This window comes from Macrosteles quadrilineatus, unplaced genomic scaffold (assembly GCF_028750875.1).
Source record: "Macrosteles quadrilineatus isolate MER2022 unplaced genomic scaffold, UCM_ALF_1.0 Scaffold_13__1_contigs__length_4303367, whole genome shotgun sequence".
In the NCBI taxonomy this organism is placed as follows: Eukaryota; Metazoa; Arthropoda; class Insecta; order Hemiptera; family Cicadellidae; genus Macrosteles; species Macrosteles quadrilineatus.
In genome coordinates, this window is record NW_026542606.1 from 2,960,903 (window position 1) to 3,205,553 (window position 244,651).

The 244,651-nt window shown below is 36.4% G+C and overlaps 2 protein-coding genes and 1 long non-coding RNA gene across 3 annotated transcripts; 2 read left to right on the top strand and 1 right to left on the bottom strand.

The window, feature by feature from the left end:
• Positions 1–17,625: 17,625 nt before the first annotated feature.
• LOC129004923 (uncharacterized) lies at positions 17,626–23,099 on the bottom strand. Its single transcript, XR_008491780.1, has 2 exons — positions 22,915–23,099; positions 17,626–17,780 (listed from the first exon to the last, which is right to left on the bottom strand). It is a non-coding gene; the product is annotated as an uncharacterized LOC129004923 (long non-coding RNA).
• Positions 23,100–23,322: 223 nt separating this feature from the next.
• LOC129004971 (DNA topoisomerase 2-binding protein 1-like) lies at positions 23,323–192,533 on the top strand. The gene is made up of 26 exons (XM_054433701.1): positions 23,323–23,528; positions 30,563–30,685; positions 48,428–48,573; positions 52,228–52,360; positions 54,846–54,953; positions 55,560–55,764; positions 55,975–56,199; positions 62,574–62,705; positions 84,479–84,558; positions 85,404–85,567; positions 86,295–86,421; positions 87,597–87,705; positions 88,141–88,239; positions 89,756–89,940; positions 94,139–94,352; positions 99,006–99,170; positions 102,118–102,377; positions 132,282–132,398; positions 144,148–144,231; positions 155,386–155,442; positions 158,706–158,753; positions 167,207–167,311; positions 177,191–177,243; positions 182,832–182,965; positions 187,543–187,625; positions 191,931–192,533. The coding sequence occupies exons 2-26, from the start codon at positions 30,584–30,586 to the stop codon at positions 192,531–192,533; spliced, it is 3,738 nt and encodes a 1,245-aa protein (XP_054289676.1). The 5' UTR covers positions 23,323–23,528; positions 30,563–30,583.
• An 18,877-nt stretch (positions 192,534–211,410) lies between these two features.
• On the top strand, positions 211,411–223,690 carry LOC129004953 (DNA topoisomerase 2-binding protein 1-A-like). The gene is made up of 5 exons (XM_054433679.1): positions 211,411–211,483; positions 214,306–214,506; positions 217,746–217,846; positions 220,144–220,281; positions 222,954–223,690. Exons 1-5 carry the CDS (start codon positions 211,421–211,423, stop codon positions 223,153–223,155), a joined length of 705 nt encoding a protein of 234 aa, XP_054289654.1. The 5' UTR covers positions 211,411–211,420; the 3' UTR covers positions 223,156–223,690.
• Positions 223,691–244,651: the final 20,961 nt, after the last annotated feature.

A 244,651-nucleotide genomic window follows, 5' to 3' on the forward strand; every position in this document is an offset into this window, starting at 1 on the left:
TTTATAAACAAAACCTACCACGGCATATTCTTGAACAAGGATGCCTACAAACCTACGATAAGCATGTTTGTTATTATTATACTTAACCTACAAATGCTATGACTTAGGGCATACCTGCTTTCCTAGATAAAATATCCGAACTAATTGCGAGTGCAACGAGAACTTAGAAAAAGACTAGTAAGAATTTACAACTGTGAATTTCTCAGAATTGATTGACAGTTCAGACGAACCTATGGCCACTGACTACGGAAACCTACAGTATTAGTATACTGTATTTCTATTATTGTGTTACTAGCAGAGTACCCGTCCTTCGTACGGGGTTGGCATATAAGTATAAATGCTTATTGCTGTTATATGGGAGAGGACACGATTTAAATAAAAATGGTCTTTTAATTTATACGGTATCCTATAATGTAGCACACATCTACCATAGTCCTGATGTTCTACCACTGCACCTAAACCATGGAAAAAGTAAAGTTCTCATTGTGTACCACAACTTTTTTTTTGCTAGTTGGTTCAAATTAGCTGTGGTCATTAATGCAAACAAACAACATAATAATGCTGTACCCTGTTTGGCAAGCCTTATAACTTTTTAATGCTGTTTAATATCATAGAACCAACTTGTACAGTTGAAACGGCTGACAAAATTCTTTAATTTCTTTTAACATGAATACTCATAAGGTTAACATGAGAAAGCCCAGAGCCAGAGCCACCGGGGCGGAGACTGAAAGAATTTTTGAGGTAAGAATATGTTAATCGTGGATGTCATCTATCATCATACCAAATTTCAACCTTGTTAGTTTAGTATTTTTCGCGTTTGCTTGTCACAAACATCCATCCATACATCCATACATCCATACATCCATGGTTTGCACTGTAAACATAAAGCTATCACAATAGTTCCAAACCGACAAATAGAAAAATAGGAATATATGAATTAATATGGAAAATAGGGTAATTTTCTAACATATTTTAGTGAAATTATATAATCAGGCAAATGGAAATTCAGTCTACAGATTTGCTGTGGCAGGGGGATTATATTACGGTTTACACAAAAATAAATCAAAACATAAACCTCATAACACTCAGGAAAAGGGCCTAGGTTGATAGGGCAACGATTATAGAATCTTAATTATTTCCTATATCCATGATGAATGATTTCTTTTAAAACGAATTATTCCCAGTAAAATATTATTACAACATTTCACAAAAATAGAACAGACTCAGTATAATAGATCATAAACATAAACAAATGAAGTATCTGAAAGAATCATATACTAATTAAATTACATTAATATATGGTTTGACAGATACATTTAAGTAATGTAAAATAATGTTTACATTCGGGCTAGTAACATCATTATTTTAAATTTATAATCCTTACCCTCTCTGTTCTAATATTCGTGCATTATTTAATATGTTTGAACCAGCTGTGTGGAATTGTGAAATCAAAATTCATTTGACAGTTAGTTCTGGTTGTTTACATTTTTAAATTTATTAAATTTAAATTAGGTGAACCGACATATTGGCCCTCTGATCGTCAAAAAATACCAAAATACCAGACCTTCTTGATTTTTTCGTTACGAAAGGTGTATCCCGAGATTGTGTGACAATCGAGCAATCTCTCTGGACCTTTCCTCAGACCACTCACCTGTAATTTTAACGATCGCTTCAACTGTTATATACAAAACCTATTCCACCACATTTATGTAACAAAAATACAGATTGGAATTATTTTCGTGAATTAATGGATCAAAATTTAAAGATTTCTGTGTGTTTAAAGAACGAAGAAGATTTGAATCTTGTTGTTGAACATTTCAACAAAACAGTTCAAGACTCCGCTTGGAGAGCAACTCCGGAATAAGCTAAACTCTAGAGATCAGACGGATAAAAGAAATCTAAACAGGGCTACTCAACAACTAAAAAGGTTACTGTTTAAATTAAACAATGACAGATTTCAAGATTTCACATCAAACCTTTCTCCATCTGAAGCTAGTGACTACTCCCTTTGGAAAGTTACAAAAAACTTAAAACGTCCACAAATTTGCATTCCACCTATTCTAAAAGAAGACGGTTCTTGGGCCAAAAACAACATCGAGAAAGCAGATGTCTTTGCTTCATACTTCAAAGAAGTGTTCAAACCATATAATATAAATTCAAACGTTTAACAAGAAATTTTTTTATTCCTCGATTCTCCAAATCAACTTGATTTACCGATAAAATTGTTTACACCATCCGAAGTAGATAAAGTAATAAAAGACGATTTAAACGGCAAAAAAGCCCCCGGTTATGATCTGATAACAGGTAAAGTGTTGAAAGAGCTGCCTAGAAAAGGAATAGTATTCCTTACAGTACTTTTCAATGCAGTTTTACGCCTCGAATACTTCCAAATACAGTGGAAGGTTTCACAAATTTTGTTATTCCGAAACCTGGTAAACCTTTAAATCAAGCATCCTCGTATCGGCCTACATCTCTTCTTCCCGTGGTTTCAAAAGTTTTTGAAAAACTTTTTTTTAAAAGACTCCAAATTATAATTGACGAAAAAGAATTGAAGCCTTCCCATCAGTTTGGATTCCGCCGAAAGCATTCCACCGTTGAGCAAGTGCATAGAATAGTTAATGTAATCAAGGAAGATCTTGAAAATAAACGTTTTTGTACATCTGTTTTTTGGACGTAGCCCAGGCGTTTGATAAAGTCTGACACACAGGACTATTGTTCAAAATTAAAACTTTGCTGCCCCATACACACTATGGAGTGTTGAAATCGTATTTGTCCAAACGCTTTTTTCAAATTAAATATCAAGATGTAGTTACAGATGTGCATGAAATTGAATCAGGTATACCGCAAGGCAGTGTTCTTGGACCTATTTTGTATATTTTGTTCACGTATGACCTTCCAAGTACTCAGGGTATTACAGTTGCAACATTTGCAGACGACACTGCTTTTTTGTCATCAAATCAGGATCCTATTCTAGCATCATCAAACCTTCAGGCTGCGTTACACGATTTGTCTCAGTGGCTACAGAATTGGAAAATTAAAGTAAATGAAACAAAATCCGTTCAAGTTACATTTACTATGTCTACAAGAACTTGCCCCCCAGTAACATTGAATAATGTAATGCTTCCACAACAATCCAACGAAGTTAAGTACCTTGGTATGCATCTCGACAGACGGCTTACATGGCATTCACACATTTGGAACAAACGACTTCATTTAAATTTAAAAACAAACAAACTAAATTGGCTTATTGGTCGAAATTCAAAATTATCTGTTGAAAATAAATTACTTTTATACAAAACTATATTGAAACCTATTTGGACCTCGGTATCCAACTCTGGGGAACCACTTCAAACTCGAACATAAAAATAGTTCAACGATTTCAATCTAAAACACTAAGAAAGATTTTACAAGCATCTTGGTTTGTCACAAATAAAGTTATTCATCAAGATACAAAATTACCCTATGTTAGAGAAGAAATAAAAAAAACGAAGTGAAAAATATCAAAGAAAATTAGAAATCCATCCAAATTTCCTGGCAGTTAACCTCCTCGATAATAGTGAAGCTACATATAGGCTCAAAAGAGTTAATCCAATAGACCTTCCAAATCGTTTTTAGTTAATTTTTTTGTATATTAGTGCACTTGATGGAGTGTATCTAACCCATGTTAAAATGGTCATGAAATTTACTTATTGTTCTAGTATAGAATGGATTGTAAATAAATACTTGTTAAAAAAAATTTAAATTTTGTAGGTTCGCTCTTGTTACCATGGATACCATCAATCAATATTTTAAAATCTCTCACCTCAAATTTTTGAAAGCCCACGGGGCAGAGCCCTAGGACAATAACGAAGAGGGAATAGTTGTATAATATATATCCTCGGAGCTGTAGCTTCATTTGCGTGCGATTTGAGCCCAGTCGGTTCAGTTCTTTTTGAGATTATCTCATACAAACACACAGACACACACACACACTGACACCACCTCTTCTTTATAGTAGTATAGATAGATAGATAGATTACTATTATAGTATTATATATTGTCTGTGCTATGGCTAAAATACGTTTTTATTACTGTATCAGCTGGAGACACTCTCTGAATATCTGCTTCAACCATTTGTTGTCAAACATTGATCTCGTAAAACAGTGAAATTATTTTTCGTATACACTAATAGAGCAAGGTTTGTACTAAAAGAAAACCTTCTTTTAGTTTAAAAAATACATGTTTCACAGGAAACAATTTTAACCATTGTAGTAACACCATTATAGCTTAAAAAGTTGAAAGTGATAGTTCACATAATATTTAGCACATTTGACGGATAAACCTTTTTTGAATTCGTCATATTATAAGTGTATGAAAATTCATATATCTGTGTATCAATATCTACTTATCTCATTCCTGTTCAATGGAAGTTAAATGCAATTTCAATGATACCGGTATTTAAATAGGAAGTCTTACAGCTGTTATAAAACTGTGCATACATTTTATCTTACGAGTGAATTCGCTACCAAATTGATATAGTACGACAATTCTATTCTACTGCAGTACTTAGAATTCTACCACTACTCACATTAAACCTACCATATTTACTTTTGGTCTAGTGATTAATTTATTGTATTAATCATACAATATAGTGAATAGTGTAGTCATTTATTTATCTCGTTTCTATGACATATCTCTATTTTGTAGAAATCAATTATGCAATCATAACAACAGAAATACTGCACCATTACATTTTACGGTGACATAGTATTTATTTTACATATAAAAATTTTAAGCTAATGCAATAATTAGTTCAATTAGAACCATTGAATATTGAATAATTTAAACATTAATCGAAGACGAAGCGGTTGACAACTTTCAAACAGTTGACTAGGCCTAGTTGCCTTCAATAATTGCAATGCGAACTGTATGCACTGAGGTCGGCAAAGAGTGTTCACAGTGTGCAGGCACTTTGGACGTCGAGGCACTTGGACGTCGTGCAACAGTCAAATATTGATTGGACGTCGTGGCACTTGGACGTGTGCAACTGGCAGAGGCTTTGGACGTGGTGCAAATGATACTTTTTTACAATTCTACAGTGCGCTGTTTCACGACGTCCAAGTGCCACGACGTCCAAAGCTTGTAGAAACACTATATTTTTGGCAGTTACTGTACTTTTGGACGTCGTGGCACTTGGACGTCGTGCAACAACTCAAAAATTATGTTTTGGACGTCGTGGCACTGAAAAAATATTATTGGACGTCGTGGCACTTGGACGTCGTGCAACACTCCCCACGGACCACTGGTATCGCAAACCAATTTCCAAGAAAAAGTATCGCGCCCGCTCCAGTATCGCACGGAGTATCGCTCTGGTGTGTGCAGGGCTTGATTTGTTTTTGTTGTTGCTATTTTGCAAAATATTCTTTTTTTAAATGATGGGGAAACCGAGTAAAGTGAGGTGATATTCTGAAAGAAAATTTAATTTCCTATAAATTGGTATGCATTTATGAGTCTAGTTGCTAAAAGGCATTTTTCACCCAAACCTGAAAGTAAGGTCCACCCAATGTTTTTTTAGTTTTTCTGTTTCTTTAAGACCTACATAATTCAAATCTGCAGGGTGCCACTTTGTCACCCTTGAGCAAATTGAAATATTCAAAATGGCACCCAAGATGGCTTAAAAACTGTATATTTGCTGTATTTTTCCCTATAGAAGAGACAGGATAATCATTTTTTGTGTCTAATTTCATGTTTTAAGGGTCAGAGAATACCAATAATTTATTATCTTAGTAATAAAATATATATTTTTGCTATAAAAGTTAATAAGATGCTGGTGAAAATTGAAAAATGCCGTTTTATTTCAATTCCATATAATTTTTCAAAATGATATACCACATGCATTTTTATGAACATTTTTGAACAAAATTGACTTGGTACCAATGCTGATATTTATTCGGTGGTTAGTACTTCATTTCGATATGTAACGCGTTTTTGGCCGCCATCTTGAATTGCCATATTGCATATAAATAGAATATTTTAAACATGATGATAGTGTTGTGACACATCAATTTAAACTAGATTTTCACGCTGATTTCAATTATGAAATCCGTTTATGTAACATATTTTTTTTCATTTTGAAGATATATTCAAATGAAATTCCATCCCATACATTTCTAATGGACGTTTCGTACTTTGAACAGTTAAAAAAAAATAATTTCCTACATCTCCAGTTATTGTTAACGCTTGCGATTTGTTCTAGCCTTAAAATATTCATTGATGTAAGGGCTTTCATTTGAGCTAATGCCCATTAAAAACGGATGAGTTTGAGACCAGCTACGAACCACAATGCAATATTAAATTGACCTTTTTAGTAATAAGTTGTTATTAAAAGATATATATCTCGAGTTGTTAATACGTTACCAAGTTCTTTCTGGTCTGAAACTACTCAGTAAACGTATGGCTTTAATATTCACTAAATAAAATCTGACTAATTTAAATGAGATGTGGACTTTTATTTAAAATTAGATAATTTTTATTTTGAAAATTTTCTTTAGTTAAAGACATTAATACCCAATTCTAAATCGAACACTAAACGATGAACATGGCTGTTCGGTCGATGGAGGCGAGGCTTTATAAGGCTCATTATTATAATAAAATTAAACATCAGAATCTCATCTTTTCATTTGTATACAAGTTACAAAGTCTTACTTTAATACAAAATAGATACATACATAATGAATTAATTTATATGTTTTCAGAATGTTTGATTCGTTTAAAAGGTTTTTGTTGTTAATTATGTTAATTGCATTTTTCTAAACAACGGCAAACGCTAAAAAAAATGTAAAAGCTAGTTTTGAAGGTCATTGTATTAATGGAAATATCCATAATGCCAAGGCATAATGTTACTCATATTATTAATATTAACAAACATTTAATTAGTTGCGCTCGCCACAAGGGCTCCTCACAGCCAGTGATGTAAGATCGATATGTTCTGTGCTCGTACTCAGGGCTAGAGATATACATATACATATATACATACATGTATATCTCTAGCCCTGGCTCGTACTGCTCGATGTCCAAGGGTAGATAAGTTTGACGCTGCGCGTGCGTAGGTGCGGAGTCGTGTCTTTAGTAGTAGTAGTTTGTTTACACGATGCTTTCAGAAAGGCACGCATAATGACCCCGCGCTACCCGCCCGTCCACATCACCTTCCCCCCAAAGGCTATCCCCCAAAACGGAACAACACCTAGGGTGATGAAGACTCTTAAACTTTAGTATAAAATGAATTGAAGTGCACAACCTTTTATAAGATATCAGTAAATACCCTGTTTAATTATAATAATTTATGAACCAATCATTATGACGCAACGTCATCCTATTGTTTTGGGGCTCGTCGTCCGCGAGCAGCGGCAGGTGGCTGTTGCCAACCTCCCAACGAAAATTCCCAGTTAATCCCTGCTCTTGAGCGACGGCCAGCGTTGGTCTCGGCTAAGCTTGATCTCGGCTAACGCTCTATGTCGTGAACCCATTTTTTGACCGTCGGTTAAAATTGGTCGAGATCAACGATAACCGCGGGCCACGAAACCCCGTATTCGTGAACCGCCTCTAAAAATACTATTTGATCCTGTTAAAACAGTTTGTAATATTTTATAAAATTATAAGTTAACACTTCAGTTAGTTTTGTGATATCATTCGTACAGATTTATTAAAGTAGCCATATGAAGTGTATTTGTGTTCATGGTTCAAATGGGGTAGGCCTACTTCAAAGCTAAATTTCTGTGTGTCTGTCTGCCTGTCTGTCTGTCTGTAACACTCAAGATGGAATTTTACGCAATCTTCTCCGAGAGTACGGAAAACGAGAGTACCTATCAAGATCCAAGTCATTTAAATGTATTCACTGGATTGGCGAGAGTGTCTTTATCACAACTAACTGACACCCCCAATGTCAAGGAATTCCAGCTGCTTTAACAGTTTTGAAATAAAATCATACTAGTGTACCTGTTGCTCGAATTCGAGCAATTGCGAAGCATTACAGGCGACTCAAAGATTATGGAAATACTCACGATCTACACAACAGTTAGATATAATCAAAATCCTTTGTAAATATCTTATCTTTTTTCAAAAAGCTTATCTTGTTTTTTTTAGTGTTTTCTACAAATTTTTCCCTCTCATAGCCGCATTAGGTTGTCTATGACAACGATTATAAAATGAAAAAAAAATATTTCTATTTCTTCTACTTGGTTGTGTTCTACCTATGACGTTTTCTATGTTTCCATTGTTTGCAAATCGATTATTTCAATGATTGCTCAAGAAATGTAGAACAGTGTTAATTCAGTTTTATTTTTAGCCCATATCAAATTGTCCAGGATTTCTCGCTCTATTCCATTGTAATAAGTAATTACACCAACCCAAGTTTCGTCTACAGATGCAATATGCCAACGAATATCACCTAAGTACAATCTCCAAGAAGTAGTAATAAAGGCAGAAACCAACCCATACAATAGATATAAGTTAACTCCAAATGAAATAATTTTAAGAGTTACTGTGATATTAGGATTTTCCACTGATTTGGTAATAGAATAGAACATTATATTGCAAAACATGACACGATGCAGAAGAAAATCCAATTTAAAATCAGAAAAACCCATTGCAAATACTGTACTTCATTTTGACAAATTCAACAAATCACAATTTAAATATTAACAGCTGTTTCATTAAAAAGTAGTGTAGAATTATGCATATGGTCGTAATGTAAATAAATCTGAAGAGGCAACTTTAAAGGCTTCTGGGGCAGAGCCCCAAGGGAATTTACCTCATTCGTCTTTTGATGGCTCATCTATAGACCAAGACCTTTCTTTAGAGACCCCTTCCAAGTTTCTACGCCCAGCCGTTCTCTCAAATTAGCTGTGACAAAAACCCCGTTTTCCTCCATAAGAATAACATGGGATGGGAATTTAAAGGCCACTGGGGCAGAGCCCCAAGGGAATTCACCATGTTTCTCTTTTGATGGCTCATCTACAGACCAAGACCTTTCTTTAGACACCTCTACCGAGTTTCTACACCCAGCCATTCTCTCAAAATAGCTATGACAAAGAAAAACAGTTTCAAATTAATATATGATTTTATTTCAAAACTGTTAAAGCAGCTGGAATTCCTTGACATTGGGGGTGTCAGTTAGTTGTGAGAAAGACACTCTCGCCAATCCAGTGAATACATTTAAATGACTTGGATCTTGATAGGTACTCTCGTTTTCCGTACTCTCGGAGAAGATTGCGTAAAATTCCATCTTGAGTGTTACAGACAGACAGACAGGCAGACAGACACACAGAAATTTAGATGAGACTTGTTTCGGCTTCTTTAATGTATAAAACGAAAAATAACCTAAAAATTTATGATTCTGAGCAATGTACAGACAAAACTCTAATTTTATTTATATATATAGATAATATGTGAAGCCGTATTTTGTTAACCCTACTCCTCAATTGTTTGTGGACCAATTTCAATGTTTAAGGTGTAAAAAGATTCGTCTCAATATGTAGTTTTTGCAATAAGGTTTTAGAACTTTAAAATGTCTACTCTTAAGGGCGTGAGACCCTCTCAAAGGTCGGGTTTTCCCCATAAGAAATACATAGAACTAACTTAAAAAATACCCCTGCCGCAGCAAACCTGCCGTCTAAGCAAATTTCCATTTGGCTGAATTGTTTTTCAATTGATCTATTTAAATAACATTAGGTTTAACGAGTACCTAGGTTTGCTGTTACAAGGAATCTAATAAAGTGTGTGTTTTAAGTAAAATAATTATTTATTGCTTAGTATAAAATGAATATATTTGCCAAGTTTGATCAAAAGATATCCATAAACAAGCAAACTACAACATTTTACAAGACACATGAAATACACAAAAAATATTTAAATAACACGAATTGCGTCATGACGCAACATCCACCGGCGCCTGTCTCGTGTGTTCGTCACTTGGCCAAGTTTGTAAATTTGTGTTATTTAAATATTTTTTGTGTATTTCGTGTGTATAGACATATTTATTTCGACAAGTTCATCTATGAATGAATGCTGTTTTATCTAACGTTCTACCAACAACCTGAAGATGTACCCTAGCGGTATGAAACAGCTGTAGTTGCACTAACTACACACGGATCGTTTGACGCAAAAAGGTAACATTAACTATTTTTATATTTAAATTAATTATAAGTAGTGAGACTTTTTATTTATTTTTCATACTATTGAATGTACATCATAACAAACCACAAGAAAAGAGGTCTGACTAATGTTTTTAAGAGAAAGGTGAAACATTTTGTTGGTGTAATTTCAATACATAAGAATTTATATTGATACTATTTATTGATACAGAGGTAATAACAACCTTCTATTTCAAGGAAGTCCCCAATGGCTAGAGTGCTGCAAAATTGCTCCCTAATTGTATGGGACTAATGCACCATGCATGGTTCACAAAGTCACCATTGAAGCATTGGACGAAACCATAGATAAAACAACAGTGTAGGAGTATACTCCTCTTGAGGAGTATGTATTTTATCTATGACAAAACATTGAAATATATTAGAAACAGCAAATAACCCCTATGGGGGAGGAACTGTGATGTTTTCTGGTGACTTTAGACAAACTCTGCCGGTTGTGGTGCTGACGAGATCAATTCATCTCTGAATCGATCCACATTGTGGCCAACCGTAGGATACCTCTCACTCACACACATTAAATATGAGAGCTGTTTCCCTGTTTGCATTGATCAACGTGGAGCTGAGGATTCAAATGAAGGTTATAGACCAGACGGAACATTAGACAATATATAAATAGGATAATAACCACATCTCCTTCACTTGGTGTTGTCAGATCACACGAAAAACTGATAACCAGTTTATTTCCAGAAGTTCATGAACTACTTACATGGATAATGCTTGGCTCTGTGATTGTGCAATTCTGACACCTAAAAACGAGTAAGCAACGCAGATAAACATTTAGACGATAGCTCTCTTCCACGTTAAAGAACGTACGTATAAATCAGTGAACACCGTCCTGAGAGAAGACGATGCTGTAAACTACCCGACAGAGTTTCTCCGTTTCTCGACTCAGTATCAGCACCCAGTTTGCCTGCCTATGAGCTCACCCTGAAGGTTGGAGCTCCAGTGATGCTGCTAAGAAACTTATATCCAGCAAAATTGTGTAATGGAATGCGTCTTCGAATTCATTGTCTCCAGTGATACATCATTTTAGCAGACATTTTCACAGGTTGTGGTGTTGGGGAATTGGTATTTATCCCGATAATTCCATTAATTCCTAGAAACTACCCGTTAAGAGTTCAAGTGGCTACAGTTCCCCATCACAGTTTGAAATCACAAGACCAGATGTTGCCCACAGCCAGGGCGGAACTGAGCGGATCAGCCAAGACTCTTGCTCCGGGGTGGTACACGGCCGCCTTTAACTCCAAGCCGCGGCCTGGGGCCCATTTCATAATAAAGTTACAAGTTACAACTTTTGGGTACACTTCCATAATTATCTGTTGGTACAAACAACCGAATGAGAATAACGATCGATAGATTGATTATTCGATAATTTGTTTGGTTAGTTAAGTAAGGTTAACCTTACCTAGCTAACCAAATGATATATCGAATAATCAATATTACTCATTCGGTTGTTTGTGCCAACAGATATGGAAGTGTACCCCAACTTTTTTACATTTTTCCTTCCACCATGGTTTTCAGCGTGTTTTCAGCAATAACAATAATTCATTTCATTCGTTTATTTCAACTGCACTGCATGGTTCGATTAATTGAGCAAAGCTCCTATACGTCGACTCTTATGCATTTCGTAATACGCAAACTCCTCCTAGACGGCTGAATCAATCGTTTTCAAATTTTGCATGGTGATAAAGACCATATCGGTGAGTGCCAACATCTATATGGCGTTAAAAAAGACTCTCAGGAATCCGCCCCACTAGGTCTCAAAGTTTCAATGTAATCCTTATGGAAGCAGTATTTTACACATAAACAAACAAAGACGTATGATCAGCTGTTGACTTTTGAATGCAGTAGATAAAGAAATAGCTGAGCATTATTCCACAGATATTAGAACATAAACCGTATGGATCATAAATATAATCAAATGACGACACTAGCTTGGGATCCGTGACGTAGGAAGTGGTTAAGGAAGTAGTAAATATGAGCAGTCTGGAGTGTGGGAACTGTTTGTGACGATTAGATTAAGGTATCTGCAATCCTAAAATGCCATGGGAAGGGAGGAAAACAGGTCCGCGACGTAGGAAGTGGTGAAGGTTAAAAGTTGTCAATGCAAGCTGTTCGGGGTATGGGATCTGTTTATTTCCATTGATTAAGGTATTTGCAATCCTATGATGCTATGAGAAGGGAGGGAAACAGGCCCGTGACGAAGGAAGTGGTGAAGGAAGTAGTAAAGGCAAGCAGTCCGGACTGTGGGAACTGTTTGTGATGATTAGATTGTATCTGCAATCATAAAATGCCATGGGAAGGGAGGAAAAAGGGTCTGCGACGTAGGAAGTGGTGAAGGAAGTAGTCAAGGCGAGCTGTCCGGAGTGTGGAAACTGTTTATGACGGTTAGATTAAGGTATCTACAATCCTAAAATGCTATGGGAAGGAAGGAAACAGGTCCGCGACATAGGAAGTGGTGAAGGAAGTAGTAAATGCGAGCTGTCCAGAGTGTGGGAACTGTTTATGACAATTAGATTAAGGTTTCTGCAATCCTAAAATACTATTGGAAGGGAAGGAAACAGATCCGTGACGTAGGAAGTGGTGAAGGAAGCAGTCAAGGCGAGCTGTACGGAGTGTGGAAACTGTTTATGACGATTAGATTAAGGTATCTTCAATCCTAAAATGCTATGGGAAGGAAGGAAACAGGTCCGCGACGTAGGAAGTGGTGAAGGAAGTAGTCAAGGCGAGCTGTCCAGAGTGTGCTGGGAACTGTTTATGACGATTAGATTAAGGTATCTACAATCTTAAAATTCCATGGGAAGAGAGAGAGGGAAACAGGTCCGCGACGTAAGAAGAGGTGAATGAAGTAGTAAAGGCTAGCAGTGCAGAGTGTGGGGAATGTTTGTGGTAAATAGATTAACGTATGGGCTAGAACCTGCTAAAATACTAAAATGCTATGGAAAGTGATGAAAACAGGTCCACGATGTAGGAAGTGAATTAGGAAGCAGTAAAGTATGAGCATAGTGTGAGAACCGTCTGTAGCAGTTAGATTAATGTATCTTCAATCCTAAAATGCTATGAGAAGGCGAAGGAAACAGGAGGCCCCACGACGTAGGAAGTGGTAAAGGAAGTAGTAAACGCTGGCAGTGCAGAGTAGGGGAACCGTTTGGGCAGTTAGATAAATGTATCTAATACTTAAATGCTATGAGGTTGAGAAGGGAAGGAAAAAGGTCTATGACGTAGGAAATGGTGAAGGAAGTAGTAAGGCTTGCAGTGCAGAGTGTGGGAACTGTCTTTGGCAATTACATTAATATATGTATTTGCAATCCTAAAATGCTATGGGAAGAGAGGGAAACAGGCCCACGTGCCGATTGGAACTCCTAATATTTTAATACCGTAGGGGGTGGTGAAGGAAGTAGAAAAGGTGAGCAGTGTTGAGTGTGGGAATGGATTAATATCTGCAATGCTAAAATGCTATGGGAAGAGACTGTAGACTAGACTAAAATGATTAGAAGCAAGCATTGATACATATTTCGCACGATTACTAGAAAAATACCGGTATGGATCATAAACATAAACAAAAAGACGTTTTTGGCCCGAAAATAAACATAATTTAACATTGCTTAAATGGAACTGCCAAAACATATTATGTTCAATGCTATTAGCATTGACTTTATATCTACTGTACACACTAGACTTCCTATTCAAACGGCTCAGCCATAATGATCGGATCTGAGCCAGAATCGGTGGTTCAGTTAGTTGGTCTGACCCTCCGAAAGACAGCGCAGCGCTCGGTAGTCGGTCTTAGATTGTTTCTTCGTGTAGATATAAAGTCAATGCATAGACTAACCGTCAATGCTATTGGTATAGGATTCGGGCCAACAACGTCATTTATGTTTATGATCCATACCGGTATTTTTCTAGTAATCGTGATATTTCGATACATGCAATCGTTTACAATAGAAATTTACAACTGAGTTGACAACAGCTGATTTTTACTCCATAGAGGCTAAAAACGATTTTTACTCCCTAAAGAGTAAATACCCCCGCCGCAGCAAACCTGCAGACTAAGCGAATTTCCATTTGACTGATTGGATTTACACTGAAATGTCTACTTACAAATATAACATTTATTCTTGATTTAAATAGAATTAGTTTAACAAGTACTTAGGTTTGCTGCATCAGGGAGGGTAAAACTGCTTTTTTTGTAAAATGTGAATAGTTAGTAAGAAATAAAAACATTTTCCAAATTTGATCAAGATATGTTCACAAACAAGCAAACTACAACAGTTTACTTATTCTCCATAAGAATAACATGGGAATTTTAAATTTAAAATTTTTTGGAATTTTCTCCTTAACCGTTAGGTGCATAATAACGCTTCAATATACTAAATTATTTGTTTTTTTAAGCTCTACAAAATGGTTTGGAAAGAAATTGCTAAATTTTATGTTTTTTGGGTCAAAAATGGGAAAAACCTATTTTTACCCCATAAAACCCCCCGTAAACCCCCGTTCCCATGGTCCGATCATGCTGGATCGCGAACTCGTTCGAATAAATGTACGTTTACACGTTTGTACCAAATTTCATCAAAATCGGATAATTTTTGCTCGAGTTATCGTGCTGACGGACACATATATATATATATATATATATATAAATATATATATATATATATGAATTTGAACGGATGGTGTTTTTGGCCTCTAGGGACCTCAAAACGAAAATAAAAATCGGTCCCACGTCCAGGTCTTACCATGAGTACCACGGTAATAGCTTATTCCCTATATGGGAAATTCGCTAAAATGCCCGCAACGCATGCATTAAAAACTACTGTTTTTACTGCAGTATGAAAAAAACAATGTAATATCATGAACCCTAGCTTGATGACTCCGCTCAATTTTGTGGATGCCTCTGCGAACGCCACCCATTGAGATATAGGTTATATTATTATAGCTCAGTGACGCCACCTAGTATTTTCATACACGTTGCAATGGAATGTACTCCATGAATCCTCCCAAGAGTATGGGTCTGACTGAAGGGAGGTACAAATGAGGCAAATTTAGTTCAAATTTCCTCCGTGAACAGCGCTGTATTAGAGAGCACAGCAGGCCATGACGTCATCGTTGATTCGGTCGAGTACTCGAGTCGTCAGTCGCCAACTATCGATATAATCGATAGATCCTACTACAATCGATATTTGCCCATCGTAGTCGTACGTTTTTACGTTTACGTCATCGTAATCGGTAATCGGACTGGTTGGTTTGTGGTTATGTTACGACAGACACTTGAAAAAAATTGACAGTGTGTTGTGTATATGTATATGGAATATACCGCGAAATCCCTCACTATCGAAACATACTCATACTGTATTAAAATAAATGAAAATTAATCAGTTTGAGTGTTCTTTATCCAAGGTGTTAACTATACCATGCTTATACTCTATTTACAAAAACATTGCCAAACTTAGACTCAGGGGCTTCCATGAAATAAGATCAATCATTTATCAATTATGTTAAATATACCGGTTGAAATAGAAATCTTTAGCTTGAAATGATTGGTTAACTTGGCAAAAAATGGTTTATTTAGGTCCCTTTTTCGTTTAGCTTTTAAAGACTGGTTCAAAGGCATTCATTTTCATTACGGTTCCAAAGCCAATTTATATTAACTTAGGCCAGTTTCTGTCTTGGAGTTAATTTTTAAGAATGCCATTAATAAATCAGCACTATTGGTAATTTAAAGCGGACAAGTCTTGCTTTTTTTATTAAGTTGTATCCTCCCAATAAAGAATTTTGAATAATGTATAGGTAGGCTACACCTAACGTACCTAATCGAAGGCAAGCTATAACGGGTAGGCTACTATAATATTCCTGTACAAATAATTTCATTTGGTCAAAGATGGTGTCAAGATTTACCCAGGGATGTAAATCTCACCAACCTTTCCACCAGAATAATGATATAGGCCTAGTGCAAGATAACAACAATCCTAAATTGAAAACAATAATAGACCCCAACTAATTTGTATGAGTCACAATAGATCCAAAAAACTTACCTTAACTTTGAAAAAAAATTTGGCATAAAATAGTTTCAAACTGTAGTTTTTGGAATAAAAAGGATCAACGAAATTGCAGGAAAAGATCCGGCACTTACACAACATATCATCCTCTCTTCGCTTCTCACGTCAGATTTGACATTACCAGTACATTACTTTGTTAGATAAAATATATTATTAAGTCTAAGAAAACTGCTATTAACAATATAAGAGGTTCTACCCGCAAATTCACGGGTGTACAGAAGCCACCATTAAATTAATTTAATCAACTTTGACTTTATATTTCATTTAAAGGGCCCAAGTTCGAGAAATTGTTATCTGAAAGGATGGTAAAAAAGCATTGGAGCCTTCAAACCTTACGTCCTAAGGTGGGTAGGGTTGTACCTGAACTCGCCGCTCTCTTTCACGTCTTTAATACTTTACTTAAATACTTGTCAATGAAATGGCGACCTGTTAAAAATCGGTTACAACCTCTTGGAACAAACGACATACATGGTTTGTTAATCTCATATTCATCGTGTTTCAAACACCTTTAACCACTCACTTGTTTCAAACGGCTAGAGATAGCTTCACTGTCAATTCACCGCACCTCTTTTAAGAACATAAACCAACAAACTATATTGTAAATTGCATTGGCCAGCTGTTGTTCACTAAATTACTCAAATAAAGTTAACTTCCAAAACATGCAAGGCGTAGCCCTTTGGAAATCAGTCTGTGGGGCAGACCTCTTAGGGAGTTTGTCCATATCAAAACTTTTCAGAAAATCTACACACTCTAAGCTTCATTTTGATATTCCATATGTCTATATTTTTATTTGGTAAATGGCCTTAACCGTTTACATAACATTTGTTTGCATCACTTTAATATGTTCCTACCCATATAACACATGTACATCAATTGAACATTAAATTGATGTTCAAGAATGTTCAACTGAACATCGTATGCACATTCATGTTTGTACAAATTACGACTATTTAACGTTCAATTATTGTACAAATGTCACAAACATCGATATACATATGATGTGCGTATCTCGATCAATTGATGATCAATTTTACATCAAATTGTTATTCAATTTAGGTTAAATTAAGATTCAATTGGACGGACATCTAGTGAACATCATATGCACATTCATGTTTGTACAAATTGAGACTATTTAATGTTCAATGAATGTACAAACGTCACAAACATTGATGTGTATATTTAGTCCAATTGATGATCAATTTGATATAAAACTGTAATTCGATTTATGTACAATTGGACATTACGATTATTTGACTAAAACAGTGAAAAGCCGCAATCTTTGGTGACACACAAAGTGTCTGGTTCAGTTATCTATTTCAACTATAAATTTTACATTAAAAAATAAATCTATTTTTCAACTTTTGGTGGATAAAAACTCAAAGTTTAGACAAAACTATTTATTATATTCTATGCAAGTTAAAACCAAATTATGTAAAGAAATTACAAAAACTTTTAAAATCAAATAAAATGGAAATAAATGTTTCTTCGTCCACTCCAATCCTAATCATTGATGGTTGCGACAGCAGCACTTTTTGCCCTGAAACAAATATAATAGATTAACTTAATTATCGGTATGATTGTAGTCAATATTAATCATGCTGGGGTCTTGAATGATCAGGACTGCTTGTCAAAGAGTAGAGTTTAACATTATTCATTTTATTTAAATATTTGCATAGGCCTAAGGCATTATTTCAAAATATTCTAATAAGAACGTGTAATAAATTGACGTGACAACAAATCAGCTAAGTTATTAATACCCCCGCCGCAGCAAACCTGCAGACTAAGCGAATTTCCATTTGCCTGATTGGGTTTACACTAAAATGTCTCCTTAAAAATATCACATTTATTCCCTATTTAAATAGAATCAGTTTAACACATACGTAGGTTTGCTGCAACAGGGAGGGTAAAAAGTGTTTTTTTATGTAAAATGTTAATAGTTAATAAGAAATTAAAACATTTTCCAAATTTGGGCAAAATATGTTAATAAACAAGCAAACTACAACAGTTTACTTATTCTCCATAAGAATAACATGGGAATTTTAAATTAACAATTTCTCCGTAACCACTAGGCGCATTATAACGCTTCAATATACTAAATTATTTGTTTTTTTAAGCTCTACAAAATAGTTTGGAAAGAAATTACAAAATGTTATGTTTTTCGGGTCGAAAATTGGAAAAACCCATTTTTACCCCATAAAAGCCCCCATAAACCCCCGTTCCCATGGTCCGATCATGCTGGTTCGCGAACTCGTTCGAATAAACGTAGGTTAACACGTTTGTACCAAATTTCATCAAAATCGGATCATTTTTGCTCGAGTTATCGCGCTAACGGACACATATATATATATATATAAATATATATATATATATATATATAAATATATATATATATATGAATTTGAACGGATGGTGTTTTTGGCCTCTAGGGACCTCAAAACGAAAAAAAAAATCGGTCCCGGGTCCAGGTCTTACCATGAGTACTACGGTAATAGCTTATTCCCTATATGGGAAATTCGCTAATATTCCCTATATGGGAAATTCGCTAAAAACACACATTATCTTCGAATGTAAATGTTCCGGGCTCCTGCATGTGCTGACAGTTTAATCGGTTAGTATGAAAAACACAAAATGTGAACACATCGACAGTTTGATTGCCGATACACATTGAAGTAGCCTACACAAAATTTAGTCTATAAGTAAGTTAGGCCTACTTTGTTCTTACTAATCAATCTTAGTCGTTCATATTTATAATTTGTCGATTGGATTTGATTCTACGACTAATGATAATAACACTTTTGAATAATTTAAAACAATGATATTATTGCATTGTGGTTGGGTTGGGTTAGATAAGGACTCAGGGTCTCGGCGCGTCAACCATAGCGTAGGCCTATTATGCATTACATTCTTACTTTTGTTTTACATTAAATAGGCCTAGGTCTACTCAATGAATGTACCATTATTGCTATATGATTACCGTAACTAATTGAAGGTGAAATAACTTAGGTACCGGTAATCAATAGATTGACTTGTTTGTAAACACCAATAGTAATATGAGGCGATGAATTTGAATATCAAAGTTTTAACTCAATTAGCCTACACTATGTATTGGCTAAATCTTAGAGGGTTATAGATATTATTAACTTAGGCCTATTATTATTTGAAATTGGTTAAGTTCACTTTGGTTTTTTTTCAATTTGTTTGGTTATAACTTTTATAAGTAAATAAGACCTATTGCTTTATAAAAAAAAAAAAAAAAAACGCAGATTAGAGGATACGCGTCTGGTTACCGAATGTGGATTACTTAGGCACCCGGCATTGACGTCACCGGGTTGTGGGGGACCGGAACACCATTTCCACAACGATACGATATTTAGCCATTGGTGTTCATGGTGTGTAGATAAAGTACATGGCTGATGTACATGATGTATCTAGATCGAATCACATCGGTGATAGGCCCTAGAAGTTACTAACTTTTTGTCAAAGATTTTTAGAATCCCATTTCTTCTTAACTGTACATCTTTGGTTAGAATTTTTGGCATTTATTTTTATTTTATGAACAGAATTTAACCTTCATTTGATTTGTTCATTATCAGCAAGTTTGGTTGGTTAGGTTAGGTTATGACTGTAGGCACTTAACTGCCGGACGCATAATCCACGTCCACGGTCCCGGTTGCGTATCCTCTGCGAAAAGGATAACTTAACCTAATGTTATTCTTAAGCAAGTGAGCAAGTTATTCTTAGAACAAAACAGAAAACATTTTTTTAGTTTATTATGAATTTCTGTAATTTATAAGTTAACTGTAGGCCTAAGTTTATTCCCAGCATACAAATTAACGATAACAAAATTAAATTTAAGATGCTCATGATACTTAAAATCAATAACTTAGTTTCACATACCGGTAGGCTATTACCACCTATGTTTTATTAGTAATAAAGGGTACGGTACAGTTTCTTAACTGGGCTATGCTGATATCGATTGAAACTATCGATTCGATTAGTAAACCTTCATGCGATTTTTTCACCGTCAGCAAGTTTGGTTGGTTAGGTTAGGTTATGATAGTATAATTTTACATTATAATAGATAAATTTTAAAATATCGATTATTAACCAATATTTCCAATTCGATAGTTTCAATCGATATTAGCATAGCCCAGTTAAGAAACTGTACCCGTAATAAATCTTGTAATAAGATCTGGGAACAGTTTCTTAACTGGGCTATGCTTATATCAATTGAAACTATCGAATTGGAAATATTGATTAATAATCGATATTTTTAAAATAGGCCTATATATTTTTTTTAATATATTTTAAATTTTTTTTAATATATCTATTATAAAATTAAACTATCATAACCTAAACTAACCAACCAAACTTGCTGATGGTGAAAAAATCGCATGAAAGTTTGCTAATCGAATTGATAGTTTCAATCGATATTAGCATAGCCCAGTTAAGAAACTGTACCCTAAGATCTAAAACCCTTAAAAATTTTGTTGGATTATTTTATTCTCAGTTGGCCTATGTGGTGATTCGCAAAAGTAGCCTATTTACCTTGGAGTGTCAACCTCCATACTTAAGTGTACGATTAATGAAATAGTAAAACCCCTAACTTACCTGATAAATTTATGCCTAAGCAATAGTATTTTTCCGAACTGTCTTAAAATAGCAAGAACCATTCCAATTTTCAAAAAGGGAGATCCTTCAGTGATGTCTAACTATAGGCCAATCTCTATACTACCAGTGTTCTCCAAGATCTTTGAGACCGTCATGAAAATCCAACTGATGGCCTACCTTGAAAACAATCACTTACTTTCTGAGGCGCAACACGGCTTTAGGCGCGGGCGCTCAACGACCACTGCATTGACGTTCCTTGTTGAGAAAATCACCGAAGCCTTTGAGCAAAGCGAGTCAGTCCTTCTGAGACTCTGCGATCTAAGCAAGGCCTTCGATGTCGTGGGTCATGATCTGCTCATAGCGAAGCTTAGGAAGTATGGAGTTGGAGGTGCTGTCCTTGATACCTTGTCATGCTACCTGGCCGACCGCAAGCAGGTTGTCTCCCTGAAAGGTGCTTCCTCTTGTATTAGAGATGTTCCACACGGAGTACCTCAGGGCTCGGTGCTAGGCCCAATCCTCTTTACCTTGATGATAAATGACCTGTGGCTTGACGGATCCACCATGTTATTTGCAGATGACACCACCCTCATATCACAAGGAAAGGATATTGGACTGGTTCGGACTGAGGCCGACCATCTACTGGAACGGGCCAAAGACTGGTTCAACATGAACCGTTTCAAGCTGAACGAAGACAAAACACAATCGCTGCTGTGCACCCTGAAGCTTGATTTGCATAAAGATGAGGCCGTGAAACTTCTTGGGTTTTGGCTGGACCCCAGGCTAAGTTGGAATACACATATAGATAAGGTATGTACTAAACTTTCGAGAGTACTGTGTCTTTTAAGAAAGCTTCGTTACGTCATCTCAACGACCTATCTACTAAATGTGTATTATGCACTTTTCCATAGCCATGTCACCTATGGCATAGCAATGTGGGGACACGCACCACAAACTCAGGACATTCTCCTCTTACAGAAGAAGGCTGTGAGAATCATAACATCCTCAGACACTGATGAACACTGCCGGCCTCTCTTCATGAGGTTAGGAATACTAACAGTGCACAGCCAATATGTCCTGAGCAGCCTGCTACTCCTGAAAGAAAACCTTCACCGTTTTGAATTGAAGGAAAACCAACATAACCATAACACCCGTAAGGCCCAAGACCTTGATCTGCCGCGGTGTAGGCTTAGCCACTCCATCAAGAGCTACCCTCGCTCAGCTATTAAGATTTTTAATACGCTGCCAAAAGAAGTGAGAGAGCTGGACAGTGCGAAGTTCAAGGCAGTACTACACGGCCAACTGGTAAATAGACCCCTCTATTCATTAGAGGAATTGAAGGAGGTGCCACTAAAAGTCAGTTGAAATCAGCACTTCAGTAGGTTAGGATTACAACCGCCACAGCCAAAAACCAAAAATTTTTTAAGTGTATTTTATGCAAGAAGTCTGTAAATATTAGTTTTTAATTAATGTGTAAATAGTATGTTAATATGCCACTGACGCAATCTATCCGACATTGTCGGTCAAGGATTAAGGACACAAGTATCAAGTATCAAGTAAGTATCAAGTATCAAGTACCTTGCCTAGCCCCTAGCTGCATGCCATTAATGTATTTTTAAAACAACTATGACAATCGTGTGATGTGTAAATAAGTTTTAATGGAAAATAAGATTAGGTAAGTTTACTGGTCTAAAAGCTTAAAAACAGGTTGATAAAAGGGCCTAAACGTACTTGATTTCTACCTCAACAAAATTAGCAAATAAGAGACCCTCTGTGTAATTTAATTAGACACTCAGGTGTGTGTTGTAAGTTACGGGGGAGGCCGAGATTTGTTTTGAATGTCCTGTTTTTATTCTGAAACAACCTGGTCATCCTACTCTGGGCCTGACTTTTACAAACACAAATCAATGACTAGCCTATGCCTATATTAACTAAGCAAATCAGGTTAAGATTAGGTTTTTCTGGGTTTGGACTATCATGTGGTCCATAATACAAATTAAAAATAGCCATAACTTAAGCCTAATTATTAATACCTCAAAAGTTAATTAGGAATAATTACTTACCTTTAACTTTAAACTGTATGTAGGCCTATAAATAAATAGTAAACTTAAACTTAGTTGAAGTGAAGGAGGAGAGTGATGAGGAAAGCACATAAACATAAACAAACGGCAGCCGACAGCCATACAATAACGAAAGTCGAAACGATACGATAGTGATAAACTTAGTACGAGTACGATATTCCACCTTCAACAGATCGCTCAATCGATTACGTCAACAACTTTTTTTCTGACAGCTGACGTCATCGAATCCTCTTCTGTACCTCCCTTGAGTAAATCCCCAAGAGGAAGACATTTTTCAGAGTAAAAAAAAATAAATCCGAATGAGCTTCAGTCAGACCGAACCGAACCGAAACCGATGATGTTTTGTTGTTTTGTTTGAATTTGAAACCCTCTAGTCTAGTCTCCGTTTTTTTATTTAGTAGTTTTGGTTTGGTTCGTTGTTTGGTTTTTGGTTAGGATTTTGGAATCTGGGACGGGAAGGCGGCGTTTCCATCCAGCCTACCTACCTAGGCTATCAGTTTGGCATAACTTAAATTAATTTAGTTTGGTTAAGGCGATACAAACATAAACTACAATTAAAGTTAGGCCGTTAGGCCTCATCTTGGAATTGGAAGCAGGTAGGGGTATTAAGTATTCGATTTGGAGGGACTTGGTGAAAGGTTTAAATACATATTTTTAATAGGATAACAGATCGTGGGTGATTGACACAAACCAGAAGACTAATAACGGTAGGTCTAGGAAGCCTAAATAACACCAAACTCTTTAAAAAGTTTATTCTATTCTTCTTTAAGTTTTTAAATCTTGTAACTTAACTTACAAGGCGCTCGGGGTTTGGAAATTTTAGGCAGAGACTGTATTCCTAAGTTTAATCCTTGTAGATGTAAGTATTAGCCCTACTTTTGGGATATTTTATTAGGCTTACGTAGGCCTAGGCCAAGACAAGGACTTACTGGTACTGGTAATGATAGATGATGATTTTGTTGTCTGAAAAGCAAAGTCTCGGCTAGTTGTTTGGGTTTATATTACAGTGATCTAGGCTATTGTCCTTAAAAGTAGGTAGGGTAGGCTACAGGCAAGTGAAAAATAAAAACTCTTAATTGTTCTTAATTGTTTGTTAAAATGTAATCGTAAACTGTAATAAAACTCTGAAAAATGTCAATCGATGGTAAAAATGTCAACCTAAAGATATTTGTATTAATTTCCTCATTTTATCATTTTGTTTTTACGTACATGTTGTGTTTTAACCCTCCGAGTGTTATTTGTCGCTGCAGCGACACATAACACACTTTGTGTAGTGTTTTGTGTCGCTGCAGCGACTCACAAACACTGTTTACGGCAAAGGCTCTATGACTGACAAAATCGGATTGAACTGGATCGAGTTAGGTATCGTTTTATTTGATAGATTCAGAGCTTTCTCCGGAGGTCTGTCTCTAAGCCCTTTTCATTTTAGTTCCGAAAATATTGTTGCAGACAGCTGACGTGCGTATTTGTAAACAGCTTGGTTAACCTCGGACCAATGACTGATGTGTTTTATTACGTTTATCATTGTTTTAGTGTTAAAAATAAAAAGTAGTGATATACGTGGTGCATTATAAGAAGATTTAAGTGATTTGGAAGGGCTGGTTGATGATCCTGAAGAAGTAGGTAGTGATATTAATGTAAATTATCAGCCAGAGTCCTAGCTATGGTTAGGCTATGCATTCTTAGCTAAACGCTATGTACTGAAATAATCTGTTTTTTGCCCATAATATTTATTTGCAAATCTACTTCCTTATATTATTATATATTTGTAATCCTCATAAAATTTAGAACAAAGTGGCTATTTTCAAATATTTATAGGCCTATAATTTATATAATTTCATTGAGCGCAAACTTATTTTTTTTTTTTTAATTTTCCAAAAATTTTTTTTACCTAAAAATTTTTTTTGAAACAAATGTTCCTTATGTTCTATGTATAATATTGAAGCCCATGATTTTCCAAACAAAATGGTATATAGAACAGTATAATTAACATTGTTTTCAAGCTTCTCAGATCCGTTTTAATAAAACCTTGCAAATGAGCAAAAAATAGGCAGACATTAAGGCCAAAACAAGGGACACTCGGAGGGTTAAACAAATAATATCTGATAGTTTTACGGTATATTTAAAATTCACATGGAAAAACTTCATTTCACAGTCATTTGGCTATTTATATCTCAAACTTAAACTTAAGTACTGTGGAATTTTCCAAATTTTGCATTTAAATCTCAAACCATAGTGTGTAGTTTCCTTTTAAAAAGGGATTTTTTGTAACACTAATGAACATAGGCCTAGCTTTTAGCGAATTTCCCTATATAGGGAAGTATTAAAGTAGATGGCATGGTAAGACCTAGGCGGGGGACCGATTTACTTTTTCATTTTGATGCTCCCAGAGGTCTAAAACACCATTTGTTCAAATTTATTTATATATATAGGCCCTATATAGATTTATATATGTATATATATGCAGTGTTGGTGAAGCTACTTTTAAAATGTAGCTAGCTACAACTACTGCTACATTTCCAAAAAAGTAGCTTAGCTACAGCTACAGTTCCGAGAAAGTAGCTAGCTACAACTACAGCTACAATGAAATGTAGCTATAGCTACAATTTTAGCTACTTTTCCAAAGACGTTACTTTTATTCCACGCACATTAGGTAAATGTAAAATTATTTGCAACTATATAAACCTAACATTACAACAACAGAACCAAAAGTGTTCCATCATATTTAGTACTTATTTTTAAATATTGCATTATTTTTAAGCATCTTGTATCTTGCATCTTGGCACGTGGAATTTCATTAAGTTCAAAGGACATACAACCAAAATATATTTTAAAAGCCCATTTTATTTCTTTAATATACATTCATTTTTAGATGTCTGATATCAACTATTAAAAACAGTAAAACTGTAAAACGATTATTTAAAAATACTTTTTTGTGTTACAGAGCCTAGCCTACTGAAATTTGAGTTTATTGCCATTCTTTATTTTTAATCTTAAAAACGACATTGCTAGGCCTACAACTTTTACCCATAGTAACTTAATATGTTGTTCTATGAATAACACTTTACAATGTCAAGAAATCATCCTTTGTCATTATGCATAGGTCAAAATTGTGCTTCAACAAAAGTTGGTGCAGAAAACAGTATTCAGCAACTTATCCTGAAATCGGCTTTTAATTTAAACATGTTGAAAATTGTTAAGTAAAAATAACATTTGGGCGTACCTACTTGGTTTTGTAACAAGTTGGCCATAGTAGGCTTGTTCTTACAAGGACTAAACAGATATATTCCTATTAATTGAACTTGGTATTCGTATTAATCCAATAGCATAGCCTAGGAATAGTCCTTGAATAGAGCTGTTAGCAGGAGCAAACTACTGTATGCTACTTTTTCAATGCAAGTTTCATGTTATATGGAGATTTTTTCGTTACAATTATTATGTATTCTAGGCATATCTTAAATCTCATCAGGAAATTTCCTCTTCGTTCATTTAGTAAACCTTTGAAAAATCTTTGTAATCTAACCAAGGAAGGGCTTGTGATGATGAACCACAATCAACAGCTGAAGCAAAGGTTGATAGACCAGCTTTCTCATTATTTTAAGGTTTAGTGTTGGTTTCCATTAAAACCCAAGTTTAAACTAAATTGATACAATAAAGAAACTAAGTTGATTACTAATTTCCCTGTCAATCATTTACAAGCATTCAATAGCTTCTCTTGTCACCGGTGACGTTTAAATGTCGTCTGCATATAGTGGTTTTTTTTTTATCTGACAGTAATCATAGAGTAGCAAATGAAGGAAATGATAGCCAAAAATGTGGATAACACTCAGATAATGGCCTCCATGTCCACGCAACGTTGTAATAGGTAATGAAACGACTGTGACCAGCTGTATGAAGCCAAGAAAGTAGGCCTAATTTTCTTGAATATCTCGGTTTGAAAAAGGTTGTTTCACGTAAGGTTGTGATAAAAATCACTATCTCAATCAATGTTAATGTAGCGAGAATAGTAGCTAAAATCCCGCTACACTACAACTAGGCCTACTTTAAAAATGTAGCTAGCTACAGCTAAAGCTACAAAATCTTAAAAGTAGCGTAGCTACAGCTAACGCTACAAAAAAAGTAGCGCGCTACTTCCCAACACTGTATATATGTGTCCGTGAACGTGATAACTTGAGTAATTCTTGTGCGATTTTAATGAAATTTGGTTTAAAGGTGTAAGGCGGGATAAACTTGAATGAGTTCGGGAACTGATCAGACCATGGGAACAGGGTTTTACAGGGGGTTTTATGGGGTAAAAATTGGTTTTTTGTATTTTTTACCCTCAAAACTTAAAATTTCTCAATTTCTCTCCAGACTTTTTAAAAAGCTTAAAAAAACAAATAATTTAGTAGGCCTATACCAAAGTATTGTACAATAATTGGTAACGGAGAAAATTCAAAAAAATTGTAAATTTTAAAATTCTCATGTTATTCTTATGGAGAATGTTGTAAAATGTTTTAGTTTGCTTGTAACAGGATATATTTTGATCGAATTTGGCAATTTCATTTATTTTATACTAGGCCTAAGCTATTTAATATTTCTACTAAAAACACCGTTAATTAGTTTCCTTGTAGCAGCAAACCTAGGTACTCGTTAAACCTAATGTTATTTAGATAGATTTAATAGAAAATCAATTCAGACAAATGGAAATTCGCTCAGTCGGCAAGTTTGCTGCAGCGGGGGTATTTTAATACTGTCATGTTTAAACTCCTCTGCTTTAATTTGTAAATATTTGACATATTGTGCCTTTATAATTATACATCCAGCATGTATTATTTAAATTACATTGAACCTATAGCCCAGGCGCATATTGAGCTGTGCGCCAATACCGGTCAATACGGTCTGGGCAGTGCAGCACAGCACAGGGCAGAATCGGGCAAAATGTCTGTGTTGCACAGTTGTCATCGCATATTGGGAAGCAGTGTCGTACAGTTCTTGTATAGGAGTGAACAGTTTCGTGTGTGAACATGTTGTTAAATATTAGGATCTGAGTTCTGAGTCATTTTCAGGTGCTGATCTAGATTTATTGTTACTTCTTCACCAGAGAACAAGAAAGAAAGGGCGAAAAAATTTGCAATGTTTAGTGATTTTCGTATTTTCTCCCAGATTTCATTCTTGTAATTACTCTTTATATACCCACTATGAATGGTAACGTAAAAACTGGATAAAAACGCAAAATTTGTATTAATTATCCTCTAGATCCGTCACAAAACAATAGTCAACCCGGCGCAGGTGAGCAATGCGGCACAGACACTTGTGACTCGACCACAAGTGCGCGCAGTCCACGTGCGGGACTGCCCTGCCCTGCGCTGCGCTGCGCCATAATATGCGCGTGTCCTAGCAAACACATGGTTTACAAAACACTGCCCTGCGCTGCACTACGCTGCGCTGCTCCGACTGCGTCTCAATATGCGCCGGGCCTTAGAAGCCCGAGGTACGGATGCCTAAAGTAAGCCGTTCAAGAACAGGAGTAGAAAAGAGATCTTCTCGCCGGTGTATAGAGCAACCTCCCAGAGTTTCATGGGAATCCGATGGACGGTTTTGTAACACAGAAAGGAAAAGTACTGTCATAGAACATATGCCTACATTGGATTTGAAATGAAATAGAAAAAAATGATATGAAAATTATTTATTTACCCAGGCAACAGTGCCGCATTTAGGGTACTTGCGGCCCTAGGCCAAATTACTTGAGCGGCCCTCCCCCTGTGGTGAAAATTCCTTGCGATCGCGGAAGTAATAGTGACTATCTCCTATACATCAAGGGGACATCATCATCGACACCCGTGATCCTGAATAAAATCGTGGACATCTCTCCTAAACCAAGTCAAAGCCATCATAGTTATCCGGGACCGCAGTAAAATCGTGAACATCTCCCGCGGGCCGCAATCACGGGGACATCATAATTGAAACTTGCGATCGCGGCAAAGTCGTGTTAAAAAACCTCTCCCGTCGACTGCGATCATGACGACTTCATCATTGTCACCCGCGACCGTGCCGAAATCTTAAACATCCCGCTCGGGAAGCCATCACGGGAACGTCCTCATTGACACCCCGAGCCGCGGCGAAATCGTTAACAACTCCCGTGAACCACGATCACAGGGACATCATCATCAACACTCACAGCCGCGGTGAAATCATGAACATCTGCTGCGGACCGCAATCACGGGGACATCATCATCGACACTTGCGATCGCGGCAAATTCGTGTTAAAAACATCTCCCGTGGACTGCGATCATGAGGACTTCATCATTGTCACCCACGGCCGTGCCGAAATCGTAAACATCCTCCTCGGTAAGCCACCACGGGGACATCCAAATTGACACCCCCAGCCGCGGCGAAATCGTTAACATGACGCCATTGTATTATTCTTAATGAAATTACAAAATAAAGAATGAAAAAAAACATCTCCCGTGGGCCGCAATCACGGGGATGCATCATCAACACTCACAGCCACGGTGAAATCATGAACATCTGCCGCGGACCGCAATCACGGGGACATTATCATCGACACTTGTGACCGCGGCGAAATCGTGAACATCTCCCGCACACGGGCCGCAATCACGGGGACATCATCATTGACAACTCGATAAAGCATCTAATTCGTGAACGTCTCCTGCGGGCTGTGATCATAAAGAGACATCCCCGTCACCCACGGCCGCGGCTAAATCGTGAACGTCTCCCGCGGGCCGCAATCACGGGACTTCATCACAGGCACCCGAGGCCGCGGCAAAATCGTGAACATCTCCCTCGGTCCGTGGAGACATCATTATGGTCACCTGTGATCGCGGCAAACTGGTGGTTTAAAATAAATATTATTTGTTATTAATTTTATCTAAAAAATGTTTTTCCCAATCCTCTGCGGCCCCCTTTTGCTTGCGGCCCTAGGCCGCGGCCTAATCGGCCTAGTGGTAAATCCGGCACTGCCAGGCAAAGTTAGGGCCACATGGCCCTTTCTTAAACTAAACCTGGATTTAATTTATTTAAGTTTGAATTGAGTTTGTATTTACTAGGTTCAGCATCACTTATAGGTCTTGCTACCACGTCCATTTCAATCTTAGTGCAAAAACAGGTCTGAGTGAGGGGATGGGGGTCCAATTACGTTCTTAGACGGAAGACTAAATTGACGGGGTAAAATTCCAGGTAGTTACTATTCCAGCCTGTCCAGATTTCTAGATCCTGATAAGGCACAACTCCGCCACCCTCTTCCTTTTGGGCCTACATAAGCACTTCCGTATTATGTGAACAGATAATTGTAGATTTTTCTCCAGCCTCATCTTTTTAGTCAACTACTTTTACTTTTTTAGATTTAAAAACACAAGGCCTTTTTCTTTTGTCTCAGTTTCTATCGCTTTACATTTTGCAGATTCAACCCTTTACTCGTGCAAGGAAGCACAGAATAGTGGCACTTATTTACATCATCCTAGGCCTAAGAGTTTCTTTCTGGTTGGGGACGAACACAATGTACTCTCTCTCCACCTGTGATTTGCCCAACATCAAGGTTTTATTGTTTGTGCAACAGACTACCTACTTTATTATGTTTTAATTGAAATTGTCATGAGTTATATTTTTCTGACATTATAACTTATTGTAGGTAACTTATTGAGTTAGTAAAATGGACAAGAAAAGTAAAAAGAAAGAAGTGAAAATGTATTTTGTGATACCTGATGGATGCAATCAAGATGAAGTCCAGGATGGCTTGAAAATGGCTTTTCAGGTAGGTTTAAAAGCTTAAAAACTGAATTAAATATGTAGACCAACATACTGATAGAGGAAGAGACCCTTAAAATAATAAATAAACACCTACACAGTAAAATATTGATGAACACAAACTAACAATAAAGACTTTTTTGTGTTTTTTTTACAGTTAAATCTTGACATGACCACGATGGTAAACCATTAATTTTGAATGTTTTTCTTGGTAAAAGTTTTCGGACAAATCAAACTTCAGAAGCGCTTTTAGCACAATCATCAAGCACACATTTTACTCTACCTTGCACCAAACAATTCATCGTTACTAGACCCAGATGCCTCTTGTGATTGGGCTATCAATTTAAAATGCTATCTACAAAAGTACCACCGCCACAGAAAACCTGAACACTAAGTGAATTTCCATGTATGTCTCATTGTATTTTTACTAAAATATCAGTCTATAACCCATTGACTTATTGGATATTATTATTGTTGTATTAATAGTCAAAGCTATAACTTAAATGTCAGATTTATTCCCTATCTAAAAAAACATTAGTTTAACAATTACTTAGGTTTGCTGACACATGGAAGGTAATGAGGTAGTTTCTTAGTGAAACGGTTATAGTTAAGTACCATATATAATAAATAAATGTTCTAAATTTTGATTAAAATATGTTCATAAATAAGCAAAGTATGACAATTTTTTTTATTCTGGAGATTTTGTTATAGTTTTTTTTGGAATCTTACTAATATTATAAATCTTAAATAAATAAATCTTTATTATCACATAATAGATGAGTGAACGAAGTGAACGAATCTATGTATCGTATATAGCGGAGTCGGAGAAAAGTTGTCCGCTGGAGTATGTGTGTGTGTGTGTTCGCACCTAAAACTCAAGAACCGTTGCACTTATAGCGTTCAAATTTTGCACAAATAGTTATGACACCAGTGTAAAGACACCATTAAAATTCTAGACGATTCCGCTCAGTAGTAATTATAAAATACTTAAAAAACATTTTTAAATTTGTCCCATAAGAATAACATTAGGAGCTACCTTCTTCTTCTTTTTATTTGTTTACGTTTTGCGACCAACAATTTTGTTGTCTACTTAAGACAGAGAGAACGACTTTTACTCTAAGCTCTTTCATTCATGGAGTAAACAGTTTTGGCGTCTATGAATATATATCATTATAATTTATAACGGAGGGAACAGGTCCCCGACGTAGAGAGTAGTAAAGAAAGCGGAAAGGTGAGCAGTGAAAAGAAAGGAGTACGGAAGTTAAATTAACGTATCTGTAATACTTAAATGCTATGGAAAGATAGGAAACAGGTCTACGATGTAGGAAGTAGTGAAGGAAATAGTGAAGGAAATAGTCAAGGCGAGCACTGCGGAGTGTGGGGGCCTTTATGACAGTTAGAATAATGTATCTGAATTCTAAAAATGCTATGGGAAGGGAGAGAAACAGGTCCACGATGTAGGAAGTGGTGAAGGAAGTAGTCAAAGTGAGCAGTCCGGAGTGTGGGAAGCCTTTGTGAGAATTAGAATAATGTATCTGCAATTCTAAAAATGCTATGGGAAGGGAGGGAAACAGGTTCACGACACTTAGGAAGTGGTGAAGGAAGTAGTCAAGGCGAGCATTCCGGAGTGTGGGAACCCTTTGTGGAAGTTAGATTAATGTATCTGCCATAATAAAATGCTATAGGAAGGGAGAGAAACAGGTCCACGACGTAAGAAGCAGTAAAGGAAGTAGTCAAGGCGAGCAGTCCGGAGTGTAGAAACCCTTTGTGGCAGTTAGATTAATATAACTGCAATACTGAAATGCTATAGGAAGGGAGAGAAACAGGTCCACGACGTAGGAAGTGGTAATGGAAGTAGTCGAGGCGAGCATTCTGGAGTGTAAAAACCCTTTGTGATAGTTAGATTAATGTAACTGCAATTCTAAAATGCTATAGGAAGGGAGGAAAACAGGTCCACGACGTAGGAAGTGGTAATCGAAGTAGTCGAGGCGAGCAGTCCGGAGTGTAGAAACCCTTTGTGACAGTTAGATTAATATACCTGCAATACTGAAATGCTATAGGAAGGGAGGGAAACAGGTCCACGACGTAGGAAGTCGTGGTAATGGAAGTAGTCGATGCGAGCATTCTGGAGTGTAAAAACCCTTTGTGATAGTTAGATTAATGTAACTGCAATTCTAAAATGCTATGGGAAAGGAGGGAAACAGGTCCACGACGTAGGAAGCGGTGAAGGATGTAGTCAAGGTGAGCAGTCCGGAGTGTGGGAACCCTTTGTGAAAGTTAAATTAATCTATTTGAAATTCTAAAATGCTCTAGGAAGGGAGGGAAACAGGTCCACGACGTAGGAAGTGGTGAAGGATGTAGTCAAGGTGAACAGTCCGGAGTGTGGGAACCCTTTGTGAAAGTTAAATTAATCTATTTGAAATTCTAAAATGCGATAGGAAGGGAGGGAAACAGGTCTACGACGTAGGAAGTGGTGAAGGAAATAGTCGAGGCGAGCATTCCGGAGTGTAGAAACCCTTTGTGATAATTAGAATAATGTACAGTATCTGCAATTCTAAAAATGCTATGGGAAGGGGGGGAAACAGGTCCACGACGTAGGAAGTGGTGAAGGGAGTAGTCGAGGCGAGGAGTCCGGAGTGTGGGAACCCTTTGTGACAGTTAGATTAATGTATCTGCAATAATAAAATGCTATGAGAAGAGAGGGAAACAGGTCCACGACGTAGGAAGTGGTAAAGGAAGTAGTCAAGCTGATCAGTCCAGAGTGTGGGAACTCTTTGTGACAGTTAGATTAACGTATCTGCAATAATAAAATGCTATGAGAAGAGAGGGAAACAGGAAATACGTTACGTATATTACCAATGACTTTGGTTAATTAATGGACGAGAAGTTAGGATTGTTGTTGACTGAGATTTGGTTTTTTTTTAAGAGGTTGGTCCAGCCTCTTTTAACCTCGCCCGTGCGTGGATCGTTTACAGCAAAGAAATTGGTGAGCCGGTACAGTACAAAGGTGAACTGTACTGATAAAATTTAGTGGCAGTGACCAGGATCCGAACTCACGACATCGCTGCCTTGGGCCCGAAGTTCGCGTGACGCTACCATGACGCTACCGACTTGAGTCACCGACTCACCATTATTTGCCCCGACTCATGGGTTGATTTGCCCATACAAATAACATTATTGTGTACACCAGTGACACCGGTAAGTGTGCTAGGTGTGGGTAAACTATTTCATTATTGCGCTCATGTTCACTCATCCTGTTACGCGCAGAATAAGCGTACTACTAGTGTATAGGGCTACATAATATAGCAATGCTATAAAACAGGTGACATTATTGTCAAAATACAAATAGCTTTAAAAGACTAAGGAGCTATAAAGGACTAAAATAAAATAAAACTTTAACAATAAAAGTGGTATAAAACAAAATGTACCTATCAGTTAAAAATTTAGTGAAAACTAATTTATTTTTATACAACCTGATCAGTTAAGATCTCATCTATACTGTAATAGGGTTTTCTTTTCTTAAAAGAAAATTGGCAAGGCTGCTTTTGAAATGCTTGGACTGTATTTTGTTCTTTAATTCTTGAGACAGTTTATTAAATAGTTTTTTGCGAATGTATGTCGGGGGTTTTTTCTACTAATGAAAGACGATGTCGCGGATATTGAAAGTTAGTTTTAAACCTAGTATCATACTTATGCTCAACGTTTTCACTAGCCTAAATAATTTTTCAAAATTTACTTCTACCTTCAAAAGTGTTTTAAAAATTATTGTTAAACTCTGAACAACCATTAATCATAATTCTTTAAAATTTGGCTTACATGATGTTCTCCATGGTGCAAATGTCACTATTCTTAAACATTTTTTCTGAATCTTAAAAATTAAATCAATGTTTGATGCAAAGCCCCAGAATTCTATTCCATATTGAAGAATTGGATAGAAGTATGCATAGAATAACATCAAACGAGTTTTTAAGTCAATTGTGTTTCTTAACCCTTTCAGTGCTATGAAACGATATATCGTTGTTTTAAAAAATCTCTAAGGGATATAGAGAGGAAGGTTATTTTAACAAAAAGTAGCAAAACGGCCATTGGTGACTTGCATGTTCATAGGATACACTAACAACCACTTAGCTAAAAGATTCGCCCAATCCGATGATTTCGAGGTGTATGTCTAAACCAAGGATTATGAACCTCTCTATTGCCCCAGTGGTTGTAGTATATCGCTACAAACACACAGGTCACCAATTATTTGCCACACAGGACGGGAATCGAACCCGAGCAGACGAATGCCACTGGCCAAGTGACACACGCCCTAGCCTTCTCGGCTATCTGTGCTTGAAGACTGAGGAGTCAAAATCGGGTATTTAAGCTGACGCCACCGATTGCGAACAGATAGCGCTACAGATGGTTGTTCAATGTGTTACTAGGTAGCAGCACTAGTTCTTATCTTATCTAACAGAGGCAGGTCGAGACCTTAAAGCACTTCATCCAAAATCGAATTATTGCGCACCCCAGACAATTGCTTTCTTGTTGACCTACAAGTTAAGGCGCCCAATGAATGCCTGTAGCTTCCCAATTAGTTCATCCTCAGGAAGGTATCTACCTCTAGCCATATTTCCAAGAGTTATCAGTCTAGCGTCAGAGAGCTCGTTACAATCAAAGAGTAAGTGATCAGCTGTCTTTTCTGACCTATCACAGTACCTACAGATCGGTTCACCATCATATAAGCCCATCCGTTGTAAATGTTTCCTGAATCTTCCATGACCAGTTATCAGTTCAACAATTAATTTAATTCTTCGTCTGTCTAGTCTCAAGAGGTCAGAGGCAACCTTTTTAGAAGGCCTAAACAGAGTAAGCTTGCTGACCCTAAGAAGGGGAACATCAACCCAACGTTTGCGATGCTTTTCCTTGGCCCATGACGCAATCGCAGAACATGCACTGTTTCGTGAGATGATTCAAGATTCAAGATCTTTATTTGTCATTAAGCAATACAAGTATTACAATAGACATCGTCAAAGTTGATTTTTTAAAAATAATACATACAGTTAATTTCCTGTTAGAGTAGGCCTAACAGCAAGAATGCACCAAGTGAGTACCAAACACTCTTTAAAATATAACAGTTAAACATAATTAACACTAAAATAAATAAATTAACAATTTACATGTCAATGATCAAAAATAAAATCTTTAAATATAATAACAATAACATCTTTAAATATAATAACAATTAAATAATTAAATATATTAATATTAACATTGATGTTCTAAAAACATAGGGAAGTAATATCACAGGTCAGAAAATCGTCTATGGAATAAAAAACATTTTCCTTAAGCCATTGTTTTAATAGAAACAAATTGTTTAAAGGGTACAATCCATGCCTTTTTTGGCAATTTATTAAATAGTTGTATCTTCATACACATGTGGCTGCTCTTTGTTTTTTCCAATCTTACAAAAGCTAAATCTAATTGATAGTTATTCCTAGTATAGTACTGATGAGTTTCGTTTCTAGTTGTACAATTTTTCAAAGACTCCTTAACATCTATTAGACAACAGTAAATATATAGATTAGGCAAAGTCATTATTTGTAATTCTTTGAATATTGGTTTACAAGACTGTCTTTGTGGTATATTCTTGATTGCTCTCAGTGCCTTTTTTTGCCATCCAAGAGCAGTCTGTGCACTGCAAGAGTTGCCCCATAAGGTTATACCATATCGTAGATGGGAATGAAAAAAAGCATAGTATGCAGTAATCAGCATATTAAAGCTTTAAAGCCTGACTCTCTATTTTTTTAAGTTCCTTTAAATCTTTACGGCTGTTTAGGAGTGTTGTATCATCTGCATAAAGAACAGAAGTACAAGGAATATTGAAAGAGAAATCATTAACTGCATTGATAAATAGTATGCCACAGAAGGGTTGTGGGCCTATCATTGTTGTCGCAGAGGCAGTATTTGCCAATCTGTCTGCAGCTTCATTACCTTTAATGCCTGAGTGTCCTGGCACCCAGCAAAGCGTAAGGTCATTTCTCCTACCCAACTCAGACACAGAAGCAAGACAGTCCCACACGAGCCTGGAGTTGAATTCGTAAGAGTTTAATGCTTTTAAGGTCGCTTGACTATCAGTATAGATATTAATTGTTTTGTCTCTGATATCTTTGTTAAGATGTTCTCGAGCACAAACCAGAATGGCAGTGACCTCCGCTTGAAAAACAGTTGGGTACACCCCCATTGGAAGACAAATGCCAGTGTCTCCATTTGTCCAATGGGCACCTGCTCCAGTGCCCCCATTTTTGATCTTAGAACCATCAGTATAGCATTCTAAATCACCTGTGGGTATGGGTCCTTTTCCGCCAGACCAATCCTTCCTATCTGGTATTAGTACTTTGAAAGGCTTTCCAAAGGAGTATTTTTTGGACATGTGATCTGAAGGCAAGTCCAATTCCTCATTATGTACCACCTGAACAATTTTGGAGTGACCTTAAGTTATCCATAAGTTTTCGCATCTAAGGCGTTGGGCTGTTTTACTTGCTACCACTTTGATGTAAATGTCGATAGGTAGCATATCAAGCAGACAGTCTAGAGCCGCTCCAGGACAGCTGCTTACTGCCCCAGTTATCATTATAAGAGCAAGCCTCTGAACTCCTGCTAAAGCTTTGACAGCTATAGTAGATTCATCTTTGGTCACCACAGAAGCGAACCATATGTAAGGGCGGGTCGAACAACATATACATACAGCCAGTGCAAAAGTTTAGGCTGTAACCCCCATGTTCCACTTACCATCCGCCTGCATGCCATAAGGGACCATTTGCCACGCTCAGTGACTTTTTGAAGATGTGGTCCCGAGTGAAGTGATCTGTCCAAAATTACACCAAGATACTTCACCTGATTCTGCAGCTCTATCACAGTGCCCTGCAGTCTTAGTGGGCCGATCCCATCCAGTTGTGAAGGGTACCATTACAACTTTCCTGGGATTTATAGAGAGCCCAACTTCCTGGCACCAACAGTCCACTACCCTTAAAGAGCTCTATTCATAAGGTCAGTTATGGTTCCGTGGAACTTTCCAACCACAAGGATTGCAACATCATCAGCGAAACCTAAGGCGAAAACCCCACTTTCATTGAAGGTCCTTATAAGGTCGTCTGCTACCAAATTCCAAAGGAGGGGAGAGAGAACCCCCCCTGAGGGCATCCTCGAGTAGTTCTTGCCTCGATCGTGTCATTATGGAGTGAGAGCCTAACCTTCCTACTGTGAAGCAAGGATTCAGTCCATCTACATATGATACCGTGAAAACCTCTTGCTCTCACCGCATTAAGAATCGCTGGAGTACCAGAATTATCAAAAGCACCACTTGTGTTTGATGTTATATTATGCATACTTTTATTCAATTCTTCAGTATGGAATTGAATTCTGGGGCTTTGCATCAAACATTGATTTAATTTTTAAGATACAGAAAAGGTTTTTAAGAATAATGATATTTGCACCTTGGAGAACATCATGTAAACCTATTTTTAAAGAATTAGGGATAGTGACTGTTCCGAGTTTAACAATTTTTAAAACACTTTTGATGGTGGAGGGAAATTTTGAAAAATTATGTAGTGAGAATGTCAAGCATAAGTACGATACTAGGTTTAAATATAATTTTCAATATCCGCGGCACCGTCTTTCATTAGTAGAAAAAACTCCGACATACATGGGCAAAAAATTGTTTAATAAATTGTCTCAAGAGCTCAAAAACAGAATACAGTCTAAGCATTTCAAGAGCGCCTTACTAATTTTCTTTTAATGAAAACATATTATAGTATAGATGAGTTTTTATGTGATCAAGATGTGTAATTATTTGGTATTTTAAATGCAATGTTTAAGTTTATCTATTTTGTCTACAACAATTATTTATATTTCCATAGCGTTAGTTTATTTTATTCGTTTACCTAACCCGCCATGTTAAACTTCCCTATCCTAAGCGTGATGTATACAACTTCGTTACTTCTCGAGTGATGTAAAGTATCAAAAAACTCACTCGGTGATGTAATGAAACCCATTTAAATAACATTGAGTGGATAACTTAAAAATTATACCTCTATGGAGCCAACGACGTTCAACGCTAGAAATCAGCTGTGCGCTTGAATGTTATTGTTATGCTTTAAAGTATTTTCCTAACCTAGCTTTTGTTTGTAAAAGAACGTTACTCTTAGAAGATGAGTGAAATGGATAGTGAAAAATATTGTACAGCCCCGTGTATATTGTCGGGTCAGGTAAAATCTTGTACGTTACACGTTACGCAAGAGCGTGTTTACATCACTTAGGTGAATTATGCAACTCGCTTACGCTCGTTGCACAACATTCACTTGCGTGATGTAAAAACGCTCTTACTACACTTGTAATGTAAATAGCTATTATAACTCCTTAGTTTTAAGGTATTTGTATACTGTGTTGACAATGTCACCTGTTTTATAGCATTGCTATATTTTGTAAACGTTATGTGACAATAAAGATTTATTTATTTATTTATTCACCCTGAATATCGAGAAAGGCACCCAGGGCCACTTCACTACTCTCTAGAGCTTTCTCAATCTTGCTTACAAGTTGGTGCAACACAGTCTCTCATGGTCTTCCTGAGACATACGCATGCTGATTAATAGGATGTGTCCTGAGAGCTGTATCCATCATATATCTTGAGACCAACTTTTCTAGGATCTTAAGGAAGAAAGAAGATAGAGAAATGGGTCTAAATGACTTAGGATCAGTGTAACTATCCCTCCCTGGTTTAGGAATAAATGTGATATGCGAATTACACCACCCTAAGGGAATGTGTCCTAAGGCTAAGCTGGCTCTGAAAAGTTTGCAGAGTGGGTGATAATTATGTCAAGACCCTCCTGCAAACAAACAGGTCTTACCTCATCAGAACCCGGCGATTTGAAGGGTCGTAATAAGCCAACAGCCCATCTTACCTTGCTGAAGGTGACTATGCGGCAAGCAGTGCTCCACATAGAATGAGTGGCACGACGGCACAGATTTGGCCGCTCTGGACTCACCTCCTCCTGCTGCTCTTCAGAAACAATAAAACCAGGGAAATGAGTTTTTACCATAACCTTTAGTATTTCGGTAGGTTCAAAAGCCATTACCCTCAACGGCACCAAGAGTAACATGTCTGTCTCTAACAAGCACCTTATGTATTCTAGAAGTATCTGTGGAGTGTTTGAGTAAATTAGCGAAAAATTAAGAGAGAAAAAATTAAAGTCATGTTTACAAGAAGAACAGAAAGGAAAGTTTATCTATTATACTAATTCCGTAAGGAATTTCTTGTGCACAGCAAAACTCTTTTATTTATGAACCGATTTTGATGATTAAGGTGTCAAATTAAAAAGAATTCTCTGTAGAAGTCATGGAATAACTTTTGTCATGCTCAGTTCAATGTGCTTTGCCCCATTGGACTTTAAAGTTTTCATGTATTTTAAATATACAAGTAAAAGTTTGTTAAAGTTTGTTAAGATTACCTAACATATGATTTATTTCTTTAAAAAAAATCTGTCTTCATAAAAATAGCCTGTTTCCCTTCTGTCATTTTAGTATTTACTTTTTCTGTTTACCTAATTTTGATTATCATAAAATTCTACCTAGAAGAAACATTCCCGTGTTTGCGATTCGGCGTTGTATTTACAACAAAGATGGCATGATAATAAATTGTGAAAAGTTACCTACGCTGGTTTTTGAAATTCAAAGAAATATTATGTGACCGCTTGATTTTTTTTTATATTGCACGGACAAATGCTGTCACAAAACAGACTATTATGACTTACGAGGTCTTAGCGTACAGCACAAAACAGATTTAAATTGCCAATAAAATTAAATGAGCCAGCCCCAGTCTCCGGAATAAAATCCAATAGTAACGAAGCTAAATATATGTAAAATAATATTATGGGATGAAGCTTCTATGTCCAATAAGTATGCTTTATCATCTGTAGAATGATTACTGCGAGATATCGCCAGAAGAGAAGGCCAAGCAATGCCTTTTGGTGGAAAGGTTTTGGAGGTAAGATCTGGCAATGAGCTACCATAGTCTCTGGTGCGAGTCGCTGTGAAATGGTAGAAAATTCAATAATTATATCACCTTTATGGTCAATGTTTAAAAATATTTCACTTGCTAAAAACATAAGAGCGAATCCAAGGGAATCAATATTTGCTGAATATCCTTTACGAACAAGGAATGGCCAAGAGAGCTACCTTAATGGTCTTTGTGAGACATTCATAAGTCTTCCACCACAATGTATTGCGAATAAAAATATCATTGACAAAACCTTCAGTGAACAATTCTCTGAAAATGCTTTAAAAAGACAAAATTCATGCAATAATTTAACCAAAGAATGAACATGGTGACCAAATTAATAATAAATTAGCTAAGCAACTAAATAATGACAGCAGAGTTTACTACTGAGTGGACACTTTGATTCGAGAAGAGGAAGACCGGTTACATGTCCTTAATGATTTTCTCCACACTTTAACACCAAGTGGTTATGTTGTTATGTTTATAAAAAGGTGGAATTTTAATTTTAACAAGAAATTGAAATCCATAAAAACGACAGGTTAATGGAACCAGAATAATGGTGAAAGAGATTAATGACAAAGTCTATGAAAATGATTACTGGAAGTTTGGCTGGAAAACGAGTATTATTATTCCAATTCAGTTTAGAATTGTCAGAGGGAAATTTTCTCCTGAAATTCAAACATCTGCAGTTCCAAATGCCGAATCGCTTTTGCCATGACCATCACAAAATTTCAAGGACAGACACTTGAAAAAGTTGGTCTTATCTGTCATAGTCCTGCTTTGAGCATTGGACATTGTACGTACCACGCTTTCGATTACCTAAAAATAATGGTGAAAAAACAACGAAACCAAGGTCTTCTGATTAAAGACGTTATTAGAGTGTTTGCGAAAAAATCTTATGGAAAGAGTCACCTTTAACATGTAAAAAGTAAGATGTAAATGTTAACTGTTCTGTCAGGCAGTATTGTGTACTCTGTTAAAACCTTTATTAAAACAGTAGCCTATTGAGTATTGACTTTTGATTTATTATGTAGTGACAAGATAAAATTGTATTTAAATTATTAAAATGACATTGAAATGTAGGTAATATTATTAACTGGAAACGACTAGTTTTTACAATATTATGAATTTCAGATTTACAATGATCAGCTGTTGTTTTTAATATTAAATGTGAAGGCTAGTAGGAAAAATTATCTAAAAGAACTGAACATACTCCTGGCCTTGAAGTGTCCTCACTTCAACAGTTAGTTTAGAACAAAACACATTACCTAACACAAAAGTTTGTTGTAGGCCGGCTATAGCAGCTGTTTGCATTTTTCTACTTCTCCTTTTCAACCTATACCATCTTTGCTGGGAAACACCTTAAAAACTGTTGCTGGAGACCACCGAAGTCCTAGCTCTTTGAAATGTTGAGCATCAGATTTTTGAAGGAACTTTGGTGTTTTATGATGAGATTGAGTAACAGAAGTGAACAAATCTTCACAGTTCATAACACATTTCATCAATTCAAAGCACTCTTGTTTCAATAATTCAACAAGTTGAGATTGGAGGATGAACGCTTCTCTGTAGTTTGTGATGAAGAGTAGCCTTTGTCCAGAGCTTCATCGGAAGATACAACCACTTGACTGGATTGCTTGACTGTCTTTACCGTAGTGGTTTCACTCTCGGTTGTGTTAGCGGTGGCACTGTCTGTTGGTTTAACAGCAACACGATCGGTAGGATGGGTGGTATCATTATCGGTAGGATGGATAACAGTACTGTCTCTTGGGATGACATCAATGTTGGTAGGTTGGATGGCAGCACTATCACTTGTCAAGGTAGTTGAGCTCACTGTTGTATCTGTATTCGTTGGTTGATCAGCACTGTCACTTGTCAAGGTAGTTGAGCTCACTGTTGTATCTGTATTCGTTGGTTGAGGTTTTGTCACTGTCTTTGTGGTATCTATAATCATCGTGTTTGCGAACTTAGGTATTGTGATTGTCACTGGCCTCTTTATTGTGATGAGTTTTGTTCCAGGTTGTATGATGTCGTTGCCTTTGATTTGAAACTGACTTGATGAGTTCGGTTTGATTACATGCACTGCAGTAGTTCTATGAGGTTGAGCTGAACTGCAATTAACCTTGGCCAAATATGGGTTGGAACCAATTTTTGAAAGCAGCACTAGCAGCACTTTAATGTAGCTGGTGATGTCGATGAATAGTTCACTGATTTGGTCTTCATCTTCAGCTAAAGTTTTAATGTTCAAATCATCTTCACTTGATGCACTTACAATTCGATAAAAATAAGAATCAAAGTCTTCTTTCTTCTTCTGGGTTTCTTGCATGAGAGTCTTTAAGGCTTCATTTTGCACTACTGTTAATGTTTCTTCTTGTTCAACATGTTGATCTACAATGTTTCTTATCTTGTTGAGACGAGTTTTAATAAAATATGTGAGTCGTGTATAAGTTTCAATTTTAAAATCACTATTTGGAGATGCCATTGTACAAAGATGATGAGATAAATGTAAAAAAATTCACATGGGTTCAGAGTTCCAATGTGGAAATAAGAGTGCAAATGGGTAAGAGTTCAGAGGCACAGAAAACAATGGGGAAATGAGGAAATATTAATATAAAAAAGAGTTCTAGTGGATGAGTGTAATTCCAAATCGCTTAAGTAATATCTTGGATCGAAGGACCATTATATAATGTGGAGTGTTTGAGTAAATTAATGAAAAATTAAGAGAGAAAAAATAAAAGTCATGTTTACAAGAAGAACAGAAAGGAAAGTTTATATTTACAATATTATGAATTTCAGATTTACAATGATCAGCTGTTGTTTTTAATATTAAATGTGAAGGCTAGTAGGAAAAATTATCTAAAAGAACTGAAAAGTATCCTTGATACTTTCAAAATTTCCACAAAAATTATTCCATGAAAGCCTTTTGGTTTTCCGTACTGCATGGTTATATTCTGTAAGAACAGTATGGTATGTATCCCAATTATTAGTTTTCTTAACTCGCCTGAAGTGGGCCCTTACTCTCTTCCTAAGAGAGGCAAGTTCGGGACCCCACCAACTAGCCCTATTGCTCTTGCCCTTGCGCAAAGGACAATTATCCTCAAAGGATGTAACTAAGCACCTAGTTAGACGATCTGCCGCTTCGTCAAGCGCATCAACTGTGTTTATAGGAGATGTGTTCAGATTTGAGGCAATCCTGCCCCGAAGATCAGCTCTGAAGGATGCCCAGTCGGTTTTAACTGGGCTCATGAATAAGCGAACCTCGCCGCAGAAATTCCCCAACCTGAAGACAATGTGCCTATGATCAGACAGGGATGGCTCAAGGGACACTGACCAGTCAATAATCCTGTCAGCCATACCCGCTGAACACAGGGTAAGATCAATTACTGATTGGCCTATCCTGCTTAAAAAAGTTGGTTCTGAGCCTACGTTTGCAACAAGTAGGCCGCAAGAAGCTAGGTACTCTAGAAGTGACCTACCTCGGTTGTTAGTGTCCCTGCATCCCCAGGCCGTATTATGGGCATTGGAGTCGCAGCCTATCACGAGTTCAGATCCAGACTCATGTGCGAGGTCGGCCAATCTTCTAACCTCGGCTGATGGGAACAGTCCATCGTCGCCCTGTGGCATGTAAACAGAGGCCAGCAGCAGTTTTATGTTAGATTTAGTACATACAGTCTTAATTACTGTTACGTCCCTCGAACAAAGCTCTAGAACTGGATTACATTTTAGCCCCTCTTTGACCCAAATGCAAGTTCTAGGGTGTGGTACCCTTAATAGTTCCCATCCCCGCAATTCTAAAATTATTGACCCAGGGTTCCTGAATCAAGGCAAAATCTAAGGACTGCTTAACCGTCCTCAGACAGAACACAGCCGTGGCAGCCTTACTGTGTTGTAGGTTCACTTAAAGGACCTGGGTCATCAGAGGGAGCACCAGAGATAACTCTGAGCTGTAGTTTCCCCAGGCCCAGGTGGATGATCCAGCCACGATCTTTTAGAACCTGCACATTCATTTCATCAATAGCAAGAACAAGAATCTGATGATCATCCTTCTTCTTCCCACCAATGACGCGCCAGTCCTTTGTCGTGACACCAGGATTTTGCCGCTCAATCTGAACAAAAACTTTAGAGGCTTCGACCTTGGCCAAACGCCTGTCAGTGCGAAGGAGCACTTTAGTCGTGCGCAACAGATCCTTGTAGTCTGCTACAATGACCTCCATACTCCCCTCACTTCCCAACGCTAGCTTCGGTGCCACCCTCTTTAGCCAGTCAGTTGTTTCAGAATTACCACAAGTTACGACAAGAGCACCCTTCTCATGGTAAATTTTTTCAAACTGATGCGGAATATTGGCGCCATCATCTCCAAACACCAACTCCATCAGTTTGTCCTGCAACAAGTCACATTCCTCAACAGAGAATCTCGCATCGGGATAGGCCGCTGGAGCTACTGCCAACTTGTGACCCACAAGCTGGTCTCTGTAGCTGACCTTTCCCGCAACGGATCCATCTGCTGATTGATTAGAGTTTTTATTTCTCTTGGGAGGAGGATTTTGAGAAGACCCAGGGTTACTATCGGGTCCGGTTCTACGCATCGATGATACGCCTGAACCTTCCCCAGGAGAACTCAAGGACCCTCGCTTCCTCTTTCTCCACTGTCTGTTAGGGATCCACGTGCCCTCAGCCTTTTTCCTTTCTCTAACAGACAAATTATACTCAGTTCTGGTCTTAACTGTAAAACCGATCTCAGAGTCGGACGATGCATCCGCCAGAGACGGAGAATCGCCAGCGTTGCTGGTGTTTAGTGGCTTGTTCAGGTCCGCATCTAACCTATGACAGAGCTCAAGAACATCAGTTGATGAATTGGGTGGAGTTCTAGCAAGTGGGTAACTTCTCGAGAAGATCACTGGCGTGTCCAAGATCTCCCCAGGTTCAATCTCCAGTGTGGTGTTCTGCACAGTAACAACATTGTTAAAGGAAAGCTGATTGTTGCCCTCCCCAGAATCCATGGGCTTGCCCTCCAAAAAGGAGAAGTGAGATTCCCTGCTTGAGCAGGTACCCACCTGGGGTAATGATTCCGTTTGTTTACTTTCAGCCATACTAAAACAAGAAAAGCAAAAAGTTAGAAGTTTAGCAGCTGAACCGTGACCCACTCACTACGCCTGCTAATGTCCAAGACTGGACCCTTTCGGGGTTGGACCCCTCATTGTCTCCAGCTCAGTCCTGTCACAGCTGCACACATACCTGTAACAGTTGGCGGTAACATTAGCTATCTGGGCCTTGGCCGGATTGGTGATTGTCACCTCCGCCCAAGGCCAGTACTAGAGCAGCCGCTCCCTACCCTAGGGCTGTCTAGTCACGACACAGCCAGTGCTATATCCGCTGCCTTCAGCGAGTGCAGAGGCACCCCTTGCAGGCTCAGCGGTCTTGGAGGAGCTTACGCTTGCCTCTCGCCCCCGCAGCACTAGTTAGTCACGGACTATTTAGATGATATTTTTCAGTTGAAACACAACAGTGATCATAAAAATGTGTCCCTGAGACTTTGCTGCAAAACATTATTTTCCCTACAATGGCTATATTACGATAACCTCGTCCAACTAAATCAAAGTTAAATTCAATATTACATTGTAAAACTATATGTATTTTGATTTTATGAGATTTTGGTTTCAAACAATGCTATCAGAACATGAACATTTATAGGAAAACCAGGAAAATTACAACAAAAACTAAGTTTTATTTCATGTTTACTACAAATACCGGGATTTATTTTTGTTATATATTTTCTTATTGTCTTATTATTCAAAATTAGCCTAATTAATAAAATAGTGACAACATTACAGTTAAAATTTGAACAAAAGGTAATGGAATTGAAAGGCAAACTAAAAGTCTTACGAAATACAAATTATTGGCCTAGCACTAAAAGGGTTAAACCATATTATTTGATAACAAGCCGAATTCAGTCTTCTAATTAAATTTTCAATGCTTTTGTTCCAATTTAAATTTGAATCTACGTACAAACCCAGAAATTTTGTATCATCGTGAACAGCTAAATTTTGGTCTTTAAACTCTTTTGCCTGAGCATTACAAAACTTTACCAGTTGGGTTTTATCTTGATTAATTTTTAGACCGTTAATGTTGAACCACTGTTCCAGTTCCAATAGGGCTTGTTTTACTTTGAGCGGTAATTCTGAATCATTTTTACATTTGACAACTGCAGTTGTATCGTCGGCATATAAGATTAGGTTGTTAGAGATATTTTTAGGCAAGTCATTTATATACAAAATAAAGAGTAAAGGTCCAAGAATCGAGCCTTGAGGAACACCAACTTTAATCTTTTTCCATTCTGATATAGATTTTTCATTATTTTTAAAAATTATTGTTTTTTGGAAACGGTTTGTTAAGTATGGAGTCAACTGTAATACAGATTTTGTTTTTAAGTTAAAAATATTTAGCTTTTTCAAAAGGATATCATAGGTGACACAGTCAAATGCCTTGGATGGGTCACAAAACACTCCCATTGTGCTCTGTGACCCATCCATAGCCCATGAAACCTCACTAATAAAATCTGATAAAGCTTTCATTGTGCTTAAACCCTTCCTAAACCAATTTATTCACTAGCCAAAATATTATTATTTTAAAGAAAACTTGAGATTTGTTTGGATACTAGTTTTATAATTGTCCGGAATTTGTCTCTCACCCTTCTTGAAGAGAGGTTTTAGCTCTGCTTATTTTAAATGATTGCGAAAAATGTTTGTTTGAAAAGATTGATTTATAATTATAGATAAAGGTTCAGCTATCAAATTTGAGAAATTTTTTATCATATTGATAGGAATACTGTTTTACCCATACAGCTGACTTTTTACTTTTGAGATATTTCATATTATTAATAACTTCTTCTATACTCTTACAAAACTGAATTCAAATGGGTTAGGTTGGTTAAATTTATAGGTTAAATTGGAATTTTCTTCATAATTATTAAGCCCATAATATAATGCTTTAATATACTAAATTATTAGTTTTTTTTAAGACTGCACTAGAAAATAAAAATAAATGAATTTAAATACAGTTTTAGCTCTCAGCCTATGAACAACTGTGTAATGTAGTAGCCCTACTGCATTGGGCCTAAATTATTAAGCGCATTAGCGCATTAAAATAAAAACATTTTATATCTGGTTTCCATCCACAATTTTACTTATAATTCAGATAACTCTAACCAACACGTAGGGTCCCACTTAGAATTTTAAAAATAGCTAATTAGAAAGAGTCTAGGAGGCTTGTAGGCCGCCCACACAGAGAAGACACTGAAAATACTCAAAATGTAAACTCAGTCTACACTTTATGGACAAAATATTTTTGTTTGTGTTCTGTGTGTATACATAACAGCCCAGCCTCTTTACAAGGCAAACTAGCTACTATCAACAAATCACAATCCTGAACCTCGAATAAAAATAGTTTCCAATTAATTTGATTTAGTTGATTACTTATTAGGTAGTTTTTGGTTATTAAAAAATAATTAATATTGTACAGTTGAGGCACTATTAAGTAACCAAATTCAATAATATGATGACTTCATGGATTTAAATAGGCCACACAGATGGAAATGTTATCTTACCATTCTAAATCAAATAACAAAATAATTAGAATTCTCAATTTGTTACAGTTTCAAATAACTTTTAAGTTTTAAGATCAACAAGTTAAATGTCATATGTTGTTGTTGGATTTCAGGAGAGTAAGGAAGCTGGCCTTTCTCCTGAATGGATAACGGAAAAGGATTGTTTGAGTATTGATTCCTCCAAGAATGTGGTGTTTATCCTTCAAGAGTTTATTAAAGACTCAGAAACTTTTAAAAATCTACGATCATCTAAGAGTTTGTAAGTAGATTATAATGGAGATTCTTTGTAAAGTGTACCATTTATATTATTTCATGCAGTGATTTTTCTCTGCTCAGTAATTACTCGATAGTGAAAATCTTTATACTTACTTACTTGATCATTGATCCTTGTCGCCTTTGTCGATAACCTACAGTGTGGGATAGATTAAACGTCAAATTAGGCCTATATATAAAAAATACCCCCTCCTCAGCAAACCTGCACACTAAGGAAATGTCTATTTATCTGATTAGATTTTCAAATAAATCTTTCCTTAATAATGATGAGAGATTTATTCCCTATATGAACATTCTGGCTATGTAACATTTTGGCTTAACGAGTACTTAGGTTTCCTGCTACAGGGAGGGCTAATAAAGTGTGGTTTTGAGTAAAATGTCCATAGCTTAGTACAAAATAAATAATTAGGCAAAATAAAATAAATAAAGTTTGGTTAAAATTTCAGGGTGGCTAGTGACCTGAAAAACCTGGAAAACCTGGAAATGTCAGGGAATATTAAATATCTGGAAAAGTTAGGGAATTTTGTCATAAGTCAGGGAAAATTGTAAAAGGTTTAAAATAATTTTAATAATATTGTTAGGAAAGATCGATCTGGTGAGAGTACGTGTGCCGTGTGGGTAAAAACTAAGAAATATGTCTATACAAATAAATTTTGTGTTTTTGTACAAATTAAATTTTGTTATAAACGGCATATCATCTTATCAAATTCAGTTTAATTTTATTAAGGTAAGTTGCAAAGTTTGGATATAAGCTAGCCTGTATCTATAGATTTTATGTATGTTTTTTATATAAACAAACATAAGATATTCTTGAGATAAAGGTTAGTCCTTTTGAACAATTAGTTAGTATTAAAATTGTAATTTTGAATTTGTCGATCAGGGAAATTTAAAAAAAAAATCATGGAATTGTCAGGGAAAAGTCAGGGAATTTTTCAATTTGATTTCACTAGCCACCCTGAATTTATCTCTTGACACGTCGAGTGTGAGGGGCGGGAATTCTTGTCCTGCCGTTCCGGCACCACTGTTGTGGGCGGGAATTATTATCCTCCTTTCATTACAACAACCTTGCTTCAGTGTGAGCTCAGCCTCACACGGGGACCGTTGTTTCTGATTGCCGCTTATTATGCCAGATTTATACTTCAATCCTGAATCATTTGTTTTCATATGTGACTATTTTATCGGTGGAAGGGATCGTCTCAAATTCAGTAGCCTACTTGTAGTGTGGTGTGCTGGCTAGGATTTAGTGAATGAAATGAATAATGATAATAATTACTGCAGTGAAGCATTGTTGAAGGAATCTAACTTCAAAATTGTGCTTGACACCTTTTGCGATATTTTTTGATGGTGTATCCACATTTTTTGTCCCTGCTTTTTCCCTCCATTTGGCATTACTGAGAGTCTGCTGTTCAGTGCTGCTATCTGGTACATGTTATAATATGCCTCTCCTATTGGATAAAACTAAATTTAAACATTTTCGCGCACTCATGCTCGCAGTTAATTGGCTGCTCCCACCACCAGCTGCGGTCAGCCATTGCACGACCGCAACGAAGGTGTAAAAAAAATCAAAATAAAAAATCACTTTATTAAACATGAAATGTACAGGAATACTTATAATCATTGTTAAGAATAGTATTCCCCCGAATGGACTACAAGTCCGTTTTGAGGGAAGAGCTCTTAACATCAGGAAACATGCATTGTCCATTGTCTATAGGCCTAGGTCAAACACAGGTGCACAGTTTATAAATATTGTTACGTCTAACTCTTAAATATCTATCTCTTGGATATCAGGAGTTCTTAAAAAATATGTACACTTAAATATTATTTTACAAATAGACAACCAAATAATAGCTGGCTACAGGAAATTGATAATGTATCAATTGTATAATCAAATGTATAATCTATGTATATTACTATACCATCGTTCTGATTCAAGTTGTTGTAGCTTCTAAATATGTTATCGCCCTGAATAGCCAACAAATCACTATCATCATTTAACCAAGCTTCATTCAGATTAATACAATGAAATGTGTTTTTATACCCTGAAGTGTTAATAGTAGGTCATCTATGTTTTTATTTTAGCTCCTGATATTTTGGTGTAAAACTCTAAACTTACAAGCAATGTAAAACAGTTTACTTATCATCCATAAGAATAACATGGGAATTTTAAATTTACAATATTTTTTTCTCTGTAACCAATAACCGTACAAATACACTTCAAGATAGCCTATACAATTATTTGCTTTTATAACCTCTTCAAAATGATTTTGAGAGAAATTGGGAAATTCTATGTTTTGAGGATCAAAAATAAGAAAACCCAATTTTCAATCTATAAAACCCCGTTCCCATAGTCCGATCATGCTTGTTCGCAAACTCATTCGAATGGATGTAAGTTTACACGTTTGTACCGAATTTCATTCATATCGGATAGTTTTTCCTCGGGATATAATATTCATGGACACATATAAATATAACTAGCCGCCACCCCCGTGCTTTGCAACGTGAAGGGAACGAGAATAAAAAAATAATAATAATTATGAGTTAAAGAGAATAATTATGTTCTATAGATCTGCTCTATGAAAAGTTATTAACTCATAAATAAAAGCCCACAATTTTGATAAAGCACCAACAAAATCATGTTCAAACACGTGGCTTATATCAATTTGGCAGTTCTAATTTTAAGTGTATAAGCATTACATAGAAACTTTGCAAGCCAGCAGGGCAGAAATACTAGTAGTAGAAGAAGAATCATCAAGCCGACTAAAAGATTTACATTTTCTTAATTCGATTGATGATATTGAGCTGTCTTTTTTGTCTTAGAAGTTGTTTACTGTTTTGTTGTTTGTATTTTTAAGAGTTGTAAACAAATTTTTATTTAATTTATCATGTCACTTAAATTTGTTGATGTTTTAATTATTGTATATATATTGTCAACTTATACATGTAAAGGTCGTAATGTATCAAATCATAGGTATACCACCACCAGATAACCGATAGCCTAACTTAGTTAGCAATTTCATTCTGGGCAGTCTCAATGTTAACAATGTATGTCTCTAGCGTCACTTAATAAAGTTTTGTTTGTGCAGTTACAAAATGTGAGTTTAATTACAATGAAATACATTATAGTCAACCTTCAAGTATACATCAATTCCTACAATAATTAAATTCATTTATAGACTAATTAAGTAGTTAAGTAGTAAGTAGTTGTTGTTTTAAAATGAACAAAACAAAGCTTTATTTTGTTAGTGGATCTACCTCTTAATGGTGCTTCTGAATTGTATACCTCATTTTTGTAACTAATACAACTTCATATTTCCTAATTGTTTTAGCTCTGAATTTGTATTGATTCATATAAACATACTTCATATTCCAAAAATTTAGTTCTGAAACAAACGTGACACATTTGTTGCAACAAAATTGTGTACTATCAAGAGACATTCTGCTGAATTAGTTAACAGGAACACTAAATGCTAACCATGTTGCCATTTTAAAAAACGAGATAAGCCATATTGTATGAAAGGGGAAAAACGTGTAGTAGGCCTATAATCCAAACAAAAAATGTTACTTAGCCTCTATTTATAGTTTTGAGCATTTAGTGGATTCATGAGACCTTTATACCTATTGTAGTGAACTATGTCAGCAGGGTATGTGGACCAATGTGCTTGCGGAGCTGTTTGGCAGAAAACAAACCTATCCCCATGAGCAAGAGCCCAGTGTTTACTGCTGCCATGACTGACTTAGTGGTAACAGCAAGTCAGGTGCCCCCTGAAGTCAAAGTAAGTCATGCATTTAGTGTGTAAATTGTTTATTAGTTTTTATAAGATTAACGTATATAGTAACAAGTTTGTGTATTTACTGTTTTGGTAATTTAAAAAAAGTATAGAAGTTCTGTTTGTTCTTGTTCGCTAGACACCATGAAAACAAAATCACTTAAGGCCCCTGAAAACTACGTAAGATGATAAGATGGGACCCAACTGAATATGGTTAGTTGACCAAGATTTAGGGAGTCCAGGGCTGAGGGCCAGTTGCCTAAAAACTTTTACGAGGGTCATTTTACAGCCTGAGGCTTGGTGGTGCGAGTGCCAGTCAGGTATCAGTGACCAGTTTCACAGTGCGGCGGGTATGGGGGTGGAAAGATCGACCAGGAGGTGGGGTGGCATGATGAGCCAAACTTGTTTGAGTGATAAAATGAAACTGTTATAACCTAACCAAACTTGCTGATAGTGAACAAATTGAATAAAGGTTTACTAATCTATTCAATATTTTCAATTGATATTTGGTTGCCCAGTTAAGAAACTGTACCCGGTCTCCGTTATATCCTGCCCACTACATTCCCTTCCACTAATACCCCTCCTCTTATCACTCTTAATCAATCTAACGCTCTGGGGAGTCAAATGGCACTCGGGCCTACCTAACGGTTTCGACAGTTTATGACCCCCCACGGCAAAAAAAAGGATGGCACTCGCTCCGCTTCCCATGTTAGGTTAACTAAATCAATTACCGGTATTATATTAACTTAGGTGTACAATTTTTTAACAATTTACCAAATTCAGATGTTTCAGATGTTGCCACAGATACCAGTTCATAATACATTATATGATTGGTTACAGCTGAATCCATTTTATACGCTGGATGAATTTTATTTTTTTAAATAGAGTTATCAGGTTTAGCCTAATTTTAGATTTTAATAATTACTTGATTTGCTGTTATGTGTAGCTCAATTAAATGTTACAAATTTATCCATGTAAATCATAAATTGTGTGACGATGTCTATTTCAAATTTAGTCATTTTGCTGAGTGTCAAATTAATGTCATATTTTGTCTTATTCGCTATATCATGGATTTCGTTAAAACAAAGTTTGTAATATTAAGTTAGTTAGATATGTAAAGGTAAAATATGCAAAGTTCATTAAGTATATGTGATAAATAAATAAATAAATGCCCAGGGTTTACAATTATAAACACATGAACCTTTTATTGATCAAAATTTACAAATAGGGTTATTATTAATTGTATGATGAAACTATCTATTATCTCAGGGTACTAGGGGTATCATGCCGGCACAAAGCAGACTTATGTGATTTTGATATGCATATGCCTAGTTGCACTCGGCAACTCAGTCGGCATCCAGCCGTGACAACGGGAGCATTCTCGCGCTGCCCGTTTTTTTACAATTTCAACTGAAGATGAGCGCTGCGATTAAAAATACCGCCAGTTTAGAGGTGCGGTCAGTGACACATTTTTTGTTGGAAAACACATAAAACCGAAACTTCTCCTCATCATGTCACGGACTTTGTTGTTTGAAATTGTTACACAACAAAAGCGAAAGCTCCGTTATCGGGAATCGGCAGATTTTGCGAAACTTTTCATCAACATTAGCGACTATTTCCATCAGTCAAAATGCTCGGGCGTCCGCCCTTCGCTTCATCATGACTCATGTGCGTCAGATCGGTCATTTTTAATCTGAATGCACCTTTTTCTCAGAACTTTTAATCATTACGTTGTTTCTTTAAACTTCATACACTTGGCGATAAATGTCTATCGATTTTAAGTTTACTGCCAACACAAAACGTATCACTGACCGCACCTCTTAACTGGCGGTATTTTTAATCGCAGCGCTCATCTTAAGTTGAAATTGTGAAAAAACGGGCAGCGCGAGAATGCTCCCATTTTCATGGCTGGACGCCGACTGAGTTGCCGAGTGCGCAGGCACCAAAATGTACGAGATCGGTGCGCGCCTAGCGGCATCAGAACGAAACATTCTTTACTTACTGGATAGCCCTTGTACAAATTTTAGCTTTTTAATAATAAAGGACAATGTTTGAGGTGAATATGAAATATGGAAAATTTACAATAGGTGAAATCTTTGCTCTTTTACTGTATGGAAAACATATGATAATTCAGGGATATTAATTTAGTAGGATGCCTAGGTGTTCAGATAGATAACACATGGTTTATAAACAAATTATATACAAATTGAAAAGTATACAAAGAAGATAATTTTGGAACATCTCTAATATACGTTGTGTCTAATGGAGAGTTCTAGAGGTGTTATGTCATGGAATTTGTTATATTGAGGTTTGTTACACCGAGGTTAGCATGTTGTAATAAGTTTTATCAAATAATAAGATTCCAACGTACTACATAATCTCCGTCCGTAGAACACACTGCTAGTATTGCATAATTGCACTTGCTTCCCTTGTGTCATTTATATTTATTTAATGAGCCAGGAGTTCAATTTACATTTTAAATGTTTTTTAGGCTGAAATCAAAGAAAAGGTGAGCTTTATGGGAGGAATCTACATCAGCAACCTGTCTGACTCCGTGACCCACCTTGTAACCAATGCAGTACGATCAGCCAAGTATGAGGTAAATCTGGGGCTTTAACTATCATCTAGGCTTAAGATTCACAGATTCGGGATGCAAATTTAAATTTCAAATTTTCTATTAAATTTTAATAAAAAATAAAGATATTTTGTACTTTTTCCAATTAGCTTAGTTTCTATTTGATTTATTTTACTGGACCCTTTGAACTTGTTGTAATTTAGCTACTTATTTATTTCAACAGTTATGAAAATGGGAAAGAATGTCTTGATAAAAAAATTGTCTTCTTTCTTGCAGTTGAGGCAATTCCCAAGCTGTCAATAAGGATATGAAAATGAAATAATATAAATAAACACAATCTTTTTTCCATATTTTATTATCAAGTAATATTATAAACACAGATAGAAGTTAAAACAAAAAAAAAACTCTGTTAATTATTCATTTTTGGCCCGACCCGACAAGGCCCGAACCAAAAAAGTCTGACCCGTAGACCCCTAACATAAACATCTCGAGACTTTTAAACTTGAAATAATAAGATTAAATCCACTTATGTATTCCTTCTCTTATAACTTGATCCGTACTTTGTAGTTTGAATTGATTATTATTTCTTATTTTAACACAGTTTTGCAAGTTATAACGTTGTATTATCAGGTGGCTGCTGAGAAGGGTCTCCCCATCATGAAGGTTGATTGGGTGGATTATGTGTGGCGAGAGTCTCAGAGTTGCAACATCAAAGCCACTGACCCTGAGATAATGGCCAAGTACAAGTGTCCAGTGTTCTTCAACATGTTCATAGCCTGCTCAAACCTTCCAAAGAAAGAAAAAGAGAAAATTAAGGATCTCGTAACAAAACACGGTAACTTGCTCTTATCTTATAGCTTTTATAGCAAGGCTTCATATTTTTTTCATAAACTTAATTTTGTATAGTGTTAAATATAGTGTTATTTTATTTAACTATTAAACATTTTGTTGTATATATTTTCATTGCAATGAAAAGAAATATTACTAATATTTTATATGTATGACTAGTACTGGTCTGCTACAGCTGTGTTGTATATTGTTACAGGTGGCACGTTCACACCATCCATGCGGCAGTATGAGACTACTCTACTGGTGGTAGAGGAGCCACAAGGTGTAAAGTACCAACATGCCAGATCCTGGGACCTGCCTTGTGTACGGCCGTCCTACATCTACGAGAGTGTAACCAAGGGATACGCTGTGGCCAGCAAGCAGCACCTCGTGGAGCCTAGCGTGCAGTGTTCGACCCCCACAAAGGAGGATGACATTGCCAGTATGTCTAGTGGCTATTTGTCATTGAACTATAAAATATATTATCTTGTTACTGAATTTCCTATGTAGGTAATAAGTTATTTATGTAGGTAAGACCTGGGACCGTTTTCATTTTTCTTTTGATGTCTCCAGAGCCCAAAACAATGCAGTTCATACACGTATATATATTAGGGACTGGGTCGACTCTCAATTCCACCGATTCATGGCTTTGGAATTGGAAACTAGAATCGACAACTATAAGTTGATTCCAATAACGATACCCGACACCTCTGCAAACTGTGCTGTGGCCGTGTAGATATCATTATTGACTCCGTGGTCATAAAAACGTCATCATCGTGGTAAAATCATGATCATCTTCTGGTGCCGTGTAGACATCATCATCGTATTCTGCGATCGCGGCAAACTCACAAAAATCTCCCCCGTTCCTGTGGACATAATTTACTCTCATGGAAACGTTGTCGTAGTCCACGATCGCTGCAAAATCATGAACATCTCCCGCGAGCGTGTAGACATCATCATCATCATCATCCTCTTTCACGGTTGGAGAAACTTGATCTCCCGCGATCGCAGCAAAATCATGACAATCTTCCGCAGTCCTGTTGACACTATACAATGTATTTTTATCAGGGGTCTGCGGTGAACCGAAAAAGTTGGTATGGTACTGTACAAGCTTAATTACCCCGTCATCGGTTTGGTACAGCATTTTACACGGTACAGATTGGTTCAGTACAGCATTTTACATAGTACAGATTCGGTTCGGTGCCAATTATAATAATAAATTACTTTCAGTTTACTATAGGTTGCTACTATCATAGTCAACTGCAGTTGGTTCCGAACACATAAAAGTCTTATCAGATGTTTGATCTTCATAATTTGTTACTAGGGTGATGATGCAATTAAAAACCCATTAGCAGTCCCAAATCCATTAACATTTTATCACGACAATAATTGTTGCATTCAAGTACTACCAAGAAATGTTGAGTTTTATTACTTTTATTCCTTTACGACTTTCCCCAATTCTATTTAACATAAAAATAATAGTTTTATGATGACTGTTAAATTTTATCTCTAACTCAGTCAGTATTTTCGTGAATATTCAATTTGCCGCTGGCCATTGCCTACTGCCATAAAACTGTTTATGGCTACATATTAAACTTGTAACTAATCTACAGTCTTATTTTATAAGCTAAAATATTTTATCTTTCTATTGATGAAACCAATAGATCCAACAGTACAAGAAGTAGAAAACACAATCAAGGAATTAAAAAACAATAAAGCTCCAGGAGAGGATTCAGTATCATCAGAATTGATTAAGGCAGGAGGGGCAAGACAAGCGAAGGAGATTCACAAATTGATTCTGGATATTTGGGAAAAAGAAGTGATTCCAAACGAATGGAAGGAAGCGATAGTCATTCCTATTCATAAGAAAGGTGACAAAAAAGAGTGCACCAACTACAGAGGTATTTCTCTCCTCAACTGCACCTACAAAATACTATCAAAGATTTTACAAAAAAGATTGGAGGAGTATACATCAAATATAATAGGTGAACATCAAGCAGGCTTCACAAGAGGTAGATCAACTACCGATCAAATATTCATACTGAAGGAGGCAATTGCCAAATACTATGAATTCAATAAAACCTTTCTCTGCCTTTTTATCGATTTCTCCAAAGCATATGACTCGATTAGTAGAAGACGACTCTGGAAGATTATGGAAAAGTATGGAATACCCAAAAAATTAATAAACTTATCAAAATCAAGCATATCAGAATCTAGGTGTAAGGTTAAGATAAATGGCGAAATCTCAGAAAAGTTTGATGTAAGCACAGGCGTAAGACAGGGGGATGGTTTGTCCCCATTGCTATTTAATTTAGCTTTAGAAGAAGCACTGCAAGAAGTAAGACAAACAGAAGCTGGAATTACAATAGGGACCAAAATAAACGTCCTTGCATTTGCAGATGATGTTGCAATTATAGCGGAGAGTAAAGAAGAGTTGAAAATGCTGGTCACAAAACTCCTAAACCATACAAAGAAAGTTGGTTTAAGAATAAATGAAGGGAAAACAAAAATAATGGAGTGTGGGAGAGCAACCCAAATAAACAATGACAACAATATAGAAATAGAAGGGTACAACTTTAAAAAAGTAAACAACTTCACTTATTTGGGAGTAATGCTGACGAATAATAATGAAGAAGATATGGAAATACAACAAAGAATAAATGCAGCACACAGAAGTCTATCAGCATCCCACAAACTATTAAGCTCTCGAATACTATCACACAAAACAAAACTCCGTATATATAAAACCATTATAAGACCAGTTCTGTTATACGGCTCAGAAAATTGGGTGTTAAGTAAAAAAACAGAAAAACGTTTGATAGTAGTTGAGAACAAAATATTGAGAAAAATATATGGTCCAACCTTTGAAGATGGAGAGTGGAGGATAAAACACAATGCAGAGTTGAGGCAATTATATATGGACCCAGACATAGTGGCCGAGGTGAGAGGTAGGAGAATGAGATGGGCTGGCCATCTACTAAGGAAAGAGGACGACTCCTTAGTCAAGAACGTCTTTTTGAACAATCCGGAGGGCAGAAGACCACCAGGAAAGCCCAAGTTGAGATGGCGAGACCAGGTTAGAAAAGACCTAAGAAGACTGGGAAGAAGGGAAGATGAGGCAATGGATAGAAAAATCTGGAGGCAGTGTGTTGGCGAGGCAAAGTACCACCTTGGGTACCAAGAGCCACGGCAGTAAGTAAGTAAGTATTGATGAAACCACAAGCGTAGTTGTTGTTGTTTGCATAATTTTTTTTTCGTTATGCAAGCCTACTCGGTCTCAAATTATGTCATTGCATGTTCTGTATCTTGTTCTTATATTGTTGGATGTGGCTGTTAAGGTTTAAATGTTTTTTTGTTTCTTGTATTTTTTATTGTGTTGAAGGTACTTTATGCAAGTTAAATCTTATGAACTATAATTATGATAGTGATTTTGCTACCCTCATTGTAACCTAATCAATTTATATAGGCCCTCCTAAATAATTAGGTCTAGGCCTGGGTCTTGTGATTCTTTGCAAGAGCTTTAAAATATACTAAGATGGATTGAGCCTGAGATAAACTAACGATTGATATGTGCAGGTGTTAACTTTGTAAATGAAAAGACAATAATCTTACACTGTGATAATCCAAATTTTACTTTCAAAATAAAACTTTGAAATAGTTGTATCCATCTTATAATTAGTTTTGAAGTTTATAAAAAAAGATGCTCTTTGCCATTACTTCATCAAAACCTCCAGTTCTTCATTGTCGTCTGCTGTGAACAGGTGGCAACTACACTGTCTTCGTACTGAATGCTTTTATATGTTTTAAAAAATTTTAAAAACAATTAGACATTGTGTTGGTTAGAAATGATTTACCAGTTGTGTGAAATTATCTTGTCAATAAATATTTCAAACATGTTTATTCTTAAAAACTCGTATCCTAATTTTTAGGGATGGACGGGATTGAATTTTTAGTTCGGGACGGGACGGGACGGGATTTTTATTTCCTTCCCGATTTTCGGGACGGGACAGGATTTTTTTCTGTGCATAAAAAGAAAGTACTGTATTGCAGTTACCAAAAAAAGACATACGAAATCAATTTTTACCATTTGTGGCACTGATCTATAAAAACCAAAAAATGGGTAACAATTTACAGGTACCTATAGTAACTTGTGACTCGCGGGTCACGGGGTGATCGTCTGTACGACTCACGGTCACGGCGAGATCGTCGTCATGACTCGCGATCACGGCGCGATCGTCGGTATGACTCGCGGTCACGGCATGATCGTCGGTATGACTCGCGAACACGGCTCGATCGTCAGCATGACTCCGCGGTCACGGCGCGATCGTCGTCATGACTCGCGGTGACTCGCGGTCACGGCGCGATCGTCGTCATGACTCGTGGTCACGGCGCGATCGTCGGTATGACTCGCGGTCTCAGCGCGATCGTCGGTATGACTCGCGGTCACGGCGCGATCGTCGGTATGACTCGCGGTCACGGCGCGATCGTCGGTATGACTCGCGATCACGGCTCGATCGTCAGCATGACTCCGCGGTCACGGCACGATCGTCGTCATGACTCGCGGTCACGGCATGATCGTCGGTATGACTTGCGGTCACGGCGCGATCGTCGGTATGACTCGCGATCACGGCTCGATCGTCAGCATGACTCCGCGGTCACGGCGCGATCGTCGGTATGACTCGCGGTCACGGCGCGATCGTCGGTATGACTCGCGGTCACGGCTCGATCGTCAGCATGACTCCGCGGTCACGGCGCGATCGTCGTCATGACTCGCGGTCACGGCATGATCGTCGGTATGACTTGCGGTCACGGCGCGACCGTCGGTATGACTCGCGATCACGGCTCGATCGTCAGCATGACTCTGCGGTCACGGCGCGATCGTCATCATGACTCGCGGTCACGGCGCGATCGTCGGTATGACTTCGTCTCCTGCGTTCGCGGACCTATCGCTCGCAATAACGGCGTTATCGGCACTCGCGAAGCGGAAAAATCGCCGACGATTGGACTAAATCCCGTCCCGAAAAATTCCCGAGTCAAATGTAATCCCGTCCCGATAATCGGGAATATTTTTTTCCCGAAAAATTCCCGAAATTTCGGGACCCGTCCATCCCTACTAATTTTATAACCAATTTATTATGGCTATTTAAAGTATTTTAGAGTAAAATAGGTAAAGCCTATGATTTTTCTTGACACAATCCTCGTAGAAGTAAAAGGTTTTGTTTTAATAATGTGTGGTACAGTAATTGTTGTTAGAAAACCATGAATGTAGGATATACTATCCATTTTCATAGTAATGTCAATGTAAAATTAAAAATAATGGTTTAAATACTGTTCTGAAAAGAAAACCGCAAAAATACGGGTAGCCAGGTACCGTACCGATTTTGTACCGAGAACCGAGGTACAAAATATTGTACCGTACCGAAAATTTAAATTTTCTGTACCGCAGACCCCTAATTTTTATTGAGCAGAGCAAAGTGAAGCTCTTAATACTAATACTACACTCCTGCTTTTGTTTTACAAATACTCTTCAAATTCAAGAAAAATTTATGGATAATTTATTTCTTCCTTAGGAACAGGTTTTGGACGAACGGCTGAAGCGATCTGCACAAAATTTAGCACAGTCATAGTAACCAGCCATGGGAAGGTATAAATCTGAAATGGTACAAATCTGACCACACGGCTTTTCCCTACGTGCATTTAAACTTTTAGAAATTTAACATGGGCCTTATGGGTTAACAATTTACGTGAACCCGGCGTATCATTGACCTGGAATACTGCAAATAGACATTTCATTTAAGTGAACCAGATGTAAGCCTACCATGCACATTAGATACTGCAAATAGACATCTTATTTATGTGAACAAAATGTATCATTGACGTTGGACATTTAATTTATGAGAACTAGATGAAACATAGATTTTGGTTTTTGCTAGTAGACAATTCATTTACATTAACCAGACTCCCAGACTTCTTATAATTGACTTTGGATACTGTAAGTATATATCTCATTTACGAAAAACAGATGTAGCCTAGCATTGACTTTAGCAAAGTATTGGATTAATATGCATGCTCCACTCAATATTGCAAGCAGACAACTGCATTTTACACCTAGTGTACACGAGATGAATAAAGTCGTTTTGAATTTAATTGACTCCTGCGATCACGGAAACATCATCATCGTTGTCCGCGATCGCGTCAAAATCATGTACATCTCCTGCGACAATGTAGATGTCATCGTCTCACGCGGTCACGTAAAAATCATGATCAACTCCGGTTGCGGTAAAGGTATCGTCGTCTTCCACGATCGCAGCAAAATCATGACAATCTTCCGCGCCCGTGTAGACATCATCATTGACTCTCATGTTGACTATCATGCTCATGGTCACGGAAACGTCATCATCGTCGTTCGGGAAAATCATGAACATTTCCCGTGGCCGTGTAAACATCGTCTTCGTCCTCAATCGCAGCAAAGTTATGAACATCTTCTGTGGCAGTGTAGACATCATCATTGTCTTCTGCGGTCACGGCAGAATCATGAACATCTCCGGATCACGAAAACTATTTGTGGAAAACATGTTCACAGCAATGGCGGTAATTTTCCGATCTCAAAGTGACGGATATTGGTATTGGAATCAACTTTTGAGGATCAATTCTTGATACTGATACCAACTACCAAGTATCGGTGGTATCGAGAATCAACAAATCCCTTATAATTAATTATATAGCCTATTAGTTTATCTTTTTAAAGTACTACCCTTTTGAAATGTTACTTTATTGAGGGTCTGGACAATGCTTTGAGCAACATGTTTGTTTCAGATTTTACTTACAACTCTGATCCATCAATAAGTGTGATAAACTTTGACACCAACAAAACTCACATAGATGAAACTCAAATGTCAAACATGACACAAGTGAGTTCCCTGCAAAGACAGCCTCTACGGCCATCAGGTGTGGTAACTATTTTTACTTAATGTCTTTAACGAACATGTAACAACACTAGGAAGGAGCCTATACATCTTAAAATTCAAAAATAACTTTTCTTAAAGTGGGATTTGGTTTGATTATCAACTCAGAAGGTTTTGAATTAAACTCTGGGTCAAGAAATTCTTGTATATCATATAATGCTTTAACTTACTCATACTCCTGTGGCCATGTAAACCCAAGGTGGTTTTAAGCCTCGCCAACGATCCATTTTTCCCTGTCTTCAGTCAATTCTTCTCTTGCTCCCAATTTTCTTACCTCTTTCAAGACTTGGTCTCTCCAACGCAGTCTTGGCCTTCCTCTGGGTCTTCTACCATTTGGTCTACCTGTTTAATTAAACTAGACTCTTCCCTTCTTAAAACGTGGCCTAGCCACCTCAATCGTTTACTCTTTATTAAAGCAATTAGGTCTGGCTCATGATATAAGTCTCTCAGTTCACTATTTTTTCTTATCCTCCACACTCCTGCTTCATGAATAGGTCCGTATATTTTCCTTAATACTTTGTTTTCAAAAGTAATTAGCTTTCTTTCTTAATACTTTGTTAAAGCCCAGATTTCACAGCCATATAGTATTATTGGTTGATGTATTGTCTTGTAAATCCTTATTTTAGTTTTCTTACTCAATAGTTTGCTGCTTAATACCTTATTCAGGCCCCAGTGGCACCTTTCCGCAGATCTTATTCTACTAATAATTTCATTATCTTCTCTACTATTTCTGACTACAGTTACTCCTAAGTATTTAAATTATACAGGGTGTTTTTTTTTAAACTTGCATCTTTATTTATGTAAAAACCGCAATAGATAGAAATATGCAGTTTGCGGAAATCATCTATTGACGTAAGGGGCCCAATTGTTTTGAATTCAACGTTACATTCACATTCCCCTCCTTTCCCCCCTGCCCCCAACTTATTTTTTTAAATAGCAAGGTACTCCTTGTGATATATCAAATGAAAGAGCATGAAAAAAGAAAATGTTTAGTGAACAAAATTTTAAAATTGGCTCATAAATTTGTGATATATTCCCCCCCCTCCCCAGAACTTATTATTTTTTTTTAATAGCAAGGTACCCCTTGTGACATATAAAATGAAAGAGCATGAAAAAAGAAAATGTTTTTGGTGAAAATAAAATTGAAAATCGGCTCATGAATTTGTGAGATAATCCCCCCCCCTTTCCCCCTACCGATAACCTTTTTTTTAAATAGCAAGGTACCCCTTGTGACATATCAAATGAAAAATGAATTTCACCAAACATTTTCTTTTTTCATGCTCTTTCATTTGATATGTCATAAGGGGTACCTTGCTATTTAAAAAAATTAATTTGGTGGCAGGGGGGTTAGGGGGGGAATGTGAATGTAACGTTGAATTCAAACAATTGGGCCCCCTACGTCAATAGATGTTCCTGCAAACTGCATATTTCTATCTATTGCGGTTTTTACATAAATAAAGATGCAAGTTAAAAAAACACCCTGTATATTAATTAATTAATTATTATAATATTATAATTATAATAAATAATTAATTAATATAATAATTAGTTAAATTAAATATAATGCTTTAGTTATTATAAAATCTTTAAGTTTCCTTTTTAATATTCTTGTACTCGGCTCTTGTCTTAAGGTTAATGGTAATTTGGAAAAAAATAATGCGCCAGCATAAGTAGGTTCTTTTGAAATAGTTCCAAATTATGTATGGGTATTGCAATATTGTTCTTATTTCTAGTATTATACTCATGAGTACTTCCTAATGGTTTTAGAGTAGCCTATGTTCCCTTTCCTTGAAGTGGATGATATTTTGATATATATATACATACATCCCATAAACTGTCATTATTTTGGGACCCCGTCTCGTTGTCCCTCCGTCTACTTGTACCTCGAGGCCTAGGGACAACTAGTCGTAGGTACAACTAGACGTAGGTACAAGTAGACGGTGGCTCACCCGACTAGTTGTACCTGCAGATTTTTAGGAGGTTCAACTAGACGTAGGTACAAGTAGACGTAGGTACAACTAGACGTGTATCCCACCGACAAGTAGTATCACCTAGCTTGTACGGATGCGACCAGTTGTCCCTACGACTAGTAGTCTCTACGACTAGTAGTCTCTACGACTAGTGGTCCCTCCGTCTAGTAGTCCCTACGTCTAGTTGTACCTACGCGACACGCGTATTTTGCGTCCTTATAGTCTAGTTGTATCCATCCTTCAATTCGTTACCCTGTTTAATTGATTACTGCACGAGTACTTTTTAATAATACCCTTAATTAAATCAGGAACTGCAGTCGATTGGGTATGATTGGCAAATATTTTTCACCGCAATACGATGTTTTAGTAGTTTTACAGACGTTAATTGGAGGCTGAAAGCTACGCATTGCTGTCCAGGGTCGAAATGGCAGCTATAGTTGTGATTAAAATTTTCCAGCCCTAGTACCGAAAATCGCTTATTTAATTAAAACATTTATATATATATCATTAAATATACATTGATAACCTTAAAGTATTTGCATTGTTTAGTGTGCATATCTTATAGTTTACAATGGATTTCCCAGTGATCAATGAACAATGAAGTGTACAATGAAGTTGAGGTCCAGCGGTTGAAAACTCGACAAAAACTATGCAATGTACTACACATACTTCTCCTTTTAGCGAATTTCCCTATAGGGAAGTAGCTATTACCGTAGGTCTCATGGTAAGACCTAAGCCCGGGACCGATTTACTTTTTCATTTTGATGTCCCCAGAGGCCAAAAACACCATTCGTTCAAATTTTTATATATCTATATATAGATATATATATATATATATATGTGTCCATCCGCACGATAACTTGAGTAATTTTTGTCCGATTTTGATGAAATTTGGTTTGAAGGTGTAAGGCGGGATAAACTTGAATGAGTTCGCGAACCAGCATGATCGGACTATGGGAACGGGGGTTTATGGGGGGTTTTATGGGGTAAAAATAGGTTTTTCCCATTTTTGACTCTAAAAACACCAAATTTCTAAATTTCTTTTCAAACCATTTTGTAGAGCTTAAAAAAACAAATAATTTAGTATATTGAAGCGTTATTATGCGCCTAATTGTTACGGAGAAAATTCAAAAAAATTGTAATTTTAAAATTCCCATGTTATTCTTATGGAGCAGAAGTCAACTGTTGTAGTTTGCTTGTTTATGAAAATATTTTAATCAAATTTGGAAAATACATTAACTTCTTACTAAACCACAGTACCTTTTAACATTTTACATAAAAAAACTTGTTTACCCTCCCTGTTGCAGCAAACCTAAGTACTCATTAAACTAATTCTGTTTAAATAGGGAATAAATGTGATATTTTTAAGGAGACATTTTAGTTTAAATCAAATCAGGCAAATGGAAATTCGCTAAGTCTGCAGGTTTGCTGCGGCGGGGGTATTAACATACACTGTAAATAATAAATGTGATTGGAATATGTTCCATTTGTTTTGATTTTATTTTCATAATTAGTTGTTATTTCGTCACCAGCATAGCAACCCGTTAAACCCATGTTAGTTTTAAACATTTGTAATTCTTTTTTTTATGTCTTTTTAGCCTATTTTAATTTATAAAGGCATTCTGTAGATCGACAGGAAAATACATTTCCACCGATATGCGGATATTTTCTCTGTGATGTTCACGAGCTGATAAAAAGGTTGTAAAGAAACATGCTTGCCTACATTATTGATATATTTTCTCAGTTTTGTATAGTTTGGTGAAAAACAGCAATCGTACCACGGACCGATTTCATCTTCGTCTCGAACTTAAAAATGATCCCGAGCTGAAAAAAAGTCATTTTCGGCCCTAGGTACGAAATATACTCTTAAACTATCGTAGGATCGGTGAATACTAAACTCTATCTTGGAATTGCATACACTCGCTCCTATCTTTAAGTTTACGTTGTTGCCATACAATAAATGTATAAATAAACACAAAAATTCACAAGTTTTGTTGTAAGTACCTATATCATGTATAAATAAAAACATACAATAGCATCATGTGTAAGTGTATTCTGTAAAACTTTAAACAAATATTAGTAAAATAGTTTTCAGGTAAACTATTGTTGAATGAATTAGTTTTAAGTTGTTAAATTAACCTCGACCCGTGCTATATGTTTAGTGGAGTTTGTCCGGAAAAATACCATAGTAAAATTAAATCAAATAAATAAAATCAAAAGCAATTCATAACAAAAGAATAATAGATACAGAATGAACGTAATTTCTGAAAATCGACAGGGCCCACATATGCGAAGCCTGTGCGTGGGGACCAAGTTGACTCAATAATTGGCAATTTGTCATAGTCTTGTAACATAACTAACTACCACTACTATAATTATCAATACATTTTCAAAGGAGAAACAAACGTCCGATTATTTCTAGGCAGCCACAACAGATAACTTTAGAAAACTACGTTATAAGAATTAGAACAACTCAAAAATTAAATTGTTAACATGATTTGTTTAGCCTAACGAAGAAAAATCATGAAAACCAAATTTAACTCCAATAAGAAAAACATGGGGAGCAATTTCGTTTAGGTATAAGCCGAGTGAGATAATAGAAAAATATACGCCGATGCTTGATGGCAAATCTGTGCGTGCATACCTTTAATTTGAGACCTCAATAATAAAAATGGTCGGGTAGCAGAGCCAAACGAATAACCCATTTTCTTAAATTTATAAAATTATTTAATTATTTATTTATTTTAATTATTTATTTATTTTACTTGACTGTTAATACCAAAGCAAAAGCTTCAACTTCGTATGCGTCCGGATTACGAATAAACCTAAAACAATCTTACACCAATTTACCAATAAGTTTAATAAACCAAAATTGCACATACTCCGGACAGATTTCTTATAAAGAGATGCTATGACAATATGATCAAATCTCTATTTAATATCGTTTAGGTTGTGTATTGATTAGTCAGGACATTGATTGAATAAATAAATATTAAAACAGTATATATACTAAAACATAAATACAGTACAAAACAAACATAAATGTAAAACATAAAACATAAATGTACAGTACATAAATATTCTAAGTGTTGCAATAAATTAACAATGATCATTTGTTAAATTAATCAGTTCAATGTTATTTATATAATACGACCATAAAGATAGGCGAATGTCTCTCGTGTTTATTAGGACAATAACACAATATACCTTATTGTTGATTCAGGAACACGCCATGAACAGCTATTTCTGAGAAAGGTGAACGAAATACCTGTTGTAAAATGCAGCCAAAGACATCTGCTACAACGTATTTGACTTATTGTTTAATATAAGCAAAACCATATAGATTCAGTACTTGGAAAGGCAAAGGAAATATTTTGTAAACAGCGTACAGAATGTCCCGTTAATCCCCACACGTTACTCAGAATGGACTTCATTTGCAAATTCTTAGAGTTTCCTTTCACAACAATCCATTCCAGTTATTGGGGTGTTGGGTCAGCCCTCTATCGCGTAGTTGCGAGAAAGTGATTGACCTCCAATCAACCTAAATGTTGTTTTGATTTTACGTAATACTGTGGTAGTTGCTAAAAAAAAACTCTTTCACTCACATTATTAAACATTTTCAAAAAAATGTTGATTATATCAAACTGTTATGAACAGTGTGATTTTTTTATTAATAACATAAGCTTTTAGTTGAGTATTTTAAACTCCTTGAATGACAAAAGTTTTAATGTAAAACAGATCTATAATCTGATGTACGCTGCCCAACAAAGACGTTATTTATTTATTAGTTTTGAAATAATTCCTGGTAATACACATAGCTTAAAAATTAGTCGATTTCGAGAAACAGGTACACTACATTATAGTGCAAACAAAACGTAAATAACACTTAGATTTTCAATCCATTACTGATTTTATACTGATTTTAAGTCTAAATCTACACAGGCAACGTAACTTATGAAATACTCTTAGTTTATGAAGGCTTGGTATAAAAAGTCTTGTAAAGTGCCATTCTTGTGTGTTCTCTGGTTAGGAAACTAGCCTTAATATTTAGTTGTTTATGATATAAGCGGTCTGATTCATACCTACAGTGTATTCAGGTTTTGGACTGGCTAGGCCTATATACAAATATGCATGAGTGTTCGATGTCATCATGAGCGTTGGAATGTTTACCTAAAAAAAATGTCGTAGTAGAGGGTGATAGTGTAAATCATAGCTGTTCCCTGGTCCATCGGCCGGTGCCTCGAGGGGTAATGACCGACAGACTAGGGATAGAGCTGATGACACATCCGGTCATGTGAACATCGATATATTAACTAACTAGCTGTGTGCCCGTTCTACGCACGGGGATCTTATAGTAGTCAGTTGAAACCTTCTTATATTAAGATTAAGAACAGCAATTAGTTTGTATATTTGCAGATATGCTGGCAAAACTATTATATATAAACCTTCGCAAATACAGTATCTGACAGTTCAAGCCAAAATAAATGCTTCGCAATTAAATGTCACCCGGATCGTGTTGGTCCATATGTCCAATGATTAAACTAAAAAATGTTTAATAGATCCATGAAGCGTAGCCCTAAAGTAGGCCTATAATTGAAAGTTACTTTCCACATCGGTTAACTTAAACGTATTTAAAGTACTACCTCAACCTCACCATTTAACACTTTATTCCGGTTGACATTTTCAGTATCAAAGGTGCTCTTGTCCATTCCGTGAAACACTGAGAGATAAGGACATTAATGCGTTACCAACATACAACAAAACAACACAATACAACAATCCAACAAAGGCCACGAACTATTGATACATAAACAATATAAAGGCGTAAACAATTCATGATGGTTTTCCCAACAAATGTTTTACTCAAATAGGTTATCATTTTCTTAGCATACCGGGTAAGCTAAGATTTGGAATCCAGACAGAAAAAGCAAAACTTATACAGAGTTAAGACATCACTTAAATTGAATACGGACGGCTCTAATAAATAAGGTGCAACACCAACGATATCAAATTTGTAAACTAACGGTTCTAAGGAAAAGAACCAGTACCTACGTAAGAACCTACCTAAGAACTATAGTAAATCGGACCAATTAAATACATTAATATCTAGTCCCGAGGTTATTGATCTCTTGCTTTTGGATTTTCTCGTAAACAGTTATAGCGTAAACTTATCGGTGTCAGTTTGAAAAAAAAACAACCTTACCCAAACAACTTTTTGTTATTTAATAGATTACGCATTCTCTAAACAATGATTAGTATATCTATTAACATTAGAAGGAAATGTGACAAAAATCACACAATGTTGGGGTTTTGGTCATTTGTAATTTTATTTTTTAAGTAGGTATAGGCCATGTATTCTATGGAAAAGTACCGGTATCAAGGATCGTCATCAAAAAGGTTGTTATGAATAAATATGTAGGCTTACGTACCCAAGATATGAGCTATGGGCCTATTGGCTGTATGGTCCAGCGATTGCATCACACGGTGAGTAGAAACAGAAAGTGACACATTGGAAAAGCGAGTTTAGCACTTCCTCTGTTAAACCTCTGTTACAATCACCCACTGCAGTTGTGATTTTTTACTTTACACTTTACACAACCGCCATTGAAGCGCCGTCAATGAGTGGAAACCTTTTTTGTAAGCTATTGGCAACGATCATTTCAGTGTCACAGCCCTATACAACACTGATTCAAGGTCTTCTTCTTTCTGGTTGTCAAAACTCAAGAAACATTTTATACTCAAAGAATTTCTGGTTCCGATTTGGACGATGTCTAGTTATTTAATTTCATTTACGGTTACACTATTAGACTATATTATTGCACTTGCGATTAATTAAATCCGTTATTATGTAAGAAAAACGTTTTTAATCTCACTTGGTTGGGATTTGCTTTCAAAACGTGATTCGAAATAGTTGCGGTATTTGTAAACAACATTTGTAAACATGACAGCTAGAAAAAATAATCTTGATAACAGCTGTTCGTTATTTCATAGACGATTATGTGATAAAAATTGAACGAAAACTTGACAAAAATCGCACAAAACTGCATTTTTGAACGTCCGTAATTTTATTTACAAAGTAGTGAGGCTATATTTAAATCACTAAAAACACTCTCGCCAATCCAGTGAATACATTAAAATGACTTGGATCTTGATATGTACTCTGGTTTTCACGGAGAAGATTGCGTAAAATGCCATCTTGAGTGTTACAGACAAAGGGACAGACAGACAGACAGACAGACAGACAGACATAAATTGAGATAAGACTCGTTTCTGCTTCTTTAATGTATAAAACGTAAAAATAACCTAAAAGTATATAATTCTGAGCAATGTACAGACAAAACTCTAATTTTATTTATATAGATACTATTTAATAGTAACTAGGTGAAACCCGTCGAAATCGACGGTTACTTTCAAGGATTACGTTAATTCACCTAACTGCGATAAATTGGATGAAATATAGGCTACATATTTTGAGCATTTAGCATTGTTTAAAGAATAATAAGTGTAAAACAATATTGATATTAATTGCGTTAGTCGCCAAATTCGGTTGATCATTCAATGAATAAAATATTCCCCTTACCATACGTCATCGGAGTTATTATTAGTATGTTATCTGGTATCTCTTCCTTTGGAAGAACCTTTAAATAGTATTAAAATCGTATTGGTGGATCTTTTGTAGTTAAACACTTCCGTGATTTCATCAGTGTAATATGATTTTATTTGAAAAGAAAACTTTTTTGGGAAGACATATTCAAAGGGAGGTATATCCGTTACAGTGTAAGTTTGATTTTTCCTTCGTCACGTCGCGTCAGTTCATATCTTACTTCTGTGCCAACGAATGCACCCTCTAGCTTACTTTTGAGAAATTTATTTTGAGGTTACTGTTGAAGCTGGAATTTCTTGACATGGGGGATGTCAGTTTCTTAAATAGGTGACATACGTAATTTTGATCACCACAGTCCATATTACAATAATCAGCAATAACATTGCGTACTCCTTTATGCATGCTCAAGCCCCCTCAGCTCCTGGACTACAAGGCCTGGCCTTTGTGTCAGTGGAATTTGACAAGCGAAGTTTGCGTACACCACCAAGAACCACGGCTAGGTGTTGACTATTTGACTAAAGCAACCAATCAGTTCTCACTGATCAAATAAAACTTACTAACTATATTAAGTAGTAATAAAAATATACCGCTTTTAAATTACTATCTAGATAAATAAATGTATATGTAACTTGGTCTTATGTGATTGTTGGATGTAACAGCCGCTCATACACTAGACAGAATTGTCACGTATGGAAATGTATAAGCGGTCTTTCGGCCTTGACGGTTTTATTCATATTTACAGTTCTGATTATGTAAATACTTAGCGGCTACTATTACAATTAACGTTATTAGTAATCTACAATAGTACAGTTTCTAAATTAAAACTATTTACATTAGTCAGTTCTTTTGGTCTTAACAAACTTATATATAGTTAAATATAGTTACTACCCAAGTTTGTGGAGGTATAATATCGCTTTAAACACGGAGCTATGTCTCTATTGTAATGATACCGGTATTGTTTGCGTATTCTTTCGATCCTTTGGTCCAGCATAAGATAGCGACCAGAAATCATAACGTAGCCAAAATAAAGTGTCTCCTAAAACTAATAATGTTTAATGGTAGCTCAACGTTATTATCTGAAGCAACATTGATTGAAACCCAGATTTGTGTATGTTAAAAATAGTATTTATATGTTACTATAACTTTTACAGTTAAAGATATTTAACAAGGGATTGCGACGTTGTATTCCGCGTTGGATGGTTACTACATTTAGCCATGTAAAACAGGTTAGTTAAACCTTCAACCCTAACAGAACTGAGCGATAAATAATTAATTGTAATTAAGAAACTGTAAATATTGTACATTACTAATAACGTTGATGTAAATAGTGGCCGCTAAGAATGTACATGGTAAGAACAGCATATAGGAATACAACTGAAAAGACCAAAAGCTGCTTCATACATTTCCAGACTTGAATTTGGCTTAAGTAAAATTTGTCTAGTAATGTATGAGCGACTGTTACATCTACACTCTATCTATTCTATCTATATATTAATTACGTAAGCCGATTCTTTGCGTCAAAATTGTGGTGAGAGACTGGGAAATCGTAGAACGATTGTGGCATCTGTTGTGGCTGCCTAGAAATAATCGGACGTTTGTTTCTCCTTTGAAAATGTATTGATAATTATAATTAAAAAATAAATGATTCAGGATTTAATGGAAAACTTTTGCTTTGTTTTAATTTCAAAACATATGTTCAAGATTTATTCAATTTTTTTATATTTTATTTTACCAATTTTAATTTTAGATTAATTTATTGTGGTGTTTAATCAATTATTGTATAAAGGGATAAACCTCAACGGCCACTCTTGGAAATCAACCTGGGAATAAAGATGAAATAGGTTCGTTCAGGACAGGCAATATATTTGTTCATTAATCATCAAGTAAGTACTGTGACAAGTTCCAATGGGCGGAAACACATAATTTTTTAGAGGAGATTTTAACCAGGTACTCCAAAAAAGGTTCAAATAATATAGCCCAGCATGTACGGTTTTAAAGGAAGCATCCATATATAACAGTAAAACCTAGAGGTAGTTTCCGTTTCTTAAAACCAACCAAAAATATGCATGTCGAAGATTCTGATGAAAAGTAATTAATTGTTTTTTAACTGGGTAATGGAAACCTAACCAGTCGCAAAATAGTTAGGAATCAGCCGTTGAATAGACCCCTTTTTGATAGAATATTTAAAATCAATCGCACCTTTAGGAGGAATACCACCACATAATCTTACACTAGGCTAATAGTAGTTTTTATGTTGATCAGAAACAAATCTAGCGATACGTTTGGTCAATGGGATGCTTTTACTTTACACTAATTTTGTTAAACCTTTCCAAAAGGAGCATAAACGTAGAAATAATAACTTCGTAGGGATGCTAAATTAGCGGTTTTGACCAAGAACTAAGCTTATCTCAACACACCTTTATTTGCCTTTTCATTTTTGACGAAGACGATTTCCAATCTTTCAATCAGGGAAGCCTTTTTATTATCATTATCATCAAACACAAGACCAAAGCTACCTTAGTAAACCAATATTTATTCACAAACATGTTTGCTGCCTTTAGTAGTAGAGTTAAACCTCTGGAGTGATATAAATTATTTATTAAAAATAACGTCAACAAAAGCAAAGAAAGACTAATAACAAACTGTTTCTCAATGAGCTGCAGACAAGCCAAATTTTCCTGGCTTTTGTAGCAAGTTGTTTATAATAAATTGTTGTAAGATTGTATGATTTTTAAAGAAATAAAATAAATCTCTTAAACCGGTGACAAGTTGAAGGGGAGATACAACTAGCCGCAGGTACAACTAGACGTAGGTACAAGTGGGCGTAGGTACAACTAGTCGTAGGTACAAGTAGTCGTAGGTACAAGTAGTCGTAGGTACAAGTAGTCGTAGGTACAAGTAGACGCAGACGTATGAGGTACAAGTAGACGGTGACGTTCCCGACTAGTTGTACCTGTAGATTTTTAAGAGGTACAACTAGACGTAGAGACAACTAGACGTCCGCACCATCGTCAAGTTGTCTCTACAGCTTTGGACGGGGTACAACTAGACGCCTGTCACCAAAATGCAGCAGGTACAACTAGACGCCGGTACAAGTAGACATCGCCCCATTATTTTAAGTGAAATTAAATATTCTTTTACATGTGTTTTTCACTGAAATTTTAATATACGCCTCACCGCTTTTTTTATATTTATGAATTGTATATATATTATTTAAGCTTGTACAACCATATAAGGAGATGCCATAAGATATTATTGAATGTATTGGGCGAGTACTCGACTGTCGAGTAATTACTCGAGTAGTTGGCAATACTCGACAGTCGAGTCGAGTAGTTAAAGATACTCGTGACTCGAGTCGAGTAGTAGACGTTAAGCCAATTTCGTTATTTTCATTGATATTTGACAAATAAATAGTAAGAAAGGAAAATGTTTGAGTTTTATTTAATCCCTTAACCCCTTTAAATATTAACATACTAGGCCTACTGATAATCGGCAACCTAGACATCGCTTGCGTCATCCATTTCACTGACAGCGACAGCGCCGACAGCTGACACTGGGTGATAGGCAGTGGTGTAGGTGTGCGAGTGCGATGCATCGAATCCCGATTCGAACCAGCATGCATCAAAATACCGATGCATCGATTACGTCACGATACAGCTCTACTAGTAAATACCCCCGCCGCAGCAAACCTGCAGACTAAGCGAATTTCCATTTGACTGATTGGATTTACACTGAAATGTCTACTTAAAAATATAACATTTATTCCGTATTTAAATAGAATTAGTTTAATAAGTACTTAGGTTTGCTGCATCAGGGAGGGTAAAACTGTTCTTTTTTTGTAAAATGTTAATAGTTAGTAAGAAATAAAAATATTTTTCAAATTTGATCAAAATATGTTCATAAACAAGCAAACTACAACAGTTTACTTATTCTCCATAAGAATAACATTGGAATTTTAAATTTACAATTTTTTGGAATTTTCTCCGTAACCATTAGGCGCATAATAACGCTTCAATATACTAAATTATTTGTTTTTTTAAGCTCTACAAAATGGTTTGAAAAGAAATTGCTAAATTTTATGTTTTTTGGGTAAAAAATAGGAAAAACCCCCGTTCCCATGGTCCGATCATGCTGGATTGCAAACTCGTTCGAATAAACGTAGGTTTACACGTTTGTACCAAATTTCATCAAAATCGGATAATTTTTGCTCGAGTTATCGTGCTAACGGACACATATATATATATATAAATATATAAATATATATGAATTTGAACGGATGGTGTTTTTGGCCTCTAGGGACCTCAAAACGAAAAAAAAAATCGGTCCCGCGTCCAGGTCTTACCATGAGTACTACGGTAATAGCTTATTCCCTATATGGGAAATTCGCTATAAGGGATGAGTCGATTATCGTCATCGATACCAGCGATACTTGGACATTGGTATCGGTACCAAGACTTGATTGTCAAAAGTTGATTCCGATGATACCGACATCCGACAGGGATAAATATTTTATTTTAACATTTATTTACTGTATAGCTACAGTATTAGTTTTGACCGCCTAGAAGAGAGCGTGCGCAATACCACAGGACACGTCGTCGTGGGTGGGGATTTTAATGCTAGGGCTGTCGAGTGGGGAATGACCCTCACAAATTCCCGGGGCAAGTACATTCTGGACTTTGCTGCCAGAGCCGGACTCGTCGTCAACGAGGGCAACACGCCAACTTTCCGGCGCCCTGGGATGCGGGGAACGATCCCAGACATTACCCTTGCATCTGAGTCTCTTTTGCCAAGGATCAGAGCCTGGAGAGTCCTGGAGGATTACACGGCCAGTGACCACCAGTACATAATTTTTGACGTCCTGGATGGTCATCAGAGACAAGTGGCAGCGTTTCGTCAAGTGCCCGTTCGATGGAACATTAAAAAACTGGACGTGGCAAAATTCAACGGAGCCATCCTACGAAGAACGCCGGTGGTTCATCCTGCAACTGGCGTGCCTCACGCAGAGGCGTTAGTTGCATCCACGATGAAACTGATTGTCTCGGCCTGCGATGAGTCTATGCCTCGCAGGAGATACCGGTGCAATAAGCGTCCTGTGTACTGGTGGACTGCCGAGATTGCGGAATTGCGTCGAGCGGCATTGAGGGCCAGAAGACTTGCTACCAGGGCTAGAGAACTCCTAGACAGACGGCGTAAGTCGGATGCTTATAGGGTGGCTAGGAGGTATCTTCGTCGAGCCATCAATCGGAGTAAACGCAGTTGCTGGGATAAATTAAGGGACGATGTTGATTCCAACCCGTGGGGCCTGGGTTACAAACTTGTAACCAAGAAACTTGGAACGCGCTCTCCACCTTCCGTCATGGACAGGGTCACTATGGAGAGGATAGTCGAGTCCCTTTTCCCGGCTCACGCGTTGCGCCCACTGCGGGATTATGGAAGGGTGGACGACGTCCCACTTTTCAGCCCTGAAGAGCTGGTGGCGGCCGTCACATCCATGAAGAACAACAAGGCTCCTGGTCCCGATGGGGTGCCCGGTGAAGTCCTCAAGAAGGTTTTGACTACCAACCCCTTGATCCTTTTGAGCATGTATAACGCCTGCCTGGTTGAAGGGGTTTTCCCCTTGTGCTGGAAGACAGCTAGGCTTGTGCTTGTTGGGAAGGGCAAGGGAGACCCAGATCTGCCATCCTCTTACAGACCTCTGTGTATGTTGGATACGGCTGGCAAAGTCCTCGAGAAATTGATCCGTTCCCGGCTAAATTCAGCCGTTGTCGCTGCGGGGGACCTCTCCCCTCGTCAGTATGGATTCAGGATGGGGCGGTCAACGATTGATGCGATTGAGGAGGTGAAGCAAGCCGTGATGAGAGCTGAGGATTTTACCCACTACTCTCGCAGGGTTTTGCTGCTCGTAACGCTCGATGTGCGAAATGCATTTAATTCGGCGAGGTGGTGCGATATGCTGGATGCTCTGGAGAACACCTTCCACGTGCCGGCATACCTCATGCGCATCATAGAGGATTATCTCCGGTTTCGCCTCCTAACGTATGACACCGCGGAGGGCCCGCAGACGATGAGTGTCACTTCTGGTGCTGCCCAAGGTTCCATACTCGGCCCAGACCTCTGGAACGTCGCTTATGACAGCCTTCTGAGGTCTGAAATGCCTGAGGAAACGGTCTTGGTTGGGTACGCAGACGACGTTGCAGCTTTGATAGCTGCACGTAGCGTTGAGCTGGCTCAGCTAAAGCTAAACCGAGTTATGCGTACCATAAACGCATGGATGGCAGACCACGGTCTCTCGCTTGCTCTGAGCAAAACCGAGATCGTGATTTTGACAAAAAAACGGATTGACACCATCGTGCCGTTGAGGGTGGGAGCCGTCGAGGTTCAAACTGTTCGTTCTGCCAAGTATCTTGGGGTCATGGTAGACAGCAAGCTTAGCTGGCGGGATCAGATCTTCCGTACAGCGGACAAGGCCGCTAGGGTGGTTTCTTCTCTTAGCCGGTTGATGGCCAATGTCGGAGGGCCTCGGTCCAGTCGTAGAAGGCTGTTAATGTCTTCGGTCCAGTCCGTACTCTTGTACGGTGCTGAGGTGTGGGCAGACGCACTAAATAAGGAGGCATACAGGATGCGGCTCGCCCGAGTGCAGCGTCAGGCAGCACTGAGGGTAGCATCTGCCTACCGAACAGTGTCTGAGCCCGCCGTCCTGGTGATTGCTGGAGTCATCCCTGTCAAACTTTTGGCGGCGGAGAGAAAGGCAATTTACCGGCGCCGTGGGGAGGACGAGGCACGAACAGAGGAACGCACCCGCACCTACCAGCTGTGGCAGGAGGGCTGGGAACAGGAGACACGGGGACTCTGGACCAGGCGACTGATACAGCAAGTCCAACCTTGGGTTGATCGGCGGTACGGAGAGGTGGACTTCTACCTCACCCAATTTCTGACGGGACACGGCTTTTTCCGGTCGTACCTGTTCAGGATGGGCAAAGCCGTGTCACCCGACTGCATATACTGCCCAGGCATTCTCGATGACGTGGAACATACATTTTTCCACTGCCAGCGCTGGGAAAGGCCCCGCCTGGAGGCTCAACAATTAATAGGACTGCTGTCGGTGAACACGGTCATACCGATTATGACGGAGGGTGAGGACAATTGGACCTGTGTGTCACATTATATCCAGGGTATTCTCCGCGCCAAGAAGATCGACCTTGACCGGGATGCGGTGTAGGTCATTAAGAATCTAAATGCCAGAAACGATGCGAGCCCTGAGGGCTTAGGTCACATGTTGGCCAGACTTTAAGTAATGTGACAAACAATTCCAGGTCTGTGTCCAACAGAGTAGAGGGGGTTTTTTAGTGAGTAGTCTGATAATTTACAGGAGTCTCACACTACAGGCTGGCTACCTGTGTGCGTAAAAGCATTTTCCCTCCTCTCCCTAAAAAAAAAAAAAGTATTAGTTTTGTAATCACGGTTAACAATTTTCATAGCCAACTTAGAAACTATCTAGTTCAAAACAGCGACGGTGCCGGTGACATTTTTTAGCTTCAGCCAATAAGGGTTCACAACACAATCTACGAATCTACATTTCAAGATGTCAGACTCAACTCAAGAGACAACCGGTGCGCGAATGTCCTGCCAACACGAAATTAATTATACTAAACAATGTCTGTATCAATAAGTCAGACATTTTGATGTATTATTTTTATTTTTAGTACAAAATAAATAACCTAAACACATCAAAATTTTCAGTTTAATAATCCCTGCACTATACGCATCATTAGAAAGATTATATTCAACCATTAAACTTTAACATCGTCGTATAGTTAGGCTTGCTTTATATTGCGCCAAAAAGTAGATCCATATTTTGACCTGTACTGTACTATCTACTATCTACCTGATTAAAGAGTTTAGTGAAGTTTTAAGTGCTACTATAACATAATGTATTTATTGAAAAATATTATAAGCCTTAGTCCGTGTCGATTTTGTAATGTTATAACGAATGGTGAATGTTGACAATAAAAGTATGTAACAACAGTTCTCATTGGCCAGGAGGCGTCAATGCACTACCATGTCAGCCAATCGACTTTCGTGTTTCAATGGAGCAAATGACGATTGCTTTGACATCGTTTAATGTTTTATTGTGGGTGGAAAGGGTATAGATAAATATCGTGATTCGAGATCCGATATGTAGGACATGTTTGTTTATAAATAATGAGTATTAAAGAATAAAAAAACTAGGTTACAGACAGGTTCAAAACTTCGATTGTTCCGATCCATTGTTGACACCCCTACACGGAGGTTATAGTGACGTCGTGCATAAGGGCCAGACAGGCCGGTTCACAGTGAATCCACTCTGCCGAACCTTGTTCTTGGTATAATCGGGAACATAGTCAAACACTTTTGTTACTAAATAAAACTATGAAATGTTTGTTAAAAGCACTCTTTTGGTCTTTTGGAGATTTTAGTCCCAAAACATAATCTTTATTGTAGGCTAAAAGTAAAACCTATCTATTGCCATACTTTTCTCCACAGACATCGACTTAGGCTATTATGCAATGTCTTTAAAAAATACCAGGGTTTCAGGTTTCAGTCAAAATACTTTTGTAAACATTGACAATGTGCTGTTTTAGCAAAGTTCATTCCTTGACCACGATCGTTTTTACTCACTAGAGAAAAGACTCTCCTTACAAAATGTATTTGTAGGCCAAGATGTTTGTAATTTTTTAAATGTATAACTGCAATTGCTTTTAAAAAGAAATACAAAAACTGACAAATGACTTAGATTAATACTTAAAAAGTTAAGCCTATTTATAAATTAGAGGAAACTTTATTAGATCTCATCATAGTCAAATTCAAACATTTACAGTATTTCAAAATAATTAACATTCTTGTGTAATGAAAATCTGCAAGCGACTGAGGCCGAGGGCGAGGGAGGGCATGTGAACCAGGCTTTAGAACAAGGGCAAATTCTGCCAAACTTTCTCTTTTCCTCCCCCATGTCCCGTTAGACGGTGGGCGGGGCTTCACACAATAAACAGTTCATTCATTCACAGTAGAGAAGAGTTTTTGTGGCAGTGACGTATGTCTCTTGTCTGCTCTTCAAGTTCACACATCTGGACTCCTTTAAAACAATTATAAGTGATAATCTTTATTAAAAATAAGTGAAAAACTGTTAACATTTTCAAGGAAAAAAAGTTAAGAAGTAAAAGTGTTAAAAATTTTGTCTGATTAGTTATTCTGTATTTCAAAAATATCCTCATTTATGAATATGTTTTCAGCTAGACTTGGTGACTTTTTCATAGTTAAACAGTAGGCTACGTAATTAAAAAAAAAAATGATAAACTAATGAGTTAACTAAGACAATTTCATGGAATTTCAAATAAATACAAAAACTGAGAAATGACTTAGATAAATTCTTATAAGCCTATTTATAAATTAGAGGAAACTTTATTAGATCTCATGCTTTAGTCAAACATTTACAGTAGGCCTATTTTAAAATAAACACTTAGTTCCATATTTTTGCAATTGTTTTTTTGCAATTAATAATAAACCTTTAACACCAAAATATAGTTTGATACACATACATATTGTGTTTTTTATATGGTTTAAAAGTTTTTAACCAGGTCTATTTTTGGTGAATTGAGAAATGCTTTGTTCGTAAAAATGAAGATGGAATATATGTAAAATAAAATTGTAGATTTTCTCGTGAACTACTCGACTCGACTCGACTCGATACTCGAGTATTAGGGCTAATTACTCGACTCGACTTGACTCGACTCAAAAAAACACTACTCGCCCATCCCTAAGTATATATGAAAAATAAACTAGTTTTAAGGTTTCAGTTTCACAGAAATACTGCAATCTGCCAAGGGTAAAAACACCTGAAGATATTTTAGCAATTAATTCTTGGACATTGGAGTTCCAGTTTAGATTTTGATCTATTGTTAGACCTAAAAATTTAGTTTTGTTTGTTTTACTAATTAATTGATTTGTTCCAATATTTAGACTATCAGATTGATATTTTGCAGACTGTGGGGTTTTAAAGTTAATGAAAATTGTTTTTTTATTTTATTGCTAAATTATTCTGAGTGAAGTAACTAGTCAAAGTGGCCATATTATTCTTAACTGATAGTTCTGTCTCACTAAAAAGTTTTATCTGATATTGTTTAAGTGGCATCATCAGCATATAGAACTAATTTTGCTTGTGCCAGTCGGTGTTGGTATGTCTACCAAGTAACAGTTGGACAATAAAGTTGAGAGTATTGATCCCTGTGGTATGCAATTTTTAATTTCTAAAAGTTGAGAGTTGTAATAATGTTTGAAGTTGTTAGAAAGGTTTACGATTTGGACAAACTGTTTCCTATTGGTGAAATATGATTTTATCCTAATCAAAAGCTCTATCTTTAATACCAATTCTATGTAGCTTGTCTAATAAAATTGGGTGGGAAACAGAGTCAAACGCTTTACTCAAATCTATAAAAATTCCAATCGCTTTTTCATGATTATTGACTGAATTAATAACTGACTCAATCAAATCAGTTGCTGCTTTAAAATATTGTTTGTTTCTAGAAATGACTCTCTCTTTATATGCTACTTTTACGAATATTTTTTATATTGATGGAAGAATCGCCACCGGCCGGTAATTAAGAGGATTTGCTTTATTTCCTTTCTTGTAAATAGGCTTTAATTTTGAGAATTTCAGCTTCTCAGAATAACTTCCACGAGAAAAGAGGCATTAATGGCATGTGCAATTGGTTTGATCAGTTGTTGTTTAGCTCTTTTAATAAGTATTGGAGGTATTTCGTCATACCCACTACTGTATTTATTCTTTAGGCTGTCAATTATTTTTTCTAGATCTTTTCACGGATTGGTTTAAATTTAGAGAATGTTGGATTGTTGCTTTTTTAAAAATATTTACAATCTATTGTGTGCAGACCACACACACTCTGCTGTGGAACAATGTAATTTGACACTGATAGGCTATTGAAGAATATATTCAAGGATTCTGCTATATGTCCAGGGTCTGTAATAGTTTTCCTATTGCTTTCCAGTTTAGGGATTTCAGTTTTAGAGTTTTTGTTACCGACCTCAGAGTTAATAATTTCCTAAGTTGTTTTACTTATATTAGAATATTTATGCATTTTCCCCTGTAAAAAACGTTTTTCCGTTCTAGAACAGCATTTTTTTAAATTTGATTCTTTTGCTTTAGGCAAGTCCCACACTAGTCCGCTCAGTTCAGTCCGCTCAGCTCAGCTCAAGTCAGTCAGCTCAGTTCCGGCAGTTTTCCCACATACTGCGTCAGTTCGGTCCGCTCAGTTCAGTCGTTTTTGAGAGCCAAACGCCAGTGGACAATATACACTGACATTGTTCACAAGTATATTTTTTGTGTCGAGATTTCCTAGTTGTTATGAGAGTTCCACCAGTAGTGACGAAGAAATTGCTAAGAAATTAAAGTTGCAAGGAAAATGAGACGATTATGGGTTCACAGCATCAATGTATTTTCAATGTATCAATGAAATTTCCTCCCACAAGCCTCCTTCATGGTAAAGTTGTAGTAATCCTTGTGTGACAGGTCGTACAACAATGGATACTACTGAAATCAGTAGTTCATCAAAACTCATATTTAATAAATATCATACAGTAGGCCTACTACGACTCTGCACTGAACTGCACATGCGCGGCACCTCTGTTCCTTCCGTCGCTTACGTACAAATCGCTCGCTAACTGAAAACTGGCTGAGACGGACGGAGCGGACTGAACTGAGCGGACCCAGTGTGCGGCTCTACATTTGAATACATGGTTTTTGAAATTTGCGGAATGGACTGAACTGAGCGGACTCAGTGTGCGACATGCCTTACTTTAACAGTTAAATATTTATCTTTTGAATTTCTGGCTATACGACTGAGTTCATTCAAGCCTTTTTTTGTTTCTTTAAGGTCAGCAGAAAGCCAATGTTTTTTGTTATGGTGTACATTGTTACGTACCTCAGTTCTCTGTACAAAACCGGTACCAAACACGGTTACCGGTATCTTTCTAGATCAAAAGCAGAGCCTTGGTTGATACAGCAACATCAACGGTTATAGAATATTTTTTATTTCCATAATCAATGACATTTAAGAATAAATAAATAATCTATGACAAAGTTTTAGAATAAATAAACCTACCACATAGTTGTGTCAAATATTATATTTAATTCATTTGTTTGGATCACATGTCTGAAATTGTGAAATAAGCATTTGGCAGTTCTTATTTTTTACATTGAAATGTCAACGCTAAGGTAAACACTGTGAATTTTCTCATGCTTCCATGAAGACTAATTATTAATATTTACTTTTGAAAACCTCACATCAAAACTTCAGACGTAGGAACTCGGGGAAGTAGGCCTATGACATTTCTAGATATGCGCATCTTTGTGCTAAATTTTGGCTGTATCGGGTTAGTATTTTAGTGGTGACAGCCGTCCAGACAGACAGACAAACACACACCACCTCAATTTTATAATAGTATAGACGATTTAATAAAAGAACAAAATAAATTATCCGAACTAAAACAAAACTGATTTAATTTATAACTAATAAAAAACTTCAGATAAATAAATAACAGTTACATTGTTAAAGACCAAACATATTAAGGACCATTAAAGATGACCTGTTAGTAGCAGTAGTAAATCGTCCACTTGTTCCCCCACCTGCTCCTGGCCAACTTCTGTCCCTCCCACCACCACACCCGACACTGTGCAACACTGTATCATTTCGTGGTTTTACACTCAAAAACAATTTAAAAAAATAAAGCTATAAAGCAAAGCAGAAAATTACTCAACACGTTCCTTATTTATTTTTAGTTTAACGGTTAAGGTAGCATGACGGACGTAGAGTTTTTTTTTTATATAACTAATTAATTTAGATATCAGTTTGGTTATTTTTGTATTTTTAAAGAGGAAAGTGTGTGTTACTTAAAGTTGGTCCAAACCCCACCCCCATAAAACGCAGCGTAACACTATGCCACTTGGTTGATTTGAAGTGGAGTTAATTATTTCCCTTCCAAAACATAGTGGTTGGCTCAATCTAATAATTCTGAGGCGAATCTCTAATCCTAGTGTTTCTCTCATCCTCCAAAATAACTTAATATAATTGATTTTAATATTCAGTATTTTAAAATATGCCACTGTTATATTGAACTCTTTATTTTTAGGAAACAATCATATTCAAATCCTGAATTCTCTGACCATATCTGAGGCTAAAAAAGCAGGATCCTTTGTCGATGGATGCAAGGTAATATTCACTGTAGTATGTAGTTGAGCGAAGCTCTTTAAGATAGACTTAAATGCAAACTTTCTAATACTATCACTCATAACGGCTGAACATATTTTAGCCAATCTTACCAAGGTTGTTTCGACAAATGTTTGGAAGTTTTAGGACGCAACAATTTCAAATTTTGACAATGCCAATATATTTTAAAAGCAACTCACAGTTTTTAAATTTCAATATTGGCTTTATGGGTTGCCAAAATGGTTACAAAATAACAACGTAAATGTGTAAACAAAACAAAGAATCTTGGTAGATAGCATATTTTTAAAATCAAGCCAATATGTGACCTAAACACAGTACAAAGGATAAACATTCTGATGATGACCACTAATGAAATAATAAAGAGAAAGTATAACACGCCATTTGGAAACTACCACTGATCAAATAGGTACAGGGTTTAACAAATTTTGATTTTATTTATGTAAACTAAATTAGATTATAACAAATAATTTTTATCTTATGTGATTGGGAATTAAAACAACTAACGAAAACGAACCAATAAAATCAGCAACCAGACCCATCACTAGCTTATGAGATTTGGGAGTTTTTGGACTAATTGCCTAAAAGGCCTATATTATCAATATTTTTGACCCCTTTATTATCAAAAATTGCCATTTTTTTGTAATTATCATTACTATTTGTCTTAATAATATATTTGTGTTTGAGTAAACAATTAAAGAAAGCTTTGTTTAAAAAGAAACTGCCAAACATATTGACGTTTCCAAAGTATATTTCCATTGATGCTCTAATTTCTATTGCTATATTTAAACTTACACAGTTAACAATAATAATGTTTATGTTTGCTGCAGGTATATCTGAGTGGTTACAGAGGGATGGACTTAGAGAAGTTAGTTCGTATTCTCAGCTTGGGAGGAGCAACAGTGTTTTCCGAAATGTCAGATAGTGTGTCTCACGTTATACTTGGTGAATTTGTAATAGATGATGTGAAAGCACTATCTGGTTTTGCTCAGAAGTAAGTATCATGGTACAGCATCCCTCAGTATCACTTTGATAGAAATGTAAGATATAATACAGTACAACCTTGATAATTCATCCCTCAAAAATCATCACGGATTTCGCCACAATCGCTGGAAATCATTACTGATGTTGCCGCTATCGTGGAAATTATCTCAAATTTTGTCACAATCAAAAGATATGTTCACTGATGTTGCTGTGATTGCAAAAAAATTCACAGAATTCGCAAAAGAGGTTTTATTTTACCAGCAGGTTTAAATAAGTAAGTTTTGATTGTCTTGTACATGGATACAGATTGTCCTATATATGGACACAGTTAGTCTTGTACATGGATACAGATAGTCTTGTACATGGAATCTTGATAGTCTTGTACATGGACATAGATTGTCTTATATATGGACACAGATAGTCAATATTAATTTTGTTTTTAAATACATCACTATGACCTGTTCTTATGTATGAATTGTACTTTATAAAGAACGTTTTGTGTGGATAGAACTAAAACAATTTTAAACAAGAAAATAATATCTAAAAAAACTTTAAAAATTTCAAATATTTTTTAATTTTAACCAGATAACTGGTCAATGCAATGTTGATGTTTGCAAAATTTTTAATTTTTACCCGTTTAACTTTATGCATTTTTTCTCCATAATATTTAAGATTGTAGATAAAAAAAAAACTGTAGACCTCTAGGACTCACAAGGATGAATTGATGACTGTTGCAGACCACATGTTGTTAGCCTGGAGTGGTTGGCAGCTTCTATCAAACAGCGAGCTCCTGCTACAGAGGAATCTTATCACTGTCTAGAACCAAAGAGGTTGCCCGAGCCCCCCTCTCCCCTCAGTCAGAAGGTAAATTAAAGCTCTGAGTCAGGCCTTTATACTGTAATATTACTCTGCATTGAATACAAACAAATTTTATTATTCAAATGACTTGAAATATTGCTTTAAAAATTATAATTATTTGAATAATGTAGATGTTACTGTTAAAATTGAAAGATAATCAAGCTTAACTTAAGTACAAATAATTGATGTGATGATGTGCAGTTACAGTTAAACTTTCTCTATGTTAGAAATATAAAAGTATGGAGAAAAATATTCCGAAACAAAATAATTATCATTATATAATTATTATATTCAGTACCTATATAATAGAGTGAAAGTTTTGCTGTAACACATTAACTCTGAGGCTGGAGAGGGTCGGCCTAGCCATTGTCCTGCTGGTCAGATCGTCCATCTCAACATAGTGTTGCGGGCTTAACAGGTTCTTTACAATAAAACTTGGCGATTTTATAGTAACTATTTATTTACACTAATTATTATCTATTTACAAATATTAGAATTACCTAACACCTAACTAACCCTATCTAAACCTAGCTAAAGCCTATTCTAATTTACAATGTTTCAACTTACAGCTAGCCTCTACAGGATTTATCACTACTTCTGTTACAACACTGTCACTACACTGTCACTAGTGTCACTACACTGTCTCTACACCGTCACTACACTGTCACTGCCACTCCACTAGCACTGGTCACTAACACCGACGGGCGCTTGCCGTGACGATTCTCGGAAGTCTCAACTCAACTCAACTGCCGTGTGCCGGAAGACGGTCCCTTATATAAGTTTGCCGTGGAACATTCTGGAGACACTGGAGACACCTAGTAGCCCAAAAAAAGCTGTTTACAGATCACCGTGGAAGCTTCTAGTGGATGTCAAAGACCCTATTGACGTAGTCCGTTGACATGGGTCTATTGTCTTTCGGAGAACCCCGTGTAGACAAACAACCCTTTTGACGGCGCCTGGCTATTGTTGCGCGGGGCTCCTGACTTGTAACAATAGGTTGAGACAGCCTTTAATAGCATTAACATATGGTTTAGATGTAAGCAATGTTAAATAATGTATACTTTCGGGCCAGTAACTTATTTATATGTTTATGATCCATACCGTGTCTGTTCAAGTACTCAAGCTATTTACTGTTTTAAGGTTAAATTACTCTTAAATGTATAATTTAATTTATGTTGAAGGGAATGGAGCTGCTGAAACCCCCAACTGATGACAGTGCAGCCTCTAAGATGCCTCCCCCTCCTGAGCCCCCTGTCAATAGAAAACTCTTCTCAGAGTTCATCAAAGAAAGTATGATGATGTAGATATAACTGACCCATTATGGAATAATGACCAGACAAAACGAATAAACATTTGGATTTACAAAAATTGAATTTAAAGAACCTTAATGACTGTTGTAAATAAAAATCTAGAAACCTCTCATAAAATTGCAGAAAAATTATGATCAAATTAGGATATATTTTTTGTATTTTCTTTTTCTGTTTAATCACTTAGTTCAAGTTGAAAAAAAACTAATTTGTCAATAATGAAAATTCAATTTTAGTCAGAATGTTAGATGTACCATGATTCCAATATTGTGATTGTGATTTGTTTATCTTATTCGGTAAGAAATAAATGCTAAATCCTTTTAAAGACTTATGTTGCTTGGAGGTTGTTATAAAAATATCAATCCTGCATAATTGTTTAATCTTTGCTTTAACCAATCAATTGTGTATGACTGTCTAGATATAAAATCTGATGTGTCGCCCATGAAGTCAAACCAAAATCAATCTGTTAACTCAACAACTACAAGCCAGGATTCATATGTGCCTGACTTATTTCTGGGTAAGTTGTTTAATTACTGGGTATGTTGAATCTATACTGGGTCCCTTGTTATTTCTTTGCTACATAAGGGGGTTAAAGATGATTTGTATTGTATTGTAAGTTGATAAACCAAATTTAAAGGCAATTAACTTGAATATAAAGAAGAATGGACTTGGTTACAAAATTACTGCTGATCTAAATTAATGAAAGTGATTTGTGACTAATATCAATAGTTACTTAGTACAAAATGTCATTCATTTAACTTCATCAAACTTCTAAAAATATAATGTGCACAGTAAAAACATCTGTAAAAAATTGGCGAGTCGGTGGCTCAGTTGGTAGCGTCGCGGACTTCGGGCCCAAGGCAGTAGTGTCGTGGGTTCGGATCCTGGTCACTACCACAAACTTTTATCAGTACAGTTCACCTTTGTACTGTACCAGCTCACCCCTTGCTTTGCTGGATACATTCCACGCACAGATCTGTAGTCTATGTGGACGGGCAAATGCAAGGTTAAAAGAGGCCGCCAACCTCTTTAAAAAAAATAAATTAAAAAAGATAAAAAAAACCCAGATCTGTTAGGTTAAAAATAACATAATTTAGCAACTGAAGTAGTGATGGGCGGATCCAAGAAAATGTCTGTACCGGATCTGGATCTTCGGATCCGGATCCATATACTTTTTTTTCCAAGGTTGGGTTTTTTAAATAACTCATATGGCCAGGCAATTTTACAGTATTTTTTGATGTCAAAAATTCATATGGCTAGGTAATGTGTCTGTGACAGTATATGTAAATGTCAATAACTCATATGGGTAGGCAATGTCAAAGACTATCTTTGTCAATATACAAGACTATCTGTGTCCATATACAAGACTGTCTGTGTCCATGTACAGGACTATCTTTGGACACAGATTGTCTTGTATATGGACACAGTTAGTCTTGTACTTGGATACAGATAGTCTTGTATATGAATGGACACAGTTAATCTTGTACATGGACACAGTTAATCTTGTTCATGGACACATATAGTCTTGCACATGGATACATATTATAGTCTTGTACATGGACCCAGATAGTCTTGTACATGGACCCAGATAGTCTTGTACATGGATACAGATAGTCTTGTACATGGATACAGATAGTCTTGTATATGGACACAGATAGTCACTATTAATTTTATTTTAAAATACATCACTATGACAAAACACCTGTTCTTATGTATGAATTGTTCTTTGTAAATGACGTTTTGTGTTAATAGAATAAAAAAATTAAATTAGAAAAAATTTAAAAACTATTTTTTTTTAAATTTTAATATTTTAAATAAGAAAAAAGAATTGGATCCATTAAAACCGGATCCAGCCCAAGATCCGATTTTTGTGGATCCGATCGGGCGTCGGTTCTAGCTCAGATCCGGCGGATCTGGTAGTTCGATATCTGGATCCGACCATCACTAAACTGAAGAAGTCATTGGCTTTTGACAGAAAGTCAAGCAGCTAGTGTTGCCGAAGAATAATACTCTTCCAATGCCGACTGTTGCAGGCAAGAAATTCCTTGTGGTTGGATACGATACTGAACTAACCCAAAACATTGTGGAAGCCATAGAAGAGTCTGGAGGTACTGTTGTGGCAACCAATTTTAAAGGAGTCCCTGACTATGCTGTGGTGCCCGTAGAAACTCCTGTGCCTAATGTTACTGCAATGGAAGTAGTAACACCCCTGTGGCTGGTAAGAGAACTCCACAACAAAACATATTTGGAATCAAATGTTGATTTCAGTTTTAGGGAAGTGTTGATGTAAGGTTTTATAAAAGTGTATTTTCTAAAGTTAAATATGGATAATTTTCCAGAGGAGGCATCTACAGTAAAACCTCCATAGTTGGACACTTTGTGGACTTATTGGACAACAAACTATTGAAATGTCGAACTATAAGGTGTAAATGGAGTTTAATATACAGGAATGTAAAAACACAAGTCTTGTATGGAAATCATTCAAATTTATAAAGTGATATTAATATTTATATTATTATTATTATAAAATACTAAAAAGCTCATCAATTTCACTGTTTATTAGTTAGGTCTCAAGTCAACACTAAATGACAAATTAATTTTCAAGTCAGCTTACATTACAATAGTAACCATTAAATATCACTTGACAAAATAGCTCAGCCCGTGTTCAACTACAAGGAGTGTCGAACTATCGAAGGTTTACTGTATCTACTTATATACAGGGTGTCCAGCCTTGACTAGGACAAAATTTACCAGATTATTTGGGAGGTCAAAACAGGCAAAACATACAATACAACATGTGTCCTATCTCAAACCGTTTAGCGTCTGTCTGTATGTTCTTTTTACAAAAACATTCATAACTCCTTAACCGTCGAGCTATAGCTTTGAAATTCAGCAAATACGTTTATTGTTTTGCCCACTACCTTTGTGTAAAATATGAATGAAAAATGTATAGCTGTTTCAAAGTGAGGGCTATTTTTTTTTTCAAAGCTTAACATCTTAAAAACTAAGTTTTTAAAAAATGTTACTCGATAACAAAAGGTGGAACATTTTATTTACTATAAGATGGTGCAAAGATTGTTAAGATCGGACCATTATTAACTAAGCAGTTGCTGTTTTTGTAATAAAATAAATGGAAAGCTGTAGAGATAAAGAACAGCTTGTTGACCAATTAGCTGTTTACTTTAACTTATGATAACACGGTCTTCAATAATGTGATTTGTTTTATTTATTTTTCCTGCATTAATAGTTGACGTAAATTTGTGTATATTATGTATGGAAATTGTTGCTCATTTAATTAATTAATTAAATTATCTTTCAAGCGCTAGATGAAGATGCAAACGACTCATAAACTCAATGTCCCGCTTCCTTTCTTGGACACTATTAGTTCTAATTAAAAGGCTAAGAGTTGGTGTGTAGGTTCTAATCCATAGTATCTCCAGGCGTTTTTTCATTTTTTAGAAATTTTGATTTTTAATGTATATTTTTCCATAAAAACCCGTAAAATAACGGAAAAATAGGATTTACTCAGAAATGGCCTGAACGATTTTTATAAAGATTTAGTATGTTGTAGCCCTTTAAATTCTGAACAGAATGGTATGACTCCCATTTCTGTAAAAATTACGGTTCAAAAGTTATTGTAAATTATGTTATTTTCCCATAAAAACCTCATAAAATAACGAAAAAATCAGATTTTCTTGAAAATGGCCAGAACGATGAAACATTTAGTATGTTATAGCCCTTTAAATTCTGAACAGAATGGTACAAATCCCATCTCCGTAAAAATTACGGTTCAAAAGTTATTGTAAATTATGTTATTTTCCCATAAAAAACCATAAAATAACAAAAAAATACCCCCGTCGCAGCAAACCTGCATACTAAGCGAATTTCCATTTACCCGGCTTGATTTCTACTAAAATATTCCCTATAAATTTTCAGATTTATTTCCTATTTAAATAACATGAATTTTAGTGAGTAGTTAGGTTTGCTGCTACGGGGAAGATATTGAGGTATGTTTTTTCAATTGAAATATTGATAGCTTAGTATGAAATAAACCAAATTGCCAAATTTGATTAAAATATATCCATAAACAAGCAAACTAGAACAGTTTATTTATTCTCCATAAGAATAACATGGGAATTTTAAATTTACAATTTTTTTAATTTTCTCCGTAGTCAATGAACATTCAAAAACACTTCAATATACTAAATTATTTGTTTTTTTAAGCTCTTCAAAATGGTCTAGAGAGAAATTTAGAAATTTGAAGTTTTTAGGGTCAAAAATGAGGAAAACACATTTTTACCCCATAAAACCCCCCATAAACCCCTGATCCCATGGTCCGATTATGCTGGTTCGCGAACTCGTTCGAATAAATGTAGGTTTACACGTTTGTACCAAATTTCATCAAAATCGGATCAATTTTGCTCGAGTTATCGCGCTAACGGACACACACACACATATATATATATATATATGAATTTGAACGGATGGTGTTTTTGGCCTCTGGGGACCTCAAAACGAAAAAGTAAATCGGTCCCGGGTCTAGGTCTTACCATGAGACCTACGGTAATAGCTTATTCCCTATATGGGAAATTCGCTAAAATCTGATTTTTTTAGAAAACCTGGCTTTGAACAAAATTAATATGTTATGGTCCTTATAATTAAAAAAAAAAAAAAAAAAAAAAATAGTACAACACCCCATTACTGTAACAATTATGGTTCAAAAGTTATTGCAACTTTTGTGATTTTTAACTATAAAATATCACATTTACTCTCACCTCTTACCCATGATAAAGGTTGTTGACAAACTTATGGGAGAAAGTATGTGTCAGAAAGCTGATACCATTTATTTATTTTTTGGTCAGGTAGGGTGGATATTTTAGCTAAAGAGTTAATTTTATTAAATCATATTTCTTTAAATGAACTCTTATTAAATTAACCATAATTAGATGATCTAGTTTGGTTTTAATTTAAATTCTACGAGAGGCACTTCCCACCACGCGGCGTTGCGTCGTACCGACAGATTCTGCCTACAATCTCCTACAAGTCGCGCATGCGCAGGTCTTCCAAACAACTACTATTACCGTATACTTTAAAATTTTAAAAGCCAAAGTACGTAGGCAATAGGCATTTCATGAAATATCATCCAAACCCACAAAAAAGGCACATCTTAGGGGTGATCATCGGTTTGACTCTTTGGTCACGGCACGATCGTCAGTATGACTCTGCGGTCACGGCGTGATCGTTGGTATGACTCGCGGTCACGGCATGATCATCGGTAACATCTCTCGCCATAGCGGCGTCATCGTCACTCGCGAAGCGGCAAAATCACCGACGATCAAATCAAAGCCCGTCCCGAAAAATTCCTGAATCAAGTGTAATTCCGTCCCAAAAATCGGAAACATTTTTTCCCCGACAATTTCCTGAAATTTTGGGACTTTTCCATACCTAATATATATAGATGGATAGATCATAGATTTATTCAAGGTTGTATAGATAATTTGTCGGATTGATTCTTATCTGAATGTGATCTTAAAGAAAAACAGCAATGGCTTTGCTTGCACACTACAGGTATAAATATTGATATCATTGACTTAGATCTCCTGTTTTTCTCAATTTCCTGTAACTTACATTCAGTTCTAACAAAAATTTAAAATCATAGAAAGTCATAAGAAGGAGATTTCCGAAGCCACTATGTTGGTGCTAATCCCTCATCAATGAGTCCCTTTCCATGGTATTTCAGACAAAGAAAAACTTGTTATTGAACATCTAGGCCGTTTTCCTATTTTTCTTCTAAATTCATTGTATGCACCAGCCATAATTATTAAAGAAGCAAAGGCTGTTATGTCAAACATAGAGATTTGTAGAACACAATATAATCAAAATCAAATACCGTCAACTCATTACATCACAATAAAAGAGCAACTGACATTGTCTGCCAGTCCGAAACTTGTACCTGGAACTTTGTATCGTAAACTTGTGATATGTTAATTGATTTGTTTATGATCTTTTTGTATTAAGTTCCATTCAAAACTTGTTGTAATTTAGCTATTCAGTTGTTTCAACAAAAATATGAAAATGGGAAAGAATGCCTTGATAAAAAAAATTTATTTTCTTAAATCTTGCAGTTGAGGCAATTTCCAAGCTGTAAATAAGTTATGAAAATGAAATAATATACATAAATACAATCTTTTTTCATATTTTATTATAAGGTTATATTATAAACACAGATAGGAGTAAAATAAAACTAAAAATATTTGGTATTAATGATTTTTGGCTTGAGACCCGAGGACCAAAATTATTGGCCCGACCTGACCCGAACCAAAAAGGTCTGACCCGCAGACCCCTAGTTCAAATCTGCCAGACTATATCATGCGTCATACAATATATCATGTACTATACATTTTTGTGTTTTACAGGAGGATTGTAACGATGCTAAAGAGTTGGTAAAAATAGAATATTACCATCAACCATTAATTGTAGACACAGAAAAGAAGCCTCTGACTAGCTGTTGCTTGACACTGAGCAGCTACACTGGCCGAGAGAAGGCATTCCTAGTACAAATGACAGTGGCTCTCGGAGCTGTGTACCAGGACACCCTGGTTAAAGTGGCTAAGAAGAGTGGAGACCAAGGTGAGTGGGCAACATTTCCAGTCTTCATCTATGCCATTGTCCTATTTAAATGTTTTTTTAATGTCACTGTTTTTCATAGCATAATTTATTGATAGGTCAGTTTAAAAAATGACATATGGGCCCTGTTTCATAAAGATACTAGTCTAGTAATTACTAGTCTAGTAAATACTAGTCCCGTATTTACCTGTCCTACTAATTAGTGTTTCATAAATGTTTTTATACCGCTAGTAAATACTAGTGTATTTTACTAGTCACGTGACCAAAAATACTAGTCACGTGACCAACTTTACAAGTGAACTGTCAACACTAATTTCTAACCTCAATCACGGGTTTTCTGACGATTTATAAAGGGTTTAAATTTTGTTTTCATTTGATACAAAAAGTAAATAGTTGTAGAAACGCAGTGTTTTCTTTTAATTAATAACTATATAGACACAACAAAACAATCACATATGTAAAACATCTATATGTAAAACAATCACATATTATTTATCAAAACGCTATTATTTATGTTCATCAATGAGCCCGCCGACGCGCCGGCGTCGCGTCGCTGCAATCAACGCGGTGATTGTAGTAGCCGGTTGTAGGCCTAGTTGCGGCGCTCAACAGTTGGGTGGAAATTGATCTGTTGCTGCCACATTCGCTGTTATTTGTACAGTAGACTCCCTCTAGTTCGGCCACCTCGGGACCGGACCATTGGCCGGACTACAAAACGGCCGGACTATCCGGCTGCAGTGCATTTTAAATAATCAAAATACAAATAATAGTATTGCACAATCGAGATATGTTAATTCATTAACCTTGGTTCAGTAATAAAAACTGTAACGTTTAAAATCACGCTTACTCAAGCAAAACAAAAATTACACAACATTGTACGTACAGCAATAAATCACGTAAAGAACAGAACAATATAAATAAAGTCTAGTACTGCAAGCTACTGCTACCGTAGTCAGCATAGGCTACTACTACATATTGTTTCAGAACTTAAGAATGTCGATAAAAACCTTAGATAACTCATAAAACAGCATAAAATCATAGTACTTAGTCTTAAAGATAATAACGACAGGTGTAAAATATGATAAAGATAACAATGGATGACGAAAAACACCGCTTATTCTTTATTCTTTGTTCTTCTATTCTTTCTTTGGTTTCTCTTTATCCACACATTCAACAAGTTGCCATGGTTACTAATCACCCAATCACAAACTGTTGTAAAATATCAAGTGCACAGCAGACATCAGTTGTGTAAAGAGCAAGAGCAGATGATTGTCAGTGCAAGCGGATAGCTTGACCTTGAAGCTAACGATTGCTTTTTCTTTGTTTTGCTTAATTTATTTTTGTCAAATAAACCGTGGTGTTTCAAAAACAATAATGGGGGAACCTACTGCATAAAAAAATGGTCCGAAATATTTAATTATAAACTGCATTTCAACATATTAGACTGAAGAAAAACTGTTTATAAAATGTTGTTGGTATTTTTGAGGTTATGTAATATAGATTTACATAGGTAATATGCAACAATTCACCCATAGAAGCACCCGTCAACTAAACTGACATGAATTGTTTACTTCTATGGCCGGAAACTAAACATTCAAGTTGAATCCGGTCGAAGGTCATTCGCCCGTGACGATATGACTTGTCCCCCTGAGACCGGGCCGGACCATCCGGCGGCCGATCCAACCGAAGCCGAACTAGAGGGAGTCTACTGTATAGGTTTTGTTTTATTCTGGCACATAAAATTAAGCTTGCCATGAGTAAAGAAAAGAAAGCTCAAATTTTGAATGTAATTAAATCGTCTAAGGATATTTTGTTAGGAACGTTTTCAAGTACCCTAACCTATGTTTTAAAATATTCGAATGCATAAGAATATTTGGATTAAAAACCATTCTGTGATATTTTGATATTTTGAGTCTACAACCCATGAATAATAAGCCTAAACGTTTATTGATATAACAAATAATTGCAACGCCGTTACAAGCAATGGAGAAGTAGGTAGGTTTTCAAGTATAGTAAAACATGACTCAAATGCTAGGGCTGGGCGTCGCCGTAACTCAGAGGTAGGGTTCTCGCTTTTCATGAGGTCGGTCCCTGGTTCAAATCCGCGCCACTCACTGTACTTTTCATTCCATTAATTAAACTTTTACATGTTTTTGCATTAAAATAACAGCTCTAATATTCATCATCTAATTTTTTTATTACTTTGAATAACAAATTCAGAATACCAAAATGGATTAAAAGTAATGTTTTTATGATAAGCAGTTCAGTCCAACGCCCAAAAAACAAATATAGACCTACAAAATTGTTAGTACATCACAGGGTTTTAGCATAGATAAAACATAGGGAAACAAATAATAAGCACCTAAAAATACCCCTGCCGCAGCAAACCTGCCGACTAAGCGAATTTCCATTTGTCTTAATTGATTTTCAATTAAATATATTTTAATAACATTAGGTTTAACGAGTACCTAGGTTTGCTGCTACAAGGAAACTAATAAAGTGTGTTTTTTGTAAAATATTGATAGCTTAGTACAAATAAAATTTTTTTATCAAAATACAAAATATATCCATAAACAAGCAAACTACAACAATTGACAATATTCTCCATAAGAATAACATGGGAATTTTAAATGTACAATTTTTTTTATTTTCTCCGTTACTATTAACCGAACAAAAATACTTTTATATACTAAATTAATTGTTTTTTTAAGCTCTTTAAAAAGGTCTAAAGAGAAATTGGGAAATTTTGTGTTTTGAGGGTCAAAAGTGAGAAAATCCAATTTTTACCCCATAAAACCCCCCTGTAAAGCCCCGTTCCCATGGTCCGATCATGCTGGTTTGCGAACTCATTCAAGTTTATCCCGCTTTACACCTTTAAACCAAATTTCATCAAAATCGGACAAAAATTACTCAAGTTATCGCGTTCACGGACGTATATATATACATATATAAACATTTGAACGAATGGTGTTTTTGGCCTCTGGGGACATCAAAATGAAAAAGTAAATCGGTCCCGGGTCTAGGTCTTACCGTGCCACCTACGGTAATAGCTTCTTCCCTATAGGGAAATTCGCTAAAATACAATGCAACTCCTCTTTAAAATTGTCTTACTATCCTACTAAAATGTCTTTAAATAAAACCGAGAGCCTTGGGTGTAAAATAATATGATTAATGTTGCAATGTTGGATACATTTTTGTACATCTTTGTAAGCAATACGGTATGTGGTTTTAATTTGGTTTCTCTCAAAGCTTAAACATCTTTTCTCTGTGATAGCTAAATAGTTGATATAACCATGAAATTTAGCTCAAGTAAAATTAGACTAAAATTTCACAGAAATTGATAACTTATAATTATAATTCATTCTAATAGGGCGATCGTACATAGGCTACATTATAAAATTCAATTTCACTCATTTTGTACTACGCCACATTTATTGATTGTAATTTATATTTAATAATAATTATCTTTTTAGCAATCACAGATCTATTTTTATCTTAAATTACAAACGTGAGCCAATTCGCACTTGCAAAAAGAACTTAATAATTCATTTTCTTTTTAATGATGTGAGTAATGAAATAACTCTCTTTCCAAAAATACTAGTCTACTTCAAATAATACGGGTGTAGAGAGGTTGTTAGAAAATGGCAAGTATTTACCAGTGTAATTTACAAGAGTAAAACTTTATGAAACACATTGCTGTCTACACTAGTAAAAACCACTAGTAATACTAGTCCCTACACTAGTAACTAGTATTTTACACTAGTAGGTTTTTGAAACGTAGACTTGTAAAATACACCAGTATTACTAGTCCATGGACTAGTAAATACTAGACTAGTAGTTTTATGAAACAGCCCTGGATACAGAATCAATCTTGATTGGAATCGAACCAGCAACTTTCAGATTTGTGAGAATTGTAACCACTTGGCTGAATTGTGGATATTTATAGGCATGCATTGTGGATACGATACTCCCTGGTGTGGATTAACGTCCGAACTAGCGAGTACTACTACTATCCACAGTACTATCCTGATAATTAGACCAATTCGTTAACTACGGGGCAAAAATGTGGTTCCGGTTCTACTATAAACTGTAGGTCTCTTAGTTGCCATTAGCTGTTTGGGCTATTTATTAACAGCTGTGTCTATGGAACATGTCGGCCTTAGTCACTAACAAGACTACAAGATCGCGCCACTCATCCTACATCCTACATTCATCTCCATTCATACTTGGTTTTAAATACGTACATTTGTATGGTCACCATTTCAGAATAAAGTATTAAAATTTTAATGTAATAAAGTACTCAGATAGTTCTTACTTATAAAGCTGCTTCTCACCCCCAGAGCAGAACGTTTATGTTTATAAACATTCTGCAACGGACTTGGAAAAATCCAAAAATGTTCTCAACACCAAAATAAATATAAAAAACAAAAACACAAAAATAAATTTAAAAAACATTTTGGCAGGCTGGACTTTCTGCAGCCCTCCTAGTCTTTCTGTGACAATGTCACACTGTCGCCTGTAGTTCTGCTTTGGCTTCTCTCTGTCAACTCCTCTAGGATTACTGACAAAATATTGTAACACTGTATAATACTTTCTGAAATAAACATTATTTTGTTTTGATCTTCCCTATTGCCTATTGTCATGTTTAACTTTCAGAGCTGCTAGCTTCCACTCACCTTGTCTGCCCCAAGCCTGAGGGTAAGAAGTTCACTGCTGCCACTAGGTGGGGTCTGACAATAGTTACCAAGGATTGGCTTCTGGCTTGTGCACACTCTAGTTCAAAAGTTCCAGAAACCAGTTTTCTGGTCTCAGAAATAGCAGGTAACATTGTTTTCCTACACTTGTCTATTTTCTGAGGGGTGGTCAAGATATAACTTTCAAATGCCCTCACCCTGTACATCCCATAACCTTGCAGTGACTAAAGACATTCAATACAATATCATATCCTACCATATGATGCATGCTTGTTGAAAATACACTTGTAGATCTGGAAGCCAGTATTCAATCAAGTATATCTAGTCGTGATACTCGAATCCAAAAATGTTGATTCTCAAAACCGAAACTGAAACTCGGAAATTTGAATCAAGAAACCTTTACGCAAAACCTTTTTGGTTCTGTTCTGGTCAAGGTTACAAAAAAAGAACAGGTTAAGTGTTAATTAACAAATCAGAATAAATTCACTCCTGACCTTGACTTAATAGCATGAATTGTGATTAATCATCTATATATATAATACGCTAAGCCGATTTTTGTGAACAGAACTCCTCCCTCATTTTTGGACCGATTTTGACGATTAAAGTGTCAAAACAATGGCCCTGATCTGTAGTTTTGCAAAGTTTTTTTTGTTTTTTGAAATCTTTATTAGTTTGGACAGGATCTTCCATCAAAGTTGGGTTTTCTCCCATAAGATTAACATGGGGGAATCTTAAATATTTATTGGAAACTTTGTCTCCACTAATTTGAGAGAACGGTTGGGCGGAGAAACTTGGTAGAGGTGTCCAAAGAAAGGTCTTGGTCTGTAGATGATTTATCAAAAGAAAAACTAAGTAAATTCCCTTAGGGCTCTGTCGCAGAAGCCTTTAAAGATCCCTCCACCGATTTGTTTACATTTTGGCCATGTGGATAATACTTTTTAATGAAACAGCTGTTCATTTTTAAATTGTATTTTAAACAACACACATTTATTGAGAGGTATTTGCAATGTTATTTTCTTGAACTCTTAGAGAGCCTTTGAATGTTATTAGGCTAACAAAAAAGTGTTGTGCATTTTTACTAGCGCTACTCAGCAACAAAAATAATTTAATTTATCTCTAAAAAACATATTCTTAAAGTGCACTGAGCAGCAGTCTAAAAAATACTATGTCACTTTCTCATATAGTTACAAAATGCTCAAACTCGCATTGTGACATTAATTTATGAATCGGCTTATATTTCTCCATCAGTTATTCATCTGCAGAAGAAGTTCAGTGTACTCTTATCGTGTCTAATAACATCCAAACACAAAAACCTTGCCTAAAATGGTACCTATCTTGACACATTATTTGCAGTGGCCTATATTACGGACCGTGGCCCACTGGGTTGGTAACATCATTGAAAGTAACACAATATTTTGGCTGGAAGAGTAAATAACTATTTAAGCAGCTACTGTCATAACAGAAAGGTCATATTTCTTTTAAACTAAATCACATTATCCTTTATAAGTTGATTAACAATGCATGTAAGTGTCAATATTTACGTAACAGCCAATTTACAGTATCTTTTTCTCTTTGGAAATACCATATTGCTATTTGATTTGCATTATTTGTTGCCAATGAAGCCACACGACCATATAAACGAGGAGGCCCCCAACCGTCGATTTCGACGGGTTTCACCTAGTATATATTAAAACGTGACAGGGTTTTTTTCACGATTATGAATCAATTACTTAACGGATTTTCACGATTTTTCTGTTGAAAGAAAGATAATTTAAAAAAATTGGGAATGTTGAAGCCATAATTTTAGTTTAGGGTTTAATTTTTTTTTTTAATTAAGTTTTAATTTTTTTTGTCTAGCAGCCGACGTAAACATTCTTGACTAGCTTTTGCTATTATACCATTTGCTTAACGTAACAGCTGTAAACATTCAGCGTTTGCAACACAAATTCAGCATTTGGATCAAAATGAAATTACAGTACATAGGTAGGGTTAACTTATTTATACTATGTGGAATGCTATATTAATTTATTTGTTCATTTATTCGGTAAGAGGATGACCGATTATTTAAATATACACAGTAAAATACTAGATGTTCTAATAATTTTTTTTTGAGCAGTATTTAAAACCTCTAGTTTGTTTTAGTGCAATATAATTTGTTATAACTAACTAACAATCTATAGAAATATGAGGTTATTTTATTTACTCTGTGATTTTGTCATTGATTATAGGAAATAAGTAAGATTCTATAACCATTGCTGTATACGAATCGAAGCTCACGAGCTTTCAAAAGAAAGCTTATGAAAATTTATTTTCTACTCAAATTTTTTAGGAAAGGTTGGAAAATAATAATTATCACATGTTTTAATTCATCTTGACAGCTTTTTCTTTACAATAAATTTTGAACTGCTTAAAACTATGCTTGAATTAGGAATAGATATATTGATATAACTATATCCAGTTTTAATGGACTACTCGATTCCCGTACGTAGGACGGGCCGTCAGCTCGTACCCTTTAAACCTAAACAAATTAATTTTTCATAAACAACGAACAAACCTTAAAATAAAGTAAACTTCTGACATTAACTTAAAATGTTGATTTAATTAAAACATTTAGTGGTCAATATTTATTTGTGTTTATTAAATATTGATGTAAAACATAACTCTTACAATAATAGTATACTATTTTTGATACCTATTGCAGTTAGACTATAAATTACTTCTTGCATCAGTGTTACTGATGGTTTGTTTGCGACATTGCTGCCAGCTTGAGGATTACAGTGTTCAAAATAATAATAATGATGCCAAAAAATAACAGCAGCTTCAAAACCAGAACTAACAAAATCCTCAATTTCCAAACTTTAGAGTCCCTAAACTCGCCGATTGAATCTCAAAACCAAAACTTTTTCCAAAGTTTTGATGGTTATGAGATTTGGTTTTGACACGTCACTAATATCCAGTACATTAGTCAAGATATTATTACTGAACTGTTATATGCAGCCGTATGGTAATAGGCATTTTTGAAAATATTCTCAAATGCAACTAATTTAAAAAGTCTTATCAAAGTCATTCTACAGACTCGTCAGCCAGTATTGGATATCAATCGCTCAGTTCAGTGACCAAGCAAACCACATCAACATCTGCAGTGGTCAGCACTCCTAAGCCTACAACTTTCTCAACTAAGGAGGCTGATGTCAACTTCAAGACTCCCACCAGTGGTCCTGCCAACCCTCTGCCCCACCCTGCTGTCAACTCACTGAAGCGCAAGAGTTCTGCAATCACACCTGATGATCACAGTCCCTTCCATGTTTCCACACCTGACACACCATATGGACAGGTATTTCATTCACTTCAATACAAGCTGCTATTGTTACAGAAGGATGTTCCACTTTGTACAAGCCTACTATGGATTGTCTTTAGGGGTGTGCGAGGCATCGAAAATGCATTGAAATTCCGATTCGATTTGATACATCAGATCTCGATTCGATTCAGTGATGATCAAAATAACTATTCGATTCATGGGAGAAGGGACCGATCATAAGGTATACCCGGGTGTTTAAAAAATCTGTTTACTGAGTAATTGTATTTGTTTAAAGTAAATAATAAATCAACTTTACTTATTTTATAATTTTATTGAAACTGAATTTACACTACACATAGGTTGTAAACTTAAAATAAATGTTCAAAACGCTTTCCACTAACTTCAGTGCATTTTTACAGCGGTTTTTTTTAGGGGTGTGCGAATAGTGATTTTCAACCTCGAGCCGAGCTTTTTCAAAAATTTTCGAGCTCGAGCTTTTTCGAGCCGAGCTTTTTCTAGCGTCACCTTATCTAAATTATTAAACTTTTTTTTCTTAAAAAAGTGCATAATAATAATGTTCAGTCAATTTTTAAATAAACACAATGTTATTTTAATATGTGGGTCAATCCATGTCAAGTGATCAAATACCAATTACCTCACCATTTTTTACAGGATTGATCTTTTTACATTAGATACATCTATGAGAAAGAAGCTTAAATATGAAAAAAAAAATTTTTTATCTCATCTCGTTTTTTTGTTATCTTATTTTAAAGTTCCAAAAAAAGCGCGGTTTTGCGCTTTAAGGGATTTACGTTTTATTTAATATCTCAAGAAAGAATAAAGATAGAGAGGTAAAACAAAAACCATTCTTTTCAGGATTGAATTTGCTTTAATTTGATATACAACATGACAGTATTTCAAGTAATTAAAATTTCAACCCCCCAAACTCAAAATTTCAAAAGCCAATCCCAAAAAACGCATATGATTAAAAATTTTCAAAAAAATACCATGAGTTCTTGATATAATTACTAAGGTGGATACAAAATTTCAATTTGGGATCTTAGTGGGATCACATCCAAACATTAAAATTACAGTTGAAAAACACACAAATTTTCATTATTAGCCTATCAGGTAAAACTTGGCACTGTGTAAGTTAAAGGATTTATCATCCAATGCATTGTTATGATAAAGTTGGTTAAAAAGCAAAATTTTTTCTTATGTGACCAATTTAACCTATAGGCCTAATAAAAATTTATATTTAGTAGAAAAATCACTACCTTTCAGCAATTTTAATTGTGTACATAATTATTTTTTTTAGAATAACCACTAATAAAATTAAAACATACGACATACAAAATCCATTATTTACAGATTTTTTTGTTTGTGTATAATTACTATAGGTTGCAGTAGATTGTGTGAGTCAGGGGGGTGGTGGGGGGGGGGGGGGGGGGAGTTGTGTGTGAGATGATGTGCTCTTTTCATGTCTCCACATGTATGAACAAGTACAGACTTGAAATCACTTCCTGCTTACTTTTGCTTCAGTCAGAGCCAGAGCAGGCAGTGAGTTATCTTCTTTTGCACTAGTGAGAAGTGATTTGTGAGTTTAAAGGTTAAGTGTGTGTTTAACAGTTTTTGTTTTTGCAATTAGTTGTTGGTTTTAAATGTAGTTAGTTGTTTGGTAATGCCAAACTTGAGATGGAAAGGAATAAAAAATCTGGTACAGGGTTTACAACAATTTATTGTTGTAATCCGTATGAGAAAAGCAATCATAAAGTTATAAAAAGTCTGAGACCAGTACAAGTATGGATGTTCGAAATCAAAAGGGAAATAAGGCCTGGGATGAAAATTTGTGACAGCTGTCGTAAGCAACTTCTAAGAGATAAAAATGATTTGGAATCTGTTGAGTTGGATAATCCATCGACTTCTCAAATGGACACTAACTTCACTGACCCTAATTTATCATTGGAGTATTTAAACAAATCACTAGAGAACATTGAAGAATCACCCATTACAAAAAAAAGGCTGCATTCACCTGCTTACTGTGTAAAAAAATTGGAAAAGGTTACTAAAAAGCTCACTACTGAGTTGGTCGGTGATACGAGCTTCTTTGAGGATGAAGAGCAAGTTAACCCAGATTCAGAAATGATTGCGCAATTGAAAGAAAAATTTCAGAAAACTACGAAAAAAAGTGAGAAGTTCTTGATACTTACAACATTACCTAAAAGTTGGACTGTAAAAAAAATTGAAATCGAGTTTGGTGTCAGTAATAGGATGGCCAGAAAAGCTAAATCGCTAGTTAAAGAAAAGGGAATAATGTCATGTCCAGACCCAAAGCCAGGAAAAACTTTAGACCAGAATGTTGTAGATAAAGTCAAAGCCTTTTACAACTCTGATGATGTGAGTCGAATTATGCCAGGCAAGAAAGATTTTGTAGCGATGAAAGTAAATGGAAAGAAAGAACATGTGCAAAAGAGACTAGTTTTATTAAATTTAAAAGAATGCTTTGAACTGTTCAAAAAGACAGAATCAGCTGTGAAAATTGGTTTCTCAAAGTTCGCTGATTTAAGACCGAAGAATTGTATCTTGGCTGGGGGAAATGGAACTCACTCTGTTTGCGTGTGCACAACGCACCAGAATGTAAAATTAATGATTGTCGGAGGAAAGCTGAAAGAGGTGAAGATTGATGAAGCTACGATCTTGGTGATTACAAACAATGTTTGTCACAAATAATGTGTCAAGAAAATACCCCTGACTGCTACCTAAACAAATGTGTAAAATGTCCAGGAGTATTAAAACTAAAAGAAGTACTTATGAACCACTTTGAAGAGGGGATGATAGAGACCATCACATACAAACAATGGGTTTCTGTGGATAGGTGTACATTTGAGACATTTTGCAAGACTGTAGAAGAATTTGTGGACAGTTTTTGTGAACAGCTTGTTGGACTAAAGAAGCATTCATTCATATCCCGTCAGCAATCAAAGTTCTACAAAGATTTGAAAGAAAACATTCAAGAGGATGAAGCAGTTGTAAGTTTGGACTTTTCAGAAAACTACTCTTTTGTGGTCCAAGACGAGGCACAGTCTTTCCACTGGAATAATGACCAAGCTACTGTGCATCCATTTGCTGTTTATTACAATGAGAAAGGAGAAATTAAGTATACAAGCTTTGTAATAATATCAGAATGCTTGATTCACGACTCGGTAGCAGTCCATTTATTTCAAAGGAAATTGATATCTTATTTAAAAAGTGAAGTTTTGCCCAGTTTGAAAAAGATCTATTATTTCTCCGATGGCTCAGCTGCGCAATATAAAAATAGGAAAAACTTCATCAGTATTTGCAATCATCAAAATGATTTTGGAATTGAGACAGAATGGCATTTTTTTGCCACTGCTCACGGCAAAGGTACATGTGATGGCCTAGGAGGGACTGTCAAAAGGCTTGCAGCAAAAGCAAGCTTGCAAAGACCGTTTGATGAACAAATTATGACCCCTTTACAACTGTTTCTTTGGAGTGAACAAAATATCCCGAGAATAAAATTTTACTATTGCACAAACGAGGATTATTCAGAAGAAGAATCTTTTTTGAAATTTCGACTGAAAGAAGCTGAAACTATTAAAGGAACACAACAGTTTCATACTTTCATTCCTCACAGTTCAACTGAAATAAAGTGCAAGATCTATTCCTCTTCTGACAACTTTTGCATGGAAGAAATAGTTGAAGGAGGTAAAAGATTGTCAATGGATGAAATATCAGGTTATGTTACCTGTGAATATGATCGACGCTGGTGGCTGGCAAGTGTTCTATCAAAGGACGATCAAAGTGAAGATGTGGAATTAACATTTTTACATCCTTCTGGTCCTGCACCCTCATTTGTTTTTCCACACAAGCCAGACATTTTAAAAGTGAACTTAAAACAAATCTTAACTCGAGTGAACCCGAACACAGCTACAGGACGAACGTATATAATTTCCCATAATGAAACTACTGCAGCAACAAAGACCTTAACATCAAGACTTCAATTGGCCGAATCACCAGTATAAAAATACATAGTCTTCACCCTTCATGATTAGGTTTGTTTTTGATTAGAATTCCTATTTGTAACAAGGGACTTAAGCACTGAACAAAATGTTTTACATTCATTCCTCTCTTATCAATACCAAATTTTAGACACTTTAGGCTTACTGTACTTGTATTGTGCAACTGGTTAGGCATATAGACTGATAGCTTTTTATTGTATGTTACATTACTTTGACATTTTTGTAGCTAATGAATGTAACTATTAGCCCTGTAGCCTACGACTTGTCTATTTACATTGCAGGCTTATACAAAAAAAATTATTTTAATATGGATCCCATTGAGATCCCAACTTGAATTTTTGTACATAAATTATTGATAACATTAAGAATCCATGGTATTTTTTGGAAATTTTTAAATCATATGCGTTTTTTGGAATTGGCTTTTAAAATTTTGAATTTGGGGTTGAAAATTTCAATTACTTGAAATACTGTCATGTTGTATATCAAATTAAAGCTAATTTATTTCTGAAAAGAATGGTTTTTGATTCACCTTTCTATCTTTATTCTTTCTTGAGATATTAAATAAAACGTAAATCCCTTAAAGCGCAAAACCGCGCTTTTTTTGGAACTTTAAAGTAAGATTACAAAAAAACCAAAAGAGATAAAAATATTTTTTTTATAAATTTTAAATTGGTTTTATGTGTATATTAAATAAACCAAAAACTAACAACAAAGAAAAACATAAGGGAAAATTTTATTTTTTATTTTGATCACTTGATATGGAATGACCCATGTTTAAAAACATTGAGAATTGTCCAGACATCAAATAGGCCTAGTAGATGACCACGATAAGAACTGAACTCAACTAAATTAAGATGCAAGAAATAAAAGGATAATTGAAGGCCTGACGAGATATGCAGTGCAGACTGAGACAATCAGATTGTCTTTCATAACAGAACAGCAACGCGACCTTGGATGACGACAAAACAACTAGCAAGACGATTACATTATTATGTATATTGTAACTACTACTATGACTATTTAATTCTATTTTGTATAAATAAATACAAAATAAATTTTAAAACACGTGATTATTCTTGTTGTTTTCCATGCACAAAATATTTTAGTTTTATCAATTGTATTAATAAAAAAAGAACATAGTTGGTTTGGATCCAAAAAGGTGGAGAGACAAGTAAAAAGTAAACTTATATATTAAAAAATATATAATTGACATAAGAAGGAAATAGACCAAAACACTAAAATTATTGAATAACACACAAAGTAAAGAAGAAATGAAACAAAGAACACTATGAATCAACACTGTCACTCAATTTTGTTATCTAGAAGGGTCGGCAACTAATCAATAAATAGCCAAAACCAGTTTCCTCCCCTTCTTGCAGTCTCACCACCTAGTCCAGGAGCTGAGGGGGTTTGAGCATGCATGAAAGTAGTACGCAATGTTATTGCTGATTATTTTAATATGGACTGTGGTGATCAAAATTACGTATGTCGCCTATTTCAAAAGTGGTCGATAAGGTAGGGGGGAGGGGGCAAACATGGCGGTTTGCGCTATGCATTAAAACGCTGATATTTCGAAAACGGTGAAAGATAGAACATCGGTTAAAACGTCGTTGTAATTCTAAAAATGTGGACTACAATAATGGTTATTGAGTCCGAGGTCGTATCTCTATAAATAAACAAGTTATTGTATAAAATATGTAAAAATGGACTTTTCGTGTAGTTTTGTTTACCGAAAGTAGAATTAATTTGTGAGTGTCGCAAAGAAGTAATATCAAATACCTTTGCTGATAGTTGTAATATGGACTATGGTGATAAAAAATACACATGTCGCCTACTTTTCAGGTGGTCGAGAACTTGGGGGGAGGGGGGCAAAGATGGCGGAACGCGCTATGCATTGAAACGACTATAGCTCGATAACGGTACGAGATAGGACATCGGTTAAAACGTAGTTTTAATCCAAAAAGTATGGCCAATAGAAAAGGTTATTGAGTAAAAAGTTGTATCTTAACTAATAAAAAAGTTATAACAATAATAAGTTTAACAAAATATACATTATACAGCTATTTTTTCCAAAATCATATGAATTGTTGATCAAAAATAGTGTTATCACTTAATTACTCGGCTAAATATTAACTAGATGCATTTTCTTATAAGAAAAAAAAATATTATTACGAATACATATGGTTTAAAATGTAAAACACGGCCTCCAAACTACATATAATACTTGGGGTTTCGCCGCAATCAAATGCATAATACAGATTACCACTACAAATCCAATTTTAATTATATTGACATGTGTTATTACAATATGATTATGGGTCAATCCATAAAACCCCTCATAACACATTTTTGATTAAGAGCTCAAATGAGCCAGAAAAGACGTTGGAAGTGGAGCGGAACGCTTTTGTCCGTAGCTCCAAGGTGCAGCGGTCGCCACCACCGAAAAACGTGAGGACATCTCCCCCACCTGCCACCTTCAAATGCACCAAGGAGTTCCCCCATTTAGGAGCTCCTTCGGAAAGTGGAGCTGGGAACGGTGCGGAAAGCGTCGGAGATGTAGGTGTCGAGCTGGTGTTGCCAGCAACTCTCCCCCACTCTGCCAGTTCTGCTGTAGGGATGCCGGAGGAGCCATTCAAAGCACCGCTGAGGTCGGAAGGCTCTGAGATGGTGCTTCTGCGTCAGGAATATCTTGACGCAGAGAGTGACATTGAAACCCGGCTCCAAGACATGGAAGCTACGATCAAGGCTATGCTGGACACCTTCCGGACCCAGAAAGCCGTAAATCAAGTGGTCAAAAACGGCATGGCCTAACTGGAGGATGACCTTGGCTTCGTTTTTGCCTGCCGGGTGGTGAGTAAGGCAGCCATGGAGAAGATTGCCGAGAAGGTTGTGTCTCTGTCTGACGAAAGAACACTGCCTTCTAAGAAACGTAAAAGGCCTTCCACATCGGACAGTCCTCAAAAAAGAGAAGAAGGCGTCCAAACCAAAAGGACCACGGTAAAGGCCAAGGCAACTCAGACTGATCTATTGTCTGCTGTGCCCAGATCCTTTTCGGACATAGCTGCAGCTCCTGCAAAGAGCCAACAACCACAGCTACCTACGACCCCCCTTCAGGGAAGTTCCCGAAAGGGGTCAGTCGTAGAGACACCTGGGGCTGCGTGGGAAAAACGTCGTTCCCGAAAGGAGAAGAGGCAGTTGAGGCGGGCGGAGGTCGCCTCTATAAAGAATGTGGCAGTGAAGGCAAAGCCGACCGGCGTGGCCCAAACTGGGCCCGGCTCGGTCTCTGCTCCGAAAAAGTCCCGGCCAAAAAAGCCCAGGACGGAGGCAATCCTGGTCAAGCCCTCAGGGGGGAGATCTTTCGCCGAGGTCTTGGGTGCAATTAAGGCCAAGGCTAAGCCAGAGCAGACCGATACGGTTGTACGGTCGATTAGACGAACCCGGGACGGGGACGTTCTCCTTGAACTGGGTAAGTCGAAAGACAAAGCAGCCTTTACTGCCGAACTGAAGGCAGCTGTTGAAGGCCAGGGCACCGTCCGTGCTCTTGAACCAAAGACATCAGTCGAGGTTCGAGACATTGATTGTGTGTCGACGGAGGTTGATGTTGTTGAGGCCCTGAAGAAAGCTGTCCCCGAGCTTGGCGGGCAAACGGCTTTATTTAAGGTGTGGCTCACAAAACCGAACAGGAGTCAGCAGCGGATGGCGGTCGCCGAAATGGCAGACGCACATGCCACGAAAGTGCTGGGACTCCAGCATCTGAGAGTCGGCTGGGTCAACTGCAGGCTCAGACGGAGAGTGGAAGTGAAGAGGTGTTTTAAATGCCTCTGTTTCGGCCATTCCTCCCGAAACTGCAAGGGACCCGACCGAAGCAAGAACTGCCTTCGGTGCGGGGAGGTCGGTCACGTCCGTAAGGACTGCCAAGTCGAGTCCTGTTTCCTTTGCAAAGAAAATGGGCTCGCTGACAAACACTTGAAGCATATAGCTGGGTCTGGACAGTGTAGTGTATTCAAATCTGCACTACAGCAAGCGAAAGTCCTTTCACGAAGATAAGAATCCTTCAGTGCAATCTTGAGCGATCCAGGTCGGCTGACGCACTTCTATGTCAGCTTGCCCTAGAACACGATGTCGACGCGCTCTTAGTCAGCGAACAGTACCAGTACCGTGATAGGGACCCATCTTTTTGGTTCCCTGATAGTCTTGGTACTGCTGCATTCTGGGCGCGTAATGCAGCGAAAGTACAAGTACGGGGTCACGCGAAGGGCCGAGGTTTCGTTTGGGTTCGGTGCCGGGATGTCACTTACTTTAGTGTCTACCTCACTCCCAACGAGGCCATCCGTGAATTTCGTGAGAAGATAGACCGCCTGGAAGAGAGCGTGCGCAATACCACAGGACACGTCGTCGTGGGTGGGGATTTTAATGCTAGGGCTGTCGAGTGGGGAATGACCCTCACCAATTCCCGGGGCAAGTACATTCTGGACTTTGCTGCCAGAGCCGGACTCGTTGTCGTCAACGAGGGAAACACGCCAACTTTCCGGCGCCCGGGGATGCGGGGAACGATCCCAGACATAACCCTTGCATCTGAGTCCCTTTTGCCAAGGATCAGAGCCTGGAGAGTTCTGGAGGATTACACGGGCAGTGACCACCAGTACATTATTTTTGATGTCCTGGATGGTCATCAGAGACAAGTAGCCGCGTTTCGTCAAGTGCCCGTTCGATGGAATATTAAAAAATTGGACGTGGCAAAATTCAATGAAGCCATCTTACGAGGAACACCGGTGGTTCCCCCCGCAACTAGTGTGGCTCATGCAGAGGTGTTAGTTACATCCATGATGGGACTAATCGTCTCCGCTTGCGATGAGTCTATGCCTCGCGGAATATCCCGGTGCAATAAGCGACCTGTGTACTGGTGGACTGCCGAGATTGCGGAATTGCGTCGGTCAGCATTGAGAGCCAGAAGACTTGCTACCAGGGCCAGAGAACCTGTAGACAGACGTCGTAAGTCGGATGCTTACAGAGTGGCTAGGAGGTCTCTTCGTCGAGCCATCAACCGGAGTAAACGTAGTTGCTGGGAGACATTAAGGGACGATATCGATTCCAATCCGTGGGGCTTGGGTTACAAACTGGTAACCAAGAAACTTGGCACCCGCTCTCCACCTTCCGTCATGGATGGGGCCACTATGGAGAGGATAGTCGAGTCCCTTTTCCCGGCTCACACGTTGCGCCCACTGCGGGATTTCGGAAGGGTGGATGACGTACCACTTTTCAGTCTTGGAGAGGTGGAGGCGGCCGTCCTATCCCTGAAGAACAATAAGGCTCCTGGACCCGATGGGGTACCCGGCGAAGTTCTCAAAAAGGTTTTGACTATTAACCCCTTGATCCTTTTACGCATGTACAATGCCTGCCTAGTCAAAGGAGTTTTCCCTTCGTGCTGGAAAACAGCTAGGCTTGTGCTTGTTGGGAAGGGGAAGGGAGATCCAGACCTGCCATCCTCTTACAGACCTCTGTGTATGTTGGATACGGCTGGAAAAGTCCTCGAGAAGTTGATACGTTCCCGACTGAATTCAGCCGTGGTCGCTGCGGGGGACCTGTCCTCTCGGCAGTATGGATTCAGGATGGGGCGATCTACGGTTGACGCTGTTGAAGAGGTGAAGCAAGCCGTGATGAGAGCTGAGGATTTTAACCACTACTCTCGAAGGGTTGTGCTGCTCGTCACTCTCGATGTGCGAAACGCATTTAATTCGGCGAGGTGGTGCGATATGCTGGATGCTCTGGAGAACACCTTTCACGTCCCGGCATACCTCATGCGTATCATAGAGGATTATCATAGAGGATTGGGTGGACTTCTACCTCACCCAATTTCTGACGGGTCACGGCTTTTTCCGGTCGTACCTGTTCAGGATGGGCAAAGCCGTGTCACCCGATTGCATATACTGCCCAAGCATTCCCGATGACGTGGAACATACATTTTTCCACTGCCAGCGTTGGGAAAGGCCCCGCCTGGAGGCTCAACAGTTAGTAGGACTGCTGTCGGTGGACACGGTCATACCGATGATGACGGAGGGTGAGGACAATTGGACCTGTGTGTCACATTACATCCAGGGTATTCTCCGCGCCAAGAAGCTCGACCTTGACCGGGATGCGGTGTAGGTCTTAAAGTATTCAAATGCCATAAACGGTGAGAGCCCTGAGGGCTTAGGTAACATGTTGGCCTGACTTGAAGTAATGTGACAAACAATTACAGAGTAGAGGGGGTTTTTTAGTGAGTAGTCTGCGATAGATTCAGGAGTCTCACACTACAGGCTGGCTACCTGTGTGCGTAAAAGCATTTTCCCTCCTCTCCCTTAAAAAAAAAAAAAAAAAAAAAAAAAAAATGGGTCAATCCATTACAAATCATACAGAATGAATATTTTTTGTTGCTTCACATTTTTAATTTTTATGAAACTTTCATAAAATGTTAACTGTATCTATAGAATTGACATGCAAGTGTAAAAAGTTTTTTTCTCTCAAAATTTTTTTTGGCGGCCATTTTTGTTTGAGCGAAACGCGCGTAAAGAAGAAATTCAAAAATCGACATTTACTAAATATTTTATAACTTTTTTATTTTTTAAGATATCAGGACAAATTAAAAACCAAAATATTCAGCAAGAAATGGGCTTAAAATTGATATTTAATAAATGACATAAATATGTTGTATAGTATGTAAAATGCTAAAACGTAAAAAAAAGATTTCAGCGGTGAAAATGTTATTTTCCCTGCAATATTTTCATAAGAAAAAGTAATTACTCACCTTTAATATTTTTTGCATTTTAAAGTTGGCATATGAGATAGTCTAAATCTCAAGTTTGGGCTATGAAAGTCTTATCCTTTTTTCTTTATAGGTCTATAAATATGGTGGATTATCCGATTTCGGCCATTTTCAAGATCTTATAAAATCACAAAAGGGACTGAACCAAAATCAATCAAATTTCTGTCATAAGTACTTGTAGTTGTTGTAATTATGATGTATAAGTTTGATCACTGAGACTGTTTAGAAGATATGCAACATCAAAGTTGTTCGAAAATAGTGTAAAGTTGAAATCTCATTGCTCAGTTTTTGTAAAATATTGAAATTTCTTCCAGATGTGGTCGATAACTGCAATGGAGTAGTTTTCCGTAGAACTCTTTTAACTGGAACCCAAACAGTGTCATTTGTTAAGAGTTTAAATGATGTTTTGGGTCCTGATGGATGGAAAAATTGAACCAGGGCGTCCTTTTTGTCTTCATTCTTGTCTTGTATTCTGCCAATCCACCACTTCTCGTCATAAATACACGCTATGTTGTCTTGATTGTTAAAGGAGTAAGTGTTAGTGAACTGTATTGATATTGGCTGGTCTTCGAATTGTGTAGATTTTGATGTTTGAAAACGTCTGACTTGGTTGTCACTTAGCTGGAAAAACCTACGGTAAATTCTTGTACCATGCAAATGGATGCAGAGTAGCTTGTGAGTTTGTCCAATGGAAACTTTGAATTACATCTTGAAGTGTAAAAGGAAAGTTTTCAGAAAAATCTCCAATAACTAAAACTTAATGGTTGTTGAGATTTTCTTTCAGTCCTTTAAAATGTGTTGTGTTTTGGATATAAAATTGTGGGCCTTTAGAGAGATAAGTTTATCAATCAAGCCTTCTCACTCCTCACATGGCAAGATACAAGAAGTAACTCTAGCCAGTATGCAAAGACCGTATCAAAACCAAATAATGACCCCAGAAAAAATTATTAAATTCTGCACTGAAAAAAATTACGGACATAGAATACAAATATGTTACATCGAAAGAAATTGAAGAATGGGAAGAGTAGGTTTGAATGCTGCTTGCCCGTAACAGGTACAAGAAATAACCATAGGTTTTTCCAGCCAAGTGACAACCAAATCAGATGTTTTCAAACATCAAAATCTACACATTTCGAAGACCAGCCAACATCAATACAGTTCACTAACACTTACTCCTTTAACAATCAAGACAACATAGCGTGTATTTATGACGAGAAGTGGTGGATCGGCAGAATACAAGACAAGAATGAGACAAAAAGGACGTCCTGGTTCACTTTTTCCATCCAACAGGACCCAAAACATCATTTAAACTCTTAACAAATGACACTGTTTGGGTTCCAGTTAAAAGAGTTCTACGGAAAACTACTCCATTAGAGTTATCAACCACATCTGGAAGAAATTTCAATATTTCACAAAAACTGTGCAATGAGATTTCAACTATATTCAACTCTTTGATTAAATATTGAGAATCAATACTGTATAAGGGAATGTGATCCCTATTACATTTTTTACACTCTGTTTAATGTCTTATCAGAAACGGTTAAACGTTTTTAATCCATACGTTTCTTGAAAAAGTGTCAATAAAACCAAGATGAACATGAAAGTTCATTGTGTAAGCCTCCATTTAATCTAATAAAGTTTTATTTGTGTGTATATGATTGTAACATAGTAACATACCCTTTCAAAACAAGTAAATATAAACTGATTAGCTTAGTCGACTACTTGTTCTAACGCTACTTGTTACGCTATTTTCGCACAACTTTGATGTTGCATATCTTCTAAACTAGTTGAGTCTCAGTGATCAAACTTATACATCATAATTACAACAACTACAAGTACTTATGACAGAAATTTGATTGATTTTGGTTCAGTCCCTTTTGTGATATAAGATCTTGAAAATGGCCGAAATCGGATAATCCACCATATTTATAGACCTATAAAGAAAAAAGGATAAGACTTTCATAGCCCAAACTTGAGATTTAGACTATCTCATATGCCAACTTTAAAATGCAAAAAATATTAAAGGTGAGTAATTACTTTTTCTTATGAAAATATTGCAGGGAAAATAACATTTTCACCGCTGAAATCTTTTTTTTACGTTTTAGCATTTTACATACTATACAACATATTTATGTCATTTATTAAATATCAATTTTAAGCCCATTTCTTGCTGAATATTTTGGTTTTTAATTTGTCCTGATATCTTAAAAAATAAAAAAGTTATAAAATATTTAGTAAATGTCGATTTTTGAATTTCTTCTTTACGCGCGTTTCGCTCAAACAAAAATGGCCGCCAAAAAAAATTTTGAGAGAAAAAAACTTTTTACACTTGCATGTCAATTCTATAGATACAGTTAACATTTTATGAAAGTTTCATAAAAATTAAAAATGTGAAGCAACAAAAAATATTCATTCTGTATGATTTGTAATGGATTGACCCATAATCATATTGTAATAACATATGTCAATATAATTAAAATTGGATTTGTAGTGGTAATCTGTATTATGCATTTGATTGCGGCGAAACCCCAAGTATTATATGTAGTTTGGAGGCCGTGTTTTACATTTTAAACCATATGTATTCGTAATAATATTTTTTTTTCTTATAAGAAAATGCATCTAGTTAATATTTAGCCGAGTAATTAAGTGATAACACTATTTTTGAACAACAATTCATATGATTTTGGAAAAAATAGCTGTATAATGTATATTTTGTTAAACTTATTATTGTTATAACTTTTTTATTAGTTAAGATACAACTTTTTACTCAATAACCTTTTCTATTGGCCATACTTTTTGGATTAAAACTACGTTTTAACCGATGTCCTATCTCGTACCGTTATCGAGCTATAGTCGTTTCAATGCATAGCGCGTTCCGCCATCTTTGCCCCCCTCCCCCCAAGTTCTCGACCACCTGAAAAGTAGGCGACATGTGTATTTTTTATCACCATAGTCCATATTACAACTATCAGCAAAGGTATTTGATATTACTTCTTTGCGACACTCACAAATTAATTCTACTTTCGGTAAACAAAACTACACGAAAAGTCCATTTTTACATATTTTATACAATAACTTGTTTATTTATAGAGATACGACCTCGGACTCAATAACCATTATTGTAGTCCACATTTTTAGAATTACAACGACGTTTTAACCGATGTTCTATCTTTCACCGTTTTCGAAATATCAGCGTTTTAATGCATAGCGCAAACCGCCATGTTTGCCCCCTCCCCCCTACCTTATCGACCACTTTTGAAATAGGCAACATACGTAATGTGACTGAGGCTGTGAATGAGGCTGACAAAGATAGTCACCTGCAATATGGACACCCTCTTTCAATTTTGTATCAAAAATCATCATAGAGCCGCGCCACTTAAAATACGTGAGCTTGCCTAATACAAAAGTTTACTTTATTGAAATTATTTCATTCTTTTTAGAGCGTTTGAAGTCGGTTGTATTTTTTTACAAAAATAAATTATACTACCAGTTCCCGTATAAGGTCTTAAATAGAGCCACTTACCACTTTTATTTTTCCTCTTGCAGGCACATTTAGGAATTTTGTTCTTTTTCCCAACAGTTTTTTTCTTTCTTATTTGTTTTTTTAATTTTTGAAGTCTTCCCTTTTCCCCAATCAAGTTTCCTTTAGTTTTCATTATGTTAGTAACTGCCCAGGTGGCAGCTCTCTCACCAATACTAGAGTCTGAAGCTTTGCCCTTTCCCAAGCTAATAAGCTGTCAGCCACTGATCTAATTTTACTATCCTTCAATTAGTGATGGTCGAATCCAGGAATTTCAAATCTCGAATCCGAATCCGAATCCTAAAAAATTGAATCTTGAATCTTCGAATCTCTAGTCCCAAAAATAATTACAAACGGGCTTATGGTGATTAAAAAAAGCAAGAATGGAATAGGGCCCATTTAACACTTATAACCACCACCACGACAATAACCTCTGTTCAATTTAATTCAATTCAATTCAAATTCTCTTTATTCATTCACAGTACAATTTTTTATACAATGAATAGCGTCAAATAAATATAAATATGAATTATGCTTTACTTATCGCTAAAACAATCATTATATTCAAAACAAATTTTAAGCTTAAGAAGAATAAACAAAACAAAATTAAATCAAATCATCTTTCTAAACTATCATTTATGATTTCTCTTGAATTCAGATGACAGAAGGGTTTCTATTGAAAATAAAAAGAACTATGACCTGTACTTGAAAACGATGCGGAAAAAGGTTAACTCTGACCAGTTGATGAAAGCTGAAAATAAATCTAAAGCTATCTGGGAAACAATAAACACAGTGTGGTCCAAAAAGGAAACATCCCTAAATGAAATAACCCTTCAAGTAGATGGCCAACTCATAAGTAATGTGACCCATGTTGCAGAGCATTTGAATACATTTTTTACACAAGTAGGAGAAAAAACAGTTGAGAAACAAAAACACCTAAAGAACACAGCTCAAACTCCTGACGTAACTCAAACAGGTCCACCGTTTTCCTCCTTTCAAAGCACAGAAGGAAGCAGAGAAGGAAGTTAAAATGATTATAAACAAACTTAAAGCAAAAAACTCGTCTGGAATTGATGAAATCTCGTCAAAAATACTTAAGCATTGCTGCAATGAACTAGCACTACCATTGGCTGATTTGATAAATAAGTCCCTAAAACAAGGCATCTTTCCTTCACTACTTAAAATAACTAAAGTATACCCGAAATTTAAAAAAGGTAGCACATTAGAAGCAAGCAACTACAGACCAATTTCAAAGACGTATCGCACGGCACAGTTTGAAAAGAAACCTTCTTACGCAGGAATGAAAATCTACAACAGGCTACCTCCAGATCTAAGAAGCAAGTCAGAAGATGACCTCAAACCAGCTTTGCATCAATGGCTCATTAATCGACCTTTCTATTCCTTAGAAGAATACCATCAACAGGTCTTTGACTAAACAACACCTCAACCACACATTTAGAAAAAATTGTACATTGACGCTACTACTATTCTTAATGAATGTGTAAATAAAGATTAATTGTCTATTGTCTATTGTCTATTGTATTTATTCTTGGTGATAAGTGCATAGACTCCGGCTCCATCTGGGACTTGTTGGTATGCAAGGTGGTTTGTAACTTGGTCAGATGGAAGGGGTTTCCCAAACTGCTGCTTAAAAGTCACTGCTACTCCCGCGGTCATTTGCCTATCAGCTCCAAAATCACCCGATATGCAATGAGCGAACGCAGTTTTTTCTTGATTTTTACAATTATTGATTTCATTTTTCATATTTGTTTCAATTATTCTGATAGGGGGCTGAAATGATTTGTACTGGTATTCCATATCTTGGGTTTTCCACCTAGTAATGGCTTTCAGAAATATTCGGGCTGTTTCAGTTGTACCAAGAGTGTTTAGATGTAATCCGTGAGTGGTGTATGGGTGTTTGGTTAGTCAATGTCACAGTTCTGTATATTACGACGTCAATAACCTCTATGGTTAGGCAATGTCACAGTACTGTATATTGCCGACGTCAACCACCTCTATGGTTAGTCAATGTCACAGTACTGTATATTACGGCGTCAATAACCTTAATGGTCAGGCATTGTCACAGTACTGTATACAACGACGTCAATAACCTCTATGGTTAGTCAATGTCACAGTACTGTATATTGCCGACGTCGATAACCTCTATGGTTAGTCAATGTCACAGTATACGCCTCATAATTCTATAAAAAAATAAAAAATTTAATCACGAATCCGAATCTTTTCTTAAGATTCGGTGGATTTGAGATTCGAGATCTGGATTCGACACATCCCTACCTTCGATCTCGAGTATGCTATATCGTGGTTTATTTTACCGGTAGAACTTCACATACCCGGTTATCAGTACTGTGGACCTGGAACGAATTTAAGGAAGAGATTAACAAGAGGTGATCCAGGTATAAATAAATTGGATGCTGCATGCACAAACCACGATATAGCATACTCAAGATCGAACTATATAGTAAAGTATACACAGATACCCTTTTGGTGGTCGTGCAAACTTAGCACATAGTTTCATTTTATGATTTTGAAAAGTTTTTAGTGTTTCCAAAAAATGAGGGATTGTGGGCTCAACTGGAGATTACTCTACTATATATATTAGATATATTAACCTTAAACATTACTAATTTAATTTTAAACAGTATAATTTAAATTGGCATTCTGTTGATTACGTTTTTTTAACCCGCCCTTATGACAGTGTGTATCCGGATCCGAAGATCTGGATCCAAATTTTTCAAGATCCGGATCCGGTACTGACATTTTCTTGGATTCGCCCATCACTAATTAAAACCCAGCTGATCTTTATTTTCCCTATTGTCAAAAGCTATCTTACATCTTCTGTCAGTTCTACAAAGGCCATCTTAAACCCTCGTTTGTTTGGGCCAACTATGGAGATCTTTAGTTGTGTGGAATGATTGCCCTCCCTGCCGCTCAGAGTGTTGTGAACAGCCTGTCTCACTTCCTCCTCTGTGGTCATGTCATCCATGTCCCTTATCTCAAGGAATACTCTCCTTCTCAGGGTGTGAACTGAAGCGTTTTCTCTTAAAATAGCTTCTTCTAGAGCTTTGCTAAATTTATCTTGATTCTGGCTTTGATGTTTCAGTTCTACCAGGACTTCTCCATTCTTTGTTTACCTAATTGATTTGACCTTCCTGCCTGTTGTGTATTGTAAGTTTATATTTGAAATAAATAGTTAAATTAATATATAGATGAAAAATGAGCCTTTTTATGTTACTAGTTTATTTATATCAATTGAATCACATTTTTGAAAATAACATATGATTAAATAATTAAATGCATAGCATTTGAAGCATAGAGATACAACAGTTTCTTCCCCACTAAATTTGATTCATAAGTCCAGTCTTTTCCGTTGCTTTCTCGTTCTGGCTGATTTGCGAGGAACATCTGTTGAAGCATTGTCATCTGTTTGAGGATTATTATGTTCACTGGGTTGAAGCCTGATTTCTGCATTTTCAAGTTGATCATTGTTATCTTCTCTGCGTTGAAGCCTGATTTCTATATTTTCCAGATCATTGTCCTTGAATGTCACGTTCTGTTGTTGCGAACTGGTAATTTCTTTAGGAGATGAGCTGGAGTGTGTTTTGTCTTTTGTTTCTGGCACTGATGTTCTCTTCAACTGATCGATGTGTCTCTTGCCAATGTAACCGTTGTCCAGTTTGACTTTGTAGTGCAGAGCTCCAAGTTGAAAAATAACTTTTCCGAACTTCCAGCCGTCTAAGGAACGTACTAATATTCTCTCCCCCACTTTAAATGAGCGGCTTACTTGTTGAAAGCCTGGATGTAATGATGTGTTTTTCTTAGGGGGTTTGAGAGCATCTAGTTTTGTTCTGATCTTTCGATTTAAATACAGTTCAGCCGGTGATTGTCCGCATTGTAGAGGTACAGCTCGGTAGCGAAACAGTATGTCTTGAATTTGTGATTTAATATTCTTTCGAGGATCTTCAGCACAATTTTTCAAAGATGTCTTTAACGTTTGCACATAGCGTTCCGCTAACCCATTGGTTGCTGGGTGTCCTGGGGCGATAAATTTTTGAAATATGCCTCTTTGTCGGCAAAAGTCTGTAAATTCTTGGCTAGTAAAAATAGTGGCATTATCAGAAACTAGTACAGCAGGATATCCATGTATAGAGAAGATATCATTTAGAAATTCTATTGTCGTAGCTGTGGATGGTGCGTTTTTGGTTATTCGAACCTCAGGCCATTTAGATTTTGCATCAATCACTACTAGGAAATGGTGTCCATTAAATGGTCCTGCGTAGTCCATGTGAACTCTTTCAAAGTTTTCCTTAGGGATTTCCCAAGGGTGAAAAACTTTTGTTGGCTGTTTTGACTGTAAAGCGCAAGCTGCACATGATCGAACTTTATTTTCAATGTCTTTGTCGATTCCGGGCCAATAACAGTGGAGTCTTGCGAGTCGTTTCATTCTTACCATTCCTATGTGTGTTGCATGAAGCTCTTCTAAAACATGAGAGCGTAGTGATCTTGGAATGTAGACACGTTCTCCTCTGAATACAATTCCTTGATTGGTTGAGTAGATTGGATCATTTGCACCTTCTTTTATTTGTTTCATAAGATCTTTCATTCCTGGATCGTACGCAGTTTCTTTTGAAATTGAATCACTCGTGATGTTGATTGATGAGATTTGAAGGATTGAATTCTGTTCTATTTCATCTTCTTCTTTATTCAGTGCTGTGTCGATACCACGATGTTCCGTTGTTTGAAAAGTCCTGGATAGAAAGTCTACATTTTGGTGTTGTTCTGCTTTCCGATGTTTGATGTTGTATTCAAATCCTCTGAGGAAAACTGCATAGCGTAAAAGTCGACCAGCTGTCATTGGAGGAACATTCTTTGGGTGAAATATTCGTGTGAGTGGTTGGTTATCTGTGATCAATTCAAACTTTCTTCCATAGAGGTAGTTGACAAATTTTCCAATAGAAAATACAATAGCGAGTGCTTCGCGATCAAGTTGGCTGTATTGGGACTCTGATTTTGAAAGTGAGCGGGAGACAAATGCAATGGGCCTTTCTTCTCCATTGATAATGTGTGATAGTACTCCTGAGATCCCATGTGGGCTTGCATCGCAGGCTACGGATACTGGAAGGTCCGGGTCAAAAGGAACTACCACTCTATCTGAGGCTATTTCCTTCTTGATGTTGATGAACGCTTTCTCACAATCTTTTGTCCAGTTGAATGGTTTATTCTTGATGAGTAACTGGCGTAGAGGGTAAGTTATGGTAGAAGCTGCTGGAATGAATTTTGAATAATAAGTTACAAGTCCTAGAAACTTTCTCACTTCCTCTACTGAATTTGGTCTTTGAATATTGAGGATATTTGACACTTTTGCTGGAGACTTGGATATCTTGTTGTTTTCAATAACATATCCTAAGTATGTGATGCTTTCTTGGAAGAATGTGCATTTATTTCTGTTGAGGTGAAGATTGTTGGTTTGAAGTCGCTCCAGACAAGCTACAAGGTTGTTGAAACATTCATCCAAAGTTGAACCGTAGACAATTATGTCGTCAAAGTAAGAGCTGACACCTGGAAGGTCTTGTAGAACTTGTTCCATTACTTTTTGAAATATGCTGGGTGCAGTCTTGATTCCAAAAGACAATCTGTTGACTTTGTAAGTACCTTTATGGGTTGATATTGTTTGAACACAAGCACTTTCTTCATCGACACCTATGTGTAGGTAAGCTTTAAAGAGGTCGAGAGTACAGAAAAACTTGGCTTTTCTCAGTTTGTGGAGTGTTTCGTCGATCCTAGGAATCGGATAGTGTGAATCGTAGAGTTGAGGGTTGACTGTGACTTTATAGTCTGCGCATAGCCTAAGTGTACCATCAGGCTTAGGCACTACAACTAAGGGTGAACCCCAGTCACATGATTCAATTTTAGTGATGATTTTGTCTTGTTCGAGTTTGTCAAGATCATGTCCCACTCTATCCCGGAGTGCATACGGTAAAGGTCTAGGTTTGAAAAATACTGGTTTGGATTGAGGTCTTAACTTTAGAGAGCAGGTGACATTAGGAATATGTCCTATTTCTGGTGAAAATATTTCTGGAAATTTTGATTCTACTGCAGTAACTAGTTTGTCTGTGTCACTGGAAACTAAGTTTACATAAGTACCGGTATCTTTTGGTCTCTGGGTGTCAAGATCGTTCAAGTGGACTCCAAGTTGTCTTATCCAAGTCCTACCTAGTAGAGGGCTGTACATGTCAGGAACTACAAACAACTGCTGTGTAGATGAGCGTCCATTGTATTCAACCTGAACATTAACTAAGCCTAAGGGTTGGAAAACCTCATTTGTGTAAGACCGAAACCTTATATTTGTACTCTGGATTGTGTTTTGAGGAAGATTAAGTCTATCAAATTGAGCCTTTGGTAGAAGGGTATGAGCTGCGCCTGAATCCACCTCAAACTTTTGTGGTTTCCCATTGATTAGAATAGTTGTGAAAAATTTTTCTGTGTCTGATGAATTGTAGTCAGATACATTGAGAATTTGAAGTTGCCCTATTCCATAAAGTGAGTTTAAGTCCTGTGAATCATTTGGAGTAGTACTTATTGTATTAACTGTCGGCCTGGATATTTCTTAGATAGTAGAGTTGATATACAGACCTTGGCTATGTGTCCATCCTTGTCACAGCTTTGGCAGTGAAGGCGTGATATGTTGGTTTTACATTCCCTGGACATGTGATTTGCTTTACCACATCTTAAACACAGGTTTCCAATTCCAAGTGTTGCCAAATGAACCTTATTTCGTCTTGTGGAAGGGTGATTTAGTCTGTTGTTAGATCTGTTGTTGAGGTAGGCTGTCCTTCTTGGTGTATAATTCTGGTGTGTTGGTCTTGTCAATAATTTGTTGACTTCTGCCTGTGACGATGTTTGAGGACTAGAAAAGTTGTTCAGAGTTGCACTGTCTATTTTTGAAGCTTCAATTGCTATTGCCTTTTCTACGGCAATGTCAAATTTTAAGTCCTTGGTCTGGATTAATTGTTCTCTAATTGAAGAGTCATGAATTCCCCTGATAAACTGTGATCTTAAGAATAAGTCAGATACAGATGCTTCACATGATGTACAGGTAAGTTTGCAAGTTGCAATTTGTTTCCTAAGAGCTGTTACATAGTCTGTTATTGATCATCATAGGTTTGCTCATTAATACTTTTTGGAGCTGAGAGTGAAGACAAAAGGTCATATGTTTTAGAACCTACACTATTGAGAAAAAGCTGGGCACAAATAGTTTTATCATCAAAAGCATTCTTTATCTTTAGGTAATTTTCAAATCTTTCTTTGTATAGTTGAAAAGTTTCTTTGTTTGAGTCAAATTGTTCGAAATTGGAAATTAATGTGATGTTGGATTGTTGAGTCTTTGACATACCTTGAATAGCTGAAGACAAGGTCTTGATTAATATTTCAAATTGTTCTTGGTTCATTTTGAAAAAAATATATAAAATAAACTTTAAAACAAATAAAAACACGTTAGGCTCTCCTCGTCGCCATTTCTGTTGTGTATTGTAAGTTTATATTTGAAATAAATAGTTAAATTAATATATAGATGAAAAATGAGCCTTTTTATGTTACTAGTTTATTTATATCAATTGAATCACATTTTTGAAAATAACATATGATTAAATAATTAAATGCATAGCATTTGAAGCATAGAGATACAACACTGCCGCTCTCCTCTGGTGAAATATTTTCTTTCATAATACTGAGCACTTCCGAAAAAGATTTTCCTTCCTTTGTCTTGGCATTGGAACGAGGTTTGCTGAGTGGGTCCTTTGATAGGGCTCTTCTGGGTATGTCCCTATTTTCCCCAATTGGCTGACTCCTTTGTATAACCTTCTTTTTTGGGCATGTACATCAGTTTGATGTAATACTTTGCCTTCTTCTTGTTTTGACTCTGTACTGATTGATTTGTTCTGCTCTTTTTCTTTTCTACCATTTTTCCTAGATAGCTGCTTGAACTACGGTTGGTTACTGTGTTCCCCTGCATTTAGCTGAACTTCTTCTGGGTTACACTTGCCATCCATGTGAGAACAAATCCTTTCCTCGCTTTTATCCTCTGTCACTTGACAACTGATAGACTGTGAGTCACCAGTTTGAATTGAGGCATCTTTTTTCTTTGCGTGTTTAGGAAATTTTCCCTGTCCCTCTACATTTCTTGTTCGCCAATTTACATCTTGAGCATTGTCAAGTTGATTGATTGTCAAGATAAAGCTATTCAGGTCTTCACAACAGTTCCTAATGCCTGTTCTCGTTCTTGAGAATGATCTAACCATGCTGCTTAGTTGTTCTATTTTTGCTGACATTCTTTTCCAAAGCACCTTCTTTTCTCTGTCTAAATCTTCATTTATTCTAGGGGAACCTTCAGCTATGTTATGAAAGTTAGGTTAAGGTTCACCAGTAGCGGCTGATGTTCATAGGTGGTGGGAGGGCTCTGCATATTTTTATATATATAAACAAACAAAAAATTTGTTTCCAAGGCCGTTATTGTATTAAACTTAATAAAAATGACTGCAAATGGCTCTGTCCTGAAAATAACACTAACAAAATACAATAATGATAATAATCTATAAAATATCCAAGGTTATAAGGAATAGAAAGCCAAATAACTAATACAGCTTATGACAAATTGCATTTAAACGTATACCGGTAACCTAAAAACCTATTATACTTCAATAATATTAATTAACCAGAAATGCAGGGCCTAATGGACTAAACTGGATGTGAAATCAATTAACTAAAAGTATACAGTTAGTATTTTACTTATACACGCACAAACGGTACTCTTACATGACTATTCATTATTCACAACATCAAAATAACAGTTTGAGGTTAGCTCAGTTGTTTTCTAGTTTTAGAAATGAGATGATTTGAGTTATGACAAACAGGTGCGCCAACAACAGTTCTACCTATCAAAACGGTAGCTTGACACACAGAATATGGTTATTCTGCCATAAGACTATATGTATTGGGATTTTGGGGGCCGCAGTCCTCGCCCAAGATATATGGGGAGTAAAATAGGTGGGCCAGACAGAGCGCGCCCCTCTCCCCCCTCGCCCATCGGGCCAAGGCGGTGACGTAACTGCAGTCCTCGAGCCGCTACTTACAGCCATCACACAACACTTTTAGATGTTATGTTGCGTTGTTTATGCCAGTTTGTACTACGCAATTGTTAAAATGAGTATTTCTTGGTTCCTAATTTATTAATATATCATTCTTTATTATATTTCTCCATTAATATTAGATCATTTGTTTATTAAATTAACTAGCAGTTACGCGGCGCGCGTTGCTGCGCTTATCAACTATTATTTTAAATAGTAATTTGTTCTTTACGACAAATAATAAAAGTGTATACCAAAAATAAAAATAGAATATTTTACTTAATTGCTAGTGGATAAACAATGTTTTTTGTTTTTACATTAGGTGTATAAATATACAAGCTTTCAGGCGTACCTACCATCACGTGAGCACGCAACATACAGCTGTCTGTGTGAAAAGCATGCATTTTCTAAATTTAAGCTGACGACAGTCAGAGATTGCCCTCGTGCATTGATGATGGATGAATGGATAATGGTGATTGCGAAAGCAAGACACAAAGGAAATTGTAGTTGCTTAAATTCAGAGGGTAATTCGGATGAAATCATCAGTATTCTTGGGATTAATACTATTTCTCCTTTAAACTTGTCACTGATAGTTTTTGCTTCAATCAATTTTGGTGTCATTTTTTAAATCGTCAGTCTGGTAACGTTGCACAGATAATATTTAAAAAATATTTAAGTTTCGCATTACTATTATTGGAGTTCCTTCTTTTACTGGCAGTAATGTGGTGGGTTAATAACCAATTGAGAGGCATTTGAATACCTGAGATAGCACGCACGATTATTTTTCGCTTAATAATTTATGTTAGATTGTGTGGGTATAGAACAAAAGATAAAAATATTAAGGCATTGCCATCCCTTTTATTGTTTATAATGCTTTGATAAAGGTTTTTATGTTTACATATTTAACATTGGAGAATTTAAATGTTAATGCACAGGTGTGCTGCAATTGGGGTTTAATATATTTGGACTTATTCAAAAGTAAAATATTTTTCTGTGCTGCACTCTGTAGAAACATTGTGGCACTATTTGAAATCATGACTAATACAGAATGGTGTGATTATTCAAACCTACAAAACAGTTGGTTAAAGTAAACATCTGCTTTTAAAATATACTAGCCACCATACCCGTGCTTCGCAACGGGAAGTTAACGCTAAAGAGAATAATTATTATTCCATAGATCTGCTGTATGTAGATAAACTTTTAGTAATCCACTAAAAGTACTAAGTGGCGTTCGCAGAGGCATCCACAAAATTGAGCGGAGTCATCAAGGGTTCATATTATATTGTTTTTGTCATACTGCAGTAAAAACAGTAGTTTTTAATGCATGCGTTGCGGGTCTTAAGTAGCATTTTTAATATTTAGGGAGTAAAAATCGTTTTTAGCCTCTATGGAGTAAAAATTAGCTGTTGTTAACTCAGTTGTAAATTTTGATTGTAAACAATTGCATGTATCGAGAATGTCTATCGATTCGTGCTTCAAAATCAATTTAACATACAGTCTACAGTCTCTTCCCGTAGCATTTTAGCATTGCAGATACATTAATCCATTCCCAAACTCAACACTGCTCACCTTTACTACTTCCTTCACCACACCCTACGTCACAGACCTGTTTTCCTCCCTTCCCATAGCATTTTAGGATTGCAGATACCTTAATCTAAACGTCATAAACAGTTCCCACACTCCAGACTGCTCGCCTTTACTACTTCCTACACCACTTCCTAACTCGCCGCGGACCTGTTTTCCTCCCTTCCCATAGAATTTTAGGAATGCAGATACCTTAATCTAATCGTCACAAACAGTTTCCACAGTCCAGACTGCTCGCCTTTACTACTTCCTTCACCACTTCCTACGTCGCGGACCTGTTTTCCTCCCTTCCCATAGAATTTTAGGAATGCAGATACCTTAATCTAATCGTCATAAACAGTTTTCACACTCCAGACTGCTCGCCTTTACTACTTCCTTCACCACTTCCTACGTCGCGGACCTCTTTTCCTCCCTTCCCATAATATTTTAGGAATGCAGATACCTTAATCTAATCGTCATAAACAGTTTCTACACCCCAGACTGCTCACCTTTACTACTTCCTTCACCACTTCATACGTCGCGGACCTGTTTCATTCCCTTCCAATAGCATTTTGGGATTGCAGATACCTTAATCTAATCGTCATAAACAGTTCCCACACTCCGGACAGCTCGCCTTGACCACTTCCTTCACCACTTCCTACGTCGCGGACCTGTTTTCCTCCCTTCGCATAGAATTTTAAGAATGCAGATACCTTAATCTAATCGTCATAAACAGTTTCCAAACCCCAGACTGCTCACCTTTACTACTTCCTTCACCACTTCATACGTCGCGGACCTGTTTACTTCCCTTCTAATAGCATTTTAGTATTGCATATACCTTAATCTAATCGTCATAAACAGTTCCCACAATCCGGACAGCTCGCCCTTACTTCCTTCACCACTTCCTACGTCGTGGACCTGTTTTCCTATCTTCCCATAGAATTTTAGGAATGCAGATACCTTAATCTAATCGTCATAAACAGTTTCCACACTACAGACTGCTAGCCTTTACTACTTTCTTCACCACTTCCTACGTCGCGGACCTGTTTTCCTCCCTTCCCATAGAATTTTAGGGATGCAGATACCTTAATCTAATCGTCATAAACAGTTTCCATACTCCAGACTGCTCACCTTTACTACTTCCTTCACCACTTCATACGTCACGGAGCTCAAGCTAGTGTCATCATTTGATTATAATATTTATGATCCATACCGTTTCTGTTCTAATATCTGTGGAATAATGCTATCAGCTATTTCTTTATCTACTGCATTCAAAAGTCAACAGCTGATCATTTATGTCTTTGTTTATGTGTCAAATACTGCTTCCATAAGGATTACATTGAAACTTTGAGACCCAGTGGGGCGGATTCCTGAGAGACTTTTTTAACGCCATATAGATGTTGGCACTCACCGATATGGTCTTTATCACCATGCAAAATTTGAAAACGATTGATTCAGCCGTCTAGGAGGAGTTTGCGTATTACGAAATGCATAAGAGTCGACGTATAAGAGCTTCGCTCGCTCCGCTCAATTAACTTAAAATATTACTTTCGTATGCCAGACATTATTTTTTGGGTAATAAACCATACAAATAGGGTACAATAGATTTTTTTATTTTTATAAACATTTTGGAAAAAAGAAAGTCAATACGTTAATGAATTACGCACTTAAAAATTAAAACTCCTTATTTACACACTATCAAAAAATTATTTATTAAATTAAAAACATAAACATAAAACACAATCTTACTTTGACAGTTCTAATTTTGTATCACAGCTGCTTGGTTGGGATTAGAAACTAACTGTTGTCATAAATTTTGACAATTAATAGTGCTGCACCCTTTTGGTAGATATTGTAACCTTTTAATGCTATTGATCATCACAGAATCAAATTTTTTAGTTGAAACAGGTGTTAAGATTCTTTAATTCTATTTAAATATGAGTACTCAATAAGGTTAACATGGGAAACTCCAGAGCCACTGGGGCGGAGCCCTTTTGACGGATCTGCACCAAACTTCACACAAACCATCCTTAAATAAATGCCTGAAAGATTCATTACAATCTGTCGAGCGGTTTTGTAGTCCATAACGGTCAAACACATATATATATATATACATATAGCTCATACTGTGATCATGGCCTTAGTGCCGAAATACGTATCAGTTTAAATAAAAATGAATTTCAGGGTACTCTGGTTTTTATTATTTTGCTTATTAATATATATACATATATACAAACTTCCTCTTTTATAAATATAGATTTATTTGTAAACATTGTAGTTCAAAAAGTCTGACATTGGCCCACTTAAAACCCTCTGGGGCGGAGCCCTTTTGACGGATCTGCACCAAACTTTACACAAACCATCCTTGAAAGATCCTTGAATAGAATGCCTGAAAGTTTCATTACAATCTGTCGAGCGGTTTCGGAGTCTATAACGTATATACATACGTATACATACATAGTTTCTCTTTTATACAGGGTGTCCCGGAACTCTCTACCAATATTTTAGGGCATTGCTCCTGGGTAAGAAACATACCTAAATATCATATTTAAATTGTCCGGAAGTCCTTAGTTACTCACACAGCCACCATTTTGTTTTTTTCAGTTATTAATTTTTTTCTAAAGAATGGTTAAACATACGAAATGGAAACTTTGCACAAACATTAATGACAACTAGACAAAGCTACAAAAAAATTATGACGATTTCTCAAATTCATAAAACAAAATGGCGGCCATTTAAAATTTTTATAAAATCAACGGTTTTTGAGCTATTTAAGAAACAACATTTTAAATGGTCGCCATTTTGTTTTATGAATTTGAAAAATCTTCATAATTTTTTTGTAGCTTTGTCTAGTTGTCATTAATGTTTGTGCAAAGTTTTCATTTCGTATGTTTAACCATTCATTAGAAAAAAATTAATAACTGGAAAAAACAAAATGGTGGCTGTGTGAGTAACTAAGGACTTCCGGACAATTTAAATATGATATTTAGGTATGTTTCTTACCCAGGAGCAATGCCCTAAAATATTGGTAGAGAGTTCCGGGACACCCTGTAGATATAGATGTCCATTTCTGCAATCGTTGTTATAACGTTGAATAGATGTACTCTGATTCGGGAGATAGCATATAATTTTATGATGTATACATTTTTAGGATAGCCTACTTAAGTACAGTTGTTCATTAACATATTAGTAAGTTAATTAGATACCCTTTAGACTTAGAACTCTTCAAATTATTGAAATAAACAAACATTTTTCACCATGCATTTACCAAATAAAGGCATTTTGGTAATGCACATTTATTAGATTAGTGTAATTAGGGATGGAACTTAATATTTTTATGAATAGAAAAAAACATTTGAAATAAAAACGCTTTGTTTACAAGGTAATGTATCACTCGCCATTGTAAATGTATAGCCATTGTATGTATGTAAAGTCATAAAATACATTACAGTATTAGAATTCTTAAAAATTTTTCCAATTTACTACTGACGTATCTTATTTATTTGTTATTTTTTCTTTGCCATTCATTTGTTGTTGCGTGCTTAAAAACTTCAATCTCATTAGACTCCCCTACTATTCTTCTTTGAGCAAATAGCTCAAGATGGTCTAGAGGTAAACAACCAACTTTATGGCTTAATGTTTTTACTTTCTTCACAGAGGCGGTTTTTTCATATCAGGGAGTTTAAAATATTTAATTTTCATTGTTTTTCAAATTCCTTTTCCAAAATCTCAAGTTACATTTAACCTGCATTACGGTGTTTTATTTTTACAACGCAGCTTGCACAACTTTTCTAAATTTCCATTTTGTAGAACATTCTGCCTCATTGACAATACAGTAGAAAAGGAAGAAAAGAAAAATGAATATGGATCGCTTTTTATTTATAACCAACATCAAAAAGCAGTTGAAGTAATTTCTAACAGGCAACTTTTTTACCTAGTGCTAAAACATATATTTTATTAACTAACCAGTAAAAAGGGCAGGGTTATATATATTTTTCTAAAATGATTCTGAAGTGTTTATTATTATTCTGACTGTATTGGTAGACGCCCGCATTTCATAATTTCTATGCAACATACAGGCCTAATTGGCTATTTATTATTGTCAAACTGGCCACAATTAATTTTAATTCAAAATCATAAAGAAAAATTATTTAGTAGACAAAGATATTTGTATCATAACGTGAAAACCTCCATATCAGCTTAGATCGTGTCTGAATAACTATGGTGCCGGGACTACAGTGACAACATCACGTGCTGTCCGCTCTGTCTGGCCCACCTCTTTTACTCCATACATCTTGGTCCTTACTAAGCTAACTGAAGAGGAGAATATTAAAATTTAATTTATTTATGAATTGCTGGAAGAGCGGCGTCCGAGAGTCCTTATGGGCTAGCCGCCACTGGGGCTCTCCAGTCATTGTCTAGAAGTTTATCAATAAAGAATAACTTTTCAACCTCTATTCTAGTCGTTCAATGTGTCATTAGACGTCGCATTACATCTATTAATGTGACATTTCCCTCTGAAAACACCAGGTAAACTGAAGTCTTCTTAAAATAGTCTCAATACCGTCTGAACTTAATCCCCCATACCCATTTGGCCTGTTACACTATGTCACACCCTAATTAAAAACCGTAGGAGCATCATCAGTTATGTTATAATTTATAATAAATACTTTTAAAGTTTTAAATGAGCAATTCAAGCAACTTTTTGAATTACAGATCTCTTGGAATCTTTTAAACTCCTCATCCATCATAATTATCTAATACACCTCAATACTAATTTGTAAACACATAATTGACCTATTAATCTAATATTGGTAAAAAAAATGTTTTTGTGGTTTGTTAGTAATAAATTATTTACTGCAATTTCTTTTTTAGTTTGTAGCAACTCCGACAACTGAATCAAAAAAGCGATGGAAAAGGTACATTGATGAGTTCCCTAGTAAACCACCATCACCTTCGTCCTCACCCAGGAACCCACGAAGACAAAGCACAGTAAGTGATAAATATTACTTTGTGATGTGTCTATAGTGATACCTGAAAAATCAATTATAGATATCAATATGCATTTTTACTTTCTCCGCCTATACCATAGTATATGGAGAAAGTAGGTAGGGCCTATTGTTTTCGTCAAAATTTTCGAAGTTGAGTTTTGAGTGGATATACCTGTTTTGGGCCACCCTGAACTCAAAAAAGTGGTTTTCAAAGTTATTCATAAGTTATTGTAATTCATGTTATTTTCCCATAAAAAAGGAAAATCAGATTTTAGGAAAAACCTGGTTTTGATTAAAATGTGTTATGGTCCTTATAATTATAAAACAAATAGTGCAATCCCTATTGCTGAAACAATAGACAATAGACAATAGACAAATAATCTTTATTTACACATTCATTAAGAATAGTAGTAGCGTCAATTTACAATTTTTTCTAAATGTTTGGTTGAGGTGTTGTTTGGTCAAAGACCTGTTGATGGTATTCTTCTAAGGAATAGAAAGGTCGATTAATGAGCCATTGATGCAAAGCTGGTTTGAGGTCATCTTCTGACTTGCTTCTTAGATCTGGAGGTAGCCTGTTGTAGATTTTCATTCCTGCGTATGAAGGTTTCTTTTCAAACTGTGCCGTGCGATGTTGTGGAAGGTTGTACTGCATGGTGTTTCTCAGGTTGTGTTGGTGCATTTCGCCACGCCTTGTTGGGTTATTTCTTACTGCAAATAACACAACTTCCTGGATGTAGAGTGCTACAAGGGTAAGTACTTTGAGTGACCTGAATGCTTCCCTGCAGCTGTCGAGTCTGTGGAGTCCTGCAGTTATTCTGACTGCCTTTTTTTGTTTTCTGAGAACTCTTTGCATGTTAGTGACAGAGGTTCCACCCCATGCTACAAGTCCATATCTCATATGCGACTCGAAAAGTGCAAAGTATGCTACTTTTGTTGTCATGTCATCTGTTGCATTTTTTATATGTTTAAGAGCATAGATGGTTGAACTTAATTTTTTACATATATTGTCCACATGAGGGGTCCAGGTTAAATTCTTGTCGAGTGTGATGCCCAAAAACTTAGCTTCATCTTCCACTTCTACATCTGGGAGTCGTGGCACTTCTTGAGATTTACGGCCAAAAGCTATTTGAGTTGTTTTAGACGTGTTTACTGCGAGATCATTGTTATAGCAGTATTGGTAGGCCATACTGAGTGACACATAGGATTTTACTTCTAGATTTTCAGCTAGTGGTTCATTAAACACTAAGGTTGTGTCATCAGCATACATAAGAGTAAGGCAGGCGTCTCCTATTTGTTGCGGCAAATCGTTGGTAAAAAGAATAAACAGTACCGGACCCATAACTGAACCTTGGGGAACTCCTCGATTTATTGGTTGAAAATTTGATCTTGTTTTTCTTATTAGGCTGTTATCTCTGTGCCTTAGTTCTACAAACTGACTCCTGTCTGTAAGGTAGCTTTGAAACCATTCTCTTACTATCCCTGATACCCCCAGGGAATCCAGCTTTTTAATGATTAGCTGGTGGTCAAGGCAGTCAAATGCCTTACTGAAATCAAGAAAGATTCCTGTTGTTAGATTTCCTTCATCTAGGCTGTCAATCAGGGACTCAACCATCTGAATTATTGCTGTTGTTGTGGATTTCCCTTTTGTAAATCCATGTTGAAGGTTGTTTAGTAGGTTGTGATTTGTGCAGTGGTCTAAAAGTCTTTTTAAAACAACTTTTTTGTATATTTTGGAGAAGGTGGAAACGAGGGAAATTGGTCTGTAGTTGCTTGCTTCTAATGTGCTACCTTTTTTAAATTTCGGGTATACTTTAGTTATTTTAACAATTGAAGAGTTGGGTGAATGAAGGGGCAAGTAACAATTTAATAAAAATTGAGTTAGATGCATGGATGAAGGGTGTAAGTGATGCTCTCCTATAGTCCTAAGTAAAATAACAGCTGAGCTTTTTTTTTATTTAGGGGTTAAGTACAGCAAATGCACGCAAATGGAGTGTATAAAGGTGGTGAGTGCTTTACTTGCCCTTTTCATACACTTAAAGTGCACGTACCCCAGTGCTTACCCTCTTATAGCCCAGTCACTTTATGTGAGAACCTAGACACGAAGGATATAAAGCAGATTTTTTGCATGGTGATAGTATATAATAGGAAGGGTGTTTTCTGAAAGTTCTCCGAATTTCCCCCCCCCCTTGCTTCCCCTTAACCCCCCCCCCTTCCCCCAAACACCAGGTTGAAAGTGTAGTGTTTTACTAAATCACCTATATCTTTTGATGAAGGCTAGCATAAAATCATCAAACGTAGTGATTGTTTTTTCTATGAACTCCCTCCCTTTTGCCTGCAGCCCTTTTGACTGCTTATTATGAGTATATCCAAGAAGTGCATGGTACCAATTTGTAGGAAATTTTATTCTCTTTCAGAATATCAACTTCCACTCTGGTCGATTTCCTCACCATTTAAAAGTTATTTGCAAAAAAGCTAAGCAACCTCTGAATTTATAGTAATTTAACAGGGAGTTCAAAGAAAAAACAATTTATGCTGATAGCTCGTTTATACCAAAAGATATAGGTGATTTAGTAAAACACTACCCTTTCAATCTGGTGTTTGGGGGGAGGGGGGGTTTTAAGGGGAAGCAGGGGGGGGGGAAATTCGGGGAACTTTAAGAAAACACCCTTCCTATCATACACTATCACCATGCAAAAATCAGCTTTACATCTTTCATGTCTTTGTTGGCCTCGATTTTTAACTTAAGTTAAAGTTGGCTATTATTGTTATGTACTAGTAGCATACGTACTGCAGCTTATAGTCCAGGAATTTTAGGGATAAAACTGCCATTCGACCTAACAAATTCGGACTAAGTGGAAACTTTGCACAGTTGTTTAGTAAGCCTAAATAAATAAAATATCAAAAGTCCCCATAAATCCCGGCTGTGCTTCAGCCGCCATCTTGGAAAATGGCGGCCAATTTTCACTTTTTTGACAATATTTCACAAATTATTGGTATTAGAGGATTTTTGTAAATACAAAAGTTAAAGATTGTCTAAAAATACATATTTTATATATTACAAGTAGTGATGTAAAATACCCAGGTATTTAAAACTCGGGGTAAATACAGTCCAACCTCAGTATAACGAATCTGAAGGGACCGAACTGAATATTCGTTATATCAAGGATTTCGTTAAAATGAAGTTCGTTATATAGAGGTTAGGTTTGCAGGAATTTCGCTAAGTCGAGGTTCAGAACCAGCGTCGGTCAATATAGGCCGGGATTTGACCTCATTAAAACACAATTAAAGAAGCATAGGCTACAATACTTTACAGTACAGTGTTCATTGTACAGTAGAACCTTCTGTATCCAATAGTCAATGGTAGAACCTAAATTATCCGGCATAATAAAGGTGAGGCAGGGTGTTCACATTCTGGAAAGTCAGGGAAAGTCATGGAAAAAAATTCTGGTCATTGAAAGTCATGGAAATAGGCAAAAAGTTATGGAAAGTCATGGAAATCCCCAATGATGCATGGATTTGACGGGACTTAATGCTCTAGTCGGCTGTAACACCGTCTATTGTAGCTTCAGAATTTTTCATAAATTCACAACACTTCACAACAGTTTATTACAGTGTTTGTATTAGTTGATGAGAGTTTTGAGTTTTTAATAGTTCAATACAATCTGTACCTACTTTATCTTATAATTTAATTTGATATTTGTAGGATATTGTTGCAACAGTAGTGTACAGGTTATTAAAATGTTACAACTTGATTATTACAACTCAAATTCCAATACAAATATTGTTATAATGTTTTGATTTGTCTTAAGTTATATCTTTTTTGGTAAGCTAATTTTTGGAATCACTGTAAACTCAATAAAAAATTAATAATAAAAAGCATACAGTAAGGAAAAAATAAAGTGGAGAGTGAACTTGGCCAGCTATGGGGGCGGAGTAGACTGGGTTTTCTTTTTTCCTTCCATATTTTGAATACCATATTTTTACAAAATGTATTACTCCATTGTTATCTGTTAATACATATTTCAGTAATTTCTGTGAAATAACATGTCTAGGCAGTATTTTGTGTGTGTATGTTACATTATAATTTTCGAGTTAAGTTCGTGAGTCATGGGAATCAACGGTAAATGGTCATGGATAGTCATGGAAAGTCATGGAAATCAATGGCAAATTTTCAGTGGACACCCTGTGAGGGATCTTGAATATTGCGCAATCATGACAATGGTTGACCTTGGTACAGGTTAAAAACTGTAAGTTTAAAATCACAGCTTGTTTTAACCCTCCTAAAACTTCTAAAACCTAGCCAAACACTGCATTGCGTAGTCATAAACCATGTAAAAAACAAAACAAAACAGTAGAAAGTTTTATAAGCTACTGACTGTTCCGTGATAGGCCGGTAGGCTACTTACAGTACAGTAACGTACTGATTTATCACAACAGAGGAATGTCAATAATAATCATTAACTATAGCATTGGTGTTGCTAGTTGAAACAAATCGTTTTGAAAGCAATAAATTATTAGATAAGTCATTATTAAAGTGCATATTCATAGCCAACTTAAAGATAATAAAAACACTCGTAAATTAAGGAATGTTAAAATAACGATGTTGCTATTCTTTCTCTTTGCTTTTGTTTTTATATTCTTTCTTAGATTTCTCTTTATCCAAAAATTGTACAATTCGCCATATTTACTTATCACCCAATCACAGCTTAACTACAGATTACGTCGTCATCAGTCCTCAGTGAATGAAATCAGTTCTCAGTTGCAACATTGCGTGCGCAGCGACAGCAGACAGAGAGATGTGTAGAACGGAGCAGACGAATGTGAGCGCAAGCGATGACGTCACCTTTCCATTTCATTTGATAAAGAAACAGATTTTCTAAAAACAATACTGGGGTGGGGGATTTGTTATATCAAGGGAAAGACGTAGACAATTCGTTATGCAGAGGTTAAATTCGCAATGTAGAGGTTCTGACAATGATAAATTCGTTATATTGAGGTGTCTTATATTAGCCTAAATCACGAAAAATTTGTTAAATCAAGGTCGTTGTTATGGTTTGTTTGTTAGGTAGAGGTAAAATATACATAGTCTCTTATGGAGAGTTCTAGGGGATTAAAAAAAATTCGTTATATCAAGGAATTCGTTATATCGAGGTTCGTTATATCAAGGTTAGTCTGTACCCAAAATCCATAAATACCCGGGTATTTAGGGTAGCCTATTTATGAAATCGATTGAAATTCATTTATATTTACCCCTAAATATGTTATTGTTATCATTACATGATAAATTAGGATAGTCTATAACACCTTTTACAAACTTGAAGCTTTGCTAGTACCTTTTATTTAATTATTTAGCACTTTTTTTAAATAATACATAAAGTTTATAAATAAGTAAGGGATTTCGTGTCTTAAATCGAGTAACATCAGTTAAGTTTAATTTTTATCATTTTATAAATTTATAACCAATTAAATAACATAAACAAAATTATTTAAATTTATAAATATCTAGGATCCTGATTGACATAGGCAGAATGGCAGAATACTAAAAGCAATTAAACTTTCTGTGTTACTGCTTAGTTGGAAACAATAATATATTTGGATAAACCTACTAAAAAAATGTATTTTCTGTTTTTTGTTCTAACTTAATATAATTTTGAAAGATTTATTGTGCTATAGATCCAAATGTTTTGTATCACAAGTTTATGAAATTAGTTTTTTTTTATTTTGATTCCATTGATACTAAGTAGTGCTAAGTTGCTAAGTAGTGACCATATGAAATGTTGTTTAACACATTTTATCATCATTTTACCATCCTTACAGGGTAATAATTGCAAAAAAACATCTCAATCTTATCTAACTTTAATAAAAATTATAAATACCCAGTTTATGGGTATTTACCCGGGCCTGGGGTAAATACCCGGGTAAAAACCCAATTTATATTTACCTACCCACTGGGTATTTACCCGGTCCACATAACTAATTACAAGGTTTGCTCTATCTCTAACGGTTATTGAGATAAATAATAAAAATAGTATTAAATTTAAAATTCCCATGTTATTCTTATGGAGGAAAATAAAATTCTTACAGATTGCTTATTTATGGATATATTTGGATCAAACTTGGCAAATTTATTTATTTTATACTAAGCTATTAATATTTAACATTAAAACATGCTTTATTACTCTCCCCATAGCAGTAAACCTAGTACTCGTTAAATTTAAAGTTACCGTATTTAAATAGGGAATATTCTTACATTTTTAGGAAGTATTTTAGTAATGATCCAGTCAGGCAAATGGAAATGTATTTTTTGACAGATTAACAATAGTTTTCCCTTATTAGTATTAAAGTTTTAAAGTCCACTCACTACATTTTCACTACTATCTAACTATTTACATGGTAAGCCTACTTATTACTCCTGGTATAATTATTTTGTCGGTGAATATTAGAAAATTCAACCTTAAAATCCGGACTAAATGCGGCTGAGCACTTCCGGAATTTGTGGGGACTTTTGCCATTTTCATCAACTAGGCTTACTGTGCTTAACTGTGCAAAATTTCAATTTAGTCCGGATTTTAAGGTTGAATTTCCAAATATTTACCGACAAAATAATTATACCGGGAGTAATAATGTGCCATGTAAGTTTTGAGTAGTTACATAGTAGTGACAAGATAGTTAGTGAGCTTTAAATCATAATACTAATAAGAAAAAATGATTGTTAATACGATTTACAAATTAATATCCATTTACCTGACTGGATTTATACGAAAAATTTATCCTAAAAATGTAATATATATTCCCTATATAAATAACTTTAAATTAAACGAGTACTAAGTTTACTGCTATAGGGAGGGTACTAAAGTGTGTATTTATGTTAAATATTAATAGCTTAGTATAAAATAAATAAATTTGCCAAGTTTGATCCAAATATATCCATAAATAAGCAAACTGCGACAAATTTATTTTCCTCAATAGGAATAACATGGGAATTTTAAATTTAATACTATTTTGTATTATTTATCTCAATAACCGTTTGAGATAGGGCAAACCTTGTAATATAAAAATATGTATTTTTAGACGTTCTTTAACTTTTGTATTTATAAAAATTCTCTAATACTAATTGTTTGTGAAATATTGTCAAAAAAGTGAAAATTGGCCGCCATTTTTCAAGATGGCGGCCGAAGCACAGCCGGGATTTATGGGGACTTTTGATATTTTATTTATTTAGGCTTACTAAACAACTGTGCAAAGTTTCCACTTAGTCCGAATTTGTTAGGTTGATTTTCCTAATATTCTTCCACTATCCAAATCAGCTGATAATGAAAATTACCTTGAACATTTCCTATTTTCATTTTAGTGTGTTTTAAAAATGTATTGGACCCACTTTGTACAAGGAGTTGTTACCTATTCTTTATAGGTAACGGCTTCCAAGAAGTAAAAAATTGTACATGAAAAAGAATAATTTCTTTAAAAAATTGCAGAGATAAGACTGATAAGCATCTAATAAAAGACTGTTATTACTTGCACATATTTAAAATATCCATTATTTATAATATTGTATATTTATATATATACAATATTGTATATTTGTATATTTTATTATTTATATATTTATAAAATGTTAAGGGAAGCATGCCTAACACATTCCAGTTGGTTTTGCTTTGTTATTAATTTTGCCGAGGTCAGGCCTAGTTTTATGCTACTGGTCTTAGACTAGTACCGTATTTATCATAATGTTTGGTGTTATGGAGGTTAAACGTAAGTCCTGTTAACGTTTTGTAACATTGTGTAGACCTAGTGTATGGAACAAGTTGATGAATAAGTTTGATAGAGTACATTAAAAACCTACTAAATAACAAAGAAAAATTAGTTTGACTACAGTAATAGCTAAACAGACACAGGAAGCTAACATAGGATAAAAAGGTTAAATACCTGTAGTACTGTCAGTGATCCTGGAATTTAGGTCAGCGACCCAGGTTTCGAACCTAAAGGTTCATTTTCAAGCAGGTACCATAGTTAAAACACATAATCCTCTTCATAACTGTGGAGAGTCGTTATGACACATAAGACACGAACACGAAAACACTAAAAATTAAACAAAATTGGCCAATTATAATACTGGTACGGTAGCGTGCGTGGTGTAGCCGGCAAAAGATGAGTCATGACTGAGCACGTGTACGCGTCGATGTCGGAGCGTGACGTATGTGCCCCCTCCCACTCCCGTTGTCTTTGTCAGATCCTCGCCTCACATTGACACTGCCATCTATAATATCTATTGCAGTATTGTAAATTAAATTTGACATCTCATCACCCGTACAGTCATAAAATGGCCGCATACAATAGCTTTGTTCACCGACTTATTTCTCTACCTCTTAATGAAGATAGTTATAACGAGGAACTTAACATCATAAAACACATAGCAGTATCTAATGGATATAAAAGCTCCATCATAGACAAGATAGTAATTAAACATAAAAATGAAAGTAGGCCTAAGGTGTCAAAAGAGAAGCAGAAATACGTTTCCACTGAATATGGCACAGTATTGAACAATAGCCTTAAATCTGGAATGACTAAAAACAATTTTAAAATGTCATTTAAAACGTCAAATAAATTATCTTATCTCCTAAAACCACGAATTGTACAAAACACTGCTAATTTTGATAGGACAGGAATTTATAAAATTAAATGCAATGACTGCCCCAGCTACTACATTGGACAAACAGCTCGCTCGTTTACGCAAAGATTCAAGGAACACCTGGCTAAAACATCTACCAAATCTGCATTCGCAAACCATCTGATAGACACAAACCATAATTACACCGACATTGATACCAATCTGGACATATTGCATTACTGCAGAAAAGGCAAGCATATGAACACCATTGAAGAGTTTGAAATATACCGATCATCTAAAAACTGTCCTACCCATTTGCTCAATGAAAAGTTATCCTTCGAGTCAAATTTAATTTACAATACTGCAATAGATATTATAGATGGCAGTGTCAATATAAGGCGAGGATCTGACAAAGACAACGGGAGTGGGAGGGGGCACATACGTCACGCTCCGACATCGACGCGTACGCGTGCCCAGTCATGACTCATCTTTTGCCGGCTACACCACGCACGCTACCGTACCAGTATTATAATTGGCCAATTTTGTTTAATGTTTAGTGTTTTCGTGTTCGTGTCTTATGTGTCATAACGACTCTCCATAGTTATGAAGAGGATTATGTGTTTTAACTATGGTACCTGCTTGAAAATGAACCTTTAGGTTCGAAACCTGGGTCGCTGACCTTAATTCCAGGAACACTGACAGTACTACAGGTATTTAACCTTTTTATTAGTAAATTACGTGATCCAGAGGCTAAACATGTTAAACACAGGATGTTGGATTTTCATGTCTTGACAGGAATCAAAACACATCTGACTTGCACTGTAAGGAACTTTGAATTATTCATTGAGACACATTCGTGCGAACTTTGAATTATAAATGTAAAATTCGAGTTACTGAGGCTCGATGACGGGAACGTTTGAGTTACGGAGGTTGAATATAAACTGATCAAAAATTGTTAAAATTTGACTTATTGAGGTTAAATATTTAGAAACTTAGACTTATAAAGGTACTATAAAACACACACATTATGATTAACACATTCGCTGCAGCCCGTCAATGGCAGGCGTAGCCTCGGTGCGGTGCAGCGTCGAACAAACCCGATTGGCTTTCAAATATTTCTGTCTGCAAATAGCAAATAACGTGCAGTGATGTGCTGCATTACGACGAGAGTCAAAGTAGTTTGCTAAAACACCCACAGATAGCAGCTCTGCTTGTAATGTAGCTGGTTCCATTGTATTGCCAATTGGAGGGAGAAACCAGGACAGCAAGTTGATTTCAAAACTTACCAGACGGGAATTTTATGGTGAAATTTACTACCAACCTACACCACAATTATAGACTGGTATTAGAGACACAATACTGAAGCTTACCAACCGTCCTCGGCTAGATCCTGAGCCATACTAACTGGGTAATCCCCAGGGACGCACCATGGCACGCCATGCGTCACCGGGGACACAGTTGCAGCGAATGTGTTAGTGTGGATTTATCGTCGAATTTATCGTCGGAATTCAAGGGGATTTTTAAAAATTCGAGATATTAAGGAATTTGAGATATTAAGGTTCGAGTAATGTAGTTTCTACTGTATTAAAAGCAAAACTCCTAATCTTGATCCCTGTGGACACCATATTTGACGAGTTCCAGGTATGAAGCTATGTTCGTTAATTTTTTATTTTGTGACAAACGTTTTACTTAGAGATGTTTTTGAAACGCTAATATTCTTTAATTTTTCTTTAAACAATTAGATGATTAACACTGTTGAATGCTCATGAGAGGTCCATAAATACACCTGTTGTATGTTTGCCCTCGTCAACTGACTATTGATTCTATGAAGGATACTGTAGCACTTATAACACATCTTCCTGACCTGAAACTGTTCTTCAAGTCATCATATAAGTTGTGTTGCTCTAGATGATATGATGTAATTGTATAGGAACTATTTGGATTTTCTGAAATATTTTAGAAACAGAAGGAGAGCCACGGGTCTATAAGTATTAGAAACATTTTTTAGGATAATCTTATTATGGATTAGAATTATCTGGGCTATTTTAAGCTGTTTTACAGGAGTATTTGCTCCGCTGTATTTATATTTTCTATTTAATTGTTAAACAACTAAAATGCATCGAAATTCCGATTCGATTCAGTGGTGATCAAAAAACGATTTGATTCATGAGGGAGTCAGTATCCATATACAAAAAACGCCTGCAGAAATGGATACGCCTGCAATACACGTAATACTGGAGCGCGTTGATGTTGCGTTTCCTTTGCGAAGGCGTTCTTATTTAATTAATTCTTTGCTTGTAAATACTGCTTTAATTGTTTTATAATTTTTGTTTTGATATTGCAAATAATGAGAAGTTTTGTTAAGTGTAAGCAGTGCGAGACATTTCTTACTACTGAAATAGCCAAAACAAGTCACTCCAAAATTGTTCTAAAAATAACACAGTTCTGAAAAATTCTTACTTGATACTTAACTAGTAATTGATGTTTTAGAATGATAAATTTGGTATTTTGTTGTCTGCTATGTATTTCTCGTAGTTTTTAGGTCTGATTCTATCCTCTCATTTTATCAATTTGAACCAATTGAAAGTTTCAGTATAAATCTTGCAAATGTTTTTATTTGTTTACACCAAAACATATCTTTATTTGTAAAATCAATATTATAAAATAGGTAATATGCTAAACAAAAATTATGAAATAGGCAAGTAAAGTAGCTCACTGACATTTCCAGCAATACAGGTTCTTCTAATATATGATTGAATTGAATAGTACCGCATCAACAAAAATTTGCATTACACAAATGTGGTAAATTTTAATTAGCCTATTGTTACTTAACTCCATTGACAAGTATGAATAGAAAAATGCCGTATTGCTTCGAATCGAGTTGCTTTGATTCAAATCGAAAACCTTTTGAATCGTATCGTTGCTTCTAATCGAAAATTTTTTACTGCTTCGCACACCCCTATAAACAACAAAATTAAAAGTAAGTATATTATTTCATTTAAAAATATAAAGGCTAGCGTGGTTCTTCTTCCCTACATTGTAAAGGTAATTTTTGCCTTCATGCAAAACTAAATGGATTATTACATTCTTGGAACTGGCTTATGAATATGATTAATATAAACAAACACCTTTGTTTCAGCCTATCTCAGAATTAAAAAGAAGAGCATTTGCCCTAGCTTTAGAGACTTCTGAGGAGAACGTCAACCCTAACTATTCAATAGAGGTTAGTTTTATCAATAAATAAAACTAGGGTGTGTTGCTAGCCTAGTGGTTAGCGTCTCAGACTTTGATGCGGGAGGGACGCCCACGGGTTCCTGCAGACCTGCAGACTAAGCGAATTTCCATTTCCCTGATTGGATTTACACTAAAATTTCTCCTTAAAAATATCACATTCATTCCTTACTTAAATAATTACTTTAACGAGTAGGGCCTACTTAGGTTTACTGCACCAGGGAGGGTAAAAGTCTTTTTTTTCTTTTTTTTTTTTTTGTAAAATGGTAATAGTCTAGTAAGAAATAAATGCGTTTTCCAAATTTGATCAAAATATGTTCATAAACAAGCAAACTACAACTGTTTACTTATTCTCCATAAGAATAACATGGGAATTTTAAATTTATAGTTTTTTTGGAATTTTCTCCCTAACCATTAGGCGCATAATAACGCTTCAATACACTAAAGTATTTATTTTTTAAGCTCTACAAAATGGTTTGGAAAGAAATAGCTATATTTTATGTTTTTTAGGTCAAAAATGGGAAAACCCAATTTTTACCCCATAAAACCCCCCATAAACCCCCGTTCCCATAGTCCGATCATGCTGGTTCGCGAACTCGTTAGAATAAATGTAGGTTCACACCTTTATACCGAATTTCATTAAAATCGGATCATTTTTGCTCGAGTTATCGTGTTAACGGACATGTATATATATATATATATCTGTCTCTCCCCCCCACAACGGTACGGCGCGCGGTCGGGCTGGCTTCAACGAAACTCAAGCGCGTCCCCTCCTTAATGTTTAATCCTCCTAGGTGCCATCGCATAAAACAAAAGAAACTGGATAAAAAAATATTGTTCCTTCGATATTGATATCGTCCACTTATTAAATAATATCCTGTTATTTAGTTTCAGTAAAATAACGGCCTTAAAAATCACGACAAATTGTGTAACTGCTGTACTGTAAGTTGACTTGTATATTCATTGAACCTTTAAACACGTGTTTTGCTGTGAAACACTAATTTTTAAACCACAAAAACAGAGCAACCTACGTTTTTATCTTTTCAACAAATGTAATAAATCCTCAAAGCAACTATCTCCATTAATTTCATTTTGAGTATAACCAGCTGTTTCAAATATTAGTGTAAATTTGTAAATTATTCATCTGATCAAATGTAAACAAACATTTTCGCCATAAGAATAACATTAGAATTTTGAAGGGCACTGGGACAGGGCCCCAGTGGAATTTAAAAGATTTTTGGTTTAATGGCTAATCTACAGGCCATGACCAATCCTATAACGTCTTAAACATAGTCATCAGATGCATGGCAGCTTCAAAACAATTATCACAAAATTCATGATGGCCTATTATAAATAGGCCTATATATTAGTGATGGGCGGATCCAAGAAAATGTCGGTACCGGATCCGAATCCGGATCTTGAAAAAATCGGATCCGGATCCTCGGATTCGGATCTTTGGATCCAAATACAGATACGTTTTTCTTTTTTCAAGGGTGGGTTTTTTAAATAAAATAATTCATATGGCTAGGCAATGTCAAAGACTAACTGTGTCCATATGTCGTTATTGAAAACAAAGTTATCACAATTCTACGTTGCGCAATGATTATCTGATTATCGATCGTAATTTTGAGGGGATACGAAAGAGACATACTACCACCTATCGCGTTGTCTTTCTAACACAGCTATTCGTATTGTAATCTACAACGCAGTGCGAGTCCATTGGCTAAGTCGCTATGACGACACACGGTTGCCATGGCAACCAACAGTGCGCACTGAGCACTGCGCCTTATGTGTGAGGGGAGATTATACCAACAAACTATTTCAGGAATTCCATTTTGGGACGGATGAAAGATAAGGAAGAAACAAAAAGTGGTCACGTGTGCAGATGTAGTGGGCGAGACAATAAGGCTATAAACGAGTATTCGAGTATTGTCGCGTCGTTGTTCCTTGTTTGTTTACTTTTTCAGATTCCCTATCAAACGCCCCTATCTGCTATCTCTCTCTCTCCCCCTCTCTCTATCTCTAACGATGTACTGATTAAACAGATTGTGGTTGACGACTTTTCTACTTAAGATTCCCTGCGGTTATTTTAGTTCAATCAATCCCATAACCTTTCTATCGTTTATCAAAATAATTAATTAATCTGTTTTGTATTTTATTTCCTTTAAACCAACCTCTATTTACCATCTGTATTTTATAGAATAAAATGTTTGTTTATAAAGTTTGACTGGCCACACAATTTTGTACCTATTTTATTTTGTATAAAGTAACAGTTACTTTGATTATTATATATCTTCTAATATATAAAATTCTCGTGTCACAGTGTTTGTCTGCAAACTCCTCCGGAACGACTTCACCGATCGTTATGAAATTTGGTGTGTAAATTCTGTAGGTATGCGAATCGGACGTAAACTATTTCCCGTTTCGAAATTCTTAAAAGGGCTCCGCCCCAGTGGCTCTGGAGTTTCCCATGTTAACCTTATGAGAAATGGAATTAATGAATCTTAACAGCTGTTTCAATTAAACAAGTTGGTTCTGTTCTATGATGTTCAATAGCATTAAAGTTACAAGGATTACCAACAGGGTGCAGCACTATTATTTCTTTTACATTTATGACAACAGCTAATTTGCAACCAAAAGGTGAGTGAGCGTAGCGAACGAACTTCAACCTGGAGGCGAGTTAGCGTAGCGAACGAGCTAACCTGAAGGCAAGTGAGCGCAGCGAACGAGCTCCAACCTAAAGGTGAGTGAGCGTAGCGAACGAGCTCCAACCCAAAGGTGAGTGAGCGTAGCGAACGAACTTCAACCTGGAGGCGAGTTAGCGTAGCGAACGAGCTAACCTGAAGGCAAGTGAGCGCAGCAAACGAGCTCCAACCTAAAGGTGAGTGAGCGTAGCGAACGAGCTCCAACCCAAAGGTGAGTGAGCGTAGCGAACGAGCTCCAACCCAAAGGTGAGTGAGCGTAGCGAACGAACTTCAACCAGGACGTGATTGAGCGATGCGAACGAGATCATCTTGAAAATTAAACGTAACGGTACTTTCTTTCCATCGGTCTGTCTTAGGGGAAACCTATAACTTAGGCGATACGAAGTTCGCCGGGTCAGCTAGTATATATATAAGTGATGCGTGCTGTAATGAATGCTTTTTATTATCAAAATAAGTAATGAATTATTAATTTTTGATAATACATGGGTCATTGAATACTATAATGTCATGTAGTTTCCTATTTGTAACTTGCAAATAATAATAATTGATGGTTAATTCTGGAAAATGAAAAATAGTGAACGCATTCATAAACCTGTTGTCAAAACAGCAACGCAGGTGTAAAGGTCCATTTCCTATCCTGCGACTGTTACGACTCTAGCCGCGCGTCTAGAGCCGTACGGCTGGCGACTCCTACGACTCCCACGACTAGTGACTTAATAATAATAATAAATCTTTATTGTCGTTTGGTAATATAAACATTACAATAGACAAGGTCAACATGTTTTGTTACATATGTTATATAAAATATTAAATATTCTACAGAAAATGTTAAAATAAAGTTAAAAGAATCTTAACACGTTGGGTGCTGATGACGGGAATTCCCGCAATTGCTTAACATTGAAATAAATGCAACTTTTATGTTCAAACATGTCGACCGCACGAATAGTGTTAAAAGGATAAAGCATCAGTAATAATAAAAACTTTAAAATTAACAGGGAAAAGACCATAACAAGACCAAAGAATCATCAAGACTGCTTGGCCTCACATTTAAGCGTTGAAAAATCTTCATTCTGCAAAAACTCATCAACTGAATAAAACGCACGACTTGTAAGCCAATCTGATAATTTGACCTATACAAATGAATACTTTCCTGATTTCTAAAATATATTGGAAGTTTATTAAATAGTTTTATTTGCAAATATTTATAACTTTTGATAAATTTTGATAGCCTGGCTTGAGGAATATATAAATCTTTTGATTGTCCAGTGATATACCCATGGATTGAGTTGCAAAACAACATAACCAAACATTGCCATACAGCAAGTGTGAGTGAAATAAACTGTGGTAAACAATTAGAAGTGTTGGTTTAGAAACACAATTTTTAAGTTTTCTTATCAAACAACATACTCTTGACAATTTTGAAATGATATTATTGGTATGTATTTCCCAAGTGAGTTTAGAGTCTATGGATATTCCGAGTAGTTTGACAGAAACTGCATTGTCTGCTTCAAGATTACGCAAAGTAAAACAAATTTTTTCTATTTTATCATGATTTATTTCCAGAAAATTACTTTCAAACCACAGCTTACCCAATTCAATGGCGTTTTCTATACTTTGGTTTGCAGAGTAAAAGTTGTCAGCTGATGAGATGAAGGTTGTGTCGTCAGCATATAAAATTGTTTTACAAGGTATGGAGTTTGGCAAAACATTAATATAGAGAATAAACAAAACCGGACCCAGTACTGACCCTTGAGGAACCCCAGCAAGGACCTCCTTAAAATTTGACCTATGTTTTAAGGAGGTCCTTGCTGGGGTTCGTCAAGGGTCGGTACTGGGTCCGGTTTTGTTTACTCATTGTTTATTTATTTTGTTGACTTGTGAAATTGCACTACTGACCGTCATGGAATAAGCACAGTTGGCAGCGAATATATTACTTGGAGAAAGGGAGGAAAAGGAATTATTAATGTGCATGGTAAAAAACGATGAACAACCTAATCCATTGTTCATGGTACGGTGAAAATAGCGGTTTCAGAGTATTCTTATTCAGAGACATCTTCTTCAAGTATTGGGGGTGAACGTATGGGTGGTGACGAACCAGTTCCATTAACTTTGAATCATCTATGAAGGTACACACCTCAAACTTCGTATGTATAAACTATAAATTCGTTACAGCCGCGCTCGAGTCGCTTCAGTCGCGCGGCTGTAGACGCTCGATAGGAAACGGTTGCATTTACTTTGCATGGGTGAGGTTCATAATGTCCAAATTTCACAAACTCCAACGTCTAAAATATTAAATAAACAGTGTGTTTCATAACCTCCAAACTTCATAAACTCCAAAACTATAACTTTCAAATAAGCACAGTTTCACAATGTCCAAATTTCACAAACTCCAACTTTTAAATATCAAATAAACAGAGCGGTTCATAACCTCCAAGTTTCATAAGCTCCAACAGTACAGTCTCTGCCATAAGTCAATCGAATTGGCGGGATACCGAGGCGGACGGGCCGAATGAACCTCTCTGTTTTACACAAACATACATCCACTCAACCTGCTCTGCTACACTTATTTGTTAACATACAAATTTCAAATTGATATATTATTTTTCTGGAAAAACCAGTGCTCATTACTATGTAGCTAGTTTTTACCTTAACATAATTTTTATAATTTATTTAGGCAAATTAAAACAGATGATTGTTTTTTAACATCATAAAAAACATGAAAAATGTAGTAAGCGAGGAACTTTTTTATTTTTTGTTCAGGAAAAAAATTCCTGCGGCAAAGTTTTAGATCAAAGTATGAATTTTATTTTTTATTTGAAGCTTTTTTTGATACGGAGCCTGCTTGTATCATTTTTAAGCGATTAAAAATAGGCATAGCATAAAATCGCTTGGCGCGGCATTGGCGCTAGGAGTTTGGCCGGCTCATGGTGGAAGTAAATATTTTTAATTAAATATAAGTGGTATTTACTTCCACCATGGGCCGGCTCAGCAACAGTTTACGGGATATAGAAACTGAGTTTCTAGCATTTAATTATCATTATACTGTCATTACATTACGAAGAATGGTAACTTAATTTACAGGCGTATGTTTGTGCATTTTAATGCTTACCGGTAGTCTATAGTTAACAAAATTCTTTGATATAAATGCTTCCCCGATTGTAATTTCGGAAATTGTCTTCGTGAAATATGAAAAGGCATATAAAGATGTGGAGATAATTTAATATCTTGGTAAAACCCACTGAATTAGCGACCTGGCCCAGTTATTATTTCTACTTTTATTCTCCTTTCGTTAAGGTAAACTAAATTAGTGTAAATGCATCCCTTTGACTAAACTTTACCCTAGATTTGGTTCTGGTCAAAATAATATAAACAAAAATAGAAACTACTCTTATTCTAAGTTTATGTGGTGGAATTCCTGCTAAAAGTGCGATATTTTACATTCTATCGAAATAGGCCTATTTAAAACGTTCAGCGGGTTCATAGTTGAGACCATGGTTGAGACCACATTACAATACCTATTTATTTGCTTCTTCATCCTCTTTAGCCATTTAGTTGTTAGATAGTATTACATGTTATATTCAATGGATATATTATGATTTTATTTTAAAACATTTAACGAGTTTATATTCATCTATATTTGAAAAAGCTAATCAACGGCTCACGTCTAACATTTTTGCCACTGCAGTGCATGGTTAGGGTTTGATTACCCATTTGTCGAAACCAATCACTAAATTACGTTTCTCCAGCATTGACAAGCATATAAAGACAAGGAAACTACCTCAAAATATTATTGTTATAGGTTTTCCCTGTACTTTATTCATACTATGCATGCTAGTCTATATGATTTTAACCCCTTTTCCTTTGAGAAACAGAATGTACCTAGTTAAAACCTTCTCCAAACAAAATTAATAAATCCCTCTCACTGGAACTTGTCATAGTAATTGCTTTAGTGAAAAAATATATTGTCTCTACGAACTTTTTTAGTTTAATTCTCAGGTTAGTTCCAGAGTAGCCGTTGAGGTCATTCCACTTTAAACAAAATATTGATTAAACACTAAAGTAAGCGTCAAATGTTTACAGAAACGTTTAGAATATATCATCTCATTATAATGTTTTTGAAATAAAAACAAAGCAGGAGTTTTCCATTTAATATTGAATCCATAATTAATTAGTGAAATTAGTGATTTGTGTTAAAATTTTATTTGGCGTTTTCTGGTATCTTTGTTTTGTTGTTAAAGTTAGTGATGGTAAAAGGCCTAATTGAGTTCGCAGTTTACATGCCGATTTTGCAGTTTTTTTTTAAGTCAGTAAAAGATAAATTAATTTTTATTTTGTCCTTAGGTAATTAAACATTAGTCCATACGGCACGCGTACGATTGTAGTTTCTTTCTACACGTTGCAAAATGCTAAATTGCCCTACCTGTTTAAGCAATCTACAGAAACATTGTTTGTAAAAAATTAAAAAAATACAGGCTATTTTATGCATTAAACTATTGGCTACAAGTTAGCCACAGGCAGAACCTCTCTGACCAAAACAAAAAATAGGCCTATATATTTTTTTGCAAAGTATGGTGTTTCCTCTTGACGATAGCTTCCCTCTTGACTGCAACGCCAGCAAGGCCGTGGTGTGAAGTTTTTGCTGGACTGTACTTTTTCTTATCCAACCTAAACCCCTAATCAATTCGAGCTAAGTGCTGCATACATTTTAATTTATATTCACTGAAAAATTGAGATTCAGACTAGTTAAAGTTAAACTGTGTAATGAAATGTAAGTGATAATTTAAGGTAACATATTATAAATAATATTACAGAAACCCTTACAGTTAATAAAACACTATTCTACAAATTCTCTCCAGAAAGTAAATCTCATGAATAATTAACCACTATGGAAATCTATATATATATAATACGCTAAGCCGATTTTTGTAAACAGACCTCCTCCCTCATTTTTGGACCGAATTCGATGATTAAAGTGTCAAAAGAATGGCCCTGATCTGTAGTTTTGCAAAGTCTTTTTCATTATTTGAAATCTTTATTAGTTTGGGCAGGTTCTTCCATCAAAGTTTGATTTTCTTCCATATGATTAACATGGAAGAATCTAAATATTTAATCGTAGAAACTTGGTAGAGGTGTAAAAAGAAAGGTCTTGGTCTCTAGATGAGTTACCAAAAGAAAAAACGAAGTGAATCCCGTTAGGTCTGTGATAAAGTCAAATGCTTTGTTGTTTTCTATCAATCATAATATAGCATAACTAATCTGTAACTTATTTTTAGCTTTGTTTTAGATAAATAACTATTTATATTTGCATGTAGAATTTATTGTCTTTCTAAAAACCATGTTCTTATTAAATTATTCTAATTTGTCTAAGTGTTATTTATATGATTAAAACTGTTGCAATAGGAAATGTCTACTCACTGTTCTGTTTAAGTGACAAAGAAGGAAAAATGAGCTTTTTTCTGCCAGAAACAAGAAAATGAAATGTATTAAGAAAAATATGTTTTTCATCCCGCGCGTGCTTTGCATGTCACAAGGGATTATGTATTTAATAAAAAAATTGCATTAATTAAAATTGTTTGAATTGAATTGAATATATACATATATAAAAATTTTAACAAATGGTGTTTTTGGCCTCTGGGGACATCAAAATGAAAGAGTAAATCCATCCCGGGTCTAGGTCTTACCATGCCACCTACGGTAATAGCTTATTTCAATATAAGGAAATTCGCTAAAAATGACACCAAAAATGATTGAAGCAAAAGTTATCAGTGGTAAGTTTAAAGGAGAAATAGTCATAATCCAAAGAATAATGATGATTTCATCCGAATTACCCTCTGAATTTAAGAAACTAAAATTTCCTTTTTGTCTTGCTTTCGCAATAACCATTTTAAGACACCAGGGCAATCCCTGACTGTCGTCGGTTTAAATTTAGAAAATGCATGCTTTCACACGGACAGCTGTACACATATATATACAAATATAACAATTTTAACGAATTGTGTTTTTGGCCTCTGGGGACATCAAAATCAAAAAGTAAATCGGTCCCGGGCCTAGGTCTTACCATGCCACCTACGGTAATAGCTACTGTACTTTCTTATAGGGAAATTTGCTAAATAGAATCTAAAAACTTTAAAAGGTACCTATCTAATAACTTGTTGAATTATTTACATTGAACACTATTTTTAAATAGAATATGCAATAATCGTTACAGCAACAACAACTTCATACCTTAATATTTTATACGACAGTCAAAGACTCCACAGTTTGTGATTACGCATTTTTATTGGTAAATAAAAGGTATACAATGCTTAGCTCTCCACTGAAAAGGCAATCAAAATATAAATTATCACCTTGTCAAAACTTTAACATTATTGAACTAGCCACATTAAGTTGCAAAGAGAAACGAGACTGCTGTGAGTAAAAAAGTGTAAATACTCGAGTATGAGATTTTATTGAAACGTGACCAGTATACCTACAATATGATGTATAAGTTAAAACCTACTTATAAAAATGTATTTCTGCGTTTATGTATGTTAGTTTCTACCTTTTTATGTAGTTTAAACTCATCCTTTTAGTGGGCAGAATGAATAAAGTACAAGGTTTTCGGCACTTTTCTAACAAAGGGCTATTTTTACACATAACAAAAAAACAACTGATGTAATCATTATGAAATTTTAACAGCTATTAGAAAATATACTTATAAAACATATTTATATGTTTTAAAATTTTTCATCGGTAAAAAAATCTCTTACGATATTTGTAATGTAATAATTGGCTTTTTAATTGAGAGACGGAACAGTTAAGAAACTCAGCTGAAAGCTTGAATTAAAGGTATTAAAAATGTAAAAATGTAAATTTGATTTGCACATTGTGTGCTAACACATATTTGAGTCACACAGCTGAGTGTTCTTCAATCATAAAATGCACGTATAATCAGTAGTTGAGCGCTGGCGAACGATGCCTGCTATCTGACTGTGGCAACCACTGTAGAGACTTCTGGCTCAGACTGTACCGTTGGAGGTTATGAAATTTGGACATTATGAACCGCACTGTTTATTTGGTATCTTAACGTTGGAGTTTGTGAAATTTGGACATTGTGAAACAGTGATTATTTGAATGTTATAGATTTAAAGCTTATGAAAATTGGAGGTTATGAACCACTCTGTTTATTTAATATTTTAAGCGTTGGAGTTTGTGAAATTTGGAGTTTATGAAACGCTCCCCTTTGCATTAAAGCAGTCATTTATTTCAGCCGACTAGAGTCGTAACAGTCGCAGGATAGGAAATGGACCTTAAGGGTTTATTGTTTCAGAGGCTAGGGTGTTTCAAGGACAAAGTGTTGGGCCTCTCGGCTCAGGGGGGGAGGGGTGGTGGTGAGACTGAGAGAAAATAGGGGGAGGAAACTGGTTTTGGCTATTTATTGATTAGTTCACCGACCCTTCTAGACAACAAAATTGAGTACAGTGACAGTGTTAAATCACCGTGTTCTGTATTTCATTTCTTGTTTACTTTGTGTGTTATTCTATTAATTTTAGTGTTTTGTTCTATTTCCTCCTGGTCCCTTGCAAATTGTATTATCAATGCTAAATAATTGTGGTCAATTCAAATTATATTTTTGATTATTCAAATCTCCTACACAAAAAGACAAAAGTCAAACCAGGCAAGGAAAAAACCTGCTATTGTAATCCCCGTACCCAGCCATTTGGGAAGTGGTGAAAGTCTAGTCTAAATAGCTCAAATGTCTCACCCTTCCCTTCCCCTCCCCCTTCCAACCCCCTACTCAATGTTACTATTCTGCTCATTTCGAGGTCATTGCACAACGCCTCCTTCCCTTCTATTGTTTTGCCTTTATAGTGTTTCTATTATGACTTTTATAAACATAAATTTATTGCTTACGTAACAGTTCAGTAGTGGAATTTTCTATTGTGAAACAGTAGGCCTACTTTAAAACAAAATCACTACCGATCATGCCATTCTATTCTGTGTCAAGTCAGTATACCATTGCCATTCAGTCGCCGGCGACTGCTTTGAGTTGACCTATTCTGTCGTGACAGCTATAAAATTAGGTTAGGACAACCACCTCTTGCTTATTTATATATTTGTATGACTGTAGAATCTACAGTAATACAAATTATCCATCATTTTATGTAAACACAAGTTACATTTCAACAAATATTAATTTTTTACAATTTTAAACCAAACTAGCGAGTTCAAAGATAAGCTCGAGTTCCAAGGCCGTACACTACTCGAACTCAAAATCTCGCCCATTTTGTGTTAATAGTATAAAAAAAAATCGGATCCATTAAAACCGGATCCAGCCCAAGATCCGGTTTTTTGTGGATCCGATCGGGTGTCGGTTCTAGCTCAGATCCGGCATTCCGATATCCGGATCCGACCATCACTACTATATATATATATATAGATTAATACAAAGTTTCTTCCAGGAAATGGAAGAGGAACCTGAAAGTGCACCAAACCAACCTTCAGTAAATGCATCAATGGTAAGTTGTGGAGGTTTTAAATCAAAGGCTTGTTTCACGTCTACTCGGCTGTCGGGTGCCGGGTGTCGTTTAAACAGCAATGGGGTGAAGAAGTATATGGGACCGTTCACATATGCAGGAGATGTGTCGTGGTCGGTTAATCACTGACCCGGCTGCCGTGTACTAGTCGAGGGATGCTGGGTGGCCCCTCTGCACATTATGATTTAATGTGTGATTTTCTCAATTGGTGTTAACTGGTGAACACCCCCATTACAATACCAGAAACAAAACCAACATTGCTTTAAACCGCCACAGATTAGAACTTTACAGTAATAAACCAAGTTATACTGACTCCAAATTTTACAACAAAATTCCAAATGAAATTAAATCTGCAAAAAGCATGGTGGGATTTAAGAGGGGTCTTAAAATATTTTTCATCAACAAGGTATTGTATTCCCTTGATGAACTGTAGAATTCTAGAAGGAAAGTAAATTTTTAACTAAATCAATAAATAGAATCAACCTTCTTCAATCAGCTCATTGTAGTATTTACATTGTTACGGCTGTTTCAGCATCTTTGTGCCATCATCAGACGTTAAGCCTTAGTGGCGTCGTTAATATACAAAAACACAAACTGTCACATGCGACAGTTTACACATATACAGTAGCGGCTAGCCCATAAGGACTCTCGGACGCCGCCCTCCCAACAATACAGAAATCAATATTTTTTGTATTTATGTAATAAAAAAATAATCTATCGTAAGTTAAATTAAATTACAATTACTTACGAGTACTTTAATCAATATGATAATAATATGAAATAAAATAGTTTTAAATTTTGAATCCAGTAATGGCTGTTTTGCGATAGTCGCTTTCATAATGTGCATTGCGGACGGCGGCCTCCTCCGTCCCAAACTCAATGCATGTAGTCTTATGGTAGAAACACCTAACAGCGCTGAGGGTGCCATGACGTCATTCCAATGCTTTACAATAGGGACTCTGGGGCAGAGTCCAAAGCTGCGCGCGCATTCATAAATGAGGGCAGCCACCCTAAGCTGGATAATTCTGCATCACACACGATTAGGATAGGAAGAACCATGTTGGCAGCGCTGGAGCCATCATCCACACTGTCACTACCATAAACACAAACTAACCTCACTTCTTTCCAAGTCCATGACCACAGTTCAGTTAAAGTTTAGTGCCAAATGACCTGTTGTTTTGTGGTAAATAGTGTTTAGTGATAGTGATAGTGATGGAGGCCTAAGGAAGGCAGCGGGTCTGTAGTTTTAGTATAGGCTAACCTAATTAACCCGAAAACTAAGTAAACTAACCATAGGTAAAGTGACTCGGACAATTTTAGTTATAGTTATTTATTCTTAGTCTTAATATTACGGGTAAATTTGCCGTGGGTTGTAGGCCTAAATAATAATGGACGACGGCATTTCGTTGTCGTCGACGGCTAACGTCACTAACGAAGTTAGCCTGATTATCAATGAAGGGATCAAAAATATTGACCACAGAATTTCTTTGAAAAAATTAGTCTTACCCTCATGGTTTGGTTTTCTATTCGTTATTGCCGTGGATGTTTATCTAAACATTCAATTGTTGTCAGGCCTTACCGTTTGGTTATCTACGCCTTATTGCCGTGGACTTTTTACTATTAAATTATTAATTGTTAGTTATATTTTCAATACAGTGTAGACCCGTTTTATAAGGCCGTAGGCAGGGGAGGGGATTAGAGGGCCAAACCCCTCTCCTAAAATTCCGAAATTGAGCAGTAAAAATTAAAACTAGGTTTAAAAAGTGCAAGTTAAATTATAAAATAGAAACCACAATAGAGGATTAATTGTTATGTTTTGAGTTTAGTTATGAATTAAGCTATTCATATTTAATATAGGCCTAGTTCTATTAGGATAATAAATCTGATCTAGACCTATTAAATAAATTGGTAAAAACTATTTAAAAAACATACTTCTCTACTCTACTTATGTCTACTTGCTCATGACAAACAACAGGTGAAATGGGAGTTTTTGGACTATTATTGGACACAGTTTTAGGCGTTAAAAATTGCTTTAGAAAGTCACCAAACGGCTTTAAAAATGTAAAATTTTAAAGCGGACCACCCTCTTCTATAGGGGGATGCTCCACACCCCCCAAACCTCCCGGAGCCCCCCCCTTGACAAGGTCCTAGAGCCGCCACTGCACATATATAAACATAAATGGGGGATTTTAACTAAACAGGCCTGTTGAATACACATATCCGCACTCGAGCAAGTAGCTGACTGGAGTCAATCTTGCGGTGTCGTGTCAGCGGCGGCATTATCATTTGTACTTTGCCTTCTTGGTCTTGAATCCTTCCTTGAATAATGGTTTAAAATTCTATTGAAAATTATGTGTGACTTGAATTGTAGTTTATCATTTAAAATAAGTTCGCTATTGTCATTTTTTATTTGTGTTTTGTAAATTTCAAATTCTTCCAGGGTGTCCAATTTATTGCCTTTTGTACATGTATGAAGGATTTCCAAACCAGTCTTGTGGTCATTTTGGTCGTGATTATTGTCCATAAGATGTTGGGCAAATGTTGACTTTTGTTTGTCCGCTTTCGGTTTCGGATGATGCTCCTTATATCTAGTTTTAAAAGTGTGCCCCGTTTTTCCAACATAAACACTAGGATAACTAGCACATTTAATTCTGTATACCCCTGACTTGTCACCCTTATCAATAACCTTTCTCGTAACATTAAGTTTGTTTATAGTCTTGTTATTTGTCCTAAAAGTTAACTCTACACCGTGTCCCTTTAATTCTTTGTCCAATACATTTTTTAATGAATGGGAATATTCCACACATACATACTTCTTATCTCGCGGCACTTCATTATTTTTATTCCTATTTTATACATAACAATGTAAATACTATACTACAATGAGCTGATTGACGAAGGTAATTCTATTTATTAATTTAGTCACAAGATCAGCTCAGGGGCTAAAAAATATGGATTTTAAAAAAATTTTAATTTGTGTAATTTTTGTGTGTTAGATTTTAAGAACTTTGTAATTATTTACAGAATGTAAGAACATTGTAAAAACAACATGTAAGAGAATGACACTATTCATGTACTTTAGTGCTTTAATGAATAAAGAAATATTGAATTGAATTTTGCAATGACTAATAATACTGGAAGGATATTACCATTAATTTGATGTTTTAAAACTTTAATTTAAATGCCATTCCATAGCGTAAATCTTAAACTTAAAAATGTTAAGTGATTTTTCTATATCTTTTCAGACCAGAGAAACAACTACTCCAAGAACATCTGCTGTGCAATGCAAAAAGGTAATTTGATCAAACCATGATAATATTATAATATTAATTTAATCTTAAACTAAAAATATATTGTTATAGTCTAAAATGCACTTTGTTTGAATCATGTATACAATATGTAAATTTATACAACTACCAGCATCATTGCCTTACTTTGTATGTTTCTGTTGATTTATTACTTGGACATAATAGGTTCCGCCTAATTCGAATTCATATGAAATGTTTGTTCGTTAAGTTTATTTCTTGTAGGGGTCTGCGGTGCACTTTAAAAGTCGGTAACGTATGGTTCTGGCTTAGTTACCGCCATTGGTTCGGTTACTGCATTTTACCACAGAAAACATACTACTAAAACCCAGAATGCCAACCGCATAGTATAAATCGTTAAGTACTTTTAGAGAGCTTTGCCTGTCAGTTCATAGGCAGCGCCACTAGCGTTGCTATGCACTCAGCATAGCAACGCTGGTGGCGCTGCCTACGAATTGACAGGCAAAGCTCTCTCAAAGTACTTAACGCTTCTTACTATGCGGTTGGCATTCTGGGTTATAGTAGTATGTTTTCTGTGATTTTACAGGGTTAAAATTTGGTTCAGTAGAGCCTTATAATGATAATGATAATGATAATTTATTTGCACATAACATACAAATTTGTGAAAATCACATGTACAGGTGCTTCGTCTTGATCTCTTAAAAATTGATTCTCAGTCCTTAATTATTCTAAAACATAAATTGGTTCCTAAGATGTTGATCACAGTCTTAAATTTAGTGCTACAATACAACATGAACATATTCAAACATAACAAGGTATAAAATTTGTAAATCTACGGGTAACAAAATGGCAACAAAAAAATTAACAGAGAATAAATATATGAACAATAATATACGAGTTTGACACAAACAAATAATTCCCGTAAGTGTTTGAATGTGATAAACATATAAAAGTAGATAATATAAAACAACAAAACTAATACTAAATGACTAGAACCACTAGATTATATTTCAGTATCATTTAAGAAATCTTGAACTTTGTAGTAGGCCTTTCTGATCAATAATCTTTTAACACTCTCTGAAAAATCTTTCTGAGACGCTTCTTTCATGTTGTTAGGTAATTTGTTAAAAAGTTTCATTCCCATGTAATAAATACCTTTTTCTAGAGCAGTGGTAGAGTGGTGTGGATAAACCAGTAAATTTTTATTTCTTGTGTTGTAATGGTGTTGGGTTTTCTCAGTTGAGTACCATGTTAGGTTGTTCTTTACATGGTTTAAAGTTTCATAAATATAAATACTTGGTACTGTAAGGATTTTCAAATTTCTAAATAGATTTTTGCATGTAGAACCTGGCCCTGTTAAAGTCATTATTCTCAAGATTTTCTTTTGTGCTGTTAGTACTTCTTTAGAAAATTCAGTATTACCCCATAACACTATCCCATATTTTATCAATGAATAAAAATATCCGTAGTAGAGTGTCATTTTAGTTTCAATACTTGTGCAATGAGTTAGACAGCTCATGTTGTGACATATACTATTTAACTTCTTGCATAGCTGTGTCGTATGTTCCCGCCAATTTAAGTTCTGGTCACACACAACACCTAATAACTTTACTGAAATCTGGCATTTCACATCATTACCGCTAATTCTTAGCTTCAACTCTCCTTCCCTACTCTGTAAGTTTATAAAATGAACTAAACTCGTCTTACTATAGGGTGATTACCGAGAAACGTATGTTTTTCAAATAACGAGTATTCAGGCAATTCAGATAAAAAGTTATATTTACTAGTGGAAAAACACTGTACACAATATGCAGTTTTAGAATAAAATTACTTACAATTTAGTTTTTAAAAATTACATCTCTAAGATGGTCGCCTTCTGCTTAGTATGGAATTCCTTCTTCGAACATCCCCTACAAGAGTTATCACAGGTTTTGGTGATGTCACTTGGCCTTCTCGCTCACCGGATCTTGCAGTTCCCGATATCTTTCAATGGTTTTTTTTTTATCTAGAATTTACATAAACAAACCACAAACATTACAGGAACTTAAAGAAGCTATTCGCCAGGAAATCAACACCACTCCTAGAGATATGTTAGTAGCAAGTTTTAAGGAACACCTTCAACACTGTATCAAAGCAGAAGGCGACCACCTTAGATATGTAATTTTTAAACACTAAAATGTAAGTAATTTTATTCTGAAATTGCATATTGTGTACACTGTTTTTCCACTCATAAATATATTTTTTGCTTTGAATTGCCTGAATACTAGTTATTTGAAAAACATGCGTTTCTCGGTAATCACCCTATAGTATTTAAATGAAGGCCATTAATAACAAACCAATGCTCTAGATCTTGTATCGTAGCCTCTGCGTTCTCCTTTATATCTAATAAATGCTTTCCTTTTATGAGTGCTGTAGTGTCATCAGCAAACATGATTATTTTGGCATTTACATTCTCTGGGAGGTCGTTGGTGTATATAGTAAATAAAACTGGGCCTAAAATTGAGCCTTGTGGCACTCCTGTTACAACTGTGTCATACTCAGATTCATATTTATTGTTTTCTATTATTATTGATATTTTTTGCCTTCTTCCTGTTAGGTATGATTCAAACCACTTCCAACTCGACCCTCTGATCCCATATTTAGTTAATTTTTTTAAAAGGACTGCATGGTCTACACAGTCAAAAGCCTTTGATAGATCACAGCAAACTGCAAGAGTCGACTGTGATCCATCCATGGCCTTATATATATCATCTGTTAGTGATATTAGTGCTGAGTTTGTTGAGTGTGACTTCCTAAAACCATGCTGACTGTTTGTAATTAATCTATTTGATTCTAAATATTCTTGTAGTTGCGTGTGTACCACCTTTTCAATTATTTTAGAAAACACAGGTAATAGTGAGACAGGGCGATAGTTTTCAATTAAATTTCTATTTCCTTTCTTAAAAATTGGCCTTACGATTGAAGTTTTAAGGTTTGTTGGAAATTCACCAGTTTTTAATGATTGATTTATTATTTTTGTAAGTGGTGCAGCTATGTACTCTTTACAGTCCTTAATTAATCTAACTGGAATTTCATCCCAACCTGTTGATCTCTTGTTCGATATTGACTTAATAATCTTTAATACATCTATCTCTTTTACTTCTTTAAATGTAAATTCTGTATTATCTGGGATGGCTACCTTACTACAGCACTCAATTGCTCTATGTGGCAAACTTTGAACTTTCAGTTGTTGTTTTATTTTTAGGTAATGGTTGTTAAAGTAATTAGGAATAACTATGGGGTTGTTGATAGTTTTTCCGTCAATTAATATTTCTTTTATGTCATTATTATTCTTTTGTATCATTCCCAACTCATTCTTTATTACCCTCCATGATGCTCTACTCTTACATTTAGATCTTTTAATAAAGTCATCATTTGCCTTACGTTTAGCTGCCCTTACAACTTTTCTAAATATTCGTCTATATATCTTGTAGTAATTTTGCAACTTGGCACTTTTATTAATCTTTATTTCACTGTGGAGAAGTCTTTTTTTCTTACTTGAAATTCTTATACCTTCTGTTATCCATTTAATTACTTTACCATTTTCTTGCCTCAAAGGTTTTACAGGAAAGGACTCATTCATATTTAACATGAACTCTCTTAAAAAGTTATCGTAATTTTCATTTGCTGACTTGTTTGATTCTACCTTCCAATCTGTTTGCTTTATTGACTCTTTAAATTCGTGAATAGCCTCTGGTGTAAATCTTCTCTTTAGGGTATACTTTTTATTTTCTACTTTACATTTAAAATTGGGTATTTCAGCCCAAATGGCACTATGATCAGAAAGGCCTATGTCCTCTACCAAAATATTTGTCAAAGTGAGTTTTTTATTTGTTATAATATTATCGATGCAAGTATTGCTAATGGGTCTAGTCACCTCTTTGATATTTATTTTGAACCCATTGAAGTTTATTACATTATAAAATTCCTTAGACTCTACACTATCTAAAACGTTAACATTACAGTCTGTTGCAAACAATACATTGACCTTTTTCCTAGATTTAAACATTCTAAACATAGACTGAAGCTTTTTAAGAAAGGTTCCTAGGGTAAACTTATATGGCACCCTGTAAAGGGATATAATTATAACAGGCTCTGAAAAATTTAATATTTCCACTACTGAGCACTCAAAATAGAAATCTGCATTTAAAACTTTTAGATCATCTCGTACTTTACAATTTATTCCTGAGCCTTCTTTTAATAAAATTGCTGTTCCTCCTCTTTTGGCAGATTTTCTAACATAATAGTCTACCATATAGTAACCTTTAACTTTGTTTAACATGCATATATTTTCCTCTGTCAACCAGTGCTCATTTAAACATATTATTTGGGTATTTTTACTTATTTTTTCTAGAATTAAGTTTAAATCATCAATTTTGTTTTTTACACCTTGAATATTTAAATGCATTAAAAAAAAATTGTTTCTTATCTCTACCTAGTCTAAAATTATGTACATAGCTACCTAACCTATGATGGTTGGTGTTGTCTATTGGTCGTTTCCCTGTATTCTTCTGCTGGTACCTCCCCTTTCTTCATGTGATTCGTGCTGTGTTGTGGTTGGCTGTGCTGCTTGGCTGATGGTCCTCCCAAGGATACTGGTTTCCGCAGGTGTGCTGGTTTCAATTACTTCACTGTTCTCCACTGGCTTGGTGATCGGCTTTTGTCCAGTCCTCTCCTCTGCAGGCGTGTCTGATGGTGATTCGTTGACTAGGTATATTTCTGGTTCTGATGAGGTGACATGTGCTGTATCTCTCAAAATACCTGAGGCTGTTTGGTATATTTTTTGAGCTTGCCATTGTTTGCCCATTTTATTTAAGTGTTGTCCATGGCGGGTGTGGAATTGACGATGAGCAGAACTTACTTCGACCAGTGTTACGTTGCTGTTTTCATCACAAATTGTTTTATAAATGCTGTTGGTTTTTTTTAATTTCTGTATTGACACAAGACCAATTTTCCAAGTCATGTCTTTTGGGGATTTCAACTAATATTATTTGTTGATCAGAATATTTTGTGACTATCTCTCTAATTTTATTTACAGCTCTCTGTGCTTCATTTCTAGCAGTGTCGTTAGAGCCTGCAATAATGACCAAAAAGTCTTTATCATTTGTCTCTTTTTCAATATTATCATCAATTAGAATTTGGTCAGCACATGCACCTGGTCGAACAAATCCTATGGCGTCAAATTCTGATGTAGGCTTACTGTTGTTTAGATAGAAAGCAAGGTCTCTCCCATGGCTGTCGGCACATACAAGTAGTTTTGGCTTCTTTCTCTGATTTTTCCTTTTCTTGTTTGCCGTTACAGGCTTGCTAGGTTCATCTTGGATGGGGGTTTTACTCTCAGCATCAGGAGAATCTTCTGAAAATATGCTAAATCGGTTGTTTAGAATAATAGTAGGTGTGCTCGTAGCTAGTTTTATTTGAGGTTGAGACTTCTGTTTTTTGGTATTTTTTACCATTTTCCAATATGCATTTCTCTCTTGGCTAATTTCTTCACTTGAGCTCGTGTTCAGTGGAGTATAGCAGGCCAAACAGGTACCTCTAGTATTCACCGCATTATTCAGTTTTTTATCTAGATCATTATTTACAGTTTTTAACAATGATATTTCAGCTTCCAAAGTTCTGATTGATGCCAGCATGTTCTGTGTTTCTTCCCTACGATTTTACATTCATTGCAGTTGAGAGTTTTCTGTGTATTGTTGGTTTTAGTAGTGTCTTCAGATGTATTCCTTTCTTTCTCTGCTTGCAAAATTATTTGTTCTTTTAATTCTCTCTCTCTTTTCAATTTTATTTCAAGGAAAGCTATCTTCTCTTCTAATTCTCTCTCTTTTGCTTCATGTAACTTTTTAAAATCCTCAAATTCTTCCTCTTTTTGTTTGAGATCGTCCTCAAGCTGAATCTCAAAAAAAGAACTTTGATTTTTTGCTTCATACAGCTCCTGTTTTAGATTTTCATTTTCTTGCAGAAGCGCATTGTTGATTTCCTCAGCTAAGGGCAAACCATTTATATTCTCCACAGAAGGCTCCACCAAGTTGACACCACAATCCACCGTGCTATCCTCATTTAACGTTAATCTGTCGCTACATGTATTTTCCAAACAGCTAGGACATTGCCACTTATTCAACTCATCCTTAGATAATTTTTTTACTGTGGAATAGTCTGTTTTTATGCAGCTTAAATGTTTCCAATTTTTGCAATTATTACAATATATTGCAGAATTTTTCACCCCTCTATTGCAGACTCCACAGGGATGCTTTGACATTTTGTATAACTAAATCAATAACTCCAACAAAAAAGAAATGTTAATAATATTGGAATAAATTATTATTTTACTTCTTATGAATAAATAAATTTTATTTTCTTAATTTCTTCAACCAAATATTTTAATTATTGGATTGAGACAAGAAACATTAATATATATTTCTCAAAGGTGACAGTAGTATAATAGATTGAGATAGGTATCTGAGACAAATCTGGGCATAGCGTTTGTTTACATTGGCTTATCAGCATGTGATAAGCCGTCGTCCGCTGGTGTACCTTGATTCCATCAATGAACGTAGGTGGTGGTGGGAGTAAACGTCACAAGGTCCAAGTAGAACAGGAAAGTGTCTGCTGAAGTCAAAGATGAGTGTTTCCTTCCTGTCTTCAGTTTTAACATTTATTATTTTGTATCTTTAGCTATGTTATAATTAGCTGATACTGTGTAAAAACTGTCAACTTGATTGCTGAAACTTTTTAAAACTAAATTTTGTTTGTGAATTGCCTGTAAACTTGAGAACTTGTGCAGTGACAAAACATGTGCTTTTTGAAAGGAAAAGTAGTAAGTTTTTAAACGTTATGTTTTAGATACTATATGCCAATAAAATACATCAGTGGTTGATACAGTTCATAACACTTACTTTAAAGTTCTGTATTCCATGCACATTACCGAAAATAACTTTTTTAAACATGAACTTTTTTAATAAAACTTGGGAAGACAATTTCACCAGTATATAATTAATTACTTTTTATTAACCATCTTAGTCAAAGAATTCTTCCAAAGTCAAACGTTAAAACTAATGAGACAAGCGAGATTGAACAATGGATTTACATGATTGCTATGCATTAATTACAATAAGAGACAGGGTCACTATCAATTTGTAGGTAATAACACAAAACACAGCTGCCTATGGTTCACTTTATAGTACCATAGACAAATAGAGTAAACATAGACCGTCAGCAGTGCTGCGGTTAGCTTAAGTTCTGGCGCCCACCGCTAGGAGTGCCATGTAGTTACGGTGCACACCGCTGCAGCGTCTGCTGGTAGCATACGGCTCCTGCGCTCTTTGCCTGCAGCGGTGTGCTCCGTAACTACAAGGCACTCCTAGCGGTGGGCGCCGGAACCTTCCTTTCCTTTGACAGTCTCTATTTATTCTATTTGTCTATGATAGTACTTAGGAAGGAGTGTCTCATTTGTCATAACCATTCGTTATAATTGTCATTAATGGAATAACAGAGTAACAGAGTTAGGTGAGTCGGTGGCTCAGTCGGTATTGTCAAGGACTTGGGGCCCAAGGCAGTGATGTCATGAGTACGGATCCTGGTCACAGCCGGAAACATGTTATCAGTATAGTTCATCTTCATACTGTACCGGTTCACCCCTTCCTTTGCTGGATACGTTCCAAGCACGGTCAAATAGTCTATGTGTACTTGCAAATGTAAGGTTAAAACAAGCCGCTGACCTCTTTATTTTAAAAAAAGTATAAAGTTTACATGAACACTTTTTTGCTGCAAAAAATTACACCTTATAAATTTAACTTCCTTTTAATAATGCGTAGTAATTTGACATAAAATACCATGAATATTGGCTTCTATCCATCTTCATAGTAATGGCAATGTATCAAAATAAAAAAATTATGGTTTAAATACAATCCTGAGAAAAAAACTTCAAAATTACCGTACCAATTTTGTACCGAGAACCTATGTACTTAACAATGTACCATACCTAATCGTACCGACCTTAAATTTTCTGTTCCGTAGACCCCTAATTTTAAGATAAGTGAACCTTTGTAACCAACATGTTATTGTTTCTTGGAAATGTTATCTTTATGATGCTTGTAAGAACAATATTAATTTAATACTTCGACTTGCTGTTACAAGAAACCTCTTGTGGTTTACGTTCATGAACTCTCTGTGTGTAGGGTTTAGAATATTTATTGTTAAGCCATAGCATAGTGGAAATTTCTATTCAATTCAATTCATTTATCTACTGCATATAAATACAATATGATAACATAATTTAATACAAAATTAAGTTAAGCTATATTAAACCAAATTTATTACATAATACACTCCAATGATCTACATAATACATAAGAGAATATTGGGCTAAAACATAAATAGAAAATCTTTATTCTTTTGCACTCAGCCTTCTTCTGTGAGTTACTATTTGTCTTGTGTTTCAGAACATTGATAGCAACACTTCACTGAGTGCTGCAGCTGGTTGGTCCTCACCATCTGTCTGTGACTTCAAAGTTTCAAATGGTACTCCATCATCAAACAAGAAAAAGGTAATCATACTCATCACATATTGTCTTTATCTTAAAAAAATACCCATTTACGAAAAATATGTACACTAAAACACTGACTTCACATTCTTGATAGTTTGTTGGATGTGATATCATAAGGTCATGTCACAATGCAGCCACTGAAAACCTCTGACGATAGTTATGTTGTATCGCAAATAAAATAATCAAAGATTTCATAAAACTATTGAATGTGTAAAATTGTGTCTCCCCTCCTTTTTTGCTTTATTAGCACTGAATAGCTTATTTTATTATACCTTAAAACAAAACTAAAACTAGTGTTCTGTCGATATCCAAATTTATCGATTCTCGATATAGATGTCTGAAAAATAAACTCTCAATATTGATAACATGTTTTTTAATTAATTATGGATGTGCCGATTCATGATACTGATTCTGATTCACGTGGCCACACAGCATCCCTGGTTCCCCAACCAACAAGCACTGCTAACATCAAAAGCCTCACTTGAATAAATTCTGAATGAAATTTTTATTTTTTTGGTACAGTGGAGTCCCGATAATCCGAACTTCAGTAATCCAAAAGTCTGCTTAATCCAAAACCAACAAATAATTTTTTTAATTTTTTTTTACCAGTATGTGCTGTCACTTATTGGGGAAAGTCAAAACTACTCCTACTACTCCTCGGTTCTCGGTACAAAATCGGTACGGTACGCGGCTACCCGTATTTTTGCGGTTTTCTGCTCAGAACTGTATTTAAACCATTATTTGTAACTTTAATACATTGACATAGCTATGAAAATGGCCTACATTCATGGTTTTCTAACAACAATTACTGTACCACACATTATATTATACAAAATGTATCCATCTTATAACCACAGTTATAAGATGGATACAACTCTTGAAAAGTTTTTTGCTGAAACTAAAATTAAAACAAAACCTTTTACTACTACGAGGATTGTGTCAAGAAAAATCACAGTTAAGATAAAGGCTTTACCTATTTTACTCTGAGATACTTTGAATAACACTGAGATACTTCATCTGAGATACTTTGAATAGCCATGATAAAAGTGGTTTTAAAAATATGATAAGAGTTTTTAGGAGCAAACATGTTTGAAACATTTATTGACAAGATAATTTAACACAACTGGTATATTATTTCCAACCAACACAATGTCTAGTTGTTTAAAAAATTTTTTTAAACATATAGGCCTAAAACTAAAAGCATTCAGTATGATGACAGTGTAGTTGCCAGCTGTTCACTAAAGGTTATGATGAAGTAATGGCAAAGAGCATATTTTTGTATCAGCTTCAAAACTAGTTATAAGATGGATACAACTCTTGAAAAGTTTTTTTTTTTCTGAAACTAAAATTTGGATTATCACAGAGTAAGATTATTGTCTTTTAATTTACAAAGTTAACATCCACAATATCAATCAAATCAATCATTAGTTTATCTTAGGCTCAATCCAATTTTCTTAGTATATTTTAAAGCTCTTCCAAAGAATCAAAAGACCCGGCCAGAACCTAATTATTTAGGAGGGCCTATATATAAATTGATTAGGTTACAATGAGGGTAGCAAAATCACTATCTAGTTCATAAGATTTAGATTGCATAAAGTACCTTCAACACAACACAAAAATACAGGAAACTAAAAAACATTTTAAGCCTTAAACAGCCACATCTAACAATATAAGACAAGATACAGAACATGTAATGACATAATTTGAGACCGAGTAGGCTTGAATAACGAAAACAAAAATTCTGCAAACAACAACAACTATGCTTGTGGTTGTCAATAGAAAGATAAAATATCTATAACAAATATTTTAACTTATAAAATAAGATTGTAGATTAGTTACAAGTTTAATATGTAGCCATAAACAGTTTTATGGCAGTACGCAATGGCCAGCGGCAAATTGAATATCTACTAAAATACTGACTGAGTTAGAGATAACATTTAACAATCATCATAAAACTATTATTTTTATGATAAAATAGAATTGGAGAAAGTCGTAAAGAAATAAAAGTGATAAAACTCAACAGTTCTTGGAAGTACTTGAATACACCGATTGTGATAAAATGTTAATGGTTTGGAACTGCTAATGGGGTTTTTATTGCATCATCACCCTAGTAATAAATTATGAAGATCGTAAACAAACATCTGATAAGACTTTTATATGCTAGGAACCAACTGTCGTTGACTATGATAGTAAACTGAAAGTAATTTATTATTTTAATTAGGCTGTACCGAACCGAATTTGTACCATGTAAAATGCTGTACCTAACCGATGACGGTAATTAAGCTTGTACCGTACCGTACCGACTTTTTCGGTGCACCGCAGACCCCTAATTTTAGACACAAAAAGTTATGACCCAGTACGTGCAGTCACCCATTGGGAAAAGCCGAAACTGCGTGTAACGACTTGTTGTATAGAGTATTTTAGTAAATATTTTGTAATTTTTTAGTAAATATTTTTCATTTTTGTCCCGGATTCCAATCCCGCCAAATCACCAATAGACTTAATCTAATTCATAATGCCGCAACCCCTAGGTCTAGCCTAAAGTAATGTAAAAAACAATCCCGGACTCGTTCCCAACGTCCTAGGACAACAATATTTAAAAAAAGTTTTAATCCTAAATATTTGGTAATCCGAAATCCCAACCATTTCGGACTATCGGGTCTCTACTGTACCACATGAGTCAGCATTTCCCAATGTGGATGGTACACAAACTGATTCCATGATCTTTTTGTGAGTAAAAATCCATACCCCTTACTTGAGTATTTTACTCTACCTTTATATCTTACTTTATTTGTTGACTTATTAACGTTAAGTTTTTACCGGAAATTCAAGCAGTCTGTTAAATTATTTATACTTTAAGTCAAAAAAAGTACAAAAATAAAATGGTATTTTGTTCATACTGAACATGATTTCTGAATATTTTATAACTATAAAATTCACCAATAATTAGTTAACGTTATTGTATAAACGTATATTACTTGTATTAAAAGGTATATTACTTGGAGCTTTTCAAACATGTCCATATAAATTGGGCTAAAAGTATGATTCTAAAGCTTAAAAGCTGTATCTATTTACTCCATTGATGGATTTAATGGATTAAAATTGAATGCATATTAAACTGTATAACTATCGGTGCATTCGTGCTAAGCGATAGGAACCCGATTAAGCGGGAGTAATCGGTGAATTCCTCAGTTCCCACTACTCTGCCCTGTACTCAGCCGTCTATTAAGAGTTGCTCCTGAAAAAAACTCATCCCTGATGCATAATACTAGCCTTTCTCTAATTAGACTATCTTCTTGCTCATTAAACTCACAGTAACTAGCTATTTTTTCAGTTCTGTTAAAAATGGTTCCCCTTCCATCTGTACCCTTTAAAAAAATAAGAATTGTTGGTACACTACATTAGTTTTTGGTGTAAAATGGCATCAAATGTGGCTGATACATTTTTCAACTTTAGTTTACCTATTTCCACTAGATTAAAAGTTTGGACGATTGATAATGCTTTAGCTACATTAAGCAACTGTGCTAATTTAACCTCCTCAGACTTGGTGTCTGATTCACTGGTTTTCAAATAGATTAAGAAAGAACTGTTATTTGAATATGGACCAATCCTGACCAACTGTTTCAGATATAATTTAGGGGATCTGGTGATCAGAAAAACTAGGGATGGACGGGATTGAATTTTTAGTTCGGGACGGGACGGGACGGGAATTTTATTTCCTTCCCGATTTTCGGGACGGGACGGGACGGGATTTTTTCTGTGCATAAAAAGAAAGTCTTGAGTATTGCAGTTACCAAAAAAAGACATACAAAATCAATTTTTACCGTTTGTGGTACTGATCTATAAAAACCAAAAAAATGGGTAACAATATACAGGTACCTATAGAAACTTGTGACTCACGGTCACGGTGCGATCGTCGGTATGACTCGCGGTCACGGGATGATCGTCGGTATGACTCGCGGTCACGGCATGATCGACAGTATGACTCACGGTCACGGCACGATCGTCGGCATGACTCCGCGGTCACGGCGCGATCGTCGGCATGACTCCGCGGTCACGGCGCGATCGTCGGCATGACTCCGCGGTCACGGCGCGATCGTCGGTATGACTCGCGGTCACGGCGCGATCGTCGGCATGACTCCGCGGTCACGACGCGATCGTCGGTATGACTCGCGGTCACGGTGCGATCGTTGGTCCAATAATCACGGTCACAGCGCGATCTTCGTTATGACTCGCGGTCACGTTGCGATCGTCGGTATGACTCCACGGTCACGTCGTGATCGTCGGTATGCCTCGTGGTCACGGCACGATCGTCGGCATGACTCCGCGGTCACGACGCGATCGTCGGTATGACTCGCGGTCACGGTGCGATCGTTGGTCCAATAATCACGGTCACAGCGCGATCTTCGTTATGACTCGCGGTCACGTTGCGATCGTCGGTATGACTCCACGGTCACGTCGTGATCGTCGGTATGACTCCGCGGTCACGGGGTGATCGCCGGTATGACTCCGCGGTCACGGGGTGATCGCCGGTATGACTCGCGGTCACGACGCGATCGTCGGTAGGACTCCACGGTCACGTCGTGATCGTCGGTATGACTCCGCGGTCACGGCGCGATCGTCGGTAGGACCCCGCGGTCACGGCGCGATCGTCGGTAGGACTCTGCGGTCATGGCGCGATCGTCGGTATGACTCGCGGTCACGGCGCGATCGTCAGTATGACTCGCGGTCACGGCGCGATCGTCGGTAGGACCCCGCGGTCACGGCGCGATCGTCGAAATGACTTCGTCTCCTGCGTTCGCGGACCTATCGCTCGCAATAGCGGCGTCATCGGCACTCGCGAAGCGGCAAAATCGCCGACGATCGGACCAAATCCCGTCCCGAAAAATTCCCGAATCAAATGTAATCCCGTCCCGATAATCGGGAATATTTTTTTCCCGAAAAATTCCCGAAATTTCGGGACCCGTCCATCCCTAAGAAAAACAAAATTTTCCATAGTTATTCAACCACTTATCCAAATTAAGTTGTTTTATTTATTATTGGGATTTTAACATTCACTTGTATTCTTTGTCTATGACAGCGCCTATTTTAAGTAAATTAGCCTTTTGTAGAAAATAAAATGAGTTCCTTGTTTGATCCTTTTATCTAGAATACTAAAAAATTACCCAACATCTTAACATTAGATTCCATTTGATAAAAATGTTTTTGACTAGACCTGATTAACTTATTATTTGTGATCAATTAAATTCATGATAGAAAAAAGCTCGGCTCAATTGAAAAACGAAGGCTCACACACATCTACTAGTTAGAATGTTTCATTACTACATAAATTTGTCTTTACTTGAAAACACCCCATTAATTCAAACATACTTAATGGAAGGACATAAAGACAGGGGTTTGTGTAGTATAGCCATTCCAGTTAAAAAATTTGGCAAAACTAAAAAAATTGTATCGGAATCAATAATTGATTTTTCAGGAATCGATATCGGTATTGAGAGTTGGTCAATTTTGGTAATGACTCATAACTATTTTTAACCTTACCAAATGTTTATTTATTTTATTTTTTATTTATTTTCCAATAATCACATAACATCATATTCAGACAGGTGATTCGTCATTGTTACAATAATTTATAGTCTCTATACTAAAACTATTACTAAAATAAATTTCATATGCTGAACCTTAACATCTACACAGCTTCCATATATTCCTCCAATGAGAAGAAGCCCTTCTCCAAAAGAAAGTTTTTTAACTTCTTTTTGAATTTAGGGAATGAATCAGTGTCCCTAATTGAAGAAGGTAATTTGTTATATATTTTTTGACCCATGTACTGAGGAGATAAATGGAATACTTTAAGTCTGTGTTGAACTGGTTTTGTATTGTTTTTAAATCTAGTGTTATGAGGATGTTCATGTTGATCTTCCATGAATGTGTCAAAACCACTTTTAACCATTAAAGCCAGTTTAAAGATATAAGAACTATATAAAGTAAGAATTTTAAACTGAATGAAAAATTCTTTACTGTGAGTAATTCGAGACACTTTGGCTAAGACTCTAACTGCTCTTTTCTAGAGGATAAAAACTTTTTCGGCATTACTAGAAGAACCCCATACTGTTAAACCCTAATTAATGATGGAAGAAAAATAAGTGTGATATACTGCTAATTGTGTGTCTAAATTTGTAGTATGTCGAATTACCCGAAGAACAAGTATAGCTGATCTGAGTCTCTTTGATAGATTCTTAATGTTTGTTTGCCAATTAAGTTGCCAATCTATATCAATTCCCAGGTAATTGACCGAGTTTTGAGAAGTAGTTGTGTCTTTGACAAATTCATAGATAGACCATTTGCTGTGAACCAGTCCCCAAGGAGTTGAAACTCATTAGTAATTAAGTCTTGTTTAAAATCGCCCTGTGAACCAGTCCCCAAGGAGTTGAAACTCATTAGTAATTAAGTCTTGTTTAAAATCCAATGTTTTTTGTTAAGTGCAGATTAAAGCAGTATCATCTGCATATTGAAAAGTATGCATATTTGTAACATTACATAAATCATTTACAAAGATTAAAAATAAACAAGGTCCAAGAATGGAACCTTGAGGAACTCCGTAGGGTGTATAACCCCATTCTGACTTATATTTAGTTTGGCATTTCTGTAAAATAATTCTTTGTTTACGACTTTTTAAATATGAAATGAACCATTTTAATTCCACATTTTTTATTCCATGTCTGCTTAATTTTTCTAGCAATATATCATGATCAACACAGTCAAAAGCCTTGGACAGGTCCCATAGCACACCTATTGTGCGCTGCGACCCGTCCAAGGCCTCCGTAATGCAGTTAATCATCCTGGTAATAGCCTTTTCAGTACTGGATTTTGAGCGGAAACCAAACTGAGATGGATTTAGTAAATCATTTTGTTCTAAATAATCTGTAAGTTGATTTTTCACAATTTTTTCAAAAACTTTGGAAAAACAAGGCAAAAGAGCAACTGGTCGGTAGTCAGAAGGATTGTTAACATCACCCTTTTTAAAAAGAGGTTTTATCTCTGCATATTTGAGTTTTTCTGGGAAAATTCCTTCCTTCAGGTACTGATTCACTAGTCTGCATAGAGGTTGTTCAATAAGTTTAAAAACTCTACTAATAACAAAGAGGGGAATTTCATCCCAACCTAAAGCTTTAGTATTGCTAAGACTGGTGAAAACTTTTCTTAGATCCTGAACTGAAATTTTCCTAAATTTAAATTGTAAAGCAGAATTTTGCACTCTAATTAAATGTTGACTATTGTTTAGTAGCTGATTGGATTTATTTTTATCTGTCATTTGGTTAGCAATTTGTAAAACATTAATAAAAAATTTTTTAAATTTATTTGCTATTGCAAATGCACTGCCATATTGGTCTTTTCCATCATTCAATTGGATCTCGACGGGTGTGTCAGAGTTTTTTCTATTTAATGCAATTTCTTGTTTTACGACCGACCAAGATGCTTTACTTTGATTTTTGGACCTATTAATAAAATCATAATTTGCCTTTAATTTAGCTAATGCAACCACTTTTTTGAAAGTTTTCCTGTAATTGTTGTAGTAAGTTAAAAACTGTGGGTTTCTATTCCATTTAGATTCCTGGTGCAATTTTCTTTTATTTTCTGCTGAAATTTTGAATCCTAAAGTAATCAAATTTTTATTTTTTTGTTTTTTATTTATACTTGAATTAACTGTTTTTGGAAAAACCTCATTTTAGAAATGTATTAACACGATGACTGCTGAAAACAACGTACAGGCGCTCCCCAGTGGCGGGCGAAACCCCGGCACGCAACCGAATCAGCGAACGCAATTGGCATTCAAATATTTCAGTCTGACGAATCACAAAAGAGCAGTGGTGACTGTGTTGCGTTACCCCGAGAGTGGATGTAGTTCACTGGAACACCCAAAGGTAGCAGCACTGCACGGATCCGTATCCAGTGTCTTTGTAATGTGGGTTGAAGAGAAAAAATCCCCAACACCGGGACAAAAGCATTGCCAGACAGGATTTTACGGGAAATTTTAGTACCAACCTACACCAAAGTAAAGCTCGCATTCTAAGCTGGCAGGCTGGCAACGATTATAACGTCTCCGTCTGAGGCTAAGCTCACACTGACTCAATATATTTCTGTTGGTCTGGTGCCGACTTTTGTCGGAGTGCGCCACATTGAAGTGCTAGCGACGCCGACTGAAGTCGGCGTTAGCAGTCAACATGTTAGTTGTTGTAGTTAGTATCTACATTTGGTGTGTTAATATCATAATGTGCATTCTTTAAAGCCATTTCAAAAGTTTTAAAATTATGTTCTGTAAATTTACGAGTTAGTACACCTTGAAGAACAAGGATTCGATTCATATTTTTTGTTGAAGTTCCTCCCCACACTGTCAAGCCATATCTAAGGTGTGACTCTACCAGTGTGAAGTAAGCTGTTTTGGCCAAAGAGAGTCCGCCTATGTGGTTTATTCTTCTGACGACATATGTAGCGGTACTGGGCTCATAGGATCGATTTGAGGCTCAATTAAATTCAGAGATTTCCTGTGCGTTCTACCATTCTAAGCCAGAATATTTTATTTAACTTAACTAAATAACTGAGCCAAGCCACATCTATATCACAGCCATTTTGATGATCTAAATTTAGTAATGCATTCAACCAATTATACTAATAAATACGATTAAGCTAAAAAATCTCCCTTCGCGCCTTATGGGCCCGAAAGGTACTGTTAACTCAGTTTTACATAATATAAATATTTAATTAATGATAGAATCCCTAACCCCTTAGTCCCCCCTCCCCCGTACTGAAAAGAATTAGAACATGATTGATATAAATCTAATAATTAAACTTAACACTATAACTTATCGATCTCATTCCCGTTCCTCGACGATGTGAACACTCCAGGGACTCCAGGCAACGACTGACCTCCTTCTACCCCTTCCCTACTCCCTCCAGTGTTCGCGACTAAAGCGGATTGAACCGGTTGATAGCGGCTCAGCTGTGACGCGAGCGATAGTCTCCTGCGAGGCAGCCAAACCCTTTTAATCTTCTGCAGATGTTTAGACTAACTTTCTTGGACATCATCATCGTCTCCCGCAATAACAGAAACTTTTTCATCGTCTTCCACAATTATGAACGCGGCAAAATCATGAACATCTCCTGCAGTCATGTAGACATCATCATTGTCTCCTGCGATTGCGGTGAAATTCCGATCATCTCCCTCGCCCTTATGGAAATAATCATCGTCTTGCTTGATCGCGGTAAACTTTTAATCATTACCCACATTAGTATAGATATCATCATCATATCTCTCGTTCACAGCAAAATCCTTAATGTCCCCCGCTGTAAAAGAAACATCATCGTCGTCTCAGGCGGTTACAGCAAACCATGAATGTCCCTCAAGGTAAGTGAAACATCATCATATCCTCCCCTGTTCACAGAAAATGGTCATCATTTCCTTTGGTTGTCTGAACTTTACCATCATCCCCCATGGTTATGGCTAAATTGTTAATATCCCCTGCGGTAATGGAAATATCATCGTCCACTGTGACCATAGCAAAATTATGATCGTCTCTTGCGGTCGTAGCCGCAGTCATGGTAACATTATCGTCATCACCGTCGAGTACGGTAATTTTACAATCCCCCCACGTCAAGTATCGGTATTGAGAATCTACACATCCCTGCTTAAAACCTATCAATGTACTGTATTAAATACTGGTGAATTTGTTTGAGAACCAAGATTGTCCAAGGTTGTCACCATGTTAATTTTCTGTTTTTTCAATGTGCATACTTCACCTTGAGTCAGTCATGTGTAATTTTCATTTGGTCTACCTATCTTTAAAACATTACGTTTTTACTCATTTTTGTGTGTTTCAGAATATAGATACAAAAACCCAAGAAGAGGAAACCAGAAATGAAATGGTTTGCAAGTAAGTAGCATACTGATACTATGTTCATAACTGTGCCAGTGTTAAAAACTAATTCCTTCTTTTTCTAACAAGCATGCACGATACTTCGAATAGTATTGTGTGAGAACTCTTGTTCCAATATAAATATACTAAATAAATAGTTTGAGGGCTATTATTTTATTATGAACATTTGTCATTATTACAATTAGAGATTAATCTTCAAATCATAACCTAAATAAATGTACTTTTTTGGTTGGCTGACCAGGATTTACTTGCCATCGTCAGCACTTACTTCTTCATATAGGTAATTTCATAATAAATATGCGAACATCCTTGTTCTTGTCAACTTGTTACAATAAATTTTAAACACAAATAATAAATAAACAAATAAACATAAACTTCGGTAGGCCTACTTGTATGTCGCGACATAACCTCACTTTGACATGTGCTCAACTGACAGATATTAGATGACAGGCAATTTAGTATATTTTTGTTTATCTTATTTGCTTGAAAGCAGGCTTATATTATATGCAGCCTTGTTGTGCACTAATTTATTTGGCGGTTCTGTGGTTGGTTTTCATTAGAATTTGTTAAGTTTTTGTTAGTATTGACATGGTTTGTTGAGGATTTTGTTTTAGTTTGGTGACAATCAAAACCTAATCAATGTCCAGTCTAATTTTACAGCCAATGTAATATATAATGTATATAATATGTAATATATAATATATGTATATATATAAAATAGTCAGAACGGACAAAGACAAAATATGATCTTAAAGGCATCGATGCTCCTGCAACAAGAACAAAAACATCGAGATTGCCTGTCGTCTGTTATCTGTCAGTTGAGCACATGTCAAAGTGAGGTTATGTCACAAATTGTCTTTCATGCTGTAGGCCTAGTCATGTTTTGAGTTGTCTTTAAGGTATTTACATTTTATTTTGACAAACTCTATTGTAACTCATGTTTATTTAATGATGAATAACAATAAAGATTTGATTTAATTTGATATGTCGTGACATACAAGTGGGCCTACCAAAGTTTTGTTTTGTCTTTCGTATTTTTATTTGTGTTTAAAATGTATTGTAACAAGTTGACAAGAACAAGGATGTTCGCATATTTATTACTAGCTGTAACCCGCGGGCTTTGCCCCGTTTAACTTCTTAATTTTCAAGATTATCTCGTTCGCATGGCTCAATCACGTCCTGGTTGAAGTTTGTTCGCTACGCTCACTCACCTTTAGGTTGGAGCTCGTTCGCTACGCTCACTCACCTTTAGGTTGGAGCTCGTTCGCTGCGCTCACTTGCCTTCAGGTTACCTCGTTCGCTACGCTAACTCGCCTCCAGGTTGAAGTTCGTTCGCTACGCTCACTCACCTTTTCGTTGCAAATTAGCTGTTGTCATAAATGTAAAAGAAATAATAGTGCTGCACCCTGTTGGTAATCCTTGTAACTTTAATGCTATTGAACATCATAGAACAGAAACAACTTGTTTAATTGAAACAGCTGTTAAGATTCAATAATTCCATTTCTCATAAGGTTAACATGGGAAACTCCAGAGCAACTGGAGCGGAGCCCGAAAGGATTTTTGAAATAAGAATATGCCTATATGTTAATCGGGAATGTGAGCTATCATCATGCCAAATTTCAGCCCAATCCGACCAGTATTTTTCGCGTTCACTTGTCACAAACATACATCCATACATCCATACATCCATACATCCAAACTTTCTCATTTATAATATTACTAGCTGTAACCCGCGGGCTTTGCCTCGTTTAACTTCTTAATTTTCAAGATTATCTCGTTCGCATGGCTCAATCACGTCCTGGTTGAAGTTTGTTCGCTACGCTCACTCACCTTTAGGTTGGAGCTCGTTCGCTGCGCTCACTTGCCTTCAGGTTAGCTCGTTCGCTACGCTAACTCGCCTCCAGGTTGAAGTTCGTTCGCTACGCTCACTCACCTTTTGGTTGCAAATTAGCTGTTGTCATAAATGTAAAAGAAATAATAGTGCTGCACCCTGTTGGCAAATCCTTGTAACTTTAATGCTATTGAACATCATAGAACAGAACCAACTTGTTTAATTGAAACAGCTGTTAAGATTCAATAATTCCATTTCTCATAAGGTTAACATGGGAAACTCCAGAGCCACTGGGGTGGAGCCCGAAAGGATTTTTGAAATAATAATATGCCTATATGTTAATCGGGAATGTGAGCTATCATCATGCCAAATTTCAGCCCAATCCGACCAGTATTTTTCGCGCTCACTTGTCACAAACATACATCCATACATCCATACATCCAAACTTTCTCATTTATAATATTAGTAGGATAGTAGGATGAAAAACCCTCTATGAAGAAGTGCTGAAGATGGCTTTATAAAGCCGAAACAGCTGTACACTAAGTACAATACTGGATTGCTTCAAGACGGTAAATCTTATATATCTATTAGGGATGGTCAAGTCTCGAAATTTCGGGAAATTTTCGGGAAATTTTAAATCTCGTTACACGAGACGAGATTTCTTTTTGGCCGAGATTTTTATCGAGACAAGAAAAAAAAAAAAAAATTAAATAAAAAAATTAAAAACGCCTGCAGAAAGTCAATGCAATACCCGCAATACAAGAGCGTGTTGTAGTTGCGTTTCCTTTGCGAAGGCGTTCTTATTTAATTAATTCTTTAAATGAAAATATTACTTTAATTATTTTAATAATATTACTTTAATAACATTTGAGAAGTTTTGTTAAGTGTAAGCAGTGTGAGGAATGTTTTATTACTATAAAAAGTCAAAACAAGTAACTATTTTACAAAAATTAATATTGCTTTTATTTTATGATTTATTTTATTTTAGGATAAGTTGAACTCTATCCTAACTGATATCACTATGTTTCCTAATCGTAGGCATTTTTAATAAGTAAGGCATGATTAATAAAAAAATGTTATGCTGATGTTTTTTTAATAAAAGATTGTAAATATTCTTACCTATTATTATTATTTTTGTATTTAAACAGTCATCTAACAATGTTACAAAATCAGGTAAAAATTTTGAACGTGCATTTCCCGTTGTGTATGAGAAGGGAAATCCCGTCTCGATCTTGTCTCGAAATTTTATGAGAAATAAAAAATCTCGTCTCGTCTCGTCTCGAACTAAAAATCCAATCTCGTCCATCCCTAATATCTATGTAAACATTTATTTAGACTTGGGTATATATATATATAAGTCTAAATAAATTTTATAACCGTTAGTGTAATTTCAATTTAGTAAGGTTTTTTTTAAGAGGTTAGCGGAATTTTTTGGGATTATAATTGTGATTATTAAATCAGTCTTTAGTTTGGTCAGTTAATGTTGTTTGAGGATTAATTAATGACAACTGTGAGATTAGGCCCTATTATACTAGTCCTTAGAGGCTTGTCTCTAAAGGTTGATCTACTGTTGTCAAGCATAATAGTTCTTAGGAGTAACACAAGATACGGCCGTTTTATTGGCTATTGTTTGAAAGTTAATTAACATGTGCCTTGAGTTAAATCTTTTATTTGTAAAACTGTCTTATCAAAGACTTTACATTGAGATAGTCAGATTGTTTGTAGAAATCACAGAATAACTTACCATTGACCCTAGAGACAACCCCAGGTTTGCTATGTCTTCATCCAAAGATTTTTGGATTTTAACATTTTTTTTATATTTAAACTATTTCAACTGTAACTAAGTCAGTTTGACTTTTTAATCCAATAATAACGTATTAAACTATGGATAAAGCTAGATGGAAAACTCCAACAATCTTTTGTTGAAATAATATCAATTGCGAATAGGCATCTCTATCAGTCCTAACAGAATTCACAATTGTTCTTTTTGTACTATCCTTTTTATCTTGAATGTGAGTTGTTAGTGTAAGGACACCATCATTGTTCTCAAACAATATTTACTAAATCACAGAAATAGCAAATATAAAGAATTAAATGTCAAATCCAACATAGCTCTAATACAAACTAAATTCGGAATAAGGGATATTGTGACTTTATATAGATGTCATGTTAATCTATCTATATTACTTATTTAATACGCAAACAGGTTTTTTGTGACAATTACTCCTCCAAAACTACTGAACCGATTGACATGTTTTTGGTGTCATTGGAAAGAGCGTAACGTGAAATTGTGCAGGAAACTTTCTTTTTGGGGAAATAATTAGACAGTGAGGCCTTGGGGCCCTTTAAAGTTTTGTATTTCTCCATAAGATTAACATGGGAAACAAAAATTGTTATGAAACTTCAGCTGTTGCCAGAAATTAAAAGTGAGAAGAAGAACATATGTTAATTGTAAACAGTAGTAGTTTGCTAATTTAACAGTTTGCTACAAACATTTACTGACTTGGTTGAAATAAAATATTTACTATTGGAATTCGGTTTGGTGTAAATATTACAATGGAAAAAAGCGAGACAGCCTGGATAAATTGATATACTAAAAATAAAACTGAATTCACACTGTGCTACATTTCTTAGTAATCATTAAAAGAACCTATTTGCAAACTATGGAAACATAGAAAAGTCATAGAACACCACCAAGGAGAAGAAATAGAAATAATGTTTTTTTTTAATATTTATAATTGTAATTATGGACAACCTTATGCGGCTATGAGTAAGGCTATTTGTAGAAAACACTAAAAAACAAGATCAGATTTTCAAAAATGATAAGATATTTACAAGAAATGTTGATTATATCTATGTAATGCACATCTTGAGTATTCCCATAATCTTAGAGTCGTATCTTTTAATGTCATCAGAAATTATTACTTTTATTCGTTTTAAAATAAAGCCTGTAATACTTAGCAATTGCTCGATTTCGAGCAACAGGGACTCTAGTACTTATTTAATACGTAAGCAGGTTTTTTGTGACAATTACTCCTCCAAAACTACTGAACCGATTGGCATGTTTTTGGCGTAATTGGAAAGAGCGTGACATGAAGTTGTGCAGGAAACTTTCTTTTTAGGGAAATAATTAGAGGGTGAGGCCCTGGGGCCCTTTAAAGTTTTGTATTTCTCCATAAGATTGACATGGGAAACAAAAAAATTGTTATGAATTGTTCCAGCTGTTGTCAGAAATTAAAAGTGAGAAGGAGATTATATGTTAATTGTAAACAGTCAATAAGTTTGCTAATTTAACAGTTTGCTACAAACATTTACTGACTTGGTTGAAATGTAATATTTACTATTTGAATTTGGGTTGGCGTAAATAATTACAATGGAAAAAGCGAGAGAGCCTGGATAAATTGATATAACCTGTTATGTGCATCTTGAGTATTTCCATAATCTTTGAGTCGAATCTTTTAAAGTCATCAGAAATAATGACTGTTATTCATTTTAAAATAACGCCTGTAATACTTAGCAATTGCTCAAATTCGAGCAACAGGGACACTAGTGGGATCTTAAAACCTCCACACTACAAGAGTGTTTTAAACCAGGTCATTTTAAAACCAAGATGACATAAATAGGTTTGACTTTGCTGTACTAAAAGAATTGTATACTATGGATGATATGATACTAGGATATATATATACACTATACTTTTAAAACTGATTCTTTGATCAAATGGATGTTTATTATTTTGTATTTTACTATTTAGAATGCTTCATCAACTCCATCAAAGGCTGAGTAATACTCCAAACACATCTTCAGAAGAGAAACGACCCCACCTCAACTATAAGCACCTCACTAACTACGAGAATCAACCAGCAACTTCCTCATACAGCACACCTGGTAAACCAAAACTCCAAGTATACAATTTTACTATTTACTTTTTATATTTTATGTATCAAACAAAATACCTCTGTCGCAGCAATTATTCAATAAAATCCATGAGGTTGTGACAGTGAGTTTCAAATTTCCCACCAGATAAGTAAATCTTAGGACGGTCGTGGAGTCAAGCAAGCGTCACCGTGATATCGCTACCCTCCCTCTCCCCCACCACAAGTCGGAGGGACACGGACTGCTCGAAGAAGTGACCAAGGCAGTCAGTATCGTACCGCCAAGTGGATAAGTAAATTAGTGTTAAGTTACCAAGTGTACATGTGTGACAGGGCAGCTGAGATGACTATCTGGCTGGACACCCTTCCAATTGGTTAAGAATCTATCCAAAAGATTCAGAATCTATTAATTTGTGTGATTTGTATCTATCTTGGTTTTTTTCAAAATTATCAACAATTTAGTAGTTAACTCTCGGTTAGAGGCAAATGTCTCTCACCTCGAGACTCTAAATCCCTTTCAAAATTTTGCACCATTTAATCGAGCGGAGGCATATGTCTCATCGGTTGGATTATATAAGGCCCGCTAAATTTCAAATAATAAATAATTTTGGAGGAGTTTTTTATAAGAAGCGAAAAGTGATTAGAGTTTTATTTCAGAGTGTTCAGTTTTGTTGTCCTGTAGGTTAAAGGAGGATAAAGTATGATTTTATTTTCAGAGAGTGTTATTGTAGTCCTATCATGTATTCCTCAATTTGAAGTTCCCTGTAGAATAGCGATTCTATATTAGTGGTATTCTAATAACTCACGAAGTGTGAAATCTGTTAAGTTGTATGTTGGGTTCCGTGTAGGGTACTTATCTTGCATGGCAACACATTTACAGAGAGTATTATTATATCGTTTATTCTCCAATTTAAAATTCCCTTTTGAATCGTGATCTTATTTTTGTATTTTAAAGTCCTACGAAGAGTGTAGATAAAGTGTTACGTTACGCGTAATATTCCGTGTGGGGTACATATCTCGCATGGCGATATCACCGTACGTTTTTGAATAACTGTCTTAACAAAACCATCTTAATAGGCGTATTCAAGCTAATGATCCTCTGTATTTTGTTTTGAAGTGCGGTGGTCTGTTGAGTGTTCTTTTTACATGTTAATCCGCGTGGGGCACATGTCTCGCACGTCGATAATATATCTACTCACTTATCAAGTCTTAAGGGGCACTTGTCTCGTGCAACGAAATTTGTAAATATGATTTTATAGAATGTCGGGAGGGGCATCTGTGTCATTACCCAAGAAATCAAGCTTATAGTTCATTCTGTAAATGTTCATTACGTTCATAAATTCATTCGTAAATTCATTACGTATCTGTTAACTTGAGATATCGTATTACATGTACCAAAGTGCTACGATTCGCCCATGAGGTGTGGAGTGCGTATGTGTAGATTTGGGGCGAGAAAGGAGTACGTTTCGACAAACTGTAAACCGTTGTGATTAAGTATCGTTAAAAAACACCTTTCTTTGTATGTATTGCCGCAGTTGTAAAGTTCATGTAATAAATATTGATTAATTACTAGATGTGGGTAATGTTTTCACCTTCCGAGATATCTCCTTGATACCAGGCAAATTTGAGTGTTACTATAAGGGTCGAACCCCCTCTGTGGGTTTATCTGAGGCAAATATAATTTACTTTGTATTGTGGGAATATTTGACAAATTAATAACGTTTACTACAAAGTTGGCGCCCGAACAAAAATTGCAATATGGTGTGGTAAATAAACATTTTCAGTGACATCCCTACTGTGGGTTTTTTTTTTTTTTTTTTTTTTTTTTTGTGATCTGATTTTGGTGTTGGACATTCCCGTCATATTATATCGTACCACAATCAATAAACATGTCTACCACAGAAGACAACCCTACTAGCCCTACACATTCGTTGAACTGGGTGTATAAACTAGGGGTCTGCGGTACAGAAAATTTAAGGTCGGTATGGTTCGGTACGGTACAATATTTTGTAACTTGGTTCTCAGTACAAAATCGGTACGGTACGCAGCTATCCATATTTTTGCAGTTTTCTGCTCAGAACTGTATTTAAACCATTATTTTTAACTTTAATACATTGACATTACTATGAAAATGGATAGTATCCTACATTCACGGTTTTCTAACAACAATTACTGTACCACACATTATTAAAACAAAACCTTTTACTACTACGAGGATTGTGTCAAGAAAAATCACAGTTAAGATAAAGGCTTTACCTATTTTACTCTGAGATATTTTGAATAGCCATGATAAAAGTGGTTTTAAAAGTAGGATAAGAGTTTTTAGGAATAAACATGTTTGAAACATTTATTGACAAGATAATTTCACACAACTGGTAAATTATTTGAATTATCTGAAAGTGGGCCTTGAAATTCGATAGTTCTGAGAGTGTAATTGGATTTATTGAGCATTTATCTGAACTTCGAACCGCCTACGGATTCAGAGAATGATTTGTTAGTTGCTCTCCCAGAGGTGTTAAAGGGAAAGGCGTTACTGTGGTATCGTAACAACAATCAGGACTAGACATCATGGGACGATTTTGTTGCCGATTTACGCAGAACATTTCTTCCTCCTGATTACTTATTGAATTTAGAAGATGACATTAGGCGCAGAACACAAGGCAGCGATGAGTCGTTATCAGACTTTGTGATTGCGATAAGAATGAAATGTGACGACACGGGGGATTTCCACCTCAAAAACAAATCGATGTAATTTATAGGAATCTCAAACTCGAATATAAAACTTACATAAGACGTTGAGATTTTACATCGCTACATGAACTGTTGTCCTTGGGAACGGAGTATGAATTTAACTGTCGCGAGGCAAAATCCTTTCGTCCCCCTCTCAATCCCGGTCAGCTGATACCGCCTACCTCCCTCGCACCCACACCCAACATCGTCCGCTACCGCCGCAGGACCGCCGACAACCATCTGTAGCTGAAACATCACAGACGCCTTCATCACCTCCACACCAACCCACAGAAATGTGTTGGAACTGTCGGAGACCTGGTCATCGTTATTCGGAGTGCCGTGCGCCACAGTCCATCTTTTTTTATAGGTGTGGCAATAGAGGAAAAACCGTCCAAACCTGTGAAAGATGTGCGTCAGAAACGCGACAAACGCCTAGACAGCGGTGAGTTGCCTAGGCAGTATCCCATGAATCTCGCCAAGGATAGCGCTGTCGTCAGTGATACTGCGTCTGATTTAACCTCGTCTTCTCGCCCTGTATTACACGCACAGTCATCCGATAATATCGTATGTCTATAAGTATCCAACTCCAAGCACAGAAAACATACTACTATAACCCAGAATGCCAACCGCATGGTAAAAAGCATTAAGTGTTTTTAGAGAGCTTTGCCTGTCAATTCGTAGGCAGCGCCACCAGCGTTGCTATGCTGAGTGCATGGCAACGCTGGTGGCGCTGCCTACGGATTGACAGGCAAAGCTCTCTCAAAACACTTAATGGTTTTTACCATGCGGTTGGCATTCTGGGTTATAGTAGTATGTTTTCTGTGCTCCAAGGTATAAAGTGCAGCGCACTTATCGATATGGGGTCAAGCAACATTTATATTGGTAAATATATTGGACAGGTCCTGGACCCACAAGACCCTCAATTCTTGCCGGGGGGAGGGTCCGTCAGGTTAGCAGACGGTACTGTAACGAAATCGTGTTAATCTTATCGCATAAACATTACATATTTTGGCAGGTCAATACAGTGTGTAACTAGCGTTATTAAAGGTCTAACTGTAGATGTTATACTAGGGTTGGACTCGTTAAATCAATTATTCCCGAGTATAACAAGCTTTTTCAGACCGTTAGAAGCCCAGAATACAACACAAAGTAACAAACATAATAACATAGCTGCAATAAAAGAACTGACAAATAAGCAAAACACAAAATTAAAAATTAAATACATTTCTGCTCATGTTATTATCATGAGATGGGGACGCAACCTAGGTGCGAATTTCAACTCAAATAATATTAGTGAAGGGAGAGTGTAGAATGGAATGATATATTAATATTACTGACTATAATTAGCTGTTTCATTAGCCAGGATCATTTATTGAAAGCCTGATGATCAGGGACAGCTGGGTCCAGTTCTGAAGCTCCAAAAAGATATTGTCTTTTCTCGTTTTCTCAGGATCGATCCGGCTACCTTTTGATTAGGTGAGATAAATACAGTACCTAAAGTGAGACACAAGTGTGTGAACAAGACTAAGAAACACAGAGAAGTACACTTAAGTGTTGACTATCACCAGTTGCTGGTGTCAAGAGCAAAATTCTATTCATCCTGTTCTACTCTCATTTCCCCCCTCGCCATCACTTACCACAGCGCTTACGCTGTAGGAAGATCCTGTGCACTACAACTGCTGTTGAAAAATGCTATGAGGCCATCGTAGTTTGGCAGGCACTTCCTTGCTCGGTACGAGTACATTTCCACCCCACAATACCAGAGCCTCATATAAGCCTCACATAAGCTTGTATCCTCTGTATCTTGATTCTCTGTCCTGAGAACTCTGTGGTTTAGAATTATCGTTCTTTTTGTTGCAGCAGCAAACCCAATATTAGACCCAGAGTCACAACCAATCCTGATGGGCTGGGATGATCCTGTAGAATCTGCTGAGAGAGCCAGAGTAAGTATACTACCCTTGTTATTACTAGGTGTATAGTGCAGTTCTCTGCTTGTAAGATTGAGCGGAGAAAGCATATTAATAGGGGTGTGCGAAGCAGCAAAAATCTTTTGATTCGTCTGTGACCTATACGTACACAAACATATGACAAATATGACTTTTTGGACAACATTTTTTAAATTTTAAATCATAAATTAGAAGAGTCTCTAGGCCTATTACTGGAAATATAATATGGGGAGCGAGCTGGTGTAGTGGTTAGAGCGGGGGACTTCGGTCCCTGAGGTCCTAGGTTCAAATCACGCCAAATCAGCAATGGATTTTATCAAGTGATGAAGCCGCAACCCCTAGGTCTAGCCTGTAGTAATGTGAAAAGCAATACCGGGCTCGTGCCTAGCTTCCTAGGAAAAAAATTGCCGGAAATATCAGTTAATTGCGTGTCTATTCTATAATTTTTTCGTCCAGCAGCATGGTACTGTACTTATTTTATACTATTGATTTTACAACTAAAGATATGTTTTGGTGTAAAGAAATAAAAACTTTGTAAAGATTTATACTGAAACTTGCAATTGGTCCACACCTATAGAATAAGAGGATAGAATCAAACCTACAAATTATAAGATCAACAAAGAGTAAGTTGACTAATTTCAGCTAAGTTCGCTTAAAAGGTTTTAGATAAGCTTAAAGAGTGGTTTTTAAATGGTTTTGTATAGGAATTCATCTTAAGAATTTGGCAAGTTTAAAGATGCCTGACATTATCAATTTATATTTACTCGTAGATTATGAGCAATTTACGCTCATCGATATAAAGAACAAAGGGAATGTTGCTGGAAGTCAACAGTCCCGGAAGATCAAATAATTTATACCTGTGCCGCTAGGTCAAAAACTACAATGTTTGCAGTGTCTGTAGATCAAAAGTCCCAGTAAGTCAAATAATACAGTCCGAGCTAAAAACGTGGTCTATGTTAAAGCAATTGACTTATTGGGAATTTGACCTAATGCAACAGCAGTTTTAATATAACGAAATACGGTAAAATACAAGTTCAGTTTCGCTGAGTCAACAGTGCCGGAAGATCAAAAGCAATAAAAGTGAACGTCGATTCAGTGTAAAGTAGACCTCCTGCAACGCTTACTACACAAACAAAACTCGCTTTTAGTTACTTCGTGTTTTGTCATAATTAGAATAGAGCTAAAATTATCATATTTGGTACATAGCTTATCTATTAATGCTTCTTGCCAACTGTTTGGTCAACACTGTAAATAGGTATAGTTTATGTAATGAAAAGCCTTTCGTCAAAATTTGTGGCATGAAATACATGCAAGGACGATCTGAAAATTTCTGGTTATTATATACGTTTGTAAAAGGAGATCCATTTAATTTTAGAACTATTTTATGAGTTATAATGTAGTCTATACATAAACTGTGTAAATCTATCCTCGGAAGGGTTGAAACCTGTCCAAACTATCATATATATTATTAAAACGTAAATGGGGTTTTTTCACGATTCTGAATCAACCAGTCGACGGATTTTCACTATTTTTGTGTTCAAAGAAAGATAATTTTGAGAACTAGGGAATGTCAAAGCCATAATTTTAAATTAGGGTCCCAGTTTTTTAGAAATTAAGTTTTAGTTTTTAAAAAGTCTATAGCCGATGCTAACCTTCTCCAATAGTCAATGCTTCTAGCTAGCTTTTAGTACAATATAATTTGCTTAACATAACAACTGTAACATTCAGCATTTGTGACACAAATTCAGCATTTGGAAAAAAATTCAAATACATACTAATGGTTGACTTATTTATACTATGTGTAATGCTGACCATTGATACATTCAATTCTTCGGTACGAGGATGGCAGATTAATTAAATATGCATAGTAAAATACAGTAGTAGAATGTTCAAATTATTTTTTAAAGCATTCTTTGTAATCATCGATTTGTTTTAGTCCAATATAATTTGTTTTAACTAAACAGCTGGTTGAATGTACTATGTATACTTATAAAAGGCAAAGCCCTCACTGACTCACTGACACACTCACTCTCACCACAGAAAACATATTACTATAACCTTATAGTATAGTTATAGTTATAGGTTATAGTAGTATGTTTTCTGTGCTCTCACTCACTTATCATCACTAATTATCCCACTTCCCATTTACCTAGGAGGCTGAAATTCGATACACCGATCCTTTGGGCATTAAATAGGAAAACTAAGTAATTTTTTTATGTTCGGGCATTCGGGCTCCGCCCCAGTGGCTCTGGGGTTTCCCACGTTAACCTTATGATTTTTCATATTTAAAAGGAATTAATGAATCTTCACAGCTGCGCCAATTAAACAATTTATGACAACAGCTAATTTCCAACCAAAAGGTGAGTGAGCGTAGCGAACGAGCTAACCCCAAGGCAAGTGAGCGCAGCGAACGAGTTCCAACCTAAAGGTGAGTGAGCGTAGCGAACGAACTTCAACCAGGACGTGATTGAGCCATGCGAACGAGCTCATCTTGAAAATTAATAAGCTAAACGGGGCAAAGCCCGCGGGTACAGCTAGTTATTCTATAGAACTATTAGGTTTTTAGCGAATTTCGCATATAGCGAATAAGCTATTACCGTAGTACTCATGGTAAGACCTGGACCCGGGACCGATTTAATTTTTCGTTTTGAGGTCCCTAGAGGCCAAAAACACCATCCGTTTAAATTCATATATACAGGGTGATCAACTCAAGGAGGCCCCCCACCATTGGGTAATCGGAAACTGTAAGTATTAGAGAAAACTTTAAATGGGGGACATTCCTTTATTTTTTTGGCAGTTAAAAATATGATTTTAGTTTTTTGAAATTCAGCCGCCATTTTCCAAAATGGCGGCCAACTTAGAAATTTATTCTGGAACACCCATATTTTATCATCGCTTTCGGATAGAATATGCAATTTGAATTTTTTTTTTCTTTGGCACTTTTTCGATAAACCCACTCGTTTAGGAGTTACAGCCTATGGAAAAATGACTTCCGGTGTACATTTTACATCATGTAGCTCCTAAACGAGTAAGTTTAGAGCAAAATTGCAAGAAGTAAATTAGTCATAGAATTGCATCTACATTCCATAAAGACTATAAAATAAACAGTTTTCCACTTTTCAAGTTTGCCTTCCTTTTAGAAAATGACCGCCAATATTGAAATAATATAGGTAATGAATATTAAAAAAAAAAATTATGTTTTTTTTTGGAATGTGGATGCAATTTTAAGACATTTTTACTCTTTACATTTTCTCTATAAACCTACTTGTTTAGGCGCTACATGATGTAAAATGTACACCGGAAGTCATTTTTCCATAGGCTGTAACTCCTAAACGAGTGTGTTTATCGAAAAATGTCTAGTATAAAAAAATTTTTAAATTGCATATTCTATCCGAAAACATGATAAAATATAGGGTGTTTTACAAGAAATTTCAAAGTTGGCCACCATTTTGGAAAATGGCGGCTGAATTTTAAAATACTAAAATCATATTTTTAACTGCCACAAAAAATAAAGGAATGTTCTCCATTTAATGTTTTCTCTAATTCTTTTGACTGGGTAGGAAATATGCTGGCAACTCTTGTTATTCAGTTAATGGAACATATTTTGTTACATACTTCTATCTCTCGGAAACGGACAGCTGGATTGCAATAGTTTAGGTTTCCAAACTCAAAACCAAGTACCTAATTAACAGCTGACTTAGTTTTGCTAATGATTTATTGTGAGTGAAAAAACTGAAGAGGAAAGGATTCGTGATTTAATATAAAGAAGAGTTTAATTTAAAGATATTTAAATTTAATAATTAGTATTTTTGCAACATCAAAATTGAAATTTAAAATGTCAATAATAAATTAAAAGATGTGTAATTAAGTGAGATGAAGGTAAATTTAGTAAATCATGTACCTATGTCAAAGTTTTACTCAAAAATTTGGTCAGTTTTTCTCATATCAGCCTACACAAGATTTGAAATAATCAAAACCAAAATGGTGGTATCCACTACTTACCAGATTTAAAAGTCATAACTTAAACGTTTCTATTAAGAACATAAAAGTTGAATTTTGTTTCTAAAAGCGTTGGCGGATGTGTAACTATTATATGCAAGAGATAAAGATTAAAATGTTTCTATTTTGTGTCCTCTTCCGTTGCAAAGCACGGGTACAACAGCTAGTTGCCTATAATCCAGTGTTGTTGAAATATAACGTTTTAAAAGTGTGACGTACTTTTCCACACTGAAACATATAACACTAGTTTACATGCCAGGTTTAAGTACCACGTGCTATACAGCACATTTAGTTTCCGGATAGGCCTCAGTACGGAGATTTGGGTTGGCCTTCCAGGGTTCGCGTCAAGATGTTACTTTCACGCTCAGCCGTGCCGTCGCCTTGGCTGAGGTTTACCGCGTCGGAGATCTCGAGCATCTGGTTCATCACACAGATGTCGCCGTAGTCCGGATTAATCCTCACGGACCGGTCACTGCCCCTTCCACCGCAGTGAGACGTGGTGGCCTTCCATGGAAGCTAGTCGCCACCCCCGAAATTGACTTCGTGTTCAGCACACGACATCCAGCCAGGCACTTGGGTTCTGCACACCAAGTATGGGTTGACTCCGTCTGCCGTTGTAGCCTGGGGTCCACCGTTGCCCTCCTGTCGTCACAGCCGCAGGCTGAGGCTCATTCCGCCCCCCCCCCACTCGTCGTAGTAGGCTGGGGCTCATCCGGCCTCACCTGGCCGTCGTTGCAGGCTGGGTCTGTTGTGACCACCGTCGATGCTACTGCAGAGTCGAGTCATACTTCCCATCCGTCGCCGCTGTCGTCTGGGCATCTGGTTTCTCAAACAAACCCCTGTCGGTGCTGTCGTCTGGGAATCCGGCTCATCGCACGGATCCCTGTCATCGCCGTCGTCGGATAGGTATCCTGCTCGATGCAGGAATACCTCTCGTTGCCGTCGTTCGTTCGGGCGCCATAAATGTGACGTACTACGTGGGGCATTGGTCCCCTGCCCGTTGCTCGTCGTCGCATGAGTGTCCCGCTCGTTGCAGGGACACTTCGTCGATGTTGTCGTATCGTGGGGATCCGGCTCATCGCACGGACCCCTGTCGTTGTCGTCGTCGTATGGGAATCCGGCTCACCGCACGGACCCCTGTCACTGCCCCTTCCACCGCAGTGAGACGTGATGACCTTCCATTGTCGTTAGTCGTCATCCCCGAATCGTCTACATGTCCACATGTAGACATAGACATAGACATATTTTATTTGCACATAACATTCTTTACATGTGTTACATACAGAATAGGTGCATTGTCAGAGTTTGAATTGTCAGAATATAAAAAATAAAATAGTAATCAAGATGATAATATAATTAACAAAATTGAATGATAAAACTATTCTAAACTAAAGAGGCATTGTGAAAATCTGCAATTAAATAAAAGGCTCTGTCAATTAAGAGTTCACCTATTTTTTCTTTAAAATTATTTTCATTTAGCAATTTATAGTTTGCAGGCAGCACATTGTACAGCCTCAGCCCAGCATATAGTGGACTTTTTCCATAAAGGGTCAAATGGTGCCTTGGAAATCTAAAAATGTTTTCATTTCGAGTATTATATCTATGGTTGATTTGAATTGATTCTGGGAGGTCGTTTTTAGCTGAATGAATGTAGTTTAGTGATTCCAAGATGTACAGTCCTGTTAGGGTGTGGATTTTTAAATTTCGAAAAAGGTTTTTGCATGAACTACGTGGTTGAGAGCTGGTCATAATACGGATAATGCGTTTTTGTAGCCTGAATATTGATTTGACTCCGGTAGCCTGACCCCATAAGATTATACCATACCTCAATACTGATTCTACATAAGCATGATAAACCATTTTCAGAGTTTCTTTAGGAACACAGTCCCTTAAGTGCAGAAATACAATTGACATGGATCTAAGTTTACTTTTTAATTGATTCAGATGTACATCCCATTTAAGTGATTCGTCTATGTAAACACCTAGAAATTTATGAGACGTTGCCAATTTAAGGGATTCAATTTTATTACCATTGTTTCTGACAGAAAATTTTATTGTTTGCGTTTTTTCAAGATTAAGTTTTAATCCATTGTTCAAGAACCAACCTTCCATGTCATGAACCACATTTTCAAGAGAAGATAGCATTTCAGAAGTACTATTATTTTTTATCAAGGCTGTTGTATCATCTGCAAAAAGAATTAGTTCCTGATCAATAGCTTTAGGGAGGTCATTAATGTAAATTAGAAAGAATAGAGGACCTAAGATTGAACCTTGGGGCACACCTGCCGATAGGTTTTCCCATGGCGAATAGTACTTGATCTTATCCAGTGTTATTACAGTTCTTTGTTTTCTATTAGAAAGGTAAGAACTCAATAGAGAGTGACAACTTCCCCTAATACCTGTAGTCCCAGGAGAATCTGGTTCAACACACAGATCCCAGCGTCGTGGTGGTACCTGGGGAGCTCCGCCTGCCGCTGTAGTCGGGGTTCGGATCACCCACCTAACGTCGCAGCTACTACGCCTTCACTGCAGGCTGGGCGTCCATCGTGGCCCCAATCGAGACTACAGCCGGTGGTCCTCGGTCCCGTCGGTCTCCGCCGCCGTCCTGGGTGTCTGTCTGGTTCTGCACACAGACTCGTGACGTCGCGGTACCTTGAGCTTAGCCGACTCAACCCGCCACTGTAGCATAGGGTTCGAGCTCACCCGTCGACCACGGCTACAGGCTGAGGTGCGTTCTACCCCCCCACTCGTCGTCGTAGGCTGGGGCTCAGCCATCCTCACCTGGTCTTCACCGCGGCCTGGGTTTTCCAGCCCGCGCGCCCTATATCGGTACTACAGCCGGGGAGCCTACTCGTACGTTTTCGTCGCTGACGTCCTGAGTGTCCGGTTCCTCACACGGACATGTATCACTGCCCCGTCCGCCGCAGTGATCTGCGTGGTGGCCGTCCGTTCGTCGTTGTTGAGTGCCACCCCCGATGTGAGCTACTTGCACCATTCACATGTAGTCCTCGGGGATCCGGTTTATCACACGGTCCCGTGTCACTGCCCCGTCCGCCGCAGTGAGTCCCGTGGTGGCCGTCCGTTCGTAGTTGTCGTTTGCCACCCCCGATGTGAGCTACTTGCGCCTTCCGCAGGTAGTCCTCGGGGATCCGGTTTAACACACGGTCCCGTGCCACTGCCCCGTCCGCCGCAGTGAGTCCCGTGGTGGCCGTCCGTTCATCGTTGTTAAGTGCCACCCCCTTTGCGAGCTACTTGCACCCTTCGCATGTAGTCATCGGGGATCCGGTTCATCACACGGTCCCGTGTCACTGCCCCGTCCGCCGCAGTGAGTCCCGTGGTTGCCGTCCGTTCGTAGTTGTCGTTTGCCACCCCCGATTCGGATAGTCCTTGGGTTTACACCACGCCAAGATCCACCACAACGGTTCAACACTCGTTGGGTACACGTTGACCAAGCCCCCGTTGTTCACTGACCGTTGTTCTCCGTTGCAATGGTTGGTTTATCACGCAACCACTGCCGCTGGATAATCAATCGAAGAACACCGAAGCTGGCCAACAGCGTGATGTGAGTTCCTCTGGTTGGTTTATCACACAACCCCAGCCGTTCGAGAATCGTAGTAGGCTAGCTGACTGCTTTAGGTCGATCTTCCGTCCGCTAACGAGTCGAAGGTTCCAGCGTCGTGAGTTGGTCATCACTCCAGGTAGGCTTAACACGCTACCACAGCTGCTGAAGCGTCGTGAGTACCATGGTCGTCACCAAAGGTAGGTTCAACACACTACCACAGCTGCCGAAGACACGCTGAGTCCACGCCGACTCGCCAGTCCCAGACCATAGGCCAACGTTATCCAATTCGCACCAAAACAATCTCATCACCTGTCGTAAACTCATAACACAAAATATTAAAACACATATAAATCGTTAAACATGAAATAATACTCAAAGGGTTAGTCACGGATTATCTCACATGACACTAACCAAACATCGTTAAATAATCAGAGATTAATTCACCAGTCAGAAAGAAATATAAAAATGCCTTGTTACTTAAAACGAATATTACAACGAGTAAACAAGGCCGAAACGAACTATCCACTTCTGGTTTACAACAATCTCAAACATCGTTATGGCAAACACATTGTTAAAACCATAAAACATCGTAAACAGGCCTATGGCCACTACTACCAACGCACGCCATACGTGCCGATCGGGACGTGCTAAACTAGCACAACTAATCTTAGTAGTCACTGACTACTACTAATCAATTCGTATATGATGAGATTAATTCGTTTTGGGCTTACTAAAAATGGATTAAAAATACACTGACCTCGTAATATTTATTCGTTACGTTATGGGTTTAACACACCATCATGATCAAGTCAAAGTAGCCTAAGTCCATTGGTTTAACAGGAGTGAAAATATAAAATCTAGTAAAACTGATTTTAAAAACTAGTATTTTACACCCTGGCAATAGTTAACTCGGTTTACCTTATATCTATTGAAATATAAGACTTACAATTTGACTTGAAGTATCACGCGAGTTAACTAATGCTTCACCAATCACGATGTCGGGACTAACTCGAACTTGTCGTGGTAGTTGCTGGTGAGGAACTTTCCTATCCCGTGGCTGGTGAGGAACTAACTTTCCTGCTTGCTGTCTGAGGGTTCCTCGGTTCATCCCTCTCGCTCCCCTCTCTAGCAAAGTAGGGGGCTCAGCTGATCCGGAACGTTTGCTTGCTGTTTGCTAACCCGAAAAAAAGCTAGCCGGCCGCCGTCGTCTGCAGCCGCCCACACTCGAGCTCGTTATTGTTGTTGACTGTAGGTTATGTTGTGTTTGTTTCACACGACAATGAGTTTTAACTTCAAGTTGTCGGTTTATATTATTCACTCCGCATTTCCTCACGTCTTTGAGACGGATTATTGGCCTAAGGCCATGATCTGCGGGTTTACTAAGTGTAGAAAGTTTCTTCGAAGTACCAAGCCGGGTTGAGCCCTAGCTTGCGAAACACATAGCTGGTGAGTCAATAAGCTATAAAACACTGTATAAGGATTATGCCACGCTCATACAGTATTAATAACTCTCGTTCTACACTTATTTAATACCAAACACGACAGTGTATCATGCCTATACTTTACTGAAGATGTTATAACTAGGTTAGCCTTCTAACCTATAACCTTAGTTAGGGCTGGTAGGCTATGCCTAGGGATAGGCTAGACCTAGGAGTAGGCTAGTTTGACCCCCCCTCAAAATAGGCACGTTACAAAAGTTTTTCTTTTCAGTGATATATACATGTAAAGGTTAAACTATTTATTCTTGCGATAAACCGTTCTTGTATGAAAACCCATTTGTACAAATCTTAAATCAACAGGTTGACTTGAGTTATTTATTCATTGATTTAGCTGTTTCAACGATTACCTCATCCATTGTTGGTGACTGAAATACAATAATTTAATTAAATTGTGGAAACTAAGTCCCGAAATGGTAATAAATAATGAAGACACCCATATTTAACAGCTATTTTTCAAAGTGGCTTGGTTTGGTTAAACTGTTCAAATAATTTAGTTTAATGTTCTTTTATATTACTATTTATAGGCTTAGATAAAATGGTGAAGTTTTTTAATGCCTGAACATTTTGAGTTTTATAAAGAAAATTGGACAACCTTATTTTGTGAAACGTGATATTATGGGTAATTCTCATTCAAAAACATACTGTTTTCTTAATAAATTTACCATCCAATATTACCATCTATATATATATATAATACGCTCGCCAAGCTGATTTTTGTAAACATAACTCCTCCCTCATTTTTGGACCGATTTTGATGATTAAAGTGTCAAAAGAATAGCCCTGATCCGTAGTTATGCACAGTGTTTTTGTTTTTTTGGAAATCTTTATTAGTTCGGGCTGGATCTTCCATCAAAGTTGGGTTTTCTCCCATAAGATTAACATGGGGGAATCTAAATATTTATTTGGAAACTTTGTCTCCACTAATTTAAGAGAACGACTGGGCGTAGAAACTTAGTAGAGGTGTCCAAAGAAATGTCTTGGTCTGTAGATGAGTTATCAAAAGAAAAACGAAGTAAATTCCCTTAGGGCTCTGCCCCAGAAGCCTTTAAAAGATACCTCCACAGATTTGTTTACATTTTAGCCATGTGGATAATACTTTTTAATTAAACAGCTGTTCATTTTTAAATAGTATTTCAAACAACACACATTTATTTAGAGTTACTGAATTGTCCAAAGGAAGTATTTGCAATGTTATTTTCTTGAACTCTTAGAGAGCCTTTGAATGTTATTAGGCTAACGAAAAAGCGTTGTGCATGTTTACTAGTGCTACTCAGCAACGAAAATAATTTAATTTATCTCTAAAAAACATATTCTAAAGTGCACTGAGCAGCAGTCTAAGAAATACTATGTAACTTTCTCATATAGTTACAAAATGCTCAAACTCGCACTGTGACATTAATTTATGAATCGGCTTATATTTCTCCAACAGTTATTCATCTGCAGAAGAAGTTCAGTGTGCTCTTATCGTGTCTATTAACATCCAAACACAAAAACCTTGCCTAAAATGGTACCTATCTTGACACATTATTTGCAGTGGCCTATATTACGGACCGTGGCCCACTGGGTTGGTAACATCATTGAAAGTAACACGATATTTTGGCTGGAAGAGTAAATACTATTGAAACAGCTACTGTCATGACAGAAAGGTCATATTTCTTTTAAACTAGATAACATTATCCTTTATTAGTTGATTAACAAGGCATGTAAACGTCAATATTTACGTAACAGCCAATTTAAGTCTCTTTGAAAATGCCATATTGCTATTTGATTTGCATTATTTGTTGCCAATGAAGCCACACGACCATATAAACGAGGAGGCCCCCAACGGCTTTCACCTAGTTCCTTATATACCGGGTAACCGCTGTTCATGTGAAAACGGTAAAACCCAAACTCAAACGATGATGATGATGTAGCTACAACGTATTGTTTGAAATTTAACAGCTGAAAATAAGTGAAATAGAAAAGGTTTTTGGTTCAATCCATCAAATTGTAATTGGACACTAGTAAGTACTAGTGCACTTGTTGCTACCTCCCCCCTTCGGTTTCATGTATTCCTCTCAATCAGTTCAAACCTAGGAGAATTAAACAAAAATGTTAATTAATGTTAAATCCTCCTAGGTTCAAACCTGAAACACCCAGATCGAAACTCGCCTGTGGTTATTTTAACATCGCCTTATTTTTTTACTATATTTTTCAAAAAAGAAAGATTATATTGATTTACTTTGGATTTTAAAAATGTGAACGTTTTATTTTATTAAAGATTTATGGTGATAGGTACGTAAATATTGTGGTGTAGTAAAGTATATTATATTGTAGTTAAGTGTTAAATTTTGAAATTTTAGGGTGAATCGAGATGAATCATTGTTTATAACATGGGTCTCTCCTACCTTAACACACATACCAAGTTTCATAAACATCGGTTGGAAAAGTGTAAAGATAAATATTTGTATGTAAAAAATACAAAATGGCGGATATCTGGTTAACGAAACGATTTTGGAAAAAATGTTATTCTTGATTTTCTGTTTATTTTGACCCAAGGAATTACTAGGTAAAGTATCTCCCTGCTTATTTTAACACCCTGTTTATGATGTATTCTTATAAGTGAAAAATGTAAGCTGGTAATACAGAAAGATGTTTTATTAATAATATGTATGTACTGGTGATCTGTATATTCATCTTTTTCTTGTCCTTAGAACTGTAAATTAAAAGTCCACTCAGCAGTCGCATCATACGATGTAGTTCTTTCCATGCGTTACGAAATGCTAAATTTGCCGTCCTCTTCAACCCAAGTTATCTATTGAACCACTGATTGTAAAAAATTCAAAAAAATACATTTTACGCATCACACTTTTGGCTACAACTTTGCCACAGACAAAACCTCTCTAACCCAAAAACAAACAAAAAATCTCGCATGCTAACTTTTTCATGTTAGAAATCACGATTTAAAACCATTTCACCATACAAATCAATTTTTATTAATTAGATCGGTAAATAGTTTAAAGTTGCAACAAAATAGTCATCGAGTAGGACTAACCAAGAAGCTCTGTGCCAAATTTCAAAATTTTAGCACAACTTTAAGTACACCAAAACACGAAATTATATAAGTCATGCGTCGAGAGGACTATCGTTGTTTTTAACAGATTATACTTTTGACCTTCCGGCACTGTTGACTCAGCGAAACTGAACTTATATTTTATCTTATTTCGTTATATTAAAACTGCTGTTGCATTAGGTCAAATTCCCAATAAGTCAATTGCTTTAACATAGACTACGTTTTTAGCCCGGACTGTACTATTTGACTTACTGGGATTTTTGATCTACAGACACTGCAAACATTGTAGTTTTTGACCTAGCGGCACAGGTATAAATTATTTGACCTTCCGGGACTGTTGACTTTCTGCAACGCGTCCAAGAACAAATACTTTGATAAGATATCCCCGGATGTTTATATGATTAATGACTCAGAATCGTATTATTTAATGTACTTTGATGTAAATAACTTTTATGGCTACATAATGTCACAGCATATGCAACATATGTAAACAACTTATATATGGCTAGGCAATGTCCACTGTATATGCCTTAAAAACTGCCTCTTCCCGCATGAATCAAATCGTTATTTTGACTGTCATGGAACAGGGACGTATTTAAATATTTACCGCCTCTAGGCAACGAAGTTCACACAAAACCGTCTGTATACAAGGGTTCTTATAACGCTTTTCATTGAACACTATAGTCACATCCACTTGAGAGATGTGCTATTGGCTTTGAAATGAAACAAATATGTTTACTACCTACCACTATGGCAAACCTACACACAAGTATTTTTTTTTACTAGCTTATTAAGGTTAGATAATTTCTGCGCGAGGTTTACACAAAAGATAATCCTCTTCTCTATCATTAACCTCAAAAAGAGAACATCCGACTTTCTTAACAGTCTTCATCAGTGGTAGCCATCTTGGATTTTAGTCCCATTCTAAAAAAAAGGTGTGGTGGTCTGTGATAAAATAATAATTGAGGTGTTAAAATTAAGGTTTAGTGGTCCACTAGGGAGTGAAGATTTTAGTTTTGCCATTTTCCCTCCACTTAATAAGTTAATGGTCATTAATTAAGCCTTTATTAAGAAAAGACAAAAACAAATATTTCAAATATCATTTCCTTATTCCCTAGTACTATATGTTTTAAACCTAATTATAAATTTTCAAAACTGTATCTTTATAAATAACACCGGCATACTGCTTCAAATGATGGTATGTTCTGTCAAATTTAACATTGCTCTTATGGGACTAAAATCCAATATGGCTACCACTGATTAAAACTCTTAATAAAGATCGTTATTTGTCGCTTTCTTCTTCACATGAATATTGAAGTTGAATGCTCTCATCTCTCCAGAGTCAGCAGACAGCCAGACACAGAGGTGTGGCATAAAGGTGCCACATTTTGGTGACCTGGTCATGTGAATCAAATTCCAGACCAAATCGTTCTTGTTGGAAACGTAAACTGAACACATTATATAAAACAGAGGAGACAATTTACCGCAATTCACAGGCCCCAAGAGCCAGCTTTGATGATTATTTGATTAATTAATGCATTTATATCTCAGAAATATGTACTTGGTTCAACATATGAAATAACTAATATATAAGTTGACTGGACACAACGTGAACTAACATCTGAATAAATGACTGATAATTAATGATGCAATGAATGATATATTGGATTTGATGTGATGATCTGAAATTACATATTATTTAATTCTACTACTACGACACAATACCTTAAGGGGGCGTCCCCCCATTTCCCAAAAGAACTTAGCCTTCCATGATGTCCGAAGTCAGGTGCACGACAGAGCGATTTCTCACTCGTCTTACCCGCCTGCTCCCTGCGCATGCGCGAGCAGCGATAGGGGTTGAGATTGGCGGGACATTCAAACAGTGTTGTGTTGTGGAGATTGACTCCACAAGATCTCCCCCCCTCCCCCGAGCAGCTAAGAGGAAGAAGGGTGACCTCCATGGTTGAGGTGTCACGTTGGTCCGTAAAAAAAAGATATATGCTGTTGAACACAAGTAAATTAGTATAACATATAACAATAGTAAATATACAATAAATAGTAACAAATGAATATATTACACAAATATCTGAAACATGAAATATAATACATGAACTCCGGTAACTGGTGTAATGTTGTGTGAGTGTATATCAACCACAACAAAGTGACGACAAACAGGAGCCACCAGCCCCTAAGTTTGGTACTAACTTGACATTAGAGGAAAAACAGAGGAGACAATTTACCGCAATTCACAGGCCCCAAGAGCCAGCTTTGATGATTATTTGATTAATTAATGCATTTATATCTCAGAAATATGTACTTGGTTCAACATATGAAATAACTAATATATAAGTTGACTGGACACAACGTGAACTAACATCTGAATAAATGACTGATAATTAATGATGCAATGAATGATATATTGGATTTGATGTGATGATCTGAAATTACATATTATTTAATTCTACTACTACGACACAATACCTTAAGGGGGCGTCCCCCCATTTCCCAAAAGAACTTAGCCTTCCATGATGTCCGAAGTCAGGTGCACGACAGAGCGATTTCTCACTCGTCTTACCCGCCTGCTCCCTGCGCATGCGCGAGCAGCGGTAGGGGTTGAGATTGGCGGGACATTCAAACATTGTTGTGTTGTGGAGATTGACTCCACAGAGGAGCTCGGCAAGCGGCAGACAATGGTACTAACTTGTCTGTCACCCAGTGAAAAAAATTAAGATCAGTCTCTGACCAAGTCTTTCTACCTTTCAGCTAGCGTTGCCGCTGCGTAGTGGCGTATGAATTGAATACAGGGGAAAGTGTTTTCATTGTTCGCCACTTTGCAGTGGCTGGCAACCCGTGGTGTCCGTCAGACCAATAGGACAGCACGGAAAACTCAACACAGCTGTGAAATAAAGTATTGACTTTTGTTTGACTTTAATGCGTTCTGAAATAATTTTATACTTAATCAAAATATTTCAAATAGCTGTTTTGCCGTTCCGAAAATTATTTGCAAAACTTTTTTTTAGATAAAACCCTCCTTTTTTATTTTTTAACCTCTAAAATTTTGCCGCCCTAGGTGGGCGCCTAGTCCGCCTGCCATGAAGTCGAATCGCAATTTGATGTATCAAATAATCAAATCGGAAGTTCCACTCATTTTCGATTTATCTTACTACTTTTTAAACTATATTAATCCAATACAATTAAAATGTCTAATTGCATTATCCAAAGTCAATGTTACATCTGGTTTAAATCTAAGGTATAACTACTTGCAGTATCCAAATTCAAATAGTACATCTGGTCCACGTCAATGGGATATTCACTAGCAGCAGTATTCAAAATCAAATGTATATTTGGTTCACATTAATGGGATGTCTACTTGAAGTATCCAAAGTCAATTGTATAACTGGCTCACATAAATAGAATGGATGTCTATTTGCAGTATCTAAAGTCAGTAGTACATCCGGTTAACATAAATGGAATGTCTATTTGCAGTATGTAAGGTCAAAAATTAATTAATTGTGTTTAGGCTCTAATTGGTTATTCATTTTCCTCGATATTATACTTTTCCAACGGTATTAATCCGATTTTTTTCTCCTTCCGTTCTGTAATTTGTAATATGCTAGTATAAATTGCTTGTTAATATATTATGCTATATATTATATTATGCTTGTTATATGTTACGACTCTTTATTATTATGTTATTATGCAAAACTTTTATACTTACTTTATACTTTTCTTTGAAATGGCGACCATACAAATATAGGTATTTTAAGCCAAGTATGAATGGAGATGAGTGTGGGATGTGAGTGGCACGATCTTGTAGTCTTGTTAGTGACTAAGGCCGACATAATTCTTAGACACAGCTGTTAATTAATAGCCCATACAGCTAATGGCAACTAAGGGACCTACAGTTTATAGTGGAATCCGAACCACTTTTTTGCCATGGTATATACGAATTGGTCTAATTATCAGGATAGTACTGTGGATAGTCGTATTACTCACTTGTGCGGACGTTAATCCGCACCAGGGAGTATCGCATCCACAGTGCATGCCTGCCTATAAATATCCACAATTCGTGACCTCCTAGTGGCTGGATTACAGGATGACGCCACCCGTCCCAGTCAATTCACTGACCAAAAATTAATGTATTAAATTATTAAATTAGCGGTGGTTGGTGGAAGATATATTGAACCCAGGTATCTTAATTCACACTCACACAACCGCATTTCACCACAGGTGTGTTTAGTTTAAATTTATTTAAACTAAATAGGCCTACATCAATTTCTACATTATCATGATTGATTTGTAGCAAATGGATTGATGTTTAAATTAATAATTACAACTTACGTCAATCAATCCAGTATATCTATGGAGGACGCTTGTTTCGACCTTTAGGTCATGTTCTGCTCCGCTGTTGCACTAGGTTATTCCATACTTAGTTGTATTGTTGGTGTAGCAACCGCGTCAAATATTTTACATTGAGAATCATAGTCTGACGTAAACATAAAAACACAAAAACACGACACTGACGAAAACATTTAGTAAAACTATCACCGTGCACACGGCTGAACGGGCTCGGGACTGCGGCGGCACTGACTTGTCCAAGCACCCTACTTTGGACTTTGAACCATGATGTCACTCACTCCTTCTTGCATTATCTGTCAGTCGAATAATGGTATCATATATAGGATTGGCGTCTGAATGAATTTTTTCATTTAAAATATTTTTATTTAGCTTGAAATCCTTGTATATGCCCATTTCCTCTAGTCTGTCAAGCCGCTGTCCTTTCTTTTCTCTCGCTAAGATTTCCAAGTTACTACTTATATTTGTATAAGTGTGCCCCTGATCACTTAAGTGCTCCGCATATTTGGATTTAATATTTGTTCCTGGCGTTCTACTGATATTCCGAAGCTCTTTAACATGCTCTTTAAATCTCAGTTCAAAAGATCTGCCCGTCTGTCCTATTTAAAATGCGTTACAATCATTACAATTAAGTTGGTACACCTGAACCTTTGTATTTATTTATGTTGTTGGGTTTATTCGTATTGCTTAATAATTTCTGCAAATTGTTTTCTGATCTGAAGGATGTTGTAACATTTTGTTTTTTAAAAGTTTTCTTGATAATGTGTTCAGTTTTCTTTGAATACCTGACAGATGCATACTTCTTGTTTGATTCTGATAGTGATAAATTAGGTGATGTGTGTTTTGCCATGCGTTTATTATACATTCTGTCAATAAGGGCTGGATCATAACCATTTTGCTGGGCTATGTATTTTATGGTATACAATTCCTTCTGTTCGTCTGTGGTACTCATTGGTATGTTAATTAATCTATGTAACATGGAATTGAAAGCTGAGAGTTTGTGTGATAACGGGTGATAAGAAGTTGCGTGGATTACTTGATCGGATTGTGTGGGCTTCCTGCATATTTTAAAATGGTGCTTATTGTTAACATTGGGTATGAACAGATTTAAGTAATTTATGCTACCATTAGATTCGGTTTCTGAAGTGAAGGATATATTGTTATGCATGGAATTTAAATATTTTCCAAAAATGGCTGTTTGCCTCTTGTTACCTTTGTACAAACACAAAACATCGTGCACATACCTCCATGTATTGATTCCCTGTGAGTATTTTATTATTTTCTAAATTATGAAGAAATATTTCACTAAGAATTGCTGATAGTGGTGAGGCCATTGCTAACCCCTCAGATTGTTCATAGTAATTGTCATTGAACACAAAATAGTTTTGCTGGACGATAATACTGGCTGCGTTAATCACTTCCTTTATCTCATTATCACTTAGCTTCCCCCCTTCTGTTAATATCTCCTTCAAAATAGTTCATGTTTCTCCTACTGGGATACTAGAGTACAAACTTTTAATATCGTACGAAATCATTGTGGTACCTTGTGGTATGTTGATAGTTGATATCTTTGATTTTGTGAACTAGGTCATATGTGTTTTTTAAACTCTTACTGTCCTGTAATGTGATGGATTCTCTTATGATTTTGTCAATTTTCTTTGCCAAAAGATAAGATGGGGCTTCTTTGAAATTGATAAGAGGTCGAATTGGAGTTCCCTCTTTGTGTTCCCTCCTTCTTGCATTATCTGTCAGTCGAATAATGGTATCAATTAAAGGATTGGCGTCTCAATGAATTTTTTCATCACTTTACAGGACAGTAAGAGTTTAAAAAACACATCTGACCTAGTTCACAAAATCAAAGATATCAACATACCAATTGTCTCATAGGTGGGATTATGACAATTGAGACAATCCTTCCTGAGGAATACAGTATTTTTAATGGATGCTAAAGACTGTTAAGAACAGTGCTAACCAATGCTACTGAAAATAACAAAGGAATACTAGCATCCAGCGTCACTCCGTGACATCAAAATCTGTAATATTATTTTAATAAAAGTACAATTTTCTATTGCAAATCCTACCACAACACAAAATCTAATGCAAGAATTTTTTTTCTTTAAATTTTATATAAAACTAGCTGACCCGGCGAACTTCGTATCGCCTAAGTTATAGGTTTCCCCTAAGACAGACCGATGGAAAGAAAGTACCGTTACGTTTAATTTTCAAGATGATCTCGTTCGCATCGCTCAATCACGTCCTGGTTGAAGTTTGTTCGCTACGCTCACTCACCTTTGGGTTGGAGCTCGTTCGCTACGCTCACTCACCTTTAGGTTGGAGCTCGTTCGCTGCGCTCACTTGCCTTCAGGTTAGCTCGTTCACTACGCTCACTCGCCTCCAGGTTGAAGTTCGTTCGCTACGCTCACTCACCTTTTGGTTGCAAATTAGCTGTTGTCATAAATGTAAAAGAAATAATAGTGCTGCACCCTGTTGGTAATCCTTGTAACTTCAATGCTATTGAACATCATAGAACAGAACCAACTTGTTTAATTGAAACAGCTGTTAAGATTCATTAATTCCATTTCTCATAAGGTTAACATGGGAAACTCCAGAGCCACTGGGGCGGAGCCCTTTTAAGAATTTCGAAACGGGAAATAGTTTACGTCCGATTCGCATACCTACAGAATTTACACACCAAATTTCATAACGATCGGTGAAGTCGTTCCGGAGGAGTTTGCAGACAAACACTGTGACACGAGAATTTTATATATTAGATAAATTACAATATTTAGATGAATTCACTAAAACATCAACAACTGTAACAATAACCCCATTTTTGTATGAATGTAAACAAAATTGTATCATGGCCATCTGTTTTGATGTAAACAAATGTAAACTTAAAAAAGTTCAGATTATTGACAACAGAATTCAGCAAAATTTGTGAAATTTTAAAAGCCTATAGGATAAAAGGCTTTCACTGGATATCATCCAAACCCACAAAAGGCATATCTAGACAATTAGAGCTTTAAACTGTTACCCAATATGCCTATAAAAATAAACATATAGGGGTCGATTTCCTGAATAAAAAATACAAAAATTTCTTTTAATAACATAAACAAGCTTTTGGCCTGTCCTACGTACGGGAATTGAGTAATCAACTAAAACTGAAGTTATGTCAATATTTCCATTTCTAATCCAAGCAAAGTTTAAGCGGTTAACATTTATCGTAAACAAAATGCTGCTAAGATGAATTAAAACGTGTAAACATTGTTATTTTACTATTCTTTCCTAAAAAATTCAAAAAGAAAAATTATTAGCATAACCTTTCCTTTGAAGACTTGGGGGCAGAGCCTCAATTCGTATTTATCAGTGGTCATAGAATCTTACTTATATCCTATAATCAATAACGAAATCACAGAATAATAAACTAACTTGATAGTTCTATAGAATATGTTTATATTCAACCAGCTGTTAGTTAAAAAAACAAATTATATTGCTGCACTAAAACATTTATATTTATACTAGCTGGCCCGACAGACGTCGTCCTGTCCTAATGTGGTGTTATGTCAAATGCTCGTTCATTTTCAAGAAGAGCTCGTTCGCTTGCATCGCTCAATAATGTTCTGGTTGAAGTTGCTACGCTTACTCACCTTAGGTTGGAGCTCGTTCGCTACGCTCACTCACCTTTTGGTTGCAAATTAGCAGTTGTCTTAAATTTTAAAAAATAATACTGCTGCACCCTGTTGGTAAACCTATTAACTTTTTAATGCTACTGAACATCACAGAATGAAATTGTTTAGTTGAACCAGCTGTTAAGATTCTTTAATTCCATTTAAATATAAATACTCATAAGGTTAACATGGGAAACTCCAGAGCCACTGGGGCGGAGCCCTTTTGACGGATCTGCACCAAACTTCACACAAACCATCCTTGAATAATGCTTAATAATGCCTGAAAGTTTCATTACAATCTGTCGAGAGGTTTTGGAGTCCATAACGTTCAATTATATATATACAAACTTCCTCTTTTATAAATATAGACTAGCTGTGTGCCCGTTCTACGCACGGGGATCTTATCATAGTCAGTTAAAACCTTCTTATATTAAAAACAGCAGTTGGTTTGCTTGCATACTTTCAGATATGCTGACAAAACTATTAGGCCTATATATAAACCTTCGCAAATACAGTATCTGACAGTTTCAAGCCAAAACTAATGCTTCGCAATTAAATGTCACCCGGATCTAATTGGTCCATATGTTAAATCCAATGATTAAACTAAAAAATGCTTTATAGATCTATAAGGCATAGCCCTAAGGTTGGCCTATAATTGAAAGTTACTTTCCACAATGGTTGAAAGTATTTAAGGTACTACCTCAACCTCACAATTTAACACTTTATTTGGGTTGACATTTTCATTATCAAGGTGCTCTTGTCCTTTCCGTGAAACACTGAGAAATAAGGACATTAATGCGTTACCAACAGACATACACACAAAAATACAGAACTTAATTAGGAAATCTGCTACGCTTTAGGCATAACAAAGTACATATAAAATTAGTATTTGAAATCTTTTTTAATGTCATAAAATTTTATCATAACAATTTAGATTTGCTTGGACCGAAGATGACCCGAAATTCTGTCGAAATGCTATATGAATCGGTTTGCTATATGAAATGAAGTACAGTAAATCTATAGACGATTTAGATTGGTAATTTATAATAAAAATTACCAAAATAGGCCACGAACTATTGATAGATAAACAACGCTAATATCATTTGAACAATTCATGATGGTTTGCTGAATAAAAGTTTTACTAAAATGCGTGTGTCATTTTCTTAGCATAAACTAACATTTTGGAATCCAGACAGAAAAAGCAAAACTTTTAGAGTTAAGACATCAATTAAATTGAATACGCCTGTAGTAAATAAGGTGCAATACCAACGATAACTAATTTGTAAATTACAGTGATGTGTTGGTACGTAAGTGATTGTTGCTGCTACCAACGGTTCAAAGGAAAAGAACCAGTACCAAAAACCAACGTTTACAGTTAAGAACTATAGTACATCCGACCAATGCGTTAATCAAGGTTATTGATCTCTTGGTTTTGGATTTTCTTGTAAAAAGTTATCGGCAATCAAAGTTATTTCCCATTAATTGCTTTATTTGTAAACAACTGACTCTAAATGTAAACTTAACGGTGTCAGTTTGAAAAAAAAAAACAACCTTATACAACAACTTTCTGTTATTTAATAGATTACGTATTCCCTAAAAAATGATTGGTAGGCCTATATATATTAACATTAGAAGGAAATGTGGCAAAAATCACACAACGTTGGGTTTTTGGAAGTTTGTAATTTTATTTCTCAAGTACCTAGGTAGGCCGTGTATTCTAGGGAAAAGTACCGGTATCAAGGATCGTCGTCGAAAAGGTTGTTATAAATAATTGGGTAAGCGTACGTACCCAAGAGATGGGCTATGGGCCTATTGACTGTATGGTCCAGCGATTGCATCACACGGTGAGTAGGAACTATTGACTATATATAGTCAATGGTAGGAACAGAAAGTGACACATTGGAAAATCGAGTTTAGCATCATCCGTAAACCTCTGTTACAACAATCACCCATTGCAGTTGAGTGATTTTTTACTTTACACTTTACACAACCGCCGTTGAAGCGCCGTCAATGAGTGGAACCTTGTTTCTAAGCTTTTGGCGACGATCTTTAACAAATTGAAGTTTCCCAGCCGTATACAACACTGATTCAATGTCTTCCTTCTGGTTATCAAAACTCCAGAACAATTTTATACACAAAGAATCTCTGGTTCCTGACCTGGATGATGCCTAGTTATTTAATTTAATTTACGGTTACACTATATTATTCCACTTGCGATTAATTAAATCCTTTATGTAAGAAAAACTTTTTTAATCTCACTTGGATGGGATTTGCCTTCAAAACGTGATCGGAAATGGTTGCGGTATTTGTAAATAACATTTGTAAACATATCAGTGGCAGCTAGAAAAAATAATCTTGATCCGAACAGTTGTTCGTTATTTGATAGATGATTATGTGATAACAAATTGGACGAAAACTTGACAAAAATCGCACAAAACTGCATTTTTGAACGTCCGTAATTTTATTTACAAAGTATTGAGGCCATATTTTAATGGTTAAAGACACTCTCGCCAATCCAGTGAATACATTAAAATGACTTGGATCTTGATTGGTACTCTTGTTTTCCTGGAGAAGATTATGTAAAATGCCATCTTGAGTGTTACAGACAGACAAACAGACAGAAATTTAGATGAGACTTGTTTCGGCTTCTTTAATGTATAAAACGTAAAAATAAACTAAATACGAGTATTTATGATTCTAAGCAATGTACAGACAAAACTCTAATTTTATTTATATAGATTATATTTCATCCTGTTTTTAAGCATTGTGTATAAAATTAAATGTCACAACAGAGATAAAGAAAACCGTTGTACTTTTTATTTATGGATATATTTTGAACAAATTTGGCAATTTTGTTTATTTCATCCTTTATTATTTTTTTTTTTTTTTAAACATGTTTCTTCCTCATAGCAGAAAACTGTTGTACTCATTAAATCTAATGATTTTTTTAAATAGGGAATAATTATGTCTTGTTTATGGAAATATTCTAGTAAAAATCCAATCAGGCTGATTAGAATTCGCTTAGTTTGCAGGTTTGCTGCGGCAGGGATATTACTGTTTCAATGTTTAGACTACATTCCACCTATAGAGCTTAAACAAACATTTGATGTAGTATATTGAAGCATTGTTGTACGCTCAATAGTTTAGTGTCCGAGAAAATTAAAAAAAAAACTTATTTAAAAATGTGGACATTATCATCTCCCGTGATCACGGCAAAATCATTAACATCTCCCTCATCACAGTATTCCCTGATTGCGGCAAAATTCTGATGATTTCCCAAGGTTATGTAGATATTGTCATTGTTTCACGCGGTAACGGAAACATCATTGTTTAAATTCTGATCATCTCCTGGGGCTGCTTAGACATCATCATCTAAGCGTCTTTGCATGCATAATTGTGGCAAAAGCAGTAATTCTTTGACTGTGCAATCTTTGCAGGCTTGTCGTGTATTGGTATTGGCATAGACTTCCATACCACTGTGTCCATGCCAAGTATCAGCGGTATCGGAAATTGACACATCTTAAATAAATTTGTCAATTTGACGTTTTTATTCCACTTTTATAAACATCATAAAATTACCAAATTCAACAAATTCCGAATTCATATATAATGTTTTACTATGGCAGAAGTGACTAATTTTGTTTGTTTCTTTCCAGATGATGAATATGTCTTCATCAGCAACAAGTAAACCTAGGAGGTTTGTCTTCTCTAATGTTGAAGTAAGTACTTATTAATTAATTGTAGTTAAAAAAAGACATTGACTGGAAATGGAATCCAATCTTGAGTTGCTGGGGATGTAAAAAAATAGTGTATGTACAATAGATAGCAGCACTGTCAGGGCCAAATTACTCCTACTAATTACTCATTTATTTTTCATCCGATTTAAAAAAATAAAACTGTTTTGTAATCAGTATAAAGTTGTAAAAGGCGCTATGCATCCCAATTTTTGAAAAATAAATTTTTAAAATTTATAATTTGTATAATAAGTTGTGATTTTGAAATTCGGCCCGTTTGACCGATATATTTTGTGCAGGTAGCACATTTGAGTTTATATATCACCGATTTCAAAGTCCATTACAAGGAACACCTTCCCAAAAGCTCCAATACAAACCAATCCACATATAGGCCAGTAAAGATTGGTTTTTGCCCAGAAATAATTCACAGAAAGCTGGAAACCGTTATAATCCTTTTGTCTTATATAGAAGTAAAAGGATTTGAAGTTTAAAAAATAACCCCATTTTACCAGGTGAGTTTCTGACCTGGGACCACAAAACCCTTGAAATTTAGGGTTATTTTTTAGTTTTTGCTAAAACGTCAATTAACCGTCCAGCCTGCAGAAAAATCCATCATAAAGGAACTGTAGAGCATAAAATTCCACATCCATTGAGTATCTGGTGATGAAAATCGATACTGGCCTAATACGCCAAACACCTAATAAACAACACCCATTCATATTCTACCATATATCAAGACCTCAAAATTGTACATAAAGGCCCACAAAGTAACAAGTTTGATATAATTAAACAATTTTGTATGTATAGCAACACCAAATCAACACGTCTGAAATCCTCAATGATCAGTGTAATTTTTAAGCACACATAATTTTCGACACACTTCTGAAAATAAATAATCAATCAAACACCTAGCCACCTCAATCCAAATACAATCAATACCATAGTTTTTTCACTTCGTAGTCAACATAATCCTGCAATCCCGAATTATTTTGACTGTTGCCGGCAACGTGTTCCCAAACTAAAGTGACTTAATCCCACACTTCAAAAAACCTTGGTTTTATTCATAATTTATGTACCATTTTCATGTCGACTGTAATTTGAAATGTGTTAAATGTTATTATACTTTCTACAAAACCCATGGGTGCTCCACACCCCCCAAGCCCCCCGGTATCCCCCTCCTTGAAAATGTCCTAGAGCCGCCACTGACTTCTGGTACGGTATATATTGTTTTGATTTGAATGTGTTTGGTTGTCAAAGTTTTGTTTGTACAAATATGCCTTGGTTTAATTTTCTTAATCTCTTAATATTTAACCAACCTACACTGGTGAAAAATAATCAGTTTTTAAATTGTAATTGGGATATTTTGTTTTGAAAATATAACACTTAAGTAGCCTAATTAAAAACGAGGTACCGATGCCACCGGAACCGAGAATTGATTTTGGTTAGGAACCGGTACCGGAACCGACATTGAAGAAGTGGTACCGACCCATCACTAATCTTTACCAAAAAAATGTTAAGCTCAAGAAGACTAAACAAACTTTAATTAAATTAATCTTAACAAATAACACCACTGTTTAACACTCCACTTACATTTACTTACATTATGCCGTGCGGAAATGAATAGGTTTAAGCTCTGTGCTATTATTTAACTAATGTGTTAAATTAAATTAAATCATCTTTTTAAATTATAATTGATTATATATCTCTTATATTCCAAAATTCATCCAAAGAATACAAATATAATTTAAGGGAGATATTTTTTAATCTTTTTTTAAACATAACTATTTCCTCTATTATAATTTTGGGTAAATTAAATAAGAATTGTATGCCAATGAAACTACATTTCTTCTCAAATAACTTTAATTTATGTTGTTCAACCTGCCTAGTATACCTCATTCATAGTGTCGAATATCTGTACTATTAGTTTGGAGGTTTAATTTTTTTTACTTGTTAATATCATGTTAATATGTTTTTATATGTTATGTTATTTTTTTTTATGTTGTTATGTTTATGTTGTCTTAAAAGAGAAAGTTTTCCTTGGTTTGTAACAGGGTGGCCATAGACCAGGAATTCTGGCAGTTGTGTGTGAATTTCAAAATTTCAATGGGGACGACATACTGTATTTGTCTGCATAACGTTCAAAACACTCTGTTAGCTTATAAAAACATTATTGTTAAAACATTGCATTGTCTGTTGTCATGACAAAATCATGTATACCGTCTTTGTTGAGTGATAACAAGAACAATGTCTCCAGTCACAGTGAAATTGAGTACATCTTCCGCAGTCATTTTGAAATCGTGAATGTCTATCGAAGATCCAGCAAAATGGTGTACATCCTCTGCGGTCATGTAAAAATAGTGAACATCTTCGTAGGTTGATTCTGAACATCTCCTACAGTCCCTGTGATGTCTTTGTCTCCCTTGATCTGGCAAAACCGTGAACATCACCCGCAATCGCGGCAAAATCATAAAATTTTGATCGCAACTCTTCATAAACTTTGGCTCTACTTGACCCAAGATAATCATTTTCGGCCTGAACTGATACCTTGGGCCAATGCAAGCCTGACTTGAAAATATCAGGAATCCTTAGTCCCCTACTAAAAAGGTATATTTGGCGACCGGGAAAACTAGGTTTTGCTGCCCTGAAAAGAGGACAAATTTTCCAAGAATTTTGGCTGCTCTGTAATATTTGGTTGAGGGTTTTGGTGCCCTTTTGGCCTGTATTCCTGGAAATACAAAACAACAGACAGGACATATTTTTTTTTACTTGTTGTACATGACTGTTATCACTGACTATGTGTGATCCAGGAGAAGGAGTTGTGTGAGGAGAGACTGCGAGATTTGGGTGAGACAGTCAGTGAAGTTGCAGGGTTTGACATGGAGACCACACATCTGATTGTAGACAAGCCTGTGCGTAGTGAAAAGCTGCTGTGTTGCCTGGCTGGAGGCCGCTGGGTTCTCCACACCTCCTTCATTGAGAGAATGGTGGCCTGTGGAAAATATGTGCCTGTAAGTACAAGAGACAACCTGCTATTGATTAATCAGTAGAACCTTGATAACAAGACTCTCAAGGGGATTATCAAATAAGACTGGTTATCAAGGTTGACTTCTTATCGAGATTTGCAATAACATGTAATTAAAGGGTAAAATAAATTCTAGGGAGTTTGAAAATGACACTGGTTATAAAGGGGGACTTGTTGTCGAGGGTCTTGTTATCAAGGTTCCATTGTAAATTCATATTATAACTCTTTAGTAAAGTGTGGTTGACAACTCAACGTTTGCCCTGAAATCTGATGGTGAAACTCTATGCGCTACGTTTTGAACAGTCAACCAGGCAGGGTTAGGTTGGAAGAGACTTCAGCCGATTTAGGTAGGAAGGACATAGATTAGGTTTACATCACTCATACAAATGCCGTGAAGAACTACAGTAAAAGTTTATTTTGGCTTTTTAAACTTAATTTAACGTAATTTTTATAAAAAAAAAAAACTAATAATTTAGTATTTTAAATTTAATATTTTATTTCCTAGAAAGAAAACATGTGTGGAAAACGCTGCCTATGAACAAACAAATATTTATATATTATTTATTTTTGCATAGCTCACCAAACACTGATCAATGGTATTCATACATTGGTATTTCTAACATCCCTAGCACTTTACTTCAAGTCTTTGTTCGTCCTGCTATTTGCCAAAATACGAAGAGTGACAATCAATTGTTCCTCCGCACTCACTGCTTCACACATAACTACATATCTTTTTCGATATGAGGCCTCGCCAAATTTAGTAGGTAGGTGAAGATCGCAGGTGTCATACGCAAAAATCCTGGAGGTCTTCAGAATCCGATTCATCCAAGAGGTTTTAGCATAGTGAATTTTAAAAATTTAGTTTTTCTCATTAGTGGCTATAGTAACTTCTGGCCCCCTTCGCATGCAAGTGCCCAAGGTTGGTAATAATAAACATCTGTCCACAGACATGGTCTTACAGTACCCTGAAAAACTAGTTGTAGTGTTAGAAAATTAGTGTTCCTTTTAGCGAATTTCCCATATAGGGAATAAGCTATTACCGTAGTACTCATGGTAAGACCTGGACGCGGGACCGATTTTTTTTTTCGTTTTGAGGTCCCTAGAGGCCAAAAACACCATCCGTTCAAATTCATATATATATATATATATATATATTGTATTTGATATTGTTCACGTTTAGGGCTACTGTAATTAATATTAATAAATAATACACCATATTACCCTTCTACTAAGCTAAGGGTACTATGGTGTATTATTTATTAATATATATATATATATATATATGTGTCCGTCAGCACGATAACTCGAGCAAAAATGATCCGATTTTGATGAAATTTGGTACAAACGTGTAAACCTACGTCTATTCGAACGAGTTCGCGATCCAGCATGATCGGACCATGGGAACGGGTGTTTACGGGGGGGGGGGGGGGGGTTTTATGGGGTAAAAATAGGTTTTTCCCAATTTTGACCCAAAAAACATAAAATTTAGCAATTAATTTCCAAACCATTTTGTAGAGCTTCAAAAAACAAATAATTTAGTATATTGAAGCGTTATTATGCGCCTAGTGGTAACGGAGAAAATTCAAAAAAATTGTAAATTTAAAATTCCCATGTTATTCTTATGGAGAATGAGTAAACTGTTGTAGTTTGCTTGTTTATGAATATATTTTGATCAAATTTGGAAAATGTTTTTATTTCTTACTAACTATTAACATTTTACAAAAAAAACAGTTTTACCCTCCCTGATGCAGCAAACCTAAGTACTTGTTAAACTAATTCTATTTAAATCGGGAATAAATGTTATATTTTTAAGTAGACATTTCAGTGTAAACCCAATCAGTCAAATGGAAATTCGCTTAGTCTGCAGGTTTGCTGCGGCGGGGGTATTTTAATTTAATGATTGAGTTAAAATCAGGTGTAATGTTACCATGTTTTGTTTCAGTAGACTGTGTCTATAAGTTTTTTTTAGTTATATTCTTCTTCTTGACTTTATGGTGCATCTCAGATACTTGAAAAATCAAAGAAATACTTCTATGGATAATACAGCTTGCAATACCAAGATCATTTGTCCCCTACCCTCTCCCCCAAGGCGAGTGATGTTGACTTGATTTGTACCGACTCTCTATTATTGACAAAAGTTTCTAAGACATTACGTAGGGTGAGTGTACAGGCTACTAGCCAGCTTTTTTACTCTCAGCTCATAAACTAGCTTAGTGCGCTTATCGCAGTAATGAAATGAAATGATAGCTACTTTTAAAAAGCTCTGTATACAGTTAAATTTGTCGTAAAACTTTACATCAACCCACTCAAAGTATTTTGAGCTAACTACATAGTAAAACTATTCAAGTGTAATCACAGTACACAAACGACAAGTATAATAAGACTTGATAATTTCATAGGGAGTTGTATGATGTACTCACTGATAAGACCGATTTTTATCCTCCGGCTAGTAGCTTGTAAACTCGCCATGTGCAATCGATCCTTTATTGCAAAACCCACTTGTAAATATAAACTTAATTTGGTTTTTGCCAAATTTTAGGGCTATGCTCGACAAGGAGCTAAAATTATCTTAACCAGCCGACATGAAAAAAACAAAAAAAAAAAAACGGGAATTCTAAGTGAATTTTGATGACCGAGAAAAAATTCCTGAATTGTACATGAATTATAAAAATAACCAGGAAATATTTAGTAAAGGTTAAATGTTTAAATAGTAGCCAAAAAATCTGCCCGAAATCACAATTTTTTCTCGTTTTGCTTAGTCTAAAATAACGATTGAGGGAAACTATCACATATAACGGACATTGCCAAGCTTGTGGAAAATCATTTTGGATGTTGCTGTGATCGTGGGAAATCATTATAAATTTTGAAGTGATCGAAAGATATGATCACCTATGTGGCTGCAATCGCAAGAAGTTATAACGCAATTCACCAAAGAGCTTTTAATGCACTAACAGGCTTAAAAATGTAATTTTAGCTTATTTTGAGTGGAAATTGAATTTTGAATCTTAAAAATTTGAAATTGTCGAAATTAACAATAAAATACCAAAACAAATGTTAGTATCACTTCAATTTTCTGTTTGCTAGTAAACCAGTAAACTGAGTTGCAAACAATGTAGCTGAGTTGTTGGTAAGAGTAAAATCCTTTTTTGATAGCTGTACTGTTTATGTTATTTCAGCAAATGAGCTTTATTACATTAAGTTTAACTCTTGTAAATAATGTTATAGGAAGAAGAGAAGTTTGAATGGGGCAATCCCCTGAGCAGTGGTCGGCTTCCCTCATTTCCACCTGGTGACTTGGCCCAAGAGTTAGCAGAGTCAGCCTACAGGTAGTGTGTTTTTACAATGGCTAGTGTGTCACTATGAGGCGGTTTACGAGCTCAGGTTTATCGAAGTCCGAGCCCAGAATCCGGAAATAACTGGTATTTGCGCCGCGGCTTAAAAAATTGGGTTCACAAGCTCGAGACTTTATAAGCTGCGGAAGAAACTGGTGGACTCCACACAATTAGTGCAGGGATAAAACATGGTTTTAAAAGTTTCGTTCATGAGTCCAATTACATATAGTCTCGGCTTTCGAGGATAAACTTGGTGAGTTCACGAGTCAAGTCCGAGCCCAAAATGAGATAAGCTCGGACTGTAGAACAATGGTGTTTGGTCTCATACTCAGACCTGGTGGGAGGCAGGTTGACTTAAGGGTGTTTGGTCAAAAATTTGATGTCTTATTTTTTGTTATTGTTCAATTGTACTAAAAATTAGAGATACAAATATATAAGACAAAATTATTTATTTTGAATAGTAAGCGAGATATGGAGCTTGAAAGTAGTAAATTTTTCATCTTTGGTACCAGTTCACAGGGAGAATAGGTAATGCGATTCTCACCAAAATTTGCATTCAGGTGTGGAAAAATAAGATAATAATCACTAGCTATTTAAAATTAAAAATCAAAAAAAGAAATTAAATTTAATTTTTTATAATATATTTTTTATAATATATTTTTTTATAAGCTCCATATCTCGCTTAATATTCAAAATAAATTTTTTCCCCTTATATATTTGTATCTCTAATTTTTAGTACAATTAAACAATAACAAAAAAAGACATGAAAATTTACGACCAAACACCTTGTGACTTAATGCCGGGATCATCTGATTAGCTCCTTTATTTTTATTAATTTTTAAAAACTAATGTTTCAATATGTCAATATGGTTCCTCATGAAATTCTGAACAATTTCATTACCCACAACGCCATATTAAAATACCCTCGCTGCAGCAAACCTGCAGACTGAGCGAATTTCCAATTGCCTGATTGGATTTACACTAAAATGTCTCCTTAAAAATATCGCATTTATTCCCTATTTAAATAGAAATAGTTTAACGAGTACTTAGGTTTGCTGCAACAGGGAGGGTAAAAAGGTGGGTTTTTTTGTATAAGGTTAATAGTTTAATGAGAAATAAATGCATTTTCCAAATTCGATCAAAGTGTGTTCATAAACAAGCAAACTACAACAGTTGACTTATTCTCCATAAAAATAACATGGGAATTTTGAATTTACATTCTTTTTGAATTTTCTCCGTAACCATTAGGTGCATAACAAGGCTTCATTATACTAAATTATTTGTTTTAAGCTCTACAAAATGGTTTGGAAATAAATTGCAAAATTTTATGTTTTTTGGGTCAAAATTGGGAAAAATCAGTTTTTACCCCATGAAACCCCTCATAAACCCCCGTTCCCATAGTCCAATCATGCTGGTTCGCGAACTTGTGCGAATAAATATAGGTTTACACATTTATACCAAATTTCATCAAAATCGGATCATTTTTGCTTGGGTTATCGTGCTAACTGAGATTTATATATGAATTTGAACGGATTGTGTTTTTGGCCTCTAGGAACCTCAAAACGAGAAAGTAAATCGGTCCCGGGTCCAGGTCTTACCAAAAGTACTACGGTAATAAATAGCTTATTCCCTATATGGGAAATTTGCTAAAAAAATATGTAAAAATGGTAAAAAGACGCTTAAAACGTAAAAAAATGCAAACAACTTGAAACAACAAGTAGTATCATTACAAAAACTTTTTTTTTATTTGTTTGTAAGAATAGCAAAAAAGGAAAGAATTCTATTAGATTATAACCACGGTTTTCCCTGATTAAAGCTCAGCACATACATACGATTTTTATATCTAAATAGTCAGTCCCTCTAAATACATTTTAGTTTAATACATGGATCTTCCATTTGAAAATATTGTATGTATTACCAACAGAATCCATAATTTATTTAGTTATTTAAATATCTACCGATTTTCACAAAGAACAAGACATAACTGTGTTCAGAATTCCTATGTGTCAGATTCTGTCCCCTTTTAAGATGTCTTTGTAGTCTTCCAACCCTTCTCTTTCCTCTTATATTTCTTTCCAGTTATACTGTTATGCTCTGTTATCTGAAAATATGAGGTTCACATATCTAATGTGGCATTTCATAGTCATGCTGGATTTTTGTTAACTTGATTTTTTCCTATAAAATATTTTGTGTTTTTATGAGACACTTGTGCTAAATCCTACCTGGTAAATAACTGGTCTTAATACTAACAGTCTCACAGACTATTAAGCTTTGTTTAATCAATTACTTAGATGGCGAACAAAGGTTAATGGATCTGCCGAAGGAGCATTTAAAGGATTAAAGGCCATGTTGTTCACCACCCCAGCCAAGAGTGTGTCGTACCAACGGCTGATTATTGCTGGAGGAGGAGTTGTACTTCCATCTATTTTGTAAGTATTAAATAAAACTGAAATGAATAGTTCTTTAAATCATCAAAATCTCTTTTTACTTGCTTTTGAAAAATACATTTTGTTATAAGTGTCTTACTTTGTAAAGGAAATGAACATTAAATTTTCATCTTTAAGGCCAGGCGCACACAGGCGATTTTGAGTCGCGCAACAGTTGCCCGACTAAAATGTTCAACATTGTTTTAAATTGGAGTGCGCACACGAAGGAAACAGTCTGGGGACAGTCGCGCAACTGTTGCAACCGATGTTCCCGGACCCAATTTGCCAGCGACTGCTCTGCGACTCAATTGTTGCGGGACTGTCGCTCCAGGTTTGGTGTCCATTGAAACAAGTGTAGATGCGCACACATGCAACTAAATAGTCGCTGTGTCGCTCAGTCTCACCCCAGGAGTTCAACTACTCGTGGCCAGAACTGTCAAAGTAGTGTTTGCTCTCTTGTGTGAAGTTTTTAGAAAATTACAAGTATGAGTGTGCGTGATGAGGATGTCGAACAATTAATTGATGAAGTTGAGAAGAGGCCGACTATATTTAAAGTCATTAAAACTGTCCTTTCACAAGTCGCTCACTATATATGGGATGAACCCAGTATCTTCTCTTTTTCTTTCGCGCGCGAAACTTCAGCAACAAAGCACATACTACGGCTGTATCATTGAAATCCATTCGGAACGCTGTAATGAATGTATTTCCAACACGTCTCAAGACTAGATCCGCGACTAAAAAGTTGCCTGTGTGCGCACTCCAGCTCAACTGTCGCTAGACTTCAGAGTCTCCGAGAGAGTTGCGCAACAGTCCCCCGATTAGTCGGGCAACTGTTGCGCAACTCAAAATCGCCTGTGTGCGCCTGGCCTAATTTATGTTAGGTACCGTACTGTAGAGTAAAATCACCGAGTTAAGGTCACCATCATAGTCCAGTAAATGTGTCAGAAAATGTGGGGTTGCTGTGCAAAAGGTCTGGTAGTTTTGATTCTTGGATATGTTGTTAGTATTGGGCCCATAACATAAAATCCATGTTTTCCACCTTGAGGTACCATGGCGCGCCACTTGTTATTGAAATTTCAAAAATTATATATGGATTTGACCATTACTACGGTGTATCACTCTATTTTGCAAAAGGATAGTTTTACTAAAAATAAAAATATTACTTTATTTAATTAAAGGAGGATAATTTTGTGACAGTTTAAGCCCAACACCAGGCATATAGCGTAAATAATGGACAAAATACAGACTTTCAAAATAAACCAATTTTCTAACGATTTATGAAAATGGTGATTTTTTAAATATTTCCACAATACAGTTGATTGAAGCAAATGCCATATCATAAAGATTTCGTGAGTTTGTTAGTTTATTTGCTGTAAATAAAAGATAAAAGAAATTATAAATAAAAATTAGAGAGAAAGAATATAAACTGTGTTTGTAGGGGTTTTATTTTATGGGCTACAGAGGCTCGACAAAATTGTCAACATATTTTAATCAATGCATGCCCTATTAAGAGAAAAAAATTCTGAAAAGAGCCTATTATTTCTAATGTGAACTTTGGAAGTAAATTATGTTCCGTATAAAAATACCATTAAGCTAAGCTTTCTGTTTTGTCTAGTCTATCACAAACGGTATTGAAATTAACTTTGGAGCCTGACTATCACTGATTCAAAAAGAAATAATTGCCAATCATCCTTTTATAACTTAAACAAAATTAAGTGTTCCAACCAGTTCATCTTCAAGCTTTCCACTATAAGGTCTTGCATAAACATTGTTGGTTGTAATTTCAATTTGTAATGGTTCTTTGATTAATGTTATTGATAGAAACTTGAAATTGTATGTAGATCACGTTAAAATGTAAGGTACAATTAATTGTGTAAAGTTTACAATCTTAACCAATAATTATTTAAATAGTTGGTGTACTGGATCTCAACTTTGGGTATAACCAGAGAATTTCTGTTTTGGTGATAAATTTTCTTTCAAAGCTTTGAAAACAATATTTTTTTCTAATTAATTAAGTGAACACAAAATCTCATCTCATCAGAAATCATATTAATATAATATAACCAACTCTAATAACTAATCAACTCTACTATAATCTAACTTTTCAACAATCCTGAAATGTAAAAAAAATAATATGTAGGGTGTCCAGCTTGGAAGAGAGAATCTTGAACTGGGTTGTGTTGATGGAAAGGAGGAGAGGCTTCATACAATTTTAAAATGTCATATATGTGGTCATTCCTTGGTGTAATGATTTATGTACGATAAATTTCAACACTGTTTGGACATAATATTTTAAGTATTATTATTACGAATTATAGGAGAATATGGACAAGGCGTTAAAATTATTCCCCTACAATGTAACTTAATAGCCTATCTTTACATGTCAAATACAAGTAGAAACTCAAGTTCAAACGGCCATTCACTGGTGCCCTCACCATATTTTTAAGATTATACTGAGGAGTTTTGGAATAAAATGGGCAATTTTTTAACCAATTAGTCAAAAAGATAGGTGGGATTAAATGGATATTTTTATTTGTGCTGATTGCGGCATTTCTCCATCTTGGAGTCTTAAGTAATACGGGTTTGATTTTTTGTTTCGACCTTAACTCAACAGAACCAAAGTAAACACAATCCTTGCTGTTAATTGTCCAATAAAGGATTGTGATGTTTTGAAGGTCTTCGGTGAGTATGGCGACACACTGCTTCATGGAGATCAACAAAGTCCCAAACCTGACTGTGCCTCTGAGTGAGTTTGTAACTAACAACGTGCCTTGTCTGCTGCCTGTCTACCTAGCAGAGATGCTCACTAGCGCCTCACCAAACATGCAAGACTCGCTCATACCTGAATATAAGAAACTTTTGGCACAAAACAAATGAACAAATATCACAAATACTTTTAAAATGCCTGAGTCTTTCATTATTCTTGAGAATAGAATGCTTTTAAAGTGTGTATTTAACCCTTTAACCCTTTGGAAAACAATTAACAATCTGGCTAAGTTGCACATTTTGTTTGATTGTCGATGTAGGGACTTGAAGTTGTAGATTTTAATTTTAAGACCATGTACTTTCCAATGAAAATTTTTAATTTGTAAATCTAAAGCCGTTTGCTGTAAGATGAGTTTGAAAGTTTAATTTTATTTCCAGTAAGATGTAAAAATAACATTATACTAGCATAAGTTAACTTTTTGTTTAATTTTTTTTTTATTAGTTTAGCAGTAACCTCAATTTCTTATAGTTTAATTTTTTGTCATTATTAGTTTGGCAAACACCTCAATTTCTAATATTGTAATTTTTTTTACCTTTTCAAGCTCAGAGTATTGTCCTCTAAAAATTTACTTTTATGACAGAATGCATTTTTAAATCTATTTAATTTTGGGAACTGTCATTATTGTTTAAATGGAATAGTAAAATAATGTTTGTTAATATTGACACAAATCTGTATGTTGGTTATGAAAGATTATATTCATTACATACAATGTATTTTTGAATTGTTGATACTTCCCTGAAGTTAAAAAATGTCTTTAATTTCAACTAGGCTAAGTTCTATTGTCCACTTGTACATTGGTGTTCAGGATCCAGGTGCAAGGGAACGACATATCTTCTCCGGTCTTGTTCTTCATCCCCAAATTTATCATCTCGGGTACAGTTTCTTAACTGGGATACGCTAATATCGATTGAAACTATCGATTCGATTAGTAAACTTTCACGCGATTTTTCACCATCCAAATTCATATGTTCATATTCATATTCATATGTTTTTCAATAGAATTTGTATTAGTTTGGTTGGTTAGGTTAGGTTATGATAGTTTTATTTTATAATAGATATATTTAAAAATATTGATTATTAATCAATACTTTCAATTTGATAATTTCAATCAATATTATCGTAGCCCAGTTAAGAAACTGTACCGGTACCCATCATCTCTACTCAAATTTTAAGTCATCTTAAATTGAAAGCTTATATTATAACAATAATAATAATAATGTAAGAAATTATTGCGATTGGATAGAAGAATGCTGTGATCAACAGGATACAAGCTTAGATACAAAAGGAATAACACTTTTAATTGATTTTCATCAATAGACGCCTGCAGATATGAAAATAAACCACCTAACCCTCAAAAAATTCCTACAAAAGGTTTTTTTGTCTTTTTGTAGGGTTAGGTGTGCTGATTAACATACCAAAAGTTTACCAAAGTTTGACAACTGGAAAAGCCTCAATTTCAAGATGGCGTCCAAGATTGTGTCAAATATCAAACTTCTACAAATTTCATCCCAAAGAAGTAGTTAAGAGTCTACCTATTCGATTACAGGGTCCCTAAACTTAAATTAAACATATACATTATACATAAATTTCAATTTATAAACAAATTTTTACAATATTTTATCATGTTTGAGTAGTTGTAGTATTATTTTTATCTCAAACAGACTAATAAAAACTAGGCTCTCGTTTATTTTTCAATTGTCTTAGTCTAAATTGTTCTAAAAAACGTTCACCTAATTTTAGACAAATACATTAAGTAAACATCCCTAATGATACATTTTTATAAAAAAAAAACTCACAAAATAAAACGCATATAATTTAATTACCGTAAAACAAAAAGGGCTATGTTCAAAATATTTTCATCCTAAACAGTGAGGTTGACATTTTTATATGTTCTTTCTTTAGTAGGCCTACTTTTTATAGGGCACCATACCTTAAATATTAGATGTAAAATACATTAAAAGAGGATAATTATAATAATAAATATGCTTACATCCTCACTGAAGTCTACGGAAATAACAAAATTTCATACTTTTACTGAATTCAGCACGAAAATAGTACAGTTTTTTTTTTCATGTAAGTATTTTGTAAATAAATTTAACATTTACAGTTTGCTAACCTGTTTATTGTTTACTCATGTTTATTAACCACCACATATGTTTATTTAGTTAGAATTTAATTTTTTATGTTTACTTGGTGGGTTTACATGGTTAGAAAGTGTACTTTTGTATTTGTTTTTCTCAGTGTTAATTTCAGGTATGTAATGAGTTCTGATATCGTAAACAAAACTAATGTCCTGTTATGATGCTTAGAAAATTTATATTGTTCTACAGACACTGTACAAGTTCGTCAAAAGGGAGCTGAAGGAATGAACAAAGCAGGTTTGGAAAGAGGAGAAGAATTAATTGTGTGTGTTCCCAGAAGATAAAGTTCATGCGAAATGCAGACATCCGTATATTAATAAGAAGGACATAAAAATTAAAGCTGAGAATAAATTATAAACGTTAAAGAGAAGGCTAGGGTATCTAACGGTCCCTTCAACAGCCAGACTGTCTCTTCTGCGGTACTGTAGTCAACCAGTTACAGAAAGAAGTTGTAGTGCTAGCTGTGTCAAGACAGAAGAATTTGTAAAAACGATTGCCTGCTGTAGTAGTTGATTGGACGAATTGGCGGGTATTGTGAATAACATACTTGGGAATAACGAATAGCGCTATTCGTTCGTTTTTTCGGCTAACTTCTATTTTATTCGTTAGATTTTAAAAAGAGCTGGAAATAACTTCTACTCAGTTAGTTTTATAGCCAACGAATAGATAATATATTCGCTAGTTTTAACTCGTTAGTTTTTTGGTCAGGCGAAAGTATTTCCAACATGGATTATTTATTTCACGTGTTCAGTGAGTGTTGCGTGCGTGAGGGGTCAAACAACTCGGGGGTGGGGAAAGAGAAAGTCAAAGTCCAGTCGCTTTGGTATGCAGCGGACCCGGGGGGCGAGCCAATGGCAGCCAATAACAACACCCCAAGAACCGAAGGGTGGGAAGGGGGAATATTTGTTTGGCGATTGATATGTACTGCAATCTCAAGTGTCAAAACAATGTCTTCACTTCAGTCGATGTTCATTATCTGACCGTGACAGGTGTTAATTTTTTGTTAGTTTCTTAGTTGTCTTGTCGTTATATATATTTTAGTGATAGTTAAATAGGCTATTTTAAATACATCAGTTATTAAGGTGAACAGTTTTAATTAAGTACAGTAGATTAATAATATTTGTTTGCGATTGCGGGCGAGTGTGATATCAATTGACAAAACTTAAGTGACATATTTCAACAAATTGAAAAAAATGAAAAGGGTGGAAACGCGTTAAAATGTTTATTGTGTTTACCCAAAACAAAAATAATTAAAGCAACAGTCACAAGTGCTTCGTGGTAAGTGGAGAAAAAGTATGATGGTCTCGTTTTTAACTTGAAGTGGAATAGGCCTATATATTTTTTAGTGAATATAATTTTTACTATTGAAAACAGAGTGATGACAAGTTTTTGTATCACCTTTGTAGGGGAAATAAATGCACTCAAGTTTGAGCCTAAATATCTTTGAGATGAATTATCCGATTTTGCTGAAACAAAAATTAAATATAAGCTGGTTTAAATACATTGTCAGGGTGTATACCAACCGGGAGAACCGGGAAATAACCTTGAATTTAAAGGGACCTGGAAAAAACCGGGGAAAAGTCGGGATTTTTGGACCGATTCCGGGATTTTTATTTTTGCCCCAGTAGAAGATTGTAGTCGTAAAATGCGTCTTGCCGCGATTGCGGGCGACGACGATGACGTTTTCGTGACCGCGGGAGACGACGATGACGTTTCCGTGACCGCGGGAGACGACGATGACGTTGACACGGCCGCGGGAAATATTCATGATTTTACCGACATCGCGGGCGACGACGATGACGTTTCTCGATAACTGCGAGAGGCAATGATGATGTCTACACGGCCGCGGAAGATTTTCGTCATTTGCCGTGACCGCGAAAGACGACGATGATGATTTCTACACGGCCGCGTGATATGCTCGTGATTTTGCCGTGATTGCGGCCGACGACGATTACGTTTCCGTGACCGTGGGAAACGATGATGTTTACACTGCCGCGGGAAATATTCATGATTTTGCCGAGATCGCGGACGACAACGATGACGTTTCCGTGACCGCGGGAGACGACGATGATGTAGACACGGCCGCAGGAAATATTCATTATTTTACCGAGATCGCGGACGACGACGATGACGTTTCCGTGACTGTGGGAAGCAATGATGATGTCTACACGGCCGCAGGAAATATTCATGATTTGCCGTGACCGCGAAAGACGACGATGATTATGTCTACACGGCCACAGATGTTCATTATTTTGCCGCGATCGCGGACGACGACGATGACGTTTACGTGACCACGGGATTAACGATAATGTTTACACTGCCGCGGGAAATATTCATGATTTTGCCGAGATCGCGGACAACAACGATGACGTTTCCGTGACTGCGGGAAGCAATGATGATGTCTATACGGCCGCAGGAAATATTCATGATTTTACCGAGATCGCGGACGACGACGATGATGACGTTTCCGTGACTGCGGGAGGCAATGATGATGTCTACACGGCCGTGGAAGATATTCGTGATTTGCCGTGACCGCGAAAGACGACGATGGTTATGTCTACACGGCCACAGATGTTCATGATTTTGCCGCGATCGCGGACGACGACGATGACGTTTACGTGACCACGGGATCAACGATGATGTTTGCACTGCCGCAGGAAATATTCATGATTTTGCCGAGATCGCAGACGACAACGATGACGATCCCGTGACCGCGGGAGTCAATGACGGTGTCTACACGTCCTCGGAACATTTTCCTTATTCTGCCGTGATCGCGGACGATGATAATGACTTTTACGTGACCACGGGATCAACGATGATGTTTGCACTGCCGCGGGAAATATTCATGATTTTGCCGAGATCGCAGACGACAACGATGACGTTCCCGTGACCGCGGGAGTCAATGACGGTGTCTACACGTCCTCGGAACATTTTCCTTATTCTGCCGTGATCGCGGACGATGATAATGACTTTTACGTGACCGCGGGAATCAATGATGATGTCCACACGGCCGCGGAAGATTTTCGTGATTTTGCCGCGATCGCGGATGACGATGATTACGTTTCCGTGATCGCGAGAGACGGCGATTTTGTATACATACCGCGGGAGATGTCCAGGATTTTTCTATGATAACGTAAGACTGTGATGACGTTTACGTCACTGTGGGAAGCGACCACATGACCGCAGGAAAATATTCAGGATTTTGCTGCTATCGAGAGAGACGATGTTTCCGGTAGCCTTAAGAAATGCTGATAATAAAAATTATTACTATAATAAGGATTATTATTTTTTCAACACTAGCTCACTGGACTTTGAAGCAAATTTGATGTGTATTGTATACTTTAAGCTGCAAGTCTTAAATTGATTATAGTTTAAGTGGAACCAAACAGATACGCGGGAATCTGGAAAAACTTTGAAAAACCAGGGAAAAACCTGGAAAAAACCTGGAGTTTCACTTTAATAAAATAGTATACACCCTGATTGTACATTGTGTGTTAATTAAAAAAATTTCCGTTTACCAGAAAAATATATATAGTTGAAAGATCCAAAAAAGTACCAAACTCTGCACCAACACACTGAAGTTTAAAATTTATCTTTAAACAAATCACTGAGCCAAACTTTCTGAAATTTGTATGGCTTATTGGACGGTTCATTGTAAACATTTCCATGCATTTAAAAAATTTTATTCACAATAGTTTTTATGCTGCTGTTAAATTTTAAAACGTATGCTAACATCGTTAATAAGACACTGAAAAGTTCGTCCAAAATTCCATCTTCTTTGCCGTGACACAAGAAATAACACCAATATGACAGATGTATAATGTGAACAAATGTGGTTTTTAAACAGATTTATACTTGTGGACAAAAATTTATCCCGTGACTGGCAGCGGACCGCCTGATATTTCCCGGCTGGGCGGGAGCCATGGCGGGAGCACGTATGAATCTGCGACGTTGCCGACCGACGTGTACCTGAATACCACACTAACATTGCTTCAGTATTCACTCACGGCAAACTTTTGGTTGTAGTAATGAATGTTAAATGTAATGTAAATGTGACGATGTTTAATTAATATTTAGGCTAATTAAAACACAATTAGTAACCAAGATGTGTCATAATTTCATTACATATGAAATCCTTTAAAACAACCGTCCAAAACAGCTATCTTCTACAAATGTCGAAAACTAACTTTATTTTCTATCAGTTAGTTTTTCAACTATAGGTCGGCCGCTTAGAAAGCGACCTCCAGCATTGGTTTAGCATTAGCGCGCAGGTCGTTTTCTAAGCGGCCGAACTATAACTAATAACTTCTATCAGTTACTTTTTAAACTAACTAACTTGTAACTTCTACCAGTTACTTTTTATGAGACTAACTTCTAACCTGTAACTAGTTAGAAATTTTGACTAACTTTCCCAAAAGTGAGAGGAAGAATAGAATATTACGGACATGATCTGATCGCCGCTAACTGATGGTTGGTTACCACCACTTCCAGTAATTTTCGTTCTGGCTTTAACGTACCAGTTCAGTTTCAAAATGGACAAACTGCGAAAAAAGTAAGCCCGGACGACCAAGAAATGAAGATCAAGAACAAGCATTCCTGAACGTATGTAGATATTTAGAAACTAATGATGATATGAACAGCTAACAATGTCTCACATACAAGAAAATACCCCCGCCGCAGCAAACCTGCAGACTAAGCGAATTTCCATTTGACTGATTGGATTTACACTGAAATGTCAACTTAAAAATATAACATTTATTCCCGATTTAAATAGAATTAGTTTAACAAGTACTTAGGTTTGCTGCATCAGGGAGGGTAAAACTGTGTTTTTTTTTGTAAAATGTTAATAGTTAGTAAGAAATAAAAACATTTTCCAAATTTGATCAAAATATGTTCATAAACAAGCAAACTACAACAGTTTACATATTCTCCATAAGAATAACATGGGAATTTTAAATTTACAATTTTTTGGAATTTTCTCCGTAACCATTAGGCGCACAATAACGCTTCAATATACTAAATTATTTGTTTTTTAAGCTCTACAAAATGGTTTGGAAAGAAATTGCTAAATTTTACGTTTTTTGGGTCAAAAATGGGAAAACCCTATTTTTACCCCATAAAACCCCCCGTTCCCATTGTCCGATCATGTTGGATCGCGAACTTGTTCGAATAAACGTAGGTTTACACGTTTGTACCAAATTTCATCAAAATCGGATCATTTTTGCTCGAGTTATCGTGCTGACGGACATATATATATATATATATATGAATTTGAACGGATGGTGTTTTTGGCCTCTATGGACCTCATAACGAAAAAAATCGGTCCCGTGTCCAGGTCTTACCATGAGTACTACGGTAATAGCTTATTCCCTATATGGGAAAATTCGCTAAAATGGAGGAATATCTTGAAAGAGAAAATTCACAACCATTTGGAGGAAGTTATTTGAAAGAAAAAATAAAACTGAAGTATGGAAATAACCTTTTCTTTTTCTAAAGGAGAAGGCCTTCTAAATATTGTCACAATGAGGGAAAAACATAAAATATTTTTAGATCCTATTACAGCATACTTGAAAAGGGCGAGGAATCCAAGAAAAAGGCTATCATCGAAACAGCAGCAGCACGTCTTATTAGGAGTGATATAAATATAAAGGCCTCCACTCTGTCCGTTACAGACCAGCCTGTCCGTTACAGACCAGCTCCTAAGTGAGAAATTCCTGAATCTGGATTCCGCCCTTTCTTTACCTGAATGCTTGCAGACTTTGTTAAATGGTGTTTTTGTAGGCAAAAATACATATCGTAAGGTAGCAGGAATTGGTCAAGCCATCATCCAAGCAGCTCGACCACGCGCTGTTGTTGCTCCTTTACAAATCGGCCTTTCAGTTCAGGTACCTGTATCAAGTACCAGTATATTGGTCTCAATTTCTTGTCGATACTTTACATGCCAAGGGATTTAGATCTCCATACAAAGAAGTTCTACGTTTTGAAAAGAATGCGGCTGATTCGGTTACTCCAGATTTGTACAAACCATAAAGTCTATGACAATGAGATCTAACAAATACACTGGGTAAGAACTTGTGTTCGCAATTACTATTCATCCATGCATTCACCCGATGTGATTCAACATCGCACATAACTTATTCAGTGTAGGAAAGAAGTCAGCATTCTTATAATCAGAAATGCAACGATTGAAGATTGTGCAAATTTGTTCCTAACTCCGAACCAAGCTAGGACTGACATAGAGATGCTCGGAAGCAAAGTAATGGCAATTTTATTTGGGGGCAGAAGTGCCGATTCCCTAACGTCATTGCGTTGTAAACTCTTAAGTAAAAGATTGTTTTTGCTATATCATTTGTTACTCAGAAACGACTTCCTCCAACTGAGTCATCAACAAAATACCGCCTAAGAGTGTAATTTTCAAATCATGAATTAGACTGGAATGGGTAAAAATATGAATGCTATTAATTGGGGATGGAAGCTAGAGAGCAATGAGTATGTAAAACCTGTTGCACCAGAAAGTCTTCTACATATATTCTACACTGTAATTGCACTACTGCATGTCGGACAATGCGATGCAGTTGCACAAGATATGGACTACCATGCACGTCTGCATGTGGACTGTGCCAAACCAAACCGAAAACTGAAAATAAATTCAATGAGTCTGTTTGGGATGAAGAAGTTGACTATGAATACTTGTAAGTAAATGTGTTGTTTTGTAACAAATAAATTTTTGTTGTCATTTTAAATGTGTTTTTTGCATTCAGTGGCCCTGAAAACATATACAGGTAGACACCAGTATAACTTTTCTAGGGGAAAATTTGCATGCGTTAGGTAATTTACACCATATTGGACGCCATCTTGACAATAAGCACAGCCACCTCTAATACAAGGCCGCACGCGAGCGAAAAGTGGCAACGTTGCATCGTTGCATCCGTGTCTTGATATGTGTGGTCGTCTTACCATTACAGTGAATGGAGGAGTCGCGTACTCGACCATCATTAGTAATCATTAGTAATGACATTGAACTTGTTACTACAGCATGCCAGATAGATGTGATGTGCCTGGATGCAAGAATAATTACGAAAGCTCAATTAGAAATGAATAATACATACCGTGTTCTAAGATTCTACGTGATCCGCCGCATAAGCAACAATAGCTTCCTGCTATTCTTCGGTCAAATTAGACATCTTAAAACAATTCTCGTTTTTGTTTAAAACATTTTCACGAATATGAACTTAAATTTGTAAAAAATGTAAATTTGTAAAAAATAAGACAATGATTCGTGTAAATATACACGCGAGAAGCGAGTTTTAGGTATGAGAAAGCCGTACTATTCTTTGTTTATTTGTCTATCTATTGATAAAAGCTGTTGTTAAGTGATTAAAATAACTTAAATAACTAGCGCTTCGAAGAAATAAACCGGTGTTTCTGTTAAGTAGGCCTACTAGTAAAAAATATGTACTACACCATCTAACAATTAAAGCATCATATTCTCCGACTCCAGTCTGAATGTTGATGTGATAAAACAATTCTATTAATTTTGTGGAAAGCCATATGGAGGCCTAGCTTCTGAAATCGTTTACAAAATGAAAAACGTTTTGCTTAGTAATTATTCAAAGAAAATAAACTATTTATAGTCAGTATGCCTTCAAAATGAAAACTTCAAATTTTGTTGTCGCTAACTAATGGGTTTCTCAGGTAGACTAAAACATAATATTCCTATTGAAAATTGAAAATTAATTTTATTCGAACAAATTGTGAGATGTTAGTCTCTACAAATCCCAAAGTCTCTACAAATATTGAAGTGGCAATAAGTTAGTCAGTCCTACTGTATTACCATTCTTGGTATAGTAGTTATATTTTGTAAAATTTAAGCCCAGTCTGTCTAGTAGTTTATTTTACTATATTGAATAACACACATATATACAGACACCATGAGATTGTTATATAATAGTATAGATTATCAAATTAACAAAGGAAATATGTAAAGTCCATAAATTTCCACATTTAGCGTACTTACAATACGATAAATGCAACCAAAAACATTATGTTAGTATTTTTAGTTTCAGACATATTGTGGTATGTTGCAATTTTTCACTAAATAAAAAACATAGATTCTAATTTGTTTATTTTACCATACCCTAAAATCCATTATATAAATATGTAATTTAAATACTTTGATTCATTGATACAGAGCAGCAATACTCTCATTGATGTTTATAGCCTAGCACGAGTGCCGGACTCAGGCGGCGGGTGAGTGCGGCGTTGCCAGTTCGAACGTCGCGGCCTTCAAGGCATTTCCGGTGGTCAAACTTTGGTAAACTTTTAGTATGTTGATCAATACACATAATACTACAGAAAATCGCACTTGTAATAGGAATTTTTTGAGGGTAAAACTATAATTTCCGCTCCGCCGTCTACAATCAGGTTTGCTGCACAGAGAGAGGGAATGGTATACAAAACTGAAGATTTTTATATCTCCTACAGCAATAGGCTACTTGAAATTATGTTTTATAAACGTTTGGTAAAATATCGATTTATTGAAATATTTAGAGGAATATGTAACATATCAGTAGACATTTTTTTGTACCAAACACATTTACATTTCGTTTTCAAATTATTTTATAACTCCATTGATGCCGGACACTTTAAAGCACTTTTTACACTTTCTCGTTTGAAGAATGAATTTGCGGATGTAAAGAGGTAGTGCTCAACCACCATATAAACAAAAAACTCGACACACCCGGTCTAGCTAACCACCCGAGACAGAGGTTTATGAAGCCTCAGAACTGTCAAATCCACTGATGAAAACGATGTCGACTATCAGCTCCTTTACTTACACTAATTACACTTTCATTGATGATGTTGAATTACACAACTTCAATTCACGTTGCTTCAATTTCACTTGTCAAATAATTTTGCGTAGCATGTAATCTTTGGTCATAGTAACCAACCATATGAGAAGGTATCTAAATATATAAAAGGCAAAGCCCTCACTGACTGACTGACTCACTCACTCACTCATCACTATTTCTCTTACTTCCCATTTACCTAGGAGGCTGAAATTTGGTACACTGATTATTTAGGCATTAAATAGGAAAACTAAGCTGTTTTTATTCTGATCGGACTCAAGGGCTCCGCCCCAGTGGCTCTGGAGTTCCCATGTTAACCTTATGAGTTCTCATATTTAAATGGAATTAATGAATCTTAACAGCTGTTTCAATTAAACAAGTTGGTTCTGTTCTATGATGTTCAATAGCATTAAAGTTACAAGGATTACCAACAGGGTGCAGCACTATTATTTCTTTTATATTTATGACAACAGCTAATGAAAAGGTGAGTGAGCGTAGCGAACGAACTTCAACCTGGAGGCGAGTTAGCGTAGCGAACGAGCTAACCTGAAGGCAAGTGAGCGCAGCGAACGAACTCCAACCTAAAGGTGAGTGAGCGTAGCGAACGAACTTCAACCAGGACCTGATTGAGCTATGCGAACGAGCTCACTTATGAAGTTAAACGGGGCAAAGCCCGCGGGTACAGCTAGTTAGGTAAATCTGAAATGGTAATAATCGGACCACAGGACTTTTCCCTACGTGAATTTAAACTTTTAGAAATTTAACATGGGCTCTTAAAATAGGTTAGTTGGTTGCCATGGCATTATTTTCGAGATAACTACTAAAACAAAAGGGTACTTTCCTGTTAAAGGGAAACAAGAGTCGAAACTTGTTAGTCAACGAATCGTCTGAAATAGCTGACTACAAACCGTACAGAGGAAAAGGGGAGAACAATCGTATTAATAGCATTGAGCATAATTTACTACAAAATGAATAACCAATAATATAGGGGTTGCCGGAATCCGGAATTAGGCATATTGCGTTTGGATACTGTAAATAAAAATAACTTTTACAGTATTTTATGTGAGCAAGACGGCACATTAAGACTTTGAATATGTACTGCAAACCCTATTTGAAGTCTACAAATAGGAATTCCATTAATGTAAACCAAATATAACACTCATAGTTTCGATATACTGCAATAATTAGACAATTCGTTGGCGTGAACCCGTTGTATCATTGACTTTGAATACTGCACATAGACATCCCATATAAGTGAAGCAGAAGTACGTCCAAGCCTACCATTTACAATTTACCATTTACATAGTACCTTTACCTTTACCGGTTCTTCATCGTTGCCCAGCCATAGCTAGATAGATTGCGTTATGAAAAATTAAAACTTTGACTATATACACTATATACAAGGCGGTGGATCATGACTAAACCATAGACTAACCAACACAAGTAGACTTCTCATCCCATTGTAAATTTTGAAGCACGTTTTTCGTGTCTAGTTCATGTACGTGACACAAAGGCGCTAGTGTTGATGACACTTTATTTCCATTATTTTAGGGTTAATTTCTTGATTTGTGCTTAACTGTTTGGTTATATAACTAGGGGACAAGTTATTGTTTATGATTAGATCGTATTATTTGGTTAAACGAGTTTTTAAATGGCTGTAATAATGGGAAACAAATTGTAAACAAAACACGACCTCTACATAAACCGTACATGAACTAACAATAAAATTGTCTTCAGCTGTTCCATAAGGATAAGAAATCTACTAAGGGAGTATGTTTTATCTATGACTAAACTGAGTCAGGGGTTTCAAAAAATTCCCTGGTTGAGTAAAGGCAAGGCCGCACTAGATATACACGTGCTGTTGTAGTTCTATGGCTTCAACTCCCTAGACATGTGCGCTACGAACGCTTTAACTGGTAAGGCCTCTGATCTAATGTGCAACTAATGTGGCTGAGTTACGGCCTACTGCTCTGGGGGCATGCCTCTAATTGTAAGAATGTACTCTTGCAGCAGAAGAAGGCTGTCAGGACTATAACTTCCAGCAAAAGACTGGACGACTGCCAGCCTCTTTTTGTAGAAACAAACATATTAACGGTCTTTAGCCACTTTATTCTACTAAGTGCAACATATGTTAAAAGCAATATCCATAAGTTTCCAACCAGAGATACCGTTCACAAACACCAGACAAGACGAAACCATGAAATTGACATCCCCTTCTGTAGACTTGCTAAGACGAAGAATGCCTTCCCGACCATAGCAATTAGGATCTACAACAACTTGCCCCAAGATATAAAAAACCTGGAAATAAAGAAATTTAGCACTGCCCTTAGGTCCTGGCTAGTAACCAAACCTTTTTATAGCCTTGACGAATACTTTGAAACAGTGAATAAATAGGGTTGATCCACCGCCATAAGTGATTGAATGTATATATTGTAAATAGATTTTATCAAATAGTATTTTACTTTTATTTTATCATGACACAACCTATCCGGCAAAGCTGGTCTTGGTGAAGAGGAAGGTAATCAGGTAAGGTAATCAGGTAATCTCAACACTGAGACTAGCTTTATGGCCAGAGTGGGGAAACTATTTGCAGTCTTACTGAGCCGATAGGATGGAAGGTCAATTTGGCTCCGCACGAGTGTTGCAGCTATGAAGGTCACCCCTGAGGCTAAAATCATTTAAGTTTTTCTTTATGTGTACAACACTGTTTAAAACGTAGGGTACTGGGTACTGGCTGAACAATGTCAAAACTCTAAACCGAAGTACTCTTCATGTTTATACAGGCAAGCCTGGGTTAGAGTACTGTTACAAGTCAGGAGCCCCGCGCAACAATAGCCAGGCGCCGTATCAAAAGGGTTGTTTGTTTACACGGGTTTCTCCGTACGTGCCAGTGAAAGACAATAGACCCATGTCAACGGACTACGTCAATAGGGTCTTTGACATCCACTAGAAGCTTCCACGGTGATCGGTAAACAGCTTTGTTTGGGCTACTAGGTGCCTCCAGAATGTTCCACGGCAAACTTATATAAGGGACCGTCTTCCGGCACACGGCAGTTGAGTTGAGTTGAGCCTTCCGGGAATCGTCGCAGCAAGCGCCCGTCGGTGTTAGTGACCAGTGCTAGTGCTAGTGGCAGTGACAGTGAGAGTAACAGTGTAGTGACTCTAGTGACAGTGTAGTGACAGTGTTGTAACAGAAGTGATAAATCCTGTAAAGGTTAGCTGTAAGTAGAATCATTGTAAATAAGAATAGGCTTTAGCTAGGTTAGATAGGGTTAGTTAGGTGTTAGGTAATTCTAATATCTGTAAATATAGAATAATTAGTGTAAATAAATAGTTATTATAAAATCGCCAAGTTTTTAATGTAAAGAACCCGTTAAGCCCGCAACAATTGGTGTCAGAAAGCGGCATTATTTTGGCAATTTTAATTGTAAAATATTGAGTTTAATTTTAGTTGTATTAGATAATATTAAGATTCAGGGTCTTTGTTACATATTAGTAATTTGTGTTGTAAATTTGTTTACAAAGAAAAGTCATTTATTGTAGAATTATTTTAATTGTTTGGCATAAAAATGGCTTTCAAAGGTGTGAAACTTGATGAGTTAAAAGTAGCTGATCTTAGGAGAGAATTAGAAGAACGAGATCTAGATACTAGTGGAACTAAATCAGCCCTTCAGGCACGCCTTAAACAAGCTTTAATTGATGCGGGTGAAGACCCAGATCACTTTTTATTTGAAACATCTGATATGAACAAAATGCTTAAAAACCTAGAGTCAAAAATGTCGGAAACTAGTAAAACGTTAGAAAACCTAGAAGCTAATATCGAGTCTAAAATGTCAGAAAATAGCAAAAACCTAGAAGCTAGCATTGAGTCAAAAATGTCAGAAACTAGTAAAGCGTTAGAAAACCTTGAAGCTAATATTGAAACAAAAATGTCAAATGTAGAATCAAAAATGCTAAACAAGTTAGATGAGTATTCTAGCAAAGTTGATGATCTAGAAAGTAGGATGAATGAAATAGATGAGAAATTTAATTGTATAGAAAAAAATCTAGAAGATAGGTTAGTTAAGCTTAGGCAGGAGATGGTTGCATCGGGGAGCTTCACACCTGCGTCATCGGCTAGCTTCACACCTGCGTCATCGGCTAGCACTGGCGAACTTCAGCAGGATAACGCCCTAGAGACGATCTCCAGGCCAGCGCCCACCATTGCTGCCGTTGCCCCTCAGAACATCGTTCCCCACTTCGATGGCAAAACCCCCTGGGAGGACTACATGCTTCTCTTCGAGACAGCGGCTATGGTCCATGGGTGAACCGAGGAGACAAAGGCTTCAGCACTGTGCCTTGCACTACGGGGCGATGCATTAGCTGTTCTGCATGCTATGCCAATGGTGGAGCGGAAGAATTTCCCAGAACTAGTGAAGAGATTGGACATGCGCTTTGGGCATCGACACATGGACCAGCTCTACCGATCTCAACTGCGGAACCGGATCCAGAAACCCAGCGAGTCACTTCAGGAGTTTGAAGCCGACATTGCTCGCCTGGTGAGAAACGCCTATCCATCGGTCACGGATGATGTCTACGAGAGTTTGGCAGTTGATAAATTCCTAGACGGACTACGTGAACCTGAGACTCAACAGGCAGTGAAGCTCGCCAGACCAAAGACACTGAGTGACGCATTGACACAGGCACTGGAGTTCGAGGCTGTACGGCAGTCGGTGAGAGGACAGGCCCGAGTCCGTGTATCAGACGCTGAAACTACATCTCCACTTGACATCGAGGATCTGGTGAAAAGAGTTCTGGAGGCGCTAAAAACACGTCGCCGGCAGATACGCTGTTGGAGCTGTGGACAGATGGGACGTCCCAGGAGTAAATGTCCTTCAACCACATCAGAACCGGAACAGGAAAACTAAGGAGGGTTGATGGAAAGGGGCAACCGTCAGCCCGCGATTTGAAAGCCCCGAGGAAAAGTGTTAAAGTTGCTTCACTTGGAAGTCAGTCAAGCAGTTTCTACATAGACGGAAAGGTGAACGGGCGTCTCCAAAGCTGTCTTCTGGACACCGGGGCGACTATGACCATCCTGAATCCCAACACGGTGTCAACGGAAGATATTTCACCAACATCATGGTCTCTACGTACAGCTACAGGTCAGCTGGCTCAGGTCTATGGGCAGACGGTTGCTACCTTTCACATCGGCGGCTGCGTGTTTCAACACTGCGCACTTGTTGCTGACATAGACGAGGACGTGATTTTAGGGACTGACATAATGGTGAAGTACGGACTGAAGTTGGACATGTCAAGAGGACTAGTGTCTCTCGGAGACGAAGATGTCATACTTCGGCGTGGGAAAGATATCTCTGCACGCGTACTTCTACTGGAGGACACAACGCTACCAGCGCGCAGCCAGGTCATCGTTCAAGCTACTGTAGAAGGAGATTGGACTAGTGGGCAAAGTGTTCTGCTGGAGCCAGCAAGTGACAGTGAATCCCAGCTTGGTCGTGGTGTCTTTGTCGCCAGATCCTTATTTAACTTGGGACACAAAAATCCGGTGCGACTGATGAACTTGAATGGTTTCCCTGTGGCGATAAAAAGAGGAGTGAAGATCGGAACGTGCGTGGCTGTTAACTCAGTGGTACGTCAACTAAAATCATGTCCACCATCCCCAAATGGATTGCCGAAGGAGCTGGAAAATTTCGTGGAGAACTCCTGTCAGGATTTGACGCGTCAACAAAGTGCTAAAATAAGGGACTTCATTACCAGATGGCAAGATGTCTTCGAATACGGAAGCGGACCTAGAGGAAGAACAAACATTGTACAGCACAAGATAGACACCGGAGATGCAAAACCCATACGTCAGGCTCCTAGACGACTCCCGCTAGCAAAGCATGACGAAGCTGAGAAAATCATAAAAGAGATGGAAGCGGATGGTGTCATCGAGCCTTCTAGCAGCCCTTGGGTGTCACCTGTGGTACTAGTGAAAAAGAAAGACGGCTCAACAAGATTTTGCGTAGACTACCGCCTTCTCAACAATGTCACCAAGAAAGACAGCTACCCTCTCCCCAGGATTGATGACACACTCGACACTCTGGGAGGATGTCAAATATTCTCAACTTTGGATCTGAGAAGTGGCTACTGGCAGGTCGGGCTCGCTCCTGAGGACAAGGAGAAGACGGCGTTCTCTATTGGGACAGGACTTTGGCAATTCACTGTGCTGCCTTTTGGACTTTGCAACGCCCCTGCTACTTTTGAAAGGCTTATGGAGAACGTCCTCAGGGGATTGTCATGGGAGACATGCCTGGTTTACTTGGATGACATTATCGTCTTAGGTAAATCCTTCGAAGACCACCTGAAGAACCTAGAGAATGTCTTCATGCGACTGCGGATGGTTAATCTGAAGTTGAACCCCAAGAAGTGCAACTTGTTCCGCAAACAGGTCAATTACCTCGGCCATGTCGTATCGGACAAAGGAGTGTCCGTGGATCCGGAGAAGATCAGAGCTATCACTGATTGGCCAATACCTCAGGATAAGCACCAAGTTAGGAGCTTCCTCGGGCTATGTGCTTACTACAGGAAATTTGTTAAGGGATTTGCTAATATTGCAAAACCACTAACTAAATTGACCGAAGACAAGAGAACCTTTGTTTGGGACAACGACTGTGAGAAATCTTTTGAAGAGCTGAAGGCCAAATTATGCAGCGCACCCATATTGAGCTATCCACGATCAGACGGAAAATTCGTACTAGACACGGATGCCAGCAATACCGCCATTGGAGGGGTCCTTTCTCAACTTCAGGATGGAGAAGAACATGTGATCGGATACTTCAGTAAGGTACTGTCAGCACCGGAGCGAAATTACTGTATCACCAGGAGGGAGCTTCTGGCAGTGGTGAAGTCCATAGAACACTTTCACAAGTATTTGTATGGAAGAAGGTTCCTCTTGAGAACGGACCATGCCGCACTGATATGGCTTCTAAGATTCAAGTCTCCAGAAGGGCAGGTTGCTAGATGGTTGGAAAGGTTACAGGAGTATGACTTCGAATCAGTCCATCGTGCGGGACCGAGCCACAGGAATGCGGATGCACTTTCAAGAAGACCATGTGGAGACACCTGCATGCACTGCACACGCAAGGAAGACAAAAGTGCATCAGTTCATCGCGTGACCACCGTTGACGACGAATGGGACAGTAAGAAACTGTCAGAGGACCAGAAGGATGACCCAGACCTAAGACACGTCATGCAGTGGAAGATGGACAATAAAGGAAGACCGTCGTGGCAGGATATTGCTCCATTGTCTAAGAACGTCAAGACCTACTGGGCGCAGTGGAACTCGATTTTAATGGAAGAAGGAGTTTTGAAGCGAGTCGTCGAATCGGAGGAAGGGGGGCACCGGAAACTCCAAATAATAATTCCAAGGAAGAGGGTTCCTGAAGTGCTAAGGGAAGTGCACGATGGAATTTCTGGAGGCCATCTAGGGGTACATCGTACACTGGTGAAAGTAAGGGAGCGCTTCTACTGGGCTAATCAGAGAGATGACGTCATAGACTGGTGCAGAAGATGTGTGACCTGCGCAGCATCAAATGGCCCTGTCAACAAACGAAAAGCACCAATGAGGAAATACAACGTAGGTGCCCCGTTTGAGCGCATTGCCATTGACGTAGCAGGACCGTTCCCCATGTCCGATGCTGGAAATAGATTCATTTTGGTAGCAATGGATTACTTCAGCAAATGGGTAGAGGCCTATGCATTGCCTAACCAGGAAGCGGTAACAGTTGCAGATATATTAATCAAGGAATTGGTGAGCAGATTTGGAGTCCCGCTCGAACTTCATTCTGACCAAGGAAGAAATTTTGAGTCAGCAGTATTCTCCAGAATGTGTGAAGTTCTTGGTATCCGGAAGACTCGAACAACACCTCTGCACCCACAGTCAGACGGCATGGTAGAACGCATGAACAGGACGATGGGAAGATATCTGTCAAAAGTTGTCTCCGAACATCAGCGGGACTGGGACCAATACCTGCACCTGTTTCTACTTGCGTATAGGAGTTCTGTCAACGAAACCACCGGCCAGACTCCAGCCAACGTAGTTTTTGGCCGAGAGCTCCGTCTTCCATGCGATCTGCAGTATGGATTGAAGCCGGATGAATGTGTGGTTGGCGAGGACTACGTATCGGATCTGCGGAAGAGGATGGACGAGATACATGAGAAAGTTCGTCGCAACATATCTGGAGCAAGTGACAGGATGAAGGAGAGGTACGACGTGAAGGCCGAGAAAGGAGGGTTCACACCTGGTGATCTCGTGTGGCTACATAATCCCCGAAGGCTATTCCTTCGAAGGTTATTCACCTAAACTCCAGAACTCATGGGAAGGACCCTATGAAGTTATTTCCCGTTTAAATGACGTCATCTACAGGATTAAGAAACAACCAAATGGCAAACCAAAAATAGTTCATTTTAACAGGCTTGCACCCTACAAAGGAGATCACGGCCAACAAGTTCGGAACCTCTCAACCGAGCCAAGAGACGTCGTGCCTGAGAGACATGGAAATGAGGGACTGAGGTTGTTATACAAGGACCTCTTCACCTTGCCAGTGGAATATGCCTTGGCACACTGCGTAGCAGAAGACCTGAGAGCGTCGCGAGGTATAGCCACAGTCTTCAGGAAAAAGTTTGGAGGGATCGAAGATCTTGAGCGTCAGAGCCCCGCCATTGGCACCACCCTTCACCTGAAGCGCAATGGACAGCATTTGTTCTACCTCGTTACGAAGGAAGCGTCAAGCCAGAAGCCCTCCTACGAATCGTTGAAGAAGAGCCTGCAAGACCTGCGAGACAAGCTTCTTCGGATTGGAATCAACAAGCTTGCCATTCCAAGACTGGGATATGGTTACGACGGACTGGAATGGAAGACTGTAAGAAATATGGTGCAGGAACTTTTCGAGGACACTGGCATCGACATTGTGGTCTGCGTATACAACCCATGGGGAACCGGACACATTATTGGTCCAGAAGATCCCAAACTTGCAGAGAAATCTGTTCTGGGGCAGAACAGTCTTAAGGAGGGGGCAGTGTTACAAGTCAGGAGCCCCGCGCAACAATAGCCAGGCGCCGTATCAAAAGGGTTGTTTGTTTACACGGGTTTCTCCGTACGTGCCAGTGAAAGACAATAGACCCATGTCAACGGACTACGTCAATAGGGTCTTTGACATCCACTAGAAGCTTCCACGGTGATCGGTAAACAGCTTTGTTTGGGCTACTAGGTGCCTCCAGAATGTTCCACGGCAAACTTATATAAGGGACCGTCTTCCGGCACACGGCAGTTGAGTTGAGTTGAGCCTTCCGGGAATCGTCGCAGCAAGCGCCCGTCGGTGTTAGTGACCAGTGCTAGTGCTAGTGGCAGTGACAGTGAGAGTAACAGTGTAGTGACTCTAGTGACAGTGTAGTGACAGTGTTGTAACAGAAGTGATAAATCCTGTAAAGGTTAGCTGTAAGTAGAATCATTGTAAATAAGAATAGGCTTTAGCTAGGTTAGATAGGGTTAGTTAGGTGTTAGGTAATTCTAATATCTGTAAATATAGAATAATTAGTGTAAATAAATAGTTATTATAAAATCGCCAAGTTTTTAATGTAAAGAACCCGTTAAGCCCGCAACAGTACGTATTTTATGTGAGCAAGACGGCACATTAAGACTTTGAATATGTACTGCAAACCCTATTTGAAGTCTACAAATAGGAATTCCATTAATGTAAACCAAATATAACACTCATAGTTTCGATATACTGCAATAATTAGACAATTCGTTGGCGTGAACCCGTTGTATCATTGACTTTGAATACTGCACATAGACATCCCATATAAGTGAAGCAGAAGTACGTCCAAGCCTACCATTTACAATTTACCATTTACATAGTACCTTTACCTTTACCGGTTCTTCATCGTTGCCCAGCCATAGCTGGATAGATTGCGTTATGAAAAATTAAAACTTTGACTATATACACTATATACAAGGCGGTGGATCATGACTAAACCATGACTAAACTGAGTCAGGGGTTTCAAAAAATTCCCTGGTTGAGTAAAGGCAAGGCCGCACTAGATATACACGTGCTTCAACTCCCTAGACATGTGCGCTACGAACGCTTTAACTGGTAAGGCCTCTGATCTCAACACTGAGACTAGCTTTATGACCAGAGTGGGGAAACTATTTAGTATTTGCAGTCTTACTGAGCCGATGGGATGGAAGGTCAATTTGGCTCCGCACGAGTGTTGCAGCTATGAAGGTCACCCATGAAGCTAAAATCATTTAAGTTTTTCTTTATGTGTACAACACTGTTTAAAACGTAGGGTACTGGGTACTGGCTGAACAATGTCAAAACTCTAAACCGAAGTACTCTTCATGTTTATACAGGCAAGCCTGGGTTAGAGTACGTAGTTTTTAAAACACACAGGTTTTTTATGGATGCAGGCAAGAAATTGTACATTTTAACACCTTGGTACTCAAAACTATTTTGAGTGGCTGTATACTTGCCTTAGTGTAGACAGATTATCTTTTGATCTAGTACAATAGTTGTGCACATCAGATATCTTTTCAAAGTGAGAAATGTTTTCTTTTACATACAACAAACTTGCCA

What these genes read in the sequence shown, in the direction of transcription:
- LOC129004971 (XM_054433701.1), top strand. Translation starts at nt 30,584, where the DNA reads ATGGACAAGAAAAGTAAAAAGAAAGAAGTGAAAATGTATTTTGTGATA. An exon ending in TAGTAACACCCCTGTGGCTG is followed by an intron (nt 89,941 to 94,138) that starts GTAAGAGAACTC and finishes TGTGTTTTACAG; the next exon opens with GAGGATTGTAACGATGCTAA. An exon ending in TAAGAAGAGTGGAGACCAAG is followed by an intron (nt 94,353 to 99,005) that starts GTGAGTGGGCAA and finishes TTTAACTTTCAG; the next exon opens with AGCTGCTAGCTTCCACTCAC.
- LOC129004953 (XM_054433679.1), top strand. Translation starts at nt 211,421, where the DNA reads ATGATGAATATGTCTTCATCAGCAACAAGTAAACCTAGGAGGTTTGTC. An exon ending in CCTGTGGAAAATATGTGCCT is followed by an intron (nt 214,507 to 217,745) that starts GTAAGTACAAGA and finishes ATAATGTTATAG; the next exon opens with GAAGAAGAGAAGTTTGAATG. An exon ending in TTAGCAGAGTCAGCCTACAG is followed by an intron (nt 217,847 to 220,143) that starts GTAGTGTGTTTT and finishes TCAATTACTTAG; the next exon opens with ATGGCGAACAAAGGTTAATG.